At 52.4% G+C, this 283,226-nt stretch overlaps 5 protein-coding genes, 1 non-coding gene and 4 pseudogenes across 11 annotated transcripts in view; 5 read left to right on the top strand and 5 right to left on the bottom strand.

Moving 5' to 3' along the window:
* The first annotated feature begins 11,881 nt into the window (after window positions 1-11,881).
* On the top strand, window positions 11,882-12,414 carry LOC104672496 (annotated as a pseudogene).
* Window positions 12,415-12,650: 236 nt separating this feature from the next.
* On the top strand, window positions 12,651-13,882 carry LOC104672512 (annotated as a pseudogene).
* An 18,753-nt stretch (window positions 13,883-32,635) lies between these two features.
* On the bottom strand, window positions 32,636-169,348 carry BCR (BCR activator of RhoGEF and GTPase). 2 transcript variants are annotated; one of them, XM_030914080.1, is made up of 23 exons: window positions 167,618-169,348; window positions 95,304-95,485; window positions 87,815-87,919; window positions 87,327-87,512; window positions 81,048-81,155; window positions 77,996-78,056; window positions 76,453-76,505; window positions 75,815-75,955; window positions 65,529-65,650; window positions 64,440-64,608; window positions 62,332-62,451; window positions 61,481-61,556; window positions 59,591-59,695; window positions 58,802-58,876; window positions 56,445-56,542; window positions 53,940-54,071; window positions 41,208-41,267; window positions 40,090-40,199; window positions 38,723-38,862; window positions 37,546-37,680; window positions 36,514-36,619; window positions 35,883-36,045; window positions 32,636-35,183 (listed from the first exon to the last, which is right to left on the bottom strand). In XM_030914080.1, the coding sequence occupies exons 1-23, from the start codon at window positions 168,894-168,896 to the stop codon at window positions 35,094-35,096; spliced, it is 3,816 nt and encodes a 1,271-aa protein (XP_030769940.1). In that variant the 5' UTR covers window positions 168,897-169,348; the 3' UTR covers window positions 32,636-35,093. The 2 variants fall into 2 exon arrangements, with proteins under 2 accessions (XP_030769940.1, XP_030769941.1); XM_030914081.1 differs by lacking the exon at window positions 167,618-169,348 and adding an exon at window positions 122,979-123,092 and having other exon boundaries at window positions 34,674-35,183.
* LOC104672506 lies at window positions 84,880-86,731 on the bottom strand (annotated as a pseudogene).
* LOC115892973 lies at window positions 98,573-98,681 on the bottom strand. The gene has a single exon (XR_004052938.1). It is a non-coding gene; the product is annotated as a U6 spliceosomal RNA (small nuclear RNA).
* On the top strand, window positions 168,895-174,172 carry LOC115892857 (breakpoint cluster region protein-like). Its single transcript, XM_030915361.1, has 3 exons — window positions 168,895-169,053; window positions 169,679-169,946; window positions 173,598-174,172. Exons 1-3 carry the CDS (start codon window positions 168,895-168,897, stop codon window positions 173,618-173,620), a joined length of 450 nt encoding a protein of 149 aa, XP_030771221.1. The 3' UTR covers window positions 173,621-174,172.
* Window positions 174,173-188,729: 14,557 nt separating this feature from the next.
* Window positions 188,730-205,075, bottom strand: RAB36 (RAB36, member RAS oncogene family). Of its 4 annotated transcripts, XM_030914085.1 has the most exons (12): window positions 204,867-205,052; window positions 204,389-204,460; window positions 203,729-203,809; window positions 199,637-199,728; window positions 197,577-197,642; window positions 196,971-197,072; window positions 194,052-194,116; window positions 192,347-192,398; window positions 191,414-191,495; window positions 191,139-191,229; window positions 189,420-189,539; window positions 188,802-188,912 (listed from the first exon to the last, which is right to left on the bottom strand). In XM_030914085.1, the coding sequence occupies exons 1-12, from the start codon at window positions 205,050-205,052 to the stop codon at window positions 188,848-188,850; spliced, it is 1,074 nt and encodes a 357-aa protein (XP_030769945.1). In that variant the 3' UTR covers window positions 188,802-188,847. The 4 variants fall into 4 exon arrangements, with proteins under 4 accessions (XP_010374603.1, XP_030769945.1, XP_010374604.1 ...); XM_010376301.2 differs by lacking the exon at window positions 204,389-204,460 and having other exon boundaries at window positions 188,730-188,912; window positions 204,867-205,075; XM_030914086.1 differs by lacking the exon at window positions 204,389-204,460 and having other exon boundaries at window positions 188,891-188,912; window positions 191,159-191,229.
* A 3,277-nt stretch (window positions 205,076-208,352) lies between these two features.
* The window catches only part of RSPH14 (radial spoke head 14 homolog), an 83,641-nt gene continuing 8,767 nt past the window's right edge, over window positions 208,353-283,226 (top strand). The window contains exons 1-4 of the mRNA XM_010376300.2: window positions 208,353-208,458; window positions 210,258-210,508; window positions 211,784-211,886; window positions 217,473-217,591. Coding sequence (XP_010374602.2) covers window positions 210,310-210,508; window positions 211,784-211,886; window positions 217,473-217,591 — 421 coding nt within the window. The 5' untranslated portion in view covers window positions 208,353-208,458; window positions 210,258-210,309. The remainder of the gene's footprint in view (window positions 208,459-210,257; window positions 210,509-211,783; window positions 211,887-217,472; window positions 217,592-283,226) is intronic.
* LOC115893037 lies at window positions 213,212-213,277 on the top strand (annotated as a pseudogene).
* Window positions 226,584-280,643, bottom strand: GNAZ (G protein subunit alpha z). Of its 2 annotated transcripts, none has more exons than XM_010376298.2 (3): window positions 280,417-280,643; window positions 254,901-256,072; window positions 226,584-228,511 (listed from the first exon to the last, which is right to left on the bottom strand). In XM_010376298.2, exons 2-3 carry the CDS (start codon window positions 255,621-255,623, stop codon window positions 228,167-228,169), a joined length of 1,068 nt encoding a protein of 355 aa, XP_010374600.1. In that variant the 5' UTR covers window positions 255,624-256,072; window positions 280,417-280,643; the 3' UTR covers window positions 226,584-228,166. The 2 variants fall into 2 exon arrangements, with proteins under 2 accessions (XP_010374600.1, XP_030769944.1); XM_030914084.1 differs by lacking the exon at window positions 280,417-280,643 and adding an exon at window positions 278,058-278,163.

Consider the following 283,226-nt stretch of genomic DNA (forward strand, 5'->3'; position numbering starts at 1 on the left):
AATTACTTACAATCTCTGATCCTTAGTTCCTTCATCTAGAGATACCCACCTGGGCTCTTGTGAGGATTCAGTGAACTGTACGAGGTACTGCACAGGACATGGTGCTTGCTGCCTGGGAGAGGCTCAAGGCCTTCAGTGCCTTTCCCTGTTATTTTGGGAGCAGTGCATCTATGTTGGTGTTTTTAAGAAACACTGTTTGACAAATACATGGGGCATACATGGACTATTGTTGTTTCAGATTATTCTTAGAACACAGAGGCAGGATCCACAATGTTTTTATGAGGAGAGCTACTTTTTGTCCCCCCCTCCCCCGCCCCAGACCTTGACTTAACTGGACTAGAGGTTTCAGTGATGTGTGCTGATGTGATACCCTTGAGCAAAGTTGGAGAAGAGATAGTGGTAATTTCCACCACTTCCTCTTCTCCAAGACACTGGAAGTGCTGTGAACTGTGCTCCTTAGCTCCTCCGCTCTGTAGTCTCTGCCTGGGGGCTCCAGAGGGGCTCTAGGAAGGAGTGTCAGCCAGTGATTCCTCCCCCTTGACCAGGTGGGGACCCAGAATCTTCTGGTGAATTCTGATTTGTATTTTTATGAGCCTGAGGGTCGTTTTAGGAATTTGTGGAAGCATTTGTGATTGTCTCAATGGTTGATGGATGCTATAGGCATTTATTTAATAGGTAGGGCCTGTGGAATTCAAGGCTTAATGTGGTGACAGTTCTGTAAAGTAGAACTTTTCATGTGATCTGCACAGCTTTATCTTTTTTTTTTTTTTTTTTTTTTTTGAGACCGAGTCTTACTCTGTTACCCAGGCTGGAGTGCAGTGGTGCGATCGCAGCTCACTGCAACCCGGGTTCAAGCGATTCTTCTGCCTCAGCCTCCCTAGTAGCTGGGATTAAGAGGTGTGCCACCACACTCGGCTAAGTTTTGTATTTTTTTTTTTTTTTTTTTTTTTTTTTTTTTTTTTTTTTTTTTTTGAGACGGAGTCTCGCTCTGTCGCCCGGGCTGGAGTGCAGTGGCCGGATCTCAGCTCACTGCAAGCTCCGCCTCCCGGGTTTACGCCATTCTCCTGCCTCAGCCTCCCAAGTAGCTGGGACTACAGGCGCCCGCCACCTCGCCCGGCTAGTTTTTTGTATTTTTTTAGTAGAGACGGGGTTTCACCATGTTAGCCAGGATGGTCTCGATCTCCTGACCTCGTGATCCGCCCGTCTCGGCCTCCCAAAGTGCTGGGATTACAGGCTTGAGCCACCGCGCCCGGCCTAAGTTTTGTATTTTTAGTAGAGAGGGAGTTTCACCATGTTGGCCAGGCTGGTCTCGAACTCCTGACCTCAGGTGATCTGTCCACCTCGGCCTCCCAAAGTGCTGGGATTACAGGCATGAGCCACTGCACCTGGCCTAGAATATGTTGCTGAATAATTTATGTAGATAGAAAAAAAACTGTTTAAGACTGAACCTGCAACTGAATTCCATTTTACATAGAGGATTTTTAAAAATATAATTTTAGTATAAATGGAAATTTCAGGAAATGGAATTAGTCTAGACTTTGAAGGGAAATTATCTCGTTTTGTTCTTAGTTTTACTAAGTGTGTTACTAGTCTTGGTTCTCTCAAGAAGCAGAACTGATAGGAGACTAGCAGGAAAGAGAGAGAGATGTTTATATAAGTGGTATATTTAACCAATATATATGATTGTATCATACGCATCCTATTGGTTCTGTTTCTCTGGAGAAAGTGTAAGTATTCAGTAGTTGCCCTTTATCTGTGGTTTTGCTTTCCATGCTTTGAGTACCTTTGAGTACCTCATGGTCAACCACGCTCTGAAAATATTAAATGGAAATATTCCTGAAACAGTTGGTAAGTTTTAAATTGTGGACTGTTCTGAATGACATGATGAAATCTCGTGCTGTCTCAGTGTCACGCCTGGAAGATGAGTCCTCACTTTGTCCGATGTATCCATCCTGTGTGTGCTGCCTGCGCATTAGTCCCTTAGTCTTGGTTATCAGATTAACTATCTGGTATGACAGTGCCTGTAACCCTTACTTCACTTAATAATGGACCCACAGTGCAGGAGTAGTGATGCTAGCATATTGTACAGTTGCTTATTTCATTATTGTTAATCTCCTACTGTGCCTAATGTATCAATTTATCATAGGTGGTTTGGGTACATGGTCCCCAACTTACTGTGATTCGACTTAAGATTTATCAACTTTATGATGGTATGAAACTGTCACGGTTTTGATGTAATGTATAGTATTCAATAAATTACATGAGCTGTTCAATACTTTATTACAAATTAGGCTTGTGTTAGATGATTTTTGTCCACCTATAGGTTAATGTAAGTGGTCTGAGCATGTTTAAGATAGGCTATGCTAAGCTGTGACGTTCAATAGGTAAAGTGTATTAAATGCATTTTTGACTTGGGATATTTTCAACTTACGATGTTTTTATTCCATCATAAGTTGGGGAGCATCTGTATGTATAGGAAAAAACATAGTATATATGGAGTTGGGCATTTTTAGGCATGCCTAACATAAATAAAATATGTCTGCATTTTTAGGCATCCATAGGGGTTCTTGAAACATATCCCCTTTGGATAAAGCAGAAGCATTCTATATATAAAAAGATACTTAATATAAGGAATTGGCTTATGCAGTTATGGAGGCTGAAAGTCCCCAGATCTGCAGTTGGCAAGCTAGAGATCCAGGAGAGCTGATGGTGTCATTCTGGTCTGGTTCAAAGGCCTGAAAACCAGGAGGGCTACCGATGTGAGTTTCTGTCTGAGATCCAGCAGGCTTTAGACCCAAGGAAAACCAATGTTTGTTTCGGTTTGAGTCGTTTGGCAAGCAGAGATGACCCAGCTCAGCAGTCAGGCGGGAGGGGTTCCCTCCTACTAAGGGTTTTTGTTCTATTCAGGTCTGCAGTTGATGAGATGAAGCCCACCCACATTAGGGATGTTAATCTGCTTTACACAGTCCATTGAGTAAAACGTTAATTTCATCCAGAAACACCCTCACAGATACCCAGAGTAATACTTAACCAAATATCTGGGCCCCCCATGATGCAGTCAGATTGACACATAAATTAACCATCACACTAAGAGTGATTCACCTTTTTAGGTACATGAAGAATCAATCACATTTTGATAGCACTCATGATAGTGTGGTGTCTGATTTGCCAAAATGACATACCCAAATGAAGAGCATTTGTAGCTGTGAAATTCAGAGATTCAACTTAGAGATGTGGATTTCTGACCATTTTAGTCCTGATATAGTCCTGCCTGAAAATTTACATATTGAAATTTATATTTCTTTTATTAAAAATTGTTTTTATATTATAGTTGCTGTGTTAAGTAGATATTTTTGGAAGTCTATCTAATAAATAAGTTATTTCTGAATTTCATTTCAGGATAGTAAAGGTATATTTTTAATAGTTTTTAAAGGGGGTGAGGTATGGTGGTTCATACCTGTAATCCCAGCTACTCGGGAGGCTGAGGTGGGAGGATCCATTGAGCTTGGAAGGTCAAGGCTGCTGCAGTGAGCCCTGATTGCACCACTGCACTCCAGCATGGGTGACAGAGTAAGACCCTGTCTCAGAAAAAAAGGTGTGCAGGGAGTATTTGGGTCTGATGTGGCTAGAACCAGTGGTCTAAGTGATCTCAAGCTGCCAGCCTCCTTGAACAGTCTGCATCTCAGCATCTTTAAAGCTTTGACTGTGTTTCTTTTCTCCTCTTGGGCTTCTGCAAAACCATAATCTTTCTCCTTATCAGGTATTTTACAGTGTTGGGATATATTTTCCAGAAGTCCTTGTTCAATGTTGTTCGTTAGATTTTTTTTTTATTTTAGCTTTATTGATATGTAATTGATACGTCATACAGTTCACTTATTTAAAGTGTAAAACTTAGTGGTTTTTAATATATTCACAGGATTGTGCAACTATCACCATAATCTAATGTTAGAACTTTGCATCACTCCAAAAAGAAACGCTGTATCCATTAATAGCCAGCCTCTATACTCCCTACTCCAGGACCCCTGGCAATCACTAATATTCTTTTTTTTTTTTTTTTTTTTGAGATAGAGTCTCGCTCTGTCTGGAGCGCAGTGGTGCGATCTCGGCTCACTGCAAGCTGTCCCTCCCGCATTCACGCCATTCTCCTGCCTCAGCCTCCCGAGAAAATAGTTTTGGGGTAGATGGAGGGGTAAAGAAAGTGGTGAGTGCCAAAGGGAAAAAAGGATGGTGAGCAGGAGAAGGCGTTGCAGGTAGAGGGTGGGGAAAAAGATGGGGGGAAAATAAATTTTTGGATAGATGGAGGGGGGAAAAGAGGGTGGTGAGCAGTAGGAATTGGGAGAAGCCTTTGGGAAAAGATAGGGGGAAATGTTTTTGGGTAGATGGAGGAGCAAAAGAGGGTGATTAAGAGCACGAGATGGGGAAGAGGGTGGCCAGGGAGAGGGGAAAAGTTGGTGGGGAAAAGGGTGGTGAGCAGGAGAGTGGAGAGGGCTTTGCGAAAAGATGGTGGGAAAAAAGTTTTGGGGTAGATGAAGAACGAAAAAGGGTGGCAAGAGGGAGGAGGCCAAAGGCAGTGGGGAAAAGAAGGTGGGGGAAATAATGGTGTGGGACAAAGGTTTTGGGTAGATCTTTTTCTGATTTTTAAATTAGATTACTTGTATTTTTGCTTTTCAGTAGTCTTGCTTTTTGTGTATTAACCACTTGCCTGATGCATAGTTTGCTAATACTTTCTTCCATTCTCTGGATTGTTTTTTCATTCTACTGATTGCTTCCTCTGCTTTGCAGAAGATTTAAGTTTAATGTAATTCCATGTATCTAGTTTTGCTTTTGTTGCTTGTACTTTTGATGTCTGTTTGAAAACTCCTTCTCCTAACCAATTTCATTAAGCATTTATCCTGTGTTTTCTTCTCTAGTAGTTTCATAATTTCAGGTCCTACGTTTAAATCTTTGAGTTGAATTTTGTATATGATAAGATAACGGTCTAGATTCATTCTTCTACATGTGGGTGTTGGGTATTTCCTAGCACAGTGTATTGAAGATACTGTTATTCCAGTGGGTGTGTTCTTGATGCCTAGGTTAAAAATGAGTTGACTGTAAATGCGTGAATTTATTTCTGAGTTCTGTATTCTGTTTTGTTTATGTCTGTCATTTGTCTGTATCTGTCTCTCCCCTACCCCCCCCTTTTTTTTTTGACAGTACCATGCTGTTTTGATATTATAGTATAGATTTGCAATTACTATGGATTTATAGTATATTTTGTAGTATATTTTGAAATCCGGTAGTGTGATGCCTCCAGCTTTCCTTTTTATTTAATTTTTTTTGTCTCTCTGAGGTGTTTTGCATTTCCATGCGAATTTTAGAATAGTTTTCTGTTTCTGTGAAGTATATCTTTGTAATTTAGCGGATTGCATTGATTCTGTAGATCACATTGAGTGATAGAGATATTTTAACAGTATTCTTCCGTTCTTCCGGTGCGTGAACATGGGATATCTTTCCATTTACTTGTGTCTGCTTTAATATCTTTGATCTATGTTTTATCATTTTCATTGTAGGATCTTTCAGCTTTTTGGTTATGTTTATCCCTAGGTATCAGTATTTGGGGGTGGGTAGCTACTGTAATGAAACAGCTTTCTTGGTTTCTTTTTTATGTGTTTCACTGTTGGTGCATGTGTGTGCTACTCATTTGTGTATATTGATATTGTATTTTGTAACTTTACTAAATTCATTATTTCTAGTAGGTTTTTTTGTGGAATCTCGAGGGTTCTCTGTGTATATATGATCATGTCACCTGCTAAGAGAAACAATTTGACTTTTTTTTCCCCCCAATTTGGATGGGTTTTATTGCATTCTCCTAATTGCTCTAGCTGGGGCTTGTAGTACCATGATGAATAAAAGTGGTAAAAGTAGCCACACTTGAACAAGATCTTAGAGGAAGAGCTTTTAACTTTTCCCCACTGATTATGATGTTAGTTATGGGTTTGTCATATACGGCCTTTATTGTGCTATGTTCCTTCTCTACTCATTTTGAGTTTTTATTATGAAGGAATGTTGAATTTTATTTTTTTCAGCATCTACTGAAATGATTATATGGTTTTTGTTCTTGATTCATGATGTATGACATTTATTTATTTGTGTTTGTTGAATCGTTCTCATATTCGTCCGATGAATCCCCAAGTATTTTGTTGAGGAATTTTTGCATCTGTGTTCATCAGGGATATTTGCCTGCGGTTTTCTTTCTGTTTTGTGTCCTGGTCTGGTTTTTGTAGCAGGGTAATGCTGACCTCATAGAACAAGTTTGGAAGTACTCCTTCCTCTTCATTTTTCGGGGAATATTTTGAATAAAGTTGGTATTACCTTTTTAAAAAATGTTTGGTAGAATTCAACAGTAAAACCATAATTCTTACATTTTTATTTGATGGAAGATTTTTATTACTGCTTTAATTGCATTACTCGTTATTAGTCTGTTCAGGTGTTTTATTATTATAGCTTGTGAAATTGCTGTGTTTCCAGAAATTTATTCATTTCTCCTAGATTTTTCAGTTTGTTTGTATATAGGTGTTTTTAGTAATCTCTTACGATCCTTTGTGTTCCTGTGTTATCAGTTGTAATGTCTCCTTTTTCATCTATGATTTTACTGCAGTTTTCTTTCTCTTTTTCCTAGGGTCATTATAGCTTGTCAATGTTTTTTTTTTTTTTCAAGAAAAACCCCAGCTCTTTGTTGCTTTGTCTTTTTGTAATTTTTTTTAGTTTCTATTTTTAAAATTCCTTCTCTAATCTTTATGATTTATTTCTTTCTACTAATTTTAGCATTTGATTTTTCTTGCTTTTCTCATTACTTGAAGTGTACTGTCAGGTTGGCTATTTGAGATCTTTCTACTTTTCTGATTAGGCATTTATAGCTATGCACTTTACCTCTTACAACTGCTTTTGCCACATCCCACAGGTTTTGTTATGTTGTGTTTCTATTCTTGTTTCAATTAATTTTTAATTTCCTTTGTTCCTTTCAATGAATTTTTAATTTTTTTATTTATTGGTTGTTCATGAGCATGTTTTAATTTTCATATATTTGTACAGCTTTTAAAGTTCCTGCTGTTACTCATTTCTAGTAATATTCCACTGTGGTCACAAAAGATAGTTGATATGATTTCAGTTTTTAAAAATGTGCCATTACTTGCTTTTTGTCCTAACACACAGCCTATCCTGGAGAATAATCCATGTGCTACTGAGTAGAATGTGCATTGTGTAGTCATGGAGTTGTGCAAAGCTGTGTAAATTTCTGTTAGGTCTAGTCCATGTAGAGTACAGCTTAACTTATGATTTTTTGTTGTCTGGATGATCTGCCCATTGACGATACTGGTGTGTTGATTATAATGGAGTGTTGAGGTACTCTATTATTATTATTACTATTATTATTAATTATTTTTTGAGATGGAATTTCTCTCTTGTTGCCCATGCTGGAGTGCAATGGTGGAATCTCAGCTCATTGCAACCTCTGCCTCCCAGGTTCCAGCGATTCTCCTGCCTCAACCTCCTGAGTAACTGGGATTACAGGCATGTGCCACCATGCCCTGCTAATTTTTTGTATTTTTAGTAGAGACTGGGTTTCTCCATGTTGGTCAGGCTGGTCTTGGAACTCCCAGCCTCAGGTGATCCACCCACCTCGACCTCCAAAAGTGCTGGAATTACAGGCGTGAGCCACCGTGCCTGGCCGGAATCTTAAAAAGTTTAATACATGGAAGCAGGGTAGAATGGTGGTTACCAGGGACAGGGAGGTGGGAGAAAAGAGGATCTGTCAGTCCAAGAGTACAAAGTTGCAGTTATGTGATTATAGTTATTAATACTGTATACTGGAAATTTGTGAAGAGTATATTTCTTCTAACTATATGAGAAGATGTGTTCATTAGTTTGACTGTAGTAATTGTGTGTGTGTGTGTATATATATATAAAAACACGTAGATTTTCATACAAATGAATCAAAACAGGCTGTCCACTTAAATATATTCAATTTTATTTTTAAAATAAAAATATGAAACAAAAAAGCATGCATATAGTCTTTTTTTTTTTTTTTTTTTTGAGACGGAGTCTCGCTCTGCCGCCCAGGCTGGAGTGCAGTGGCCAGATCTCAGCTCACTGCAAGCTCCGCCTCCCGGGTTTACGCCATTCTCCTGCCTCAGCCTCCAGAGTAGCTGGGACTACAGGCGCCCGCCACCTCGCCCGGCTAGTTTTTTGTATTTTTTTTAGTAGAGACGGGGTTTCACCGTGTTAGCCAGGATGGTCTCGATCTCCTGACCTCGTGATCCGCCTGCCTCGGCCTCCCAAAATGCTGGGATTACAGGCTTTTGAGCCACCGCGCCCGGCCGCATATAGTCTTAAACTCAATTACGGATATAAATAAGTGCACTGCTAATCAGAACAGTGAATTAAATGTCAGTTACATTTGTTTGTTTATATTGTAACCTTTCCTTTTATTTTCATATGTTTTCTATTTATAATTATGCAAATATTTAATGAGTTCACAATGCAACTATATATTAAATATGCTCAACATATTTTAGAAGTGATGAATGTTACAAGTTTTAGGTCATAGTCACTGTAAGAATGTTCCCTTGGGAAGTGTTATTTTCTGTTGGTTTGTATTTTAAAACATTTACCGCCACCAAGAGATAGCCTGTGTTTTTCTCATCTTTGCCCGCCATAAAGAATGTTATAGGCCGGGTGCGGTGGCTCAAGCCTGTAATCCCAGCACTTTGGGAGGCCGAGACGGGCGAATCACAAGGTCAGGAGATCGAGACCATCCTGCCTAACACGGTGAAACCCCGTCTCTATTAAAAAATACAAAAAACTAGCCGGGCGAGGTGGTGGGTGCCTGTAGTCCCAGCTACTCGGGAGGCTGAGGCAGGAGAATGGCGTAAACCTGGGAGGCGGAGCTTGCAGTGAGCTGAGATCCGGCCACTGCACTCCAGCCTGGGCGACAGAGCGAGACTCCGTCTCAAAAAAAAAAAAAAAAAAAAAAAAAAAAAAAAAAAAAAAAGAATGTTATAATGAACGCCTCTGAACCTATATCACTATGGGCTATTAAGCATGCTTCTGGGGCCGGGCGCGGTGGCTCAAGCCTGTAATCCCAGCACTTTGGGAGGCCGAGACGGGCGGATCACGAGGTCAGGAGATCGAGACCATCCTGGCTAACACGGTGAAACCCCGTCTCTACTAAAAATACAAAAAAAACTAGCCGGGCGAGGTGGCGGGCGCCTGTAGTCCCAGCTACTCGGGAGGCTGAGGCAGGAGAATGGCGTAAACCCGGGAGGCGGAGCTTGCAGTGAGCTGAGATCTGGCCACTGCACTCCAGTCTGGACGACAGAGCGAGACTCCGCCTCAAAAAAAAAAAAAAAAAAAAAAAAAAAAAAAAAAAAAAAGCATGCTTCTGACAGATAGCTTCTTAGATTTGGAATTGCTGATCCAAAATCAATGAACATGTTAAAATATGACAATTTTCACCGTCAAATATGCTGTTAAAAATCATAGTTTCATTAATTTTATGTAATAGTACACTACCAATTTTCCCACACTTCACACTACAATCAGATACTATAAATTTCTTTAATTCTCATGTATATTACAGGCAATAAAATCATCTCATTGCTCTTTCAACTTGAAGTTTCTGATTACTGTAATTCTAAATGTACTATGTCATGTTTATTATATAGTTTATATTACATTTTGTGAACTCTACTTTCAGTCCCCTTTACTGCAAAAAGGAGTATGTGTGGAAACAAAATTGGTTTTATTCAAGAGTATCTTTTGTTTGTCTAAGATCTGTTTGAATTAGGCAAGAAAAAAAGCACATATTCATCCAAACAGTACAATGTCTGTGTCCATTTCACAGTAGCAATACAATGTGAATAGAATCACACTCATATCTCCGATGACAAAACTAATGCCTTAAGTACAACATTCGTTTTGCATTGAAAAATCATTTTTTAAATTTTTTCAGCTACGTAGGGTCAATTTCTCTTTGTATGTTGCATAGCTTCCAATTGCATCTAGGAGTCTTTTATTTTTCAATAGTTTTGGGATACTGGTGGTTTTTGCTTACATGAGTAAGTTCTGCAGTGGTGATTTCTGAGATTTTGGTGCACGAGTACCTGAGTGGTGTACATTGCACCAAACATGTACTCTTTTATTCCTCACCTGCTCCTCCCTTTCCCTTGGAGTCCCCAAAGTCCATTGTATCATTCTTATGCCTTTGCATCCTCATAGCTTAGCTTCCACTTACAAGTGAGAACATATGATACTTTGTTTTCCACTCCTGAGTTACTTCACTTAGAATAATGGCCTCTGGCTGCCTCCAGGTTGCTACAAAGGCCATTATTTCATTCCATTTTATGGGTGAGTAGTATTCCACGGTGTATATATACATCATATTTTCTTTATGCACTTGTTGGCTGATGGGTATTTAGTTGATGGGCATGGTTGATGGGTTTCATACTTTTGCAATTGTGAGTTGTGCAACTATAAACATGCATATGCATCTGTCTTTTCCATGTAATGACCTCTTTTCCTCTGGGTAGATACCCAGTAGTGTGATTACTGGATCAAATGGTAGTTCTACCTTGAGTTCTTTGAGAAATCTAGGAGTCATCTTAATATAGATAATTGAATTGCAGTTAATTCTCCATCTGGTTTTCCACATTGGTTACTTACTACCACCGATTTGAGGCCATTTTTCATTTATATTACCCGATCATTTTATTCATTGTCACATTTCTAACAGTATATGCTGCTTCCAAAGCATATCATGTGAACAGTTTAAAATTCTCAAACTATAATTCTTTGTTGAAGCATTTGCAAGTTTTACACAAGCTCTTATATGATCTGTGTTTTGATTTTTAAATCATCATCTCTTCTATTTTACTTATATTTACTTTTCTTGTTGTGAGATGTAATCTTTTTTTTTTTTTTTTTTTTTTTTTTTTTTTTTTTTTTTGAGGCGGAGTCTGGCTCTGCCCGGGCTGGAGTACTGTGGCCAGATCTCAGCTCACTGCAAGCTCCGCCTCCCGGGTTTACGCCATTCTCCTGCCTCAGCCTCTGGAGTAGCTGGGACTACAGGCACCCGCCACCTCGCCCGGCTAGTTTTTTGTATTTTTTAGTAGAGACGGGGTTTCACCTTGTTACAGAATGGTCTCGATCTCCTGACCTCGTGATCCGCCCGTCTCGGCCTCCCAAAGTGCTGGGATTACAGGCTTGAGCCACCGCGCCCGGCCATGAGATGTAATCTTATACAAACTTTATAGGTAGAAAGATGTTGGGAAACTATCACATGGTCTGTTATGTTTATGGTTTTATTTTAATAGGCCAAATTCATTGATGAAAAGAGAAATCTTCATAGTTTTTTAATTATGTAGGACACGACATTTTATCAGAAAACTATACGTTGAAAATGTTGCATCATTGTGTATAGAGTGGCATGGATTCAACTTTATGTGCGTGAATTATATTTGTAATGTTTGAATAGTGGATTACAGTTTTAACATGCTTTCACTTGATTTGGTCCTGTTAGGTAAGCAAGGGACCTTGTGTATTGGAAAAAGAATTACTTTGGTGCAGCCGCCCCAGAGGAGCTGGGGGAGGGCGCTGGGCCGCGAGGCTCCTTGCAGACCACGTGGCAGCGATTTCGGCCAGCCAGGTGAGTGCGGCGTCCACAGCGGCCAGGCCTTGCGCGCAGCAGAGCGGCCTGGGCTATGGCCTCCCTGCGGTTCCCTGGAAGCGGGCCGGCGCCGGAGCAGCAGCAGAGGCGGAGACTCCAGTGCGTCTCTCTTCCCCAGTCAGCCTGAGCCAGGGGAGGCCAGGCGGCCCAGGTGTCTGGAGCGGGAGTCCGTGCCCGAGAATGAGAATTTTCTTCGCCAGATCATGGAGACTGTTCCATCACCAGAAGCACAAAGTTTTCATTGTTGGGCTGGATAATGCAGGGGAAACTACCATTCTTTACCAGTTTTTTATGAATGAGGTTGTACATACATCTCCTACAAGAGGAAGTTATGTAGAAGAGATAGTGATTAATAATACACGTTTCCTAATGTGGGATATTGGTGGCCAAGAATCTCTTCGTTCTTCCTGGAACACGTACTATACTAACACAGTTTGTAATAGTTGTTGTGGACAGTACAGATAGAGGATTTCTGTAACTAGAGAAGAACTCTAAAATGTTAGCGCATGAAGACCTAAGAAAAGCTGGTTTGCTTGAGTTTTGTTAATAAATGAGATGTGAAAGAATGCATGACTGTAGCAGAAATCGACCAGTTTTTGAAGCTACCTTCTATTAAAGATCACCAGTGACATATCCAGGCATGCTGTGCTCTAACTGGCGAGGGATTGTGCCAAAGACTTGAATGGATGATGTCACCACTTTAGATTAGATGATCTCTGCTGACCTCATAGACTTTGTATAAATGAAGTGCTGGACTTTACCTGAAAGCTGCAAAAATTAATGGTTTAGATATATTTATAATAAACTGATTTAAACTTTTTCTATAAGAAGAAAAATTAAGACCACTTATTTGAAAAGAAAGATGGAGAAGGAGGAGGGAGAAGAAAAAATGGCTCAGCGGTGGCGGCTGTAGGTTATGCAGCGGCAGCGGCTCTCCCTGTGGCGGACGATGGACAGCCAGGACAGGAAGGTGGTGGTGTGCGACAACAGCACCGGGTTTGTGAAGTGTGGATATGCAGGCTCTAACTTTCCAGAATACATCTTCCCAGCTTTGGTTAGAGGACCTGTTTCCAGATCAACCACCAAAGTGGGAAACATTGAACAAGGATCTTACAGTTGGTGATGAGGTAAGTGAATTACGATCAATGTTAGAAGTTAACTACCCTATGGGAAATGGCATAGTACGAAATTGGGATGACATGAAACACCTGTGGGACTACACGTTTGGACCAGAGAAACTTATATAGATACCAGAAATTGTAAAATGTTGCTCACAAAACCTCCTATAAACCCAACCAAATACACAGAGAAGATTATAGAGGTAATGATTGAGATTTAGCAGTTTTAGATTTTTCTAAATTTTTAGAAAAATTTTTAGATTTTTAGATTTTTAGATTTAGAGATTTCTGGTGGGTATGTAACTATCCAGACCGTTCTGACTTTGTATGTGCCAAGTTTATTGACTGGTGTAGCCGTAGACTCTGGAGATGGTGTGACTCACATTTGCCCAGTATATGAAGGCTTTTCTCTCCCTCATCTTACCAGGAGACTGGATATTGCTGGGAGGGATATAATTAGAAGCGTGTTGCTTCTATTGCAAGGATATGTCTTCAACCACCCTCCTGATTTTGAAACGGTTCGCATGATTAAAGAAAAATTGTTACGTGGGATATAATATTGAGCAGGAGCAGAAACTGGCCTTAGAAACCAAAGTATTAGTTGAATCTTATACACTCCCAGATGGACATATCTTCGAAGTTGGGGGAGAGAGATTTGAAGCACCAGAAATTTTATTTCAACCTCACTTGATCAATGTTGAAGGAGCTGGTGTTGCTGAATTGCTTTTTAACACAATTCAGGCAGCTGACATGGATACCAGATCTGAATCCTACAAATACACTGTGTTTTCTGGAGGGTCTGCTATGTATCCTGGCCTGCCTTCACGGTTGGAACAAGAACTTAAAACAGCTTTACTTAGAATGAGTTTTAAAGGGTGATGTGGAAAAACTTTCTAAATTTGAGATCTGCCTTGGAGACACACCCCGCAGAAAGCACATGGTACTCCTGGGTGGTGCAGTTCTAGCAGATACCATGAAAGACAAAGACAACTTTTGGATGACCTGACAAGAGTACCAGGAAAAGGGTGCCCGTGTGCTGGAGAAACTTGCTGTGACTGTTTGAAAATTCCAAAGCTTGTTCCCATCACACCCGTAATGCTTTCTTTTTTCCTTTATTGCCAATCTTTGATCTCATTCAACTCCAGGACATGGAAGAGGCCTCTCTGTGCCTTTTGACTCTGTGCCTTTTGAATTTTAAGAACTTTATTCTGGTGTCTTGGGGAAGCTTTGTTAAATTTTTGTTAATGTGGGTAAATCTGAGTTTCATTCAACTGCTTCCCTTCATAGACAAGAGGGCTAAGGGTCCTGTCTGCTGCTTTGTTTCTTCAAAGTGAGCATTTAGATCATTCCTGTAGGCTTCCTATTTTCACTTTACTGCTCTAATGCTGCTAGTTGTAATCTTTAGCACACTAGGTAGTATGCCTTTATTAGCCTAAGAAAAAAACTAACAGGAGCCTTTGCATATTACTGGTATGAGGGGTGGTTCGGGATGGGTGGGAAGCTGCTGAACCCTTTAGAGCATTTCCTCTGCAGTGTGGCGCTTTCAACTGTACTGCTGCGGCTTTAAGTACCTTAAAGCTTCTCCTGTGAACATCTTAGGGAAACGTTAGGTTCAAAACGAAAGTGTTTTGGGTAGTTTTTGTTGGGGTGAGGGGGTAACCGTGGGTGGTCTGATTTTTATTTTTGAAGTTTTCTCTCTGGAGTACATAGACGAACTTTATTTACGGTAGTTTGATTTGGCAGGTTTTCTTCTACTTGTGCTCTGCCTGGAGCTGTTTCCATATGATATGAAAAGCACAAGTGTATTATTCCATTACTATGTGGCTTAGGGATTTATGTGTTTTTTTAAAATCAACTGTGTTAGCTGGGACTAGACTCCTTGCAATCTATCAGTGGAAAAGTAACATTTAAAAATCCTTTTGTAATTCAAATTGCAGGTTTAAAAGTGCTTACGATCTGGTATTTTGTTAATGCTTCTGTTTATTCCAGAAGCATTAAGTTGACATTGCCAAGTGTCATTCTTGCAATTTATTCTTTTATATAACTGACCAGTGCTTAATAAAAGAAGCAGGTACTTACAAGTAATTACTGGCAGTAGGTTATAATTGGTTTTAAAATAACATTGGAATACGGGACTTGTTGCTAGTTGGGTAGTTTTCATTAGTTTTTTTGTTTGTTTTGATTTGAAAACTGGAAGTAGAGTGAAATTTGACTGTTTAAAATGTTGGCAAAAAAAAAAATCAAGATTTAAATTTATTATTTGTACTAAAAAACCAATCATAACTGTTAATTCTCAGCTATCTTTGAAGTTTCAAAGAGGAGTCTTTGGTATTTTGTAAATGTTAGCAGACTTTCCTGCCAGTGTCAGAAAATCTTATTTATGAATCCTGTAGGTATTCTTTGGTATCTGAAAAAAATACCAAATAGTACCAATATTTGAGTTATTTCTAAGTTTGAAAAATAAAAAGAAATTGTATCACACTACAAAATACAGGTTCTGGAAAAAATATTTTTCTTCATTTTAAAACTTTTGTTAACTAATAATGGCTTTGAAGAAAGAGGCTTAATTTGGGGGTGACTAAAATCAAAGACATTATCGACCTGAGGGTCTCTGTTTTGTAAGAATACATAATTAGCTTAAATAAGCAGCAAAAGTTTAGTTTTAATTGTGTAGCTTCTGTTAATACTGCGTTTTTTGTCTGTTTTACCTCAATTTGAACAGATAAGTTTACCTGCATGTTGGACATGCCTCAGAACACATGAACAGCCCATAGTAGATCTTGGGAATGTGGATTTTAGAGTCAGTTTGGAATAAGTTCTTATATAAATACCCCCAGCCTTTTGAGAACGGGGCTTGTTAAAGGACGCGTATGTAGGGCCAGCACCTACTGGCAGTTGGGTTCAGGGAAATGGGGTTGACTTGCCCTTGGTCCTTTGGTCATAATTTTAAAATATGGGAGTAGAAAACAACAAAGAATGGAATGGACTCTTAAAACAAAGCATTTATCGTTTGTCCCTTGAATGTAGAATTTGTTTTTGATTTAATAATTCTGGTAAATGTGACAGTTAAAAATGGTGTATTATTTATATGTATTGTAATTTGGAAATTCCATTTTATAATGTTGCTATTCCAAGGTGAAATAATGCATTTGAATTTGGGATTTGGTTGGAGTGTTAGGTTTAAGTGGAGTTGTTGTCAAGTATGAATCCCCCAGGGAAAAAAAGTTCTGTTGTTAAAAAGCAATCTGATTCTTAGCTCTTGAAACTATTGTTACTTAAATTTCCAGTGATTAAAAATTATAAATTTTTAAATTAGAATTGCCAGTACTTTGACCTTTAGAAGGGTTTCTTAGAAATACATTCAGTAATGTCTCCAAGAATTCGTCTTACATTTAAACTTTTTTCTTTAAAACATGATATTGATTGTTCACTTTTACACAGTTCTGAGTACTGGTAGTATGTGGAAAGTATCTTGACAGTGGAAAGCTAAACAGTCTAAATTTTTTTTTTCTTTGTTTTTGAGACGGAGTCTCGCTTGTCTCCCAGGCTGGAGTGCAGTGGCACAATCTCTGCTCACTGCAAGCTCCGCCGCCTCCTGGGTTCATGCCATTCTCCTGCCTCAGCCTCCCGAGAAGCTGGGACTACAGGCGCCTGCTACCAAGCCCGGCTAATTTTTTTGTATTTTTAGTAGAGACAGTGTTTCACCGTGTTCGCCAGGATCCTCTCGATCTCCTGACATTGTGATCCGCCCACCTTGGCCTCCCAAAGTTCTGGAATTACAGGTGTGAGCCACCATGCCCGGCCAACAGTCTAAATTTAACATGAAATACTTCCTTTTGATTCAGAAAATAAAATCCGATTTTTTCAAAGTCAAAAAAAAAAAAAAGCAAAGATGAAGTCTCACCTTCCAATTTGCTTTCTCATTAGTTTTTCCCAAAGTAAGTTATTAAAGCTGATATTTTTCGCATAATGAATCCTCTCTGGGCATTGTGTAGCCTGTGGTAAGTACAAAGGGAGAGGAAGACATTTTGAATTTTAAGAACTTTATTATCAGTATAACCCTCCCTAGTTGAATGTTGTTTTCTTCTTGTTCCGTTAAGTCAAAATACAAATCAGCACAGATACTCAGTTTTCAATATTTTAAAATGTGATGTTACTTATGAAAAGTGTCTTGGTTAAGGTTGTGTGTGTATTCTGTATATACCTCAATTTCAAGTTAATGGCATTGATTTATGTTCTTCAAAAAAGCAAATAGTACAAATATTAATAGTATCCTTTGTTATAACCACAATAAGTATTGGCATCGGTGTTCAGTGCCATTTTATACTTTCTCCATATGTTCCCTGTGTTGTACTAACTGTTTGGATGAACGGAGGCAAGATGGTGCACTTCCGGGTTCTTCATCCCCCCCCAACTTTTCCCGTGCGCACGAAAATGCAGCCGGCGACCCGGGAAGGTGCAGACCAACTAGGCATGCGCCAGGTGATGTCAATCTGAAGAGACCAAGATTTACCTGGTCGCACCTGCGGAACGCCCCCCGACACGCCCGTGCCCCGCCTGTTGCCCTCCCACTCCTAGAAAAGCGGCTCCGGACGAACGCCACGCACGGACTTCCCAGCTTCCCCACTGCTGTCGGGACTGTTGGAATTCCGCCCGAGAGCTCCACGGGTGACTGCTGGCCTCATTTGCCAGAGGCCAACAGACCTCTCCCTACCCACCTTCTTCCCCTGACGCTAGGTGACCAAAATAAACTTGCAGTTTTGCTCCTACACTTGCCTACTCGCTGGTTCTTGTGTGCCCGCTCTGGTGGTCTTAGAAAAACAAATCACTAACCAACCTCCCAAGTGATTGAGCTGTTTGTTTAAAAGAAAAAAAAAAGGAAAAGGAAAAAGCATGACATTGTGTATCGATTTTTTGGTGTTGACCAAAATCACACACATGGAAACATGTAATTCAACAGAGTGGAATAGCGATCAGATTCCCGGCTTAGTATTACTAATGGGCAGGATAGTACAACGAAGCAACCATCAGATTATTCCTTTCAGTGTTTCGTATGGCATCTAAATAACTGAATAAATTATTAATCCATTAATCGTGAATCAAATTATGATTAAAATTATTAAATGAATGCTCAGCATTAACTGAAAACTGTTGTGTGAAACATATCTACCCAGAAAAGTAACATTCTATAAATACTATTAAACAACTTAGCTATATTTTTTTAAGTATTCAATTATATGTCAAGCAGTTAAAGTGAATTCCAGAGTAAAAGTAAGGCATGTTTCTGAACAATATTAATAATTCCTTAATTTGCAAATTTCTGCCTTCTTATTTGGGTACTTGGAATATAGTGTGAGATTTTTTATTTCTAAATTTTGTTGCATCTTCTATTACCTAAATTCATTGTTTGACAACTATAAAATGCAAGTGTTTTTTGAATGATTTTAAGAATTTGGTTTAAAAATTGATTGACACAATGTATTATTTGTACTAAGAAGTAACTTGACCCAGAACACCCTTTATGTTTGCTTAGGGTATTTTTCTTCAGTGCCTGAAACTCAAAGGTATTCCTGTCACCGCTGGAAACAAATTTATCCTAAATGTGTTAAAACATATTCTTGGGTACTCTATTTGTGTATCTTTCGTGCCTTGAAAATCTGAAGGTTTATCTAAGCTCACTCACATGTTTTAGCATATTTGAGGAAGAAGAAAACTACTTTTAGTAGCAGCCTTTTAAATTTCATGAAGATTTTGGTGAGGAATAATAGTATATACTTAAGTATTGACAAAACTTTGAAAGTTTCTTTCTATAAAATAGGAAATACTCAATATCTAAACCCAGGTCAGGCAGGGAGATCAGTATGTAACATTGTATGTTTTATATTTATAATGCTCAAAATGCAAGCGTAACATTTAATCTTTGTCCACATGGTTTTAGAAAAGTAAATCTTAAATTACCAAGTTTTTCTCATGTGTTCTCACACTTTCTCAAATTACTATAAAGAATTACCTGTTATCTATTAAAAATCCCCTTCACTCAAATCTGTATTACGGTTTCACCAGACAAATATTCTGTGATGTAGTCCAGAAAATCCACACCTTTTGTCCTTTTTAATTTTTAATTTGAATAATCGTGCTTAGTCCCTTAGATTGCTGCCACATCAGTTTAACATGATATCACCACATTCCCATGTCATCAAGGTGTTGTCTCAGATTTATTCTTAATTGGATGTTTAAAGCTTGCACTACCTTGTTACATTTGGTTTAGTGTCTGGATTATTGACATGACATCATAAGAAGATGTGGAATTTTATACCACATTTATAAAACATGGTTTTGTTTTCTACCCTTCAAGGTAAACATGAAAAATAAGGTGGTATCTGTGTACCTGTACATAAATCCAAAATTATCGTTGGGAAAAAAGAAATTGATATATGAAAATGTCAAAAAAATTACTTTGGTGCAAGAAAAGTTAATTGATGATTAGGACTTTTGATAAGTTAGCAAATTGGATACTGTATTCAAATCTTGGATTCAATATTAGGCTGACAATAGTACTGTTTTAAGATTTCTATGAAGACTAAGTGAGAGAACTTACTAAGAATGCATTCGATATATGTTTATTATGTCATTATCTCCTTACTCCCTTTGTGGAGTTTATGAAGCAAGTCTTACAGAAGTTTGAATCACTTGTCAAATATAACCTATTTCTGAATCCCCGAGGATTTATGCTTTCTGTTCTAAAAACTGCTTTGTAAAATGTGGAGTAAATGATCAGTGCCATTGTCCAGTCCAATTTATTTTACATCAGAGAAATCTGAGTCACAGAAGGCTTACTGTATCAGCCCATGGCCAGGCCATTAGGTTTTGAGTAGGTCGGAAATTGTGATGATACCTTCTTTTGTATTTTAAGATATGTTGATATTGTGATTACAATATGTTATGATTTCATAACAGTAGAGTGTGGTAATCCAGCAAAATGCATTATAATTTTAAATATTGAAGAATATTGCTGATTTTGAGTTTTTGTTTTGTTCGAATCTCTGAGAAATACTGCATATCACATTTGCCGTGTTTAAAAATGTGTGCATATATACTCAAACATTTATTTTTTTCTCCTCCGAATAGCATCAGGTCATCTAACACAGGTGCTGTTCAGAGAAGAAACAAATAAATGTTTGAGTGAATGAATATTTTTACAAGATTAATATTTTAATATAATTTCTGAAATTAAAGAAAACGGTGTTACATAGTTTACTTTAATCCATGCTTTCCATAACGATTAACCTGTATGCTTACGTTTCAAAGCAGAGAACCAAAACGAAATGAAAGCTGTTTATTCTTGCAGTGTATGACTGATCAATCTAAGTGCTACATGCATTTTCTAGCATTCATTAACCTTATCCTTTTATAAAAATTCCTATGAGATGAACTGATAATTTGGAGCCTGTTACTTGCACAAAAGCGACACTTCTTGCCCTGTTGAAAGAACTAGACATGCAGTTATGTGAGAAGTAAAATAACCTTATATGTCTTTACAGAAAATGTATTCTGAGAAGAAATAATGTTTTGAATTAATGGTAAATTATTGAAGTATTCACCAGCTTTTCAGTTAAGCAATAAACAATACATTAGAATTGCTTTTGTTTATAATACAAATTTACAAATAATCATATGTGGGAAGAGTTATAGAAAGCACCTTAATTAAGTAGACCAACAATTATAACGTGATATGAAAAGTATTTTACAATGTATATTTCCTAGTCAAAATACTGCCTTATAACTTATCATTCCAAATATAATTTGATACAATAGAGCAAATTTAGAGGAAAGAGCTTTATTCATATGATAAGAGTTCTTTTTTTTTTTTTTTTTTTTTGAGACGGAGTCTCACTCTGCTGCCCAGGCTGGAGTGCAGTGGCCGGATCTCAGCTCACTGCAAGCTCCGCCTCCCGGGTTCACGCCATTCTCCTGCCTCAGCCTCCCGAGTAGCTGGGACTACAGGCGCCCACCACCTCGCCCGGCTAGTTTTTTGTATTTTTCAATAGAGATGGGTTCACACCGTGTTAGCCAGGATGGTCTCGATCTGCTGACCTCGTGATCCGCCCGTCTGGGCCTCCCAAAGTGCTGGGATTACAGGCTTGAGCCACCGCGCCCGGCCTGATAAGAGTTCTTAAAGGAATTTTTATAAGAATCATTGGGGATATTTTTGAAATTATTTTAAAAATTATTAATAGTTGTGTTAAAATACTCATAAAATGAAATTTATCATGTTAATGTTTAAGCGCACCATTCAGCGTTGTTAAGCCTATTAATGGCACTGTGTGCTCAGTCTCCAGAGCTCTTTTCATCCTGCAAAACAGACTCTGAACTCGTTATACAACTAACTGTTCATTCCCTTCCCACCCTCAGCTCCTGCCAATCACCCTTCTTTCTGTCTCTAGGTACCCCATGTTTAAGTGGAATTGTACAGTATGTGTCTTTTTGTGACTGGTTTAACATAGCATAATGTATTTCATGTTGCTGGATGTGTCAGAATTTTTGTCCTTTATAGCTGAGTAACATGCCATTGTGTATCTATACTACGTTTTTTTGTGTGTGTTTCTTTTTTTTTTGAGATGAAGTCTCTGTCGCCCAGGCTGGAATGCAGTGGCACAATCTCGGCTCACTGCAAGCTCCGCCTCCCAGATTCACGCCTTTCTCCTGCCTCAGCCTCCCGAGTAGCTGGGACTACAGGTTCTCGCCACCTTGCCCAGCTAATTTTTTGTATTTTTAGTAGAGATGGCGTTTCACCGTGTTAGCCAGGATGGTCTCGATCTCCTGACCTCAAGTGATCCGCCCGCCTCGGCCTCCCAAAGTGCTGGGATTACAGGCGTGAGCCACGTCACCCAGCCTCCGTGTTTTGTTTATGCATTCATCTGTTGGTGGTTACTTAGACCATCGACTGTTGTGAGTACTATTGCTATTAACATTGTGAACACTGTTGCTATTAATATGGAGGTACAAATATTCTGAGACTCTGCTTTCAGGGGTAGATTCCCAGAAGTAGAACTGCTGGATCAACAGTTGATTCTATATTCAGCAGAACTTCCTGGTGTCCTGCTGGGGCCTGGTTTCTGCCTGGGGCCGGGTTTCTACCTGGGGTGTGGGTATCTACTTGGTTGCTGTTGTTTACCTTGGTCCTAGATATCCTCCTGGGACCTGGTGTGCACCTGGGGCGTATGTCCATCTTGGACCTGTTGTTTCTCTGGGCCTTGTGCCACCGTGGGTGTCAGCCTGGTTTCTGATACCCATCTGGGGCCTCATAAGCCACCTGGGACCTGCTGGTCACTTGAAGCCTGGCATTCTGGGTCCTGATGTCAACCTGAGGTGTAGGTATCCACCTGGGTCCCAGGTGTCCACCTAGGGCCACAGGTCCAGCTCTGGTCTGAGTGTCCCTGTGGGACCTGATACTCACCAGGGGCCTAGGCATTTATTTGATGCCTGGTGTCCATGTGGAGCATGCCATCCCATGAGGATTGATGATCAGGTGGGGACTAGGTATCCACCTCGGACCTATTGTCCTCCTGGCGCCTGAGTGTTTACCTGAGTCTGATATCCATCCTGTGCCTGCTGCCTACATAGGGCCTCATGTTCCCCTTGACGCTGGATGATGACCCGAGTCCTTGGTATCCTCTGTGGCACAACTGTCCACCTATGAGTTTGCATTTAGCTGTGGCCTGGGTATCACCCTGGTGCTTGATGTACAGCTTGAGACCGTGTCCACCAGAGGCTTGATGTCCATCTGGGGACCGGTGTCTACTTGGGGCCTGATGTCTGCATGGGGACTGAGTGCTCACCTGGGGTCTGATGTCCATCTGGGGCCTCCTGTTCACCTTGGGCCTGATATTTACCTGGGGCCTGGACATCCACTAGGAGCCTGGAGTTCAAGTTGGGCTAGTGTTCCACTGGGGCCTATGTGTCAATCTGGGATCTGACATACACCAAGACGCCTGATACCCCAGCTGGGACCTAGTATGTACGTAGGGCCTTGTGTCTACCTGGGGCCTGGTATTTACCTGGAGCCTGGGTGTTCACCTGGGGCCTCATACTTAGCTGGGGCCTGGTGTCCACCTTGGACCTGCTTGTGTGCCAAACAGTGATATAATTTGTCCACTTGGGGCCTGATGTCCATGCAGGCACTGGAGCCCCCTTGAGACCTTGTGTCCACCCGGGACCTGCTGTCAACGTGGTGTCTGATGTCCAGTGTCTGTTTGTGGCTTAATGTGTTCCTGGGTCCTTGGCTTCCACTGGGGCCTTCTGTCCACATGGAGGGAGTGTGTTCTCATGCACTGGCCCTTGTCATGGGGAGATTCCCTGGCCCTGCCCTTCAACGTCCAAAAACTCTCCATCCTACGTATTTTATGGGGAGATTACTCTGTTGCATTTGGCCAGAGAATATGTTACCTTTCGGTTGTTGATGACTGGTGTTTACGACTGGGGACTCGGGATCCACTTGGTGGTTGAGTGTCCATGTGTAACCTGATGTACCTCTGGGTCGTGTAGTAGCTTCCTGCTGTCTCCCTGTGGCCTGGGTGTTTCACTGGGGCCTGAGTATCAGCTGGGAGCCTGTTACCACCAACAGTCTGGTGTCCACCTGGAGCCTCATCAGGTTGCCTGGAGCCTGGTGTCCACCTGAGGCCTGATGTCCATTTGTATCTTGGTCTTGTCCTGGGGCCTGGTGTCTGCCTGGGCCTTGGTGCCCTCCTGGAGACTGAATGTTCACCTTGGGCCTTTTGTTCACCTGGGTCCTAGATATCCATGTGGGATCTGGTGTGCACCTGGGGCCTGTGTCTACCTTGTGCCTGTTGTTCTTCTGGGGCCTGGTGTTTACCTGGGCCTCGTTTGTCAATCTGGTACCTGCTCTCCACCTGGGGTCCACATAGCCACCTGGGGCCTGGTTGTCACTTGCAGTCTCGTGGTCTCCTTGGACCTGATTTCAGCCTGAGGCCTAGCGTTTATTTGAATTTTTTTTTTTTTTTTTTGAGACGGAGTCTTGCTCTGTCGCCCAGGCTGGAGTGCAGTGGCCAGATCTCAGCTCACTGCAAGCTCCGCCTCCCAGGTTTACGCCATTCTCCTGCCTCAGCCTCCCGAGTAGCTGGGACTACAGGCGCCTGCCACCTCGCCCGGCTAGTTTTTTGTATTTTTTAGTAGAGACGGGGTTTCACCGTGTTAGCCAGGATGGTCTTGATCTCCTGACCTCGTGATCCGCCCATCTCGGCCTCCCAAAGTGCTGGGATTACAGGCTTGAGCCACCGCGCCCGGCCTATTTGAATTTTTGTATCCTTGTGAGGCCCAGTGTCCGTCTGGGGCCTGAGTGTCCATGTGGGGCCTGATGTTCATCAGGGTCTCAAGTATCCATCTGGGCGCCTTGTGTCCACCTGGATGCTGCTGTCCACCCAGGACCTGCTCTTCACCTGGGGCCTGGAATTCTCCTTGGCCTGCCCTTCACTGGAGGCCTGGGTGTCAACCTGGGACTGAATGTCCACCTGGGGGCCTGAGTATCCGCTGGGTCCTGATGACTTCCTGAGGCCTGGATGTCCACATGGGATCTGATGTCTGGACCTCTGGGGGGTTTTGGTTTTGACTTGGGACCTGCATGTTCACCACGGTCCTGGAGTTTATCTGGGGCCCGGTGTCCACCTGGAGCCTGGTGAACATTGGACAGCCAATACCAGGTTGACACTGTGTCTTAGGCATATGCCAGTTCCCAGGTGGACTCCAGATTCCACATGGACATCAGCCACCAGGTGGACTTCAGGTTCCTAGTTAACAAATAGGTTCCAGATGGACACCAGGCTCCAGTTGAACATCAGGCCCCAGGTGGATGCCCAGGCCCCCCATCAACACCTAGGCCCCAGGAAGACATGAGGCCCCAGGTGGATACTTACGTTTCTGGTGAACGTTAGGCCCCAAGTGGACAGCCTGGCTCCAGGTGGATATAGGGCCTGAGGTGTCCCTCAGGTCCCAGCTGGGTGCACACTGGACTTGAGGTATACGTCAGGCACCGGGTTTACACCCAGGCCCCCGTTGTACAGAATGTCACAGATGGACTTCAGGCCTAAGGAGGATACCGAGGCTTTGGGCGGATACCCAGGCCTCATGTGGATAATAGACCTCAGGTGAAAATCAGCCCTACTTGGATACTTAGTCTTCAGGTGACATAATAATGCCCCAGGCAGACAGCAGGCTTTAGATGGATACCAGGCTCCAGGTGAACATTAGGTCCCAGGGTGTCACCAAGGCTCTAGGTGGACCCCAAGCCCCAGGTGAACCGCAGACCTCAGGTGGACATCAGGCCCCTGGTGGATACCTACACTGCATGTGTTGACATCAGGCCCCAGGAGGACAGCAGGCCTCAAGTGACCATGAGGCCCCCAGGTGGCCATCAGGCCCCAGGTTGACTCTAAGGGCCCAGGTCAATACCATTACGCAGATGAATGACACGTGCCCAGTGTCGGTGGAAATAGGTCCCCACCCCGTGAACACCATGTCCCAGGTGGATACCCAGCCTGATGTCCACCTGCAGACCAGCGTTCACCTAGGGTCTGATTTCTTCTTGGGCCCTGGGTGTTTTTCTGGGACCTGTGATCTGCCTGAGGTCTGGTGTTTACCTGGGGCTGGTATTTACCTTGGGTCTGGTGTCCACCTGGGGTCTAATGTTCACCTAGGGCCTGGTTTCAGCCTGGGGACTGGTATGTACCTGGGGCCTTGTGTCCACCTCGGGCCTGGTATTTACCTGAGGCCTGGGCGTTCACCTGGGTCCTGATATTTAGCTGGGGACTTGTGTCCACCTGGGGCCTGTGTGCCAAACTGTGACCTGATTTGTCCACCTGAGACCTGCTGTCCGTGCAGGGACTGGGGTCCGCTTGGGATCTGGTGTCTACCCGGCGCCTGGTGTCAGCCTGGTATCTGATGTCCCGTGTCTGTGTCCTGACGTTTTCCTGTGGCCTCCGTGTCCACCGGGGCCTTATGTCCACCTGCAGGGGGTGTGCTCCCATGCACCTGCCCTCTTCCTGGGGAGAATGGGTGGGGAGTTTCCCTGACCCCGCCCCTCATCATCCAGGACATCAACCTCTCACCCTCCCGCACAGGCTGTGAGGAAGGCGCCATCATGGCTCAGGTGGTGCCTGGGTAAGTTGCCCCTAGTGCTTTGCCCATGGCATGAAGATCTCAGGCGGGTGCTGACTTGGGGTCCCAGAGCTGTGCCCCACCAGACTGTCCATGGGAAAGGATGTGGTGCCCAACAGTGAGAGAGCACCATAATGCCAGCTGCCAGGACCATTTGTGAGCACGCAGGGTGGCTCCTCGAGAGTGCCAGGATCCCGGCCCAGGCCGCTCAGGTTGTCAGCGGCCACGCACCAGAGCTGAGGGAGGGGGAAGGGCTGATGCCTCGGGCCCTCCGGGAAAGCCGCAGAGCCAGCCAGTGGTGCCCAGGGACTGCAGGAAGCTTCTCCAAGGTAAGTTCCGGAATTGCACTGGTTTCTGTATCTTTTCCCAGTGGTGAATTTCTGCAAGGTGGGTCGGACATGTTGAGGGTGGCCTTTGCAATTTGTAGGCATTTAAGCCATCTGGGAGAGACCCACACTTGAAAATCTACACAGACACTGACTTGATTCGGCCTGCCACATCATTTTGCAGTGTGGTTTCTAATGTTTCTTTGGAAACCGGGCCTGGGTTAGTTATTTCTCCATGTCACCCTTTCTTGGGTTTCTTGGTACACACGGTTGCCTTTTCCTCTTTTCTTTTATTGCAATCCCAGGTCCCACATTTCCATTCTTCCCTTCTAATCTGCGCGTCCTCCATGCAAAGCCTGTGGCGGGTCCTGCTCTGGGGCTAGTTGAGCAGCACTGCGCTCGTGTTGGATGCGGGAGTTTCATGGTTGGTTCTTTCGGTGTGTCTTTGGCCTTCTATTAAGAGCTTCTTCACTTGAGATTGATTGAGAAGTGTAGTTTTCAGGTTCCCAAATACATATTTTTGGGGCAGATGACTGTATTGCATTTGGCCAGAGAGTATGTGACCTTTCGATATTTGAGGGACTGGTGTGTACACCTAGGGGCTCAATACCCACTTGAAAACTGGGTGTTTATGTGGAACCTCTGAACCTGGTTGTCCACATGGGTCCTGGTGTCCACCTGGAGCCTGATGTTTCCCAGGGGCCTGGGTATCCACTTGGGTCCCAATGTTCATCCAGGACCCGGTGTTCACCCAGGGCCTAATAGCCACCTGGGGACTGGTTATATACCTGGGGCCTCATGTCCACCTGTGGTGTAGGCATCTATGTGGGTCCTGTGTGCCAACCTGCTGCCTGATGTCCACCTGTGGATTAGATACCCAAGTGGGGCTTGGTGTTTACCTGGAAGCTGATGTGCAGTGGGGCCTAGATTCTCTAGCTGGGTACTAGGGTCTGGATGGAGTCTTACAGCTACCTGGGGTGAGGTGTTCTCCTGAGGTGTGGCTGTGAACCTGGGGCCTAAATTAGAGTCCGGTGTCTACCTGGAGCCTGATGTGACCTGGGGCCCTATGTAAACTTGGGGCTTAGTATTTAGGTCAGGTTCGGGTGACCACCAAGGGGTTGATCTCAGCTGGGGCCTGATGTTTTCTTAGTGTCTGGTGTTCACCTGAGGCCTTGGTGTCAACTTGGGACCAGATATCTAGCTGAGGCCTGAGTGTTTCCTGGTGACTGAGGACTTCCTGGGACCTGGATTTCCTGGACCTGGATTTTCACATGGGGCCTGATGTCTGGAGTTCTGAGTCCTTGGTGTTTACTTGGGACCTAGATGTGCAGGTTGGCAGAGCGTTCCTAACAAAGGCCTGGGGCCACCAGGAGGCTGTGAAAAATAAGCAGGGCACCTGTTTCCCCAGACGCTCGTGAGTTTGTCAGCGCCTTCAGCGACAGAGCAGGTGCCCTGGACATAGGGAGGATCCCGGGCTCCGACTTCACCCCAAGGCCCATTTGTGCCCCAGCCTAGACTCTCCTCAGCCACCAGGGGGTGCGCAGAGTGGGGAGGGCATCTGTTCATGCGAGGTGGCCTCTCACTCACCACTGCCAACCCTCTTCGCAGCTGAGGTGCGGGACCTGTGGGAAGGAGGGGGAGGGCAAAGGTCATTGTCACACCACCTGGGCCGCAGGTGATAGGCAAGTTCCCACTGAGGCTGCACGGAGGCCCCACCACAACCCTGGTGGAGGGTAGGTTCCAAGGTGCAGACTCAGCCCCACCCCTGCCTGGGGTGTTCACCTGGGCCCTGGGGGGCAGCAGTCTGTGGGGCTGTTTTGTCCGAAGGACTCAGGAAGCCCAGGGCTCCTTGTGGGTGGAGAAATCAGAACACTATGCCTGAGTTTTCAGAACAGCCCAGGGCTTGCTGCACGTTTTCGAATAAAGGGTAGTTACCTATTCCAAGACAGAGCTAGTCAGGGCTGAGAGGAACGGAGGCGCGAAGGCACCAGCACACAGAGGTCCCCAAGTACCCGGCAAGGCCTCCTCACACAGAGATGTGACAGTGGAGGGTGGAATGTCACCATGTGACTAGGGAACAGGCAGGCAGCACGTTGACCCCCTGCCTGGGACAGGGAGCTCCTGGGCCTCTGGCTTGGGCACGTCAAGACCAGTCATTAGGTTGGCCCCAGGACCTTCATGCCAAGGCTAAGAATGTTTTGCCCTTTTAAATGTTTGGGGGATAAAAAAGAATCAAAAGACTATTTTGGGCTGGACACAGAGGCTTATGCCTGTAATCCCAACACTTTGGGTGACTGAGGAGGGTGGATAGCTTGAGCCCAGAAGTTCAGGAGTTGAAGACCAGCCTGGCCAATATGGTGAAACCCAACCTCTACAAAAAATACAAAAATTAGTGGGGTGTGGTGGCGTGTGCCTGTAGTCCCAGCTACTTGGAAGGCTGAGGTGGGAGGATCACATGAGCCTGGGAAGTCAGGACTGCAATAAGCTGTGATCATGCCACTGCCCTCCAGCCTGAGCAACTGAGTGACATTGTCTCAAAAAAAAAAAAAAAAAAAAAGTCATTGAAACATAGATTCATTCATATCTGTAGTGTCTGTGGTTACTTTTGCACTACAATGATGGAGTTGATTAGTTGCAACACAGACGTTAGGCTCTTCAGTGACTACAACCTTTACTATCTGGACCTTTACAGACAGTCTGTCAATCCCTAATTTATTGTATGCCTTATTCTCCCTCAGCTAATTCCCTCACACCAGGAATGTTCATCACTACCTCTTCTTTGTTCAAGTCCCAGCTACTCCTCAAAACCCAAAACTCCCTTCTTCCCCTTTCTCAAATCCTAACCATATCAGCAGTTTGTGTGGAAGTAGGTAAGCAAAACACTGCTCGTTATTATGCAAATCAAGGCATTGGAGATGCCTATATGTACAAAGGGAGGCTGATGACACCCCGATTCATTTCCAGTTTCTCAAGGCAGGTTGGCAGGCAGCACCTAGGAAGGAGAGAGCGAGCAGATGATGAAGATAGAGCACTGAGAAATTCCTCAGTAACGCATGAGAGTTAATGTGTCAGTCCCCTTGTCTGCTATGTCATCCTTTAGACACCAATTCAAGACAGTATAATTCAAAAAAGAAATGAGGAAGAGGCCGGGCGCGGTGGCTCAAGCCTGTAATCCCAGCACTTTGGGTGGCCGAGACGGGCGGATCACGAGGTCAGGAGATCGAGACCATCCTAGCTAACCCAGCGAAACCGTGTCTCTACTAAAAAATACAAAAAACTAGCCGGGCGAGGTGGCGGGCGCCTGTAGTCCCAGCTACTCGGGAGGCTGAGGCAGGAGAATGGCGTAAACCCGGAGGCAGAGCTTGCAGTGAGCTGAGATAGCGACACTGAGCTACAGCCTGGGTGACAGAGTGAGACTCCCATCTCAAAAAAAAAAAAGGAAGAAAAAAAGTTCTTGTGACATTTGTGTATGAAATCAGCCTTCGCTACATGGATAGGACCAGCATGCTTCCGCGGCACGACTCTGCAATCTTATTTTTATTATTATTTATTTATTTATTTATTTATTTTATTTTCTTATTATTATTTATTTATTTATTTATTTATTTTTTGTATTTTGTTTATTTATTCCTTTTCAGACAGAGTCTCACTCTGTCGCCCAGGCTGAAGTGCAGTGGCAAGATCTTGGCTCACTGCAACCTCCAGCTCTTGGGTTCAAGTAATTCTCCTGTCTCAGCCTCCCGAGTAGTTGGGACTACAGGCACACATCACAACTCCTGGCTAATTTTTGTATTTTTAGTAGAGATTGGGTTTTGCCATATTGGTGAGAGTGGTCTTGAACTCCTGACCTCAGGTGATGGACCTGTCTTAGCCTCCCAACGTGCTAGGATTACAGGTGTACATTTATTTATTTGAGACAATATTGCTCTGTATTTATTAATTTATTTATTTGAGATGAAGTCTTGCTCCATCGCCCAGGCTAGAGTGCAGTGGTGCAATCTCGGCTCACTGCAACCTCTGCCTTCCGGATTCCAGCGATTCTCCTGCCTGTGTTCTAGGTAGCTGGAACTACAGGTGCCTGCCACCATGCCTCGCTAATTTTTGTATTTTTAGTATAGACAATGTTTCACTGTCTTGGCCAGACTGGTCTCAGACTCCTGACCTCATGAACCACCTGCCTCTGCCTCCCAAAGTGTTGGGATTACAGGCCTAAGGCACCGTGCCTCGGCCACATTTATTTATTTAATTTTTTAGAGACAGGGTCTTGCTCTGTCACCCAGGCTGGAGTGCAGTGGCGCCATCTCAGCTCACTGCAGCCTCCACCTCCAAGGTTGAAGTGATTCTCATGCCCCAGCCTCCTGAGTAATTGGGAATACAGGTACACACCACCACGCAGGGATAATTTTTTCTGTTTTTTTGTAGAGACACGGTTTCACCATGTTGGCCAGGCTCGTCTCAAACTCCTGACCTTAGATGATCTGCCTGTCTCGTCCTCTCAAAATACTGGGATTACAGGAGTGAGCCACCATGCCCAGCCTCTCACTACATTTAAATGATGCAGTGGCTCATGTCTGTAATCTTAGCACTTCGGGAGGCCAAGGCAGGTGGATCACCTGAGGTCAGGATTTCGACATGAGCCTGGCCAATATGGGGAAAACCCAGCTCTAGTAAAACTAGCTCTGTGGCTGAGCTGGGTGCGTTGCCTCACACCTGTAATCCCAACCCTTTGAGAGGCCAAGGTGGGAGGATTGCTTGAGGCCGGGAATTTTGAGAATAGTCTGGACAAGATAGCCAGACCCCATGTCTACAAAATAATAATAATAATAAAACAGGTGCAATAGCACACAGCTCTAGTCCAAGCTACTTGGCAGGCTGAGGCAGGAAGGTCCCTTGAGTCCTGGGATTGGAGGCTGCATTGAGCTATGATGGCACCACTGCACTCCAGCTTGGGTGACAAAATGAGGCGCTGTCTCTAAAAGAAAAACAAAATTGGCCTGTGAGCATGGGTTTGATTTTCAAACAGGACCCGGAAGGTAGGGCACAGAGCTGTCACCCTTGGGTGCTGAACACTCAGAAACGAGCCAGCGGCAGCCCTCACCTCGCCTGCAGACACCAGATTGGGCAGAATAGCATGTGGCACTCGCAACTCTTGCAGCGAGGGCAGAACCCAGTGTGGACCCTTCTGCCTGTGGGAGGGACTGCTGAGGCCTGCCGAGAAGCCAGGGTGGAGGCTCATCCCCTTGTCCAGCCCTTGGTGTGGTCTCTGCCAGGTCCCCAGCCCACCAGTGCAGGGTGCCCCTGAGCCTGCTGCTGCCACAGGCCCTGTCTCTACGCAGGACGTCCCCACACCCTCGCAGTGTCAGGGAAATAGTCATGGTGGCGGTGACACTCCCCAGGCAGGACTGTTGAGAGAAGCTGAGAAGAGTCACACTGCAGGCAGGGGCCCGTGTGACAAGCCCTTCTCACCCCGAGAGAGCTGACCAGGCAGCTGACGAGCATAGCCACATGCCCGGAGTTCGAGAAAGGTTCTGGCTGGGCTCAGCCACCTCATTGGCCACTGGCAGCCTTTGTCGTGTGAGCCTTGCTCTCCTGGGGACGCTGAGGCTGACGGCTGATGTGGGCATTGCTGAGGGTAACCTGTGGCCCAGTGGATGTGGCCAGGTCTACTCAACCTGCACTCACCCAAGTAGGACCCAGGCTGCACGCCCATCTCCAGCCCAGGGCAGCTCCTCTGTAGGCTGGGCGAACTACTGAGGCCAAGGAGGGAGGCGGCTGACAATACCCATGGCCCATGCAGAGGTGGTGGAAAGGCTGGACTCACCAGTAATACCAAATCCCGGACCAAGCAGAAACCACCCAAGACCAAGGGGCTCATGCCAGGGCGGTGGCCACAGGTAGAACCCGGGCCCAGGCTGTGTGTGGTGGGAGTCCTCCCTGTCCTAGGGCTCAGCACAGCAAAGAAAGACCAGCTGCATCATCCTGGCGGCCGTCTGTCCCTGTTCCACCTGCACAGTCAGAACAGCCTCCCCCCAGTGAGGATCGTCTCTCCCTGCCCCAACCGGACTGCCCCACTCTGTGGAGTTAGGCTGCTGCTCCAGCGTCCTAACTCTGCCCAGCTGGCACTGCCTGTGCTCACCCACACCCCCCCAGGCCGGCCTTCCCTGCAGCCTGGGCTTGGCCACCTTGGCCTGATTGAGCACTGAGGCCTCCTGGGCACCCAGCCCCATCACTGCACCTGCTGCTTCCAGCCCCACCCCACCGGCTCAGGGGTTCTTCCCAGCGGCGCTGATCATGAAATCGACATGCACACAAGTCGTCTCGGGAACTTTTTAATGAAAGTGTCGGCAGTTCTTTTTCCCACGGTGGTATATAGGTGGCTGAGCTCAGATTGCAGCTGCTAAGACACCAGCCACTTACCGAGAGAAATCCAGGCTGCTTCAAACCCAGAGCCTGAAGCAAAAAAGCATCACTTCTGGTCAGGGAGTCTTGAAGCCATGCCTTGAGGGAGGTCACACTGGCATCTAGGCCTTTGTCTGCATTGCAGAAGGAGAGCCAGGTCCCCTCCTGGAGAACGCTGCGTTCCCCAGCCCCTCACCAGCTTTGCCACCACACAGGCTTTCGAGGCAGGAGGTCAGTAAGACACAGTTCTAGACCCAAAGCGACCATCAGCTCTGGGGCCCTGCAGGAGAGGAGCACTTTTAGAACATGGAAAAGTGTGTTCATCCCATCATTAGACACCACACATCCTACATAAATAAAGTCATATGGGGGAGGTTGGGGAGGGAACAAAAAATTGGCACAGACACTGAGATTGGCTTCCAGTCTCAAGGTGACAGATGCACATCATGAGACCAGAGGAGACAGAGACAAGGGCTGGATTTGGCTTTTCTAAGCAACATGTGTTCCTGTGCAGGGCTGGACGGTCACTGAGACAAGAGATGGAAGCCAGGACAGGGGAGCCCACAGGGCCCAGACAGGTACAGAGAGCAGAGGCTCCTGTTGTGTCCTCACCACCCACAAGAGTGACACTGCTTGCAAACAGTGGCTGTGCTTACCTAGCAAGAAAAAAGCAAAACTAAATCCATACCACACACAGACGCAGACAGAAAGCCTTCAAGTGGCTGTTTTCTGCTCCCTGCCTCATCAGGTCCACAAGCAGAGAGAAGTGTCAGGTGCACGGCCCCGCTGTCAGGCTCTCTGATGAGTTGTGGGCTCAGCAGGAGCTGCCCATTTGACACACAGGGGAAGCCCACTCCTCCCACCTTAGGAGCGGTCGCCAGACAGAGCCACACTGGGTGCTGGTATCATCCACGGACCCCACACACTCTCTTGAATTCGATCCTGCTTCCCTCTGGGCAGCTGCATCCTTTCCTCCTGCAGGACCATCTGGACACTCGACTCTGCTCTCCCTTCTCTCCTCTCCCTGCCCCAAACCACTCTTTCTAAAAGGGGTTATTTCTTGAAAATACTTGGCGGTCTCCACGTTTCTGTTTTCTTTGAGCCAGGTGGTCATGAGGATTTACAAAGAATGCCTGGGCTCCCCTGCAGGTGCCGGCAGAAGGGGTAACGAATGGTCCTGTGCCTCCACCTGCTCTGGGAGGGAGTCTTCCATCTCTAAGGCTGGCCCCTTCCTAACCCTCCACGTATCCTGTTCTCCAGAGGCTTCGGAACCCACTCCTAAGAGCAGTGGGGCCAGGCGCTTAGAGGAAGAGCAAACGCTGCCAGGACACGGATTATCCCCAGAGTACGTTCCAGCATTGTATTAGGTATCTGGATCTGTTAGGAAAAATAAATTAGAAACTACGTATAAAACTTAAAAATATTCAAGTATCAAAAGGTTATTTAGGATGAAAGTTTTAAAACAAGTCATCAGCAAGCTGCTACCACCAAGCGGAGACTTTTACAAAAGTTGAGCGAGTCTGCTGAGCTGAGAGGACAAAAATGAAGTCACCTGTGCTGGGGCAGGGGCAGGGACACCTGTGGCAGGGAGTGTGTGGGCAGAGAGAAGCCAGAGAAGTCCAGGCCTGTGGAAGCCAAACAGAAGAGCGTGCACCAGAAGGGCGGTCAGGATCCGGAGACGAGGTCGCTCTCCCTGCAGAACGAACCCTAAAGTGCGTAGCCTGGGACTCCCTCCCTGGGGGTCCTGTCCCCCAACATTTCACAGCCTGCCTGGAGCTGCCTTCCAAGAACAAACACGGCAACAAAAGACCCATTTCTGCACAACAATCCTTCTGGAAAGAAAAGCTACCCAGTGCTGACTGAGCCTCTCAAAGCCTGTTCTAAATGGAGTGTGGTTTCTAAGTCAGGGAAATGGAAGAGGCCCCACCCACACAGGGACAGGGCCATGGCCCCACAGGATGAAGCAGCAGCGTTTATTCAAGATACAACAGTGTGGGAATCCGGTCACGTTCCCTTCTCCCTGGAGAGAGCGCATCTTGACAAGTGATCCAGTAGAAACCTTTTAAACTCTATAAGTTAAGTTCATAAAAACCACTCCCTTCACCCTGTCTCCCAGGGCCCGGCCTGGACTCTGAGATGCACTGGCTTGGGGTGCCCTTGGGTGGCCGCAGGGAAAAAAACCACAGTCTGAGGCCAGTCTGGGCCTTCCAGACCTAGGCGGGATCTGCCCAGTCCACCTGTCCTTCGGCTTTGGGTCGCTGTCTCTTGGCAGGTGGCCCAAGGACACCTCAGGAAGGTTTGGTTCCCGCTCTATGGATGGCCCGATTAGCCAGAGGTTTCCAGGCCATCTGTTTGCCTCCTGGAGATGGACTGGGGCCCTTAGACTTCGGTGGAGAACAGGATGCTCTGTCTCTTGCTGTCCGGGGCAGGGATGGCCTCCAGCTGCAGGAAGTACAGCAGCACCTGGACCTGCCCGGGCAGAGTGGGGAAGAGGAGAGCGGCTCAGAGGGGGGCTCACAGCAGCTGGTGGGGAGGTCTTTGGGGCTTAAGCCTCCAAGTCCACCTCAGGTGCTGGAAACCCCTGCTGGTGTCATGAACCCCTTACAGTGAGACAAACCATGACTTGCGGGGGGGGGGAGGGTGGTTTATTTCAGAGATGCACAGGGCCTTGCTCTATCCCCCAGGCTGGAGTACAGTGGCTCCATCATGGATCTCTGCAGCCTCTAACTCCTGGGCTCAAGCGATCCTCCTGTGTCAGCCTCCCAGGTAGCTAGGACTACAGGTGTATGCCACAATGCCTGGCTAATTTTTCTTTTAATTTTTTCTAGAGATGGGGTTTGCTATATTGCCCAGACTGTTCTCAAATACTTGGGATCAGTTATCCTGCCTCGGGCTCCCAAAGTGCTGGGATTACAGGCATGAGCCACCACACTCGAACACTTGAGGTGGTTTTAAGCCCCCAGCAAGGTGCACCATCAGGACCAGGAGGCAACCTGGGCCCCCCGCCATCACTCCTATCTGTGCAGACCTAGGCAAGTCCCTCTCTCTGAATCTCGGCCACATCACATACAATGCAAGTAGGAAGATGGGCAGGACTGGGGGGTGGGACAGGCAGAGGCCACCTCTGTCAGGCTGGGGTGGCATGGGCTGGAGCCTGTCTTCCCATACCTGGGACATGACCTCCAAGGACCAGCTGTCGGTCATGGTGATGGGCTGGCTGGGGTTGGCAGGGAGCTTGCTCTCCTTCTCGGAGGGCCGGAGCAATGTGGGGCCAAAGACCGTGGCGAGGTTGTGCAGGGACATCTTATTGACTGCCTCCTTCTCTGCCACCCTGTAGAGGACCGAAGCAGAGGGTGCTGTTTCAACACCACCACTAGCAAAGAGGTGGAGGGGCTGGGTCATGCTGGAGTCCTCAGGAAGGGAGTGACCTCAACCCTGGGTGTGCTGCAAGCTGACTCCAGCCCTGGTACTGCTGGGTCTCGGCAGCCCAGCACAAAGGGCCAGCTCTGGGCTGGTGGAGAGGTCTCCTCTATGATGTGACTGGGAGGGAAGAGGGGGGTCCAAGTGCACTGCTGGCCACGGCCAAAGCTCTGAGCTCTTTGTTAAGGCCACAGTGCAAAGTGAGGAGGGTGGCAAAGATGAGAGGCTGGGGCAGGGGTGGCAATGGCGCTAGTCCCCAAAGGCAGTGAGTGACTGCAGACAGGGGGCAGGGGAAAAGGTCCTCGGTGTTGTAGGTCTACTGGTAGCAGAGGGGCACCCCATAGCCTGGGGACCTGCACCCACAGGAGAGCTGGATTACCTTTTCAGGTGGTCCAGAAGGAAAAGGAAGGTGAGCAGGTTGGCCTCCGGCAGGGACAGCAGCAGGTTGAGCATGCAGCTCTCCTTTGCAACCGGGTCTGAAAGAGCTGGAGAAGGCGGTGGGTTACTCCTCAGGGTCACAATGAGACAGAGACCTCTCCCGAGGTGGTTACGTGGAGTGCCTGGGTCTTGTGTCCCTGCACAGCCCAGGCTCATCATCCTCAATCCCACAGCTCTGGGCCCCAGTGAGGAACCTGTAAGGGGTGCTGGTGTGGGGTATGAGCCACCTGAACACCTTTTCTCTGCCTCACAGGGGTCAGCAGCACCCAGCAAACAGCAGCAGGAGGAGCTGCGAGAGCAGCCACTCACCGGCAGAACTGCCCTTGGGCAACTCCTGCCACCACCCCCTCCCCAGGGGAGCCCAACGTAGGGGAGGCTCGGCGTGCAATGAAACGGGAGTGAGGGACACAAGGAGGTGGGAAGTGGGAGCGCCCCAACCCCACCAAGTACGCAGAGACCCCCTCATCGTCCTGGACACCACAGGACCACCTGTAGGCTGGGTGTGCATGGGCCACGTGGGCAGAGCTGCCCTAAGGGTGATGTGGAGGTTACAGGTGCCACATGCACCAGCGCCCACTCTAGCCATCAGCCTGCAGGTTGACTAACGGTCAGCCCAGGTTTGAACACATGCTTGACTGGGCTAGGACCCATGGCTAGAGCACCTGGGTGCTCCTTCAGCCCTGGTCTGCAGGAAGGAAGACAGCAGACATCAGGACTCCACAGCACAGCAGTGATGACCATTTCACCCTCTTGGTCTCTTTGAGGAATAGGGACGGGGAGCCCTGTGGGGATGGGCAAGGTCCACCAGGACAGGCTTGATTTTGGTCCCCTGCTTTCTGAGGTTGGGTTAAAACACCGACCATGGCAGAGGGGGCACAGCTCGGGTTCCCACACCTCACTTTTCACAGCCTCCAAGGGCAGCAGTGCACGTGGAGGAGACGTCTCCCACAAGGCCAAGGCCTCCAGTGCTCACCGATGCCCTCGGCGAAGTTGGGGTAGAACTCATCAGTGAAGAGGGGCTCGGGCAGCTCACGGAAGTACAGCTTCAGCGTGCCTGCGATGGCGTTCACGTCCATCTCGCTCATCATCACTGACACGTCCTTGTTATCTGGAAAGAGCACGGAAATGCAGCGGCCTCCTTCAGGATCCCAAGTGAGTCTCCCACCATCCCTGCCTTGGCTCAAGCACCGTCCCTGGCATGCTGACCACTGTGCAGGTCTCTCCCGGGCTTTGGGCAGCTCATCTGACCCCTCCCAAGAGCTGTGTGTGGTTCTGTGTCTGCAGAGTTGATGGGGGTGCATGGGCATTCCCATTCCTCTCCCCTGCTTGGCCCGATGTGATAGCCAGGAGGAGGCCAGCACAGCAGGACACAGCGCCTGCATGGGAATCGGGCGGCTCTGCTCTGTACATAGCAATCACCCTTGCACCAGTGTCTTCTGATGGCAGGAAGGCTGTGGGAGAATCTGATTGGTTTCAGTGTTTGAATCAGTGTCTTCCTTTGGCCTCAACTGGCCATTGGTGCTTATGTCCTCACCACAGGCTAGCTCTATTCTGGGCCCCCAGAGGGAGCTGAAACTACCACAGGCCCTCCCAGGGGTGCTGGGCATTCTAGGGGTCCTGGTCAGGGTCAGTGGTGTGTGCTGCAAAGAAGGGTCTGCAGGCACAAAATCCTGTTCCTTTGAAGATGCTGGGAAGGAACCTCTGGGGTCTCGATGCCCTCCCCTGACAGTTGTGGTAGTTCCAGGTCCTTCATAGCCTATGAGGGTTGGTGAGATAGAGGCGGAGATGATGGAGCCCTGGCCTGAGTTGGGTCCCATCGGTGCCCTCTGTCTGCCGCATCCTCACACAGCGCAGTGGACAGGCTGCACTGAGTCCTGGGCGTCCACCCCCAAGGCAGGAAGGCCAAGGCCCCACAGAAGCCCTGGTTCACCCCAGCAAATGGCACGTGTATCAAAGATGGTTTGAAAACTGGTTTCTACAGAAGCTTTTTTCACAACTCTTGTTTTCTCTTTTTTAAAAATAATAAAACAGTAAATGAAGAAAAGACACAGAGAAGGATATGACATGCCCAGGCCATGGAGTGCTCTGAGATCTCATCGCCAACACCACCGCCCACACCTCCATCCCGCCCTGCGCAGGCCGACACTCACTGACGTCAAAGGCTGCCTTCAGTGCCTGGATGTCTGTGGCCACTCCGGACACGCGGTAGATGCCCACCTCCTCCATGCCTCGGCGCTCGATCTCCTCCACGCACTGGCGTACGATGTAGGGCACCTTGGACCTCTCTCTCCTATGGAAGGAGGAAATGTTCTCAGTGTCCTGACAGCCCTGCTTGGGCCACAACACAGGAGACCTGCCCCCTATCTGTACACATGGAGGTGGGGTGAGGACGGCGACGAAGATGCCCAGGTCTGGGACTGCACACAGCCTTCTGCATGCCTGCCCTTCCTCTGCAAGCTCTGTCCTCATTGCATGTACTTTCTCAGGACCTTTCTAAGAGGCTGAAGCAGCCAGACCCTCTGCAAGTCACACACGATCTTTGTGGGAAGGTCAAGAGTCCTAAGTAAAGTCAGCACAGAAAGGGCATCTGACAGATTCCAGGCCTGGGGTTAGCAGCCTGTGCCCCCAGCTGGGAGATCAGACCCGGTGTTGGTCCTGCCACCCACGTGCTATGTGAGAGGAGAATCCCTGACCCCTGCCCTGGGCCTTAACACACATCCGACGAATGAATGAAGGGTTGCCTCAGCACCAGTGCTCTAAGTCCTGTGATGCTAAGTGCTTTTCTGCTCTGAGTCTTAGCACTGAACAATTCCAACACCGCCACACAGAACACTAGAGCAAGAATACTTCAAAGTGAGTGCTGTGCTGAGGCCTTTCTGTTTGCCGCTGAATTTGGGAGCACATCAAAGCTGCTTCTCAAGCCACCCTCATTAGCAGTGGTTATTTGGAGGAGCTGCTGCTGGAGTCCTCGCTGCTCATGCCCAGAGCCCTCCCAGAGTGCTACGCAAGTGGCTGCCGTGCAGTTGGGGGTGGGGCGTGCTGTTTAGACACAGAAAGGAGTTCAGGGTATGATTGATGGAGGCCCTGGCCCACATGACCAGCAAGTTCAGGGGCCCAGCCGGATTCCGTCCTGGGGAAGCAAATGAATTCTCGGAGGAACTGCTCTCAAACCAATAAACAGGTTTCTCTTGGCAACTGACTCATGACAAAGGGGCAGGGGTTACGGCCATTCAACAGGAACCTGGGACCGTGACAAATTCCAAGCGAGGGCAGAAAACCCTGCACTCGGGCAGTTCCTGGAGCCAGCCTACTGCTTCCGAGCAAGGCGGCAAGGACATTCCTGAGCTGGTGTTGAGTCAACACAGGAGGTAGCTGAACACACCGCGTGTTCCCTGGGGCCTGACCTCACCGTTCAGCGGCCACGCAGAGAGGAGAGACCCACACATGCTCTTCTCTGCAGAAACAGCTGAAGAGACAGGCACTCTCAGTGCATGAGCCCAAGCCCGTCCCCACTCACTTGGTGACCACAGCAATCTTGACTCCGAAGACCCCTGTCTGTTTTCGGGACGGCATCCTCTTCAAGCTGAACTCCCTGCTGTTGAACTTGACGGAGAGCTTTACTTCAATCTATAGTGGGGAGAAGGGGCACAGTCCTCTGATCTTTCTGGTCCTCAAAGCCCAAGGGCCCCTGGGAGTCTCATCAGATATTTCCATCCCCAAGGCATGCAGAGGTCTCAGCATGAGGTAGGGCTGCCCCTCAGGGAATCCCCTAGTCTACTTCAGCGACAGCCAGGGTTGTTGAAGATGGTGTAAAGGACTGGCTTCTGCAGAACCACCTCCTAAAATCCCCGCTGCTTTCTCTTGCTTGCTTGCTTTTTTTTGGATACAGGATCTTGCTATGTTGCCCAGGCTGTACTCAAACTCTTGAGTTCTGTAATTCTCCTGCCTCAGATTCCAGAGTAGCTGAGACTATAGGTGCACTGTGCCCATCTCTCTCTCTTAGTAACAATTACAAAATTAAGTGAGAAAGACTAACAATAATATAAGAAAAAGTCAAGAATCATCAGATATTAACATTTACCATATATGCCCAGGCCTTTTTGGGTGTGTCATTGCTTTTAAGGTCTAAATCTTTCTGGGGTACCTAAAGACAAATTGGGGGTCTCCATTTCTACAGGCAGCCCCCAGGTCACCGAGTGGAGGCCCCACCTGTCCCGGTGGTGTCATGAGACCTTCGTTTGAGGAGGGATGCTCATTTCTACAGGCAGCCCCCAGGTCACCGAGTGGAGGCCCCACCTGTCCCGGTGGTGTCATGAGACCTTCGTTTGAGGAGGGATGCTCATTTCTACAGGCAGCCCCCAGGTCACCGAGTGGAGGCCCCACCTGTCCCGGTGGTGCTATGAGACCTTCGTTTGAGGAGGGATGCTCAGGGCCTGGCTGGCAACTGCATCCCAGCCAGTGAATGACGATTCCCGTGCACGGCGATTCTGCTCTTCGGGGAACCTCCCTCCTCCAGCCAGGCTCCGTGTCAGATGCTGGCTCAGGCTCAGCCACCTCTGACTGATTTGAAATGAACAGAGGCCACCCTATCCTTCTGGGGGAAGTGGGTGCCAGAAGAGTCCCACGGACACATACCCCATTCATGGCGATGACGGTGCGCTGCCAGTCTCTGTCCTGCAGGGCCTGTGGGTCCAGCTGAAAGCAAGAAGTCATGATTGGCAGAGGCCCTGGGGTCTGTTCAGAGGCTGCACGAGGCAGCAGCCCACACCCGCCACTTTTCCAGTCCTTAGAGCCTGACTGTGGCCAGCATCTCCATCGAGAGGCTGAGCGAGGTAGAGTAAGGAGGGGCCTGCCAGACACCCCTAGAACCCAGGGTCCCACTGCTCCCAGAGCCCTGCTGCCTAGGGTCCCCACCCCCTCCTCCCTCTGCCCCTCCCAGTTGGGAGCTGATGCGCAGGCTGGCAGGCTCTCTCCACCCAGCTCCCATCACCACGGGTGCTATGTGGAGCTCAGTGAAAGGCGAGCTGTCCAGCAGCAACTTCAGTAACAACTCCTGGGGGCCTGGTATCCACGGCTGCTGCCTGGGGAACTATGGACACTGTTCTCCCCCTGCACCATGAACAGCTTGTGGCAGGAGGAGCCTGCAGGCCACACCAGTCCCGTGGTTCAGAATCAGGCCCAGAAGGACCCAGAGCCAAGCCCTAAACCAAGCAGCTGGTGAGGCGGCCGGGAGGAAGCCCCTCTGTGACCCCTGTAACTTCCACCCCCACCCAGCCCTGTCCAGGCAGCTAGCCTGCAGGAGCTTGTCCTTAATGTCACCTGAACACAGTCTGTGCTGGTACGAAACACCCTGTCATGACCAAGCTACACGTCCCCCGTCCGTGAAGGTTCTGTCTCCCGTTTATGGAGAGCACAAGCTCTGTGTCAGCGGTTCCTGGGTACGCAGAGACCACTGGCTGGGCTGGGTGAATGAGCAGTACCATCGTGTTAAAAATACACCTTCCTGGACTCCACTTGTAGAAAAAGGGACTCATAATCTGGGTGGGACCTGGGATTTGCACAACTAGAAACCCCAGGTAGTTCTGGAGTGAAGCCAGGTCACGGAGCCACCGTCTGACTCCAGACAAGGCCACTGCATCTGACCTCGTGTTTCCACCCCTTGATGCAGGTGATGGTTCATTTCAGCCACAAGGCAAGCTGCCTAAGAGCAGAGACCACACCTCATGATGTCTGCACACATTCACGTGCGTGCGCACACACACACATACGACGGTGCTGAGCACAGCGCCAGGCCTAGAGAGGGGCTGAGGACAGGCATCATGCTCACTGCAAGGGACCCTAGAGGCCACAGCCACCTGGGCCTTCTGCAGGTGAAGTGGCTAGAAAATAAGCTCTGGAGCAGGTCAAGGAGCCCAGCCAGCTGCCCCTATTTCACAGATGTGTGCACCTGGGCCTCCCTCCCTGCACCTGCTCAGCACAGAGGCTCACCACAGGCACACCTGGGGGGTGACCCCTCCTCACCTCCCCTTCTAGGGCCTACCGGTTAACGTTTCCCAAGGATCTGAAATGTACAGCCAGAGTGACAGAGAAGCAAAGGGTGGCAGGACGTCTTCCACCAGGGGCTATGTGGCCACAGGCTCTCATTCTGCATCTGGCCCTGAAGGTTTTCAGGGGCCACACTCCAGGCCTCAGGGACCCCACCCTGAGAAGCCACATCTGTGAACAGGGACCGGTCAGAAGCCACACACAAAAAGGAATCTCTCAAGTGGCACTTTCCCCCAGAGTGAACCCTAAGCAGAGGCAGGAGAGGATAACATGAGGGATGGGGACAGAGTGCGCTTTCTCTGGAAAGGGAGAGTTTAATACGCCTGCTGGGAGCTTTAAAAAATTGAAACCCTGCCTGTAATATCAGCACTTTGAAAGGCCGAGGCAGGAGGATCACTTAAGCCCATGAGTTTAAGACAAGACCAGCCTGGGCAATATAGTGAGACCTTGTCTCTATAAAATAAAGTTTTTCAAAAACATTAGCCAAGCATGGTGGCACGTGCCCGTAGTCCCAGCTACTCGGGAGGCTGAGGTGGGAGCATCACGAGGCTAGAAGGTGGAGGCTGCTGTGAGCCAAGATCATGCCATTGCACTCCAGCCTGGGCAACAGAGCAAGACCCTGGCTCTACTAACTAACCAAGTCACTGGAAACACAGAAACATGTTAAGCAGGAGACATTCTTCCCTTTGCTTCAAAAAACAGCCATCACTGGGCCCCTCTCCCCTTAAAAACCCAGAACAGGCAGCAGCAGCTAACAAGCAACCCAGAGTCCAAGTAAACAGAGAGACAGAGAAGCTGTCCAGACATCAGGCGGCTGCCTCTCAAAGCCCCCCGGAACCACGGCCCACATGTCAGCCCACCTTGCCCCTGCACACCAGGTTTCGGATGTGGGTCCACAGGGCAGTGCCGCGAGCACACCGGTACTTTTCAGCAGAAGCTGCCCGGCTCCGGCCCGCCCGGCCGGGGTGGAAGTACTGAAGGAGGCCCTGCATTGCGGCCGGGGCGGGTGGCGACTCTCGCATGCTTGACCTTGCTGCTCTGGGAAGCTGGTGGGGCTAAACGAGAGCTTCCAGCCTCCACGGCCTTTTGACCAGGCTTTGAGGGAAACCCCGCCCCACAGTCCGGCTGGCCAAGGTCAAAGCTTCCCATTACCCCGGGTTCCACTTTTTTGTCTGCGTGTGGGAAGAACATCCTCCCACCCCAGCCTATTGGTTACGGGAATTTCCAACGTGTCTCCATCTCTAAAGCCCAGAAAAGCTGAGCTTCTTTGTTAAGTGGCTAGTTTCCTGTTGCCCAAGTTCGGAGACTGAGTAAAGTATGACCGCTCAGCCTGCCTTGTGCTGGAAGCACTCTAGACTGTCCAGAATCTGCACCACTCCCAGCAGGTAACCCCAATAATCACATGCAGTGCCCCTGATGGACCCAGGGCAGAGGACACCCTGCTCCGGTCCTGCTCCCCCAGACTAAGCTGGCCGAGCAATGTGCAGCCTGGGCGGGGCTCCAGCCAGTGCCCACTCCCCAGCACTGGTGCTGTCCAGCGCCCACCCCAACCTGGCACTGATGCTGCCAGCTGGGCTCTTTATTGGGCCCCTCTCTGTGACTCTCAGTGACTGAAGACCAGGGTGTTGGCCTCCGGGCACCAGCTCTCACGGCGGTCCTGACTGGCAGCTCCAGTGGGAAAGGCCATCCCGAGGCTGGCTCTGTTCCAAAGAACTGAGTGTGCTCCGCAGAGCGGAAGTCGTATAAAGCATAGCATGATAATTAGGCCTGTGCCTCGGCTTGGCCAACCCCAAACATTGCTCAAGGCTGGCACGCTCTCTCGTGAAGTTATTTAAAGCACCAGAGAAGTAAACAAGGAAAAGAAGGGGGTTTGGAAAAACAGATGACCAAGGGGGAAACAGCAGTTTTCCCTTAAGGGAAAAACTGAGGCACTCCTGATACTTTCCAGGGTCCCCCTGGGTTGCAAGGTCTTGGTGAGGAATACGCCTGCTGCCTGGCCAGGGACTGGATGGGCGGGGGCCTGTCTGCTCACACACAGTGGTCTCCAGAGGAGGACTAGGTCGCTGCTCATCTTCCCCCGAGCTGGGTAAGGCAGGAGCCTTGGAGGAATGACCTTGGTCAGCGGGCCTGGCAGATAGTGGCCTGGAGGTCTGCCTAGAAAACTACCACGCACATCCATCCCAGGGAAGTGGTGGGGTGGGGGCTGAGGGAGGCCAAAACCCAACTGGGGCAGGTGTTGCATGCTGCCCTGAAGCGTCACTGACCACCCTGCATGGTGGCTCTGCTGGGGGCCCAGCACTGCCCTGCTTGCTCTGTAGTCAGTGTGGCTGGACTGAGTCACCAGTGGGCAGCCAGAGAACATCCTCCTGCCCACCCTCAGCAGGGGCAGGGAGGAGGCTGAGTAAACCATCCAAAGGAGGAAATGCTCATTCACTTAGCTCCTTGTAGACAACAGCTTCCTCCACACCCATCGTCACCAGCCTGGATGGTCCAGCAGGGCATCCCCAGTTGTTCCCGTCTGGGCCCCATGTGTCTGCACTATAACCTACTCCCACGGGTGGGTCTTTGCTGAGACCACCAGAAAACCTCTGTGTTCACCAGGAGAGAGATCACAGGCCTCCTGCTGAAGCCTATGACCACAATCTGCTCTCCTGAGATCCAGCCCGCACCTTTCTTTTTTTTTTAGGATGGAGTCTCACTCTGTTGCCCAGGCTGGAGTGCAGTGGCGAGATCTCGGCTCACTGCAACCTCCACCTCCTGGCTTCAAACCATTCTCTTGCCTCAGCCTCCTGAGGTGGGATTACAGGCACCTGCCACCATGCCCGGTTAATTTTTGTATTTTTGGTAGAGATGGGGTTTCACCATGTTGGTTAGGCTGGTCTTGAACTCCTGACCTAAAGCAATCCACCCACCTCAGCCTCCTAAAGTGCTGGGATTACAGGCGTGAGCCACTGTGCCTGGCCTCTATCCCACTTTTAGCTCTTTGCTGCTCTTCTCTGATCCCAACTAGTCTCTAACATCACTTCAAAAGGAACACCCCCTTCTCCCTTAGGCTAGACTATAACCAGCATTGGTGAGGATGTGGAGAAATGGGCTCTCATACATGGCCACTGGGGATGTAAGACGGTGTAGCCACTCCAGACAACGTAGGGCAGTTCCCCAAATAGTCACCTTGTTGCACAGCCCAGCAATCTCACCAGATGTCTCCTAAATGAATGAAAACATACGTCCATATAGAGACTGGTACCAAGGACATGTTCGTGGCTGCATCAACCTTAACAGCCTAAACTAGAAATGATCCAAGTGTCTGTCAAACAGTAAATGCAGAAACAAAAACATGGTATATGTATGCAACGGAAAATTAGTCATAAAAAGGAATGAAACAATGCTACCACATGAACAAGTCTCAAAAACAAAATGGTAAGTGGAAGAAATCAGTCAAAACAGCCCGCTCTAGTATGATTCCATGTTTATGAAATGTGAAGAAATGGGCAAATCTCTAAAGACAAAAGCAGATCAGTTTGGGTCTGGGAGTCGCTATAACTGGGAACAGGGGCCAGGGCACTGTGGCTCACATCTGTAATCTCAGCTCTTTGGGAGGCTGAGGCAGGAGGATTTCTTGAGCCTAGGAATTTGAGACCAGCTTGGGCAGCACAGCAAGACCCTGTCTCAAAAAAAAAAAAAAAAATTAGCCTGGCATGGTGGCACATGCCTGTGGTCCCAGCTACCTGAAAGGCTAAGGTGGGAAGAGTACTTGAGCCTGGGGCATCAAGGCTGTGCTGAGTACGGCTACACCACTGCACTCCAATCTGGGCAACAGGGCAAGACCCTGTCAAAAAAAAAAGGAACAGGGAAACTGGATTGTTGGTAAAAGTTGTACAGCTCTGTAAATTTACTACAAAATCATTCAGTTATAAATAGATGCATTTCATGGTACAAAAGTTACAGAAAAATGTAGGGTCCAAAAGTGGCCCTCAACAGAGCAAAGAGGACCTGGGTCACCATCCATGTTGATAGTGGTATGCTTCTTCAGGAAGAATCCCATGGAATCTGTGTAAGAATTTGTTCATGTGCTCTTACATGTTCATGATGTTTACATCTTCAAATCTTCCCCAAATATTTGTTCAAAACAAACATCACTCATTTTGTGTTCCTGCTTCAAGAGACCCCCTGGGGCCTGCCCCTCTCTAAGTCTGTTTAAGAGGCTACGTAAGTTTCTCTCCTCTTGGCACCTCTGCCACACGGACCATGTCTCTCATCTCAGAATGCCCCCCAGGCACATCAGCGACCCCTGCACGGGTGAATGGCTGGGTGGATGAGACCTACATGGCCCTGAGATAATCCTTGAAATACAAGTGGGGATTGCATTTTGCACGCAAGTCGGGATCGCTATTTTGGCTGGTTTGTCTCCGCTGCTGGAGAGTAAACGTGGAGGACAGGGCTTTGTCCAGTTCATTCTCTGTGGTATCTCCAGGATCCAGACAGAGACATAAAACATACATCTATATCTGTAGGTTATTTAATACATTGTTTAATGGATCTAGAGTTTATATATATGTAGTAAAATATATATTGGCACAAAGCAAGTACTGTTACATGCACTGGAAATTGCTGAGCCAGGCACCTGCCCTCTCACAGGTGAAGCTGCTGAAGCTCCCAGGTGTGGCTGGGAGGCGGCAGGCCAAGCCTGGGGCTTCTCCACCACGCTGGGCATGCGCCCCATGGTGGTCGGGGCCTTCATGTTGAGAGGGCTGGTGAGTTCACTGAGTTTGGACTCCCACATCCATCCTTGCACCATGGGCAGCTTTATCTTAGAAGGCTGAGAATTAATTCCTTACTTTTTAAAAAAATTGTAAAATATGCACAATGTAAAATGTCGCACTTGAAATTTTTTTTTTGTTTTTTTGAGATGGAGTCTTGCTCAGTCGCCCAGGCTGGACTGCATTGGTGCGATCTCGGCTCACTGCAAGCTCCGCCTCCCGGGTTCACGCCATTCTCCTGCCTCAGCCTCCCAAAGATTACAGGTGCCCGCCACCACACCCAGCTAATTTATTTTATTTTATTTTTTAATAGAGACGGGGTTTCACCGTGTTAGCCAGAATGGTCTTGATCTCCTGACCTCATGATCCACCTGCCTCGGCTTCCCAAAGTGCTGGGATTACAGGCGTGAGCCACTGCGCCCGGCCTACTTTAAGTATTTTTAAGTGTGCAGTTCAGTGGCATCAGGCACATTCACGTTGTGCAACCATCTCCACCGTCATCTCCAGAACTTTTTTTTCATCATCTCAAACTGAAACTCTACACCCATTAAACAGTAACTCCCGGGGGCAGGTGCAAAAAGAACAACTTCCCATTCCCCCTGCCCCAGCTCCTGGTAACCTCTAATCTACTTTCTGCCTCTATGGACTTGACTACTTTAGCTACCTCATGTAAGTGGAATCATACAGCATTTGTCTTTTGTGTCTGGTTTATTTCACTTAGCAGCATGTCCTCAGGGCTCACGCATGTGTAGAATGTGTCAGAATGTCCTTCCTCTTGAAGGCTGAGTAAATATTCCATTGTATGGATTGACAGACATTCACTAGCAGGTGGACGTCTGGGTTCTTTCCAGTCTGAGGCTGGCATGGTCAGTGCTGTTGTGCACATGGACGTATCCACCCAACTTGGTGTCATCTTTGCATTCACAAGCTGTTGCCAGGCACTTCCATGGGCTCTTGGGGGAACAGGTGCTGCAGAGTGGGCAGTCCAACAGGGAGACTGCCTGAAAATGGGTGGACCTCACTGCATGGTGGGCACTTGAGAGCAGCTGCCAGGGAGGCACCAGGAGGGCCCTAGTCAGACCTGCTGGCTTGTGCCTAGTCAGATGCCCACATAACCTGGGCTGGCAGAGAAGTCTGGGAAACTCCAGCCAGCCAGAGCACCAACTTCAAATGAAGCAGAGGCTCACTGGCAACAACAAAAATGAACTCTGATGCCCCCACTGGAACGTGAGTTGTAAGCCCAGCAAGTCACATAAACAGAGCAGGAGAAATGGGAGAAGACAAAAGTCTATGACTTGCTATAATGTTGCCTTCTAAGGAGAATAGACAGGGCTAATGTGATTTAGCAACCTAGAAAATGTGCAAATGAAGAGAGATGCACCTATAATCCTAGCACTTTGTGAGGCCCAGGAAGGAGGATCATTTGAGGTCAGGAGTTCACGACGCACCTGACCAATACAGTGAAACCCTGTCTCTACTAAAAACACAAAAAAATTAGTTGGGCATGGTGGCGCATGCCTGTAGTCCCAGCTACTTGTCAGGCCAAGGCAGGAGAATCGCTTGAACCTAGGAGGCAGAGATTACAGTGAGCCAATGTCGCACCACTGCACTCCAGCCTGGGGGACAGAGCTCTGTCTCAAAAAAGGCAGAAACAACTGAAGGAAGAAATTCCTAACGGCAGCAAGGCTCCAACTTCCCCAGCTCTGCCGACTGGTGACTCCCTCTTCCATACCCCATCCCATGAATCTTGGATGGATGTTGATGCCTTCACCTTGAAAAATCCCTCCCTGAAGATGCAGACTCAATGTCCCCTGCTCTGTGAAGGCATCTCTGTCCCCTGACCTCACTTCCCAAATAACCATGCCATCTGAGCCAGCAGTCACTCTGGGCCAAAGTCTGCCCCAGCTCTTGGCACATTTGCCACATCCTTCCTTTCCAGCTTCTCTGATCTAGACCGTGAAGGCTGGGGACAGGGGTCTTCTCGTTCTTGGGGAGACCCCCAGGCATGACACACAGGAAGCCTTCCATGACTAGGGTGGCAGAGGGGGTTCCTGGTGTCTGAGGATGGACCAGGATGGTCTCGCTCACTCAAATGGCTCATTCAGGCTCGGGGCTGGCTTGGAAAGGACACCCGGCTTGGGTCCTCTTGCACCTGCCCACACACAAGGGCTTTGATTCGTGCTGTCAGTGGCTCTTTTCTGAACTGTGGGCACCACCACAGCTTTGTCCCTGCTGTACTGTGTATCCCCTTGCCTTTCTGGCTCTGAACAAAGCAGCTCACTCATCCTGATTTCTAGAGCCCCCACCCCCCGCCGCCCCCACCTTCATGGAGCCTCTATCGTGCAAGAAGGGAGGTGGGGACCTGGCAAGTCATCCAGGACAGGTATTTGAAGAGCAGGAGCCAAAATCTGAGACTCGTGCAAGTGGTTCCTAAACCCAGCTCATCAGCACCATTAAGGGGAGCAAAAAGCCAGACCGGTCCAAGCCCCCAGCCCAGAAGATCCTGACTCCTGCTGCACACGGACAGGCGCATGAGCAGCTTTGCTGAGGACTCCTTTCCATCCCAGACCCCTGCCCTTGGGGAAGCCCCTGGGGCCTGCCAGGGGCCTCTGCCCTCATGGTTGGATCTGGACACTCCTGGGATGCTGAGGCTTCTCTACCTGCTGCAACTGCCTCACCTCACAGGAGGGTCTCTCTACTCAACTTCTCAGTCAAGGTGCATAAGCAGGGTGGGGGCTGTAGGCCCCTGTAGCAGGCTGCAGACAGCCAAGCGCCTCCCACACGGTCCAGTGCAGAAGGCACCTGGTGTTACTGGGAAAAGCCCAGATTCAAAAAGGGTGGGCTCCAGAGTCATGCACACCCTCTCTCAGGTACCCCTGTGTAGAAAACAGTGTCCACAGGGGAGAAAGAGACCAGGCCGGTGTTGCAGAACATCAACGGCATAGTCACCGCCACTCCTCCGACTTCCTTCCTCCCGGGATCCCACAAACAACCCCCCAGCTGGGAGCCTGGAACTCCAGGGAACAGGGCAGCCGCCGCCTACTTGGCATGAGTCATGAATGCCCTTCACGCAGCAATCGGATTCCTTCCTGTCTAGCCATGGTTCCCACCCATCGCTCCCACTGACACAGGGACCAGGGGCTGGAGCCAGACAGTGTCTGCTCCATTGCCTCCTCACAAATGACAATAGATAAAGATAAGAACAGCAGCAAACACTGACCCCTCCACCCGTGAGAGCATACATCTCTCAATCCTCAAGGCTCCATGGCCCCCCACCCCAATTTAAAGGCGAGGAGGCTGGGTGCGCTGGCTCACGCCTATAATCCCAGCACTTTGGGAGGCCGAGGCGGGTGGATCGCCAGAGGTTAGGGAGGTCAGGAGTTTGAGACCAGCCTGGCCAACATGGCGAAACCCCGCCTCTACTAAAAATACAAAAAAATTAGCCAGGCGTGGTGGCACATGCCTATAATTACAGCTACTCAGGAGGCTGTGGCAGGAGAATCGCTTGAACCCAGGAGGTGGAGGTTGCAGCGAGCTGAGATGGTGCCACTGCACTTCAGCCTGGGCAAGAGAAGGAAGAAAGGAGGGAAGGTGGGAGGGAGGGAGGAACACATTTCAGTGAGTGGGACAGTAACTCGCCCAGGTCACACTGAGTGTGGTGGGGGAGTGACAAAGACTCTCCTTGATGGAACTCATCTGGTCCCTCAGCTCTTTATTCCAGCTAGATCCCATCCTTGGGCATGTTCTCAAGAGTCCAATTTTTGCAAGAATCCTGCTAAGTCAGTTAAGCCAGAACCCCTTGCCCTTGCTATCTGATCAGATTCCTCATCCCATGCCATCCCCCAGGGGAGATCGACCACTCTGGCCTGTTTTCAGCAAGAATCCTGTCAGGTCGGTTTCACCAGAACCCTCTTCCCCCTGATGTTACTTCATCATTTTCCATCCATCAACCCCTACCCTTCTTCTTGGCTGTAAGTCCCCACTTGTCCATGTGAATTCAGCATTGAGCCCATTTCTAAGCTTTCCATTTCTAGTCTTTTCCCCATCACACTAGCTACGAATAAAACCTGCTTTTACCACTTTAATGGTTGTCCACCTTGGGTTTTTCTTCGACACTTACTGCTCTCCTCTTCCCCAGGATGGGGTGGGGTGCTCAGCCAGCACCCCTAGACTGACAGAAGAGCACAGGTCATGTGCATTAAGTACGTCAGTAGCATCACAGAAAAGAGTTTCAAAAGAGGGCCTGACACAGTAACACAGGAAGAGGCCTATCAGCTCTTTTCTCTCTTTCACTGAGACCCCCAGTTACTTAGCAACAGTACTCAGAGGTCCTGGTTCAAATTCAGCCACTCCCAGGATTCCAGTGGTTGAAGATCTGGATGAGCTGAGTCAATGGTTGGCAGCACTGGAACCTCTACCTGGTTTGATGAGCTGAAAAAAGGAGCCGGGCACCCAGGCTGTGAGTATCCCTGGGCTGAGTGGTGAGGCTGTGCCAGATGCAGGCTGGATTGCGGGGGAGGAATGCCCCAGGCTGGGTAGGGGAGACGGAAAACATGGAGAGTGAGAGGGAAGGGGGAGCAATGGGAGCACAACCGGCTTTGCAGTCTGCTCCCTCCACCTCCCTGAATATCCGGGACCCTGATTCTGAGCAGGTTAGAGAAGCATCTCCTGAGTGTCAAATGAGCTCTCTCAAAGATCTGCTGTGAGGACCAAATGAGAAAGCATATGTGGCCAGGCACAGTGCCTCAGGCCTGTAATCCCAGCACTTTGGGAGGCTGAGGCAGGAGAATCGCTTGAACCTGGGAGGTTGCAGAGAGCCAAGATCATACCACAGCACTCTGGCCTGGGCAACAAGAGCAAAACTCCAGTCTTAAAAAATAAAAAAAACCCTTAGCTGGGCATGGCGGGGCATGTCTGTAATCCCAACGACTTGGGAGGCTAGGGCAGGATTGCCTGAGCTGAGGAGTTTGAGGTTGCAGTGAGCTATGATCCTGCTATTGCACGCCAGCCTGGGAGACAGAGCTAGATACTGTCTCAAGAAAACAACCACCACCACCAAAGAAAGCACATGTAGAAAAGAGCCTGAGCCGTGACCATCACCCAAACTATGACCATCACTTGACTAATGCTAAAACACTTCAGATCTCAAAGGAGACCAGCACCAAGTACTCCATCAAGAGCGGTGTGGCCCATCTGTGTGGTAAAATCTCCCATCATGAGAATCCACAGAAAGGCTGGGAGGGTGAACAAGATAGTGCAGTGGGACAGGAACAGGGCAGCTGAGAGCAATTTTTAGTTAATTTATTTTGTTTTAGACAGGGGTCTCACTGTGTTGCCCTGGCTGGTCTTGAATACCTGGGCTCAAGCAACCCTCTTGCTTCAGCCTCCTGAGCAGCTGGATTACAGGCACGTGCTAGAGGAGCCTTTTTGATATTAAACCTGATCTTGAAGTACAGGGAACCTCAGGAAGCCCTGAGCCACTGAGTTCCCTTATAAGCTTCCAAGGTAGAAAAACAGCCAGTGGCTGCACCTCCCAAGACGTGGTCAGCCAGGCCAGGGTGGCCAGAAGGGGGTGAAGCCGGCACTTGGTAAAGATTTGCTGATCTGAATGACAATGTGGAACCCATCAGCAAGATGACAAGTTACTCAGGGAAGGGCCATCCTCTCCCTTCATTCTTCCTGGCGCTTGGTATTTAACCGCAAGAGGATTTTTACTTCCTGCTTAGGGAGGGAGCTGGGGCTTCCTGGGGAGCCCTGTGCTTCCAGGGGCATGTGGAATGCCAGACCCACTACCTCTAGAGGCCTCTTGTGAAGATGGAAGAGAGAGCTGTAGCCACAACCCACTGATACAATGCACTATAAGGAAAGCGCGACCAGGGCTTCCTCCCAGCTACCCCCGCGGAACTGAGGGTGCGAACAGGAGAGACAGGGCATGGGGCACCTGCTATGATCCTCCAGGAGGTGGCAGGCTCCCAGGGGCTGGATAAGCTTCTGAAAGACAGAGGGCCCAGGCAGTCTCCTTAAGAACCACGGCCCCTGTGCTGGTCCTGTACGGACACATTCTTGGTCCCACCTGGCGGCTTCCAGACTAGCCTGGGAGGAGACCTGTGTGCACCCTGTTCAGAGATACAGCTCTATACCCTGGCAACTGGGTCTAGACCACAGATAGGGGATGCCAAGCAGGCAGCCTCTGGGACCCCTGTGCTCTTCTAAGAAGACTGGCACAGGATGGGCCAATTTCGGCCCAGGGCATCACCTAACCGTTCTGCCTTTGGGTTCTCCTATGGCCGGGCAGAAACTGAGGCCCCAGCTGCAAAACCAAGTTGAATGGAAATTCCTTTGGAAATGAGCCGACACAACAGACATGCAGACAGAGAGCGGAACATCAAGACCCATGAAAATACATGCAGGCACCAACACAGGTCTCCCACAACGGATGTTTCAGAGTCACAGCTGCCCACCCCACCCCACCCTTGGTGCAAGGCCATCTCAGTGTCCCCAAGGGCTGCATGAAAAAGGACACCATGCCTCAGGCAGGGGACGGTAGAGATGGCCGCCTTACCTGGACCTGGCCCTTCCCCATGAGTCGGTCCGTGCTCTCGCCGTCCTCCTTGGGAATCTTCGTCTTGTTGTAACACTTTTCGTAGCACAGTATCCTCAGGGTCTGGGAGCCCTCCAGCTCTATTTCAAATTCCTGCAGGCCCAAGGGAGAAGGGAAGTCCAGTGTGAACAAACAGGTCAATGTTATAGCTGGGCCCTTGCTGGCCCAGAGGGACCGATGCCTGAGACCCTCCCTTAGTCCTGGGACGCATGGAAATGTTCCCTGTAAGCAACCCTGGCATGAGACCGTGGCCCAGCCTGGATGCTTCCAGAAGCTCCGACTGTCACTCAAACCTAATCCAAACTCCTTACACCAGCATCTCAAAGGGTGCCTCACAATCTCCAGGGTGCTTGTTAAAAGATATTTCTATGGGCTGGGCGTGAGGGCTCACACCTGTAATCCCAGCACTTTGCGAGGCTGAGGTGGGCAGATCACTGGAGACCAGGAGTACGAGACTAACCTAGCCAACATGTCTACTAAAAACACAAAATTTCTACTAAATCTCTACTAAAAATACAAAAATTAGTCGGGCATGGTGGTACATGCCTGTAATCCCAGCTACTTGAGAGGCTGAGGCACAAGAATTGCTTGAATCAAGGAGGCAGAGGCTGCAGTGAGCCAAGATCATGCCACTGCATTCCAGCCTGGCCAACAGTGTGAGATTCTTCCTCAAAACATAAAAAAAAAAAACAAAAAAAAACCCACAAGAAGAAGTTATTTCTATGGACTCTGAATGATAATGATCTGTCAACGTAGGTTCACTTTTTTGGTGGCGAGACTGTTCCGTAAGATATTATCATGGTGGATACACGTCATTCTACATTTGTCAAAACCCATAACGTGTACCACCACGAATGAACCCTATCTAATGTCAACTACGAACTCTGGGTGATAATGATGGATTAACGCAGGCTCATCAACTGTAACTCATGTCCCACCCTAGGGTGGAATGTCCATAATTGAGGTGGGGGGCAGGGCGTACATGGGAACTCTTCGTTCTTTCTGCTCCATTGTGCTGCATACCCAAACCCACTCTTTAAAAAATGAATTCTATCTAAAAGGAAACAAAGAGTGATCCCTGGGGTTGACAAAGGAGGGACAGGGACTTGGAGGAAAAACTGCTCCCCTAGCTTTCAAGTTGTCTGCGTGGGTGTGGTGTGAACCCTCTCCTCCGCCACCCTGATGGTGCCATTGGTGAATCTGCACTTCACACCAACGTGTGTGCACGTGTGGCTTCTTGCTGGGGAAATGGAGGAAGGAGAGGGAAGAAGAAAGCAGCAGGAATTTCTGAACCTGAATGGAGGAGTGGGTGGGTGGGTGTGTGTGTGAGCCAGGAATATGTGAGTGTCCCCAAGCCCAGATCTTCATGGACAGTGAGGGTGGTGGAGGTGACCTGCTGCAATCTAACCCTCATGACTTCATGCCTCCCTGGAGCTTCCGTAGATGCCTGGCACCTGAACCTTTTGCACACTGCTGCCTGGCACCCTCTCTTGTTGTCTCTGCTGGGTCGTGGCACTCTTGGTCTCTGCAAAGGCTTCTTCGATGGACCCCATGTGGCTCTTATACCCCCTGTCATCACAGCTGCCACTCAGCCCTTTCTGCAGGGATGTCCAGGTAGTTTCCTGAGCTCCTTGTGCCCTTGTACTATTCAAGCAACATGTCTAAAATGATCAAAGAGTAGTGGATGCTGAGAAAGGAGACCTGGGTTCCAGCCCCACTGCTCGCTCCACCAGCCTTGTGACCCGTGTAGACCAAGCAGCCTGGGGGCTCCTGGCTTCCTCCTTCGCAGGAGCGGGGGTGGGAGGCAGCTCTCTGCAGGCCCAGCTGCCTCTACCTGCATCATCAAGAATGAGACCTTCCAGGTCACAACTGCTGCAGAAGCTGGGAAACGGCACCTCTCATGGATCTGGGACTTAGTCAATACGGGCCTCTCTGCAATCATTCCTCCACTCCCGAAGGGGCAGGGCCAAATGGCTATGTGACTCACACAGCAGCTCTCCAAGGTGGAGGAAGGCACTACGACACATAGTACAAGCCCAACACCCTGAGACAAGCAAGCAGGACCCTACAGTCCCTGCCCCAGCCCCATAGCAGAGCCCCAGGCTTCCGGAAGCCAAGAGGGTCACGGGAGCTCATTCCAACTTCTGTGGAAAAACACTATGGAAACCTACCAAATAAACAAACGCTAACAAAGGCAGACAAAAAGCCCTTTTAAGTCTCTTTCCAAACACTTCTCCAGCAAAATAGGCGGCTTCTTTGTGATGGAGGGGTGGGTAAGGTTTTCAGGAACAGAGGTAAAATCTCTTGGACTCGTCACCTCCTGGCCCCCCAGGAGATTACTGGAATTCAGCAGCACTGCCTTCGGGGGAAGCCCTCAGGGAGCCCCTGAAGGTTCAGATTCTCTCCAGTGGGAAACATCCTGTGCCCCGGCTGGCAGGCTGGGCCCTTGTGGAATCAGCTCCTCACCTCGTTCCAGTTTGGCTCAGCTGTGTCCCTGTAGACGCGCGTCTTTGCTTTATTCACAAAATACCCAAAGGAATCCACCTCCAGGGTGCAGTACAGATCTGTGGGGAGAAGGGAATATGGAGAAGGTCACGGCTCCTCTCCACATCACCCACATGGTCTGTAAGAGCAGGTGTTATTTGCAGAATCAGAAAAAAAATACAAAAGTTTTTTTCTTTTTAAAAATTCAACACCTAACGGGGGTCTGGCATGAACACCAGCACCTCATGCGATGCCCCTGCCTGCTCTGTGGAATTTCCCTGGGGGCAGCTGGGAAACGGGACTTCCCACAACATTCATTCACTCAGTCAGTCCACAAACCCCAGCTAAAGCCCCTGTGATGAGACAGCCCCTGCACTAGTGGGAACAGAGAGGTGTACACGCCATCGTTACACAGTGATGCCACAGCAGAGGCCAGCCGTCCTGGGGGATGTGGGAAGCTCCTGCATCCTACAGAGCAGACCCCGCTGTAAGTATTATTGGGCAAAGAATCAAGGCAAAGGGGACTCCAGGCCACTGTGGGGCACAGGAAGCAGCTCAGTGCTGGGGAAGTCGTGGGGTGCAGGGGGAAGGGAAGGAGGCAAGGACTGCAGAAGAGCGGGGCTGGGCTGGCTGTAGGTGCTAAGTGGCAGGGTGGGGTTTATGTTTTAGAAGAACTACCTGAGACGGGGGATGGAGAGGCCTGGTGGTGGGGACCCTTTCTGCAGGGATGTCCAGAGCTACGACAACCAGGGAGGAGGCCACAGCCAGGGCCTGGCCAGGCAGCCAGAGACGATCAAGAAGCCTCATTGATGGAGAATGGCATTTAACGGAGGGAGAGCGGACCACGGTTTCCGGCTTGGCCACGGGGATGGATGGTGGTGCCCCTCAACGGGACAGGACAGAGGAGGAACAAGTTTGGGGGCCATGAATAATAGGTTTGGTTTGGGGATGCAAGGTTGAGTGCATGGGGCAAGGAAGAGATAGAAAGAAAAGTAATAGGGAGGCAAGGACAGACAAGTCTGGGACCACGGGGCAGCGTAGGGTGTCACACTGTACTGCTCACAGACAGGACCTGGGAGGAGATGCAGGGATAGAGGGAGGCTGATGAAGAAAACGCCAGCATTTATGAGGCAGCCAGAGACAGGCCCGGGGGAAAGATTATGTGTGTTACAGTGTTATGAAGATGCAATCTGCATGTCATATAATTCATCCATTCCAAGTGTAGGGTTTAAGGATTTTTAGGAAATGTAAACGCGAGTACAAACAGCACCACAATCTTTTCACGACACTGCTCTGACCTAAAAAGTCCCCTTAGGTTCATCTGCAGTTAGTCCTCTCCTAACCCCATCCCCCAACAATCCCTGGTAAGCTTTCTTCCTCCACATTTTGCTGTTTCTGGGAACTTTTTTTTTTTTTTGAGGTGGAGTCTCCCTCTGAAGCCCAGGCTGGAATGCAGTGGCACAAGTGCGGCTCACTGCAACCTCTGACTCCCAGGTTCAAGCGATTCTCTTGCCTCAGCCTCCCAAGTAGTTAGCATTACAGGCACCCACCACCTTGCCTGGCTAATCTTTGTATTTTTAGTAGACATGGGGTTTCAACATGTTGGTCAGGCTGGTCTCGAACTCCGGAGCTCAAGTGATCCACCTGCCTCAGCCGCCCAAAGTGCTGGGATTACAGGTGTGAGCCACCACGCCTGGCATCTTTGTATTTTTAGTAGACACAGTTTCGTCATGTTGGTCAGGCTGGTCTCCAACTCCTGAGCTCAAGCGATCCACCTGCCTCAGCCTCCCAAATTGCTGGGATTACAGGCATGAGCCACCGCGCCTGGCCTCTAGAAACTTATACAGTGCAACTGATGTGTTACCAGCCTTTACTGCTCTGACAGCTCCAGTAGCTGGGGGAGACCTCCACTTAGAGGAGAAAGAAAAAAAGTGTATTATCCATCCAGCTCGACGGAGCAGCCAAATCTGCTCTGCTGTGGGGTGAAGCCGCACTGCTGACAGCCCTCCTGGCTTGGACCCAAGACTCCTAGGCACCCCAGGGGATCTGTCAAACTCCTTCCAAACCCCTGCGATTACACGAACCACCTGCAGGGGACAGCTCACCAGCTCCCAGGATCTGAGACAGGCTAGGGACAGGGCAGAGGCCACTGCGGGAAAAACAATTCCACACCCAGAAGGCATCAACAAGCACAAACACTCCACAGCAGCCAGGGGTCAAAGGTGTCCCATGGTCATCTGAATAATCTCCCTGTTTCCCCACACCCTGCCCGATGAGTCCTTCCTGGGTGGAGGCCCTGGCTCGGCCACTGCAACCTTCCTCCCCATACCAGTACTTACTTGAACTCTGCTTAAATCCAGTGGCTGAGTGGACGATGACATTCAGAAACCCATAGAGCCCCGGAGACTCATCATCTGTGCAAGAGACCAAAGAGGTGAGCTTCTGTTGTCCCGGGAAAGGGAGGCAGGTGACAAGCTAACTCTTCAGAATCAACCATCCGGTGGACACCGCGTGGCTGCCATCTGCCCAGCACAAGGCAAGCCAGTGTCATGGGCCAAAAACATACCCATCATGATTTCTGTCTTGGGGACCTCAGGATCCAGTTGGTTTCACAACACAGGCAAACCAGTGACCCAAAGTGTAATAAGGTTCCAAGGACAGCAGAGGGGGTCGGGGTGACGTGGGATGTGAGTGGGGTGTGTGTGGACACATGTGCATAGTGTATGCTGTGTGTGTGACTGAGCATACGTGCAACAGTGAATGCAAAACTCAGCTTGACCAAAAGTGCCGGCTGGCAGGTAGCTGGAGGAGAGGAGGGCTGGGAGGACGGGAGTGGGGCCAGATCCAAGGCACAGAGCATCTGAGGAGCCTCTGCTGCAGCCTCGTGACTAGGAACAGAAGTTGTGCATCTCCTCAACCACCCAGCAGCAGCCACTCAGGGAGAAACCGCTCTTAACCCACCTCGTCCACTCCTGGGAGGAGACAAGAGGCCCTAATAAGCACAGCTCTTCCCTCTGCACCAAAGTCCACTAGTCCCAACAAAAGTGCCAACAGGAAGCGGGAATCAGCCTTCAGGCTAGCTGCCTGCCCTCCCTACAGGTGCCCTGTACACAAGAGGGCGGGCCCACCTTCCTTGTTGATGGTCAGCGGAATGCTGTGGACGGTCTGGAGTTTCACACACGAGTTGGTCAGCATCTGCAGCTCCACGGATGTCAGGGAGAAGCTTTTGAAACCTGGGAGGTTGGAAAAGAGGTGCACCAACTGGTCAGTCTGCTCCTTGGCCCTCTGGCCCCTCCCGCTGGACCCCCACCACACCCTGGGGAAGGGGCATGGCAAGAACTGGTGCCAGGCCGGGCGCGGTGGCTCAAGCCTGTAATCCCAGCACTTTGGGAGGCCGAGACGGGCGGATCACGAGGTCAGGAGATCGAGACCATCCTGGCTAATACGGTGAAACCCCGTCTCTACTAAAAAATACAAAAAACTAGCCGGGCGACGAGGCGGGCGCCTGTAGTCCCAGCTACTGGGGAGGCGGAGGCAGGAGAATGGCGTGAACCCGGGAGGTGGAGCTTGCAGTGAGCTGAGAGCCGGCCACTGCACTCCAGCCTGGGAGGCAGAGCAAGACTCCGTCTCAAAAAAAAAAAAAAAAAAAAAAAAAAAAAAAAAAAAAAAAAAAAAAAAAAGAACTGGTGCCAGGGCTTGGGGGCTCAGGAGAGGGCACTTGGCTCCCAAGTGCAGTGCCGGTCTGGCAGCAGAGCGAGGTGTGGCCTTGGAGAGCCCAGGCCTGCAAAAGTCTTAGCATGAGACTTACAAACACACATGTCCCACGCTACCTATGCACAGACATGCGGCAGGTCTGAGAATGAGCGGTTGGACTGGGAGCATCTCCCTGTGAGGTCTCCCAGACAGCAGCTTGGCTCTGCCCATCCTCTGCTAACACAGGCCCTGTTTCTCCACCAGGTGAGGAAAAGGGGCTTATTTCTGGGCATAATGCTGAACAGGCTACAGAGGCTGCCACTCTGGAAATGGTTGGGGCTTCCATGTTATGACAGGAAACCCTGGGACACAAGCACTGGCAGGGCTGCCCGGAGATCCGTGTTCCTCCAGGCCACGGTGGCATTGGGGGCTGAGATGTGGCTCTGCATAGGTGAGAATGATGAGCCTGAGGGGGCGGGAGGTCAGGCCAGGCCAGAGTCATGCAGAGCCCCAGCCCAGCATCCCTGTGAAATACGCTCCTTTGCAGGAGATGGCCCACAGCTGTGGGAGGACTAGGCCACCTGGATACAGTGCTCAGCCCAGCTCCCCCTGCAAGAGGGACAGTGGCACACAAGAGTCCCAGTGGGAACATCTTGGTAAGGATGGCATGTGAATCCCAAACCTCCAAGGAGGGAACCGGGGCTGCCATCCCCAGTGACACTGCCAGGCGGGACCCGAAGGAAGGAGCACCCTGACAGAGGGAAGTGCCCAGAGAAGGAAGGGGCTGCCCCAGACAGGAGGGAGTGCCCCTGTGCTGAGAGCCGGCAGCCCTGGCCATATGAACAGGGCAGTGGGGCCAGCGCAGTGTGGCTGCCCAAGTGGGCCCAGCCAAAGGCCCCTTTAGCATCAGCACCTGCTGGGGCAGGGAAGGCCCGGGGGTGGGGAGCAGATGAGGGGAAATGGGGGAGGCCAAGAAAATGGAGTGGTCCCAGAAAGGCCTAGGGGGCAGGCCGGGGGTGGGGTGTACGGGCAGCAGGCTGGGGGCAGATGGCAGGGGTGTGTGTAGGGGTGGGTGTGGAATCGGGAAAGGACCTGGGGAAGGGGGATCACAGGGCAGTGGGGAAATGAGTGCCCAGGGGATGGGGGCAGGATAGGCAGGCGGGGAGTCAAGAGGCCTGGGGGCCTATCAGGGTGGCTATCTCCAATGCAACACTTCAGTTGGATAAAACCCCTCAAAATAAAAAAGAAGGTTTAAAACCACAGGAGCTGCCAGCCTGGCCCTAATGTTTTGAAGTCCAGACCTTCTCGGGACAGAGGATACTCACACTTCTTCTGCTGCTCCCGGATGTTCTCCCTCCACTCTGCACGCTCATAGTCAGAGGAGATCAGAAACGTGTAATTCTAGGGTGGGCGGGAAGAACACACCCAGTTATCTCCGCCCTGGCTACGCGAATGCCTGGTAGGCCCGGGGCACCTCAGAGCACACAACTCATACCTCCAGCTGGCTGGAGCCCCGTGGCCAGCTGTGCTCATGGTCTGGCATGTCGCTTCCGGCACTCCCTACCCTTCCTGCCAGCTGGCTGCCACAGCACCTGTGGCACAAGCTCTCACCTGAACCACATGGGTCAGGGTGTGATGCTGGCAGAGGGGCACAGCTTAGGGACATGGAGGTGACCAGGTGGGATCTGCAGAGGTGAAGATTAATCCAGACCTGACCTCCTGCATTCAACCCACAAGCCCCACCAGCAGAGTCCACCAGCAGCCTCTCCTGGCCAGGCTAGAAAACAAGTCATTCTGGATGTTGACAGGAGGGAGAGGCCCAGGTTACAGATGGCAGCAGGAGCCAGACTCAGGACAGAAGATGCGTCTCTGGCCCTCAAGGTCCCGGGACAGCATCCCTGTACCAAGGGCCAGGTCTGCACCTGCTAGGCTCCCCTGCCCTATACCCTCCCCAGAGACCCTGCCCACTCCCAGTTGTGGAAGCTGAGCCAGCTGCCACTCAACCTGGCGGCTACGGCCCAAAGCCCCAGACAAGGGAATGAGTGTGCTTGCATGCACCATGCTGGACAAGCCTCTCAGTCTGGGGTGCGTCCAAGTGAAAACGCGCTGCCATGAGGCAGTCAGGAGCCCATCCCAGGCTGGGAGAGCAGGAGGGGCCAGCACAGCAGGCACTCACCTTGCCATTGCGGCTGTGCACCCTGAAGGCCATGCTAGGAGACATGAGCAGCAGCAGCGACTCCTGCTCCGACAGCTTCTTCTTCAGCCTCTCCGTGGCCTTGCTGCCCTTGTTCGCCCTCTGCGGGGAGATGCCACAGCCTCACCTTCCCATTCCAGCACCCCACACAACCCACTCCCACTCCATCCATCCCCACCCACCAGCTGCATTCAGCCTGCAGAGGGCGAGAATCCCATCTCTCCACTCAGCACAGCCCAGGGCCCCAGACTGCAGTTGCTGGTGGCCTTTGGAGGACAGAAACAGCCTTTTTACAGGGTCAAGGCACGGCACAAGCTGCAGGACATGCTCGGTAAACCTTTTCTGTAGGAATTAAGTCTTTCCTCTCGTAACGGCGGAGAGAAGAGACTTTTACAAACATCCCTGCCTTTCATTTTCCCAAATTCAGACAATGTCCAGGAGGCCGTTGTGACCTAGAGGGTCCCTCACCCCCTTCCTAATCCAACTAGGTTTCAGTATCGGGCCCCCTGGGCATGTTTGTGGAGGTCCCAGCAGAAGGCCAGACGACTGTCAACAGAACCTGGATGGGAAGGCCCTTCCTACGCTGAGCTGCATGTTTCACTCTAGAAGCCACTATCCCTGGGGAGGAAAAAACTGTGCTGCCTGTCACCAGGTAGGGCTCCATCCTATCCCATCCCCCAAAGAGCTGAACATGGAGAATACAACAGTAACAGTCAATAGGCCTCAGGTGCTCTGAGCACTGGCTCCCACTATGTGTGGGGACACCCTATCTTGGAGGTCACAGTCCCACAAGGATGAACAATAGAATGTTCACCCCAGTCTCAAAGCTCCCTGTGTTCCTAAGTATCCTGGGTTTGGGTACAGCAGGCTGGGCAGCTGGGCAAGGGCTGAGGAACTCCTGTCCTGCTGCATCCAACCTACCTGGGCATCCCTGGACCCAGGCCTAACCTTCTTGCCACCTGCCTCCTCTGGCCTGGCTAACCTTTGATTGAGGGGCTCGTCCTTGCCATTTTTACAGTCTTCAAACATCTCTGGAAAAAACCAAGCGCCAGTAGTCCTGAATACCTGGAGGGGTGGCACTCTCACCTGGGCCTGGCCCACATCAGAGTAGCTTGCATGGGGGACAGCCAGCACCTCCCCCAGCCCGCATCCTGGACTACTCCAAGCCCTCCACTGTCTGGCTGTGACTTTCTCTCTGGTGACTCGGTACATCACCCGTGTAATGGAACCACACAGCAAAGGATGCAGACTGGGTATCAGGAGACCACACACTCAAACAGCTCAATCCCGTGGCCAGAGGTGAGAACCCAGAAGCCTCTCTCCCGCCCAGCTGACTGAGCTCCCGCATTCCTGCTGCTTCCTTAAAAGGACCATCCAGGCATTTGCCTGTGAACTTACAAGGGATCACACCCTGTTCCATTATAAATACTGCTAGCTGTCATGCGCTCTCTCTCTCTCTCTGACTCTTCACTTCTGCCTTGTGTGACCCAGGGACAGAAGACTGCCCTCCCTACTCATGGCACCTCCTTGTCCAAAACCTATAGGTAAAATCTCTGAATTTGTTTCGTATTGTGGTGGTGTGGTTCTGAAAAACTAGGAGGTGTTTGCTTAGGTTAAGTTTTCCCCGGGGATGCCAGTGAAAACACAAAATCAGGCTCCCAGTGCCAGAGCAATGGTCAGGCAGACGTAAACTGGACCCAGTTTAAACTTGCCAGTATAAACAAGTTTCTCTTGAGAGGGACCCCCAGTCACAGGTCGGACAACTGAGTATGAGGCAGTCCACCACATGCAGGAAGTATCCCGTGAAAGGCACATTGTAGAGACCATGACTAGTTCCCTTCGTTTTTCTGGAGGGCTGGATTGGCAGCCGCTCTGGTATGGTGCTCCCCACTGAGCTGGGGGTTCTCAGAACAACTGGGCACCTACCTGTGCCCAGATGCCAGCCCTCCCAGAGCCGAGAGCTTACAGGGGTCCCAGAGACCAGACCTGGGGCCCAGAGGCCTGATGCAGAAAGCACCCACTGGCCGGGTGCGGGGGCTGCTGCCCACTCAGACCACGCTGAACCCGGCCCTTGCTCCCCTGGCATGCACCTTCTCTCTCTGGATGTCATTCTTGATCTGGGAGATCTTGATCTTCAAAGCGTCCAGCTCCTCGTCCGGCACCAGGGGGATGTTGGGCACTGCCTCCGATTCGTCCACCATCTGGAAGCTGAGATCCGTGAGCGGAATGTACCATTTGCAGTCATACTGCTGGGTTTTGCTGGGGATGGGGAGAGAAGAACGTTCACATGTACCGGCTGCCTTCCGTGGTTGATGTCACTGCTGTGAAGAGGCCAAGAGCCCATGTTCCTGGCCATACATGGTTTACCTGACCTAAAACCCAGCACGTGTTCCATGGAACAGACTGGGATGAGGCCACTGGCAGGCGCTGGGATTCCTGGGAACTGTGATTCCTGGGAACAGACACTCTGAACATGGGACCACAGGCCCCAGGCATCTCAGGAGTCTAGATCCACCTTATCCTGAGCTGGCCCTAAGGTTGAAGGCTCATGTGGGAGCATATCAAGGCTCCACGATGACAGGACAGGACTGAAATCCACCCCCAGGGCCATAGAGTTTGAGGGACTACAGATCTAGCTGGTCATCCCCTCGCCTGACAGATGGGGGAACTAAGGCTGTCCTCTGAGTTGACTGATTAAATCTACTCAGCAGGGAAACGGCAGGATGCAGGGAAGAGCTCCGTGCTGGTCCTTCCCAACACGGCCCTCTTTGCTCCGTTCCAACCTGGTGCAACCTGGGTGAACCCAATCCCTGGAGGGAGGAGGGAAATGTGTGCAGGCCTGTGCCGAGAATAACTTAGAAGCCACCACCAGGCACGGGGAGATAGAAGCAGTCACCACCCAGCACTGCCTGCAGCCCCTGACCTCACGCTTCCCGGATGGGTCCTGAGGTGACCTTTCTGCAATGGTGCCGGAAGCCATGGTCAGGTTTACCCGTCACTACGGGAATCAAAGCTGGTCACCATGATGCCTGATGACGTCTCCAGATTGCTAGTAACAATCTTTAACCTTGAGCCTGGCATTGTGCTCAAGTGGAGACGGAATGTAAAGACAGGGCCCTCCATGTCCTGGAGCGTCAGGGGGAGGTCACCGCCGGAATGGGGGCCACATCGTCACTCACCCTCCGCTCTGCTTCTTGAGCTTGGTGCAGAGAAGCAGGTCGGTGAAGAGGAAGACGTGGCGCAGCTTGCGGGCCCCCTCCACCAGCTCCACCATGAAGCTGTCCTTCAGCAGCTGCCGGTGCTGTGAGCACAGGGAAGGCGGGGTCAGGGCAGCCTGGGGTGATGGGTGGGGTGTGTTCGGCCCTCCCAGCCCAGCAGGAGCAGGAGCAGGCTGACCCAGAGACTTTCTCTCCCTGGGAAGATTTCCCTCCCTCCACATCTGACCGTCACACCCACTTTCCAGAACGTTTTGTTCACCTCACAGTCCTGCTAACAGATCAGGGCTTATGTGTAACTTCTTTGTTCAGCAAATTTCCCAATCCCTCCTGTGTGTTCCACCTTTGGAAGAGGGTGGGAGGGTGGGGGAGATGGGGAGGTAACGGCTGTGGGTCTCGAGGGGCACAGAGCCAAGGGAACAGTCTGCTGTGAAGATGGGTGATGGGAGGGCCTGCTTTAAACAGGGACGCCAGTGCCTCTCTAGGGTGGCAGCAGAGAGCCAGAATGGGCAACAAGCCAGCTATGCCAGGAACAGGTATTTCTGTAGAGGGATCATCTCAGGCACAGGCCCCTGTGGTGGGAAGAGATTGGTGCTCGAGATAAAGATGGGGCAGTATGGTCTATGGGTGGAGATGGGCCCAGTGCACTCTGAAAAGTGGCAGCCCTCGAGGTCACGGCAAGGGTCGGGCTGGTTCTGAGGGCAGCAGGAACTGGGGGTCTCACATCTGGAACTCCTAGTCCTCCCAACTAGCAGGATGGATAGGGTCCCCGGTGTGCAGGGGCTGCACCTCTGACACCTGCCTGGATACCTGCGGCCTGAAAAGGGTTAATGCAGAGTGCAGGTGGGCAGCACAGGTCAGGGAGCATAGGCTAATAAGCCACGTGCCTTTCTGCTTCTTGGTCTGCATCTGAAAGGCAAGGGTAGGTCCTTTTTGCTCAAGAGGCTGCTGAATGGGCATGTCTAGGTAAGTCACCCATGCCTGGTACCTCACAGGGTTGGGCACTGTGCTGAGGGTACAGGGATAGGAAGAGAGGCCGTCGCAGCAAGCCTTCCCCATGTTGGGACCAGTGCATGAGCACATCGCCTGAATTATTTGATCCAGTCCCTACAACAGGCTTAGGCAGGTCCTTAAGGAAAAAACTGAGCTTCAGCGAGGTACACCCTCTGTTCCAGGCAGCGCAGAAAGCGAGGGGCAACATTCACAGGCCTCTACCCTCAGGAGCCCACAACCTCGTGGGAGAGAGACCAAGTGTTTAGTGGGCACCCAGCCCACCTGGTCTCAGGGAAGGCTCACAGGGGAGGCACATACAGCAGAGGGTGTGAAAACCCAGTGTCTCCCCGCAGGCAGTGCACCTGTCCCCACCTCGAGAAGTGAGGAGGCCCTGTACTCTCAGGGAGTCAGGCTGGTCCTAGAGTCAGACCAGGGGCCTCGCCCTGCTGTCAGTTGCCGCCTGAGGTTCTTCTCGGGGAGCGTCTGTCTCTCTGAACTTCCCCCATTCTGGGGCCGCAGGCAGCAGAGCTCCCCACTGGCAAGTACAGCCTGGGCCAGGTCTCTGACACTCTCGGGGTGGAGGCTTCATGTCACCATCATAAGCAGCTTGGCTCACAACAGCCAGCTGGCTCTTGTGAGGGGGAACCAACGACTTACGCACAGGCCGCTGGTGCCCATAAGTGGAAGGGTAGGAAGACTGCCGGCGTGCCAAGGCCATGACTCATCGGCACTCACCCATACCCCGCCTGCCGAGGGCAGACGGCCGCCTGGTGACAACACCCACGGGAAGCAAGAAACTGCACGTGCACCTGCAGAAACATCATGTAGAGCTGGAGCGCTGAAGCCAGGTAACCCAAACTGCTGCGTCTGCAGCGGGGACCAGGTATGGGTGGGGTCCCAGGACACTGAGGTCCTTCGGGAAGGACTGCAGTATGTCCTCTTGGCAGGGACACAGCAAACGGCCTCCTGGCCTAGGAGGAGGGGTCTCAGGCGCCTTCCCTCTGGGGGCAGTGGCGGGGCTGGATGGCAGCCTTCTCCATACAAAGGCACTGAGCTTCTTGCCATCACCAGCAGAGGGCACCCCATGCTCAGCTCAGAAGCCGCAGACCCAGCTCACTCTGCCTGCAGGCCAGAAATGCAGCTCCCTCTCCAGCAGTGGCTCCCCACAACCCACCTCTGGGGCACCCTCGGCCTTCAGCAAGGCCAGTGAGTGTCACACTGGGCGCCTGTAGCACCCACATGCCAGCATGCCACATTGAGAGGACACAGGCCTGACTGTGGGGAGGATGTGGTCCCTCTGGGGTGCGGGCTGAAGGCCTGGGAGGCTCGGACAGTGGACTTGGCTGGTTCTGGGCTACTCTTTTGAACCCAAACCCTCACCCACCTGTGCAATTCTCATCTGAGGGAAGCCCGAAAGCCACAGGCACCCCAGCATGTCATAGCATCTTAGGCCCTGCTCTGCAGTCCCTGTCACCTGGCCCCTGCCCTCCCAGCCCACACAGCACCAGCACATAGCTGGCAGGCCCACGTGGTATGGCGTATGTCACTCCCTGCCCAGATGTCCCTCTCAGAAGCACTCAGCAGCTTGGTCTCCGGCCTGGAATACAGGACAGTCGGCCTTGAAATCAGCACAGGCTTCCCACATAGCCCACCTGAGTCGTCCTCCAGGGCACACGGCAAGGGTGGGCTGGGGTCACAATTCTGACTGCATCCCAAAGCTGGCATAAGGCCACGTGGCTAGAAACCACTGTCCCCAATGCTCAACATCTCACCTAGGGCAAACACTCCCAGCTAGAGCTGTGGGACAGAGAGGGTCAGGGCCTCAATGGCCCAGCACCACACTTTGGAGAGCTGGCTTGCTAGCACCGTGGGAGCCTGTGTGTGAGAAGGGCACAGGGGAAGATCCTATGTGTTCTGTGTCTGTGTCTCTGTGTGTCCCTTTGTGCATCTCCATGTCTCCGGGTGTGTTCGTTCTCGTGTGAGTGTGAGAGCCTGAGCATGTCCTCATGCATGGAACCCCACACAGACCTGTGGCCTGGGTAGGTGTGTGCCCATGTGTCTCACTGTGTGTATCTCCATGTTTCTATGTGTGTGTATTTCCAAGCAAGGGCATGTCCCTGTGCATGTCAGGCCTGTGTGTGTCCTGGTGCAAGTAACCCTGTGTGGGCGTGGGTCCCCGTGCGTGCTGTGGGGCGGGGCAGGGCGGTGGGACAGCAGGCCCCAGCTGGCAGGACAACACTCCCCTTGGGGAGTCCCCCCACATCCCAGGTGGGAAACACCAGCTGGAAGAAACACCACCTGTCTCCTTGAACAACTAAAATCATCATCCCTACAGGAGCCCCCAGAAAGCAAGGGCGGCCAGGACAGCCTGCATCTTCACTGTCACGAGCCTACCCTTCTCCTTCTCTGTGACGATGATGCTGGCTACGCTCCTCCATTTCTTGGAGCCTCTGTTTCCTTAAACATGATGGGGTGAGAAAGACTTGTCTGGTGGTATGTTCTCAGGATTAAATGAAACTGACCTGCAGGGTCTCACACGGGGCTGTCACCCTTCACCATGTCCTCTGCAGGTGGGAATGTGACAGTCACAGCTTCCCGTGAATCACACCACTCACTCCTCACCAGGACACTACGAGGCAGGCACCATAACCCTCATTTCTATACACAAGGAAACCGAGGCCCTGTGAGGTCACACCATTATGTACCTTCTGTCTTCCGAGGAGGGGGTCGTGTCAGGCTGGTGGGCGTGAGGGGCACCTCCTTGCTAAGGGGTCTCCCCTCAGGCCAGCCACCTCCTCTAGCTGTCGCCAGTGCAACATTATCCCCCCACCCACAGCCTATCCAGGGCCTTCCCAGGAAGGCCAGTCTGGAAGAAGCACAGTTAAGACTGAAAGTTTCTGTCCCCCTCAGAATTCATGCTGAGGCCCTAACTCCAAAGGGCTGGTATCTGGAGGTGGGGCCTTTGCGAGGTGAGTAGGCATAGACGAACCCACGGGATGAGGTAAGTGTCCCCATAAGAAGAAGAAGAAAGACAGGTCCTTTTCTCTCTCCATGTCCACTCCCAGGAAGGCCATGTGAGGATACAGTGGGATGGCAGCCGTGCTTCTTACTGCCCTCACCAGAACCTGACCCTGCTGGCACCCTGGCCCTGGATCTCCAGCCTCCAGAACTGTGAGAGGTAAAGGCCTGTGTGGGGGCCTCCCAGCAGACAGTACTTTGTTACAGCAGCCTGAACCGACCATGACATGCTCCAGCAACCAGAGACCACGGCTCCATGGAGATGCTGGAAACCTTCCCCAGGTACAAGAACTGCAGTTTGATCATCAACAAATCAGCAGGGCCTTGACTGGTGGGACGAGGAAAAGTTGCCAAAGATGCCCATGTAGCAGCTGAGAAAGTGGAGAAGGAAGATGGCCCAAGTGAAGACCAAGGTGGAGCTGTCAGCTGCTGGCTGGTGGGGTGGTCCTGAAGGCAGCCAGTGGCCTCAGCCCCTGCTACTCTGCCCCCAGAGCAAAGCGCACACCCCTGGAGACCTGGCTGAGTGCCACTGAGCTGGCTGCCACTGCCTGTCAGTGGCCCTGTCTATGCAGGGATGTGGCAGACTCCAGAGGTTCAGCAGTGGGACCAGGAGCAATGAGGGTCACCAGGCAGACCAATATACACTGCAGTGGAGAATGAGGTCAAGGGTCCTGCTCGTCCTTACCTCCCTCTCACCTGCTCTTGACTTGCCCTCCCTGCAGACTCTCTGGTCCCCAGGAAAGCCTCCCACGGCCAATGTGGCCCAGAAAGTTTCCTATGCTGTGAGAAACACTATGCCAGGTGGAGGATAGGGCGGGGCCTGGGAAGAACAATGCTGGCTGATAGCCACAGTCAGGGTGGCTCGTAGCAGCTAGTATTTGCTGAGCTCTTTCTAGGTGCCAAGAAGGTGTGAAAAGAGCATGACGTAAAACATCTCATCTCACTCCACAGAACCCTCCCATGCAGCAGGCTCCAGCTTCACCACTGCCTGGAGAAGAAACAGCTCAGAGGTAATCAATGTGCCCACGCTCCTGGAAGGAATTAGAACTTGGCCCAGACAAGTCGAGAACCCAAGCTTTGTTTGCCAATGTTTATGAAGGGTCCAGAAAGGCCTAGCCCTCAACATGGGCACTAGCCTTGCCATTATAGCTTCTGTTTGGTGTCCAGTGGAGCTGAGAACCCCACCCATCCTGTCTTCACCTCTGGAGTGGGCACCTCCCTCTCCGTAGCACCCTTGCAAACTTTGCCAACAGGTTCTGGCTTCTCCAACAGTTTTCCAACTGTTTTTTTTTTTTTTTTTTTTTTTTGAGACGGAATTTCACTCTGTTGCCCAGGCTGGAGCACAGAGTGCAATGACATGCTCTCGGCTCATGGCCACCTCCACCTCCCAGGTTCAAGCAATTCGCCTATCTCAGCCTCCCGAGTAGCTGGGATTATAGGCACGTGCCACCACGCCCGGCTAATTTTTGCATTTTTAGTGGACACGGGGTTTTACCGTGTTGGCCAGACTGGTCTCGAACTCCTAACCTCAAGTGATCCACCCGCCCAGGCCTCCCAAAGTGCTGGGATTACAGGTGTGAGCCACCATGCCCAGCCTGCTCTCCAACTCCTTAATCATCAACTGAAAGACCTTGGTTCTCCTCTGCCCGAGCCTCACCATTTCTCAGCCTCAAGCCTGCACTGGTGGTACTTTCCTGCTCTAGGGCCTTCCTGCAGCTCCCGTTTGGACTACTGCCAGTGTTCTTCCTACAAGAGGGGCCTCTGGGATCCCAGGCAGAGAACAGGTATTGGAGGTCATTGCCTGGCTGGCTCTTGGGAAACAAAACATCCAAACTGGATCATCCACTATGCTGCGGAGCCCAAGCCGAGGGGGTGCTGAGCAGCACATGGTGCCAAGGCTCTGAGGAGACAGATAGGCAACCACATGGGAAGTCATCCAGTAGTGGGGATCGGTTATCTAACTGTGAAGTTAATTCAGCTAAACAAATGAGCACCACCCACCAGCCCTCAGAACCCAGGCCTGGAAAGAAACTGTGCCTGCGGGATCCTCTGATCCTGTTATTTTGGGGAGGCTAAGGAAGGCATTCTCCTGGCAGCACCTGTGGCTCATGGCCCCCAGGTGTGCTTGGGCCAGGATGCTGGGAAGCCAGAGCACCTGCCGGCCACCATTCAGCATCAAGGAGCCACCTGGAATGCAGCCCAAAGTCACTCTTCCCCAAAAAGCACAGCCCTGGAGCCGTGGGATGTGGCTGAAAAGGGCCATGAGATTACAAGAGCCACAGTGGGGGTCTGGGGCTGGGGTGGCTGACCCTGCACAAGGCTCACATCTGGGCCTCTCCTCAATGCCAGACTTGCCCAGGCTCAGCAGGTAGCAATGGGCTGCCTCCCAGGAGGCCCAGTAGTTACTGCAAGAGAACCTCAAAACACCCAGGCCGACAGAGGCAGCTTTCCTCTTGACATCAAATGCCAGGGAAGCCAGAAACAGCCCCAACCCCTTGACGCACTCCCAGCAGCAGCAGCAGCAGGGGATGGGGTAGCGTGTAGAGCTGAAAGGGACATCTCCTCCTCCTTCCTACCTCCAGGTAGTGCAGGAACAAGAGGATGGGTGGAAACGTCCTATTGGCTCACAGAGGAGTAAGGGAGCCAAAGAGTAACACACCCGAGGGGCAGACAGGTGACCAGGGCGCCTGTGGCCTCACTCGCATCCTAGCTTAGCTACTTAGTGGCTGTGTGACTGTGGGCAAGACACTCAACCTCTCTGAGTCGCAGTTTCCTCATATGTAAAAGGGAGATCACCTCTGACCCCAGAGTCGTCATGAGATCTCAGAGGCACGGTTCCTTTCTCCCTTCGGGAATTTGACACTCCATGTCATGTACCAAACTAAGAGATGGGCAGAAGAGAAAAGCTCAGGCCCCACCCCTGGCTGCAAATTCTAAGAGGAAGTAGCCTGGAGCTCCTGCCCCCCTTTCCTGGCTAGTGACGTCAAAGGAGCTTGCCCGTCACCTCCAACACAGATGGCGGCATGCAGGCAGGTCATCACCGCTCCCTTTCATAAAGTCCCTCTCAGGCTGTGAAACCTTTTCAGTCTCAACACCCAGTGGAGGGGCCACGGACCCTGCATCATTGCCCTCAGAGAGCACGGGCACCCAGGGAAGCAAAAGGGTGTCCCCAAATCAGTACACTCTTAGCAGTGAGGGAGAGTAGAGCCTGACGGGGCTTCGCCCATCTGGCATCCTTCTTTCTGCATCAAGGACTGCAAACCCACTGGGCAGTGCCAGAGGATACTGTCCAGGCTTGGAGTGCCCAACTGATTAGCGGCATCTGCTCCAGGAATGGCAGGGGCTGGGGCACAGCACAGGCATCTGTCTATCATCCTGGCTTAGCCACCATCAAGCCACCTCCCTTAACATGCCTCGGATAGAAAGCTCTGAATGAAGGGGTGCTGGTCAGACCCACAGTGACTTTTCTAGAGTCATTAGTCCTCCATCTTGCTTTGCAGTTGAGGTACCCAGTGACCCCTCCTCAACGAGCAAATGCCCCTCCACCAGGGTGAGGTGCTGGGGAGGAGGTAGATCCAGGCCCTTGCCTTTGTGAAGCGCCCAGCCCTTCTTTTTTTTTTTTTTTTTTGAGACAGAGTCTCACTCTGTTGCCCAGGCTGGAGTGCAGTGGCATGATCTTGGCTCACTGAAACCTCTGCCTCCCAGGTTCATGCGATTCTCCTTCCTCAGCCTCCGAGTAGCTGGGACTGCAGGTGCCCACTACTACGCCCAGCTAATTTTTTTGTATTTTTAGTAGAGATGGGGTTTTACCGTATTAGCCAGGATGGTCTTGAACTCCGGACCTTGTGATCCACCTGCCTCGGCATCCCAAAGCACTGAGATTACAGAGGTGAGCCACCGCGCCCAGTTGCACCCAGCCCTTCTTAAATTACACTTCCTCCTTGGTGGCCCTGAGACGTGGCCATGGCTAAGCATGAAGTCAGCCCCCACGGGGACGGATGCAGGAACGAGAGCCTGGGTGCCAACTTCTAGGCAATATCGCGTTTTTCTCAATTCCCCAAAGCAGTGGATTCCAATGATTCGAGCGCTGAGACGGCCCTTCCTTCTCTCTAGGGATGCTAAATGGCATCTGGAGTTGCAGGGAGCAGACTTGGCACAGGGAAAGCCATGGGAAAAAGGACACCCACGCCCACCTCCCAGGAGGTCAGAGCGCTCACAAGAGAACAGTCAGTAGAAAAGAAAGAGCAGGCGTCTCAGGAGGGTAGGGCGAGCCTGGCAGGAACCCACCCAGCACATGGAGGCTTAGGAGAAGCAAACCCAACATCCACTTAGATCTGTGTGGACTGCCCACAGGTTTGTCACAGGTTTGCTCTCCTTCTGTGGCCCTGAGCCAGGGAAGAGAACCAGGGGCAGGGCCCGGTTGTTGCTCTAAGAAGCAAGATCTGATCCCCCACCACTCCCAGGTCCCAGTCACGGGATGATCAGCTGGGGAACACCTGCACTGCTCAACACCTCCCCTGGGAGGTGCCACGGACCCACTTCCACCTTCAAAGAGCTGAGACTGCCAAGGAGCCAACACGGATGGCCAGGACTGCCGCTCAATCACGCCCATTTGGGAGCCCAGGTGCCCAGTGAGGTGAGGTCATGTTCCCACCTTGCTGCAAAGACAAGGAATGGGCCCAGCTGGGAGAAGCTCCAGGCCACCCAGTGGGTCGGTCCTCACGATGCTGGCATGGGACCCTGAGTCTGCCCAGCTCCAGGGCTTTGACAAGCTGGAGGGTGGAATGGAGCGGACAGCTCCTTCCTCCTCCATGCCCTTCCTGGGCCAGGCCCACTAGGAGAAACTTGACCAAGTCCCTCACTCCAGGTCAACTCTGATTAGACTCTGGGTACTCAAGAGTAACATTCCCAAAGTGGTGTGCGGCAGACCGGGCTGACAGCTGCCTGCCTGATGGCCCAGGGCAGGAGGAAAGCAAGCCCCATGTGCTGGGCAGGTCCACCCTGTGGGGGCCCTGAGGACAGGGCCTGTGTCCTTGGCACACTGCCGACCACATGGCACACAAATGAGAAGAAAGAGTAGGAGATGGTCTTTTTTTTTTTTTTTTTTTTTTGAGAGGGAGTTTCACTCTGTCGCCCAGGCTAGAGTGCAGTGGTGAGATCTCGGCTCGCTGCAAACTCTGCCTCCCGGGTTCAAGTGATTCACCTGCCTCAGCCTCTCGAGCAGCTGGGATTACAAGCACCTGCCACTGTGCCTGGCTGATTTTTGTATTTTTAGTAGAGACAGGGTTTCACCATGTTGGCCAGGCTGGTCTCGAATTCTTGACCTCATGATCCACCTGCCTAGGCCTCCCGAAGTGCTGGGATTACAGGCATGAGCCATGGTGCCATGAGGTGGTTCTCAGAGGCAACTACAGTCAGGTTCACGCCCATTTTGTTTCCTGCCTGAGCCAGACAGCTCCTGTCCCTGCATGAGACCCCTGAGGCCATGAGTCAGCTCCCCTCGCCTCAGCGCTGCCTCTGACAAAAGCTGTTCCGCCTGGACACCGGCTCCCCAGCTTGCACGCCTCGGCCATTCTCAGTAGCTGCTACCTGCCTGGGAATGAAACAGCCTCACCATGTGCCAGGCCCTGCCCAGGAAGGCTCAGAGCGGCACGGGCACAGGCCATGCCTGCTCATCAATGACGTGCACACAGAATACGTCAGTGACAAGGGGAACGGGAAGGAGAGTCTTCCCAGAGGAAGACGTGAAGTGCTTCATCCAGTCTCACGTCACAGACACAAACCACGAATCCCCCTTTCTAATCCTTAAACCCGATGTTAACTGTTTTTTAATGAAAGCACTCAGGAGGAAGTAGGAGGATTCCAGGCAGACAAAATGCCATCCTCCTACTCACCTCCTTCGCACAGGTCTCCTTGGCTGGGGAGCCTGAGCTGGCAAGAGTGTGGGGGATAAAAAAAGGGGTCCCTGGACATAACCCACAATGACAGAAAAGAAAAGAGGTGGCTGAGTGAGGCATGGTGATGGCTGCTGCCTGGAGAGTATGGTGCATGTGGGGTCACCCCTGCAACTGCACCCAGACACCTTCCACACAGGACTGAGTGTGCTGCCAAACTCACCAATCCCAAAAGGCAAGGTCTGCTGAGGATCAGGAGGGGCTCTAGGCCTCAGATCGAGGGTACCCTGCATGACCCCAGCTCAGCAGGCTGGGCAGACCCAAGCCATCCCTTGCCACACTCACCTCTCCCTTCTTCACCGTCATGGACTGCCGTCGGGGTGTGATCTCCTCGTTGATGCTGGACAGGAAGTTCTGTGAGATGCGGAGGGCGTCCTGCAGCAAGGGGTGGTCGGGGTGGCTGGCAGGAGTATGCTTTAGCAAGTCCTACCCCAGGAAGAAAGATTCGAGTTAGACACAGAGGATCACTGACACCTGCCACTGTGCGCAAAGTGCAGACACAAAATGTAGAAGGAGCCCAGAGCACCAGCTCCCTCAGTGTCACCACTGCCTCTCTCACATGGGCCTGGACTTTGCGGACAGAGCTTGTGTGAGCACCGTTCTGGAAGCAGGTCCTAGATGTGTTCCAGCAAACCCATGCTGCATGCACACGGCCAAGAGGGGCTCCTTTTAGGTCTAGGGCAGGGTTCGGCAGCCTCAGTACTGCTGACATTTTGCGTGGAGTAATTATTTGTTGAGGGGCAAGAGAGAGCTGTCCTTCGCATTACAGAATGTCGAACACCATCCCAGGCCTCTACCCATCAGATGCCAGTAGCACCCCCTTGGCTGCAGCTATGACAACCAAAAAAGGTCTCAGAACATTGTTGCTGTGTGTGCCTGAGAGGGCAGTTTTGGTCCCAGTCCGGAGGGGCGCTGTGACTCACATGGAGGACCAGCGTGCTCCTTGTCACACGGTCCACAGGCTTGTAGAGCAGAGCTGTGGAGAGAGAGGGATGGTGAGAGAGGCTGCACATGGAGAAGCACACCAGCTACCTGACACCCTCGGTGCAAGAGTGAGTGGGGAGGGGGCTGCCCCAGCCTCCACAGGCTCCATCTCCCCTCTGCGCAGTGACAAGGGCAAGGCTAGAGCACCCACCTGGAACGCTTTAAGTCCAGGACATTCACTGCATGCAGAGTCCAGAGCAGCTGTCAGACCCAAGCCTACATGGCTGGCTCGGTGACAACAGCTAAAAAGGCTCAGCACTGCCGCTCCTCTAGCCTGAGGTCAGGGAGCCCACCCTGGCAAGGATGGGCTGGGGAGGGCCCCAACTCTGGAGGGAGACCTGCTCCCCACCCCAGAGGATAAGCTGAGCAAACCACTTAGCTGCTCTTACCATCGATCCTGAGACATTTCAGATGCCTGACTCTGAGACAGGCAGAAACCTACTCAGATGCCGACACAATTCTCAGTTTGACAGGTTCTCTGGCGACCTGCCTGCCTGAGGACACCCGCACTCCAGAGGCACACGAGCCCCACTGCAGTGGGAGCAGCTCCCTGGCATGGCAGGAGCCTTGGCCAGCCTCGGCCACCCGTGCTTCTCCATGATGACAGTGAGCGTGGCCAATCCCAGGCACGGACGCTTAGGTGTGTTCTGAGACATGCCAAATGTGTTCCTCACAAGACTCCCATGACCAGCGTAAGGCACACATCGCTATCTTCATTTTGTAGATGGGGAAACTGAGGTTTGGGGCAAAAAGCTCCAGGGCCTGCTGTTCTCTGCAAGTGTAACTATTCACTACACCTTCACGACTAAAGAAAGAAGTGACTGATAATTCCCGATACCACTTTCCCAGCAACTCTGGACTCAATCCCTGCCCAGCCACTTAGAGCCTGTCTTTTGCACAGATTACTTTATGACTAAACTTGTCATCGGCAAAAACAGAAAATAAAATCCTCTTTACAGCCAGGTGCGGCAGCTCACACCTGTAATCCCAGCACTCTGGGAGGCCAAGGCACTTGAGGTCAGGAGTTCAAGACCAGCCTGACCAATATGGGGGAAACCCCGTCTCTATTAAAAATACAAAAATTAGCTGGCCGTGGTGGTATGTGCCTGTAACCCCAGCTACTCGGGAGCCTGAAGCAGGAGGATCACTTGAACCCAGGAGGGAGAGGCTGCAATGAACCGAAACTCTGCCTCAAAAAAAAAAAAATCCTCCTTACAAGGCCACTGGGGTCAACATGATGACATTTAAGTCAATTTAAGCAGCACCTTGTTGCTACTCTTGGTGGCGAACTGGTACTGATGGTATCCTTCCCTGCCCTCCCTGAATTGTTCTTTCCTCGTCCACTCTATTTGAAGAGTAGAACAGGGAAGGCACCAAGGGGTGACCCAACTGGGCACTGTGTCTGCTTTTCCACGACGCCCTCTCTGCCAGCAGCAGCCTCCCCGACAAGGGCACACAGAGACCTCAGCATGCAGAACTCACTTTCTAGAGAGTTCTTGGTTGTTGGATCCTTGGCATCTTTGTTGCTTCTGGCTCTCAGGTTCTGCAGAGAGAAAAGCGCATGTTCGCACAGATGACAGAAGCAGCTTTGATGCAGCAGAACGTTCCCCCTTTGGCAGCAGTTTCAGCTTTCCCTCCTCACTGAAACGAACCCCAGGCGCGTTCTGAGCCGAGACTGAAATCACAGGGTGTGCAGGGACACACGAGCAAGCCAAGCATGCAGGATGCCCTGGATGCTGCGGTCTACCTGGGACAGGGCTTCTCAGCCAGGGCACTGTTGACATTTTGGGCTACAAATTCTCTGAGCAGCTTTCCTGGGCACTGTAGGGTGCTGAGCAGCTGCCCTGGCCTCTACCTATAGGTACAGGAACATGCCTGCCTTCCTGCTGTTGTGACAACCAAAAATGTCTCCAGGCATTGCCAAGTGTCTCTTGTGAACAAAATCATACCTGGCTGAGATCCTCTGACACAGAGAATCCTGTAAATGGAGGCCAACAGGAGCACACTCCTAAACACACGTCACTATTTTCTTGGGGCAATTAGCACGCAGGGGGCTGGTGGTTCAGAAGAGCACTCATCTTTGGAGACGGCCAGGGCAGGTCCACCACCGCAGACTGACACTGGATTATAACTCCACCTGCCCTCTCCGAATTTGCAAGTGTACTTACTAAAAAATGACGTGCTAAGATTCCCAGGGCAACAGCTGGGCTTGTAAGTGAACAGCCTAGGCTGTTTTGATACAACTGCGTTGAAAGCACCACTAGAGAAATGTAGAATAAAAGATCCTGTGTGCCTAAAATCCTCTGGGAAGGAGCTGAGATTAATTTCTGGTACTAAGCTTCTGAACAAAAGCATAAACAGCAGAGACGGAAGAGGTTCTGAGGTTGCTCTGCCAACCCCTTGTGCTGCAGGAAACATCTCAAGACCAAAAGACAGTGTTTTCCAGCTCACTGGGGCCAAACGCTGCCATGCACTTTGGTACCTTTCCTGAGAGTTTAACAGCCCTCGCAGTGATTTTTCCTCTGTACATCTGACTCAGCAGTTCCCAAAGGGTGTGAGGGGGTGGGAGAGCCACACAAAAGACTGCAAAAACCAGGTGCTGGGCTCACACGAGCCTGGGAGGCGGCCCACGTATCCGTGGACAGTGCTATGCTTGGGAGTTATCTAGGAGCTCCAGGAACAGCTGCCTCAAGAAAACTTATGAGTTTGGTTTAACGCTGTATTTCCCAAACTGGCCTGACTCCCAAAGCCCTTTTCAGGTAAGTCCTATTACCCACTGTCTGGAGAGCTGGTGTTCCATGGAACCAGATCTAATGATGCTGCCCATCTCTCAGGACTGTCCCAGAAGATGGACACTACCCCACTCCTTCCTGTACTTGAGGGTGATCCTCGAACTCCCATGCCTGAGCACTGACTCCCTACACCTCCACAGGGCTTGCTGCTTTCTCTTCCTTGAGTTTGACTCTGCCCTCTTTGGGTGGCTCCAATTCTTCTGGGTCTTTTTTGAAACACCGAGAACCAAAGTGCATGTCGCCCTGACGGTGCAGGTGCCACAAACCTTCACAGTGGGTCGGTTTGCAGCTGGTCCTGAGCCCCATCCCACTCCCTGCATTTCAGCCATAGCTCAGAATCCACCGGTACACGGTTGGTGGGACCACGTGATCCCCAGGTGGCGTCCCATGGTGTTTCCTCCCTCCTCTGCAGAAACCTGTCTGGATGGACTTAAACTTGCCCACCTAACTGTAACCTGCTCTTAAAAGATCAGGTCCCTGATTTGTCAGGGTCACGTGAAATTCGGTGCCACCATTCCAGCTGTTGGGGAGGAGGGTTGCTAGTTTAATGAAAAAGGAAAAGAGAACAGATTGAATGGTCTAGAGGGAGTCTGGCAGTGGGGAGAGAGCTGCAGCCCCAGATGCAAGCAGAGCCTGTTACCAGCAGCACCTGGCGGAGCAGGGTGCCCCACAGACTCTGGAGGAACAGGGCGGCAGGTACTGTCACCACTGGAGACATCAGAGCGAAGCCCGTGATGCTCCATCCTGCAATAAACAGTAAGACGGCACAAAGCCTCAGGAACAAAGCCCAGGGGTGACAGCTGAGGGTGTGTCCCAGCAAGGGTGACCGCATTCACTCCCTATTTCTAGTGCGCATCTCTCTTTCTAACCCTGCGGTTCTCACCTGGAGGGCTTTCTCCTCAGAACGCTTGCTGGGTGGGGGAAAGCCAAACCAGAAGGCAAAGCTACAGCGAGATGGGGGGCTCATGAAGAAGCAAGGGACCCCGAAGAGGAAAATGTTGCAGAGTGGCCACCAGGCAGACACAGGCTGGGGAAGGGCAGGAAGAACCCCAGTCTGGAGAGTACAGACCCAGGGGTGCGGCTGGGTTCTGCCTGAACGGCCCATTCATGGTCTCTGCTTCTGAATGAGTCTTTCAAGGCCCTGGGTGCTAACACTGCATGGTTTGAGGTTTCAGCTTCCTGGGGCTAAATGCAGGCAGGGAGTCAGTAGCCTCTCAGACCCAGGGCCTGGGGTAGTACAGCTCCAACCTGTCGCTTTGCTCCTGCACGTGGGTCTACAAAGCACAGGTGACATGAGCCCTCGCCCCACAGCACTAGCCCCTCAATGCTTCCTCAATGCTCTCAAGGTCTGGCAGGCTAGAAAAGGAAAAGTGGGACACCTCCAGGCTTGCCTCCAGTGCCAGGTACAAAGTCAGCCTCAGGACTCCTGTGGTGAGAGCTGTTAACGGGCAGAACTACAGACACCCCTCACTGCAGACAGACAGTGCAGTGTCCCTGGAACCTGGCCAACCCCCAGAATCAGGCCCTCGCCCCTGGGTAGGCTGGACACCCTGTGGGCTGCTCCTTCTGTCTGGACACAACAGCATCCCCAGCATAGAGCTGACGCAATGAACCCAACAGAATCTGGAAACAGCTGCGGTTCACGAGCAGATCTTGATCTGGTGCACTCTGTTCTCCTGGGGAGGTGGAGGGTACAGGTGGGAGTCAGCGGTGCACCTGTCTGAACAGCATCAAGGCATTACCTCAGAGATTTCGGCAAACTGAGCATTGGCCTGACAGCACTTCTCAGCCATTTCCATGGCAACTCCGTAGTTGTCCACAAAGGCCCGGTATACACCCAGCTGGCTGGCCTGAGGGGGAGGAAAGGAGAGAGAGTGAGACAGGTGCTGCTGCTCCCCCACCTTTCGGAAGAGCAGGCTCCTCCTGTGCACAGCTCTGCAGAAACTCCAGGGGCAGCAGGCGGCTCACAGGCTGCAGAGGCCTCGGCGCTTCCGTGCTGCTCCCTCCCACCTGCTCCCCTCCCCACGCACCCAGCACACTTCCTGCTCCCAAAATGACATGCTGAGAAGTGACTCACAGCACCAGGCAGGTAACAGTTCCCTTCCAGAGCTACTTATTCCTCCCACCCCATTCACTGAAATGGTGCCATGAGCGGCAGCTGAAGTTCAAGGTTGTCAGTGAATCTGGACAAGTGTCTGCACGCAGCACCTTCTCATTCTGGCTGCAGGAGTGTACCCTGAACATGGAGGTCAGCCCCCATCCCACCCATGGTGTTCCACGCCATGTCCAGTCCCTTCAGACACATAAGAAATGCCAAGTCCGGCTGCTTTTGCAGAGGAGAGTCTCCCGTTGCACAGACACGAGCCCATCCTGGGCCTGGTGAGGGTGCTCAGGTGTCATGCTGCACACCTGGTGGGGAGAGACTGGCTGTAAGGCGAGGTGTTCTGTTTGTTCTTTATTAAACCAATGGCAATAACAGCTCTCCTCACTGCTTAGACATGCACTCAATTCAGCAAGAACTTGCCTTGTGAGTGCAGCAGACACCTCCATCTCTGGGCCCCACAACACCTTTATGGGCAGCGAGGGAAAAACCAGCAAACCCAGTCCTGGGGAGTGTAAGGGCAGACCCAGGGGACACACTGGTTAGCGTTGGAGACTCCCACTGTAGCTGACTGCAAGCTGGAAGCCCAAGGCATTCACGGCTCCTGGCATTTGTTTTGTGTCAAACCTAAATTTTATTTCCACGTGCATTTGCATGTATATTGAATTTTATGTTTCTACAGATGACAATCCCAGATGCTGGATAAACCAGGCACCCTTGGCACTGTCTGATATTCTGGCCCTGCTCCCTACAGGGGCTGCAAGAAGGGGCTTAGAGTGTACGAGGAAAGGGTAGCAGCCGGAAGACACCTGCCAGGCCCCTGCCATGCTGACCACTGGAGGAGTCCTTGCATCCTCCAATTCTAGGTTCTTCCTCATCTGTGCAGTGATGAGGCCCAGAGCTCTTCTTCTCTTTCCCTCCTCTGCAAGTCACTGAGTGCCTCCCAGCCCAACTAAGGGCCTGCTTTAGGCCTCGTCACCACAGTGGTAAACAATTCAGACACAGCGCTGCCCTCCAAAGCTGGTGTTCTAACAGGAGAGCGCTTATAAACACATGCATGAACACACACAAGGAATGTAACGGCAGATGGTTACAAGCGGGACAGGGGCTGAGAGCGACGAGGCTGCTTTCAAGAATGTGGTCACAACCAGGACAGCCTCTCAGAAGAGCTGACAGCTGAGCAGGGTCTCAGGGGTCTTGGGAGGAGGACTCCTTTCAAGACTTTTCCTCCCTTCTGCTCCAGGAGCTCACATCTTCCAGGCGGCTTGTGAGAAGTTCTAAGCAATTCCTTCCCACATGTTTCGCTAATCAAAAACGTGCCTCCGGATCTGATCCACTGAGAAGCACACAGCCTTGCTGCTGTGGTACTCTTACACAGAACGTGAAGCTATTCCTGAGGAAACTGGCAAACCCGAGCAGGTCTGTGCCCTTCAAAAAATGTCAAGGCTGGCTGGGCATGGCGGCTCATGCCTGTAATCCTAGCACTTTGGGAGGCCAAGGCAGGCAGATCACTTGAGGTCAGGAGTTCAAGACCAGCCTGGCCAACATGGTGAAACCTCGTCTCTACTAAAAACACACAAAAAATTAGCTGGGGGTGGTGGCGCATGCCTGTAGTCCCAGCTACTGGGGAGGCTGAGGCAGGAGAATCGCCCGAACCCAGGAGGCAGAGGTTGCAGTGAGCCAAGATTGCGCCACTGCACTCCAGCTTGGGCGACAGAGGGAGACTCTATCTCAAAAAAAAAAAAAAGAAAAAAAAAAGTCAAGGTCATGGAAGACAAGCAAAGTCTAAGGAACTGGTACAGATCGAAGGAGACTAGAGAGATGTGACAACCAAGTACATAACATGATCTTAAACCGGGGCCTGAATCAGAAAATGAAAACAGCTGCGAAGAATGCAACTGTTAACTTGGGGGAAATTTACATGAACTACATATTAAATAATAGTATCTTATGAATGTGAAATTTCCTGAATTTGACAAATTGTACTGTGGGTTATAGGAGAGAATATTCTTGTTCTTAGCAAATACACAATGAAGTATTCAGGAGGCAAAACATTTTGTGCTTGTGTGCATGTGTATGTGCATGTGCATCTGTGTGTGCACAGAAAGAGATAAAGCAAATGTGGCAAAAAGTTACAATCAGTGTATCTGGGTGAAGGCTATACTAGAGCTCTTTGCCCCATTCTTACAGCTCTCCTGTAAGTTTGAAATAATTAGAAAAATAAAAATTCTGAGTTGTGAAAACTTCAGCCAGAAACATAACCCAGAGCAGGGAAGTCAGCCCGCACAGCCCCACAGGAGGAGGTGGCAGGAGCCGCATTTGAGTCTGGCTTTCTGAACCACTGGACAGGGATCACGAGTTCCTGGGCTTGGAAGAGGCACCAGAGTTGGGCAGGGCACTGGGAACTGGGAAGCCTGACGGAGCGATGCTGGGCCAACCCTACTGAGCTGGTCATGGGGACAAGGGCAGGCACCGGGCCTATCTGTCCTTGGGGAGTCCTCAGCACCCAGCCCAGGTTGAATACACACGAGTACTCAGCTCATAGTTATGGGGAACAGCTTCCCACTGCAACCCCAGCCTCTCCCCAAGTCTTCCGGCTGCACCATCTGACGCACGAAGGTACCTCAAGGCCTCCAGGGAAGCAGCGGAAACTTTCCAAAGTTAAACTCCAGTGTTCCTGAGATATTAAAATTTTTAAAAAGTCTCTGAGTGATTTCCGAATATTATTTGGGGAAGAGCTCTGGATATGTGTTTTTTTTTTTCCCCAACACCACGATTCTCTGTTTCTCAGGAGGACGGCTGGCCAAGTCACGTCTGCTAGGTTTTTGCTTTTTTTTTTTCTGTGAACAATTGAACAATCAAGCTTTATTTTTACAAAAATGAAAATTGTAGCATGTCTCAACAGCCAGCCTGAGTTAGGGCTGGCTCAGAACTCACTCAGAACTGCTGGGTTCCCTTTGCCCTTTCTTGGTTTCAAAGCAAAACCAGGCCACGGTGCCCCAGGAATGAACCCCTGGCCCCGAGAGGTTAATCAAGGGTGAGGTCTGGCTGGTGCCAGCTACTGGCAGCCTCATCCTTCTTTCCAGGAAGGGGCAAAAAGGAACCATCTGGGAAGGTGGGAGCATCTCACCTCACTCCATAGGCTATCGTGGCTCTAACAAGGGATGTAGGATGGGCCTCTCCAGGCCAGATCCTTGCTCTGGCCAAAAGGGTCGCAAAGCCCGGGTTCAGCCTCACTCCTCTAATGTAGCAGGGTCCTGCCTCTCCAACAGTTTCCTGGGAGGGACTGCATCTCTGGTAAGCCCCAAAGCCCCAGGAGTCAGAAGCCTCTAGTGTAAGGTGCCTGAGCACTGGGGTCACAGGCCCAGGAGCACAGTGGGGCAGTGGGGAGGAGCTATCACTGCACCCTCCAGCCAAGAGAGGTCCCTGACTTGCTGGTCAACTTGGCCCACAGGCAGGGGTGGCCCTGACAGTCATGGGTTTTGAAAACCCAGGACGTGGAGGTCGTAAGACAGGGCAGCATAGAGATGCTTGGTGGTGAGATGCAGGCAGCACACAGGGCTGCTGGAGGGGGCTGATGTCAGCAGGAAGGTGTGCAGGCAGTTGCAGGCCCTTTGGCGCCGGTCTCACAGCTGTACAACACTGTAGTAGGAGGAACCTGTGGCCAGCAAGTGGTTGCCATCTGTCTGCAGACAGTACAGGGTGCTGCTGTGGGGCTCCTCCCACTCCATGACACCTTTCCGGACACTGGTGCAGAGGTCCCAGTAGCGAACATAGGTGTCATAGCCACAGGACAGCAGTGTGAAAGGGGACTCATACATGACATCCAGCACCCTAGCCCCTGGGAGAAAGTCACTGCCCAAGTATGTCATCAGCTGCCCACTGTTGAGGTCCCAGACTCTCAGGGGTGAGAAGTGCCCACAACAAGCTGTCCCTGTCACAAAAGAGCTGAGTAATGGGCTGATAGCAATGGACCAGACTCAGTCTTCAATCTGGATGGTGTGTAAACACTGCCCCAGCCGGCCTGAGGCCAAAGGCCACACCTTGGCCATCCTGTCCCTGGAGCCACTCACAGTGATGCCCCCTTTGCAATCCACACAGTTCACCTCCGGTCCAAGAGCCGAGTACTTGGCAGTGAAGGTGCTGTGAATCCTACCAACGCCAATCTTCCCATCTCCTCCTGCACTGACAATATGCAAGCTGGCCAGCGCAAAGTGGCAAACATCCTCATCATGCCCAGCAAAGACTCCCAGAGCAGGTCGCAGCTGGTGAAGGGCGATAGCCAGCAGCACACCTGGGCCAGGCAGCAGAGGGCCCACAAGTCCAGGTGAGAGCAGATGAGCAGCAGCAGCACCTCCGGCAGGCGCCAGAGCGCGGACCCTGCAGCCGGGCGGGCAGCCGACTCCCAAGCCACTGCCGTCTCCTCCTCCCTGGCTGCCACTGCCATGGCCACCCCTGTCCCGGAGATGTAGGCCCAAGCCTGACCCCCTCGTCCTTGTGCTCTTCTAAGCCTGGCGCCCTCCCAATGCCTAGCCCTGACCCTCCATTCCTCCTTCTTCCCATACTCTTCCGTGTGCCTCCTTCCTGGCCCCTGAGCTCCCCTCATCTCTTTTGATGATGTCTCTCGCCCCTTCCTCCATGCTTCCGCCTCCCTCTGTTTCCTCTCTTGGGCATGCCCTTGCTCCCGCCTCAACCCCTAGCCCCGCTGCCTTCTTCGCCGTCTGCGGCCTGGGCTTCCCTTCCACCCCGCTTCCTCTTCCACCTTGCCCCTCTCGCTCGCTTTTCCCTTCCTCTTCCCCTTCCTTCGCTTCCCCCTCACCACCCTCCCTTCTTGCAGCTTCCTCACCTCTACGCCCCCCGCCCTCGCCCAGGCCACCGTTGCGGGGGGGGGGGGGGTCCTGACACGGAGCCCAGCCCGAGCCACCACCCTCCACTAGGTTTAAAACTGCTTACACACACAGGGAGAAATGCCGGGGGCTTCAAAGATGGAGGGGGCAGCATGTATCAAAATATAGCCTCCTGCTCTCTGGCCATGGCGGAAAGAGCCCCAGGAAGCAAGAACTGGAACAAAGTAAGTGCTTTGTGTGTTCCTCAAGCCTTAGCTCTGGCTCGGAGTTTGGGGGGTCTGCAGCACAGGGTGGCAGAGGGAGGGGTCCCCCTACAGGAAAGCCACACCTCAGAGCAGAAAACTCAGTCCCCAGCATCAGCCAAGGGGAGGCCTGAGGACAGAGCTGGGTGTCTCAGTAGTCCAGAAGTGCTGGGGGCAGGGCTTGTAAGGAATCACATGCTCTTCACGCTTAGAGGGGGCCTGGCCTCCGGCCACATCTGCCCCTAGAGGACTTGTTTCCCAGTGGAGGAAGCCTGCTTCAGGGAAAGTGTGTGCACACAGGGTGTGGTGGCGCGCACCTGTAGTCCCAGCCATGCTGAAGGCTGAGGCCGGAGGATGGCTTCAGTCAGGAGTTCTGGGCTGCAGCGCACTACATACTAAGTTTGGCATCGATATGGTGACCTCCCAGGAGTCGGGAACCACCAGTTTGCCTAAGGAGTGAAATAGCCAAGATTGGAAATGAAGGAGGTCAAAACTCCCATGCTGATGAGCAGTGGAATCACGCCTGTGAAGAGCCACTGCACTCCAGCCTGGACAACACAGGGAGTCCCCAGCTCTTTCTAAAAATACCTATCTAAATAAATATAAATTAAAAAACAAACACACAAACAAAAAAGGCTGGGCATGGTGGCTCACGCCTGTAATCTCAGTACTTGGTACTTGGGAGGCCAAGTTGGGTGGATCATTTGAGGCTGGGAGTTTGAGACCAGACTGGCCAACATAGCAAAACCCTGTCTCTACTAAAAATACAAAAAATTAGCTGGACGTGGTGGTACATGCCTGTAGTCCCAGCACCAGCCCTGGGTCACTCACCAGCTTCTGGAAGAGGTCGCCCACCCGCTGCTGGTGGCTCCACTGCTGCACACGGGGGAAGAGCCCATCATAGAACTCCTTGTGGATCTCGTAGAGCTCAGGCACTTTGAAAAAGATGGTCTCAATCTGCTGACTCGTCAGTACCGGCTGAGAGGTGGTGGCGGCGGCTTTCAAAGGCTTCATGGGCTGAAAGAGGACACAGGTGAGGTAGCACAGGTGAGAGGGGCTGCCATCTGTCAGGTGCATTGTATGACAGTGGACAGTCATGGTTACCTGACATATGCACTTTTATTTTTAAATCACATAACAAATATAATTTTAAAACCAGCTTGGTTTGGCAACTCAGTCTTCCACTGGTATCCACTCCAGGGATGGCGAGCTGCACCCAGGCTCTGACAGCTGACCTGGGACTTAAGGGCAAAGAGGCTCCCCAACCCTGTCATCCTGCCCCATCTCGCCCTGCTCAGCTCCCTAAAAACCCTCCTCACCAGCAGCAGTGCCTCCAGGTGGCTCAGGTAAGTCTCCTCGCTAGCCAGGATTCCAGAAAGGACCCATTTTCTCATCTCCAAGCCCTTTTCCAAGTCCAGCTCACTCTGCAGAAGAAACAGACAGAAGTCAGCCTGGGAGGGTGGTAGGGGGATGCTTGCATCAGGGCCCTCTGAGAGAGGAAGGCCAGCTTGTTGACCTCTGGACAAACCCCTGCCTCCACGAAGGCTCCACATGGAATCAGAGAGGCAGGGGACCCTCCGCACATACTAAGCCACATGCTCGTGGTCGCTGAGTATCCCAGGGGGTCATCTGGCAACGCCCAGGGCCACCTTTAGTCTTGCCAGACCGCGAAATAGTTTAGTGTGGAGCAGGCCGGGCCAGGCCTCGCTCCACGCCTTCTGCCTGCAACACAAGAGCAGCTGCCTCACACAGTCGAGGAAGGAGGAGGCGGCTCTGAGCCGAGGGGGCGTCGGAACCCACAGCATGGCCACCTGGCTCCTGCTGCAGCCAGCTCCAAGTTCCACTCCCCACTGCTCACCTGGGGCCCTCCTCACCTGGATTCTCTGACTGCTGCTGCCACGTGACCCTTCGACTGACACCCTCCAGGCAGCACCACCTTCTCCAGATGCCCTCCCTCCCAGCCACAGGGACTGCTACCACCTGCTCCAGAAGAACCCTGTCCCTGGCGCTCAAGGTCTATGTCCCCTGACCCTACTTTTCAGACCCCGACATCACTGGCAGGGACCCTCTTACATGTGGGCTTTGACAAAGTCCCCCTTCCCATTAGCGTCCCTGCTGAAAGTTCAGGGAAGCTCTACTGTTTTTGTCTCCAAATGATGAAGCTGACACATTGTTGGATGTTGAAGTAGGGCACAGAGACCATGGGAGGCCACCTTCTAATCCTAGTTATGATAATGTCTCCCCTCCCCACTCAGATTCATGTTGAAGCTCTAACCCCCAGTACCTTAGAGCATTACTGGATCTGAAGGCAGGGTCTTTAAAGAGGTGATTAAACTAAACTGAAGCCAAAAGATTCCATGTGTCCCGTTCTTTTCTTTTTGAGACGACGTCTCGCTCTGTCGCTCAGGCTGGTGTGCTGTGGCACAGTCACAGCTTACTGCAGCCTTGAGAGCCCAGGCTCAAGCAAACCTCCCACCTGAGCCTCCCAAGTAGCTGGGACCTCATGCACCCACCACCTTGCTCTGCTAACTTAAACATTTTTGTGGAGTCCAGGCGCAATGTCTCACGCCTATAATCCCAGCAGTTTGGAAGGCCGAGGTAGGCGGATCACCTGAGGTCAGGAGTTTGAGATCACCAGCCTGGCCAACATGGTGAAACCCTGTCTCTACTAAAAATACAAAAATTAGCCGGGTGTGGTGGCGGGCACCTGTAATCCCCGCTACTTGGGAGGCAGAGGGAGAAGAATTGCCTGAACATGGGAGGGGAAGTTTGCAGTGAGCCGAGACCATGCCATGGCACTCCAGCCTGGGCAACAAGAGCGAAACTCCATCTCAAAAAAAATTTTTTTTTTTTTTTTTTTTTGTATAAACAAGGTCTTGCCATGTTGCCCAGGCTGGTCTCAAACTCCCGAGCTCAAGCAGTCCTTCCACCTCAGCCTCCCAGAGTGTTGGGATTACATAGGCATGAGCCACGGCACCCCACCAGGACCAGAGTACTTGTAAAAGAAGATATGAGGACACAGACTCAAATAGAGGGAACATCATGTGAAGACACACAGAGAAGACAAGTCCAGGAGAGGGGCCGGAGAAGAAACCAACCCTGCCCGCCCCTTGATCTTGGACTTCAGGCCTCCAGGGCTATGAGAAAATAAACTCCTGTTCTTTAAGCCCCCTAGTCTGTGGTGCTTTGTTACAACAGTCCCAGCAAGGGCATGACACCAAAGATGACGATGCCAAAGGCCACAGAAACTGCCACCTGACTTCCTGGTCACTCCCGTCTGCTCCCTGGCCACTGGCAATGTTGGAGGCTGGCCGTGCCCATGGCAGATCTCAGTGCTCCACTGGGCTGAGGCCATGCTCCCTCTGTCCCGCCTGTGCCCACTGGCCCTGCCTGCAGTCAGAAGAAAGTGCGTGAGTGCGTGCGTGTGTGTGCGTGCATGCAGGGTGGGGGAGGGGGGTCAGGTCTGGTGTCTGTGACAGCCCCACCCACTTCTCCACTGATTTCTGGGCTCACAGGTGTGGAACTGGGGTGGTGGTCCCGGATCACTCACTTTCCCACTTTCGGGGAAAATCACTGGCTGCGGGCAGGCTCCTCGTTGGCCCCACTGACATCTAGGCCTGGAGGAGTCTGTCAGGGGCTGCATGGCATCCTGCGCCTTGTAGGATTCTGTGAAGCATCCTTGCCTCTACCTACCATATGTAACACCCTCCCCCCCGAGGTGTGGCAGGCACAAATGTCTCCGGGCGCTGCCACATATGCCCTGGGAGCAGAATCACCTCCAGTGAGTACTGATGGGTTTCAGGAAGGATCTGACTGAGGTCAGCTCAGGCCTGATGGTATCTGTAGAATTTGGAATCAGGGTCCCAGCACAGCCCCTGCCTACTCCCAACCCTGCTGTCCTATTTCCCTGGCCCACTAGAAGGGAGGCATGTCATGGTATGGACAGCAGGTTCAACACAAAGCACCCAGGGCCTGGCCTGCCCCATGGTCTCAGGCAAAGGCACTCCGGCCCTGAGCCTCCACTGCCTGGGGAGGGAGCCCCACCCTGTGCCCCACTTGAGTCCCTGGGGCTTGGGCCACACATCTTCACTTGCCCACTGGGACAATCTAAAAAGCCTTCCTGGGCCACCATTTTGCCCTGGGAATCTCCTAAGTGTGTGCACACTTGTGTGAATGTACGCATGAGCTGTCAGCATGCCCGGGTGCCTGTGTATACGTGTGTATATACATGCATTTATACACACGTACATATGTGTTTGGGGGGGACAGCCATCAAGATCTGGGTGGACAGCAGCTCCAAGGAAAAGGACATGCAGGTCCCATGCACACCTGTCCCCCCGGCAGGGTAGGCAGTGGCTCCACGGGTGGGATCCAGGCCATGGCTGTGCCTGAGCTTGGAACCTCCTTGCCTAGCACAGTGCCCGGAACACCCAGGTGCTCAATTAAGATTCGTTTAATAAATCAGTGAGTGGATCTCAAAGACCTGGCTGTATCCTAGTATTGGCTGTGTTTTTATGAATCTCTGAAGGCTCCTTCAGGGTCTCCATACTCTCACTTGGAGACAGTTGGGTTCAAGGAACCCAGGACTGTCAATTGAGCCTGACTCGGTGCCCTGAAATGCTTCCCAAGTTCAGCAAGTCTGCTGCCCATGTTGCACACACACATAGGGTGGGGTGGCCTATGACACTCCCTCTCTGCCCATCATGAATGGTGGAGTCTTGGGGAAAGCAGCCCCCAGCTGCCCCTGCAGGTGCCTCCTACCGTGTGCAGATGCCGCTCCCTGCTCCACAAGAGGAGAAGAGGTTAAGGGAATGGTGGGCCCCTTGGGCAGGGCAGGGCAGGGCAGGGCAGGGCCACCCACCCACCCAGCCTGCCAGCCCTGCTCATGTTCTGAGGACAACCTTGCTACTATTGAGTACGAACGGGCCTGCAGGGCCCAGGGAGGCTGCTACGGCTGCAGAGCCCATGAAGGCCCCACCCAGTGTGAGATGCTTGTGCCCGCGTGGGTGGGAGCACTGTGTCTCATTCTGTCCACACGGTTTGGAAAGCCAGGAGGAAAAACAGCGCAGGCAGGAAGGCAGAGTCTAGCTCTCCCTCCCTGTTCTGAAGGGTGGGGCCGCTCAGGGAACATCTGGCCCAGGGCATGGACTGGGTGGGGTGGAGACAAGACTCAGGATGAAGGCACTTCTCCTTAGACTAAGAATCTTCTAGAGTCCTGAATAGTGCTGGTGGCATCAGACAGGGATGGCTCAGAAACCAGCCAAGTCCACGGAGAGAAAACGAGAGAGCAAAGGGCAGGGCCCAGCCTGTGGCTATTTATAACTCAGGACGGTGCTCGTGCCAGTTATGGGAAAGGACGTGAATGCAGGGAGGGCCATGGAGGCAGGCAAGGAGGCTGGGGCGGGTAGGAAGTCGGAGGTAAAGGGAAATTGGAAAAAGAAGTCAGTGACATGGAAGGAAGTACCTCCTACCATGATCCTACCCAGGCGGGTACAAACACAAAACCTGAGGCTAAATAAAAGCCAACAAAGAACCCACAAAACAAAATGGGATTGTGACAACCAAGCAGGAAAAGCTGACAGAGAACGAGGTGAATAAAACTGTTGCCAGCTGACTGCTGTCAGGCCCACAGGTGAGCTGAGGGCGGGAGCTGGAACTGAGCTTCAGGACAGGGCAGAGCGCAAGGAGGCCCCTTCTAGTCCCTCCTCCTAGTCTCCCTAATCTGGGGGAGCCCAGTGGTGATCAGGGTGCAAAACCCTGGCTGCAAGGGGCAGGCTGCTCTGGGCTGAGAGTGTGCAGTGAGCATCGCTGCTGGAAAAAGGACCCTCTTCTGCTCTGGGCAAGGGCAGATTTTCATTAGCAACAGACTGGACATTGTCCTGCGGAACAGCCAGCGAACACCCCAAGAACCTGGCCCTCCTGGCATACAGAGGGCAAGGGGCTGGCCTCTGTGTAGGGTCTTGGGGCTGCAGGTTGTTGCAACAGGCCAGCCTGTGTGAATCCTTCCCAAAGCACCCCGGGCAAGGGGGCGCCTGGCCTCTGTCCAACCTCTGCCTACACTACGAATGGGTATTCACAGAGAAGATCCGTGCCACAGGAGTCCACTGAGACCCCAAATTGCCAAAGAGTTCCCTGAGGGCTTCCTGGTGGCCCCATGGCCCAAAAGACTCAAGATCAGCATCTGGGACCAAACGAGGGTGGGTGGCGTGCAGGGGGAGGGGGATGAGCAGGCTGATGCCCACACCCCACTGGCTGGTCAGGATCAGCACGCCTCTGGCCTCAAGATCACCACGCTCCCTGGGGGAAGTGAGGTGTCCTAGAAAGCGACAGCCATGTCTTCAAACCAAAGATCAGAAATGAAAGATGACATTTGCATGGCTTGTTGCATGGCTGTCAGGGAAACCAGGAAGTCAAGGCTATGCTTGTCTCCAGAGCAGTGAAGGGCACCCGTTCTGGGGCCCCAGCCACTGGGAAGGAGCACCAGAAGGTTTCTGGAAAGGAGTTACACACCGCTCTCCAATCAAATCCCCTCCTCTTCAGACCAGCTCTGGGCCAGGGGGCACACTTGGGACTGGAAACCCTGGACCTGACAGGCAGAGACGTGCAACCTTCTGCAGGACGTGCACCATGAGAAACGTCTACAGCTCCTGTGAAGGCAGAAGCAGGGAGCAGGGGTCCAGGGACCAGGATCTGGGGTGCTTCACAGAGGAGGAGCCCTGCACTGAAAGGTGAAGGCTCTATTCCAAGTCAGAGCCAGGTGTGGGAGGGAGGCCCCCTCCCCTGGACAGGGACCGAGGGCACTGAGTGGGCAGATCAGCCTCCTTTCGGGGCCAGGAAGTGCATCAAGGACTGGCTGGGTGAAGATAGCCCTCAAGGATGATGGAAAGAAATAGCCTTTATCAAGTTCAGCACTTAGCCTACCTGAACTTAGTCCTTCTCTGTACCAAACCACGCTCACAAAACAGCAAGAGAGGGGATGCACAGTTGAGAGAGAGAAAGTGTGTCCACTGAAGAATCAGGAAGGCTTCAAACCCTGGAGCTGCATGGCCCAAGCAAGTTACTTCACCTCTCTGAACCTCGGCCTCCTAATCTGTAAAAAGCTGACGCTCGACGTGGGATAGGAAGCTACCTAAGGCAGCAGCCTGTGTGTGCTGCATGGAGCAGGTACATGTTACCCACTGGCTTCCTCTCCTATCCTCTCGGTTCAGGACGAGAAGCCTGCCCAGCACCAAGGCCTTCAGAAATCACAAAAGCACATACAAAAGCAGCAGTCCCGGGCCTGCAGCTAATGCGTCAGCCCCAGAGAAAAGCAGCTCAGTGAGAAGCTGCACTTCTGGAGCTTTCTTACAGAACCAGGGGAAAGTCCATCCCTCTATTGCTCTTTTTATTTATTATTTTTATTTATTTATTTATTTATTTATTTATTTTTATTTTATTTTATTTTTTTTGAGACAGAGTCTCGCTCTGTGGCCGAGGCTGGAGTGCAGCGGCACGATCTCAGCTCACTGCAAGCTCCGCCTCCCGGGTTCATGCCATTCTCCTGCCTCAGCCTCTTGAGTACCTGGGACTACAGGCACCCGCCACCACGCCCAGCTAGTTTTTTCTATTTTTAGTAGAGACAGGGTTTCACTGTGTTAGCCAGGATGGTCTTGATCTCCTGACCTCGTGATCTGCCTGCCTCGGCCTCCCAAAGTGCTAGGATTACAGGCTAGAGCCACTGCACCCGGCCTATTATTATTATTTTTTAAGACAGGGTCTTGCTGTGTTGCCCAGGCTGAGTGCAGTGGTGAGAATCACAGCTCACTGCAGTCTCCAGCTCCTGGACTCAAGCAGTTCTCCCATCTCAGCCTCCTGAGTCGCTGGGATTATAGGTGTGAGCCACCGTGCCAGGCTACGGTGTTGTCAGGGTGGAAATCATCAAGAAATAAGCTAAGCAGAGTGGGGAAGAAATCTGTCATCAGGGACCAAAAAGACAGAAAGGAGCAACTGCCCTGGAGCAGTGATTTTCTCAGCCCAAGAAGGAAGGAACCCAAGAGGTCGAGTTGGGGGATATGCACCAATGGCAAGGGGTGAGCATCTGGGCCCCAGAGCACTGCTGAAGCAGCCCCCTGAGCTGTGGGACCAGCGAGAGGAGTCAGAACTTCATGCAGGGCCGGGTGGCCCAGCACCACCCAGCCTATGACCACTCCAGGCTACGTCCTCATGTGAGTGGGGGCGCAGGTTCACTGCTTTCTCAGAGGGTATGGCAGAGCATGTACTGAATGTGCTGCTGCTCACTAGCCATTATACCTTGGGCAAGCCACCACTGAACTTCAGTTCCACATTTGTAAAGTGGAAGTGACAGCAAGGCCAAGAATTACTAATGAGGGTCAAGTGAAAACTCACAGGAAAGGCTCTGGTCACATGGATGGAGTCAGCACACGCTTTGGTAAAAGGGAGCAAGAAAACTTTATGAAGCAGAGACCCAAGCCCAGACACCACCCGGCTCAGCAGCGTTGCCGATGCCACCATGCAGGTCTTGCTGGTTTTGGTGGTTGCCTCTGGTGCTGACATTCTCAACCTCAAGACCACGTGCTGCCTGCCTCCTCCATGCTCAGTTCAAAGCATCCCCCGATCTCCCTGACCAACAAATCTGGCAGGCTGTCTGTGTACCACATGTAGAGATGAGGAAGGAGTTTTTGGTAACCCACTCGGCTTCCAAACCATTGGCTGCTCCACCACCTACCTGCTATGTACCCCTGCGCATGGGGCCGCGCTTCAGGGAGCCTCACCTGGCCCTCCTGCCACACGTACACCATGGGGACTCACCGCTTTAGTGGACTCCAGGGCTCCCGAGACCAGCGCATCCCGGCTGCCCCTGCCCTTGCTGCTGAGGTGGGGCGATGAGGAGGGCGAGTCATCAATGTAGGGCAGCCCGTCTTGGTGCCGGCGCTGCTCCTCCGCCCGGTCTGCAGCGCAGCCGTACCCAGGTGGTGTTCCAAACGAGCCATCTGTGTGTGCAAAGCATCCTGTGTTAGAGACAGAGAAGGGAGGATCCATATCCAACCTGTCCCAGCAAGCTCCCAGCTGATACCATCTCTGTCCCCAACAGGCATCTCACAAGTACCTCGGGTATGCTGATGTCCCCTTCACAACTGACTGGTTAACGACCACAGGGTGAGAGGTGATGAACACGGGCTCAATGCCCAGACAATACAAGGGGCTTTCTGAGACACGTCTGCCCCCAGCAGGGGATTGTGACTTAAGAAATGTATATTTGATCTTTGCATACCCCACCCCCTACTTTCCTGGCATGCAGTTCCTAAAATCCTTGGAATCGCCAAAGTAATACATGTCTTTATGTGTGCTAATAAATGACAGGTGGCTGGGGCTCCTGGATAGCCTCAGGAAGTGGGCTGGTTGCCAGGAGAATCAACCACATGATTAGACAGTTGGCACCCCCAACTCTCTGGGGAAGAACCACAGCTGAAGTTTGAGTTGATCACTAATGGTCAGTGATGTAATCAATCATGCCTACACAATGAAGGCCAGGGTTAGGAGAGCTTCCAGGTTGATGAAAATGTGGCAGTGCCCAGAGAGGGCATGGGAGCTCTGCACCCCTTCCCACAGACCTTCCTCTATACACCTCTTCCGTCTGCTTATTCCTGAGTTGTGTCTTTGTATTAGAAATCAGTCATCTAGCAAGTTATTTTCCTGAGTTCTGTGAGCCTTTCCAGCAAGTGATCAAACTCAAGGAAGGGGCTGTAGGAACCTCTAATTTATGGCCAGTAGACAACCTGGACTTGCTACTGACACCTGAAGTTAGGGGCAGTCTTCTGGAGCTGAGCCCTTAACTGTGGGATCTGATGCTAACTCCACGTCAGAACTGAGTCGAAATTGTAGGACACCCAGCTGGTGTCTGCAGAGAACTGCCTGGTGTGGGAAAAAGCCCCCACATTTGGTCACATAAGCTTGTGTACAGAGAAAACAGTCGGTTCTCCCTCATACAGGGGAGTTGAGTTGCTATAGAAAGGGGGACCCCTGGCCAGATGCAGTGGCTCATGCCTGTAAGCCCAGTACTTTGGGAGGCCAAGGTGGGCGGATCACTTGAGGTCAGGAGTTTGAGAACAGCCTGACCAACATGGTGAAACCCCATCTCTACTAAAAATACAAAAAATTAGCTGGGCGTGGTGGCAGGTGCCTGTAATCCCAGCTACTTGGGAAGCTGAGGCAGAAGAATCGCTTGAACCTGGGAGGTGAAGGTTGCAGTGAGCCAAGATTGTGCCACTGCACTCCAGCCTAGGTGACAGAGCAAGACTCTGTCAAAAAAAAAAAAAAGAAAAAAAAAAAAAAAAAAGAAAAGAAAAGAAAAAAAAGGAAAAGAAAAGGAAAGAAAATGAAAAGAAAAGGAGGAACCCAAAATGTTACCGTCTTGTTGTCTGGAATGGTCCTTGCGCACCCCGCCCATGGGGTCTGATGGGGTGAGGAGCACAGGCCAGCATGCTGGCTGGGGTGCAAGTCCTGGCCACCATGAGCCGTGAGTCCTACCATGTTCTTCCCATCACAACCCAGGGAATTAGGGCTACAGGTTCCCCCATCCCTCGGTCCAGCCCAGCTTCTGGATGACTCATAGCCCACCTCCCAGCAGGTCTGTCAAAATCCCAGACCACCTTACCCCAAATGTGAGTACCCGCAGGAGGACAGAGTGGCTTATTCTACAAGAGTCCCCCTGCCTGTTGGGACTATCTGGTTATACAGAGTAATTCATTCCAGAGGTACCTGGAAATAATCACTCCCTTCCTCCCAGGCTGAATGACAAAGCCCAACACGTGTTTCCAAGGCCTTAGCCATCTGGAGCTCCTGATGGCCTGTCCTCAGCCTGAGTTTTCTAAGCCAGTGGACTCACCACAACCATTGTCAACCCACAAGGATCTTCTAGCCCGATCCATGGCTCATATGAGGATCCCTTCTCCACTCCTTCCAAAGGGGGCCTCTGAGGCCCATGGGACTTCTGAGAGCTCACCCTGATGGGGTGACGTCACTCTCACCATGAGTCACCTGTAAGCAGCCCTGCCCAAAGGTTACCAGCAGAGGTGACCTCGGTGTTCATTCACGAGTTTACAACTGCCACCACACACACCCAGGCTGGGTGGGCACAGGGCTGCCCTCAGGCATTCAGAGCAGCTGACCCAGCAATCCTGAAGCGGGCACAGTTGTCATTCCTTACCACGTGGATGGCCAGGGGGGAGCCGTGTGCCTGGAGTGATCTGCCACTAGCTGTGAGTGCAGGTGGCCGAAGTCACGGCTTCCTTGCGCACCTCCGCCTCTCCCTCTCCCAGGTTCTCCACTTCCTGTCCCACAGGACTCAGCGCCCTCTAACAGGTGTCCCCAGCCCTGGCTGCACATCGGCAACACCTGGGAGGCTTTGAAAACAATTTCACTGGGATCCACACAGACCTGCCGAATCCGAAGCTATAGGGGCTTCCTGGGGAATCTAGCTGGCAGCCAGGGCTGAGACCTGCTGAGCGACCCCAACCCAGCGTCTAGCACTTTGCCGGCTGTTGACCTGCAGCACTGTCCCAGGTGACTGCACACAGCTAATGGCTGCAAAGACCAGGCCGGGTTCTGTTTCTGTGCGTATCCAAAGGAGAATTCCAGGAAGAGGCTGGGTCTGGGTTGAGCACAGCAGTCAAAGTATTAAGACATCAAGAGCAGGGGGCACCCACCAAGTCTCTCAACAAGCTGTATGGAGGAATCTGGTCTCCTTGATCCATGGGACATTGAGGGGGCTCCAGGTACCAAGATTACTACGCTGGTTATCAACGCTCAGTTCCTTTGGCCTTTGGGTGGGGCAAGCGAGCCGTGGCGTAATCCCTCGGAAGCAAGGCTCGGGCCCTCCCCGTTGCTACCTCTCTGTAGAGTTATCCACATCACTGAAGCCATCCATGCCTCACCTTTCTTGACTTCATTTATTATTATTATTATTTTTTGTAATGAAAACCACAATTTCGTCATTGGGTGCCACTCATTTTTGCTTAGAGTCACACTATTTCCTTAGTGCTAGTTAGCAGATACTGAAATGATCTTCGCAGACTGCGCAAAATATGCAACACTTCACGAATTTGCGTGTCATCCTTGCGCAGTGGCCATGCTAATCTTCTCTGTATCGTTCCAATTTTTTAGTATATGTGCTGCCGAAGCGAGCACGACTTCATTTATTAATTTAACAGAGACGCTGACTCGCTATGGTGCCTGGGCTAGTCTCCAACTCCGAGGCTCAAGCAATCCTCCTGCCTCAGCTTCCCTTTTTAAAAATCATGCATGTGAACTAGACAATCGATAAAGACCCTCTAGCTCTAAAATGCTACTGTCACTATTAGATGAAGGCCCTGCCATCCCCCCGGCCTCCTTCAACAACTTCCTCACCCTAGTCTCCCACCCTATGACCCTCCAGACTTGGCTTTTACATTAGCTCGGAATTGTCAGCGTCTACTAAATGTTCTAGCAGGAGTGTCCAAGTGCCCAAGAGAGACAGTACACTCGTCGGTTCTTTGTTTTGTTTTTGGTTGGGCCAGCAAAGCCCCTTCCTCATCCCTCTTTTCCACTTTTCACTAGAGAAAGAGACTAAAACCACAGCTTCAGGCTGCGAAACATCTAAAACCAAACAAACAGCTGGGCGTGGTGGCTCACGCCTGTAATCCCAGCACTTTGGGAGGCTGAGGAGGGTGGATCACGAGGTCAGGAGATCGAGACCATCCTGGTTAACAAGGTGAAACCACGCCTCTACTAAAAATACAAAAATTAGCCAGGTGTGGTGGCAGGCGCCTGTAGTCTCAGCTACTCGGGAGGCTGAGGCAGGAAAATGGCTGAACCCGGGAGGCGGAGCTTGCAGTGAGCCCAGATCATGCCACTGCACTCCAGCCTGGGCAACAGAGCGAGACTCATCTCAAAAATAAATAAATAAATAAAATAAAACAAAACAAAACAAACAACAAAATAAGGTGGGTTAGACCAGCTTTTAACCAACGGTTTTACTGTCTATCTAAAGACATCTTCATCACCTGGTGGAGCACCTTTTATCTGAGTGCTTTCCACGCCCATAACTACACTGACTCCCAGGCAAGGCCAAGTCAACACCCAGGAGGGAGTCAACCCAGCAAGAACTTCGGGTCAGACTCGTGGTCTCAGGGCTTGCTCCAGAGTAACTGGAAGACTCCACAGGTGCGAAGCCACGTGCTGACTTAGCAACATCCATGCTAAAACCTGGTCCAAGAATCAAGTGCCCGGTGAGGGTTTGCCCGCCCGTGTCCAGTGAGACTTCGAAGTGGACACGTCACCCCACCAGGTGAGACAGAAAGACCAGGTCTCATGGCCAGACTCTGCTGGGGAATTAGGACGCTCCAGACAGCTAAAACCCTAGCCGTTTCCCCCTCTGCAGAGATCTCAAATCAATGTCTGGGTGACTGATGCTTTTAAGTCTGGATTCCAGATGGCCTGCTCATCCCCGCCACATTCCATATGAGGGCTTCAGCCCCTGCCTCAGCTCACCCAGATCACTCCAATCCAGACTTGTTGCCCCTCATTCTGCTGACTCTTCCAGTCTGCTCCAAGGCAAATGATGGGGTGGGGAGGACTGCCCCTCAATTTCCTCATTCCCCCAGTCTAACCAGCACACAGGAACCTGCTTTTTCACAAAGCAGTTTTTCACACCTGAGTTCCCCAAAGTACACAAAGCACCACCCCCCCTGTTATTTTATTTTCAGAGACAGGGTTTTGCTGTCACCCAGGCTGAAGTGCAATGGAGTGATCACAGCTCACTGCAGCCTCAAACTCCCAGGCTCAAGGGATCCTTCCAAGTAGCTGGGACTACAGGCGCACGCCACTATGCACAGCTAATTTTTAAAAACATTTTTTGAGACAAAGTTTTGCTATGTTGACCAGGCTGATCTTAAACTCTGGCCTCAAGGAACCCTCCTGCCTCGGCCTCCCAAAGTGCTGGGATTATAGGCTTGAGCCACCATGCCCAGCAAAGCCCCTTTCCTCTTGAGGATAAAGTACATTATTTGGCATTTTGAAAGCCACCATCTCCCAAGAGCCAGAACCAATTGAGAGGCCTGGTTCCATGCCCCTGTACCACGAATACCCAGTGGAAAAAGCTCTCTGGGCCTACTCACCCTTGGCAAGACTGAGGTTGGTGGTCCATCAGCCAAATCCTTCCCGCAAAGCTCTATCCAAAGCAGAACCCAAACACTAGAAGGTAGAAGAAGATGGGGGCTTGGAATCTGGCTGCTGCTCACCTGAACCAGGAACCAGACTAGGAGTGGGGTTGGGGAGAGGAAGGCCAGTGCAAACAGCCCAGGGTTGGTGTGGAAGAGGGAGGGTCTAGTAAAATCTGAAACCCTCTCCTCTCCAGGCAGTTTGCTTAGCAACCCAACCCCGGAACTCTGCAAATCTATTATTTCATAAAAGGAAAAAGAGCAGCCAAAAAATAAAAATAATATAGCGAAAAGAATAAGGCCTGGTTAGGTCATAGTCAGCCCAGGCCCAAGTAGGTGCTAAGGTCACATCCCCTAGACTACACTGGTTTAAAAAAAAAAAAAAAAAAACTTTCAAAAAATTAAACAGAATTACCATATGATCCAGCAATTCTACTCCTAGTTATATACCCAAAATAGCTGATTTTTCTTTGGTCTTTTTTTTGAGATGGAGTCTCACTCTGTCGCCTGGACACTGCTGGAGTACAATGGCGTGATCTCGGCTCACTGCAACCTCCACCTCCTGGGTTCAAGTAATTTTCCTGCCTCCACCTCCCAAGTAGCTGTGATTACAAGTGTGCGCCACCACACCCAGCTAATTTTTGTATTTTAGGTATAGACGGGGTTTCACCATGTTGCCCAGGCTGGTCTGGAACTCCTCATCTCAAGTGATCCACCAGCCTCAGTCTCCCAAAGTGCTGGGATTACAAGCGTGAGCCATTGCGCCCTGCCTCCAAAAGAACTGAAAGCAGGAACTTGAAGAGATATTTGCACACCCATATTCATCACAACATGGGAAGGAAGAGGGGGAAAGGACCCAATGTCCACTGACAGAAGAATAGAGAAGCACAATGTAATGTATACACGCGATGGAAAATCATTCAGCCTTAAAAAGGAAGGACATTTAGACACATGCAATCACATGGATGAACCTTGACGTTTTGCTTAGTGGAATAAGCCAGACACAAAAGGACAAATATTACGATTCCACTCATGTGAGGTACCTAGAGTAGTCGGATTCACAGAGACAGAAGGTGGAACGGTGGGCTCCCAGGAAATGCATGCAGAACTGAGTTCAGACCACCGGCCATGTGATACCTGGGTGCAGCCAGGCAGGAGAGGCTCTCCCAGGCCAGGCATGCCTAGAGAGGCCCCAGATCCTCCTTCAGTGGCGTGGCTGCCAGAGGTGTGGGGTTCCAGGAACCCAGCCCGGGTCCCACACTCTGCCAACATACTCCAAGGTGAGATGGGAGCAAACCCTCAGGGGATCAGAGGTCATGCTCCGGGCCCTCCCTACCCAGAACAATGGGAACAGCTGTAAAAGGCCCTCTGATGAACTTGTACTGGAGTCAAGAGAAGAAAGGGGCACTGGGAGGAATTGGGTGGAGAAGGCAGGAACTCCATGGAGCTCAGAGATCATCAGCAGATTGATCTCTGGCAATATTTATTTACAAAGGTAAAAGCAGATCAAACATCCGGTGGCTCAGCCAGCTGTGGTGGAGAGGTTTTCACAGAGGCGGGCACTGAGCCCCTACCCTGTCATGGCTGCAACTGCCCTCCTTCCCAGCTCCTGCCCTCCTCTTGGCCTCCCATCTTCTCCCAGGTCCTAGGCAGGCCACGGCAGCATGGTGCCAGCGACTTCTACAAACAGCAGCTCACATCCTTTGGAGGGATTGTCAGGCAGGCACTGTCCTCCAGAGAGGCTTGGAAAACCACGGCTGGGACAGAGGTTCGGCTCTCACTGAAGGGTGCAGAGTCCACAGTCAGAGCTGGCTCTGCACCCCATGCTCATCCACAGCCTGGCACCTTCCTCCTACCGCCATGCACCCACCAAGAGCAGACTCCACCCTTGAGAAGGGCCGTGGATCTTGGGGGCTCTGAAGCTGGCTCTTGTAGCAGAAACTCAGGTAAGGTCAGGTAATACCTGCAATGCTTCAGGGAGGTAAGTTCCTCTAACAGCAAAAAAGACCCAAATCTTTGAAGTAGCGGGCAAAAACCAACTGCCACCCTTTATGGGGCACTTCCTCTAGGTCACACATGGTGCTGAAAACCCACGAATCATCTCTTGGAACATGCACCTGAGTGGGCATGAACTTTTAGATCGCTATTTTTCAGACAGGAAAAACTGAGTCTCAGGCAGAACTTGACTATGCCCAACTGCACCTGTGTGACCTGCCTACTGGGTCAACTTCCAAACACCTTCCAAAGAGAAGGCATTTCTAAGATGCGCCACTGATAACCTTACGACCTAGCAATTCTCCTCCTAGGTGTATAATCAAAACAATTGAAAACTGGTGTTCAAACAAAAACTTGTACCAGAATGTTCACAGAAGCATTATTCACAAGAGGTAGAAACAACCCAAATGTCCATCAGATGGATAAAGAAATGATCCAAAGGAATAGCATAGCTCACCACAGCCTCGAACTCCTGGGTTCACGTGATCTCCTACTTCAGCCCCTAAGTAACTGGCAATACAGGTGTGTGCCATTACGTCCAGCTAAAATAATTTTTTTTTTTTGGTAGAGACAGGGGTCTTGCTACGTTGCCCAGGCTGGTCTTGAACTCCTCGCCTCAAGTGGTCCTCTCATCTAGGCCTCCCAAAGTGCTGGGACTGCATGTGTGAGCCACTGCACCTGGCCTCTGCCTTCAAAGGGAAGGAAATTCTGTCACATGCTACAACACAGATGAACCTTGAAAACATGATGCTAAGGGAAATATGCCAGTCACAAAATGCCATATGTTGTATGATTCCATTGATATTAAATGCCCAGAATATGTAAGCCCATAAAAACAGAAAGTAGGTCGGTGACTGCTTAATGGGCAGGGGTTTCCTTCTGGGGTGACAAAAACGTTTTGGAACTAAACAAAGATGGTGGTTGCACAACACTGTGAATGCACTAAAAGCCACGGAATTGTTCACTTTAAAATGATTCATTTCATCTTATGTGAATTTTACCTCAATTTTTTTTTTTTTTTTTTTGAGACGGAGTCTTGCTCTGTCACCCAGGCTGGAGTGCAGTGGCCGGATCTCAGCTCACTGCAAGCTCCGCCTCCCGGGTTTACGCCATTCTCCTGCCCCAGCCTCCAGAGTAGCTGGGACTACAGGCGCCCGCCACCTCGCCCGGCTAGTTTTTTGTATTTTTAGTAGAGACGGGGTTTCACCGTGTTAGCCAGGATGGTCTCGATCTCCTGACCTCGTGATCTGCCCGTCTCGGCCTCCCAAAGTGCTGGGATTACAGGCTTGAGCCACCGCGCCCGGCCATTTTACCTCAATTTTTTTTTAAAAGCTGACCTGTTTTCCTCTCCTAAGCAGGGAACCAGGAACATAATTCCGCTGTTTCCCGAGGGCTGAGAGTATCTTTCTGGATGGACGTCAGTACTGCCTGGCTATAACCCCAGGCCACCCACAGGCAGTGAGTGCTTTCGGAGATGTGTGGTTGGTTCTGGTGGTTTTTCTACTTTCTCCTCCTCTGCCAGGCTGGCAGCTGCCCCTTCTTGCATCCACACCAAGTGGCTCAGAATTCTTTATAAATGAGGCATGCCTCATCCAGTTAGCCACTGCACCCTGGCTAAAGTCCTGCCACCAGGGTCCTTGGTTCTGTGGTGGAAGGGTACAAAGAAAGCACCCCAGGATCCTGTGGCCTCCCAGCTCTCATACTGTGCCCCAACAATGACATCACCAGGCCAGCACCCGAGAACAGAAAGCCGCAGCTGCCCGGGTAGAGAGAGGTCAGGGTCATGAATCAGCGTGTGCCACAGAGGAAGCCACCAGGCTAGCCAAGGGCCCCCCATAGGCTGGAAAATGTCAGTCGGGAAGGGCCTGAGCCTGCCCTCCTCCCTGATGCCTTGGCTCCCCAGGCAACCCTAGACATAGCAAATGAAAAACAGGTATTTACAACTCTGAGCTTTCTTGGAGGAGAAAGTCCAACCCTTACAACCAGCCCTGACAGCTCTGCCTGCTTGAAGGCTGAGCTGGTTGGAGACTTAATCACCAGAAGGTCAACTTTGCTGGCGATTTTTGGGGGGCACTAGACAACCATTTTCCTCCACAAGCCGAGTGTGCCTCAGTGTGGGCGGACAAGAACCCCCTCTCCTCTCCATCAGCATCCAGAACACCATTAAAGGACCCTCCCCAGTCTCCAAGGACCCACCTGTGCCTAAGGTTCCCAGTCATTCCAGGAGGCAATAATAATTCGATGCTTGAGGCTTCAGGCTGGGGCCGGCTGGTGCAGGGGAAGGGCAGACAGAAGCTGAAACCCCAGCTGGGAAGAGGGAGCAGCCCTTGGCCCCAGGATGATATAGTTATTACTCCTCAGCAGCACCTCTGCTTTTTAGGACTCTGGGGCTCAGAAAGACTTCCTGGAGACACTGAAGGTTTAGCCCTAGACAACTGTATTTACTGAGTACCTAACACATGCAGGGCACTGTGCTGGGTATGCAAAGGTGAGCACTGCACAGCCAGCCCCTGCCCATGGGAGCCAGCGGAATCCACGGAGTCACGTGACATGGGCATCACAGCAACCATGAAAAGGCCACGAGAGGGAGGCAGGTGGCACCAGAGCACATGCAGGAGGGAGGAAGACAGACCCAGGAAGGACAGCAGGGCCTCTCCCTGAGGAACATCAAGGTGAGAAGCCCACTAGGGGCACGTTCATATCTTAACCCTAGAATCTGCAAATGCGACCTTATCTGGAAAAATTACATTTGCAGATGTAATGAATGAGATCACCCTAGATTGTCCAATACTACCATGATGTGTTTCTATGCCCCCAGAACTCTCCTGACAACACACGTGTGGGTTTTCTCCTTTCACCAGGCAATCCTCCCAGTGTCTGTACACCAGCTGGGTGTCCTACAATTTAATTCCATTCTGCCAATAAGTACGTGGAATGAGTGTCAGATTCCACAGGTTAAGGGCTCAGTACTACAAGACTGTCCCCACTTAAGACACTGGGGGAAAGTCTGGGCCACCTGTACTTCTGACCTACTGACCCTAAAGCTGGGAGTAGGGGTGAAGTGTTCCCACAACCCCCTCCTCAGATTCAATAATTTGCTAGAGTCAGGCACGGTGGCTCACACCTGTAATCCCAGCACTTTGGGAGGCTGACACAGGCGGATCACAAGGTCAGGAGTTCGAGACCAGCCTGGCAAATATGGTGAAACCCCATCTCAAGTAAAAATACCAAAATTAGCTGGGTATGGTGGCGGGCGCCTGTAGTCCCAGGTACTCAGGAGGCTGAGGCAGGAGAATCGTTTGAACCTGGGAGGTTACAGTGAGCCGAGATCTCACCACTGCACTCCAGCCTGGGCAACAGAGTGAGGCTCCATCTTAAAAAAAAAAAAAAAAAATTGCTAGAGCAGCTCACAGAATTCGGGAAAGCCCTTTACTCACATTTACCAGTTTATTATAAAGGATACCACTCAGGAACAGCCCAACAGAAGAGGGCTGGGTAACAGGATGTGTATTGTGGGGGAGCTTCCATAGCCTCTTGGGGCACTACCCTCCCAGCACCTCCAAGTGTTCACCAACCTGAAAGCTCTCTGAACCCCACTGTGTAGTGTTTTCATGGAGGTTCCACTAGGTAAGCAAGACTAAATCATTGGCCACTGATGATTAGTTAAGCCGAGATCAGGCTGGCATGGCTGTAGACACCGGTGATCAATTCAATCTCCACCCCTCTCCCCATCCCCAGAGTTCAGGGATGGAGCTAAAGTTCCAACCCTCTAATCACGTGGCTGGTTCCTCTGGCAACCAGCCCTATCCCACAGCTATCTAGGGGCCCATGAAGCATCACCTCATTAGCATAACCTCAGGTCCCACAGAAAAGGGCTTCTATGAATAACAAAAGATGCTCCTATCACCCCATCGTTCAGGAAATTACAATGATTTTAGGAGCTTGTGCCAGAAACCAGAAGGAAGACCATATACAGATTTCTCATTATATCACAGTATCACACCGATGGACCCTAAATCCAATGACGAGTATCTTTAAACAGACAGAAACACAGGCATATAGGAGGCTGTCTGAAGGCGGAGACAGGGACTGGAGAGATGCTGCCACCAGGCCGAGGAATGTCGGGGGCCATCAGATGCTGGGAACAGAAAGGAAGGATCCTCCCCCAGAGCCTCCAGAGACAGCCTGGCCCTGCTGACACCTTGATGTGGGACTTCAGTCTTCAGAACTAGGAGAGAATAAACATTTGTTGTTGTAAACCACTAAACTTGTGGCATTCTGTTAAGGAAGCCACAGGACACTAAGACATGGCCTGAAATGGGTGCCATGGAGTCTGAGGATAGAGATAACCCAGGCCCTGCGAGAGGCCTGGAAGGGCTTTGCAGGGGCACAGTCTGTGACAGAGAGAAGAATGCGACCAAAGGAGCCTTCAACCAGCAGGGGCAGGGAGCTGCAAAGACGCCCCACGGAGGGATTCACGCTGACTTAGGTGCCGGCTCTCCTGGGACTTACAAATGCAGAAAGACTGGGAAGGAGTAAAGGAAGCACCATCCCAAAATACGCCGGATGGGTACACTGACTTCGAGCTGACAAGACACTGTAACTTCAGAAAGGGCTAGCTGACCTGTTTCTTGCTGTACTCAGCGAGCCACAAAAATTCCTCTGGGTTCCTGAACCAGGGGAGAAAACAGCCCTTATCACCTGAGACTGGGAATTGGGGGCTGCAGTGGACCTGAATAAATATGCTTAACAAAGTAACCCTTATCTTCCACCAGGTTTCACCCCTCATATATCTCCCAGTGACTCCTGGAGAATTTACTTCCCCTAGCCAGATCCCCCTTGTCCTGCCACTTCTCAAACTTATTGTTCTTTATCTAAAAAGGATACAGCATCTTGCTTTGGCCACTTCTCTGGACTTGACTCTGGTGAAGATTCCCATGTGCCTGTAAAACTAATGACATTTGTGAGCTTCTCTCTTGTTAATCTGCCTGGTGTCAGTTTGGTTTCTAGATCCAGCCGGAGGCCACTAAGAGCTAAGGGGGGCTGGAAGTGGCCTCTGGGAAAGGGGGTACAGCTGGGAAAGGGGATACAGGCTGGCAGTGAGAGGAGAGAGAGGAAGGGGGTGATTTTGGGGCCAATTTAGGAGGCGTCTGGGTCTGGAACAAGAGGGGAACCTAGGGGCTGCAGGGAGACAGGTGAAATTCTGGCAGCACATCTGAGTGTGGCACTGGAGGTGGGGCAGGGCTGGGGGCTTCTGTGATGGTCCCTCCAGGTAGGCGTGGTGTTGGTAGAAAAACATAGGCGGGGGCACTGATGCACAGTGAGCCTGGGTCTGGCTAAGAGGACAAAGGCAAAAGGAGGAAGAACACAGGGGACACTGAGCTTCGAGTCCCTGAGGTATAGACCTGGCAGCAGGGAACTGGCCAGGAAAGTCCCTGGGAAGAGGGTGGGAGGGGGCAAGGCAGGGAAGTTGGGCAGTGCCCTTCAAAGGAGGATGGCGCGGAAACAGTGCCCTGGTGTGGGAGGAGCATGGGGAGTGAGGTCTGAAAGCGATCGGTGGAGGTCGCTCCACACCAGCAAAGGTGCTCAGCCAGGATGCGGGCCGTGGCCGCTGCACACCTGTGGGTCCTCCCTTCCCACTCACTGCCCCCCAAAGAGGAAACACAGAGGGTTAAGGCGGGGGAAAACGGCAGGAAGAGGGGCTTCCCCCTGCTGGCGGTCACCACCCTGAGCCCGGGGCCAGGACCCAGTCACGGGCAGACACCCAGCAAGCCTGGGAGGGCAGAAAAACCACCTTCTTCCCCCATCTCGGTCTTGGGCTGCCCCCCTTCTGAAGGACGCCTGGGGCATGTTAGGAGAGGAGGTGTACATTCACCACATTCCCAGCAGTGCCTCCACAATGGCCAAGAGGTGGCAGCAATCCCAGTGTCCCTCAGTGCATGAGTGGAAAACCAGAACGTGCTATATACACGAAAAGGAGTATTATTCAGCCTCAAAAAGGAAGGAAACTCTGACACACGCTGACTAAGATAGGCCTTGAGGACATTATGCTAAGTGAAATCAGTCGGGCACAAACAGACAAATACTATAAGATTCCACATACATGAGGCTCCTAGAGTAGTCAAATTCATAGAGACAGAAAGTAGAAAGGGGGCGGTCAGGTGCTGGAGAGGAGGGGAGGAGGGACTTAGCGTTTAGTGGAGTTTCAGTGTGGAGAATATGAAAAAGTTCTGGAGATGGACAGTAGTGACAGGTGTATGACAATGTGGATGTACCTAATACCACTGAAGTGCACACTTAAAAATGGCTAAAACAGTAAATGTTATGTTATGTATATTTTCACACACACACACACACACACACACACACACACACACACACATGATCAGCCAGGCTTTGAAATTTAAAACAAAAGAAAAGAAGTACAGTTTTAGGGGATAAATTGTGTTCCCTCCTAAATTCATATGCTGAAGTCCTAACCCCTAAACTTATTTGAAAATAGGGTCTTTATTAAGTTAAAATGAGGTCATTAGGTTAGATCCTAATCCAATATGACTGTGTCCTTTAAAAAAGGGGTAGCCGGGCGTGGTGGCTCATGCCTGTAATCCCAGCACTTTGGGAGGCAGGATCACTTCAGGCCAGGAGTTCCAGACTAGCCTAGACAATATAACAAGATCCTGTCTCTATAAAAAAAATATAGAAATTAGCCGGGTAGTTTTCAGCTACTTGGGAGGCTAAGGTGGGAGGATCACTTGAGCCCAGGAGGCTAAGGCTGCAGTGAGCTATGATTGCGCCACTGCACTCCAGCCTGGGACTGGAGCCAGAGGGAGACCCTGTCTCTTAAAAAAAAAGTCGGAGTGAGTGGGTAGAATTTGGAGACAGACTGGTATATAGGGAGAATGTCATGTGAACTTGATGACTGCTACCTATAAGGATCCAACCCAGCCAACATCTCAATCTCATATTTCCAGTTGTCAGAACTGTGAGATGATAAATTTTTATGATTTGACTGCACAGTTTGTGGTTCTTTGTTACGCAGCCACAGCATACTATTACATGAATGAGGTCATTGTGGAGCTCAGACACCAGCACTGAGGAGCTGTCCACATGCCAGGAGTGCCCACAACACCCATATCACTGCCACATTCCAGACTCAGAGTGGCAGACAGAGGGGAAGAGCAGACACCAAGGCCCACAAGGTCAGAGTAGGAGGCAGCCCAGGGCTTCGCCCCCTTCAGCCACACAATGTATCCGGGCTCTCTTGTGCTGGACACTTGCTCAGAAGTTAAATTATTACAGATTGACCCCAGACTCTCCTGCTAGAGAACAGACCAGAGCCACCTGAGTATCCTGTGCTTGCACAAATCAGAATAAAAACCCAGTCACATTCTGAATGTCCTGCACAACACTGCCAGCCAACCAGCCCCTCCTGAAGCTGCGCTCCATCCTGAGCACAGCCCCTGCACCTTCAGACTCTCCTTCACACACAGGGCCTGAGGGGCTTTGCTTTCCTTCCCTCATCCAAGCTGACAGGTGAGCTTCCATGCAGATGAGGAAACTGAGGTACTAAAGCGACAAGCTGGGCAGGACCATAAGAGTCCAATGCTGGAGACAGACTGAGAAGTGCCTATGAACCCTGCTGGGCCCACAAACGATTCCATAGCCTGGGTTTTTTGTTGATCGAAAGAAGGTAACCCAGAGGACAGTCTGAGACCCGACTGGACCCGACAGAGGACAGTTTGAGACTCGAACCAACCCCCGAACCAATCCCAGCCCCCGCCCCACTTGCAAGCCACAAGCCACAAGCCACATACACACACAAGAAGCACCGGCCCTGGAGGGGTATAGCCCTGGGTCAGTTCTGGGGCATAGTATGCAATTCCCACCCCCGGCCTAATCCTATAGGGTCATCCTATCTATAGTGCTCCTGGGAGGCTGATGGGGTTGTGGATGCACAGCTGCTCAGGACGCTAGCCTGAGTCAGGGCCAGGGATACAACACGCAGAAATGGCAACAGGTATGGGCCAGAAGTGCTGCCTCGAATCCCCACACCTCTGCAAGGGAGCCAGCAGTATCCCATTTTATAGATGCAAGTTGAAGGTTTGGATGTGGAACCAACATACCCTGAGCTCCACAGCTAAGAAAGACGATTCCCAACTTCAGGTATCCTGGGGGGCTGAACTACGGGTGAGCTGGGGCAGGGGAGTGACATTTTGTATTCTCCACCAGAATTTAAGATGTTCCAGGTGTGGGCAGATGTCAAAAGCCTGAGGAACAGACCGGGAGACGGCACGGTCTCCAAGTCTAAACTCAATGGATTTTCCCCTGGAAAATCTGTGCACGTGGATTATGTGGCCATGAACTCTTCCATTCTTAAGTATTTGGAAAAGGAAATCTAATTCCCTCTGTTCCCAGCTTCCCCTACCCTACCTCCAAGGCCTTCTTCAGTCATCCCCCTAAAAAAGCAAGACAATAAACCAACCGGGATGACTGGGATGACCAGAGGGCCCAGGGGCCTGCGGATGAAACTCCCGATGAAACTCCTCGTTTCATGTCTCAATGTTCCCACCAATGAAATGGGGATAATGACACTCTCCACCCACGTTCCCTGCGAGGTGTCAAGCAGGCCCCAGCAGAGGGAGGAAACAGCACTGAGAAGCACAAGCATCACTTACGATAATTACCGGAAGCCTCACCTATTCACGCGCCCCCACCTGCAACATTTAGCAGCACACTCTTTTGCTCCTTTCCAGAAAACTGTATGACCTCCTCTTGCCTGGCTTCTGGGGGATACAGTGTGAGGCTGAGGGCTCCACTTCAAAAATGTGGCAGAGCCCATGTATCTGCTCATCCACTGCAGGTTAGCCGGTGACTCTAGCATGGCAATCTGGTCCTCCTTGTTCACTACAAAGGCCAGCCAGGGCTCTGGAAGCTGGCCTTCACGCTGCCCATCTCAGCCCGAAGCTGACCCACTGCAAAGGCTACTGCTCTGACTTCCACATTTCTCTTCTCTAGCAAAAATCAGGCCACAGCAGAGCTTTCCTCGCTCCCCTGGGGCTGCAAACTCTGCAGGCCACAGAAAACAGCTGAGGAACGAGCCAGAAAACCAGCCGGCAAGGATCTCTCTGTCCAGATGCAAGAGGAGACAGAGGACCCGGCTCTTGACCTGAAACTCGAAACTGTCATGTGGGAATTACCACCCACGGTGATAATCCCAGCTGTCCTGCGGGTGTGACAACCTGGTCCAGATCCCACCTGTTACTCCCAATTGGCCAGGCTCGGGAACCAGGCCCAGTTCCTATCCTGCTTCCCCAGGGGGCCGTGGGAGGAGGCGAGATTCACACGCCCAGCCTGCCTCCCTAGGCACAGCTGCCAGACACCCGCTCAGGGAGCTAACTCAGCCACCTGCCAGCCCAGCCAAATGAGCAGATACTGATGAGGATTGTGGTACGTTGCATTCTGAAAGCACCTTCTGGGAAAAGTGAGTTCTGCAGAGATTCAACTCACAAACAGGGGCAGCGTGGACACATCACCATGCCACTGCCAACATGCCAGGAAAAGGCCTTCCTTCAAGAACTCCATGATCCTGGGAGAGCCGTGACAGCTGGAAAGACTCTCAGAGGTATCTGACGCCAGTTCTGAGCCTGGCACTTCTCCTGGAAAATCCTCAGGTGGCAGAATAACAGCTTGGCTCAATCAGGTCACCCTGCCCAACACTCTTGCCTCCACAGCTACCCTCTGCCAGGGCCAGCACAGGGCTGGCACCTGACTCGGGTACTATTCAAGACACAGAATTTGCTTAGGCTTCCCAGACAAGCCAGTAGAGAACACAGCTGATTCCTGCTCCTTGCTTAACAGACAGACCCCAGTTGGCTACCTAAGGTCGCTGTTCCAGCCTCTTTACCTCCAGGGCAGGCACCGCCAGCCCCCTGCCAAGGAGAGCAGCAGACACCCAGTAACATCCCACACTCAGGTCAGCATTAGGAACACAGCAGACATCTAAGAGGTGTTGGCCCCTCTGGGTCCTGCCCACAGGACTCCTCCCTGTATTAAGTGCTTTGTATCTTGACTAGTAGGTGTGCGTTGCCCTGTTCTCGCCTAAATCCCACCTGAGCCATGCTCTCCTCTTGGCTGGCAGGTGAGGACTGTACCAGGAAAGCCTGGGATGTTCAGAAGGTTGGGGTGGTCTATTAGGACAAGTGGATCCACACCAGTCTCCTCAGCTGCTGAGCCCCTTCCAAAGAAGTCTCATGAGTCAGCAACACAGCAGCAGCACAGACAAACATCCCCTGGCACCCCATGCTGCTCAGCCATAGAGTGCAGCAGGGTGGAGATGAGGCTGCAGGTGGGGAGGAGGCAGCCATGAGATGCTCAGAGTCACCTGGGACCGGATGCCAGGGGTTTGAGGAACCTTTCTTAAGCGAGTAGCTCTTCTCCATGAAACAGAAGGTACGTGGAGGCCACCTAGCTGGCTAGTGTGCAGGAGGTAGCATCCAGAGGACCTCAGAGCTGGGTTATCAAGCCAGGCCTCCAGTCACAAGTCACACCAGCCCCAGGAGAGTCAGCTCCCACATGCAAAGTCCTGAAGCTTTGGGGATGTGGGGGTGGCACTCTGAGATGCCCCTAACAGCACACAGAATAAATGTTCGCATCCCTCCAAAATTCCTATGTTGAAATCTAACCCCCAATGTGATGGTATTTAGAGGCGGGGCCTTTGGGGGTGATTAGGTCAGGAGGACGGAACCCTCATGAGGGAGATTAATGCCCTTCTGAAACCCCAGAGACGGCCCCCATCGTGTCCACACCAGGTGAGAACACAGCAAGAAGATGGCTGTCTAAGAACCAGGAAGTGGGCTCCTGGCAGACTCCAAATGTTCCAGCTCCTTGATATTTGACTTCTTGCACTGTGAGGAGTGTTTGTTGTTTAACATACCCAGTTTATGGCATTTTTGTTATAGCACCCTGAAGTGACTAAGACACTCCTCCCTGAAAAAAATCTGACATGTACACCCTCATATTCTGAGATTCCAAGACCCACTTGGGACATAAACATGTCCCTTCCTCTCTGCAGTCCCCACGTTATGTGGAACACATGGGCCTGGACATCTATGTCCTCACCACCCAGTGGGAATATACATCTTTCCTTTAATCAGGGAGGCACTTAAATGCTGCTTACTCCTAACATTCTGCTCCAGAGTTCAGGGCAACAGCACAGCTGCTTTCAGGGAATTCAGAACCTGGGGAAGGCCAGGTGCAGTGGCTCACACCTATAATCCCAGCACTTTGGGAGGCCAAGGCGGGCGATCACTTGAGGTCAGGAGTTCGAGACCAGTCTGGCCAGCATGGTGAAACCCCATCTCTACAAAAAATACAAAAATTAGCTGGATGCATGCCTGTAATCCCAGCTACTTGGGAGGCTGAGGCAGGAGAATCACTTGAACCCAGGAGGCGGAGGTTGCAGTGAGCCGAGATCGCCACTGCACTCCAGCCTGAGTGACAGAGCGAGACTCCGTCTCAAAAAAACAAAACAAAACAAAACAAAAAACCCCACAGAACCTGGAGAAGACCCAGAAGGTGAAATGGGAACTGGGTCATAGTCTCAAGGCCACCATGATTTTCACCCTCACTGTGGCTAAGAAATCAAGAGTACGAGGGACAGTGTGTGGTCACAGAGTCAGGGGAGGAGCCTGACTCCTCTAAGCATGGTAGGGCTCTGTCCACACAACCCAACGCCCCTCCACTCCCCAACTTTCCTGCAGGCTCCGGGTAGCCCTGGGTGTCTGGGCCCTGAAGACTGTCCAGTACGCAGGCTCAGTCCTGGTCCCATGACTCCAGCTCACACACACACCCGCATCATGGCCCAAGACTGGGGAGTCTGGAGCTCACGGCTTCGCACAGCCCCCTCGTGCTTGCTGCGACCCGATCAGCCTGGGTCCCCTGGGTGCTCCATTCTGGGCCTTGGCTCACACCTTCTCCATCCAGATGGCCTCCCTGGGTCTTGGCCCTCCCAGTTCTTCACAGCCCACCATTCTGATAGCCCCCATCCCTGCTGTGACTTAACCTGGCCACCCACCTGGGCCAGGGACACTCTCTCGGGTGCTTTCTCCCACTCACCGTATATAGGGTCCTCCTCGACACTCCACCTACGCTACAGACCATGTCCAGGCACCAGTCCCCTCGAAACTTCTCATAAGCTCCTTAGGACAGGCTGGAGTCTGGTCCCTCCTCAGGCCACTGACCACCCAGAACCCAGGGACCATCTGTAGAACACACTTATTCAATGCATGGGGCCACCCCAGGGCCTAGATCTAAATAAACAGATGAAGTAAATAATTTCACATTCACATAACCACTGGTTCCTCGGACTTGGGAGCGACAGAAGTCAGGGTGGCCAAACTGGGTGCAGACATGGATCAAACACACAGGGTTGCAGAAAACACAACTCAAGGCAAGTTCTCCTCCTTTATTAGCTGATAGGACACACAATAGAACTTCTGTCTGCTGTCTCCGGAGAGTCCAGGCGCACACAGTCTCTGTAAAAACGCCAGAAGAAAATGCTCATGCACACGCCATTAATGACACCCCCAGAGGACTCAGCCTGGGGTTCATCACATCTGTAGGGTGTACAGGCTGAGCTCATTTCTGAGTCACAAAACCCAAAAGTGATGTTTTTGGTCAACAACCACCCGGAGAGTCTCCCACACCCTGGCACTCTGCCCTTGTCTGACATGCCCTTGTCCCTGGTGAAGTCACCATGCTCTTCTTTTTCCTTTTTTTTTTTTTTTGAGACAGGGTCTTGCTCTGTCATGACAACCTCCAACTCCCGGGTTAAGTGATTCTTGTGCCTCAGCCTCCCGAACAGCTGGGACTACAGAAGTGTGAGCCACCACGCCTGGCTAATTTTTATATTTTTAGTAAAGACGGGGTTTCACCACGTTAGCCAGGCTGGTCTCGAACTACTGACCTCAAATGATTCACCTGCCTCAGCCTCCCAAAGTGCTGGGATTACAGGCGTGAGTCACCGCGCCCGGCCTCTCAGGGCCAGGTGTGCACCACGTGCATACATAGAGCCAGGCATTTTACATATACACCATAGAACGTGAGCCTACTGTTTTAGGAAGTCTGTGTGGGGAAGCAGTGGTATCTCTTCTGTTTTCAAATGAGAACAGCCTGTCACCACCGGACAGAGAAGCAACATAGGCTGCTTCCGCCAGGAGAAAGGCCGGCAGGAGTGGTGTGGAGATGCTGCCAGAGCCTGGAGCCTGCACAGGCTGCTCCGGAAGCTTGCTCCAAGAACCGAGCATCCAGGCAGGAGACGGAACTACAGGCACTGGGGCCCACAGGGAACTCTGATGTGGATGCTCTGTACAGGCTCTGCCTGGAGACATCAAGGGGCCCCAGGACACAACAGAAGGCACACAAGAGCCTCAGAGGGCAGATTTTCTACAGGATCCAAATTGTCTGGAAAGATGCTTCTATCCAAAGCTCTGGACCCAAGTCTAGGCTGAAGCTATCAGAGCAGCTTTTCTTCCTTCAATGCGATCCCCCACCTCGCAGAAAGGTGTCTCAGCCTATGTGTGTGCACACACAGGTGTGGCATTTGCATTTACCCAACAAAGGCTAACCCAGCTTCTTTCTCATCTTTGCCAAACAGATCCAGAATAGGGGCTCCGTGGTCTGGCCTGACCACGTCAGCCTTCTGACTGCTATAGATGGCTTGTTAATAAGGCCTTCCTCCACAAGTGCGACCCAGCAGCGTTCATTCAGTCTCTCTGATCCTGCCATGTCACCTGAAGGGGGCAGCAGATGGGGGCGGCAGATGGGGCCGCCCATGCTCACAGGTGCAGCCGGTAGGCTCGCTGATGAGCCACATAGCCAGTGAGCATCCCAGCTGGGCCAGAACCTGGATCTGCAATAGGCGCTGTCGGACCCCAGGGTCCTGCCCTTCCAGGTGGGGAACCCCACCAAGATGCTGGTCAGGTAAAGGGTGGTGCTTTGGGTCCTGTCCCAACCCACTGTGGTGCACCCCTCACTCCCAAAGAGCCAGGCACCCTCTCTGACAGGCTCGAGTTCCCCTACCCTTGTGCCAGCAGTGCTGCTGGCTCCCAAGCAGCAGAATTCATGAGCTGGGCAGTGCAGACCTTGGTTCAAACCCAGCCCTACCACTGCCCAGGTGGGTGACCTTAGCATGTGACTTAATTCTCTGGGCCCCAGACTTCTCACCAATAAAAAGTGGATTCGGCGGGTCAGCCAGCACACCCTGAGTCCCTGTGAGGTGCTAGCTAGGCACCACGCTTTACAGCACCCAGAACAGTGCCCGCCCAGAGCACTTGGGGTCCTGGGTCCTACCATCCCTGCTGGGCCAGGAGATCTAAAACAAGCAGGCCCTGTCGTTGGCCAAATACTAGGTCTCCAGGCTTCCAACAACCATGGAAGCGAGAAAGCAACAGAAAATTAGAGGATCACACTAACGTATGAGTTACTACATCGAGAGCAAGCCCCTGGGCTGGAAGGCTGGAAAGACAAGACAGGGCAGGGCCTGAGGGATGAGCTGCCTTGGGACAGGCTGAGGGCACCCAAAGGAACAGGCAGGCAAGACAGGGCCAGGGGAACCAAGGAGTGGAGCAGGGCCAAGACAGATAACAGGAAGACCCCAAAGGCTTACTCTCTTGCCTGAGACGTGCCACCCCGCCACGCCTGCAGCTCCAAACAAAATTCTCCCACTGAAAACAGGGCATAAATGTTGGGAGTGGACACGGGTGGGGACATAACTCACAGGCCCATCTGCTCCATGAGGCTGGCCAGATGGTGCCCAAGTATCCAGAGAAGGATGAACTTCACATTCCTGCAGGATTCCATGCCTGCTGCACACAAGCAGGGGGCTGGGGGAGGGGCAGCCTAGGTGGCAGACAGAGCACTGCCAGCTCAGGCATGGCCCAAGTCCATGGGCCCCTCAACACCATGGCTTCAGCCAGCACAGGCTGTTGGTATTTTATGTTATTTTATTATTTTATTTTATGTTATTTTATTTTATGAGACGGGGTCTTACTCTATTGGCTAGGCTGGAGTGCAGTGGCATGAACATATCTCACTGCAGCCTCAAATTCCTGGGCTCAAGCAATGTTCCCGACTCAACCTCCTGAATAGCTGGGACTACAGGCGTGCACCACCACGTCCGGCTAATTTTATTTTTTGTAGAGACGGGGTCTCACTAGGTTGCCCAGGCTGGTCTCAAATTCCTGGCCTCAAGTGATCTTCCCGCCTTGGCCTCTCAAAGCACTGGGATTACGGGCAAGCCACTGTGCCCTGGTCCAATTTTAGAAAGGCACCCAGGTGTTCCTATGCAGCAGTAGAGGAAGGTAATTGTCTCAAAAACAAAATTCCTTCTTTCCCATTAGGAAAAAAGGGCAGCTTTCATTTCCCAAGCATCTACCCATGCCAAACTGTTACTGCTAATCCCAACACAGCACTATAAGGTTTCTACAATAACTCTCATTTGACAGAGGGGAAAATAAGGCACAGAAAGAAACCATAACTGGCCTGGTGCATGATGAGGGTGACTCAGGCCCCGTCAGATGGTTCGGGATACTGTGCTCTCTACTCCACCTGTGGCCCCAGGGCCACATTCCCTGAAGGAATGCTATGTGTCCAAAACAACTGCATAGGATGGGTGCTCTAGGAAATGACAGCTGGATGTGCGGCTGGGGAGCAGGCTGGTGGAAAGGAAGGCCTGGCATGCAGGACAGGCAATTTTTGGGATCTTCTGGACATTTCCAAAGGTCTTTATGCACCAGTGGCCTGAAGCCTTTCTCGCTCTGGAAATGCAGGCAGGCCCTTCAGTGAACATGCAAATGGCCGTGCCTACCCTGCAAAGACCATTAAGTCATAGATAATGGAATTCGATAAAAGGGTCTGAAGCAAAGCAGGCAATGAGCAAACCCTGGGACACTGCTGAATAAACCAGCAGGAGGCAGAGAGAGGTGTTTCGCCTGGAAAAAAAAACCAAACACCAGGAAGGCCCAGCAGGCAGGCCTACATCCGCAGTGTGTATATCAGCCTAGCCCCGCTGGGGCAGGGGTCTTGGGAGGGGCCGCAGGAAAGTTACTGGGGTGGGCTGAGGTGATCAGTATGGGCCATCACCCTCAGAACGCTGTCTAAGGGCAGTAGTGGTCTATCCCAGGGAACACCACCACACACAGAGAGAAGGACATATAAATGCAGAAGCTTGAACTTCCAATTCCAGGCAAGATGGAAAAGCACGCTACACCCTTTCCCACTATTCACAGGTACAAATTCTGTGTAAAACTCATGAAACCTCTATCATGGAACTCAAAAAGGTAGGTAAGGGCAGGAGGAATGAGCAGAGATTGCAGGACTTTAAGGACACCTCAGCAGTGATTTTTCTGTTTTTTTCAGTTTTTGGAATTTTGCCTCCCAGCCTGGGCACTAGAGTAGCTTGAAACTACCAACAGGCACAGACAAGAGGAAAAAAAGAAAGAACCAAACAGAAAAGCTTGCTCTCTCTAACCAAAGGCCCAGGAAGGAGAAATCCTGTGGATTGAATTCTTTTGGCTTTATCCACCTTTCCCCAGCAGAAACAACGTGTCCATTCCTCTCCCCAGAGATGCAAGCAGTGGCCTTCCTGGGGTGGAGGCCCGTGGACTCCTTCCACTCTACACTAGCCCAGCACCACCAAATAGGTGAAGCCCCTGTCCGCCTTCACCAGCACAGCAGCAGTGGACCCTCAGAGGGGAACTCCGGCAACAGTGCAGGGTAACAGGCTAGAGCCCCAGCCTACTAATCAGAACACCTGGAAGGGTGGACATGGGGAAGCAGAAAGTATAGGGAAGATCATGGAGAGGAAGGAGCTGGAGAAGGGATCCTTTAAATCTACATAAGAAGCCCTGGGCTCACCCCCAAACTGCACATGTGTGAAAACCCTTGGAATCAGCACAGCATAGATCACTGCCCAGTTTCAAACTGATCCCTGGGTGGTAAACAGCAGGGTGGATACTGGAACCACAGAGCAGAGAAAGTGAGACAGGATGTGCCATCTGAATCTAACTGGGTTGACTGCCTATTTAAAAAAAAAAAAAAAATCAGTCAACATTTTCAGAACATTTAAACAGGGTCCGGAGTCTCATAACATTATATTCAAGATGTCTGGGATATAACTCAAAATTACTTGACAGAGAACTAAGCAACATAAACTGTCAAAGGAAAAAGCAATCAACTAACATCAACCCCAAGATGACTCAAATGCTTGAATTATCAGAATAAGACTTTAAAGCAGGTATTACAACCAAGCTCTAAGAAGAAAAGGCAAAGACTCTTGAAACAAATAAAAAGACAGGTGTTCTCAGCCAAAAAAAACCCAGAAGCTATAGAAAAGAACCAAACAGAAATTTAGAGCCAAAGAATAAAAAAATCACCTGGAGGGGTTCAACAGCAGAATGGAGATGATAATGGAGTCAGTGAACTTAAAGATATATCAATAGAAATATCCAATTTAAGTAACAAAGAGAAAACAAGAATGGAGAAAAATGAAGTAAAACCTCAAGGATCTATGGAACAATATCAAAAGATGTTGGTGTCTAATTTCATGTCACAGGAGTGTCAGAAAGAGAGGAGAGATGGATGCAGAAAACAGTATCGGAAAATATAATGGCCGAACACTTCCCAAATTAGGGGAAGAACACAAATTTACAGACCCGAGAAATGCAGTAAACCCCAAACAGGATAAAGAAAACCACAGCCAGACACATCATAATAAAAGTACGGAAAACCAAAGTTAAAGAAAAAATCTTGAAAGCAGTCAGAGAAAAAACAACATATAGGAGAATAAGGATTCAAGTAACTGTAGATTTCCCATAAGAAGCTATAGAGGCCAGAAGAGGATGAAACATCTTAAAGTCCTAAAAGAAAGGAACTGTCGACCCAGAATGTTATATCCAAGAAAATATCCTTCAGGAACGAAGGCAAAATAAAGACCTTCGCAGATGAAGGAAAACGAAGACTTAGCCCTATAAGGCCTCTTTTGAACTTCTGGCCGGAACTATAAGGTAGTGTGTTTTCTTGTTTGAAGTCACTAAGTTTGTGGCAATCTATTGCAGCTGCAATAGGAAACTAATATATTTATCTTTGACTAAAAATCAGTAACAGAATGACACCTGGAAAAACCTCCAAATACTTAGTAATTAAACATTACTATTAAACACTACTAAATGATCCACAGATGAAAAAGGAAGTCTCAAGGAAAATTAGAAAATGGTTTGGAATGAATGAAAATAAAAATGCAATATATAAAAATTTGTAGGATGCAGCTAAAGCAGTGCTTGGAGGCAAATTTATAGCATCAAATGTTTATATCAGAAAAGAGGAAAGGTCTCTAAAATTTTTTTAAAAAGATGAACAAAGTAAACCCAACAAGAAGAAATAATAGACTTCTAGCAGACTAACAAACACAAAAAGGCACAAATTACCAAAATCAGAAATGAAAGAGGGGATATCACTACTGATCCCACACACACGAAGAAGCTACTAGGGAAATACTGCAAATGACTCTGTGCACGTAAGTTTGGCAACTTAGATGAAATGGGCCAATCCCTTGAAACCCACCGGTGAACACTCACCCTGACCACCATACCCCTAAACATTCACGGTGCTAACTAAGGCCTGCAGGAAAAAAAGCCCTGGGGCCGACAGTAACCTGAGGCAGACAGAACCATGACCCAACAGGCACAAGGACCTCACAACATGACCCAGGCTTCTGGAAGATTTCTTAGATTCAAGAATCACCCTGGAAACCGAATCTCCAATAACTCAGAGCCTTAGAAGTTCTAAAAGGGCGCAGCACTGGTTGTACTATTGTGATCTGAACCAGCAAAGGGTCTGATGTGACAGGAGAGAGATCGCTGAAATCAGAAAGGTCAAAAGGTCATCTCCTAGAGGCCATCAAGGCCAATGCCCTGTGTCACCATGCAGCTGAAAACAGACTTGCAAATGGTTTCTCCTTCCCAGATGGGGATCTCTCACACTTCCCTGACAGCTCATCCCAGTGTTTAACCATGCTTACAGTCAAGATGTTCTTCCTTATGTCCTACAGGATGGCTGCAATTCCAGCTAATTTCCCCATTCCCTGTGCAGAGGGCTGGACCACAGGGGATGGCTTCCTCCCTGATAGTGGGCTGTGCGATTCACACACACAGCCTCCACTGTGTGGAGCCTCCACTGGTAACTGGGGGACACTGGGAGCTACTTAGCAGGGTTGTTTTAAGACTGAACACAATGGCAAAGTATCTACTGCTACGCCTGGCACACAGTAGGTATGGAAAGTGGTAGTCACCATTAACAAGTGGCACTTGTCAGCCTGTTTCTCCCTGCTGTGAAAATCCACCTCCTCAAATACTTTATGAAAGACCCTATTTTCTACCCTATCAATCATTCAGCTTGTCAGGCAGCTCCATATTTGCATGGTTTTAGCTCTGAAGGAATTTTTTTAAAAGCTCAAGGTGAACTGTGTTCCCAGCAAGCAGCTCGCCTATTTAAAAGGATCCTGCTCCACACACCTCCAGGTCACCACTGGCAAATGTTCAATCCTGGCCTGGTCTCTGAACCAAGCAAGTCTAACTTCAATCTCCCCCAAATCCAAATTATAGGACTCTTGGCCCCTTTCAGGTGCAATTGAGGGGACCTGTTCATTCATATTGAACCTAGTTGAAAAGATATTCCGCTATTGCATGTTTCTCCATTTTTCTGTCTTATCCTAAAGCAGGGGTCAGCAAACTTTTCCTGGAAAGAGCCAGCTAATTATCTTCAGCTTTGCAAGCCACGTGGCATCTGTCTCAACTACTCAACCTTGCCATCATAGCATGAAAGCAGCCATACGCTATACATAAGCCAATGAGTAAGCTGTGTTCCAATAAAATTTTATTTACAAAAACAAGCAGCAGACAGGACTAAGCTGTAATTTGCCAACTCCTGGCCTAAATGTGAGGGAGAGGCCCCAACCACCACCCTTTCCTCCTACATTTCCCGCAGTCAACACAGACTTAGAAATTTACCACGGAGCTTAGGAACCTCTCTCTTCCTCTCTGCCTAGGCATTTAAAGGCTGCCAAGAACCAATTAGCACAGGTAAAACACCATTAAGACAAAAGAATGTCCTTTGCTCTCTTACTATGTGGCAGCTGATACACCACCCCCGATACACACACACACACACACACACTCTTTCTCTCTCTCTCTCTCTCTCTCTCACATACACTTAATGCCAATAAATATAAAATAATTACTTCAGGCCCCGTGGGAAGGATATTTCTGATGGGAAAGCTCACAACAGCCGAGGCAGAAAATGTCAGCCAGGATCTTGATTCATACAGAATGGAGATTCTGCTGGAAAACAGCATAGGACATTTGAAGGAAATGAATCATTTACGGAGCGCAAGAAGGTTTGCACCGTTTCTCAGGCAACACCCCACCCCACCCTGCCCCACCCTGCCAGGGGACCCAGGCTCCGGCAGGTCCCAAAGAAAGGGCGCCGGATGTGGGCACACGAGAGTGCCAAGCCCAGCAGTTTGTTTGTGTAGCTTTTCACTCGCCTACTTTTAAAAGGATCCAAAGCAGCCTTAAGAAATCAAACAGCGTAAAAAATAAGGCCACTGGGAAGAAAACAAAAATGAAGGCTCAAAGCATGTTTCAGGCCCCGGGATGCACGGGCTGTGCAAAATGAACAGTGAATTGGCCCCCAGGCTCCCTGACAGCAAAGGCCAGAAAAGGGAGGAGTCTTGGATGACTGCCTTCCAATGACAGAAGAGCTGGGATGCAGAAGCACAGGGACCTGGAATTCCTTACTGTGGATTCCTCAGCTCTGTGATTCTAACCCATCACTCTATCTGCTGAAGCGCACTGCAAATAAACCACGGTGTCAGTGGGATATAAACTAGAGGTAAAGGGTGAGAAACAAGCCCTGGGCCATCCCAGCCATCTCCAGACCCACAGAGACTTCCCCATACCCATGTCCTGATTAGCCACTAATGCAGACTGAAGGAGACTGAGCCTGGGCCACACCCTCCTGGTCCCCATGCAAGAGCCTGGAGGATGGCCCAGCAGTCCAGTCTCCAGCCAGCGGTCTTGCCTTCGGCAAAGTGCATGCCCTCCACCTGGCCTGGCCAGCTTGCCACAGGCAGGGTGTGAGAAGCAGGATGGGGACAGAGAGGAAATCTCAAAATAATCACAATGCATGCTACTCTGGGGTTCAGATGATAACTCTGGTCCATGCCCCTTAGGGTCAGGTGTCTTCTGTACTTAAATGGAAGAACCAAGGCATAGAGAAAAAAAAGCACCACAGACCAGTCAAGTCAATTCGGGTTCTCCTGTCTCAAACACTAGACTGTTCCTTTCATTGAACAGAAAATACTGAGTATCAGAGGGGAGCTCATCTTATCCTGCTCCAGGGAAGCTTGGCTGCCTCCTGCTTGGGCACCCCTCCCTGCAGCATCCCGGCCACCTGCCCCAAATGCTGGGTCTCGGTAGCCGTCACCGAGCCAGTGGCCAAGAGGACCAGAGACATCTATAAGAATACTTGTTCCAGCCCCAAGAAGCAGGGTGCCTGCCAGGGGCCACTCTGTCCAGGTTTTGTTTTTTTGGGGGGTATGGAGTCTTGCTCTGTCGCCCAGGCTGGAGTGCAGTGGCGTGATCTCAGCTTACTGCAACCTCTATCTTCTGGGTCAAGCGGTTATCCTGCCTCAGCCTCCCAAGTAGCTGGAATCACAGGCGTGTACCACCACGTCAGGCTGATTTTTGTATTCTTAGTAAAGATGGGGTTTCACTGTGTTGGCCAGGCTGGTCCTGAACTCCTGACCTCAAGTGATCCGACCGCCTTGGCCTCCCAAAGTGTTGGGATTACAGGCGTGAGCTACAGCACCCGGCCTCTGGGCAGGTTTTGGAGGGCGTCCTTCCTTCTTGGAGGAGGCCAGAGTCTCTGGGCAGACTCGTGGCATCACAATGAGTGGGTAAGCAGGGAGTGGGCTCTTCCTTCAAGCCATCTGCCACCCCCCCACCCCGCCGAGAGAATGTGGCTCACCTTACTTTGAGATGGCTCAGAGCAAGGCGGCAGTTTGACTCTCCTGGAGGCATAACTGAGAGCTGAGCCTTAGAAGAAATGCCATCCACTCCAAGGCACTGCCTAGCACTGACAGTTAGAAAGCAGCCATCACCACCACCCGGACCTCGGTCCTCCCCCTACAGTCCATAAAGAACTCTAAGAGTCGTTAACCAAGTAAAGGTATAAATGTCAGTGCAAAAAACCAATTCTGGCAGCCACCTGGGACAGGAGAGCCCTGGGGATCAGAGAGATGGCCCAGGACAACAGCAGTGACCACTGTGTAGTGGCCACAGTCGAGATATCTGCGCCCAAGCCTATCTTCCTGTTGTGGAGTCAGTCCCTGTCTCTGCCATTTCAGCACCAGCTTCCTTTAGACCATGTGGAAAAAAGAGATAAACTGTCCCTCCAAACCAGCGGGTGAGATAAGGGCACTCCTGCCTGTCCCTGTGTGTCCCATATGGGGTCCGGGGCATCAGGGCCTGTGCCTCTGGGAAAGGCAGGAAAAGGCGTCCCCATGGGGAGGCAGGGCCTTGGCCAGGAATCATTTAGCGGGGAGAGGAAGGAAAAGGTCAGCAAAGTGCTCCCATTGCAGGGAGGACAGAGATCAAAGCCCACCGGCTGTCAATATCAGGAGGAGAAGCGGGGTGAAAACCACATGGCAATCAGGGTCTAGAAACAAAACCTGAAATCTCGCTGTGCACTGGGAAGGTGGGAGAATCGCCTGGACCCTCGCCAACTGGAGTGGAGGAGGTCGCAGACCCCACAAAGCCAGGCCCTCCTGGCCACTGCTGCCTTCCTGAGCCCTCCTCCTTGAGCCCCCGCTCACTGCAGCCGAGGGCCCAGCCAGCCAGAACAGGGGGGCTGATACTAGGAGAAGAGGGGAGAAGGGAGCGACTGTGCACACAGACCTTTGGATATGCTCTCATTTCATCTTGAGAGGCACCACAGGAGGGAGTCAGCATCTGCATCTACGAGATGCTAAGAAATGTACGCAAAGCCCAAAGCCCAGCCTCGAGGTCCCTGCTCCTGTCCCACAATGGGCCACACACACAGGTCCATGCACTCACACACCCATACATGGACACTTGAAGATATGCATGTACAGTATGTGCACACACAAATGCTCGCACATGCTCACATTCACACCCCAATTTCCTTGGTGGAGTTCTTGTCACACTGCTAGGTGGTCACCCTCCACCCACTCCAAGGTACCACCCCTAGTGCTATGGACTGAATACTGTATCCCCCACCAAAGCTCTTATGCTGAAGCCTAACCCCCAATGTGATAATACTAAGAGGTGGGGCTGCTGGGAGGTGATGAGGTCGTAAGGGTGGAACCCTCAGGAATGAAATTAATGCCCTTACAATAAGAGGCCCAAGAGAGCTTCTCTGGCCTTTCTTCCACAAGAAACACAGCAAGAAGACGCCATCTATGAAGCAGGGAGCCCTTATCTAACATGTAATCTGTAGGTGCCTTGATCTCAAACTTCCCTGAATCCAGAACTGTGGGCACTAAATCTCTCTTGTTTATAAACAGCCCAGCCTGGCATTTTGTTACGGCAGCCTGACACCTAAGACTTAAGACACCTTGTTATTCTCTATCAAAAGCAGGAGAGCTGCTGCCCAGAGACTAGGACAGGAATTCCACCCAGGTAACCACCTCAAGGTTCCAATGGCATGAGGGAGGAAGGCTTGGGCTCTTGAACTCAGCTCCACAGGCCCAGATAACGTGGCCCACGTCTAGTCTGTTCCACAAGCGTGCTGTTGGTCACAGCCCCCAAGCCCATGGGCCTCCTGCCATGCTCTCCTCTCCCAGGCCACGTCTCCTTCTACCTTTCGCCCTTCGCCAAATCCCACCCTCTCTTAGCCTTCTCTACAAAACCTACACTCCTCTGCCTCCTTCCTCCGGAACAATTTCCCCTGCTCTGAACTTTCTCAGCACTTAGCACTTGTGCAATTTATCTGACAATTGTATCAACCTTTTCCACCAACACACTGTGAATTATCACTTTGCTTCTTATTTTAATTTTCATATGCTGTGTTCCACTTTCCCACTTAGCCTGGAAACTTGGCCAGAATCAGACGGTTTTCTTTGCCTTACTGTGCCTAGTAAGGGGCCCAAGACGCGCCAGGCAGGTGTGTCACTGTTCACTCTGCAAGCATTAGCTGAGCACCTACTACATGCCTGACACTGTTTTAGGCACTGCAGATGTAGAAGTGAACAAAGCACACAGTAACTGCAGGAAACTAATGGCAGGAAACTTGCTCCACAGGCAGACCAAGAGGAGTGACAGGTGAGAAGAGAGGGGGAGGGCTATCACTTCTCTCTTTCTCTCTCTCTGTTTTTTTTTTTTTTTTAAGCAGTCTCACTCTGTTGCCCAAGCTGGAGTACAGTAACATGATCTCAGCTTACTGCAACCTCCGCCTCCCGGGTTCAAGTGATTCTCCTGACTCAGCCTCCTGAGTAGCTGGAATTACAGGCGCCCGCCACCACGCCCGGCTAATTTTTGTATTTTTAGGAGAGACAGGGTTTCACCATGTTGGCCAGGCTGGTCTCGAACCCCTGATCTCAAGTGATCCACTGCTTCTGCCTCCCGAAATGTTAGGATTACAGGCGTGAGCAGGACTCCACTGAGTCCGGCCAGCTGTCACTTCTCATAACAAAGACAACCCCGCCGTCCTGAAAGCTGCCCCATGAAGAAAAGTGGGAATAGACAGAAACTCTAGTAAGCCTGGCGGGAAAACAAAAATGACTCGTGCCATTGATTGAGGATCTGGCCTGAGTCCTGAGAAATAAGGACCCTGCCCCCTACCAGACCTAATCAGAGCCAGCAGCTTTCCCTAAGAAGCACTGAGCAGTGTGCGCATCCTCGTGTGGCCTCTTCATTCAGCATGGAGATGCAGGAATGGGGCTCCCCAGAACCCCCCAGCCCTTTGCTCCAAACCTATCATCCTGGACGTCTCCTGTGAAGACATCTCCCATCTGCTCTGGTCCTAAGGGAGGTGCATGGGGAGACAGGAAAACCATCATTTAGACCCCTGATGAAGGAGAACAGGGTGAAAGAGGGAGGGGAGAGAAGCAGCAGACCGGATGGGGCAGAAAACCCTTCAGAGGTGCTGAGACATGCTCCCCCATGGCTCCTCTGCAAAGCAAAGGTGACTCCACTCTCTCTAGGGAGGCTCAACCTCAAACATGCGCCTCGGAAGCCTGAAGTCTCAGTCTGATGTATGAGCAGGTCATTTTCCATCTGCATCACCATCCTCCAATTTGTAAAAGACGGAGCAAACAGTAGATACAAATTACTCATGCACTAGGAAGGAATGAAGTATTGCATCTGAAGCAATTCTAGTTTGTTGCCAAGGAAGCTGAACCAGAAAGTAATGAGAAGGTACTGCGAGCTCATTAGAGTGAGAAACTCAACCCAAAGAGGCCATCACCTCTGCAAATCCTGCCCTACCATCAAAGGGGCGGGTTCTAACAGACAGGCTTCAAAGATACCAAGAGGCAACGACGTGAGAGCAACTCCTGTGTGTGTCCCTGGGGACAGTTTAATGAAGAAAGCAAACCTAGCCCCTTATCCAAAAGGGGAACCACGGCATGAAACAAATCTCCCTGGAAGCCCACAGTGCAAACTGGCTGCTCTCGCTGATGCACCAACAATTCCAGGAAGCAGTGAGAGTGAAGGTGGGAACGCAGGTCCAGAGAGGATGGTTGCCCAGCTCCGAAATCAACACCCACAGCTGATTTTCATTATATCCCAGAAGCATGCAAAGAGTGTGAATGAAACACCAAGTATACAGTAAGAGAAAGTGAGCTGAGCTTGCAAGTGGGTGGAGAAGAAACGCACTCCCCAGGCAGCCTCAGGGACTCCGAAACCCTGCTTCCAGCTCCCGTAGCAGACCAAGCCTGGGTGGGGCTAGGCTCAGGAATTCCCATGTTCTCAGCACTTCATACCTGAACCCAACCTGGAAGTAAATGCTCCTCCCAAGACAGTCATAGCCACTGAGCCAAATGACCCAGGTAGAGAGGCAGCAGGAGCTGGCAGATACAGAGGTCATTCCCTGACACCTGGCTCTGGCTTCTCCAAGGGAAGTCACTCACCCCTGCTTTCCTAGAACCAAACACGCAGCTGTCACTACAGCAGGGTCACAATCCCATGGATGGTAGGTGAAACTTCAAGGTAACCTTCCTCCTTTCAGGAGAACGTTCGACAGAGGGAGGTAGATCCTGTTGGTCCCCATGCAAGGGGTGAAGTGGTTCAAGCACCATGGGAGTGGGGGCACAGCAGGACCCCGGCACGCTCTACTGGACATGGAGCTCTAGAGGGAGCCGTGCCCGGACAGCCTCAAAGAGCAGGTGGCAGAACAGCCCCTCCCTTCTGTGCAGCCACACATGACACCAGCCAGCCCCAAGGGGCCATGTCCTCCGAGTAAGAAGCAACGGTAACAGGATGGCTCAATGCTCCAGGAACTGCAGGCTTGGAGGCAAGAAGGCGGTACACACACAAGTACCAAAGGGAGCCCAGATGGTGCAGGAAGGAGGCATGAAGGAGGGACTGAGAGCGGCCGGAGGAGGGGTACAAGTTACATGCAGGCCAGGGAGAGAGAACGACATGGGGTGGGACAATAGTGGCGACTGCAGAAAGTAGCCTCAAAGCCGGACACAGAGGACAGAGATGGGCAGGTGGAGACATTGTGGGTGACATTCTAGGCAAGGAGAGGGGTGCAGGAAGCACACAGAGGGGTAGCAGAGGACTCTCAGAACTAGCAGAGAGGAGGGAGCTGTGCTCCCGCACTGCCAGTGCCCACGAGCGTGGAGGGTCCTGCACTCCTGTCTGCCTGAGATGCGTGGCCTTGACCTTCAGCCTATGGGCAACTCAGAGGTTTGTGAGAAGGGAACAGCAGTCAGGCCCCAGTGAGGATGAATTTGGCCACGTAATAGTGGACATGGGCAGGGACCAGGGACAGAGGCCAAGGGTGGGACAGGGTCAGACCACACCACTGGGCTCCACATAGGGATGACTCTGGAGGCATGGTGGGCAGAGGCTTGGGATCTGGGAGGAGGCTTTATGCTAAAATAACATCGTCTAACATAAGGAACAGACCGTGAAAATGCCAGCCGCCCATTCAAGTGTCTTTGGTGGGCACGCTCAGCTTTCGCCAACTCACTGGAATTTTCAGCTTTGAGAAACACCTACCCAGTTGGAAGACATGCCCCACCAGGGCCATCTGTTGGCTTAAGGGCTTTTGCTGCTTCACTTTCTCCCCTCCCCCTGGATTATTTTTAAAAGATTAGGTTTCCTGTTTTCACTGCCTGGTTGGCCTGGCCCTCTGTCCATCCATCCATCCGTCATCACAGCCATTAGGGCAGTGGCATGGCAGGAATGGGCTGGAAGCCGCAGGCCCTCTCAGCTCCATAACGAGGGATCAGCCACCGCCTCACCCGGCACCAGCTGGCCGCTCTGTAAACACCGCTTCCTCCCTGTGCAGGGCCAGGCTGCGACCTCTTCCTCGGCAAGGGGCCTCTTCATGAAACAAGTCAACAGGCAATTTTTCCTAGCTGCTGACAGCCGCTCACCCTCAGAACGGGCTCATTCCAGGACAGAAAAAAACAGCCCTTTACAGGAGTCCCCTCTGCCTTGCCTCCCCTCCACCAGCATCGGGCTACAGGTGAGCCAGGCTGTTCTGGGTGAGGCCCCATGGGTCCTCACTATGAGGACCAAGGTCCATGCTTGTCCAGTCGCTTGTGGCTTGAGTGGTGATCAGAGATCAGCACACTGTTCAGCTTGTCCCTAGATGAGTCTCACAGCTGAAGAACAGCCACCAGCCTCACCTCCGCACCCTGCCACTGAGCAAACCAGACCCCTCCTCACCATCAGATCAGAGACTGGCAGGGGCTGAGGTGGTGGCTACCCAGCTCTCCGTTCCCATGGTGGCCCCATGCCAAGGCCGAGCAGGGACAACTAGTGGGTGGGGGAGTTTCCACCAACTTTATCTGCCTTATATAGTGGTGGTTCCCCTGAATGCTGTCTGGTTAAGAGTTCTGTGGTTAGCAAGTAAAAAGTTGAAACTCGGTGGGTCAGGGAAGGGAACACAGTTTCAGGTCACCCTGGGCGCAAGGCACTGTCCCAGGTCACCTCCTGCGATCCTCACATGCCCCAGATGCTCACCCAGCTCTGGGGACTCAGACCTGCCTGCCCAGATCTGCCTAGAAGCCAGGACACTGGCAGGGCCCAAGGGTCAGGTCAGAGCACAAACCCCACACCGAGGGGACAGCACCGGGGTCGTGATGACAGAGGGGTCCAGAATGAAGAGAATGATAAGGGCAGGGATGCCGATGCGACAGGGTTACTGCAAGCCCCAAGTTTCCCAGGAGCCAGGCCCATTTGCCTGGAGCAGGTTCACACCCCTTCCCTGCAGGGCCTGACTCTCCTCCCCAAGGCGATGTAAGAGCCTGGGCCACGGCTCTCCCACCAGCAGGATCTGGCCGTCAAGGCCTTTCCTGTCCAAGCAGACAGCCACAACTGCAGATCACTGCCTACCCGGGAGCTCTAGCCTTCACGGGAGCGCCCTCCCTCCAGGTCTCACGAGCATCCCACACGCAGGCAAAGTGTGGTTTCCCATGTATTTATTTATTCCACTTTTTATTTTCAAACATTTACAAACTTACTGAGAACTTGTAAGAGTGCAAATAACCATCTGTTTAGGAAACAACAATGACCTTAAAAAGGAGCCTGAAGAATTGACAATTCCACATTCCCCACCCACTTCCCTAACTCCAGTCAACCAGACAATACTGTCCTTGGACACCAGGGTTCTCACTGATGCCCCCAATCCTACATAAGTAAGCTTTTGCATACGCCTACCTTACAGAGGAGGCCAACCAATGCCCCTATGGCCTGGGTCCATTCATGCTGAACCCAAGGCCTATCCCTCCATCAAGGTCAGCAAGGTGAAGAGAGAGCACCAGAGCTTGAAGGCACCCCATGGTGTGGTCACTATCTTGGACATCTTCTTCCTGAAGGCCAGGCTGCAGAGGTCCTGCGCTGGCCAAGCCTGCAAGTTCATGGGACCTAACAGCGGATCTGACACCCCAGCAATCTTGAACTAGGAGTCCAGTGTATAACACGCTAAGGATTTTTACTTTAAATCTACTACATAACATGGCCAGCAAAAATCTAAAAGAGTCATCTACAACCTCACCTCCTCTACCAATGGTCTAGGATCGTTTTCCCACAGTCACTTCCAGTCCCTGTCCTGTGACTGTATAACTAAAATCCTGTGGTGGAAGCAATCACCAGAGCCCCTGAGAACCACGCCTTGTGTCCACATGACACTGCTGCTCCTCCCATCAAGAGGTAGAGTCCAGGCCGGGCGCGGTGGCTCAAGCCTGTAATCCCAGCACTTTGGGAGGCCGAGACGGGTGGATCGCGAGGTCAGGAGATCGAGACCATCCTGGCTAACACGGCGAAACCCCGTCTCTACTAAAAAAATACAAAAAACTAGCCGGGCGAGTTGGCGGGTGCCTGTAGTCCCAGCTACTTGGGAGGCTGAGGCAGGAGAATGGCGTAAACCCGGGAGGCGGAGCTTGCAGTGAGCTGAGATCCGGCCACTGCACTCCAGCCTGGGCGACAGAGCGAGACTCCGTCTCAAAAAAAAAAGAGGTAGAGTCCAGCTTTCTACCCCCACTTGGATCTGGGCAGGACTTGCGACAGACTGTGACCAACAGAATCTGGTGGAAGTTCAGTTGAGAAGTTCCATAGCCCGGGCCTCAAGAAGCCGTGCAGTATCCACCTTTGCTCTTGGAACCTACCCTCCATGAGAAGCAACTCAGGCTACAGTGTAGAACAATGACAGACCACAAGGAGAGAGAGGTCTCCGCCTTCCGGTGTCCCTACCAAGTCCTTAGCTACAAGGGTTAGGCCACCTCAGATGCCAGCGGCAGTCAAACCACACACTGAACACAGTCACATGAGCAAGCCTGTGTGACAGCAGAAGAACCTCACACCAAGCTAGATCGCACTGTGATTGAATCACATTGTTTTAAGCCTCCAAGCTTTGGGATGGTTTGTTACCCAGCAAGAGATGACTGATACAAATCATCACACTTTGGGCATCTCACTTTTTCCACTTAAGACAATGTTCCACGTTGCTAATTCATCTTCATCTTTACCACCCGAGGACAATGACAGAATAGTCTACTGAGCTAATGGAACCCCTTTTGCATTGCAGGATGCTCAGTTTGTTTCCAGCTTTCCACTGTTATGAATACAATGAATAATTTCACATAATAGCACCGAAAAGGAAAAGGGGGAAATAATTTTCCTCAGGAAAATGCCCTAGGGTGGAATTACTGCATCTGAGATTATAAACATGGTAATGCCTCTCGAACAATGTAAGCACAGAATTCAAAGTGAAAGACATCCTTGTAGCATGATTTTAAAAGGAGGCAGTGAGTACACTTGGTTTTGCAGAAACACAGGCATTCATGTTCTGAAGCCAGGCCCCACAAAAATCGGTGGTGTTGCCAACACTTATCAGAGCCACTCAGGCTGGACCAGAGCGGAAAGAACTCGGAACACCTATCCATAAAACGTGCCCACAGCTTCCTCCGAAACACTCAAGGGAAACAGAAGGTTATATATAAGACATTTCTCAGTTAGACCTGGTAATTACCAGCTCAGCCAGATTTCCTAAACATGGCAAAATTAAAGGGAATGTGGTAATTCTAGAAAATGACCCATGTTTACAGGAAAGGTGAAATTCCTGGAGTCTCAGTCACCATCTAATTCCTGGAGTAACTGGTCCCATATCCCTTGTACATATGCCCATCCCCTGAAGGCAGGCTCTAACTTTGGGTTCCTGAGCTGCTGAGTGGGGTGCAGAACCACTGTCCCAACCTATGAAGAAGGCCCTACTAGACCTGTCCACTTTGTTCCACTTAGGAGGCGGTGTCATAACTAAGCGGGGTCCCTGTCCTACCGCCAATCTGCTTTCATCACTGACTTGCCCAAGGACAACCAGCCCCGAGGTTTGTACCTGTCCCCATCAGCAAACGGAATTACACTGAAACACCTCCCATCTCCCCTGAACCATAGCTGAGGCTCACCACTTCCCAGAAATGGCTGGCTCAAGTTCCCAGAGAAGGTGGCAGAAAACAGGTATAGGGCTTGAAGCCAGAAACCCTCCTTTCCAAGAACTGCCCCCCTCTTTATCAAGTGACATGCCACATTCCAGAAAGCTATGATCACAGTAGTTACTCAACAGAATGGGAAAGGTTCTCCCCTCTCCCACTAGTGAGCAGATGGCTGAGTGGTACCTGGGTCACATGTGCAGGACAGACCTGTTAGCAAGTGGTCAAGAGTAAAAGCATGTGTACCCGTGTTCACAGCAGCATGCTTTACAAAAGGCAGAAACAAGCCAGGTGTCCATCCACCAATGGATGGATAAGCAAAATGTGGTGCAGACATATAATGGAATGTTATTCAGTCTTAAAACGGAAGAAAATTCTAATACATGCCACAGCAAGGATGAAACTTGAGGACATTATGTTAAGTGAAATAAGCCAGATGCAAATGAACCAACGCTGTAGGATTCCACTCATACGAGGTCTCTTTAGTTAAATTCATAAAGACACAGAGTAGGATGGCTGTGGCCAGGGCTGAGGGAGGAGGGAGTATAGAGTTGTTTACTGGCTATAAATGGGTACAGACTTTCAGTCTGGGGAAGATGAAAAAGTTCTGCAGATGGATAGTGGTGATGGTTGTCCAACACCGTCAATGTAGTTAATGTCATGGATCAATCGTATACTTAAAAATGACTGAAGTGGTAAATTTTACATTATGTATAGTTTATCATAATTAAAAAAAAAAAAAAGAGTAAAAACAAAGCCCAGCCTACTTTGATCCTCTCCAAATGCAGGTTTGGACAATGCACACTCACAAACACAGACTCTTTCTCTGCTCTGAGAAGGAAATCGTGCCAGGTTCCCTGCCTAGCCAACTCCACCTAAAAGAAGACATGGGCAACATAGGGAGCTGATCCCCAGAGAGCATCCTCACAGCTCCCCCGTCCCCGCCCTGGGAGGGCACACGAAGCACGAAATAATCCACCTGAGCAGAGAAACAGTCGGACGGAAACGCAGGTCCTCCTGGCCACAGCACAGGCCACAGGGGTGGAAGGCTGGGACCGCCAAGAGCAGCGCCTCCCAAGCCAGGTCCTCAGAGCCCAGGTTGGGTGGGGTGGTTGAGCTGGGCAGGCTTCAGGACCTGTGGCTCCTCTTTCATCTTTTTCATGTACTGGGGGGTCATCTGAAATACCATTTGCAAAGAAGGGATCTATCCCTAAAATAAAACCATTTGAAAAAAACTACTGCTGAGAAATAACACCCCAGGCTTTTCCAACTCTGATGGAAAAAGGCGGCTTCCCATCTCCCACTTTAGCCCTTTAAAAAAAAAAAAAATCCAGCCAGCTGATAAAGCAGCCAACATCCTCTCCTGCTATCTGTCATAACAGCAACTACGATAACAACAATAAAATGAGAATAACAAGTGTTATTAAGCACTCAGGGCATGCCAGCAGCCACGCTAAGTGCTTTTTTTACACGCATCATCTCATTTAATCTTCAGGGCAAGTCCCTGAGTCAACGACTACTGGGATTTCTATTTCACAGATGAGGAACCTTACTGTATTTTATCCATTATCAGGCATGCATTTTCCCCAAATTTCAATGTAATTCAAAGTGGAATCACGCATCTCACCCTTCTCAACGATAACTGGAAGTATTACCTTCCTTCTTTTTTTTAAAGAGACGGGGTCTTGCTCTGTTGCCCAGGCTGAAGTACAGTGGTGCAATCATAGCTCACTATAGCCTTGAACTCCTGCGTCACTCAGGCGAATCTCCTGCCTCAGCCTCCTGAGTAGCTGGGACTACAGGCATGCGCCACTATGCCCTGCCAATTAATATTTTTACTTTTTTTGGAGAGATGAGGTCTCACTTTCTTGCCCAGGCTGGTCTCAAACTCCTGGCTTCAAGCAATCTTCCCACCTTGGCCTCCCAAAGAGCTGGGATTACAGGCGTGAGCCACCACGCTCAGCCTGCTGCCTTCCTTCTTAGTGGCACATCCACTAACAGTGTGCCTTACCCTAGAGGGAATCTCAGAGTGAATGACATGCTCAGTGCACAGGCTGGGACCTGGCTCTGTGTCCCTCCGGAATTTGAGCCCTTAGCCATTGTGCCTGACCATCCCTCAAAGGAACGACTCTCCAAATCTCTCAGCCCAGCCCCTGACTTCTGCATGGAGCCTCACTCAGGGTCCCCAGGACTCAGGAGCACAAGTCAGCAACACTGCCATCCCACAGCCTGGCTGGCACCTACCCTGGCAGGCAGAGACCTGGATGTACCCACCAAGGACAGCCAAGCTCAGGGCCACGAGTGTCTGTGGAGAGACAGCTGCAGCGGTCAGCCGCATCCTCTCTGGGAAGGCTTTCCTGAGAGCCAGACAAGCAAGGAGATAGGTGAATGAGCCCAAGGGTCAGAACAAAACTAGACAAGGGAGGTTCTTGTGGCATGTCCCCAGGAGCAGCACTCGGCGAGGAAGCCCAAAAGCCTCCCAAATTAGAGAGAATGCTCATCTGACTGCCAGTCCTTGTCCTTTTTGAGGCCAGCAGCCTCCCAGGAATTAAGTTAAAGCCGCCGTCCCTCACATCGCCAAGTCCTCTGCAGACAAGACACTGATTTATGACCAAATAATTCATACTGTGGTCTGGGTAATATTCAGAACAGGGTGTGCAGCTTGCAGCTGCCACATCGCTTGCCCAGAGAGCAGGTGCATCTATGTTCCTCTTCAGTGAGGAAACAAACCAAGGGACAGAGTCATAAACGCCATCTCCATCAGAATTGGAGTGAGCAGCCCATGGAGGCTGTGTGTGTGAGCAACGCTCACGGGTAGACACAATCCATGAGCCAAGTCAACACGCTCATTCCAAAAGGCCCCTGTGTCTCCAGAGCAAGCACTGCACTTCTGCTGGAGATGCTGGTGGCCCTGCAACAGAGAAGGCCGCCCCAGGCCCCAAAGAGTCCAGTGGGCGCTTACTCCAAGCCTTACTCCAGTGCTGGGATTTTCTGCACCTACGCAGCAACAACTCCATCAAGCTTCCCAGAAGCCAGTGTACTCCCTGCTAAGGCCCTGGGGTCCTGAGTAACGCGTGTCTCTATAGACTCCAAATACTACAGCAGTTCCTGGGGACACCTGTCAGCAGTTTCAGATCCAAGGACTATGGACAGTGAAGGGATCCCACTTTGACCACAGTCCATCCTTCGGGGTCCCCTCCTGTACAAACCCAGTGTGTCTGCCAATCCTAACTGCAGAGCTCAGATTCTGGGCTGTAGGCGTCCACGTGGCTCGATGGCTTCTCTCCTCTCTCCAGCCCGCTTCCCAGGGTCTGGCCACTCCGGCAGCAAAGATAACAAAGAACCCAGCAACAGGAAGAGGAGAAGTTCATGGGAAAGCGGCAGTACCCTTACAGAGGTCGGAGAGTATAGTTTCCTGTCCACACGCCACTTCTGGGGTCCAGACCCTTATGGGAGGATGAGGGTAGGGCTGGCAGGAACCCAGTTATGGGGCGGGGGAGTCCTGCAGACAGCAGGGAAGTGGGAAGAGGGAGGGGTTTTGTTTTAGGGCACCCCAAAAGGAGCAGCTCCAAATCTGGAGGGAAAGGTCCAGGCTCAAGGAGGAACTGAGGACAAACAGAGTGAGAACAGTTCCACCAGCCCCCTACTCCCTGAGGGTGAGATGTGGCCTGGAAGATAGGACTTCTATTAAGAAGCTCTAAGATAATCCCAGCACTCTGGGAGGCCAAGGCGAGTGGATCACCTGAGGTTAGGAGTTTGAGACCAGCCTGGACAACATGGGGGAAACCCTGTCTCTATTAAAAATACAAAAAAAAAAAAAAAAATTAGCCAGGCGTGATGGTGGCCGCCTGTAATCCCAGCTGCTTGGGAGGCTGAGGCAGGAGAATCCTTGAACCCGGGAGGCGGAGGTTGCAGTGAGATCACACCACTGCACTCCAGGCTGGGCAATAGAGCTAGACTGTCTCAAGAAAAAAAAAAAAAAGAAGAAGAAAAAAAGCCGGGCGCAGTGGCTCATGCCTGTAATCCTAGCACTTTGGGAGGTCGAGATGGGCGCATCACGAGGTCAGGAGATGGAGACCATCCTGGCTAACACTGTGAAACCCCGTCTCTACTAAAAATACAAAAAAGATTAGCCAGACGTAGTGGCGGGCGCCTGTAGTTCCAGCTACTCGGGAGGCTGAGGCAGGAGAATGGTGTGAACCCAGAAGGTGGAGCTTGCAGTGAGCCGAGATCACGCCACTGCACTCCAGCCTGGGCGACAGAGCGAGGCTCTGTCTCAACAACAACAAAAAAAAGAAGCTCTAAGAACTCTGTCACCAAAAGCCATGTACCATGTGATCCCAGAAAAGACAAATCCATAGGGACAGAAAGCAGATTGGTGGTTGCCAGGACTAAGGGAAGAAGGGGACTGGGGAGAGAGTACTAATAAGTATAGCATTTCTTTTGGGGGGAAGAAAATGATCTGTAATCAGACAGTGATGATGAGTGCACAACTCTGAGATAACACTAACCACCACTGAATGGTCCACTTTAAAGGGGTGAACTCTATGGTATGTATGTTACATCTGAATAAAGCTGTTAGTAGGATAAAAAGGGGAAGAACAGTACTGACCCATCTGTGGGATGAAACAATCCCCGGTAATAAAAAGGAATGCGTCCATCGGTACACACAACTTGCATGGATTTCAAATGCATTATCAAAGTGAAAGAAGCCAGAGCTGAAAGGTATTGTACGATTCTATTTATATGACATTCAGAAAAGGCTAAACTGTAAGGAGAGAAAGCACATCAGTGGTGTCGTGGGCTTCAAGTGGGAGAAATGCCTATAAGGAACAAGGGGTAATGCAAGTTTCTGGGGTGATGGGCCTGCTGTGTATCTTGACGAAGGTAATCGTGACAGAACGCTATCACACCTCACAGAACAGTGTACCAAGAAGAGTGACTTTCGTTGTCTGTAAATTACACCTGAATGCACATACGCGCACGTATACAACCATCAAATGACATCATGACATCTTTCAAGTCTTTAATTTTTTTTTTTTTTTTTCTTTTTGAGACAGGGTCTTACTCTGTCACCCAGGCTGCAGTGCAGCGGCACAATCATGGCTCACCCCAACCTCGACCACCCCGGCTCAAGCGATCTTCCCACTTATTTCTCTAGTGGCCAGGACTATGGGTCCATGCTACCATGCCCAGCTAAATTTTTAAATTTTTTTGTAGAGATGGGGTCTCACTTTGTTGCCCAGGCTGTTCTCAAATTCCTGGGCTCAAGCAATCCTCCCACCTCAGCCTCCCAGTAATACAGGTGTAAGCCACTGCGCCCAGCCTAAGTCTTTAAGATTTTTGAAAAAGAACAGATAATTCACAAGATACGTATTTTTGTTTTACCTTCAACCCAAAATTTCTTTTTCCTAGGGTAAAAATTACTATAATTGGAAATTTGTTGAAACAGGAAAGGAAGTTGCTTGAAAATCAAATAGCTGAAAGTGGGTGAGGGGCAAATAATGTAAAAAATCTGACATGAGAAAAATACCATTGAGTGGGGGCGCAGTGGTGCATGTCTGTAATCACAGTTACTCAGGAGGCTAAGGCAGGAGGATGGCCTAAGGCCAGGAGGTCGAGACCAGCCTGGACAAAACAGCAAGACCCCATCTCTAAAAAAAATTAAAAAATAAATAAATTAGCAAACCAACCATGAAATTTGTACATCTATGTTCTGCCAACATTATTCACAATAGCCAAAAGGTGGAGGCAATCCAAGTGTCTACTGGCAGATAGATGGATAAACAAAGTGTTTATCTACCAATGGAATATTATTCAGCTTTAAAAAGAAAAGAGATTCTTTTTTTTTTTTTTTTTTTTTTTGAGACGGAGTCTCACTCTGTCGCCGGGGCTGGAGTGCAGTGGCCGGATCTCAGCTCACTGCAAGCTCCGCCTCCCGGGTTCACGCCATTCTCCTGCCTCAGCCTCCCAAGTAGCTGGGACTACAGGCGCCCGCCACCTCGCCTGGCTAGTTTTTTGTATTTTTTAGTAGAGACGGGGTTTCACTGTGTTAGCCAGGATGGTCTCGATCTCCTGACCTCGTGATCCGCCCGTCTCGGCCTCCCAAAATGCTGGGATTACAGGCTTGAGCCACCGCGCCCGGCCTTTTTTTTTTTTTTTTTTTTTTTTTTGAGAGGGACTCTCACTCTGTAGCCCAAGCTGGAGTGCAGTGGCATGATCTTGGCTCACTGCAACGTTTGCCTCTGGGGCTCAAGCAATTCTCCTGCCTCAGCCTCCCAAGTAGCTGGGACTAGAGACGTGTGCCACCACACCCGGTTAATTTTTTGTATTTTTAGTAGAGACGGGGTTTCATCATGTTGCCCTGGGTGGTCTCGAACTGCTGAGCTCAGGCGATCCATGCCTCGGCCTCCCAAAGTGCTGGGATTACAGGAGTGAGCCACCATGCTCAGCCAAAAGAAAGGAGATTCTAACGCATGCTACAACACTGATGAACCTTGAGGACATGACACTACGTGAAATAAGCCAGGAACAAAAGACAAAGGCTGTATGAATCCACTCATATGAGGTACCTCGAGTAGTCAAATCCATACAGAAAGTAGAAAAGTGGTTGCCACAGGGAGGGGAAATGGAAAGCCTGTATTTAATGAGTCCAGAAGCTTTTTTTGGTTTGTTTGTTTTAGACAGAGTCTCGCTCTATTGCCTAGACTGGAGTGTAGTGGACCAATCTCAGTTCGCTGCAACCTCCGCCTCCCAGGTTCAAGCGATTCTCCTGCCTCAGCCTCCTGAGGAGCTGGGATTACAGGCGCCTGCTACCATGCCCGGCTAATTATTTTGCATTTTTAGTAGAGATGGGGTTTCACCATGTTGGCCAGACTGGTCTCAAACTCCTGACTTCAGGTGGTCCGCCCGCCTCGGCCTCCCAAAATGCTAGGATTATAGGCCTGAGCCACACTGTGCCTGGCTGAGTCCAGTTTTTACTGTACAAGACAAAACCATTCAGAGATAGATGGAGATGGCTGTACAACATTAATTTGCTTAACACCACTGAACTGTGTTATTTTTAGATGGTTAAGATGGTAAATGTTACATGTATTTTACCTCAATTTAAAAAAAAAAAAAAATCAAATGAAAAACCCCAATGACTATTTCCCACAGTCCACCGTGCATGCTCTGGGCCTGGTGAGCGAGGGTCACAAACTTCAACCTGCAGCAGACAGAGCTTCAGTGTCACACAGACATGGCACAGGTGAAAGGGACAAGGCCCTCAAGGGGCAAGGGCTACTCTCCTGCACTGCCAGCTGGGTGGGTTCCAGCCCAAGGTTCTCACCAATGCCAGAGGGCCCAAATGTGGTTTCTGAACAGCTGCCCACACAGGCCTCGCAAGGTACCAACTGCAGTGTGAAGCCCTGCAAACATGATGCTCCAGCGTGTCTGTTTTGCACAGACACAAAACACCATTCTGTCTGGACAGGTGCTCGGCAACAGGAGACCAGGAGCCAATGAGCCAAAGCAAAGATGGGTACAGGTGGGCACACCTGCCTCAGCCAGAGCAGCCAGGGTCTGCTGTCCAGCTGTGTGTGTGGGGTATATAGGCCATAAGGTATCACAGGTACACTCGGGGTATAGGGCACTGAGCAGGGTCTATGGCAGTGGCACACTCCACGCTCACTCCATCCTCCATGCAGAAGACTTCTCTGCCCTCTGGGAGTCAACACCAGACCACCCCACATCATCACCAGCTGGTCTCTCAGCCCAGCGCCATGTGCCAGCTACCCCAAGTGTCTGAGAAACCTGCAGCAGGCCAGGCTGTTATGCTCTTTCATTCCTTTGTGACTGTCCCTGCTTAGAAGGCCTCTCCTCCTCCCCTACAATGGCTTAATATACCCCTTTTGTTTGTTTTGTTTTTTAGAGACAGGGTCTGGCTCTGTCGCCCAGGCTACAATGCAGTGGTGTAATCATAGCTCAAAGCAGCCTCAAACTCCTGGGCTCAAGTGATCCTCCCAACTCAGCCTCCAGAGTAGCTGGGACTACAGGTGTGCACCAAAACACCTGGCTAATTTTCAATTTTTTGTACAGACAGGGTCTTGCTATGTTGTTTAGGCTGGTTTTGAACTCCTGGGCTCAAGCGACCCTCCCAACTCAGCCTCCCAAAGTACTGAGATTAAAATATACTCCTTTTGAGTCCATTTAAGACCCAACTAATGGGCCATCCTCTCCATAATGTCTTCCTTCTGCTAAACCTGCAGAGTCAGTCACTTCTCAGTGGCTGGTTGGTACTCACTTCCATCCCAGCATCCCTTTATAAGTTGTTTTTAATATATGGCTATGGGTTCCTTGAGGTCAACGACAAAGTCAAGGCCTAAGCATTGTGCTTGGACCCCAGTAGGTGTTACATCAACTTCAAATGAACAGATGAATGGTTGGAGGATGAATGGATGGTTGAATAGGTGATGAGTGAATGGAAGCATGTTTGGATGGATGAGTGAATAATGGATAGTTGAATGTTGAATGGATGTATGGTTGGCTGGATGTTAGACAGATGATGGATGGACGGATGGATGGAGGAATGGATGACAAAGGGATGAATAGATTTAGTTGTATAGATAATGAATAAAGAACAGGTGAATGGATGGCTGGATGACTGTTGGTTGGATGGGGGGATAGATAAATGTTTGGATCTTGGATTGATGAATAGATGGATGGATACATGGATGGCTTGGATGAATGATGGAATGGCTCAAGCATAGCTACCCCTTTCTCAGGAACATCTGCTGCTAGGAAATAAGAGGAGCAAGTTTACTCATCTTGAGGCTTGAAAAGGTTTCTGGGTTTTAACACCCTGTTCTCTCAATGGGGAGGGGCTTTTTGGTAACTTTGATCAATAAATGACTATCTTCTTTTTTTTTTGAGACAGAGTCTCACTCTGTCACCCAGGCTGGAGTGCAGTGGCCCAATCTCGGCTCACTGCAAGCTCCACCTCCTGGGTTCATGCCATTCTCCTGCCTCAGCCTCCCGAGTAGCTGGGATTACAGGCGCCCGCCACCACACCCAGCTAATTTTTTTTGTATTTTTAGTAGAGACATAGGTTCACTGAGTTAGCCAGGATGGTCTCAATCTCCTGACCTCGTGATCCGCCCACCTCAGTCTCCCAAAGTGCTGGGATTACAGGTGTGAGCCACTGCGCCAGGTCTATTTTCTTAACTTTTTATCCTGGAAAATTTCAAACAAATACAAAAGTAAGAAAGCACAGCATGATGAATGCCCATTACCCCATCATTCGGCTACAAGGATTATTAGCTCATGGCCAGCCTTGTTTCAGGGAATATTCATTCAGGCCTGGGAAGCAGCAGGAAACAGGGAAGAGAAAGAGGAGTTAGAAACCAAGTGACCATCTCTTATCCCACCTTTTTCACCTCCGGCAACTTCCCTGAGGAAAGACTCCTCAGGGGGATTGGAAGACTGACCCTACCTGCCTCACAGGTTCTAGGAGAGCAGTTCCTATGAGCTCCGGATGCCCACGCTCGGCTCTGTCATCGATTGCATCATCACCAGGCATTTGGAGGCAGCTCGTTGTGAAACACAGGTTGGCAAACTGCAGCCCACAGGCCAAATCCAGCCCACTGCCACCTGTTTTCATGTGACCTAGGCCTTAAGAATGCTGTTTATAGTTTCACACACTTACATTCTAAAGGGTTATGTAAGTATCCACATAGTAGCCTCGATTTTGCCTCTCAGCCACAAAGGTAAAATTAGTTATTATCTGGTCATTCAAGGAACGTTCAGCCAATCCCAATACTGTAAAGTTAAAAAAAAAAAAAAAATCTTGGTTCAAATCTGCCCAAGCTTCTGATCCTTTCTAGGCTTTAGCTGTCTGAGTATCCCCTTGGCGAGCAGCAACCACCAGCTCCTTGCAGAAATACAGCAACGCTTGGATCCTGGACGGTGAATGGGATCACCTTACAAAGCACAAAGCCAAACCCAAATGCAAAGTTCCAGTAAAGGGAGGGATCCTTTCTCTCCTGCAAGTGTGCCAGAGAGGGAACACTGGAAGATCTGTGAGGAGGAAGAGGAGGAGGGTCTCCAGGAGTCAAAGTGCACCTTGAGACAGGCCCACCAAGTGGAATATTCTGAAGGAGAGCGTGGCTTCCACTGAGGCATCTGTACCCCACAGGAGTGACAACGTTCACTGCTGGTGTTCTTCCTGTCCTTATGCCCTCCAGACTGACCAGCCCATCTCCAGCACTGGCCAGCTCAGTACCAAGACAGCCCCTACTCCAACGGGCACTAAGAATGCTTGGGAAAGACTAACAGGGTTTCCCTGCAGGAAGGATGCCTTGCCTTCTGATCCCAGGTGGGGCCTGCAAAAGGGTGGGAGGCTGTTGGGGAACTTGTCTTCTGTAACAAAGGTAAATTATGGCCCCAAAGTACCTAATGTGCCCCTCACACTATAGCACAGAAACACGGGTGGCCACACACGCATGCCTGCTCATCTCAGTGCTGGCCTCAGCACATGCATTCCTGACCAAGCGGGGCTATGCTCCGGCTGGCAAGACACCAGCTGGCACTACCGGGCCTCCTGCTGCCAACCACCTGCCTGCACATCATCACCTCTGCCCTGGCAGACACCCCCATGCTGCCGTCTCCCCCATCCACGTGGGCAGGGCCTCCCGCCCCATGCTCTGCACTTTGGCATGTTTCCCCAAGTGACACCTGCACGGCCTCTGAAATCTGTTCCAGTCCTGGTGGCGATCTATAGACCGGCCAGTGGGCAGTAAGGGAGGACAACAAATCAGCCAGCAAAGCAGTGTCCTGGTTCCCATTAAGGTCACACACCAAGGCCACTCCACTCCAACCCATGTCACTGCAGGAAGCCAGACAAAACCAGGACCCTACAGGAAGGCTGCTTAGACATTCACCAAGAGGGATTTCCAAATAATTTGCTGGGAACTCAGAGCGACATGACTTAATTTTATCTAGAATCACAAAACTAACGGATCTTAAAGATGCTGCCGTTCAGCTTCATCATTTACGGATGGGAATTCAGAGGTCCAAGGAGTCTATGTGATTCGCTGGAGTCAGAGTGGTGGCCAAGGGCACAGTTAAGATGGGCCACACAGAGCAAGAGAGGAGCAAGCATGGGTCCTAGCTCCAGAATCCATGAGCTGGGATGGCTAAAACTGAACTGCTGGCTCCCAGTTGTGAGCACTGGAAAATAAGACGGAACACCCTCCACGGTGCGGGACGACTAGTCAGTGCTGAAGAAGGGGCCATTCCTCTCCTTTCCTCCCCAAACCCGTGATACCATGCTGCCCTCCCTCCAAACACGGCCTCACCATTATCTGCTCTCCCTCCAGCCAAGACCATCCAAACCCACTGCCTACACAGGGACGTGTTTGTCCTCCCATCCCGGCCCAGCTTCTGCCAGCCAAGTACAGCCATGCAAGTCCCTCTCCCTTTGTAAAAACCCTTTTCTACCATGGCCTTCTGCTTCCTTGGAGCTTCAATGAAAGCCAAGCAGGAACTCCATGAGCCACAATTAACTAGACAATGCTATCTGGCAGATCTAACTCATGATGCACAGAAGCCGCCAAAATGCTTTTCAGATTCAGTTACAAGCAGCCCACAACAGCAATACACTAGCAAACTTCACGACAGACAAGGGGACAGTAAGTTCTTTCCCTACCGAGAACCACAGCGCTGACAAAGAACTGAGTGTCACACAGCCAGTGGCCTCAGGAAACTTCTCGAATGAGAGAGTGGACCAGTGTGACCCCAGCTCAGGGCTCCTCCCTACCAAGGCTAGGCTGTTTCAAGGGTCATCAAGGAATCGGGAATTACTGTGGGGCCCAGTCTACCACAGACTCCTCTGACCCAAAGCAAACCTTAATCTCAGATTCTGCTTCTGTGGAATGAAAATCCCACATCACAAATTTGGATTTTTGGAGGATTTTTGAAGGCTCCATACAGCTCAGACTTTTTAGCACCTGATGCAACTGCTTCAGTACAATCCTGAGAACAGAAGGAGGTCAAGAAAAAAGTCAAAGAAGAGCAGGCAATTAACCATAAAGCCAAGGGCGAACTGGGGCAGGATTTCTGGAAGGTGACCTGGCAGCAGCCATCAAGGGTAGTCTCAAGACCATCCACATCTCTGATCTGGTAAATCCAGTGACAGAGGCCTACCCTGTCATGGGCAGAAACTCATATAAAAAGGTATGAACTTGGCCAAGTATGGTGGCTTGCGCCTGTAATCCCAGCACTTTAGGAGGCCAAAGCGGGCAGATCATTTGAGACCAGGAGTTTAAGACCAGCCTAGGCAACATGGCAAGACCCTGTCTCTACAAAAAGAAAAAAACGACAGACGAGTGTGGTGATGTGCACCTGTGGTCCCAGCCAGTCAGGAGGCTGAAGCAGGAGGACCACAGGAGGGCAAGGCTGCAGTGAACTCTTACTGCACCACTGCAGACGCAGAGCAAGATGGCATAGCGAGACCCTGTTTCAAAAACAAACAAACAAAAACAAAAACCCACAAAAACAAATTCACTGAATGTAACTAATGCCACCGAACTGTACATTTAAAATTGGTTAAAATGACCCAAGTGCCCATCAATGAATGATAGATTAAAATATATATATACACAAATAATTGAATTATTATTCAAGCTGAATAATATGAAAATGAAGGGATTCTGAAACACAGTAAAACACAGATGAACTTTGAGGACATTATGTGAAATAAGTCAGTCACAAAAAGACAAATACTACATGATTCCACTTAAATGAGGTTTCTAGAGTTGTCAGATTCATACAGACAGAAAGGAGAATGGTGGTTACAGGGACTGGGGGAGTGGGGAAGGAGCACTGTTGTTTAATGGGTAGAAATGAGTACAGAGTTTCAGTTTTGCAAGGTGGAAAGAGTTCTGGAGATGGATGGCAGTGAAGGGTGAATGACAGGAATGTACTTAACACCATTCAGCTGTGTGGCTAAAAATGGTGAATTTTACGTTATTTTACCATAATTTTAATTTTTAGTGGTTAAAATGTCAAATTTGTATACATATTTTACACAATTTTAAAAAATTAATAATGTAATATACCAAAAACCATTAAATTTGCTGCTTTAAAGGGTTGAATTATATGGTACATGAATTACCTCAGTGAAGCTGTTTAAAAAAAAAGAGAGAGAAGTTTGCTGAAACATTATACTAACCAGCTGCATAGAGTCACTCAAAATGTCCAACAAAAAGTCATTAAAATTAGATAAATTAAACCATAACTCCATTACAAAATAATAATATGGCCCTTAAAAATAATATTTACACAAGATTTACTAATACATGGAAATGTTCACATTAACTAACAAAGGCTGGACACCCAACTACACAGCAACATCTTAACTATATATAAAAAAAGTATACATAATTATCTCAAAAGTTGGCAAGAAAATTAAACCTTCCTTCATACTGCACAGAAACCTTCTCCATGAAGAGATCTGCTCCCCTCTTGAAATGCCAGCCTTTCAAAACCTGCAGCCAGTGTTCACGGACTCTCAGAAACAGAAGGGTCCGAACCCTGAGGGCTAGAGTCAAGTCACCCAGGGAGCTTTTCAAAAAACCCAGACTCACTGGGAAGAGAAAAGCAAACAGTTGTGTGTGAACTGCCTATGAACAGGGTAGGCTCTAGAAGGGGCGATCCAGCAAGGAAATGGGGACTTAGTCCTAGAACTGTCAGGAGGTAAGCACTGCCAACAACCCAGGTGAGCTTGGAAGAGGACCCCAAGCCCCAGCGGGGAATGCACCCCCGGCAAACCCCTCAACTGCAGCCTGAGGAGACCTCGAGCAGAGAAGCCAGCTCTGCTGTGCCCAGAAACTGTGACATCAAAAAACAAACTCATTAATCAGACCAGCTGCGCACATGTGTGTGACTTTTTAATTACATGGGCAGCCAGAGTAGGGACCTACTGCCCTTGGCCTCTGCCAGGCTGAATGTTCCATTTCCTGTAACCACGTTGTTCCTTGGGCTTAGCAGCACCAAGCACTAGGAGACTACGGCCTCTCAGGCCTGGATATGTCCACCAGCACCAGGCAAGACTTGGGCTCCTAATGCCATGTATCAGCCTGCTGACTGGCAGAAGTCCTGGTGAAGTGAAAACATCCCCAACCTTTTTCCAAATGAACAACCCAGCCCAGCCTTTGAAAAGCCCCCTTGGCCAGGCATGGTGGCTCATGCCTGGAGTCCCAGCACTTTGGGCGGCCGAGGTGGGTGGATCGCTTGAGCCCAGGAGTTTGAGACTGGCATGGGCAACATGAAGACACCTCATCTCTACAAAATATACAAAAATTAGCTGGGCATGGTGGTGTGTGCCTGTAGTCCCAGCTAATTAGAAGGCTGAGGTGGGAGAATCGCCTAAGCCTGGAGAGGTCAAGGCTGTGGTGAGCTGTGATCGCACCATCGCACTCCAGCCTGGGTGACAGAGTGAGACCCTGTTTCAAAATTTTTTTTTAATTAAAAAAAATTAAAAGTCCCCTTGTAGCCTGGGCAACATAGTGAAACCCTGTCTCTACAAAAAAATTAAAAATTAGCCAGGCAAGGTGGTGCATGCCTGTAGTCCCACTACTTGAGATGCTGAGAGGAGAGGACTATCTGAATCCAGGAGGTTGAGGCTGCAGTGAGTCGTGAGTGTGCCACTGCACCAGCCTGGGCAACAGAGCAAGACCCTGTCTCTAAATAAATAAATAAAAAGCCCCCTTTGAGCTTCAAACCAAAATAGTTCTGAAAAAAGAGCAGCCAAGGACAGATCACCAGTCCTAAGCCACCGGCTCTGGGCCACCCTGGGTGTTTGAGCCCACAAGGTGGCACCTACATATCTAAAGATGTCCCCTAGGAGGAAGTCCTGCTCCAGCCTTTGATGTCCAAGGTCTTGTCAGTGTCATGCCCCGTCATGCCTTGTCTTTTTTTTTTTTTTTTTTGAGACGGAGTGTAGCTCTGTCACCCAGGCTGGAGTGCAGTGGCGCCATCTTGGCTCACTGCACGCTCCGCCTCCCAGGTTTACACCATTCTCCTGCCTCAGCCTCTGGAGTGGCTGGGACTGTAGGCCCCCACCACCACGCCCAGCTAATTCTTTTTTGTATTTTCAGTGGAGACAGGGTTTCACCGAGTTAGCCAGGATGGTCTCCTGACCTCCTGATTTACCGGCCTTGGCCTCCCAAAGTGCTGGGATTACAGGAGTGAGACACCACGCCCGGCCCTGCCTTGTCTTAAAATTCAATAAAGTGACCCTCCTCCCTTGGGAATGACTCCAATTAATTCACAGACTTGAGGGCAGGGAGAAAGGAGAGACAAAGAAGAAAACATCCATTTTCCCCTCTCCTTTCAGATCTATCCCCTGCACTCATGGCGGCAAAGGAGACAGGCCACCCCAGTCCTACCACCACCTTCCCCTGCATCCCAACAGCTGACTGCAATAGTTTCCACCCATGGAATTAGGAGGCAGACTCCTAGCTGGCTTTCTGGGGGCACAGCTGCTCCGCCCAAAGCAGCAGAGGCTTCCACAAGAAGCCTCAGGCTTCCTGAGGAGTGAAAACAAAGCACCTCTCCCAGCCCGCCAGCCCATCCCCATCAGCCTTCCCAGACTTCCTTGCCAGAGTTTCTGGAACCTGAGACTGTGGCCTCAGCAGGATAAATAAGCAACTGCGGGGGGCTCACAAGGGCTGGGGAAGCCAGGAGATGACACAGGCATGTCAGACCGAGTCTCCCATGCTTCCTCAGACATCCCTTCCTAGAGTCTTCCTGGCTCTTGCACAGAGAAGAGTCTGCTGGGGCAACTCACACCATCTGGCCACTGAAGAAATGCCACGGGAGAGGAAACCAGACTTAGGGTAAAAATCACAACCTGCATTTGTTAGGGCCAAATTCTTCTTTTTCTTTTTTTGAGATGGAGTTTCGTTCTTGTCACCCAGGCTGGTGTGCAGTGGTGTGATCTTGGCTTACTGCAACCTCTGCAGGTTCAAGCGATTCTTTAGCCTCAGCCTCCTGAGTAGCTGGGATTATAGGTGTGCACCACCACATCCAGCTAATTTTTGTATTTGTAGTAGAGACAGGGTTTCGCCATGTTGGCCAGCCTGGTCTTGAACTCCTGATCTCAGGTGATCCACCAGCCTTGGCCTCCCAAAGAGCTGGGATTACAGGTGCGACCCACTGGGCCCAGTCCTGTTAGGGCCAAATTCTAACAGTACCTCACCAACTGCTCCAGGAAACAAGGGCAGGCCCATGCGACTGCTCCAGGACAAGATGCCTCCCTTGGGTGGGTTCCATGAGTTGGCCCGATGCACAGCAGTCCTGGATCCCAGATCCTCACCCCGCTTCACAGCCCCACAAGGCCAGGCTCTGCCCCAGGCACCACCAGCATGGTGCCCAGCACCATGTTCTTCTTCACTTGCCCATGGCCACCAGCCATGGGGATCAGCTGCCATAGCCACCCTTTCGTTCCCCTTACCTGCGGTGGCCTCCCACCAGGAAAATGCCTTCAAAGCATAGCCACAGCACATCAGGCCCACGGACTGGACCCCTGCAAAGCCACATCACCCCTGATGGCTGTTCAGTAGTAACCCAATCACCTCTCTGTGGGGGCAACCAACTTTCCCACAGACCCACACACATCACTCACCTTTCTGGAGCCCCTACTTGGAAGAATCTCCCTCTGGGACTCTGCCCCACCAGTTCCCTCCTCGGCACACAGACAAAGATGTGGCCCTGTCCCTGGAACAGAGCAGGCCAACGGTGGACACTCGGGGAGCACTCAAACCCCAATCCTGAATCCCCACCCCTCTCCTCCCCGCTGCCAGAATGCTGGATACTGCAGTCCATATTTAGTGCTCTGGTCTCTCCTACACTCACTTGGAGCCTGGCTTCTGCCCTTCATCCCATAACCTCCTAAGAGTCACTTCCTTTTAGCCTTTCTGCAACATAAACTCCCCCACTTCTTTCTCTCATGTGACCTCCCCTTGCGTCTCATGGGACGCAAGTCCTGTGGGCCTGCTCCGGCCCTCCACTCCACACACCCTCTGCAACCCACACTTCTGTCCTTCCTCTTCATTCCTGGCGTGGTCATCTCTCCTAAAGGCCCACCCTGAAACCCTCCAGCACAGCCCTCGCCATCCCCATGCTCACACAGCCTCCCTTTCTGTCACCCCCTCCCTAGAATTGGCTCATATTTCTTGTCCTCTCCATCTCTCCCCACTCCTCCCCACCTCCCCTCAAGACAACAGCTCTAGGTACCTGACTCCCACTGGACCATCACACACACTTCTGCCAAACTCACCTTCCCAAGGCAAAGCTCCAAAGGCATCCCCTCTCCTGCTTAACAACTTTCAGTGGCTCCCTATTATCCTCAAAGAAAGCATAACACCCTCAGTGTGGCTTCTGAGACCCACAGAGGATGACCCCAACTCTCCTATCCACCCTCACCTTCCCTGTTGCCCACATTTTACATCAACTCTCCAACCAGAGCCTGCCACTTTCTGAGCATACAGTTTGCCCTCCACAGCCTCAGGTGCCACACCTGCAGATTCAAGCAACCTCAGAATGAAACTATTTGAAAAGAAATAACCAACAATAAAAATAATACAAATATAATAATAATACCGTGTAACAACTATTTACAAAGCATTTATATTGTATTAGATATAGCCATACCTTGCTTAAAAAGGGATATGCTGAGAAATGTATCATTAGGCAATGTCGTCTTCATGCAAACATCATAGAGTGTACCTACACAAACCTACATGACAGTCTACTACACACCTGGGTTACATGGTACAGCCTATTGCTCCCAGGCCACAAACCTGCACAGCATGGTACTGTACTGAATACCGTAAGCAATCGGGACACAGTGGTATTTGTTTCTAAACATATTAAAATGTAGAAAAGGTACAGTGAAAATACAGTATTATAATCTTACGGGACCACCGTCATTAACCAAAATGTCATTATGTGGTACCTGACTGTATAATAAGTAATTTCAGGATGATTTAAAGTGTACAGGAAGATGTGTACAGGTTATATGCAAAAGCTAGCTATGCCATTTTACATAAGGACTTGAGCATCCAAGGATTCTGGAGTCCCCAAGGGCAGGGGTCCCCAACCCCTGGGCCATGAACTGGTATCAGTCCGTGGCCTGTTAGGAACTGGGCTGCGAAGCAGGAGGTGAGTGGAAGGCAGAGAGCGAAGCTTCATCTGTATTTACAGCAGTGAGATTGCTCCATTACTGCCTAAGCTCTACCTCCTGTCAGGTCGGCAGCAGCATTAGATTCTCACAGGAGCAGAAGCCCTATTTTGGCCTACTTATGCGAGGGATCTAGGCTGTGTGGGCTCCTTATGAGAATCTAACACCTGATGATCTGAGCTGAAACAGTCTCATCCCGAAACCATCCTCTAACCCCTGGCCTGTGAAAAAACTGTCTTCCACGAAACTGGTAGCTGGTGTCAAAGAGGAGGCTGGGGACTGCTGCCCAAGGGAGTCCTGGAACCAATTTCCTGCGGATATTAAAGGACGACTGTACTGAATGCTTCTAGCCCCCGACCTCTTGCCCACATTCCCTGCCTGGAACACCCTCCCCTCCACAACCTCTTCCCCTAAGAAGCAGGATAGATGTGAGGTTTCCCTTCCCACACAGCCCCTGGCACTGATCCATCCACAGAGCCTCACCACCTGCCCTATGTTACCGTTATTTTAGGTGCCAGCTTGTCCTGGCTCCCACCCTGGCCTGCTGGCTCCTGGCACCTATTTAAGCACTGTATCTGAACCATCTTTTTATCTGCCTGCACATCTAGAGGGATGCTGGCACTGAACAAACCCTTCCTGAAGATCAGTGTTTTCCCATCAACTCTGCCACTTACGAAACACTGGAAGCTTAACACTACTGAACTGCACACTGAGAAGTGGCTGAGATGGTACATTTTATAGTATATGTATTTTACCACAATTAAAAAAAACACACACATTAAAAATGAGGGAGAGAGAAGGGATCGTGGTGACTGCAGAAAGTGGCTGACTGGCACTGTCCTGTCTCTCCATTTTTGTGGAGATTTGAAGATGGCAATTTTTTTTTATTTTTTAAAATTTGTACCTGTTATGAAAAAAGCAATGGTTTTTATTTTTACTTTTTATTTGTTTTTAATTTTGAGAGTTTCACTCTTGTTGCCCAGGCACGATCTCGGCTCACTGCAACCTCCGCCTCCCGAGTTCAAGTGATTCTCCTGCCTCAGCCTCCAGAGTAGCTGGAATTACAGGCACCTGCCACAATGCCCAGCTAATTTTTTGTATCTTTAGTAGAGATGGAGTTTCACCATGTTGGCCAGGCTGATCTCGAACTCCTGACCTTAGGTGATCCATCCACCTTGGCCTCCCAAAGTGCTGGGATTACAGGTGTGAGCCACTGCGCCCAGCCGGTTTTTATTTTTTGAGACAGTCTCGCTCTGTCACCCAGGCTAGAGTGCAGTGGCAAGATCTCGGCTCACTGTAACCTCTGCCTCTCAGGTTCAAACAATTCTCCTGCCACAGCCTCCTTGAGTAGCTGGGATTACGGGTGTGTACGAACATGCCCAGCTAATTTTTGTATTTTTGGTAGAGACAACATTTCACCACATTGCCCAGGCTGGTCTTGAACTCCTGACCTCAGGTGATCTGCCTGCCTCGGCCTCCTGAAGTGTTGGGATTACAGGCATGAGCCACCACTCCTGGCCAAAAAAAAAAGCAATGGTTTTTACGTGTATTTATTTGCTTTTTAGAGATAGGGTCTTGCTTGTTCTGTCGCCCAGGCTGGATGGAGTGCAGTGGTGCAATCACAGTTTGCTCAAGCCCTGAATTCCTAGGCTCAAGCCATCCTACCGCCTCAGCCCCTAGAATAGCTGAGATTACCGGCACATGCCACCATGTCCAGCTCACTTTTAAATTTTTTGTAGAGATGGGGTCTTGATATGTTGCCCAGGCTGGTCTCAAATTCCTGGCCTTAAGAGATCCACCCACCTCAGCTTCCCAAGGTGCTGGAATTACAAGCATGAACCACCACGCCCAGCCTGGCAACAGTTTTCAAATCAAGAACATCTGAAAAGCAGGTTTCAGGTAACAATCCATGTTTCCAAAAACAAATATGGAGATTTTATCCATGTTCCTAAGGGAGAAAGTGGCAAGCCTTTGGAAGTCAGAATCCATAAATGAGTTCCATTTATCACTCTAAGATTTGGGCAAAAATAAACAGTGCTTCTGCACACCCCCCAGAGGGAACAGGCTACGCCGAGCTTCCACTTAACTAGGGTGATTCACAAAATCAGAGCAGAACTCCAACCAGTCAGACGGCGGCTCTGAGCCCAGCACAACCACCTCCGTGCCTCAGGGACAGAGAACTGAATGTGGGCATTGCCAGCCCACCCTTTGCACCCCTGGGCTCACGCCAATGCATCACTTCACAAAACTGGGGAGGACTGTGGGACAAAGATGATCCTATCTACCCAGCTAAGGTAGAAGTCAAATGAGCCCTGGGGGTGACCTTGAGCCCTCCACCTAAAACCTCCCGACACTCAGCTAAGGGGGTTCTTGTCGCTCCTCCACAGGAACCCCTGTGAGAGAAGACATTCTGCAAAATGCAACAGGCTACACAAAGTACCATTTGCCCAGCTCCCTCAAGCACAGGGCAGCTCAGCCTCTTTGGGATTTGCTGCCCAGTCACCACCCAGACAAGGCAAGGAAAGGCTAGAAGGAAAAATCAAGGCGCTGGCAAATTCGATGTCTTCTGAGGGCCCGCTTCCTGCTTCACAGACGGCATTTTCTCACTGTGTCCTCATATGTGAGATGGTGTTAAGAGTCTCTCTGGGGTCTCTTTTAATAAGGGCATTAATCGCATTCACGCGGGCTCCACCCTCATGACCTAATCACCTTCTGAAGAGCCTGCCTCCTAATTATACTGTTACCTCTGGGGTTAAGGTTTAAAAATAGGAGGCTGGGCACGGTGGCTCACACCTGTAATCCCAGTACTTTGCGAAGCCGAGGCAGGCAGATCACCTGAAGTCAGAAGTTTGAGGCCAGCCTGGCCAACATTGTGAAACCCTGCCTCTACTAAAAGTACAAAAAAATTAGCCAGTTATGATGCTATGTGTCTGTAGTCCCACCTACTCGGGAGGCTGAGGCACGAGAATTGCTTGAACCTGGGAGGCGGAAGGTTGTAGTGAGCCAAGATCTCACCACTGCACTCCAGCCTGGGCAACAGACAACACTGTCTCAAAAACAAACAGACAAGCAAAAAACAAAGGGGGAATTTGCAGGAGGATACAAACATGCAGTCTATCACATAACCTTTAAAATGTAAGAACTCCACTCGGCCCAGGGGGATTATGGGAGGAGAATGAGGGCCCTGGCACACCCCTGGGTCCCCCCGGAGCTCATACTGGTTATGCAGTGGCTGAGCCGAGTGAGTGAAATGTCGATACTAAATTATGCATTTCTCCTTAAAATTTTTTGCTAAGTGGTATTCAATCAACTGACATTAGATACATGAACAGGAGACTCTATGAGACCAGACAGGAGGCCAGATGGTCTGCGCCCGCTACTCCCATGAAGCCCCCAAGGGGAAGGGTCGTCCTCTCCACCTGACAGAAGCCAAGGGAGAATTAAGTCCCTGTGTGAGGCCACACAGTGGCAAGTGCCAGGGCTCTGGGCAAGTTCAGATCTTTTCCCTTCAAAGCCTGCATTCTTTCCCTGCACTAAGTCAACATATGTTGCCTGTAGGCTGCTTCGAATGCTCATCAATACCTTGTCACGTGCAGAAAATCTCTCCCTACTCTACGAGCATACAAACTGACCCCAGCAGCACTTTAAACATGGAAGCATGTCAGGCCTTTAAAGTGAAGTGAATCTTCAAAAGCTCTTCTTGAGCCAACAGTGGCACTTGAGTCGAGGATCTCCTCGGGCTGGTCAATTCCTGGTGCTCGCTCTCTCTCTCTCTCTCTCTCTCTGTGGCTGCTGCACAAGGCCCCCCTCTCTTCTTCTGGGGTCCCCTTGGTTGTGTCCTGGCCTTGCCTGGAGATGGTTCCTTCCCAGTGCTCCCTGGTCACTCACCTGGCTCTCTGGGCCCTGCACCTGGCCCTGTGCACACACAGCCGGCTACCTCTGTGTATCTCCGCTACATTTTCCCAGCCAGATCTCGTCCCTCTGCCTCTCCCAGAACCTGCACAACAGACCACTGTCAGCAGCAGGTCAGCGTTCACAGCCTTTGACTGTTGGTGGGAAAAGCAGATGGATGGGCAGTGCCCTTCCAAAAGTTCTGTCTTCTGGGGGCCCCTGCCACACAACTTGCTAGAGAAGCCGTACCAAAGCGTCCCAGAAGGAGCTATCAAGAGTCGGGAAATCTCGATCTTGGAGATTTGCAAAATAAGAGAGGGGAAACATGTTCCTAGACGGCTGACGCCTTCAAGACCCGGACTAAAGGCTGGGCCAGATGATTTCTATCATAGCACTTAGGTTAATGAGGCTGTCTTCCCACCAGACCAAAGCTCACCTGCTGAAAGGCCTGCCTGACCATACTGAGCGCCATCTGTGCCCAGCACAGCAGGTGCCCAAAACCGGTTTGCTGAGCAACTGATCCAGGTCTCCTCCACCTCGGCAGAGTCATTCTGTGTCTGCTCTCATGTAATTAACACAACCACTCAGTCTGAGGAGAGAGGCACAGCCCTCCACCAACCACTTGACCTTGGGCAGGTTACTCCAGGCCAGAGTGTTTGTCTCACACCCCCTCCGACTCAGACTCAATCAGTGGAGGGAGTATAATTACAATAATCCTGCTCCAGCCACTTTACAAGAATCTTTCCAGGGCCCATGAAGCAGACCTCCATGAAAGTCATATTTACTACATCAGTGGGGTGTCCGGTCTTCCCACCCCAGCCCCAGGAAGGTGGGTCTGTGAATGTGCTGATTGCTCTGCCCAGGGGCACCAGCCACCATCCAGATCTACAGGCATTTTGCAAGGTCGTGGCAGTGACAGCTAGGATCCAAGACTGCTAATTAGCAGGCCCCAGTCTGAGGATTCGGGAAGCTCTCTAAGGGTGAGCCAGGGAGGGCCAACCATCAGCAAAGAAAGAAACAGAACCAGCGGGATAATCTCCAAAGCCAACAAGTTTCATTGCCGGGCCACCTGTGTCACTATGCCCCCGAAACCCACCACCACTTATTAGACGTGATAAAGTGGGGTTGGGCCAGAACAAGGGAAGGTCTGAGCAAATAAAAATCTCAGAGATGGCGTGTATCATTCCATCTTCAATCTGCAAACGCCCACGGGGCTCAAGGCACAGACCTCTGTGGGCTCAGGTGCATCGTCACATCAAACACCGTTAAAGGGTCAGAGTGTGGCCTATCCCGCAGGACACCACAGCAGGGCATACTCTGTGCTTGTCTTAAGGATCCCGTCACCCTAAAGAAGGAAGCCAGACAGACAAAGGATTAACAGGAAACAGCTGCAAATATACCGTTAAAGAAAGATACACGGGGAAAACGCTTTGACCTTAGAAAGGTTTTGTTTGTTGTTATTGTTTTAAAGACAAGGCCCTTGAAGATAAGCCTTTCCGTAAATCAATGAATAAAGCCAAGAAAGGATTTCCATGAAGATAGTGCCAGGCACATAGAAGATGCTCAGTAAATAACCTTTGAGAGATTGGATAGGGAGAGGTGGTTGCCTTGGTTTTTAATAAGAAAGGGAGATAGGCTCATGCCTATCCCAGCACTTTGGGAGGCCAAGGCGGGCGGATCACGAGGTCAGGAGATCAAGACCATCCTGGCTAACACGGTGAAACCCTGTCTCTATTAAAGATACAAAAAAATTAGCCGGGCGTGGTGGTGGGCACCTGTAGTCCCAGCTACTCAGGAGGCTGAGGCAGAAGAATAGGGTGAACCCGGGAGGTGGAGTGTGCAGTGAGCCGAGATTGTGTCACTGCACTCCAGCCTGGGCGACAGAGCAAGACTCCGTCTCAAAAAAAAAAAAAAAAAAAAAAAGGCCGGGAAGAGACATAAACCAAGATAAAGAAAAAAGAAATGGAAAAAGTTGTGTTAATAAATTCAGGCTGGGTGCAATAACTCACATCTGTAATTATTCTCAGCACTTTGGGAGGCCGAGGCGGGAAGGATCATTTCAGGCCAGGAGTTCGAGACCAGCCTGGGCAACAAAGCAACAAAGACCCTGTCTCAACAAAAATTAAAACTTCTTTGGGAGGCCGAGACGGGTGGATCGCGAGGTCAGGAGATCGAGACCAACCTAGCTAACACGGCGAAACCCCGTCTCTACTAAAAAATACAAAAAACTAGCCGGGCGAGTTGGCGGGCGCCTGTAGTCCCAGCTACTTGGGAGGCTGAGGCAGGAGAATGGTGTAAACCCGGGAGGCGGAGCTTGCAGTGAGCTGAGATCCAGCCACTGCACTCCAGCCTGGGCGACAGAGCGAGACTCCGTCTCAAAACAAAACAAACAAACAAACAAACAAACAAACAAAAAAAACTTAGCCAGGCATGGTGGCATGAGCCTGTAGTCCCAGGTACTCAGGAGGCTGAGGAGAGAGGATTGCGTGAGCCCAAGAGTTTGAGGCTACAGTGAGCTATGATTGTGCCACTACACTCCAGCCTGGGCAACAGAGCAACACCCTTTATCTATTAAAAAAAAGTAATAAATTTTAAATTCAAAGAAAAAAATTAAAGAAGCTAAGGAAAGAACCTTAGCAGTAATCTGTTCCCACCCCTATTTTTGGATGTGGAGAGAGATGGCAGCACATGAAGCTTTAGCACGCAGTCCTCCTGATGCCTGGCTCAGTGCCCTCTCAGCCCTGCTAGGTTGCCTAAAACCACATGACACTTGACTCACACTCCTCATAACAGGTCTGAGGGAGCCGGCACAAGCACCGTCTCCCTCTGCCTGGCAGCCCTTTTCTCTGCTGCCCAGTAACGGACTAACCAAGTGTTACAAGCTAAGCCATGCCTCACCCACCATATGTTGATGTTCTAACTCCCAGTACCTGGCAATGTGACTGTATTTGGAAACAGGGCCTTTCAATAACTAAGTTAAAGTGGGGGTCTTTACTGCCCACCTTAATCCAATCTGACTGGTGTCCTTTTAAGAAGGGAAATTTTGGCCGGGTGCAGTGGCTCACGCCTGTAATTCCAGCACTTTTGGAGGCCGAGGAGGGCGGATCACCTGAGGTCAGAAGTTCGAGACCAGGTTGGCTAACATGGTGAAACCCTGTCTCTACTAAAAATACAAAAATTACCCAGGTGTGGTGGCAGGCACCTGTAATCCCAGCTACTTGGGAGGCCAAGGCAGGAGAATTGCTTGAACCTGGGAGGTGGAGGTTACAGTGAGCCGAGACCGTGCCATTGCACTGCAGCCTGAGTGATAAGAGTGAAACTCCGTCTCAAAAAAAAAAAAAAAAAGGGAAATTTGGACACACGGAGATGCCAGGGGTGTTCGTGCACAGAGAAAAGACCATGTGCAGAGGCAGCAAGACGATGGCACCTGCAAGCCAAAGAGAGCCCTCCAGGGAACCAGCCCTGCTGGCATCTTCATCTTGAACTTCTGGCGTCCAGAAGTGTGAGAAAAGAAATTTCTGTTATTTAAGCCACCAGTCTTGGTATCTTGTTATGGGACAGCCTTGGCAAACTAATATTCTGGGCCACTTCAAAGCTAAGGGCGTGAACACTCAGGGAAGATCGCCATTGCTAACGGGTGTTTTCCGGAAGAGAATACCCCTGTGAAGGATCAGAGATGGTAGTTAACTCAGTCTTAAGACTGAGAGTGCTAGGCCAGGCGCGGTGGTTCAAACCTGTAATCCCAGCACTCTGGGAGGCCAAGGCAGGCGGATCATGAGGTCAAGCAATCGAGACCATCCTGGTCAATATGGTGAAACCCCATCTCTACTAAAAATACAAAAAATTGGCCAGGTGTGGTGGCTCACACCTGTAATCTCACCTACTTGGGTGGCTGAGGCAGGAGAATCACTTGAACCTGGGAGGGGGAGGTTGCAGTGAGCCAAGATCGCGCCATTGCACTCCAGCCTGGGCAAAAAAAGAGCGAAACTCCAAGAAAGAAAAAGAAAGACTGAGAGTGCTGCCCTGGGGAACTTTAAAGCCCTGCTTGAGTGAAATCAGCCATGCACAGTTATATGAGGAATGTAGGAGAAGCAAAATCATGGAGACAGAGTAGAAACGGTGGCTTCCAGGAGCTAGGGATGAAGGGGGATGAGGAGTTAAAGTCTGATGGATTATAAAGTTTCAGTTTGGGAAGATGAAAAAGTTTTAGAAATTGACAAGTGGTGATGGTTGCAAAACAATGTGATGTACTTAATGCCACTGAACTGTACACTTAAAAATGGAGAAAATGGTGCATTTTATAAAATAAATTTTAGCCGGGCGCAGTGGCTCAGGCCTGTAATCCCAACACTTTGGGAGGCTGGGAGGGGCGGGGGGGCGGATCACCTGAGGTCAGGAGTTCGAGACCAGCCTGGCCAACATGGTGAAACCCCGTCTCTACTAAAAATACAAAAATCAGCCAGGTGTGGTGGTGCGCGCCTGTAATCCCAGCTACTCGGGAGGCTGTGGCAGGAGAATCACTTGAACCTGGGAGGCGGAGGCTGCAGTGAGCTGAGATCGTGCCACTGCACTCCAGCCTGGGTAACACAGCAAGACTCTGTCTTGGAAAAATAAAAAATACATAAAAATTTTATAATAATAAAAACAGGCCAGGCGCGGTGGCTCAAGCCTGTAATCCCAGCACTTTGGGAGGCCGAGATGGGCGGATCACGAGGTCAGGAGATCGAGACCATCCTGGCTAACACGGTGAAACCCCGTCTCTACTAAAAAATACAAAAAACTAGCCGGGCAAGGTGGCAGGCGCCTGTAGTCCCAGCTACTCGGGAGGCTGAGGTAGGAGAATGGCGTAAACCCGGGAGGCGGAGCTTGCAGTGAGCTGAGGTCCCGCCACTGCACTCCAGCCTGGGCGACAGAGCGAGACTCCGTCTCAAAAATAATAAATAAATAAATAAAATAAATAAATAAATAAATAAAAACAATACCAAACCTCTAACATGTTACATGGATACTGTATTTTAATTAAAATAACTACACTTTCAAAGGGGGAAAAAAACACCCTGCTTGAGCCACAACAGTTGTATTCTATCTAGCCAGGGTCAAGATATTCCCTGGGGTTCATAGTTAATTTAATTCCCCAACACCCCGAGTCTTGATCCAAAAAGCAGCAGCCTCTGCCAAAACTCAGACCTCCTCTTTGGTAACCTGAGAAAGCTTCCAAGATGCCCATTCATTCACTCTAAACAGGGGACCCTCTCAAATCACAGGGGTGAGCTGCAGCCTGGGCCTCAGGCACTGCTGTGTCCTCTCCCACGTGTGCTAAAGCACATAGCTCACCTGGGCTCTTTGTCCTGGTGAGGGCAGCAGTCACAAACACAAGCCCTCCCGGCCATAGGACTTCCAACCAAGGAAGGGAGGGGGCTATAAAGCTAGAAGCAACAAACTAAGCAAAAGGGAGTCATGGATAAGGCACACTCCCCTGAACTCAGTCAAATCAATAGCACTCCCAGCGCCTTCTTTAGTGAAATGTTTCAGAATGCTCCGTTCTGTTCCCAAAACAAATCAGCCTTCCTGAACCACAGAACGCTTGTAAAATTTGATCTAGACTCTGCTTCTATGCTATTGATGCCTTTAGCGGCCTCAGACTCCACCCAGATCTGCCCACTCTGTCTCCACCCATGGAGAGGAGCATGTACTCAACTGAGAGGTGGCCATGAGGCTCTGGCCTTAAAAGATGACGATGGAGCCAACTCCAGGCCCGGGTGACCTTTCTCTGCCCCACAGTTACTCACTCAAACTGGCTGCCAGTCCAGCCCATCACCCAAGGGAAAAACAATGCAGTGGTCACTCTGGCGCCAACACATCGCTGGAATCCAAAGGGCAAATTTAGCTGCTTAATAAAAATGTGAAAACACAGGGCAGCCACTCACATGAAGTCCATGAAGAAATATAAGATCTGTCCCGTCTCAAGACTGACACCTGGAAGAAGGTTGACAGGCACACTGGGCTGGGTGTTTGGATCAAGAATTCCTCAGACCTCCCAACACAAACAAATAATAAACGTGTTTGAGGTGATGAATATGCTAATCTCCTTGATTTGATTATTATGCATTGTAGATATGTATCAAAATATCACACTCTCTCAATAGGTACAATTATTATGTATCAACGGAGAAAAAAAGAAAAGAAAAAGGAGGAGGCTGGGTGTGGTGCCTCACGCCTGTAATTCCAGCACTTTTGGGAGGCTGAGGTGGGTAGATCGCTTTAAGCCCAGGAGTTCGAGGCCAGCCTGGGCAACCTAGGGAGATCCAATCTCTACCAAAAAAAAAAAAAAATGTGAGAAAGAGAAGGAGAAATGTCTGGTGTCCCAACTGATATTGAGCCAACTGCAAGACAAATAAGAGAGCCCCTCCTCCCCAATGCCAATCAGCCTGCAATCACAGAATGTGTGGGTGAGGCTAAGTAGACCATCCTATTTCAGCCCAGTCGGCCCACATCAGGAAAACTGCCTAGCCAACCAGAGAACTGTGGGGGGAAAAAAAAGGTTGTTATTTTAAGCCACTTAAAAAAAAAATCCTCTGAAAGTAAAGTACAGGGATGAAATGAGAAAAAGACAGAGTAATTGATAAGTCACTTCCCAATGATCAGTAAAATCCCCCAGTCCTAACCCCATGGGCTATGAAAGGAGGAAGGGCTCTTGCAGTATGTGCTATGTGTAAAGCTCAGAACCAGGTTCCCTGGGAGACCCAGAAATGAACCAGTGATTCCTGCCTTCAAAAAGTATACAGTTGGCCCAGAGCGGTGGCTCACGCCTGTAATCCCAGCACTTTCAGAGGCTGAGGCAGGAGGATCGCTTGAGCCCAGGAGTTTGAGACCAGCCTGGGCAAGATAGTGAGACCCCATCTCTACAGAAAAAAAAATAAATAAATAAATTAGCCAGGCATGGTGGTGCACACCTGTGGTTCCAGTTATTTGAAGGCTGAGGTGGGAGGACTGCTTGAGCCTGGGAGGTCAAGGCTGCAGTGAGTGGTGACTGAGTCACTATACTCCAGCCTGGGTAACAGAGCAAAAAACCCTTTCCCAACAAAGAGGAAAAAAAAAAAAGGCCAGGTGCAGTGGCTTACACCTGTAATCCCAGCACTTTGGGAGGCTAAGGCAGGTGGATCACTTGAGGTCAGGAGTTCCAGACCAGTCTGACCAATATGGCGAAACCCTGTCTCTATTGAAAACACAAAAATCAGCAGGGTGTGGTGGTATACACCTGTAACCCCAGCTACTCGGGGGGCTGAGGCAGGAGAATCACTTGAACCTGGGAGGCAGAGGCTGCAGTGAGCAGCGATCACGCCACTGCACTCCAGCCTAGGCAACAGAACGAGACTCCATTTGAAAAAAAAACAAAAACAAAAAAAAACACACAATTTCTGCCACCACATGGATGAACCTTGATAATATTACATTCAGTGAAATAAGCCAATCACAAAAAGACAAATGTTGCAGGACTGGACTTTTTTTTTTTTTTTTTTTTTTTTGAGACGGAGTCTCGCTCTGTCGCCCAGGCTGGAGTGCAGTGGCCGGATCTCAGCTCACTGCAAGCTCTGCCTCCCGGGTTTTACGCCGTTCTCCTGCCTCAGCCTCCCGAGTAGCTGGGACTACAGGCGCCCGCCACCTCGCCCGGCTAATTTTTTATTTTTTTATTTTTTAGTAGAGACGGGGTTTCATCAGCTTAGCCAGGATGGTCTCTATCTCCTGACCTCGTGATCCGCCCATCTCGGCCTCCCAAAGTGCTGGGATTACAGGCTTGAGCCACCGCGCCCGGCCAGGACTGGACTTATATGAGGTATCTATCATAATTGAATTCAGAGACACAGAATGGAGAAAGGTGGTGCCAGGGGTTGGGGCGGGGAAATGGGGAGTTATTATTTAATGGGCACAGAGTTTCAGTTGGGAAGATGAAAAAGTTCGAGATGGATGTTGGTGATGGTCATACAACAACGTGAATGTAGTCAACACCACAGAACTGTATGGATAAAAATGGTTAAAATGTTCCACTCCCTCACTTGACTGGCCTTATCCGAAAAAAACAATTTAAAAGGGTTAAGATAGGAACTTTAGTTATGGCTATTTTACCAAACTTTTAAAAATTACAAAAATAGTAAATTTTATGTATATTTTACCATTTAAAGAAAAGCACACAGGGGCAGATGTGGGTGACCCCAAGCCTTTGCTGCCATTTTTCCTTAGGGCAAACGGCTACTCTCTGCTCTCCGACTTCCGCTGACTGATCAAGTCCTCTTCAGTCCTGCCACTTCTGGAAGCTTCTGATCTCACTTCCCTTCAACACATACACGTGTGTGTGTGTGTGTGTGTCTCTCTCTCTCTCTTCCAGTAACTTGTAAGTTCCCAGATGGCAAGAACCACACTCTCCTTCTGTGGGTTCTGCACAGTTTTACAGCAGGGCTCACAGCCATCTATCATTACACCCACAGGCGGGGCCAGGGTGCAAAGACTGGAAGGACCCCCTCAACCTCCCCAGTGGTGCTTTGCAGGTAGCAGTGTGGGGTAGTGGGAAGAACACTGCAGGGCCTCCAGGTTCCAGATGGAACAGCTCTGCATTCACACAGAGACCCAGAATCCCAGCCCTGCTGCTTCCCAGTTGTGTCTTTACCTGTAAATGGGCAGCCCCACCCCAGGGGGACAGATGAGCCCATGAGGGGCCCTATAGGAAGCACTTTGTCACCATGCCCACGGGTGGCTTCAGCCCCCTCCCGTAAGGGCCCCTCAACTTGGAAATGGGACGGTCCATTCATCCACACAGACTGATTCTGCAGTCATTAGATCCAGGTCACGGCGGAGCATTAGGGCAACTTCCTCTCCCCACCCACCCCCATGAGTGATTTTCCTCATTGTTCCTTTTCAGACCAGCAGGCTCCACAGCCTTCTAAAGAACATCAGTAAACAGTTAGGCAGAGACAGATGGCTGAGCCAGTGAGGATTCCTCTTTCCACGCCAGCCACACACGGATGCACGACAGAGCAAACGGCTGGGCAAAGAGTGTCAAGGTGCCCAGGGCTAAAACAAGCAGGAGTTGTAAAACCTAACAGGATCCAAACTCGTAGACTGTACAGCACCAAAAGTGAACCCAAATGTAAATTCTGGACTTTGAGTAATAATGAGGCATCAATGCAGGCAGGTTCATTGACTGTAACAAAAGTGCCCCTCTGGTGGATGTTAACTGGGGAGGCTGTGGGGGTGTGGGCGTACGGAGTGTATGGGAAATTGTGTACTTCCCTATCAATTTTGCTGTGAACCTAATAGTGCTCTAAAAAAATTAAGTCTTAAAAAAGAAAAACTGTCTGAGGGAAAATAATCTCTTTTAAAAGATGTTTAAGTGACCTTAGTCACTAAAAACATCCAAGAGGCCTGGTAAGGTGGCTCATCCCTGCAACCCCAGCTACTCAGGAGGCTGAAGCTGGAGGAATGCTTGAGCCCAGGAGTTTCAGACCAGCCTGGGCAACACAGCAAGACCCTGTCTTTACAAAACGAAAAAAAATGATAATTAGCCCAGTATAGTGGTTTGAGCCTGCAGTCCCAGCTACTGAAAAGGCTGAGGTGGAAGGATCACCTCAGCCCGAGAGTTTTGAGGTTGCAGTGAGCTATGATCATACTACCGCATTCAAGCCTGGATGGCAGAGCCAGACCCTATCTCCTAACAACAAACAAACAAACAAACAAACAAACAAACAAAATACATTTGGGGGGAAAAAATAAAACCTAAAGGGAAAGAGACTGTGGGATCTTCAGGACATTCAGAGAAGAATCCAGAAAGTGCTAAAAGTGGGCCCAAGTGGTAAAATTAACTCCTCAGCCATTTCCTGAGGACCTGCCCTGTGTGACTCAAGGCACTGGGCTTTCCATCCTTCTATAATCATTCCTATTTTCATTTACTGACTTGCATTCAGGGTCTAGTGATGTGGTGGGCAACATGGCCAAGTCTACAGGAGCTGTAGGAAAGGCTGGGCCCAAGGCTCTGGAAACCCACAATTCTTCACCAGCAAACATTATCATTTCAATTTGAACATCTCCCTAAAAACCTCTCATTTTCTTTATTAATAATTCTCCTGCACCACAGCACTGAGAGCCAGTTCAAGTTGGCTCGCCTGACCAACAGCTGGCCAGACAAGGCTGGTGCCCAGTAACCACAAGGCAATCCTCCAGACCCGGAACAAGCTGAGGTGCCTGCAAAGCAGGCTTCTGAATAGTACAGCCTTCCACCCCCGCCCCCACATAGGGACTTAGGGAATGCAGCCGGGCCACACTGCAGGTCGGAGGAGCCGGGCGCCACAGGAAACCCCTGCTGCAAATGGAAGATCAGCAACTGAAGTACCTAACACAAACAGGACAGAGTGCCCATCACAAAAAGGCTGCAGCTCTAAGAGCCAAAAATAGCCTCACTTGTTTCAAGAGGATTCCGACAAACCAAGCACATCCAACTCCTCCATCAGCAGAAAAAGAAAAACCAATGCAGCAGAAAACCAGATCAGCTTAACAGGGACCAGGACTCCAAGAGATTCCCGACAGCCTCACACACACCCCAGCCTACCCTTTCCTTACCCCAACGGCAAACTGTGCCTGGATCTCAAAACACAGTTCCATCACCCAAAACGCCTGATGGTATTTCCATCTAGCACAGAAGTTATGTGTACAATCCCATAGTTTTAATCTTAGCGCTAGAGTCTGACCACAGATTGGGAGCCCCGATGTGTGCTTATCCTTGGCAAGATGAAGCAGCAGGAGCACACTGGAGGCTCAGCAAATGGGGCTGGGTTAGCACCATGGAGGAACCTGGTGGCGAATGATGGGTGAAGCCTCCCATCAAAGCCAGGCAGATCAGAACGGGTGTGGCTCTGCTTCAGACCCAGATAAAATCCCCACGCAGTTGATTTTCGGTGGCCCACTGAGTCACAACTGTCTGTCGCCTTACTTCCTTCTAATTCCTATTCTCACCTGCTGTGACTTGCCCCTTCAGGGCTGCTGGCTAGCAAGCAAACCTGACACTTCTATGGCCTGGGAGCAGCTAGCATATCTCAGGTTTCACAAACGTTGTCACATAACCCCTCCAGAACAGGATCAGTGGGGTGGCGGGGAACGTCCAAGACATAAATCCGTCTCTGCTAACAGCATCCGATCTGGGCGCTACAGATGACTCCGCTTTTATGCCATCCTCACTGCCCGGCGTGGAGAGAGTACAGGGCAAGGAAGTTACCACCTGAAGCATCTTCCTCCAACTCACAAGCTGTACTTCACAAACACACTGCTCTAGAATGAAAGGGACAAACCACCTCCCATCCCTCACAAGACCATCCTCAACCCAATCCCATTCCAAACACTAACAATCTGCGTTCAGGAAGGAGGAGGGAATGGAGTTTGTTCGGGTGCAGGATACGCGTGAACCACAAGTGCACCTGATAATCACTCAAAAGTTACCTATCCACTCCTCCCTCCCAACTTGTTTTGAATCCCCTACTAGTCTATAGTTTTCATTGCCGGTGCAGGTGTGCCCACGCACGTGGCGTGAGGAACTCACCTGCGTCTCCATGGAAGGAGCCCTCGCCACCGTTGGGCCAGATCTGTCCGGTCTTGCGGACGCCCACGATGGTGGCCTCGGACACGACAACCGGGCAGTGCCGGTGCCGCTTATGGCACTGCGGCGTGGGGGGACTGCTGCTCTCGAAGGACTGTTGCGAGTTCTGCGAGGGAGAGCGGCTCTTGTCCCGGAACATGCGGTAGGTGGTGGGGCTTGGGGACACGCGGCTGGACTGGCCGGAGGAGAAGTCCTCCTCGCTGGAGGTGAGGTTCTCGTTGGAGCTGCAGTCCGGGGTATAGCCGCCTCCGCAATCCTCAAAGCTCCGAGGGGAATAGGACCTGCGGGGCCAGGTGAGGCGCTTCTCCTGCTCAGAGGTGCTCTGGCTGCGCAGGAGCGGGCCCTTGCCCTCCCCTTCCATCATGCCCCCGACATAGATGCTCTGGTAGGGCTGGTAATCCAGGGGCGGCCAAGGTGGCCTGCTACCGCCATTGGCGTTGATCAGGTTGTCCTTCAGGAAGCGGGGGTTCAACTCGGCGTCCTCGTAGTCACCGTCGACGCCGCAGCTGCTCTCCGAGCAGCGTCCCCGGTAAGGGGGCCTGGATGCATCCCCCACGCTCGTGCCTGCGCTGTGCTGTGACTTTTTGCGCTCCATCTGCATGGCCTGGCTGCCCAGGGAGCTGATGCGGTCCGACACCTCTTTGTCGTTGACCTTCACCAGGCCGCGTTCGTGGTGAAACTCCACGTTCACGTAGAAGGGCTTCTCGGCGTCCGCCCCGGACTGGCCATGGCCCTTGCGGATCCGCTCGAAGTTGGACCTTAGCGCCGCCACGCTGGCGGGGGGCCCCCGGTCGTCCCGTTCCCCCGACGCGGCGGCCCCGGGCCTGCGGGCGGCCCCGGGCTTGGCCTTACCCGGGGAACCCTCTCCGTCCGGCCGGGCCTCGGGTTCCTCGGCGGGCGGCGGGTCGGCTCCGTCGGCGGGCGCGGGCTGCGGGCGAGGCGCGGGCGCTCGGGGCTCAGAGGCGCCGTCGGGGCCCTGCGCCGCGCGCCGGAAGCCCCAGCGCTGCCGGTCATAGCTCTTCTTCTCCTTGGCCAGCAGCGTCTGCAGGTATATCATGCGGAAGCGCTCCTGGTTCACCTCCTGCTCCAGGCGCCGGATAGAGGCCTTGCAGCGCTCCAGCTCCTGCTCGATGTCGCCCACGGAGCGCAGTTCCATGCGCGGCGGCTCCGAGTCCGGGAACTGCGCCTTCCACGCCTCCGCGAAGCCCACCGGGTCCACCATGGCGCGGCCGGCCTCACCTGCGCCGCCGGGCTGCGCGCGGCGCCCGTCTCAGCGGCGGCGCGGCGGCCTCGCCAGGCCCGGCCCCGGGCGCCCGGCGGCCCCCATGGCCCCGCGCGGAGGCGGCGGCGAACAATGCCCGCCCACTCCCTGGTGGCAGGTGAGGCGGCGCGGGGCGCTAGGCGGCGCGGGGCGCTGGGCACGCGGGGCGGGGCGCGCTGGGGGAAGGGCGCGGGTTGCGCGCGCCGCTATTGTGTGCGGGGCTCCTCCGCACGGCGAGGCGCGGGCGCTGCTCCCTGCTCCGCCAGGCCGCCGCCAGACCCCGGCCGCGGCCCGCGCGCTCCTGGCCCCTCGCTCGCACACCGCCTCACAGCTCCGCCGCCGCAGCTGCCGCCGCCTCAGTGGGCGCTACGCTCGGCCAGCCCCCTCTCGCCGCACTCCCGCCCGGCCCGCACTCTGCGCCGCAGGAAGGGGAGGGCCGGGGGGCGGTGGCCGCGGCGCGGCTGACGGAGCCAGGCGGGCCTCTTAAAGGGGCCGCGCCGTGGGCGCAGGGCGGGGGCCCCCGGAGGCGGCTCCCCCATCGAGCCGCCACCCTCCCCCCGTCCCTGTGCCTTTTGGGAAACTCAGGTCCTAACAACGGCGAATTGGACTGTTCCAACTCGCAGCCCAGGGGTCCCCCATAAAAAGGACACCGGACTCCCTGGTCCAAAAAGACCTTTCCAACACAGAGGTCCGGGCCAGTTCTGCAGTCCTGAAACAGGAACACTTGGCTCCCCTCCGGCCAGGAGGACTTCTCCTCGGGCCAGTACAGCCGCGTGTCCCCAGGCCCCACCACCTACCTCATGTTCCAGGACAAGAGCTGCTCTCCTTCGCAGAACTCGCAGCAGTCCTCCGACAGAAGCAATCTCCCCCCTCTGCCCCTCACCACGTCGCAGCGCCATAAGCGTCACCGGCACTGCCCGGTTTTCGTGTCTGAGGCCACCATCGTGGGCGTCCGCAAGACCGGGCAGATCTGGCCCAAGGATGGGGAGGGCACCTTCCATGGAGACTCAGGTGAGTTCCTCACACCTTACAGCCTGGCCTTTCACCAGCCTCAGGGCTGGGCACAACTCACAGAGAGGCCAGGACCAGGCAGGTCACTCAGCGAGGCAGGGAGGACCAGGCTGGGTCGCCAATGCCAGCACCCCTGTTTCAGCGTGCGTCTCATGTTGTGGATCTGCTGTGGCTGACTGCCACAAGGGTTTTTCACAGCAGGACCACATGATGTATGATAAATAGGGATTTCTCCCTCAGGTCACTCAATACCCACAGTGTGCTTTCCTGTGTGCTAAGCCATGTTTGTTCCCTGGCCTCTCCTGAGCTCCAGAGGCCAGTGTAGTTTTTCCAGGACGACCTGACTCAGAACTTCCCCGATTAGCCTCCCTCTAAGGGGGCCAGCCTGCACCAAGGCCCACAGGGCTGGGTGGAAGACAGAACAGCCAGAGCAGGGAGTGAAACAAAATCTTTGCTGGTTCTCTAGGGACACAGAGATCTGAGACACAGCAGAGAGCACTGTGCAGGGAATCTGATGGGCACAAAATGAAAATACCCAAACCAGCCCGCTGGGTTAGGAGAAAAGGAAACAGGATATGGCAAATAAATTACTGGGCTTGAGTCTTGACCACCTCTCCCTCTCTGCCTCGGTTTCCTTGAAGTGAGAAGAACATCCACCTCCAAGTGCTGTTGTCCCTGTGTGGATGTGAGGGATTTTCATGCCCTCCTCCCAATGCCAGTGTCATCTGGAACAGATGCTTTGAAGTCCAATCTAAGGGACTGAGCCCAGACTAGTAGCCAGGCCAGCCCTGCTTGGGTTCAGGTCTCCCTGCCAACTCCTGGCTGTGTGATCTCATCAGTGTTTCTCTGAGCCTCAGTTTTGTCATCCGTTCTTCATGTGCCCAATCCTGCTTCCTTTTCCCCTAACCCGACAGGCTGGTTTGGGTATTTTAATTTTGTGCTCATCAGACTCCCTGCTCTCTGCCCTGTCTCAGATCTCCGGGCTTCCCTAGAGAACCATCAAAGATTTTGTTTCACTCCCTGCTCTGGGCTGTCCTGTCTTCCACCCAGCCCTGTGGGCCATGGTACAAAATGTTGAGAGCAACCTGTGTAAAATGTCCAGATGGGGCAAATATAAAACACACCCTGATAAATGGTGTGTAGGGGTCGTTTCGTGATTGCCTGTTAATATTGGTAACCCTGGAGAACATTCCTGCTGCTGGAAAACCCCTGGGACCCAATTTCCAGGCCCGGTGGGTGGTGCACAGCTCACTGCTGCCCTCTGCAGGCCTTGCTAACCTCCTGCCATCCTGGTCCCTTGGACCCAGCGGACCTTCTCATCCCCTTCCCCTTCAGGCTGTGAATAGTCCATTTTGCAGGTGAAGAAACTGAGATGCAAATGATGCCCTGCCTTTGGGGTAGTGGGGAATAAAGGGGCTGGAATCCCAGTAGTGCCATACTGAGCAGTGCTGTCATCCTCAGTGGCTTTTTTTTTTTTTTTTTTCTGAGACGGAGTCTCACACTGTCGCCTAGGCTGGAGTACAGTGGCGTGACCTCTGCTCACCACAACCTCCGCCTCCCGGGTTCAAGTGATTCTCCTGCCTCAGCCTCCCAAGTAGGTGGAATTACAGGCACCTGCCATCACGCCCAGCTAATCTTTTGTATTTTTAGTAGAGACGAGGTTTCACTATGTTGGCCAGGCTGGTCTTGAACTCCTGACCTCATGATCTGCCCGCCTTGGCCTCCTATAGTGCTGGGATTACAGGTGTGAGCCACTGCACCCAGCCCTCAGTGGCCTTTTCTTTAAAAAGGGTATGATAAAGGCCAGGCACAGTGGCCCAATACCTGTAATCCTGTTGCTTTGGGAGGCGGAGGCAGGAGGATCGCTTGAGCCCAGGACTTCAAGACCAGCCTGGGCAACATAGTGAAATTCTGTCTCTACAAAAAATGTAGAAATTAGCCTGGCATGGTAGCTCGTGCCTGTAGTCCTGCCTGCTCAGGAGACTGGGGTGGGAGGATTGCACTGAGCCTGAGAATTTGAGGCTTCAGTGAGCTAGGATCACGCCACTGCACTCCAGCCTAGGTAACAGAGCAAGACCCTGTCTCTAAATAAACTCTGAAGCTGTTTGGTTTGAGTTTGCATGCTCTGTTCTCTTGGCATAGCAAATGGCTTTTTGTTAGGCACAAGGACACGTCCAGATAGTGGCTCTCTCCCTTGTGGGACGGCCTCTTCTGGCCCCAAGGACACTGCTCTCTCCTCAGGACTTCCCTGAAAGCACCCCTATCCTGGGCCTCTGGGCCTTTCCTGCAGAGTTTTCTTATCATCCATCCCTCCCTAGGGAGGAGTGTAGTGGGGCATGGGAATGGGATTCAGACACATATAACACTCTGTAATCCCCCACTCAGTGTCTATTCCAACTAGATCTAAACTCTGCAAGGTCACAGACCTGTTTGTCTTGTTCCCCTGTGTCCGTCATATAGTGAGCTCAGAGTAAGTGCTCAGCCAGGTCTGGTGGAATGAGGAACCAGATGTGTGCATGGCCTGGAGGGCAGATAGGTCACCAAGAGCAATGCCAGTGTATGGGGGAGAAAATGATAAGGCATTCACAGCCTGGCTATAGCAGAGGTGTGTGTGTCCTGTGGGAAAAGGCACAGTCCTGGCAAAGGCTTGCCAGTTGAGGTGATGCCTGAGCTGGTCCTAAGGACAAGGACCAGGTAGGCGAAGGACAAGGAGGCTTCAAAGTTGTGTTTGAGGAACAGCCAGGTTGGGAGATGAGGCTGGTGTGGGCGGCAGGAAGTGGGAACAGAGGTTAGGCAGGGCCTTGTAGGCCTGTACAAAGTTTGGGTTTTATTCTAAATGTGAGGAAAAGCTGCTCAAAGGTTCTAGACCTGCACTGTCCCATAGAACTTTCCAGAACCATGGGCATGTTCTGTAATCTGTGCTGCACAATGTGGCAGGCATGAGCTGCCCCGTGCAATTACTAAGCATCTGAAATGTGGCTGGGGGCAGCTGAAGAACTGAATGTTTGCTTTCATGTTACTGAGTTTAAGTGGCCACCATGGCTGCTGTATTCGACCTCACAGGAAGCAGTGGGTGACTTGCTGGGGTCTGTTGCATGGAAGGTTGGGCATGGGAAGTGAAAGCAGGGGGAGTGGTTGGAGATTGTGGCAATTGTTCATGAGGAAGGCATTGGTGACCCAGAGTAGGGCAGAAGCAAGGTGGCCTGGAGAAGGGGTTGGATTTCAGGAGCATTCTGGAAATAAAACTCATGGGACTTGTAGATGGAGTAGGTGTGGGGAATGAGGGATGTTGGGGTGATCGGACCCAACACCAGGCCATGGGGGCGACAAAGTCTGGCGAAATTAAAGAAATGAGAAAAGACAAGAGAGAAGGTGGGACCAGGGGGCCAACGCTAGTTTAGAGGCTGCAAAGGCTGGGAGCCCACACTGTTTACTGGTGATCAAACAAAGAAACAGGTGGTGAGGATGTGGGGGTTGAAAGGAAGCAGTGTAGCAAGCGAATGAGCTACAGCTGTGATGGTTTAGCATTTTCTTTGAAACATATGGCTACTTGAGATAATGGGAGTGCTAGAAGCAAGGAGCCAGCAAGTCTAGCAGACATGCAAGCCCTGCCTGGGCTTCTCTCCCAACACTCAGCTTTTCTCCCAACAGAGGGAGGCCAGCTACAGGGATGACTTTGGGATGCTGACTGCAACAGGCAAGCAGAGGTGCCTGCATAGGGCTTCAGGTCACCATAGCCCCTCCATGAGCCAGCGTCAGGCAGACAGAGGATGACCCTGTGGCACCAAGGAGCAATGAAGACCTCAGAGAGAAAGTGGAGTGTTGCCAGTGAATCGCTATTGTTTGTAGCCTCGGACCTGGAGACTCTCCCCCTGCCTGCATGAGGCGGGGTGGAGAAGGGACAGGGACTGGACTAGGGGGAAGTAGAGGCAGAGAGACTGAGAAGGGACTGGCCAGGGAGATTATGGAGACCCAGGAGTCTGAGTGGAGAAGACTCAGTGAAGAAGGTAGAGCCCCATGCTGATTCCTACTGTTCCTTCAGTGGGAAGGACACTAGCTGAGCCTGCATCATGAGGCCCGCAGAGCAGAGGTGGGCCCTGGAGCTTGGCTGCAGAAGCTGGAGGCTGGATGAGCCCTGAGCGCTACCCCAGGAGCCTTCTGAGGGGTTCAGCAGGAAAAGGGGGCTTCACCAAGAGCTCCCAAGCAGTCTCTGAGCAGTGGGTGACATTTATTTTCTTCATCATCATGCTTTTCTAAATTCTTCATAATAAAACGCCTATCTCTGGCTCGCACCTGTAATCCCAGCACTTTGGGAGGCCAGGCAGGCAGATCACTTGAGGTCAGGAGTTTAAGACCAGACTGGCCAATATGGTGAAACCCCGTCTCTACTAAAAATACAAAAATTAGCTGGGCATGGTGACTCCAGAGGCTGAGGCAGGAGAATTGCTTGGACCCAACAGGCAGAGGTTGCAGTGAGTGGAGATTACACCACTGCACTCCAGCCTGGGTGATGGAGTGAGACTGTCTCAACAAAAAACAAACCAACCAACCCACCTATCTTTTGTAATTTAAAAAACAAAATAGATTTTTTACAACTATTATTATTATTATTATTATTATTATTATTATTATTGAGATTGAGTTTCATTCTTGTTGCCTAGACTGGAGTGCAATGGCGTGATCTTGGCTCACCACAACCTCTGCCTCCCAAGTTCAAGCAATTCTGCCTCAGCCTCTCAGGTAGCTGGGATTACAGACATGCGCCACCGTGCCTGGCTAATTTTGTATTTTTTGTAGAGACGGGATTTCTCCATGTTGGTCGGGCTGGTGGCAAACTCCTAACCTCAGGTGATCCACCTGCCTTGACCTCCCAAAGTGCAATTACCTGGCTTTTTTTTTTTTTTTTTTGAGACACTCTCACTCTGTCGCCCAGGCTGGAGTGCAGTGGCCAGATATCAGCTCACTGCAAGCTCCGCCTCCCGGGTTTACACCATTCTCCTGCCTCAGCCTCCGGAGTAGCTGGGACTACAGGCGCCTGCCACCTCATCCGGCTAGTTTTTTTGTATTTTTTAGTAGAGACGGGGTTTCACTGGGTTAGCCAGGATGGTCTCGATCTCCTGACCTCGTGATCTACCTGTCTCGGCCTCCCAAAGTGCTGAGCTTTTTTTTACAACTTTATTGAAGTATAATTAAAGTGTCATAAGCTGCATATTAGGAGTGCGATTTGATGAGTTTTGACATCTGTGTATACTTTGAAGCCATCGCCACAATTAGATAACAAGCATTTCCATCATTGCCAATCCGGGTTATGTTTTCAAATCTCAAAACTAAAATAGAACAGAAAAGTGGGGTTTTTGGTGATGTTCCCCGTCAATTTTCCTTGTTTTCTGAGTGTGGTTACATGATTCTATTATTTATGTACTTATATTTATTTACTTATATTTGAGATGGGGGTCTCGCTCTGTCACCCACGTTGGAGTGCATTATTGTAGTCCTAGCTCACTGCAGCCTCGGACCCCTGGGCTCAAATGATCCTCCTAACTCAGCTTCCCGAAATGCTGGGATTACAGGCATGAGCCACCACGCCCAGCCTAGAAGTAATTTTAAAATCAAAACACACACACACCTTCACACACCCTCAGCAGCAGCCCAAGTGGTTCCTAGACCCCAAGCAAAAGTTCCAGCAAACCCCTCCCGGACGCCACCCTTTGCCTTTCTTTACTGGAAGAACAGGTTGGGACCCAACAGCCCCCTCTGCTGGAGAGAATGCAGAACTTCTGATGCCTCAAAGCCCTGGGGATGGAAAGCATGCAGGTGTCAGTCAACAGATGAAAGAATAAATAGAGGCTGGGCACGGTGGCTCACACCTGTAACCCCAGCACTTTGGGAGGCTGAGGAGGGTGGATCATTTGAGGTCGGGAGTTCAAGACCAGCCTGGCCAACATGGGGAAACCCTGTCTCTACTAAAAATCTGAAAAAATTAGCCTGGTGTGGTGGCGCATGCCTGTAGTCCCAGCTACTCGAGAGGCTGAGGCAGGAGAATCGCCTGAACCCAGGAGAGTGAGGTTGCAATGAGCCGAGATCGCGCCCCTGCACTCCAGCCTGGGTGACAGAGTGAGACTCCATCTCAAAAAAAGAAAAAAGAAGAAGAAGAAGTTTGAGAGCAGCCTGGGCACTATAGTGAGACCCCCATCTCTACAAATAAATAAATAAATAAAAATTAAAAAAAAATTAGCTGAGCATTGTGGCATGTGTCTGTAGTCCCAGCTACTCTGGAGGCTGAGGTGGAAGGATTGCTTGAGCCGAGGAGGTTGAAGTTTTAGTGAGCTATGATCACACCGCTGCACTCCAGCCTCGGCGACAGAGTGAGACCCTGTCTCAAATTAAATAACTAAATGAAAAGAAAGAAACTGTGGTACATCCAGACAATGGAATATTAATCAGCACTAAAAAGAAAGGAGCTGTCAGGCCATGGAAAAACATGGAGGAAACTTAAATGCCTATTACTATATGAAAGATGCTATTCTGAAAAGGCTACATACTGTATGATTCCAAATATATGACTTTTTTTTTTTTTTTGAGACAGAGTTTCGCTGTGTCACCCAGGCTGCAGTACAATGGTGCGATCTTGGCTCACGGCAACCCCCACCTCCCGGGTTCAAACAATTCTCCCTCTGCCTCCTGGGTTCAAGCAGTTCTCCCACTTCAGCCTCCCAAGTAGCTGGGACTATACGCGCACCATCACTATGGCAGAGATTGCAGTGAGCCATGTTAGTGCCACTGCACTCCAGCAAGGGCAACAGAACTAGACCCTGTCTCAAAAAGGAAAAAATGAAATGAAATATTGTACTGATAAATGCTACAACATGGATGAGCCTTGAAAACATTATGCTAAGTGAAAGAAGCAGTCACAAAAGGCCACATACTGTATGATTCCATTTGCATGTCTTATTCTTTTTTTTTTTTTTTGAGACGGAGTCTCGCTCTGTCACCCAGGCTGGAGTGCAGTGGCTCGGTCTTGGCTCACTGCAAGCTCCGCCTCCCAGGTTTACGTCATTCTCCTGCCTCAGCCTCCCGAGTAGCTGGGACTACAGGTGCCCGCCACCGCACCCGGCTAATTTTTCGTATTTTTTAGTAGAGACGGGGTTTCACCGTATTAGCCAGGATGGTCTTGATCTTTTGACCTCATGATCCGCCCGCCTCGGCCTTCCAAAGTGCTGGGATTACAGGCGTGAGCCACCGTGCCCGGCCTGCATGTCTTATTCTTACAAAATCAGTTTATGATGGCAGTTGTTTCAACAGATGGATATAAAATGCATTGAGAAAGATGCTTTTAATATTTTTTTTTCTTCCTCCCAGTATCCAGGTGCTTGAGGACAGGCCTGGTAGATAGGAAGCTGACTACAGATATGTGCCACCGATCGTGGCTTCTATTTTTTCACTATTGTGAATAACATTACTTGTTTTTTTTTTTTTTCTTGTAGTTGTTGTTGTTGTTTTTTGAGACAGAGTTTTGCTCTTGTTGCCCAGACTGGAGTGCAATGGCGAGATCTCGGCTCACCACAACCTCCACCTCCCAGTTTCAAGTGATTCTCCTGCCTCAGCCTCCCGAGTAGCTGGGATTACAGGCACACGCCACTGTGCCCAGCTAATTTTGTATTTTTAGTAGAGACCGGGGTTTCACCGTGTTGGTCAGGCTGGTCTCGAACTCCTGACCTCAGATGATCCACACCCCTGCCTCCCAAAGTGTTGGGATTATAGGCGTGAGCCACCGCGCTCGGCATAAATAATATTGCTTGAACGTGTATGTACGTGTACACAATGGGCTGAATGTTTGTGTCCCCCAAAATTTGTATGTTGAAATTCCAGCTGGGCATTGTGGTACACACTTATAGTTTCAGCTACTCCAGAGGCTGAGGTGGGAGTGTTGCTTGAACCTAGGAGTTCTGGGCTTTAGTCACTATGTCCGTCAGGTGTCTGCACTAAGTTCAGCATCAGTATGATGACCATCAGGTGGAGTAAACCTGCCCAGGTAGAAAGTGCAGGCCAGGCGCAGTGGCTCACACCTGTAATCCCAGCACTTTGGAAGGCCACAGCAGGTGGTTCACGAGGTCAGGAGATTGAGACCATCCTGACCAACATGGTGAAATCTCGTCTCTACTAAAAATACAAAAATTAGCTGAGCATGGTGGTGCATGCCTATAGTCCCAGCTACTCAGGAGGCTGAGGCAGGAGAATTGCTTGAATCCGGGAGGCAGAGGTTGCAGTGAGCTGAGATCGCACTACTGCACTCCAGCCTGGGGACAGAGCAAGACTCCATCTTGAAAAAAAAAAAAGGAAGAAAGAAAGTGCAGCCAGGCATGGTGGCTCACGCCTGTAATCCCAGCACGGTGGGAGGCCGAGGTGGGCGGTTCACGAGGTCAGGAGATCGAGACCATCCTGGTAACACGGTGAAACCCGGTCTCTACTAAAAATACAAAAACAAAATTAACCAGGTGTGGTGGCAGGTGCCTGTAGTCCTAGCTACTCAGGAGGCTGAGGCAGGAGAATGGCATGAACCCGGGAGGTGGACCTTGCAGTGAGCCAAGATGGCGGCACCACACTCCAGCCTGGGCGACAGAGCGAGACTCCGTCTCAAAAAAAAAACAAAAACAAAAACAAAAAACGTGCAACAGATTAAAACTCCTGTGCCAATCAGTAGTGGGATTGTGCCTGTGAATAGCCGCTGCATGGCAGCCTGGGCAACATAGCCAGACCCCATCTCTGAGGGGGAAGTATGTAGTTATAGATATGAAATTCTAACCCTCAATGTGCCTGGGAAGTGGTTAAGTCTTGGGTGGAGTCCTCGTGAATGGGATTAGTGGCCTTATTTATTTATTTTTGAGGTGGAGTTTCACTCTATTGCCAGGTTGGAGTGCAGTGGTGTGATCTCAGCTCACTTCAACCTCTGCCTCCCGGGTTCAAGCAATTCTTCTGCCTCAGCCTCCTCAGTGGCTGGGACTACAGGCATACACCACCATGCCCGGCTAATTTTTTTTTTTTTTTTTTGTATTTTAGTAAAGATGGGGTTTCACCACGTTGCCCAAGCTTCTGTCAAACTCCTGAGCCCAGGCAATCCACCCGCGTCAGCCTCCTAAAGTGCTAGGATTACAGGCGTGAGCCACCGTGCCTGGCCGGGATTAGTGGCCTTATAAAAAGAACCCTGAAGAGCTCTCTCAAATTCTTTTTGCTATGTGAGGATACAGTGGGAATTCTACACTTTATGACCTAGAAAATGGTCCTTGCCAGAATCCAACCATGTTGGCACCCTGATCTGGAACTTCCAGCCTCCGGGACTGTGAGAAATAAATTTCTGTTGTTTTAAAAACCACCTAGACTATGGCAGGCCCCACTAAGGCAAAGTACTTGTTTAAGTCTGCTTTCAGTTCTTTGTTTTTTGTTTTTGTTTTTTTTTTTTGAGACGGAGTCTCACTCTGTCACCCGTGCAGTGGCCGGATCTCAGCTCACTGCAAGCTCCGCCTCCCAGGTTTACGCCATTCTCCTGCCTCAGCCTCCTGAGTAGCTGGGACTACAGGCACCTGCTACCTCGCCCGGCTAGTTTTTTTGTATTTTTTAGTAGAGACGAGGTTTCACCGTGTTAGCCAGGATGGTCTCGATCTCCCAACCTCATGATCTGCCCGTCTCGGCCTCCCAAAGTGCTGGGATTACAGGCTTGAGCCACCGCGCCCAGCCTTGCTTTCAGTTCTTTGGAAGATATACCTAGGGATGGAATTTCCAGGCCATGTCATGTGGCAATTACATGTTTTACTTTTTGGGGAACTGCACAGGTGCCTTTTTCTTGTTTTGCTTTTTTTTTTTTTTTTTTTTTTTTAGACAGGTTCTGTTTCACTTGCTTAGGCAGGAGTGCAGTGGCACAATCTCAGCTCACTGCAGTCTCAATCTCCTGGGCCCAAACGATCCTTCTACCTCTGCCCTACAAGTAGCTGGGACTACAGGCACACACCACCATGTCCAGCTAATTTTTATAGTTTTTGTAGAGACAGGGTTTCACCATGTTGCCCTGTTCTCAAACTCTTGAGCTCAAGGGATCCACCCACCTCTGCCTCCCAAAGTGCTGGAATTACAGGTGTGCACCACCACACCCAGCCAAGGTGCCTTTTTCTAATTCACCCAAAGGCCCCATGTGGGTGGGCGCAATGGCTGTGCTCATGAGGGTCACACAGTCTTCAGGAGTCCCATCCACCCAGCCCTCACCAGGGGCCCAGCCTGGAACTGAGGTCCCTCAGCGTGATTTCTTTCCATCTCCACAGCCATCACCCCAACAAGAGGCAGGGAAAGGGACTCAGAGAGTGACCCCCTCCACAAGTCACATAGCAATAACTGGGGGCCCAGACTTGAGCCCAACCTCCTGAGTCACAATCAGTGCTTTTAACCATTGTACCATCTAGCAAGACATTGTAGATGGCTGGGCTTTCTGCCCTCAGTTCTGCCTGAGCCCGACTTAAAAGCCTGGGTGAGCTTTTATTCTTTCTTGCTCCTTTTCTGCCCTGTCTCCACCCCTGTCCCCACCCACCTGGGAGGCTGGAGGCCCGAGGAGGGCTCCCTTCTAGTGGGATGTGGCCATGTGACCACCATCCATCATCTATCATCCATCATCTGTCATCTGTCAACCCTAGGGAGCTGGGGGCAAGATGAGAAAACTGGGCCATCAGTACAGCTGTCCTCTATCCCTGCCCCCAGCCAGAGTGTGGAGCAAGGATCTGAGGGCCATCTTTGTCCAGTGAGAAACGAGCCCTTGTGGAGCTGCTGGTCACAGGTTCCAAGGGACTGGGGCTGTGAGCCTGCCCTTCCAGACCCGGGCCCCGCCTCAGGAACTCCACTGCCTTCTGCAAGATCAATTATTGGTGAGGTCTCTGCAGCCAGGAGAATCCCAGCAGAGTCCCCTGGCCACCGTTGGCAGCCTTCACAGGAGGCGAAATTGCTGGGACAAGACGAGCTTGTTCCCGAAGATAGGGCCAGTGAGTTGGTCCAGGCTGTGGCTTCCAGGGGGCAAAGGCCCAGAGCACCCTCAGGCTAGGGGTGCCAACCACCTGTCAGGGAAGAGGAAGCCCAGGCCTGGTTTGCCTCCTAGACCACCTACCATATGTCCTAGAAGACAAGGGGTGACAGTCGCCCAGGGACAGGAGTCCCATACTTGCTCCCTCACCTGCCTGGGGCCCAGGCTCAGACACTGGCTGGTGGCCCTGAATACTGAGGGGATGCCTGGACAAAGGGGAGGAGGCCAGCAAGGGTCTGTGCTGCCTGGAAGGAGCATGTGACAGTCACACATCCTGGCTGCTCATCAGTTTCCTTCAGGGGAAGGCTGACATATGGGAGATGACATTGGTAGGCCACAGCAGATGGCAGAGGAGCCTGGGAACTGCTGGGAAGGCATTGCATCTCGGACAGTGCCTGAAATGGCAGGTGTCTGTGTGTGGGTGGGGGGGATGCCCAGGGTCCACCCAGTCTCCAGGAGCCGCTTCTCTCTCAGGAGAGGAGGGGTCCCTTTCTGTGCTGTGAGTTTCTTCCTCTGAAAATCCCCACTTGTTCTCTCTCATCCCTGCCCTGGGCTCCCTTGGTTGCTGTGTCTGTCTGCAGTCCCCTCCAAGCCTGGGATTCCTTGGCTACCTGCCAGCATCCCCAGGGGCCCAGGGCTCCAAGAGCTGGAGGGAGCTGCCTCCCAGTTTAGCCCCACCTGTGTGGACCGAGGGCTTATGCCCCATGCCAAGTTTGGCTCACCTGTGAAAATGGGGTTGGGCTGGCATCTGCCGTGTGGGCTGTGGGAGGAGTGAATGGGAAAATGCAAAGGGCTGGTACAGAAAGGGGACTCCAGAAAGGCTGAATGCATGAATGAGTAAGAGCTAGTGCAGCCTCGGCAACACACTAAGACCGTCTCTGTGAAATTTTTTTAAAACATTAAAAATTAGCTGGGCAGGCTGGCTCATGCCTGTAGTCCCAACAACTTGGGGGGCTGGGGTGGGAGGATTGCTTGATGATGGAAAGTTGAGGCTGCACTGAGCTATAATCACGCCCTTGCACTCCAGCCTGGGCAACAATGCGAGACCCCATCTCAAAAAAAAAAAAAAAGTTAGTAAATGAAGCCAGGTGCAGTAGTGCGTGTCTGTAGTCCCAGCTACTCAGAAGACTGAGACAGAAGGATTGCTTGAGCCCAGGAGTTTGAGGCCAGCCCAGGCAACACAGCGAGCCCCTGGCTGTATTGCCTAAAAAAATAATAATAAATAAAAATAAAAAATAAAAAAAAAAGTTAATGAATGAGTGAATGTGTCAATTTAACCGATCCTCTGTCCATTTCAATATTCAGTTACCTAGATTGTAGGTGACCTGAGCTCTCCTGGGTTAAGATGCCCTGCATTCCTCCAGAGAGTGAGGTTTGTCTGGCAGTGGTCCCCATCCCATCCCCCAGGCTGAAATGCGAGTCGAATGGATCCTGGTAGCCTCCAGGCCTGCAGCAGGACTGGGAGGAGGTGGAGACAGGCAGGCGCCCAGGGCACAGGGTTGAAGGATGCTGAGAGCAGTTGCCCTGCTCCGGTCCCTGTGGAGCCTGTCACCATGGCCGGTGGGCTGGGAAGGACGGACTCATAGACTCACACTGGGAGGGTGCAGGGAGCAGTAGGGAAGGGGAAGGCTCAGCCAGGGGACCCTGAGGAGAGCTGAGCTTGGTTGGGGCCATGTGAATAAACTCCTGGGGTTCAACCCTGGGTGGCAGTGTGCTGGGGCCACCTGACTGAGGGACATTGAGCCCCAGGGGTGAGGGCACCTGGAGCAGATTCCCACTGGGATTAGACTCCAAGTGGAGTTGGGAACAGAGGCAGGGGAGGGACCAGGAGTTTGAGAAGGACAAGGTGCTCAGGTGTGTGCCATCTTTTGGGCTGTCTGCACCTCGGTCTCCCCACCTGTTAGGCGGGGACAGGGCGGGGGCGGTAATGAGCCCACAGCATTGCTGGGATTAAACAAGCTTCCAGAGCAACTCACTGCACACAGGGCTGGCACAAAGAGCGTGCTCCATAAATGGGGGCTCTTGCTACTCCCCCAGGAGGCACCCAGCTCCTGGATGACTTCTGCTTTGGGGAACACTGGGTCAGAATTTCCACTGCAAGTGGGTTCGAGTGGGTGGTGGGTGGTGGTGCCTGCCGGGGTCAGGGGTGACCTGGGCTCTGGCCTCTCCCTCTTGGGAGCCAAGGTGTAGAGACAGCACCAGTTGTTAAAAACATTGTGTGAGGCTGCACTGTGAGACCAGCCACACACTCATTCTGAGGCTTACTGGTGCTGGGGACGCAGGAGTGAACAAGGCAGGCCACCAAGGCCACCAGGACGGTAAGAGAATTGTAAATCAGGATGCCTCAAGAGACCAGGATAGGGATCAAGGGCAACCTGACCCAACTGGAGAGGCCAAAGCAGACTTCCTTGAGGAAGCACCTCTACATTGAGTTCACTGTCAAAGGTCAGGGTAAGGAGCTGTTGCATAGGGAGAAAGCCCTTGCCTTGCCTCAGGACAAAAACGGAGCAGACATTGGGACACGGCCCTTCATCTTCTCAATGTCTCCCTTAGTTCCCTATATTGGCGCCCAATGCATCAGACCTCCAGTTCTTCACACCCTCATGAAGTCCCCTCCCACACTGACTCTGGGCTTTGGACATTTGGCCAAAATGCCCCATTATAGGAAGTGTGATGCAAACAGAGGCTTGATAAGCACGTGCACATTGGGGCTTGTCTCTGGAAACACTTTTTTTTTTTTTTTTTTTTTTTTTTAAGACGGAGTCTTGCTCTGTCATCCAGGCTGGAGTGCAGTGGTGCGATCTTGACTCACTGCAACCTCCACCTCCCGGGTTCACGCCATTCTCCTGCCTCAGCCTCCTGAGTAGCTGGGACTACAGGTGCCCACCTAATTTTTTTTAGTAGAGATGAGATTTCACCATGTTAGCCAGGATGGTGTTGATCTCCTGAGCTCATGATCCGCCTGCCTCGGCCTCCAAAGTGCTGGGATTACAGGCATGAGCCACCATGCCCGGCCTTTTTTTTTAGATGGAGTTTCACTCTGTTGCCCAGGCTGGAGTGCAGTGGCGCTATCTCGGCTCACTGCAACCTCTGCCTCCTGGGTTCAAGTGATTCTCCTGCCTCAGCCTCCCAAGTAGCTGCTGGGACTACAGTCGCCCGCCACCATGCCTGGCTAATTTTTTGTATTTTTAGTAGAGACAGGGTTTCACCATGTTAACTAGGATAGTCTCTATCTCCTGACCTTGCGATCCGCCTGCCTTGGGCCTGCCAAAGTGCTGGGATTACAGGCGTGAGCCACTGCGCCCGGCCTGGAAACAGTCCTTAGAAACCAGTCACCACGCTGTGAGGAAGCCCAAGCTGCCATGTGGCAAGGCCCTGCCAAGCATTCATGCTGGGCCACACCAGCTGCCAGCCATATGAGGGAGGCCATTTTGGACTCTGGGAAAGTCATCTTAGTGGCCCAGCCACCAAGCAGGGAGCAGAAGAATAGCTGGTCAAATCATAGAATTATGAGAAATAATAAATGCTTGTCGCTTTAAGCAATGAAGTTTTGGAGTGATTTGTTACGTAGTAGTAAATAGCGCAAACGTTTTTCTGCCCCAAGTCCAATTATTTCCTGTGCCCAGAGCCTCTCTAGTGACATGAGCGAGACCTGTTCAGTTCTGCCCTGAAACTTTCTGTGGCTGGTTCCTTCCAAGCTCTTTCCAATATCAGAACATATCCTCCAGCCCCAAACTGCCTTCACCTGCTGATGCCCTGTGAGGGTCTCTGGGTCAGACAGGACTGGGGTTTGCAAGTGAGGGATGAGGCACAGCTGTCCCTGGCCACCAAGGAGAGCCAAGCACAGGAATGTTCCCCAGGCAGGTCTAAGGTTGTGTGGTGGCATCTTGGGTCAGAGTGCAATCTGTCTGCCGGGACCATGGTCTTGTTTGAGCAACCTCCTTGCCTCCCTGCCTTCTTTACATATCTATTGAGCACCTACTGTGGGCCCTTCCTCCTGGGGGCGTGAGGGGAGACAGTAGAGGTGATGAGGTCACTGTCCTGGTCCTTGGGGTTCCACAGATGGGTGGGGGAGAAAGCCCAGATGTGACCAGTCACACTCAAGGTATCAAGTGCTGCGAGAGCTGTGGGGGTGTCCACAAAGGCCTCTGGGAGTAGGGGTGTCCCAGCTGTTGGGCACAGAAGAGGGGCCTGGCATCTGCAAAGACTGCATTGTGACCAGGGATGAAACTGGAGCACAGGGGCCTGTGGGGGTAGGGTGTGCTGGGTGGTGAGAAGCCTCGAGTGCCAGAGCGAGAGCACCCTGGGAGCTAGCCCTGGGGAGCCAGGAAGTGACAGGAGAGGACCTGCCTCAGGTAAATGTGTCCAGCAGAAGAGACAGATGAATGGAAGGACACACAGACAGACAGAGAACAGGGAAGGGTCCGGGGAAACAGGGAAGAGAGAAAAGGCATTTCAGCAGCACTTGGATGTAGTCACCGTGGTCACTTGCTGTGCCTTGGCTGCAGGGGGCTGCTTGCCTGGGCCCGCAGGACCAGACCAACAGAAAGTGCCTCTGCCCAGGAAACTTACTGCCCGATGCTGGGAATGAAGGAAATGTCTTCATTAAATCATCAAAGTGAGGGTGCGCAAACCACCCTGAAGCGATTCTGACCGAGAAGATGCTGCATCAACTTGGGGTGGGGGGACAACTGAGCCCCTTGCGTTTCCCTGGCAACCTTATTCTTCTGTCCTCCCAGGCCAACTATCAAAGTTGGAGAGGCCACAGCCATGTCAGTCAGCATGTGCGGGAATCAGTTGGCACATTGCCGGAGGTAATAGGATTTAATCAAGGACCATTTACAGAGGTGGGGATGTATGTGAGGCAGTACAGCTCTAGCTCAGAAGCTGGTAACAGCTGGACACCACCCCCTCCGCACCCCGTAAACACATCCTGGAGGCCTGAGGGGCAAGGGAAGGGAGCTGTGGAGAACGACAGTCCACCATGGCCAGGTTCTCCTGTCCTGTGAAGCTTATGCCCAGCGAACCTGGTCATCCTAATGGACCCCAATGCTGTCTGCCCGACCACAGGCTGCACTTAGTGGACGAGGCTGGGGGCCACAGTCCAGAGGCCTTCCTGAGTATGTAAAGCTATAACTACAAGAATGGCCACTGCAGCACCATCGGTAAGAGCTAAAAGGTGGACACAAGCCGGATGGCCTGCGGATGGGAAGGATCAAATGAACTGTGATCCACCCACATGAAGGAAAACTGGGCACTGCTACAGGAAGGAGGCTCTTCGTGTGCCAACAGGGAGAGGGCTCAGCGCCAGCTCCCTAGGAAGGCAGGCTGCCAGTGAGTATGTCCAGAAGGAGGTCACTCTGGTAAAAACAACAAACAAGCCATCAACACTGGCTGTGCAGGCAAAGGCGTAGAGTTCAGAAGGAATTGTCCCGACTGTTAGCAGAGCTTACTTCAGGGGTGCAGCCAATATGGTGGGGGGCTTCCACTTTCTATTTTATATGCTTTGTACTGTCTTTGTTCACACTAAACATACAATCCCTTTAAAAGTCATTTATGGAGGCTGGACAAGGTGGCTCACGCCTGTAATCCCAGCACTTTGGGAGGCCGAGGCGGGTGGATCACGAGGTCGAGATCAAGAACATCCTGGATAACACGGTGAAACCCTGTCTCTACTAAAAATATAAAAAACTAGCCGGGTGTGGTGGCAGGCACCTGTAGTCCCAGCTACTCAGGATGCTGAGGCAGGAGAATGGGGTGAACCCGGGAGGTGGAGCTTGCAGTGAGCTGAGATGGCGCCACTGCACTCCAGCCTGGGCGACAGAGTGAGACTCCGTCTCAAAAAAAAACAAATAAAATAAAAATAAATAAAAGTTATTTAGGGCCAGGCATGGTGGCTCACACCTGTAATCCCACCACTTCGGGAAGCTGAGGCGGGCAAATCACCTGAGGTGAGGAGTTTGAGAGCAGCCTGACCAACATAGTGAAACTCTATCTCTACTAAAAATACAAAATTAGCCAGGCATCATCCCAGCTACATGGGATGACATGCCTGTCATCCCAGCTACATGGGAGGCTAAGGCAGGAGAATCACTTGAACCCAGGAGGCAGAGGTTGCAATGGGCCGAGATTGCGCCATTGCACTCCAGCCTGGGCAATGAGGGCAAAACTCCATTTCAAAAAAAAAAAAAAAAGTCATTTATATAAAAATGTGCAGCCGGGCACGGTGGCTCACGCCTGTAATCCCAGCACTTTGGGAGGCCGAGGCGGGTGGATCACGAGGTCAGGAGATCGAGACCATCCTGGCTAACACAGTGAAACCCCGTCTCTACTAAAAATACAAAAAATTCACCGGGCATGGTGGCGGGCGCCTATGGTCCCAGCTGCTCGGGAGGCTGAGGCAGGAGAATGGTGCAAACCCAGGAGGCAGAGCTTGCAGTGAGCCGAGACTGCGCCACTGCACTCCAGCCTGGGCAACAGACCGAGACTCTGTCTCAAAAAAAAAAAAAAAAAAAAAAAAAGTGCAAAAAATATGTCCAAGGGAGAATGAACAGAAAAAGATGCCACTGTTCTTCCCTAACTGGTATTTGGCAATCGCTGAGTTGAACATTTACAGGACAGCTGCAGTGTGCCAGGCCCTAGGAGAATGGCACTGATCAGAAGCCTGCCTGCAAGGTGCTCACCATCTACAAGAAGCAACAGCACGGGGTGGGTGGGATGAGTGGGCATAGCCAGGCAACAGGAGCATGGGGCGGTGGGGCTGGTTCATAGTTGTAAGAAGATCCCGTGGACAAGCATACTGGGCAGAGACGCTGGGGAAGGTGTTGACTATTTCCGCCTGCCCTGCGCGTGCAGGGGGAGGCCGTGTCGGAGACGGGAACATGCTGGACTCGGCAGGGCCTCTGAAGTCCTCCAAAGATGCATGGACACCATTACAAAGGTCCTAAGAGATGTGCAGGCCAATGAAAGAGGGATGGAGAGGCAGCAGTGGGCATAGGCCCAGTTTGAGTGCCAGAGGTGGGCAGTGCCACGTTCAAGGGCTGCAGAGTGAGTTACCCTAGGGCAGCTGTGCAGCCTTCCTGACGCAGCACACAGGTAAATGCACTGTCCAAGTGGGCCAGAAAGGCCTGAGTGGTTGTTCTGCACATTCTGTTCCGCTGACCAGGAGGGCAGGACCTAGGGATCTCAGGGGTGCCAGAGACAACCCTTCAGCCAGAATAGGTCTAAGAGACTTTTGTCCATTGTCCTCCAGAGGTGCTGGTCTTCCCAGGAACCTTGAACATCCAGGGCAGAAGGACAGTGAGGCCTGAAGCTCTGAGACCCAGAACTGTAAGTCCTGCTGACAAGAGAAAACTCCCAGGGGGAATGGCAGGTGGCCTCTCCCTCAGGTTCTGACTTTGACAAGTCCACGTTGCCTGGAACACTGTGATGGATCCTGCGGACACATCCAAGATCACTGGGAAAGAGTGCGGGATTGACTGCTGATGTGGGCCATGGCCGAGGGGTATAGACCAGTGCAGGAGTTTGCAGTTCTGAGGTCCTCTTGAGGCCAAAGGTGACTGATGACCCTGCAAATGGACTGGCCTTTCAGGGGACCACCACTCTGCCTGCACTGGCCTGGTGGTGTGGGGCTCCCAGGCAGCCAGCGGGGGCCTTTTCTAGCGCCCAACCTGCAACAGAGAAGTGACTGTGCCCTGGGGCTGAGTGCGGTGGGTAGGTGGAGGGACTGGAACTACAGCTTGAGGGCGGACACACTGCAGAGCTCAGGCTCCAGTCTCCGCTCCAGTCACGGAAGTTCCCGTCCGTGTGCGTGCAGGGAGCAGAGGCCTTCCACGCAGGCCCCAGCTAGCAGCAGCCCAGGCTGGAGGGCCTCTTGCTTTCCTGGGTCTCAGGTGGACTCCCTTCCATTCCTATAAGGAGGCGAGAAGTAATTTAGCATCAACGAAGAATCCTGTAGCTGACACTGGGCAGGGGATGCCGGCCCTGAGAGTCAGAGCTGTGAGCTGAAGCTCCTGGCCCTGTTGTTCAAGGCCTGAATGACTTGACACAGGCCAAGAGGCTGAGGGGCATTCCAGGCACTGGAACAGAGTGGGCAACGTTGCAGACTGGGAGAGTCGGGGCCAGGACACATCTGCAGAGCCTGGGATGCCCAGCCTGGGCCATGAGAACCAAATGGATGCCCATGAGGTCCATGTGTCAGGAGAACAGGGAGGGCTAGGGAGGGTCTCTCACCTGGCAGGTGGGATCAGGGAGGCTACAGGCCTGAGGCTGCAGTGACACCCTGAGAGGAGGGTCAAGAGATAGGAGAGGGCCACAAGTTCAGGAAATGGCAGGGTCTCGGGTGACAGGAGGATGGTGCATGTGGATTTTAGTCCTCCGGTCTGCTCCCCAGCCCAACCCGCCACATCTATACGCACGGATTAGTTCTCCATCGCCGACCTGGAGCCGGGGACTGCTCCGCCTCTCCAGTTCCTGCAGCACCGACTGCTCGAATGCCAGGGCGGCTACACGGCTGAAGAATGCCTTCACGTTCTCGCCTATGGGGTCATAAGACAGCCAGGACCTCATCAATGTTTGTCCTTGCCCCTTAATGCATCTGGGTGTGAAAGCCAGGCCAGCCCACCTTCAGGTTGGCACGTAGCCCTTTCTAGAGCACCCTGACACTAACAGTGACCACGGGAGGGCAGAGCCCCACCCAGTCACGTGGGCAGCACAGTGCCAGGGGCAGGGTCCACTGGCCTGGCTTCCCACCTGGCTCCAGCCTCCCCACTCCCACCCCACTGCCTGCTTGGGCCACTCCCTCAAACTTCTGAGCCTTTGCTTCCCAGCATCTCCTCTTCCAATCAGATGCTAATATGGCCCAGGTGTTGGAACATGTGGAACTCAGGAGAGACATATGCCTGCCCTCCTGTCACTTTCCATACCTGTCCGGTGGGGCTGTGAGGATTGAATTGCTGTCAGCCCCCACATGGAGCCTTTATGCATCCTCCTCCAGGTAGAGGTGGCTGCCCATCAGAGAGCAGGCCAGTTTCCAGCCCTTAACATGCACACTGCCCTTGTGCAGCCAGCAACCTGCACAACCGCACAGGGCAGTCCTGCTTTGCCCATAGTGAGCTGTTGGTGAACTTACTGTTACTCTGATAAAGGAGGGAGGGTTCTCACAGAGCAGTTCTCACTATCGGGAAGGAGCAGTGGAAGGCACTGCCAGTTGTTTGTGTTGGGCGGGAAGTGGTGCTTCTACTTGTGATGCCAACCCTCAGTGCTCACCCAGTCTCTGACTAGATATCTGCTGTCCCCTCTTACACAGGGTAAAGACTACTGGGCCCAATTCCTGAGTCCCCAGAGCCTTGGGGGCGTACTATGTGCCAGGCCCTGTGTATGACTTCATTTCATCCCCCAACAACCTGTATTTTCCATCTGCTCTGTGTCTTTGGATTTTCTGTTTTCCTCAGTAAATACACATGGCTTTTGTAATTTAAAACGTTTGTTTCACAAAAAAGGGAGATGGATGGCACCACCTGCTTCCCAGATGAGGAGATGGAGGTTCAAAGACGCTGGGCATCTTGCCTTGGGCTGGGGGCCCAGTATGGCCAGGGATAGACCCGGTGGAAAGTGGGTTCAGTGAGAGCTGGGGTCTGTGAGCCACAGTGATACTGGAAGGGGTGGAGCCCCTGTCACTGGGCCCTTCTCTATGCCAGATGATGTCACATGCCTGGCATTTCAGGGCTGGAGGCAGGACAGTGCAGTGGTTATAGGTGAGAGTGTGTTTAGATCCTGGCCCTGCCACCCTGTGACCGTGGAAGTTACTTCATAGGCATAAAATGGAACCTGCCTCATGAGTAGTTATGGGGTTGCCTTGGAGAATGGGCCAGCACGGCAAGACACAGGGTTGGAGTCACTATTACCCCATCTGTGGGGCAGGCCTCCCAGCCTCCTTCTAGAGATGAGGCTGCTCCTCTTAGGCAATGAAAGATGCTGCCAGGCACCAGCACAGCAGGGCTGTGATGCCAGTGTGCACAGGGCCACAGAGGGAACAGACGGCTGGCTGCAGAGGGAAATGCTGCATGGCAGGCCCCATGGGACTGGCCCGAAAGCCGGGCTCTGCCCCACCATGCCGACAGCCCCGGCCCACTCACCGGTCTTGGCCGACACCGACCAGTACTCGGCCTGCATCTCCTTGGCCAGGTGCACGGCCTCTGCTTCGACCTGCTCACATGCCGCTCCTGACTGAGAGAAACAGCCCTTGTTGACCCAGCGTCCCAGGCTCTCTTGCAGGGAGGCCCTGGGGGATAGGCAGCTGCCTGCTTCCCACTGTGCCACCTCCCTCCCCCACCATGGCTCCTCCAATGAGGGCTGAAAGGGAAGGCATTTTCCCAAGGGCCACCCAGACCTCCAGTGCCACTCTGCTCACCAGAAGGTCCTTCTTGGTTCCCACGAGGAAGATGAAGCAGGAGCCTGCCTCGTTCTCCCTCAGAGCATCTTCCAGCCATTGCCTGGAGTGCAAGGGGGAGAGGCTGAGAGATTCACCCATTCTCCCACCCCAAACAGGGGGCAGAGAGCACACTTGGGACCTCCCCAGGGCTGGGGTGCTGGGCTGGGAGGGACAAGGAGGGCTTCCTGGCCCACACTGGCTGAGAGGATGCTGCACCTCCAGCCGGAAGGGCCTTAGCTGGACCCAAAGGGGTGGGAATACTAGAGCCCTGGCTGGAGGTGGTGAAGACCCCTCCTGGCCCCCCTCTGGCCTCTCCCGGTGAGACCTTGCATGAGTCCTGCACGTTTATCAACTAGAAATGTCATCCCCGCCTCCCTCACGGGGTTTGGAAGATGCTGGGTGCGCATGCCCCAGACCAAGGTAAGGCGAGAGGGCTTGGATCCAGTAGCTGGCCAATTCCCAGCAGTAGATGGCCTCTTGAATGGGTCACATTGCCAATTCTCTCTTCTCGAGACTGCAAGTGCCAAATTCATGTCCCTTCAAAGACTGGCTATACAGTTTTCAGGACCCATTGTGAACTGAACATGTGAGGCACCTCATTCAAAAAGTATCAGGACTTGGAACACGGCAAACGCAGAGTATTGAAGCAGGCTGGGGCCCCTCTGAGCACGTGCCTGGGGCGGCTGTGCTGGGCTCACACTCATGTGCTGACCCCTCCAGAATAAATGGGGACAAATCTCTAGGGTTAAAGGCAGCTGGACAGTAAGTGGCCCGTGGGCAGCTGGTTCTGACAAGGGGCCCAGTCACTCACACCCACCATGGGGTCAGGGTCCACTGGCCGGGCTCTGGGAGCCCTTCCAGGCAGCTTCCTGAGCCCAGGGAGACTGCAGGGGCCACAGAGCCCAGACTTACCTGGTGTGCTCCAGGGTCTGCACGTCAGTGAGGTCAAAGGCCGTGATGATCACTGGACACCCGGAAAAAGCCAACAGCCAATCAGTGCCAGGTGAGGCGGGCAAGGGGATTCCCCAGAGGTGCCCAGCTCCCAAGGAACTGCCAGGGCAGCCCCCCCAAGCACTCAGCACCAGAACCTCCTACAGTGGAGGCTGAGGAGGAGATACCCCATGGCTGTCCCCCACCAGGACCCTCCAGCCTGCACCCGGGAGCCCAGCCTCAGTGTGGGATCCAGGGAGGCAGGACAAGGTGGGCATGGAGCAAGCGCATGGGCTTTAGTGTCAGACACCCTCTGCCACTCACGGCTAAGGGAGCTCAGATGAGGGCCTTAAATTGCTGAGAGCCTCAGTTTCCCCATCTGTAAAACGGTGAGGATGAGACCTCTAGCTCTCAGGGTTGCTGTGAGGATTAAACAAAAGCAGCTGTTTTAAAAAGCTGTTAGTCCAGGGCCCGACACAGGGCCAACTTTCAACCAACGGCAGCTACAGCAGTGATGGTTTGCAACAACCCACTCTAGCGAAACAACTTCCGGGGAACCAGGTGGGCAGAAAACCGGGAGATGCAGCCCGGGCCCTCAGCTCCTCTCATCATTGGCCGCACCCCGGTCCTGTTGGGGTCCTGAGGGGAACCCCATGTGGAGGACATTACAGACAAATGCTGTCTACTGCCCCCAGGGGTGTGACCAGGGCCTGACAAGGGCTTCCTCTGCACCTTGGCTTAAGGCTTCAGGGAGACCCACACCCCTTCCAAGGCAGATGGGAAGAGAAAGGAAGGGGAAAACTGAGGATAGGGATGACAGCAGCCAGGCTGCCATGTGTAGGGGTGGGCCAGGCGCCTCGCACCTCTTATTCCCAGTGGAGAAGCATCCTGTCGAGAAGAGAGGCCCGAAGAGGCAAAGGGCACAGGAGGCCATGCGGCCAGGGCAGAGCTGGAGCTCCAACCCACGGCTGAGGGCTGCATGGTTTGTTTCTATTTTTGCTTCTTTAAGTCTAAAATAAAATGTTGTAACTTTTTCACCACTACCGAGTAGACATAACGGTGCCTTATAATTTGAGTCTGGTTTTGGATACTTCTGAGGTTCTCTCACATCTCCCACTGAAATCCATTTCTGTCTTCTTCCTGGGAAGGTGGGGTAGGCGATAGGAGCTTATGCTGCCGCCCCCTGCTGACGGTGAGCCCTGCCCAGCACCACCTGGCTGCCCTTGGCCATGGAAGTGGTGGGCACCCAGCTCTGCTGGCCCCCACCTGGGACCTGCCAGTCCTCCCGCGGTCCCCCTTTCACTCCTCCTCCCTGGCCCAGCCCCCTCTGCTAAGACAAGACAAGCCTCCTCCCACCTGCCCCTGGAGTCCAGTGCTGCCCTTCTCTGAGCCTCTGAAAAAGTACTTTCATCTCTGAGCATCTTTATGAGCTGAAACTGGGGCTGAGACTTAAAGCCAGCACCCACTACCACAGGGTCCTTAAAGGGTGTGATCGCCAAAGTCAGCCAGGGCCTGGGGATGAAGGCAGCTTCCCTGTTCCCAAGTAGTGGCCTGGGTGTTTTCTCAGTGGGTCTTGGAGGACAGAAAACGGGTGCCTGTGCAGAGAACTTGGGATTCCCACTGTGGAGCCTGGCAGAGACCCCACTGCTGCACGCGGTTGAGAGCCCCGACGTGGCATGTTGCTCACCCTGGGCGCCCCGGTAGTAGGCAGATGCGATGCACTTGAACTTCTCCTGCCCAGCTGTGTCCCAGCTGTGAGGTGGGTGAGAAAGAAAGGGAGATGATGTCAGGTTACACAATCACAGTGTCTTGAGCCAACAGATTACGGGACCACGGGTGGGAGACCCTAAAGGCCTCTGCCAGCTGCATGGGCTTCAGGAAGTGCCTGTTGTGAGCCAGCTGTCCCTACCCCCAGCTCCTTTTGATCCCTTCCTAGGGTACCCCCAGCTCCTTATGATCCCTTCCTAGGGTGCCCCCAGTGGACTTCTCTCATTCCTAGTGGAGTAGGGTGTGGCATTAGTTGTTCTGCTGCCTGGATGGATGGAGTTGCAGCTCACTCCCTTCTGAATGAGACATTAAAATGGAACATATGGCCCAAGGCATGCCTCGCTCTGAAGATGTAGCAGTCCACTTGTAGAGAAGGCTCTGTGGATGGCACTGGGGCTCCAGGCTGGGCCTCCAGCAGTGGCTCTGCCACTTGCTTGGGTGTGACTGGGGCATTACTTCACCTTCCACGCTGCAGGTCCCAAAGTAGGGGTTGGGGATACCTAACAGGGGAGCAACAGGTGGATCTCAGCAGTTAGCTCCAGCTCTTTGGAGCACAGTAGTGAGAAGAAATTAGAAGCTAACCCCTGGCTCCATGGAAAGGAGTACAACAATCAATTAATGATGTCTGCCATGGCCATAGTCTAGAAGAGGGGAAAGAGCACCTACTGAGATCTACCCGCCCTGGTTTAGAACAAAGCAGGGAGTCACTATGCAGGGCTGAGTCTGAAAATTCTTCCCCAATCCATCGCTTTTTAAGGTCAACAGATCAAAATTGAACTTTTCTCAATAAACTGCAAAGTAGACAAATCACAAACAAGACATCAATGGTCTGAATTTTTTTTTCTTTTCTTTTTTTTTTTGAGGTGGAGTTTCGCTCTTGTTGCCCAGGGTAGAGTAAAATGGCATAATCTTGGCTCACTGCAACCTCCGCCTCCCAGGTTCAAGCAATTCTCTTGCCTCAGCCTCCCAAGTAGCTGGGATTACAGGCATGGACCACCATGCTCGGCTAATTTTGTATTTTTAGTAGAGATGAGGTTTCTCCATGTTGGTCAGGCTGGTCTCAAACTCCAGACCGTCTTGGCCTCCCAAAGTGCTGGGATTACAGGTATGAGCCACCATGCCTGGCCATGGTCTGAATTTTTTTCAAGTGATCTAGCATGACACTGAAGGTTTGGGCTTCATTCTTTCATTAATTCATTCATATTTTCTTTCATTTCTGAAGACTCTGGGGGAGGAGCTGGTGATGGTGGCCTAGAGATGAGCCCGTGGGGAGGCTGGCGAAGGCCTCAATGTAAGACAATGAGAGGCGGAGCCAGGACAGTGTCCCTGTTTTGTTCAGGGCCCTCTAATGAGATACCGCCTGTGGTCACACGGGTGAGCCCAGCCCCTAGCCAGTCTTTCCCGGCTCCGCCTGGGCTACCCCTACCAGCCCTTTGCTCTTCTCAGCTCTCTGGATCCCTCAGTCCTGCAGCCTTGCATTTTCCCAGCCACCTTTGCAGGACTCTCCTGACCCGTACTCTCCCTTGGGCGAGATTTGTTATCCTCCATCTCCAGGGCTTTGCTGGGGCTGTGGAAGTTCTGAGAGAAGGGGGCACTATCTTGACAGAGTTAGGAGCTGACATCCACAGGATCTGAAGGCTCAGTCCAGGCAGGGCATGGAGGATTGAGGAACCAACTCAGGCACCAGGAAGGAGCTTGGTGAATGCCAGCAGGCAAGTGGAGATGGGGGGCAGGGCCAGCCATATAGGGGAACATGGAAGGGTCTCACAGGAGAGTAGAGGTGTCTCACAGGAAGAGGTCTCACAGTAGAGTAGGGCCCGGGCCCAGGCAGGCCTGCAGCATTCTCCAGGTGCTGGGGCAGAGGGAAGCTGCCCAGCTGGGGTGGGAGAGGGTAAGCCCTGGGCCACTCAGAAGGAAGGCAGAGGAAAGGGCTGAGGCCAGTGGGGGCCATTGTGAGTCAGACTCTCTGGGCCTAGCAAGGAAGACAAACAGAAGTGGGCCGGGCATGGTGGCTCACACCTGTAATCCCAGCATTTTGGGAGGCTGAAGCGGGTGGATCATTTGAGATCAGGAGTTTGAGATCAGCCTAGCCAACATGGTGAAACCCCGTCTCTACTGAAAATACAAAAACAAATTAGTTGGGTGTGGGGGTGCACACCTGTAGTCCTACTTGGGAGGCTGAGGCAGAAGAATCGCTTGAAGTGGAGGTGGCAGTGAGTCGAGATTGCGCCACTGCACTCCAGCCTGGTTAACAGTGCAAGACTCCATCTCAAAGAAAAAAGACAGAAGTGGAAGGAAAGCAAGGCAGGGGAGAGGGAGTGAAGGCTTCAGTGTGAGGAGAAAGACGAGTGCCTCAGACCTGAGGAAGGATGTGGTGCTGTGGACTCCATCTCAGCCCTCCTTGCCCAAGCCTGGCACGCAGGGACTGGATTTGACCCCATTTTACAGGTGGGAACAGAGAGGCTCAGAGCTCAGAAGTGACCTGCTGGAGGCCACTCTGCTGACCTGGTGAGTGGGATCACAGGAGGCCCAGGTCAGGGAAGGACTGGAGCCAGGGCCTCGAGAGGAGCAGGGTGGGGATTGGGGAGGTCATGGGCAGGTGAGCAGGTCAGGCTGTGGGCATCTTCCCCAAAGCCAATGACCAAAATGAGACAACTTTGGGACTGAGGGAGTATCTAGGGGTTCTGGGAGCTGGGAAGCTGAGTGCCACACAACACCCTCAGGCTCTGCTTGTCTAGACCAGTCCTCCTTGACATGGACACAGTGCAGGAGCTCCCCAAATCCTTTCTCAGGTGCCCCAGGAAGCCGCCCACGAGTCACGGGGGAAACAGCGACTTACATCTGGAGGCTATAGGGAATTCCAGCAATCTCAAAGCGCTCAATTTCAAAGTCCACCCCAATGGTGGCCTTGTAGTCTCGGTCAAAAACATTCTTGCAAAACCTGTGGGGGATAAAGAAGTCATCACAGGGGGTGTACTCACAGAAATGTGCCCAGAAGCTTCACTTGTGACAGTGAAGGTCTTTAGGCAAATAAGGTCCACTTCCCATCAGGAAGTGATGGTCCACACAGGCCACGGGTAGGCAGGGCCGCCAGCAAGGGCAAGGTGGGGAAAGGGAGACTGCAGGAGCTCAGAAGGCAAGCTGCGAGTTAGAAACTGAGCGAAACTGAGCAGCTATTTGCAGGGAGGGCGGTAGAGGGGAGAGCCCTGGCCCTAGGGGGACAGTCTGACAAGCGCCAGGTTCCTGGGATGCCACAATGTCTGCCCAGCCCTGTCATCTCCCCGATTTCTTGTACCCCCTTATCTGGCTCCCAGCAGGTTGAGGCCCAGCAGTTCCTGGAAACCACATGGTTTCCACTATGTTGATACTATCTGGGCCACCCAGGCAAAGGTATGACAACCTGGTGCTGGGAGAGGTGGCCGACGGGGCAGAGGAAGCCTTGTACCTGTGGATGAGGCTGGTCTTCCCCACGTAGAGATCGCCAACCACCACCACCTTGGAGAGTCTGAGCCTGTGAGAAATATGGCCGTGTTGCCCTCGGGCATGCCTTCCAGGGTGTCTTCAGACACTCACAGCCCCTTCCTTCTCTGAGCTCTCTGCTGGTGAGACACCCCTCACTCCTGGACACAGGATGGGCCACGCTGCTGAAACACTGTGTTCCCCCTCCACAGTACCAGAGGGGAGACGGGAGAGGCTGGGGACTCTGCTGCCCCTAGAGCTGCACGCCTCACCACATTTGGTCAAAGTCCCCATCCTGAGAATTAGGAATGGGCATAACAAAAGGCCAAGTCACAGGTGGAGGGGGCAGAGGCAGGAGGCCAGGGTGTGGCTGTGGTAACCAACCAATAGCCATGGGCATGTCTATGCTGTGGGGGAGCTGTGCTGAGGGTGCAGACACAGGGTCCACGTGCAGGGAGACCCCAGCACAAGGGACAGGCAGCCCCTCACCCTCCTATGCACCCCCTGGGGCTGTGCGCCCGTGTGGGTTCTGGCCTCTTGCAAGCAGGCACTCCCTGACCATGACACCACCGTGCCCTGCTCACTTAGAGGTATCTGTAAGGGTCAGACAGGCCAAGAGGTATACCCTGAACAGGGCTCAGGCTCTATACGTCTGGGCTGTGGCTTGAGGTGAATCGGCTCTGAGGTTCTTGGGCTCTCTGGGGGTTACTGCTCCCCAAGAGCAGCCGCCACCCTCACCCTTTGTGTGTGTCGTACACTCTGTGCAGAGGCGTTTCTCGGACTGTTTATTATTTTTTTAGAGATGGGGTCTCGCTGTGTTGCCCAGGCTAATCTCAAATTCCTGGGCTTGAGTGATCCTCCCACCTCAACCTCCTGAGTAACTGGGACTACAGGTACCATTGTTCCAGCTTGCCAGGACTATTGACAACACCTTAAGAGTTTTTGCAGCTCATCCCAAAGGAGGCAAACGGTCACAGCAACCAACCTGGGTAAATATCTGACAGGCACTTCCTTTGCCTGCAGACAGCAAGAGGGCACCACTGTGTCACCTGGTGACCTGGGCTGCAGGTCACCTTGCCAGGTCCATGAGAGCAGGGACTGTGTCTACCCTGCTCCCAGAGGGCCCTTTTGTCCTGACTCCATTTCTCCTATGAATGAGTAAAGGTATTGACAAGGTCTTCAGCAGGTACCCTCTGATCCTCAGTCTCCCCACCTCCAGTGCTGCCCTAAGGGGTCAGGGAGATCATCTGCGTGAAGCACCTGATATGGCACCAGCATTCCCCAACAGATGCCATTACTCTCATTCCACCACCATGGCCACTTAGGCCATTCTGATCTCAGCTCTGCCTCACCCGCTCTGCAGTTTGGGAACCTCTAGCTGCGCTCTGTGGCAGCCTCATCGCACCTGTGTGACCCCTGTGAGCTCAGCCAACTTCCTGAGCAGACTATGAGCTCCTAAGGAAGAGGGGCAAAAGCAGGCCCTTGTACCTATTTGTTAAAAGAAGGAATGACTATTTCACAATCCCTGTGCCGGTGGTGGCAGGTGCTGCCATGGCAGGAACAGGGCAGACACAGCCCTCGCCCTCTTGGGCTAGGTCTAATGAGGAATCCAGCCTGCAATTCTGTGAGATAAGTTCTTGGGGGCACAAGAGCACCCAGGAGGGGTACTCTCCCCAGTCCAGGCTTGGGGGCAAGGGTAGTGGGGGGTCCGAGAAGGCTCCCAGAGGACTTGACACTTATGCTGAGACCTGAAGGGGAAGGGGAAGGGGAAGTGAGGGGATTAGGAAAGACATTTCAGACAGAGGAAATGGACTTGTGCCAAGACCTCAGGCCGAAAAATCACCTGCGTGACTTAGAAGAGGGTAAGTTGTTCCATGTGGCAGGTGTGTTAACTGAAGCCAGATGAAAACCCCAGTCATCTTCAGGCCTGTACAGGGCTGCGCCAGCCTCGTGTGTGTGTTTCACTTGTTCATTCTTTCACACGTGCATTCATGCACTCATTCCTTCCTGCCACCTGCTCCCCCATCCCACACCCTGCAGGCTCACCCGACAGTCCCCGTGTTTCTGCGTTGGCAGGCAGCGCTGACCTGCCCGTGGAAGTGCTCCCTGAGCTGCAAACAGGCTTCTGGCGTGTACCACTGCAAAGAGACAGACAGACACATCATCCTGCAAAGCTGCGGCTCCATCCCCATAGCGAAGCAGTGAGGGGAGACGGTCTTCCCAGCCTTCCTTCCTAGGCCTCACAGCTGGCAGCCTCATTAGCTTTCCCTGACCCACCTGTCATTTGTATCTGCTATTTCTTCAGCCTTGAGGCTCTGGGGCCTTGTGAGTCCACAGGGGCGAGCCCAGGCAGAGACTCAGAGATCTGGGTCTCACCTGGGGTGGTGGTCCCCTTGCTGCATGCATGTGACAGGCCTCTGTCTGCTCTGGGCCTCAACCCTCTCAAGTCGAAAGGAGGGGAGCTCTTTTGGTGCCCAGATCCTCCAAGATCCAATCAGCCAGGTGCAAGAGTGAATGCCTGTGGTCCTAGATACTGAGGAGGCTGAGGTGGAAGGATCGCTTCAGCTCAAGAGATAGAGGCTGCAGTGAGCTATGATCATGCTGCTGCACTCCAGCTTGGGTGAGAGAGTGAGACCCTGTCTCTAATCCGTATCTTCCATGAATCTCTGATGACATTTTGTTTTAAAAACGTGCATACATGTGCCTGGAAAATGTCCTAGAAGGCGCTTTCTGTCGTCCACATTTCTTGAAAGGCAGACCTGAGCAGTGGTTTAAGAGCATGGGCCTCAGGGTCAGAAAAAACTGCATATACCCCAGCCACCCTCACCTGGTGTGTAATTAGAAAAAAATGAGATTAAACAAATTAAAGATGACCATTATTTTTTGCCATTGGATTGGCCAAGGCTAAATACAAAAGGTGGCAAGGATGTGCGGAGAAGGACACCGTTGAGGCTGTTGGTGTGATCTGTGTATGGCAATGGTCCGGCCCCCGCCCCCCACCCCTGCACAGTCACAGCCACCTGCTCTGTCCTTCTGGATGCTGCTTGGATCCACAGCTCCCCTCCCCCAGCCCCAGTGTCTTGGCCATTGATTCGGGCTCTGCCTGGCCCATCTGCCCTCTCAGTGATTGAGGCAGCAGTGATGGTGAAAGATGAGCAAAGGGCAAGTTACAGAATCTTATTGAGCTCCAGTTTCCTCAAATGTTAACAGGGATGCTCATAATAGCACCTTTTCATGTGGTCTTTGGAGGAGTAACTGAATAATGCAAGTGAGCAGCTTAGCCTGATAGTCTACTTTTCTGCAGAAGAGTGGCAGCTACCATGAACAAGCTGGCTGCTTCTTTCTGTCAGCTTCCATGACAGCTTTAAGCTGGGGACTGGCCCAGACACAATGGTCATTACAGGATGACTAGAAGACTATGGTAATGAAGGCTGCAGGGTAAGAAGTGTGAGCTGATTTCAGAGACAGGGAAACTGAGGCACGTGGAGTAAAGGGAAGGACTTGCCTGGCAAGCAGTCTGAGGACCCTGCCCAACCTGGCTGTGAATTTCTCAGGGCCCTGGGGTGCAGGATGAACTTGGCCAGCAGTGGCCTTGATCCCTGACTATTATGGGCAAGAGGGGAGAATCCCACCTGTGAAACCAGGACAGATTCCCTAGACTGCTTCCCTGGGGTAGGGAGCTCTGGAGCCAGACATAGCCAGGTCAAATCCCAGAGGTACCAGGCACAGCTGTGTGATGTCAGGCAACCCTGCTTAACTCTGATCCTCACCATCTGCTCTGCCAATGGGTTCTTCATGTCATGATACCTGGAGTGTTTTGTGCCAATCACACTTTCCTTTGTTTTGACTCAAGAAAGACCAGTCTCTGTCATCCCTAGTTACCACTTTCAAGCTCTGCAGAGAAAACAATTGCCTGAGCCTCTGTTGAGATGGAAAACCCATGGAGAATTGTCTATGGGTCTGAGACACAAAGGCTTTCTCTGTAGGTGTGTGAAGAAGGAACTTAGGGAGGAAAGTAAACAAGGGGGAAGGAGGAATGGCCACATACTCCAAATACCCAGGATCTATCTAGAGTCACCTCCTCCTCACCAGCCTGGCCACAGAATCCAAGATGCAAAAGGCCATTCCATGGAGAGGATCTCTCCCTCCACACCTGTCCTAAGCCACAGAGGCAATCACTGAGAGTAGGGGCTTATCTATCCTTCCAGAAATATTTTCTGCATATATAAACAAACAGACATTTCTCCCTATCCTTGTTTTCACACACAGGAGTATGCTGCACACACTCTACTGCACACTGTTCCACACCCTGCATTTTTACTTAACGGTTTACTTTGGCTCTGGTTGCATGTCAGCTCCTGAAGAGGTTGCCTCATTCTTCCTCACGTCTGTGCCAGGATGTATTACTTGTTTAACCAGTCTCCTCTCCGAGGATATTTACGTTGTATCTGATCTTCTATTCTTACAAACTGCTCCAACCCCGGCCGGGCGTGGTGGCTCACGCCTGTAATCCCAGCACTTTGGGAGGCTGAGGCGGGCGGATCACGAGGTCAGGAGATCGAGACCATCCTGGCTAACACAGTGAAACCCCGTCTCTACTAAAAATGCAAAAAATTAGCCGGGTGCGGCGGCGGGCGCCTGTAGTCCCAGCCACTTGGGAGGCTGAGGCAGGAGAATGGCGTGAACCCGAGAGGTGGAGCTTGCAGTGAGCCAAGATTGCGCCATTGCACTCCAACCTGGGCGACTGAGTGAGACTCCGTCTCAAAAAAAAAAAAAAAAAAAAAAAACAAAACTGCTCCAACCCCTATCCTTATGCACATTGTAAACCCATGCCAGAATATCTGCCAAGTAAATTCCTAGAAATGGAATGGCAAGGCCAGTTACAGTGGCTCACACCTATAATCCCAGTGCTTTGAGAGGCCTGGGTGGGAGGATTGCTTGAGGCCAGGAGTTCAAGACCAGCCTGGGCAACATAGCAAGACTTCGTCTCTATAAAAAAAATTAAAAATTAGCCAGGCATGGTAGCACATGCCTGTGGTCCTAGCTACTCAGGAGGCTGAGGCAGGAGGACTGCTTCAGCCCAGGAGGTAGAGGATTGAACTATGATGGCACCATTGCACTCCAGCCTGGGTGACAGAGCAAGACCCTGTCTCTAAAAAAAAAAAAGAAAAAAGAAACGGAATGGCTGGATCTCACAGGGCAGGGTCATCTGCCATACTGGTAAATATTGTCCACTGCCTCCTATGGAGGTTGTACTCAATTTGTATTCCCTGCTGCAATTAATATTGGATTTTAATACAGACACAAGAGAGCTGTGAGCTTGCAGCGGAAAACAGAGGCAGAATGGCAAGGGGAGAGAGAGCCCTGGATTTGGGGTCATGGAATTGGAATGCTGTTTTGACAATAACAATGATAATGAGAACAACAGCAACCATGACTACAGGGGAGTTCCTGCATACCATGAGCCAGGCACCAAATATGAGAGGAATTACCTCCATGTAACATGTAACAGTGGCTCTGAGAGGTTGAGTAATTTGCCCATAGCCACACAGTTTTTTTTTTTCTGATGTGGAGTCTGGCTCTGTGGCCCAGGCTGGAGTGCAGTGGGGCGATCTCGGCTCACTGCAAGCTCTGCCTCTCAGGTTCACGCCATTCTCCTGCCTCAGCCTCCCGAGTAGCTGGGACTACAGGCGCCCGCCACTGTGCCTGGCTAATTTTTTGTATTTTTTAGTAGAGACGGGGTTTCACAGTGTTAGCCAGGATGGTCTCGATCTCCTGACCTCGTGATCCGCCCGCCTCAGCCTCCCAAAGTGCTGGGATTACAGGCGTGAGCCACCACGCCCGGCCAAGCCACACAGTTTAATGACAGAATCAGAATGAAGGACTCACACCAAGGACTGTCTGGCTGCAAAATCCTAAACCTTATAACCTCCAGGCCACATTGCTGCCCAGTGTCACCATCAACTTGCTACCCCACCTTGGGCAGTCAATGGCCAGTCTCCCAGCTCCTCAAGGTAAATCTGGCAATGGACAGACCTCCTCGATTCACCTGCTTTACTTCTAGGCATGAGTGCAGAGTGGGGAGAGCTGATGTGGCTGCAGTGCCAGGAGAGCACTGCAGACATAATGACTCTCTACCTTAGGGAAGGTGGTGATGACACGGTCGCGGCTCACGGGGGGCCCCAAAGGTGTCGGGCAGGACCTCATTCTTCCAGAGTCCTGTGGACCCAACCAGGAGAAAGACAGTTAAGGAGCTGTGCAAATACCTGGGAACTCACCCATGAGTTTTCATCTAACTTTTCATCAGATCCAGGCTGGGTGCAGTGGCTCATGCCTGTAATCCCAGCACTTTGGGAGGCCAAGGTGGGAGGATCACTTGGGCCCAGGAGGTTGAGACCAGCCTGGGCAACAAAGTGAGACCTCAGTCTCTAAAAATAATAATAATAATAATAATAATAGCAGGGCGTGGTGTCCTGTGCCTGCAGTCACAGCTACTTGGGAGGAAGGTGGGAGGAATGCTTGAGCCTGGGAGGTCAAGGCTGCAATGAACTGTTAAGGTGCCACTGCACTCCAGCCTGGGTGATAGAGTAAGAACTTGTCTCAAGAATAATAAATAAAACCAGATCCAGGCCTCCCTCTCCGTCAGGAATACGGGGCAGAGGCCATTTCTCTCAATCTGCATACAGCAGGCAGCATGGTATGGGGGAACCAGGCCTGCCCCACCCTGCCTGGGAGTCAGAAGACCTGGGTCTCCCCTTGACAGGTGTCTACCAAGGAGGAGCTCCCCTCTGAGCTTACCTTACTGGGCTGTGAGGCATGGCACAGCTCAGGCAGTGGAAGTAGAGTCGGGAGGGGTCTCCTGCTCCTAGTCTGCAAAGGATGAAGGCTCTAGGTGGGCCTGGGGGCCCTAACTTTCAGCCAACTAGGCCTTTTCCCTGAAAGCCCTCACTTCACCAGGCCTCTGACTCTTCCAGTCTCCTCAACAGCCCTCTGTCTCCTTTCTCTCTCCGGGCTCCTCTCCGGGTTGCGCTTGGGTGTCCTTGGCGGAGTCCGGTTGTCCTCCGGCATCTGACCTGGATCACCTCCACGACCAGCGCGGGCCTGGCCCAGAGTCTGCCCTCCGGAAATGAGGACGCCCCTGGGCCCTAGGCCGCTTTCCAGTTATAAGGGCGGGAAGTGGGCGCGGACGCGGTGCCCTCGTGGCCCTGGCCACGGGATGTGCCAGCACGGGCGTGGGTGACCGGGAGGGTCGGACAGAGCGGGCGAGCGGACTCACCACCGGTGGCTGCGAAAGCTGGGGCTCGGCGCGGCCTGGTCCGCCAGAGCCAGCGGCGGTGATCACCATGGCAACGAGAGCCGCGCGGGACCGGCGGGCTACACGAATCGCCGACGTCGTGGGCGGGGTCTGCGTTGGACTGACAGCGGCGCATCCAAGCATCCAGCTTGCACCGGCGATCACCATAGCAACGAGAGCCGGCCTGGAGTCTGTGCGGAGCTTGCAGCAGAGAGACTCCCGGACACCCTGGAGAGCCAGAGATCACCAAGACAACAAGGGCGGTGCTGGATGGGTGGGCGGGGGGCGGGGCCGTGGAGGCCCGGGGGCGGGGCCGTGGAGGCCCGGGGGCGGGGCCGTGGAGGCCCGGGGGCGGGGCCTGGGCTCAGGCTGGCGCTGACAGTGGAGAGATTTGCGCTGGTTCCGGTGATCACCTCGGCTGGGAGGGTTGGGGCGGTGATAGCATAAGAGCTCCCGATGTAGTATTGATGTTTAATTGGAGTCAAGCACCCTGCAGCTGCAAGAGATGGGCTTGTCTACCATCTACTGACCTTAGTCTGCATAGATCTGAATCCAGTGTTGTCTGAATATTATATGCCTGGCTTCTAAAGCTCACGGTACCAAATTAATTTCCTTAATAAAAAGCTGACCTGAGTCAGTGATTTCCTCTGGACTAGTTTCGGTTTGGAAAGTTAGCTGTTTTGGGCTAGATGGCCTCTCGTGGTCCTTATAAAACAGTGGAACCAACTTCTAAGTCCGGAGTTCAGTTTGAGAACATACTTACTCCAGCTCCTTAACTTTTCTACATCACAATATGGAATCCTTGGTAAACAGATTTAACTCAGTCATCTGCAATTCAAAGCTAAGTGTGCTGGAGGCTGATGTTCGATGTCTTTTTTTTTTTTTTTTTAAGAGATGGAGTCTTGCTATGTTGCCCAGGCTGGACTCAAACTCCGAGGCTCAAGGAATCCTCCCACCTCAGCCTCCCCAGTCCTTGGGACTACAGGCGAGGGCCACCACACCTGGCTCTGTTTAATGTCTTTTAGTGAGTTTCACTGCTAAGGCTGAGGCTTAGGAGGTAAACTTAGGTGAGTTGTTCCACCTTCCGCACCTCAGTTTACTCAACTATAAAATAAACGCAACTATCTATTTCAACGGATCACATGAGATGGTGAAAGTGCTTTTATATTGTAAAGCTTGATTCAAGTCCATTAATCATTCATTAACGTACTGAAATCTTCCTGGTATATGCCTAGCACTGGGGAGACAAGGAAACAGAACGGACATGGTGTCCACCCTCAGGGAAACTGGAGTCTGCTGCGGGAGGCAGAGAAGTAAATAGAGAATTAGGGGGAGTGTGCCAATGGGATTTATGAGAAGGGAAGGTTAAGCTGTGGGATCACTTACTAATTTGGATTTGGGGATTTGACAGGAGCTAGATCACCTTGAATCCCTCCTTTAGCTCGTTTTTTTTTTTTTTTTTTTTTTTGGAGATGGAGTCTCACTCTGTCGCCCAGGCTAGAGTGCAGTGGCGTGATATTGGCTCACTGCAATCTCCGCCTCCCGGCTCAAGCGATTCTCCTGCCTCAGCCTCCCGAGTAGCTGGGACCACAGGTGTGCACCAACCATGCTTGGCTAATTTTTTTAGTAGAGACAGGGTTTTGCATGTGTGCCAGGCTGGTTTCGAACTCCTGGCCTCATGTGATCCGCCCGCCTTGGCTTCCCAAGGTGTTGGGATTGCAGGTGTAAGCCACGGCACCTGGCCCCCGCCCTCCTTTAGCTCTTAAGTGGGCTCTTTGCTTAGATCTAGAAACCAAATTGACACCAGGCAGATTAGCAAGAGAAAAGCATACAAATGTTATTAGTTTTACATGTGCATGGGGATCTTTACCAGAGTGAGGTCTGGAGAAGTGGCCAAAGCGAGATGCTTTTATACTTTTTAGACAAAGGATGACAAATTTGAGAAGAAATGACAGGACAAAGGGGATCTGGCTAGGGGCAGTAAATTCTAGGGGATTCACTAGGAGATAATATGAGGGGCGTAAACCTAGTGGAAGACAGGGTTAAGTATATTTATTCAGGTTCATTGCAGTCCCCAATTTTTAGTCTCAACTGATAAGGGCTATTTTCTTGCCCTGGTACAGCGAGGGTACCCCTCCTAGAGGAATCTTTATGGCTTGCTGAATGCAGAAAGAAGCATATCTGTTTGCCTTTTCTTGTATCTTTTTTAAAAAATTATATTTATTTATTGATTTATTTTAGAGTTGAGGTCTCACTCTGTCACCCAGGCTGGGGTGCAGTAGTGTGATCATATCTCACTGTAACCTCCAACTCTTTGGTTCAGGTAATTCTCCCCCTTCAGCCTCCCAAAGTGCTGGGATTACAGGTATGAGCCACTGCGCCTGGCCCAGCTAGCCCTTTCTGAGGCTACTATTTTTCCAATGTTGTCAACTCAGAATGGTCAATATACCAATCCAGCATATTTTGGGATGGCGCATACTTCACTCCTTCAGGAAGAAGGAAGGTTTCATGGAAGAAGTGTTCACCAAGTTGCATCCTGAAGGACAAAGAGGTAATAATTAGTGTTACAGGGCACTCAGGCTTCAGGAGCGAGGTGGCATTTGAGGGATTAAGAGAGAGTCTAGCATGGCTGGAGGAGGCCATCACCCAGGGACTTCGGCACTAGGCTAGGAGTTTGGATTCAGCCCTGAGACCAGTGGGGAGCCATGGAGGGTTTTATGCAGGTGGTGGCTGGGTCTGGCTTGCTTTTGAGAACAGCCACACCGGCCAGCAGTGTGTTGGGTCCACTGCAGGAGCTAACCTTTGTCATTACCAGGAGGTCAGTCTGCAAAGCAAGGGGCATGGGCAGGGCTAGGCGGTACTGAGAGCAGGCCTGTGTAATTTGGGGGAAACTGGCTGAGTGCAGTGGCTCACGCCTGTAATCCTAGCATTTTGGGAGGCCGAGGCGGGTGGATCACCTGAGGTCAGGAGTTCGAGACCAGCCTGGCCAAAATGGCGAAACCCTGTCTCTACTAAAAATTCAAAAATTAGCCGGGTGTGGTGGCAGGCACCTATAATTCCAGCTACTTGGGAGGCTTAGGCAGGAGAATCACTTGCACCCGGGTTGGGGGAGTGCATGGCGAGGAGTAGAGCGGAGGTTGCAGTCAAGATCGCGCCACTGCACTCCAGCCTGGGCGAAAGAGCGAAACTCCGTCAAAAAAAAAATTGGAGAAACAACTGAACTGCTCTGAGGTTCTTGTCCCTAAACTAGATGTTGCCATCTTATGAATTTACTCTGAGGATCAGAGGCGTGCAAAGTACCCAGTACAGAGAAGGGCGTAAATAAGTCACTTCCCTTCCCTTCTGTACTTTGAACAAAGCTGAGCTGCTTTGGTCCCCACAGCAACCCTGTAAATGATCCGGCTTTGCAGCCGGCCGCAGCCTTGGGCTGTTTGCGCCTGCGCAGTGGGCTCTGAGTATGTAGACAGAGGCACTGGGGACGCTACCGGAGTCGCCTGGCAACGATGTCGCCTGGCAACTGAATAGGTTGGCCACTGGCACGCGCTACTGGAAGCAGAAAGGGCTGCGGAGGCAGGTGAGGCGACGGCGGTGGGCTAGGGGCCCGGGAACGGGGAGCCCAGTGACCCACCCAGTCCCATTCACACAGGGCCCTGTCCCCACACTCAAAATCACGCACTTTTGTCTCCGGCTGGACTCTCCCAGCCCACGCCCCTTCTCCAGCGCCCACCGTTCCTGCGAAGGGAGCTCAACTCAAACATGGCCACCTCCCTCCCAGCCCGGCCCCCACTTCTACTGTTGTCATCTGGTGTTCCGCGTGAGCATCTGGCTTACCTTTTACTGGAGTAGATTCCTACAGGCCTGGGGCCTGTCCATTCTACTAACCATGATAACAACCATAGTAATAACCACAGCCAACATATCTGAAGCCCTGGTATGACAGGCTTACATGTATTCGTTAATTTGACAATTCTGGGAGGCAGGGAAGGAGGTACTGTTATCATCTCTCCTTTGAAGCTGCAGAAAGACACAGATAGAGGAAGAAACTTGCCAAGGGTCACCCATGGCCTGAATCTGGAGCCAGTTCTTAACTACTAACCTACACTGCCCATAGTTGCTGAAAGTGTGTGTGTGTGTGTCTGTAATAAAAGTAAATCACCTTTTTTTTTTCTTTTTTGAGACGGAGTCTTGCTTTGTTGCCAGGCTGGAGTGCAGTGTTGCGATCTTGGCTCACTGGAACCTCCCCCTCCCGAGTTCAAGCGATTCTCCTGCCTCAGCCTCTTGAGTAGCTGGGACTACAGGCACATGCCACCACGCCCAGCTAATTTTTGTAGTTTTAGTAGAGACGGGGTTTCAGCATGTTGACCAGGATGGTCTCGATCTCTAGACCTTGTGATCCACCCACCTTGGGCCTCCTAAAGTGTTGGGATTACAGGTGTGAGTCCCCGCGCCTGGCCATAAATCGCCTTTTTAATTTTATTTTTATTTTTATTTATTTTTTTTGAGACGGAGTCTCGCTCTGTCGCCCCGGCTGGAGTACAGTAGTGCGATCTTGGCTCACTGCAACCTCCGCCTCCTGGACTCAGGCCATTCTCCTGCCTCAGCCTCCCGAACAGCTGGGACTACAGGCGCCCACTGCCACGCCCGGCTAGTTTTTTTGTATTTTTAGTAGAGACAGGGTTTCACCATGTTTGCCAGGATGGTCTCGATCTCCTGACCTCATGATCCGCTTGCCTCGGCCTCCCAAAGTGCTGGGATTACAGGCTTGAGCCACCGTGCCCGGCCCATAAATCACCTTTTAATGTTAATTCCTTTTCATGAATGTGTCAGAAGCATCTGAATATGGGTTCCTGGCAGTGAATGAGCTAGACCCAGATTTCAACATTTGCTCCTAGTCTTACCATTTTCACAGCCTCCAGTAAGCTCCTTGGCCAGAACCTCAGTTTCCTCATTTGTAAAATATGGATAAAACAAGCCCCCTCCTTATGGGGTAGTTGAGTTGGGTACTACTTATTGCTGGCACAAGATAAGCACTAAACAGAGTGACCATTTTGGAGTTTGCTTGTTCGGTTTGTTTTGTCCTTTAATGCCTTTGACTGAAGATCCAGATGAAAGTATCAGTGGTTTCTTCTGTGAAGCACTATTGTGTGTGTGTGTGTGGGGGGGGGGGGGGGGCTCTGGAGTTTGCAGTTTGGGCTGCTACTTACCTTCACTGGGACTTTGAGCAAACCTCTTCATTGCTGTCAGCCTCAGTTTGCTCATCTGTAAAATGAAAGTAAAAATACCCATTTGCCTGCCCTCACAGTTTGGAGGATCAAATGAGAAGTAGCTTTTAAATCATAGTAGAAATAATGACAGCTTTTTGGTTTCTTTTAGTGAGTGGTTTCTGCAGAACTTCATTTGGAAAGGCCTCTGTAGTTGGGGAAAGATGGCCCATTCCCAGAACTCCATGGAGTTTCCTGTTAACATTAATGCTACCCAGATTACTACTGCCTATGGCCATCGGGCCCTGCCCAAGCTGAAGGAGGAGCTGCAGTCAGAGGACCTCCAGACGAGGCAGAAAGCCCTCATGGCCCTGTGTGACCTCATGCATGACCCCGAGTGTATCTACAAGGCCATGAGCATAGGTGAGTGTGACACAGTACAGGTTACCATGACTGGGGTCCTAGCATGGCTTCGGACACTGGGTAGAACTTCAGTAATAAGGGTTGCTATTGTTTGAACCTGACTCCAGGCCAGTTCCACTATAGGCGCAGTGCCCAGGTTCTTTTTAAAAAATATTTGTTTATTGAGGCAGAGTCTTGCCATCTCCCAGGCTGGAGTGCAGTGGCAGAATCATAGCTCATTGTAACCTTGAAATCTTGGGCTCAAGAGATCCTCCTGCTTCAGCTTCCTGAGTAACTAGGACTACAAGCATGTACCACCATGCCTGACTAATTTTTAAATTTTTTTTAATAAACAAGATCTTGCTATGTTGCCCAGGCTGTTCTTGAACTCTTGGCCTCAATTGATTCTCCCAGGTCAGCCTCCAAAGTTTTGGGATTATAGGTGTGAGCCACCACACCCAGCCTGGCTTATCTTAATCCTCAGAAAGGCCACCTACAAAGGAGAGTCCATTCTCAACCCAGAGATAAGAAAAGCATGATTCAGAGAAGGATTTAAGTCTAGGTTTGCCCAATAAATAAATCAAGCTGAATTTGTATTTATTTATTTATTATTATTTTTTGAGATGGAATCTCCCTCTGTTGCCCTGGCTGGAGTGCAGTGGCACTGTCATGGCTCACTGAAAGCTCCGCCTCTTGGGTTCAAGTGATTCTCCTGCCTCAGCCTCCTGAGTAGCTGGGACTACAGGCACCTGCCATCATGCCTGGCTAATTTTTGTATTTTTGTAGAGATGGGGTTTCACCATGTTGGCCAGGCTGGACTTGAGCTCCTGACCTCAGGTGATCTGCTTGCCTCAGCCTCCCAAAGTGCTGGGATTACAGGCATGAGCCACCATGCCCAGACAAAGCTGGATTTTTATTGGCTAAATCTGGCATCCCTAGGTGTAACCCACTCAAGGTCATGTGACTAGTTTGACACAGTGTTGTAATTTGACCCCATACCTCTCCTGGGGTCAAAGAAATGACAAAGCCCATTTTCTTAATCTCATGGCAGACTTTGTGAGAAGGCACTGGTACGAAGTGTGCAGGGAGAATCACAAGGAGGGTTGGATGAGACATGAGCCTCTTCAGTGACTCCAAAATGCTGCATAACCAACATGATTCCCCAGTGCCCCAAAGCAGCAGAACCTCTGGTATATTCCTGTCCCAACTGGCCCACTTATCGACTTCTGGGTTAGTTGGTTTCTGAGACTGGCAAACATTCAAGGGTTTGTTTGTTTGTTTGTTTGTTTTTTGTAGGCTGTATGGAGAACCTGAAAGTTTTGCTGAAGGATAGCAACAGCATGGTGCGGATAAAGACCACTGAGGTGCTCTACATCACGGCGAGCCATAGCGTGGGCAGGTGGGATGCTGTTCTGGAAACCAGTGTGACGCTTGCCAGCCGCACTTCTCCCCTGGGTGGATGATGCCCTTGAGCTGCGTAGAGTGCTCTGGAGTTTTGTCTGCAGCATCAGTTTTTAGAGGGGCTTCTATTTAGCCAGAGCAGGACTCTGTGGGGTGGTTTGGGTTGCCTCTGTGTGGATCTTATGGGACCCTCTGTTCCAGACTAATTTTTATTTATTTTATGTTAGTTCTGAGCTCTGAGCTCTCCTCTCTCTCTCTCTCTCCCTCTCTGTCTCTCTCTCTTTCTTTTTCTTTTCTTTCTTTTTTGAGACAGTCTTTCACTCTGTCGCCCAGGCTGGAGTACAGTGGCACCATCTCAGCTCACTGCAGCCTCTGCCTCTCCGGGTTCAAGCAATTCTTGTGCCTCAGCCTCCCGAGTAGCTGGGACTACAGGCATGTGTCATCACGCTCAGCTAATTTTTGTATTTTTAGCAGAGACAGGTTTCACCATGTTGGCCAGCTTGGTTTCGAACTCCTGGCCTCAAGTGATCTGCCTGCTTCGGCCTCCCAAGATGCTGGGATTACAGGCGTGAGCCACTGCACCCAGCTGAGTTTCCCACTTTCAAGGTGGGAAGAAAGTTCAGATCTTACCTCTGCAACAATTTTGCCATTTCTTAGCTTTTTACAGAGAGCCCAGTTCCCCAACCCAGATCCCCACAGGGCCTGTGGCTTTGGCTCCTGTCCCTGTGAAGGTGGTAAAATAACAGCGTCAAAGTGCGTATCTGGTCTGGGCTGGTGGCCTCACTTCCTGTTCATGATGACTGGGTTCTTGGTTTCTGGCACCTGCAAGTGTCCTTTTCCTGTGTAAGCACAGCTTCAGTTTTTCTTTTTTTTTTTTTTTGAGGTGGGGTCTTGCTCTGTCACCCAGGCTGGAGTGCAGTGACATGATCTCGGCTCACTGCAGGCTCCGCCTCCTGGGTTCACGCCATTCTCCCGCCTCAGCCTCCCGAGTAGCTGGGACTACAGGCGCCCGCCACCACGCCCTGCTAATTTTTTGTATTTTTAGTAGAGATGGGGTTTCATCGTGTTAGCCAGGATGGTCTCGATCTCCTGACCTCATGATCCACCCGTCTCGACCTCCCAAAGTGCTGGGATTACAGGCGTGAGCCACCACGCCTGACCAGCACAGCTTCACATTTTACACTTAAAAAAGATTTCATAGAGTATTTTAGTTAGGTGTTGGGGCAACAGGGTGGACGTGGTTGGAGGGGCTTTCCCACATCAGCTCGGCTCACCCTCTTCACCAGTGATCAATAGTTTTACTTTGTATTCAAAACAAAACCCCAGTGTTAACAGCTCTTTTAGAATTTGTTTAGGAGGTTTTCTGGTTTTCACTGGAACTTCTCCCCACCAGCCCCATCCCCACCCCCCAAAAATACAGAACCCCACATCACAAACACCCCCCAAGCCCTGGCCCAGGTCTTTTGGATAAAGCGGCCACTGCCCAGTGTGCACAGGCCCAGAAAGAAGAAAAGACAAGAAAGGCAAGGTGCTGACTGCCTTGGGGGTTGTTTGGTGTAAACAGGTAGCCATTCAGAGAGGCTTCAAATCATTTCAGGAGTGCCAGGGCATCTCACAAAACCCAAAGTCACTCAGCCCTGCCAGTCCCCAAGCTCTCATTGCCTTGGTGGCTGATCCTGTGTGTAGCCCCGGCCTTGTGTGAACCGTATGTGTGTGTGTATGTGGAGGTGGTACCATGGCTAGCACCTTAATTCACATGCTTTGTACCAAAAAGGGCAGGCTGGCACTGCAGACAGACTGGCGAAGTCAGGGCACAAGCCCCAGCCTTTTGGGGGGCCCCCGCTTTCCTGCTCTGTAATCTGGGCAACACTCCTGATCCCAGCCTCACTCTGCAGATCTTAGATGACCCAGGCAAGGTACTTTAAAAGGTTAGGGGCACACAGGATCAAGTCACTTTTCCTGCTGTTTTTTTCCTCCCCACTTTTCTGGACCTGATATGAACATTAGATAGTAACCCCCAGTGAGGGGGGACGGATGCTGAGAGGACAGGTCCTTGAAGCCTGAGCAATTATTAGGTTAGTGCAAAAGTAATTGCGCTTTTGCAATTAAAAGTAATGGCAAAAACCACGATTACTTTTACAACAACCTACTTAAAACGAATGGTAGTAAGGATTTGTGTAGCAGAACCTGGAGTGCCTAAGCCAGGGGTCCTGGCTGTGCCCACATTAGCAAGGCAGGAAGACGTGGTGAAGTGACCATCCCTGACCAAGGACCTGATAAGGGCCTGGTGGCCGGGCGCGGTGGCTCAAGCCTGTAATCCCAGCACTTTGGGAGGCCGAGACGGGCGGATCAGGAGGTCAGGAGATCGAGACCATCCTGGCTAACATGGTGAAACCCCATCTCAACTAAAAAATACAAAAAACTAGCCGGGCGAGGTGGCGGGCGCCTGTAGTCCCAGCTACTTGGGAGGCTGAGGCAGGAGAATGGCGTAAACCCGGGAGGCGGAGCTTGCAGTGAGCTGAGATCCGGTCACTGCACTCCAGCCTGGGCGACAGAGCGAGACTCTGTCTCAAAAAAAAAAAAAAAAAAAAAAAAAAAGATAAGGGCCTGGCACATGCACTCCTTCAGCGTTCTCAGAAATGTGGCCAACTTTTAAATTTCCCTTGAGGTCAGTGGTGATTTTTTTTTTTTTTAAGACTGAGTCTTGCTCTGTCGCCCAGGCTGGAGTGCGGTGCCGCCATCTTGACTCACTGTAAGCTCTGCCTCCCGGGTTTACGCCATTCCCCTGCTTCAGCCTCCGGAGCAGCAGGGACTACAGGCGCCCGCGACCACGCCAAGCTAATTTTTTGTATTTTTTAGTGGAGACGGGGTTTCACTGTGTTAGCCACGATGGTCTCGATCTACTGACCTCGTGATCCGCCTGCCTCAGCCTCCCAAAGTGCTGGGATTACAGGCGTGAGCCACCGCGCCCTGCCACACAACTGACTTTCAAAGCACGAGAGACATGGAGTGGGTGACTAGGCACTGACCAAGGAGGCCCCCACGGGAAGACCCCTGCAACTTGTGTGTCCCACGGTGACTTTCTTCTTCCAGGACGATTCAAAACACATGATAAGTGGAATTGTGACCAGTGCTGCAGTGGCACAGCTGGTTGGGCACTTCCTATGGCCACTTGGCTGAGGGGCTTGCACATGCATTGTCATTCATTCCTGGACCCAGCCCTGACAGATGTCACCTCAGAAGGCCTCTTTCAGATGCATTCAGGCCCAACAGTCAGTTGGTTAATCAAAATAAATGATTACAAAGCAAGGAACCGAAGAAATGGTTTCCTTTAAATCGTTCATTTTAACCCAAAACACATATGATAAGGCATTAGGCATTCACCAATCCCCATGTGGGACCCAGGCTTTTTGTTGAATATGAGACCACTGGTTGGTGTTTCCTATCGTGTATATATATATTTTTTCTTTTTTTCTTTTTTCTTTTTTTTTTTTTTTTTGAGAGGGAGTCTCACTCTGTTGCCGGGGCTGGAGTGCAGTGGCCGGATCTCAGCTCACTGCAAGCTCCGCTTCTCGGGTTCACGCCATTCTCCTGCCTCAGCCTCCCGAGTAGCTGGGACTGCAGGCGCCGGCCACCTCGCCCGGCTAGTTTTTTTGTATTTTTTAGTAGAGACGGGGTTTCACCATGTTAGCCAGGATGGTCTCGATCTCTTGACCTCGTGATCCGCCCGTCTCGGCCTCCCAAAGTGCTGGGATTACAGGCTTGAGCCACCGCGCCCGGCCTCTTTTTTTTCTTTTTTTTAATTAAAAAAAAAATTTTTTTTTGAGATGGAGTCTCGCTCTGTCGCCCAGGCTGGAGTGCAGTGGCCGGATCTCAGCTCACTGCAAGCTCCGCCTCCCGGGTTTACGCCATTCTCCTACCTCAGCCTCCCTAGTAGCTGGGACTACAGGCGCCCGCCAACTCGCCCGGCTAGTTTTTTTGCATTTTTTAGTAGAGACGGGGTTTCACTGTGTTAGCCAGGATGGTCTCGATCTCCCGACCTTGTGATCCGCCCGTCTCGGCCTCCCAAAGTGCTGGGATTACAGGCTTGAGCCACTGCGCCCGGCCTTTTTTTTTTCTTAAACCATACTCATAACATCATCTGATTTGCAGCTTTGGTTTCTTTAAAGTAGAGCAAGAACTCAAAGACATTAATGAAATAGTCTGCATGCAAAACCCTTCTAGAATCTTTTTATTTTTTAAGAGATAAGATCTAGCTCTGTCATCCATGCTGGATTTTAGTGGCACAATCCTAGTTCACTGCAGGCTCAAACTCCTAGGCTCAAATGATCCTCCTACCTTAGCCGACTGAGTAGCTGGGAACACAGGCACACACCACCAAGTCTGGCTGAACTTTTAACATTTTAGGTAGGGATGAGGTCTCACCATGTTGCCCAGGCTGGTCTTAAACTCCTAGTCCAAGAGATTCTCCTACCTTAGTCTCCCAAAGCACTGGGGTTAGGTGTGAGCCATCTAGAATCTTTTACAATCATCTCTTTTTTTTGTCTTTTTTGAGACAGTCTCATTCTATCACCCAGGCTGGAGTGCAGTGGCGCAATCACAGCTCACTGCAACCTCTACTTCCTGGGCTCAAGTAATTCTTGTGCCCCAGCCTTCTGAGTAGCTGGGATTACAGGCATGTGCCACCATGTCTGGCTGATTTTTGTATTTTTAGTAGAGATGGGGTTTTGCCATGTTGGTCAGGCTGGTCTCGAACTCCTGACCTCAACTGATCTATCTACCTCGGCCTCCCAAGGTGCTGGGATTACAAGTGTGAGCCACTGCGCCTGGCCAATCATCTCTTTTTTTTTTTTTTTTTTTTTTTTTTTTGAGGCTCAATTTTGAGTCCTTTCAAAGCATTCAACTTTTTCTCATAAGAAAATTTGAGGCTGGGCGCGGTGGCTCACGCCTGTAATCCCAGCACTTTGGGAGGCCGAGAAGGGTGGATCATGAGGTCAGGAGATCGAGACTATCCTGGCTAACAAGGTGAAACTCCGTCTCTACTAAAAATACAAAAAAAACTAGCCGGGTGCGGTGGCAGACGCCTGTAGTCCCAGCTACATGGGAGGCTGAGGCAGGAGAATGGTGTGAACCCGGAAGGCGGAGCTTGCAGTGAGTGGAGATCACGCCACTGCACTCCAGCCTGGGCGACAGAGCAAGACTCCGTCTCAAAAAAAAAAATAAAAAAAAATAAAAAATAAAACTTGAAAAAGAAAACCCTCTTCGCATCTAATTGACCTTGCCTAATATTTACTGAACTTGTATAATGATAATGACAAGCATAACTGGTGTACATAGATGTGGCGGCAAGGGAGACCAGAAGAACAAGGGGCCAAGGTGGGCTGGGCCTGCTGAGTTCGCTCCCCTGGAGGTTCAGGTGAGATGGGTCATGCACCTGTAGCCTTTGTCTGCTCCCACAAAGCCAGAGGAATGTGGTCTACCCCAGATAGCATGGATCAGATTCCAGCAGGGACCCTGATCCTTCTTATTTGAGCCTCTCAGGGCATGGTCTCACTTATGTCACTATCCACCCTCCCTTCCCCAGATACGCCTTTCTAGAGCACGACATCGTCCTTGCCCTGTCCTTCCTGCTGAATGACCTCAGCCCAGTCTGCCGGGGGAACCTGTACAAGGCATACATGCAGCTGGTCCAGGTGCCTAGAGGTAGGCTTGCGTCCTGCACACAGATCTGCTGGGCACTCAAGTTGTCCATCGGTCTCCTCTCCAGGTCACATATGTACCAGGGTGTAGATCATCAACTTTTTATTAAATTACAACATACATATTAGAAAAGTACATATCCACTGGGTGCGATGGCTCACGCCTGTAATCCCAGCACTTTGGGGGGCCGAGGCAGGCAGATCATGTGGTCAGGAGTTCGACACCAGCCTGGCCAATATGGTAAAACCTTGTCTCTACTAAAAATACAAAAATTAGCCAGGTGTGGTGGTGTGCACCTGTAGTCCCAGCTACTTAAGAGGCTGAGGCAGAAGAATTGCTTGAACCTGGGAGGCAGAGGTTGCAGTGAGCCAAGATCATGCCATTGCACTCTAGCCCAGGGGACAGTGCAAGACTCTGTCTCAAGACAAAAAAAAAAAAAAAAAAAAAAGAAAAGAAAAAGAAAGAAAAGACAAGCACATATATTAAACAAACATTTGGTTAAATTGTTGTGAGTGAACATGTCGTGTAACTGCCACCCCAATCAAGACATGTAGAATATTTACCACCTCTCCAGAAACTTCCCACATGCTCATACTGGGTATTACCCTTACCAATGATAAACAGTTATAAGACTATAGATGATGCCCCTTTTAGAACTTTATATAAATGGAAACATACAGCTTGTAATATCTTGCTTGTAGCTACTTTTGCTTAACATTTTATTTCTGAGATTTACATGTGGTATGTATTACTGATTTTTGCTGGTTAATGCTGAGTATGGTATTTACACTATGTGAGTATACAACAGTTTACTTACCCATTCCGTTGCTGATGGACATCTGAGTTGTTTCTAGCTTATGGCTACCAAGAATAGAGTGGCTATAAATGTCTTTTGATGGATATGTATACGCATTTATTTCAAAACATACCCAAGAAGAGAATGGCTGGCCTGGGTAAGTTTGTGTTCAGCTTTTAGAAGGTACTACCCAATGGTTTTCTAAAATATTTGCATCTGGCACATGCCATGTCCCAGCTACCCAAGAGGCTGAAGCAGGTGTATTGCTTGAGCCTAGGAGTTCTAGGCTGTAGTGCCCTATGCCAGTCAGGTGTCTGTACTGTTTGGCATCAATATGGCAACCTCCTGAGATAGGGGACCACCAGTTGCCTAAGGAGGGGTGAACCAGCCCAGACCAGAAACACAGCAGGTCAAAACTCCTGTGCCGACCAGTAATGGGACCGCAACTATGAATAACCACTGTATTCCAACCTGAGCAATGTAGCAGGATCCTGTCTCTAAAAAAATGTAAATAAAATATTTGTACCAATTTATACTTCCATTAGCAGTATATGAGAGTTCCAGGTGCTTTACATCCTCATCAATCGTAGATTTTTTTCTGTCTCTTTATTTTAGCTATTTTGGTGGGTGTGTAGTAGTATCTCACTTTGGTTTTAATTTATATTTCCCTGATGATTAAAAGGGGATATCCTGTAAATGTTTTCTTTTGTGAAATACCATAGCACACATTTAAGGGATAAAAAAGGCCTGCCCCAGAGGCAATGTTGCATACAGTTCCTGGCCCACCAGCACCGCTGATCAGATGGGGCATCCGGGGTAACAGCTACCCAGTAACCACAGCTAGAGAGTTAAGATTTACGGCAGATTGATATCTGCCCAGTCGCATGATGCAATGAGTATTTTTAGACGAGGGAATCATTTCAAGGGCCATGATAGGAGGCTGTGAAGGGGATACCTTAGCTCAAGGTGGATAAACAGATGTCATAGCCCAGGAGTCAGATGAACCTGGGCTCCCTCTGCCCTTCCCCTCACTCTCCGTATGCCCGGGACAGGTTATTTCCCATGTCTAAAGTACCTGCCTTAGAGGCCAGAAGTGAGGATGAAGTGGAAACGCTGGCCTGGTGTATAGCTCAGCGTCCTGCCAAAGGATGGAGTGTAAACGTTCAAAACCAGGCATGAGCATTCCCTGGATTAAGGCTCAGAGAGAAATGACTACCGGATCAGGTGCAGATAGGCAGGCCCAACAGAGCAGAGCCCGTGAGGGTCCAGGATTGTTGCTTGGCCCCTGAAGCACATCTTCTTTCAGTTGATCTGGGATGGGAGTTGAGCACGTTAGGGCTATGGTTTTTTAAAAATACCACCATGTTGGCAGGGCGCGGTGGCTCAAGCCTGTAATCCCAGCACTTTGGGAGGCCGAGACAGGCGGATCACGAGGTCAGGAGATCGAGACCATCCTGGCTAACACTGTGAAACCCCGTCTCTACTAAAAAATACAAAAAACTAGCCGGGTGAGGTGGCGGGCGCCTGTAGTCCCAGCTATTCGGGAGGCTGAGGCAGGAGAATGGCGTGAACCCGGGAGGCAGAGCTTGCAGTGAGCTGAGATCCGGCCACTGCACTCCAGCCTGGGCGACAGAGTGAGACTCCGTCTCAAAAAAAAAAAAAAAAAAAAAAAAAAGAAATACCACCATGCCCCTGGCCCTCTCCCAGACCACCAGGATCAGTCTCTGGGGGTGGGGCCCTGCACATATGTTTCTGAAAACGCACCTTGAATGATAGTCATACGTGCCCCAGGGTTGAGAGCCCCTGGTTTATTAGGGTGATCCACAGGGGACCAGTGCTGGGTTGAGCTAAATGAATGCCCTGTGCTCACCATGGAGGAACCTGAGGAATAAGCAAGGGTCTTGTCCGCTCATTCTTGGAGTGTGGAGAGAGGGGACTTGCTGCTCTCAACCAGTCCTCTTACAATGATTGTGAACTATTTAAGGCATTCACAGAAGTACAGAGATGGTGATAAGGAACAATGGATACCACCAGCCAGCATTGCCAAATCTTCACATTCTACATCCATATTTTATACTTGCTTGACATTTTTATTTGAAGAAATCATAGGTACAGTCTAAGCACCCTGTTAACCTCCCCCTACCCAGAGCACTCTTCCCCCTGCCTTTCCTTGAGCCCCCAATAATTTGGTGCCTACGTCCTCAAAATGCATATCTTCATATTTTATCACAGATATAATTATATACGGACTATATATAATCTTGCTTTGCATGTTTTAAAACTATGTAAGTGGATCTCGCTGTACGTATCCCTCTGCTACTTCCAAAACCTTAAAAAACCTAAACAACATTAGAGATTTATAGAAATTTTGAGATGAATCCATGTCGCGCCACTGGCTGTATTTCATTCATTTCCATCACTGCACATTGTTCCGGTGTTTGAATGTATCACGGTACACTCGCCCATCCCAGGCTGGCAGGCTTGTTGATTGTTTGTACTCCTGTACTGCAGAAGGATTGTGCCATGGCTGTTCCTGCCCAGAGCTTCCTGGTACCCTGGAAGGAGAGTCCCCTAGGGCCTCTGCCAGGGAGGGCATCACTGAACCAGGGAGAATGTGTGTTTGCCTTCAGCTTTGCTGGATATTGCAACTGCTTCCAGCCCAGCCTCTCGCCTCCAGAGAGCCCGGGGCATATCTCAGCCTGATGGATGTGCTATGGTGTTTCACTGTGATGTGGCTCTACTGTCCCTGTCCTGGTGAGAGGAAACATCTTCCCTCTGCCTGACACCTCCTCAGATTCCTCTCCTGCCCAGTGCCTCTGGAGAGAGTGTGTTCATTCTGTTGCTGAGTTGTTTTTCCATTTCTTATTGATTTGAAGGAGTGTGTAATTTATCCTGGATTCCAACCCTTTGTTGGTTACCTACATTGCAAATATCATTTCCCAGGCTGTTTTCTTTACTTCTCACTGTGCCTTTGTTGATTCACTGCTGCAGCAGTTCTTCTTTCTTTTCTTTTCTTTTCTTTTCTTCTTTTCTTTTTCTTTTCTTTCTTTTTCTGAGACGGAGTCTCGCTCTGTCACCCAGGCTGGAGGGCAGTGGTGTGTCTCAGCTCACTACAACCTCCACTTCCCAGATTCAAGTGATTCACCTGCCTCAGCCTCCCAAGTAGCTGGGAGTACAGGTATGCGCCACCATGCCCAGCTAATTTTTGTATTTTTAGTAGAGATGGGGTTTCTCTATGTTGGCCAGGCTGATCTTGAACTCCTGACTTCATGATCCACCTGCCTAGGCCTCCCAAAGTGCTGGGATTATAGGCGTGAGCCACCGCGCCTGGCCCTAGCAGTTTTTCATTTGAATAATGTAGTCAATTTCATCAGTTTTTTTTCTCTGCACTTTTTTTTTTTTTTGAGTGCCGTGTAAGAGAATCTTTCTTTACCCTGACTCATGAAGATATTCTGCCATATTTTCTTCTAAAATGTACAAGTTTGCTTTTCCCCATCTCCTCCCCTTGGCTTTTTCTGTAGTCCACAAACACCGGGTGCACCATTAGGAGTAGGGGGCTGTGGGGCCGGGCGCAGTGGTTCACGCCTGTAATTCCAGCACTTTGGGAGGCTGAGGCGGGTGGATCATGAGGTCAGGAGATCAAGACCATCCTGGCTAACACGGTGAAACCCCGTCTCTACTAAAAATACAAAAAAAAAAAAAAAAAAAAAAAAAAATGCCAGGCGAGGTGGCCGGCGCCTATAGTCCCAGCTACTCGGGAGGCTGACGCGGGAGAATGGAGTGAACCCGGGAGGCAGAGCTTGCAGTGAGTCGAGATCATGCCACCTCACTGGAGCCTGGGCAACAGAGCGAAACTCTCGTCTCAAGAAAAAAAAAAAAAAAAAGGAGTAGGGAGCTGTGGTACTGACAAGCTCATAAACAAAAGCCTCACTGGGGGTCAGGGTGGGGAGCCTCGGCCCTTCATGGCAGGGTTTGCTGGGTGCTGCTCGTGATCTGTGAAGGGCCCCGAAGGGAAGCCTGGGACACTGGCTATGCAGGGGACAGTTGGACAATGAGTAGAGGGAGGAAGGGAAGGGGGCAATATAGCAGGTGCCCAGGAGATCTGTTCTGGGGTACACTGAATGCTGTGGCCTCTGGATTAGCCAGTGTGACTGTGCCCCTTGTGGTGTCCTTCATGGGCCTCCGGGTGGGGGCCTGGGGGATGGCGAGGGCATCTATTTCAGTGGCTCTATTCTTACCAGCAAGTGGCCTTGGGCAGTAGCATCACCTATGGGAGCGTGGGTGTCATCTGTGTGGCTCAGCTGGGACAGTCTCTGAGCAGGGCTTAGCTGGCTCCCAGCGGATGCCGGTGCCCATTGGTATGGTTTCCTATCAGTGGCCACACTGGAAGGCCGTTTTCACCATGGCACCCTCTGCACCTGGCAGGGCACCTGGCATGTGGGTAGCGCTCAACAAATATTGGTTGTTTAGTAGGTTTTATGTCATACCTTAAAGGATCACTTGTTGGTTGTCTTCTTGCTACAGTTCACTTACCTGCTTGCTCATTCATTCATTCATTTGGCGGTATGTGTTGGGCCCCTGCTCTGTTCTGGCCACTGTGCCTCAGTTTCTTCCCCTGAGTCATGGGTGTCTGTGGGAGAATGGTTTCAGAGTCTTTGCTCTGGCTAGGTCTGACTTGCATGATTTCCCAGAGTAACCAGGAGGGGGCACCCCAGGACTGAGGATCGTCCCAGGTGGGCCCTGGCCCTGCAGGGGCCCTGGGTCCACGCTGCCACGCTCAGCCACAGGTACTGGTGGCTCCGCATTTCTCTAAGTTCCTTCCAGGCTGGCTTCTCATGCCCCGTGGTGGTGCCATGTCAGGAGAGGAGAAACTAGGATTGTAGAGGCAGATGCCACACACAGGCTGCCAGCCCAGGCTCCCTGCCAGCTGGGCCCCGAGTGACGCACAGGGTCCACTTCTGCTCCGTAGCCTCTCTAACCCCATGAGAAAACAGGTTTCATTTTGAAGGAGAGAGAGTTCTGTGGCTGAAATAGACAATTCTTCTCTAACCAGATTTGGGGTGCAGTTGAACAGCTCAGGGCCCCCGGAAGTATCCCTCTACCATCCCACCGGTTCTGACTGGACACACCTGTGAGTCTGTTTTGGCCCTGCCTCCAGTCACCCTCTCCTTGTGCCAGGCTCTGAGACCCCAGCCCAGTTTTAGCAGCAGCATGATGGGGCCTGTTTGACCCTGACTCCACATGTGTGCAGCCTGGCGGTGGAGACAGATGACCCTCCCAGCCCAGGGGAGAGCACCAGCCTGGGAGGAGGAGGGAGGCAGCAAGGATGCACCTGGGCCCTGCCTGTGGAAATTGGCTCCCTGACCTTGGAAAGAAGCAGAATTGGGCTTGGGAGTGGGAGGGTGCCGCGGGGGAAATGTCTGGATGCAGTTTAATCCAAGTCATTTGGGGGTGCAGGGGACATCCCTGGAGTCATAGCATCTAGGCTAGGGAGAAATCTGGGGTCTACAGCCATATCACCCAGAATGCACCCAAATCTCATCTGAACCCCAGTATGTGGGCTGCTGGAGAAGCAAAGTAGGTGCTCCTGCTGCAGTGAGCGGTGCGCCTCATCCCAGGCTACTGGCCTTGGGCGGGCCACCACTGCATCCTGTCCCTCCTCAGCAGCCGCCCGTGGACACACAGCATCCTTTGATGGGCCCAGAGCAGCCCCCTCCTCTTCCTGCCCTTGATGCCACAGGGTGAGGGGTGGAGGCCAGCTGCCCTAGAGGAGCAGGCCCTTTTCTGTCTTGCCTGACCTCAGGGCGGGGTACACCAGGACCCCAGGCACATCCTCGGCCTGACAGTCTTTGGTGGGTAGTTGTACCTGATTCCTAGACTTAGCAGGAATGATGGTCACTGATAGGGACACTCTGGCCTCTTGGTTCCTGGACTGCCAGGCCTCCCCCTCTCGTCGGGCTCATCTGGGTGAGGTGAGTGTCCATGGCAAGGTCTAGCCTCAGTGTTGCCCCAAGTCTTCATGGTGCAGTGCAGCCCTTCCTGGCACTGTCCCCTGAGCCAGATGGACCCATTTGTTCTGGATGGCTGATGTTGGAAGTAGGGTGCCAGGGCCTGTGGCTGCTGTGGGGATCTGGGGAATGTGGACAGAGTAAAGCCCCTCAGGTCCTGGCCTGGTGGGGTCACTTGTCACACATTGTGTGATGCTGATAAGTCATCGCCTCTCAGGGTCTCTGCTTCCACTTCTGTAGAATGGAATCAAGCATCTTGGCCTCCCATGAGTGTGCCCCCGCAGTAAGCAGTCACTGAGGAGAGCTAGGATTATCGTGACCACTGTTGTTGACCCATTGCAAACCAGGTGACCACATGGGCTATAGGTGAGGATGGCAATATCACACAGGAAGCCACATGATGGTGGGTCCTGGGAAAGGAGTCTAGGGCTGCGTGAAGTAGGACAAGGCGGGGTTAGTCACCTGCAGAGGGCAGGGCCGGTCCAGCCGTCCCCAGAGCCTCCCCTTCAGGCACCTTGCCACCTGCTCTAGCCTCCTCTCACCAGCTCCCTTGGTGCGTCCTGGTACTTACCTCCCCTTGGCTAAGACTCCTGGACCCTCCCAGCTCAGCACGCGCCTTCTCTGTGGGGCATTGTTTGGAGGAACGAGGTGGATCAGAGGTGCCGGCCTTGAGCTGCTCAATGGAGTTTCCAACACCCCTTCCCACTCGACCCTGGAGCCCTGGCAGATGGAATGTGGGGAAGGAGGAGACTTCCAAGAAGCCGCCCAGGTGACTTTGAGCTGAGAGAATGGGGAAGGACATGTCAGGCAAAGGGATCGTTGGGAGCAAGAGCGGAATAAGGCAGGTTCAGGAGGAGAACTAGTGCAGGTGAACTGCACGGGAGGACAGAGCTGGAAAGGCTGACCGCGCCCGAGGTTTCTCTGCAGCCTGCGGGGGAACTGGAGACGCCTGACTAGGTTCTGGGAACCAGGAGAAACCATGCTCCAGGGAAGGCCTCCTCTGATCTTTGCATACATTAGGAAGGGAGGCTCAATCCCTTTCTCCCTTTAGCCATGTATTTTTAGATTAAAGATGCTCACGGCGAAATTACTGCTCTTTTCACAGTTGGCATTAAAAGCACAAAATAAGTCTCAACGATTTTAAGTCACACGTTATTTCTTCAGAAACAAAAGCCCCTTTGGGTTCTGGCTGTTTGGTGACGTAGGAAGGTGTGAAGGGAGTCCCTGCGTGGGCTTAGGAGTGGGGATGGGGTGGTGACAGTGCCAAGGCTGCGTGTGTATCTGCGTACGTGTGCATGTGCTTGTGTGCGTGCATGTGTGTGTGTGCCTGCCGACCCCCCACTTTGCTTGAGGTCCTGCTTTGAGGAGGAGGCTGCAGAGTGGTTCTGTGCTGCTCCCTGTAGGTTTCTGTCCTGTGCAGGTGTCGATCCAGGCGAGGACCCCAGCAGCAGGAAAGATCAGCTCCAGGGGGAGCAGGACAGCTCCCTGGCCTGGTGAATCCTGGCTTGACTGCTCCCTGGCCTCAGGCACCTTTCCTTGTCTGTAAAATGGGCACCTCTGGCAACCTGCTGAGGTGGGGTGTTCCATAAAATCATTAGTAAGGAGCCCGGCTCCGTGTCTGGTTCGCAGCAGACCCTTGGTGAATGCATTCCATTGACTTCTGATCAGCACTTTTCCACTATATCCAGATACCTCTAACCACACAAGCCAGTCAGCAAGCACTGTATATACACTCAGGGACCCCTCCTCCCCACAACCCTACAAGGTTTGCCCTACACTACTGCGGGCACAAGCACCCTCCAGGCCCTCAGGGCACCTCTTCCACTCTGCAGGATGACTCTGACCTTGGCCAAGGTGCCCACATGGTGGGAGGGGGCCAGGGTATGGCACAGCCTGGGTCAGTGTTGGGTGGGGTCTTGGGGGCAGCGGGAGGGGCAGGAGTCATCATCACCCACAAACCTCCACACCAGGACTGCATGGACCTGGCAGGTTTCCCCTCTTTGCATTTTCTTTCCTCTCGTGATGTTTATTCTTGATGTTTATTGCAAAATGACTCTACCTAAATGTATGGAGGTATAGGGGTGGGGTTTGGAATATGGGACCTCAGAATGGCGGTGTCCCCGGCTGCCCTCCCAGGTGGCACCAAGTCCAGCCACAGGTCAGCCACACATATAGCACACCAGGACAATGCTGGGCTCCATTCAGGGTATTTTATTTTCTTAAAGTAGACAACCTTTGACTTTCATCCAATCACCGGCTTCTCTTTCCCCCGTACATCTCCTCACGTCCTTGGCTGTGATTCTGCGCACTGACCTCAGACACACAGCTACTGCACGGAGAGAGGGAGGGAGACCCGGCAAGGGCTCCGGTGGTGCCTCTCCTCTCCATGGCGCAGTTCGTATTTACACACGACGGCCCTTGGCGAAGGTCCTTTCCACGCGGTTGCCCACAGGCCCTGGGACAGGAAGGCCCAGATCAGGGTCCCAGCAGGGCCTCCCTCAGGCCACAACGCTGGCTGTGCCTTCACAGGAGTCAGAGCATTCCCAGCCAGTCTCAGGCGCGGGGCATGCCGGGACCAGGGGTGCCACCTCTTTCTCCCCTTCCTTCACTCTGCAAAGCCACAAATAATTTACTCTTTAAATACCAAGACACTTAGCTATTGTTCATTTGCTCCCAGGTGAAAGAACCTTCTTTAAATACGTCGCATTTATTTTCTTAAATAAAAACAAAGCAGAAAACTGCACCATTAACAAGAGGACACTGCAGAGGCTTATGTACAACACGTGTCCCGCGAGGCTGGCGCAGGACTGCCAGTCACTCCAAAATTTCTTTGGAGCAGAGAGACAGAATCGTCCAGATAACAACTTTTACACTCAGCAAGCCAGACACAAAAAAGACCACCTGAAAAAAAATATGTTTTGAAAATCTGCATTTAAAAAAGAATACTCAACCGCATTTGAAATTTTTTTCTGCGAAACACCACGAGATTTGGCCAAAAAAAAAAAAAAAAAAAAAAGAATGTCAGAGAAGGAAAACTAGGTTTTGATTTATAAAACATCAGACTAGTAGAAGAAAAGCTAGAATCCCAGCTGGCCTAGTTTGAAATAAATCGTGCCACTCGTTTTGTTGTGTTGGTTTTTGCTGCATATTTTGAAGCTGTTTAAAAAGAGCTGTGAGTGGCTGGAGGTCTGGTTAGTGCTGCCACCTGGCTCCTAAGGTCCCGGGTCCAGAATGAAAGTGGTGCTGAGCAGCTGTGTGCAGGCCAGAAGGGAAGGTGCACAGACCCTGCACTGGTCCTCCCTCTTGGTCAGCAGCAAGGTCCCTAGGCCAGAGCTTGGGCAGTGAGCTGGCCCTCCTCCAGGTGACAGGGGCGCAGCTGGCCTACCTGGCCTCAGCCCTGCTGCCTATCCCCAAGAATCCAATGCAGACCCCCAAGGGGAGTGGCGCCAACTCAGGAAGGCAAAGTGAAGGGGCAGGATGGGCTCGTAGTGACCTTGTGACAGCTTCTCAAGTCTTCAAGAGACCTTGACATTTTAGAGGATTTTGCCATCTCCAGATGTGTATGTGTGCATGTGTACGTGTCTATCTACCTAGCAATCTATCCATATATATTTATGTTTGCAGAAATGTGGGGCCAAGGAGGCAGAGGCCAAGGGGCGGGGGACATTCTTTAGGCCCCCTGTTTTCTGCCCCTGGGTTGGGCCTCTCTAGCACGCGTTGGGGCATGATACCCCATAGGTTTCACCATAGGCAGGCGGGCCCAGGCCTGGCTCCTCAGCAAAGGCCAATGTACTTGAGATTGTTCTGTATGATGACGTCTGTCACCGCGTCAAAGACAAACTGGATGTTACTGGTGTCGGTGGCGCAGGTGAAGTGGGAGTAGATCTCCTTGGTCTCCTTGTTGCGGTTCAGGTCTTCAAACTGCCGCTGGATGTAGACGGCGGCCTCCTCGTACGTGTTCTGGCCCTTGTACTCGGGGAAGCAGATGGTGAGCGGGATGCGGCGGATCTTCTCTGCCAGCAGGTCCTTCTTGTTCAGGAAGAGGATGAGTGAGGTGTTGATGAACCAGTTGTTGTTGCAGATAGAGTCAAAGAGGCGCAAGCTCTCTGCCATCCGACTCTGGGGAAAGGAAATTACTGGCATTAATCAGGCCCACAGCAGGCAGAAACAGACCTTAGGCCCACAACCCTGGCAGAGGAAGCCCTTGCCAGGGTCTCCAGCCCAAGGCTGGTCCCTGCAATGGCACCTCCTTCTGCTGGGGAGGCTCAGGTTAAATGTCTTCACCCATCACCCACTGAAATAGCTGGCACCACCCTCCTTGCCTGTGGCAAGTGCTTGGAAGATGTTCTCTTGCCCCTTTTGGGTCCTCCTCTGGGTGCCAGTGACCTCAACATATAGCTTTGGGGCTACAGCTGTGCCAAGCACAGCCTCCTAAACCCCTGGGCACCTCCAGCTCCGAGGACCCCCCAGTCTTCCCACTGCCCATCCACAGGCTGCCCCACACCTGCACAAGGAAGGCTATCTTCTACAGAAGCCCCCATCCCGTCACAGCTCCCTTAATGCAGGCGTTGGCAGCCTTGTGCCCTATCTGGGTTGTGGCCCAGTCCTTCAAAACTCTGATCTTTCTGTGTGGTACCATCAGACACTAGGAAATCTGTGAGGGAGCAGCCTTCACTTTCATAACCAAAGTCTCCAGTTCTTGAGAGCTGGGAAGTAAACACCAGCCAGGGGCCAGGCTCCTCCCCTACCCTCCAGCTGCGGGCACTCCCACCAGCTGCTGCGGGGCATCTGGCACTGCCTCTTTGCCCAGGCAGGACCCTGGCATCCTGGACAGAGCTCTCAGTATGCACAGGAGTGTGGTGGCCCAGGAAGTGGCAGCGACCACAATGGAGCATGGTGCCTGGCCGCTCCTAAATTCTCTTCTGAGAAACTTCCATGTGTTATAGTCAGGGGTCTGGGATTTTAAGAAGCATGATGCTCTTGTCTGACTCCCCAGTTCACCACTTCCCTGCAAAATGAATAAATTCTAACTTCTAGAAGGAGTAACTACCTGGAATTACTGCTGGCAAAAGCTACCCCTGCTTCTAAGATAAACTCAATGAGCAAAGCATCCAACATCTGGAACCAGTCTGGCTTAGATCTGATGCTTTGGATTTAAGAACTTTTCTGGCTGGGCGCCATGGCTCATGCCTGTAATCCCAGCACTTTTGGAGGCCAAAGTGGGTGGATCATGAAGTCAGGAGTTCAAGATCAGCCTGGCCAACATAGTGAAACCCCATCTCTACTAAAAATACAAAAAAAAAAAAAAAATAGCTGGGGGTGGTGGCAGGCACCTGTAGTCCCAGCTCCTTGGCAGGCTAAGGCAGGAGAATCACTTGAACCTGGGAGGTGGAGGTTGCAGTGAGCCAAGATCGCCCCACTGCACTCCAGCCTGGGCGACACAGCAAGACTCTGTCTCAAAAAAAAAAAAAAAAAAAGGAGCTTTTCTGACTAGACTATATCACCACTGACTATGGTCACGCAAGTGGTCATATATTAGGGTCATATATATTAGGCAGCTGGTGGTGATGACTCAGGCACAAAGCAACAGCATCACCAATGACTGCAGTGACAATGACGCTGGTAACCACAGCTGGACGTGAGCTGCCAGCCTGTTCTCACATCTTCCCACTCCTGTTTTACAGATGAAGAAACTGAGGCTCAGAGAGGCAGGATATGTGCTCCAAGCCCCACAACCAGGCGCTCTGGCTTGCTGCTCCTGCAGGCTGGATCCAAAGGAGGCTGCCTGAGGGCAGGGGTGCCCAGGAGGATGCTGCACAGAAACCCTGCTCTCCAGAGCACCTGGGTTCTCTGAGGAACAGCTCTGGCAGCATCTGTGCAGAGAGAGGAAGGATACCCAGAGGTACCTGTCATTACCCTGGAACCCTGCACTCCACCTGGAAGACTGTTTTTTCAAACCAATCTTGCTGTTTCTTTAGAATGAGCTTAGGGATAACAGGAGTACTGAAGAGTGAGCAGCCTCAGGTCAGAGGATGGGGGTGCTGGCCTTTCTGCAGAGACAAGCAACACACAAGATCTCATCCCCAGCAGCGCAGAGGAGCCAGCACCTCCGCAGTGAACCTGGCTGCACGTTCCCAAATGTGAGATAAGTGGTGGTCTAGCAATGTCACATTCTGCTGAGGGAGTAATTAGCTCTAATGGATTCCTGGAAGCCACATCATAGAGGACTGTGGTAACAGGGCTGTCATTTCTCATAGAAATGATGCTGTAATTGGGGGCTATGCTTCTGACCCCAAATTTTGCATCAGTTAAATAACAGATATGACCATTAGCACTTATTATTAATTTACTGAGCAAACACTTGCTGAGCACACCCTGAGTCCACATCAGCTCTCATACCAGGTGATGGAGCTTGAGGTGGGAGTCCTGGGGCTGCAGGAGTACAGCCAGGCAGGGATGGCATGGTCCTTTTGGGGTAGGGGACTTCCTCCAGGGTTGGGAAGGGTATGATCTGGCCACCAGCAGGGTATGGACCTTGAGGGGGAGTTCAAGGGTGAGTGGACAAGCACAGAGTTGGGGCTAGGCCTGGGTCTGCCTCTGTGAGCCCTGATGGGTCACTTGGGGATGACAGTTGAGATGGTTTTAATACCCAGCGTAGCCCAGCACCTCCTGGGCAGGCAGTGGAATTTAGGGAAGAGGAGGAGCAGGAGGGCCACCTCACTGACGTGGAAACAGTGCATGTATACTGGCCATCTGAAGCCTCAGATCTAAACCAGACTGGTCCTCTGCAGGGCACCTGTGTGTGAGAACTCAGCGGGCAGCAGTGGGGGGGCGGGCAATAGACCACGTGGACCCCCTCTCTCCAAGGCCAACCCAGCCACTCTTCTTGCCCAACACCATGAAACACTCCTGACTGTGGCCCCCATGAGTCCTGGAGTGAGTCAAGCTGTCCCAGTGCACCAGGAGCCCCTTCCATGTTGTCTAAACTGCTTCCCTGCTGATGCCTCTTAGTGGACCTTGGGGACCCTGGACACCTCTTTGAGCCTCCCGTTCCTGACTTAGAGGTCGTGGAAACTCAGGTACTTATCTCACAAGGCAGCTGGAGGTGGGCACGGTGCCTCACAGTATACTCTCATGAGGATTCCGCCACTGCAACAGCCTCATCAGGACAGACAGACATCTCCTGAGTGTGGGACCTTCTCTCAGCTCAGGCCCCTGCTCATGCCCAGGGCTCCCCTTGCTTTGCAGGCATTTCAGGCTCAGGCTTCCTGGTTTCCTCTGTTCCTTGAGACAAACCATGGGAACCACACTGACTAATATTTAGTGGGCACCCAGGAGATGATGGACCTCAAATAATAACAAAATTTCTGTGTAGTCGCCTGGTTCCCTTGTCTCGTTTCTTGACTGGGCCCTGTCTGGCAGGAGTCAGGAAAGCCTGCAGGAGGCACCAACCACATGCCTCACTTCCGGGCTCAGACAGGAAGCTTCAGAGCGTGGGAAGCACCTGAGCTTGCCGCCTCACTCCGTCCCAGCGTCCCTGACGCAGGCTGAGCCTTCGCTGCACATGGGCTCTACCCTACTAGGAGGTGGGTGGGTGCCCATCCTGGAATCTTTATAGAACAGGAAGCCTGTAAAGGTCAGAAGGCCCAGCGTGGGACAGTGTGGTGCTGGCAGTGTGGTGCTGATGGACCAGCAAGTGAGGCAAGAGCTGCATCCTGGGTTTGTCCCTAGACCAAAGGCCTGCAGCTCTTAAGAGATGGGGGACAAGACACAGGGGTAGGCTGAAGAACCACAGATGGTTACAAAGTCAGGACTCTGACCCACTGAAGTTAAGAGGAAGCCAAACCCAGAGAAGAGCCTCATATTTGGGTATGAAAGATCAACTGCAGAGCAGACAGTGGGGAAAGGTGGTGCAAGGCCAGGAGCCCAGTCTTGTCCTCTGACCTAGTGCCCAGCCTGGCCCCTGGTGTTTGCCTGGTGACCTTGGGCACCTGTGTCACAGCAGTACCTGCACTCTTGCAGCCTAGAGTGCAGACAGGTGGGCAAAGCGGCATCCTGACACTCAAATCACAATCACTGAAAACAGCTGTCTGTTTGAGGCTGTAGCTCTGGAAACTGTGACTCGAGCACGCATATGGGAGGGATGAAGCCCCAGCCTGCCTTTTGCTGGCCTCCAGGGCCTGGCCTCGCAGCCCTCTGACCTGTCTGTGCTCTGCTCACCCTGTAAAACATGACTGGCTGTGCCTCCTGCACCCATCTGGCCTTTGTGGGCTCCCCTGGATCCTCCTGCCCTGGATGGATGTGGCTCCGTTCTCCTTCCTGGCCTCTCCTGGCCTGTGTGGGGTTTTGGCCTCCACACTGTCCTGGTACAGCCCACCTGTGGCTCCTGGGCCACTGGGGCAAAGCTGGATGCAGCTTTGGAGTCACGTGACACTGCCCCACTGTAGTGCATCACCCCCTTGTCCTGCAGTGACTTCCCCCATCAGCCTGACAGACCCTGGATTCAGAGGAGCTGCCTCTGCCAACTATGACCCCATGGCCAGGGGGAGGGCTCCCCACTTCACACATGGGGCCCAAGGCCTCAAGAGGGGCTGATTCGCCAGGGTGCAGCTGAGAGCCTGGCATTTTCCAACTGCCGCAGCGTCCTCTTCTGGCGAGAAGTCCTCCTTACCTTCACTTCTGTGGCTGCCAAGGCAGCCATGGGGGGAGGTGGGGGAGGGAGGCGGAAACACTCCCACCATTCACTGCTGTGATGCCAGCCCAGGGCTCCAGTGCCCATCCCACTCTCTCCAGGGCCTGCTTACCAGCAAGATGGCACCTTCTAGGAGGCTGGGGTTTGTCTGCACATTTATTTACATAAATAACACGGAGCAGACCGTTCCCATGAGAAGCTTGTGCAACGGTGGGAATCTCACTGCTTGGCATCGGGGAATGGTGATGTGATTTGTAACAAGGCATATCAGCCACCAGGCAGCTGGATGCAGTCCCTGGGGTGGTGTGGAAGTCATTTCCTGGCCATTTGTGAGAAGAGAGCTCCTGCTCAGACAGGTCCAAATAGACTTACCATTGTGGAAGGGACTCTGCCCCAGGTGGTGGTTTTCTCACCACAGCAGGGGACCTGACAGCCCATCCCTAAGGGGCTTCCAGCTTGCTGGCCTGCCAGTATTTACCCTGAACATGGCTGCCAGGCTGCTGGCCAGACCAGGTCCAGCACCTGGAAGTACATTCCCAGGCCAGCTGCCAGGGCAAGGTAGGGAGCAGAGAGGAGCCTGCGCCTGGTTAATTGGGAGGGTGAGGTCCCTCACTCCTGATTCTCCACCAAGATTCTCCTGGTGACACAAAGGGGCAGGTGTTCCTGGCCATGAACACGGGGTCTGGGGTTTACTCACTGCCAGTGCGTGCTGCACCTTGGACATTTCTTTTCTCTGGGCCTCAGTTTCCTCATCTGGTCAATGCTGGGACTGTTATGAGAAGGTACAAAGGTGCTGACACAGGAAGAACCCAGAGCTGCTGGGCCTTGCCCTGTGGCTACCACTGGCACCCCAGTGGGCCCTCTCCATGCCACACCCACTGTGCTTCGCCTTGGCACTGGGACGTCCTCTCACCTGCGAGGTCTCATTGGAAGATCCGCCTCCCTCTGTCCCAGCATGAGGCAGCTGAGGGAAGGCTACCCAAATGCAGGGCCAGCTCAGTGGGGCAGAGCAGGAAAGGTCTTGACTCTGCAGATGGGGGTTCAGAGAGCAACGACTCTTTGCGGGCCACAGGGCCCAGGTCAGCCTGGCTCTTTGGGGGGCTCCTGTGGCCTCTTAGCCTGGAGATGCAGTGGCCGACACGATGAATGCTGGATGCATTTCCATCCCACCTACAGCCACCTGGACCTTACTTAAAACATACCGTGTTGGCACCTCTGGCCCGGTCCCTCTCTCATTCCCCATCAGGCCAGTCTCCTTGCAGTCGGTCCCTCTGTTTGTGGGGCACAGAACAGCCCCAAGTACCAGGCTGAGCTCTTCCAGTTACCAACGTTCCTGGGTAACAGGTCTGGCCCTCGGTGCTGGGTCATGGGAGGGCTGCCTTTAGCTGCCTGCATCCCAGCTGGACGGGACCTGACATGCATACTGGAGTCTGGCTCCTGCACTTCGGAGCTGAGGCGCACAGGTTCCCCAGCAGGTGCGCGCATATTTCAGCATCAGCTTCCTGCTGGTCTGAAAGCTCATGGGCCTGTGGTGGGAGGCAACAGAGGCATCCTCCAGGTTTCCTCCCAGGTGCAGCATATTTGCATTTTAAGAGGCTCTGGGCTGGGGGCCTGTTTTCGGAGCTAGCATCCCTTTGTCACAGCCTAAACACCTCCCCACACCCCACCCCTTCCCCATCAGGCACTCATGGCTTTCCAGCTAATGACATCCCAGGCAGCTGTGTGGGACAAGCGTCTGGGCTGGGGGTAGGGAGGTGAGAGGCTCATCCAGGGCCTCACATGTTCTGACCCCTCATCCATTACACCCTGCCTTGACAGACATCCACAGTCCTGAGTACCGCAGCCCACCCTGTGCTGTGGTTGCAGCTCCCTGAGGAGGAGCCCAAAGTGGGGCGTCCTTCCTGTCCCTGCCACCACAGGTGTCCTGCTAAGACCAAGGCCCTGCATGTGGTAGCTCAGTGACCACCTGGGGACCAGGGACTGGGCCAGGTGGGAGGGACACTGGCCTGCTCTGAAGCGCTCCTCTTCCTGCACTCCAAGTGTCCTCAGGTGCCCTGCCACAGACCCGTAACCATGTCGTACCCTCACTGTGCTTCTGGACCCCTCAGCCAGACAGGCCAGCCCTTCATGACCCAGGTGGTCTTTATCCCCCTGCACCTCCAGCCCCACCTCCAAGTTACTCCTGGTTCCCACAACTCACTGTGCCTTAAGCAGACCACTGGCCGCCAGAAGGCCCCTCAGCCCCTCACCTGGCAGCCTGTTGCCCTGTGCCCCTCAGTGAGGAGACAGGGGTCATGGTAGCTCCACAAAGCAAGGCTTACCCAGGCAAACGCACACACAGATGTGGTCCCGGGCACATGGTGAGCACATGACAGAGGCTGGCACATGTCTGACTGTTTTTCTTGTTTGCTGTGGGATCCCAGAGGCCTTGAGGCCCCATCTGGCACATGTGCGGCACCTTCCAGGTGTGCTTGGCCTGGCCCAGGCCCTCAGCCAACCGCACTGACTTGTCATTTTCACACTGGGCCCAGGGGGCAGGGGATCAGGGTGATGATGACCACCACCCTCCCCCCTGCATAGACGAAGGAATGAATAACTCTGCTATGATAACTTGAACAGAATTTCCTGAAGTGAGCAATCATGTACTGTGCTTAAAGTACACTGAGGTTTAGAAAATAAACTGAAAAAGACCCAGTCAAAATGGCTGAAACATGAGCCCTGGCCCCCAACCTCAGGTGGGGCTCCTCCATTTGCGGGGGTGGCCAGCAGTGCTCAGGGCCTCATGCCTGCTTCATGCACCCCCTCCAGGAGGCCAGACGCACTCTCAGATTCCCATATCAGCTCCCAGCAGGTAGGCAGTCCTCAGGGACACTGGTCTAGCCAACCCCTTCCCAAACCCCGACCCTTGCACACACCCCAGAGATGGTGGGACCATCACCTCCCTACTCTGGATCCACGCAGCCCCAAATCACACTGGTGTGGGGGCAGCCACATGCAAACACCTACTCAGGCTGAACATACACCATCAGCTCAGAGCCTCGCCACATACCTCAGCCAGGTGAGGGCCCCCAGACTGTGCTGGGGAATAGGTAGGTGGTGGCAGTGTGACATGGCCACATGGCTGGGGAAGGCTCTGTACTGACCCATCTGGTCTCCCTGTCCACTCACTGTCCACCAGGTCCCTTACGCCACAGGACCCCATGCAGTTTGCTGTGACCACAGCACAGAGCAAGGCCAGCTGGCCCAACTCAAACCTCACATAAAATGCAGGTGACATTACAGTTTCAGCTCTTCCTGGAACCAGCATGATCCCTGAGACACAGATGACCTGGATCCCCCAGCCCTGCCAGTTTCTGAGATGCCTTCATGGCAGTCCCCACCACCCTCTCCCCTTCCTCACCTCCCTGGGCAGAGGCTCTCCAGGTGCTCTTGTGTGAGGGATGGAGGCAAGCAGACAGCCTTGCTCTCAACAAGGTGGGTGGGAACAGGCAGGAGGAAATGCTGGCGCTGGTGTGGCAGCTGCGGAGTGGCCAATGCAGGTCCAAACCCCTGCTCTGCCTGCTGCCAGCTGTTCTGAACCTGTCCTCCCTCCAAAAAAATAACCACACACACACACAGAATATGTAAGCATATTTCCCTCGTGAGGAGGCTGAGGGCTGATGTGGGATATGCATGGAGAGCTTAGTCCCCACGCCCAGGCAGAAGTGACTGTATGCAGCTGGCACTGCTGCAGACAGTGCTGGCCAGCTGTGACCCTGACAGGTGACACACCACAGGAATGCAGGGGGCGAGGGGTGATACAGGAGCAGGACATTTCCACTGGGCCTCTGGGGGCTGAGGGGAAGGGAAGGCATTGCAGGAGGGGCAGAGGCATGGAGATGCAGCCGCATTGCTGGAAAGGGTGGGGCTGGGAACGGTCTGTCCCACCCTGGGCCTCAGTTTCCTCATCTGTAGAACAAGTCCTCAGTTCTGTCACAGGCTGAAAAACTCAAGTCAGCCCACCGTAGAAAAGCCAGGAGTGTTCATCCGAACCGTGAATTCAGCTTTTATGCTGGGAGCAGAGCTGTGGGGCTGGGAGCAAAGCTGTGGACATGAATGCGCTCCATTCACCATGGACAGGCCAGCCCTGCGGCCACCCAGCCTGCAGCTGAGCCGCCAGGCCTGACCAGGGCCACCGAGTACCAGGCTCTGAGGGCAGCGCCCTGACTGAGGGGCTGAGGCAGAGGTTTCATACGGAGATGAGCTTCATGCTGTCACCCTTCACAAAGTACTGGCCAAGTCTCTGACCCCTCTAGGCCTCGCTTTGTGGTAGAAGCTTGGGGACACCTTGGTGGGGCTGTCTACTGGGCAGGGTGTTGCTGGAGGGACACGGGGCACTGCTGACACAGTGACCAACATGCCTCCATTGGTAGCTGGTGCCTGCCCTCGGCTGGCACTGACTGCCCATCTCCATTTCCCAGAGCCCTGTGTGATAGGAGCCTCTGCAACCTGTCCGGGCCATCCTGAGTGCAGCCGAGGGAGTCTGGGACATAGGCATTCCCAGACTTCTGTAGTGGGGAGAGGGTGAGTGGATCCTACCATCAGATCATGCGCGAGGTCCTGGCAGGTGCACCGGGTGGAGGAACCTGTGGTGTCAGCCCCCTGTGCCCAGCGCCTGTGTTAGATGCATCTGCAGCTATAGAACAATGAAGACACCAGAGGAAATCCAAGGATGGTATCAGTCGCAACGGAAACTGCTTGCAGCCCCGTGCTTCCCCAGGCAGTCCTGGAATCCTCATCAGGAATTCCTGAGTTCACTTCCCTTTTGGGGAAGCTTGTAGGTGCAAGCGCTTGGCCTACATCTACCCTCAGGCCAAAGGGGTATGGGCAGGAGGCTATCGGAGACAGTTTAAGGTGGTGGCAGCAGCTGGGAGCCAGTGTGTGAGGGGCTGACGGGACTGTGACACAGGGAAGCAGTGCTGGCCAGAGTGCTGGGGTGGGAGCCAGGGTAAGATCTGTGGGAGAGAAGGATGCTGGGACCAGCAGGTCCTTGTCTGGACATAGGGCCAGATGGCGCTGGGGCCCCAGCTGTTGTAAAGATGCAGTTTAGCCAATGTGAGAACACTCAGCTCTCTTCCCAGGGGAGCTGCAGCCACAGCAGGGTACCAAGTCCAGGCAGCTGTCTAACATGTGTCTTCCTGGCCAGGGTTAGCCACAGGGCCAGGGTGCTAGCCTGGAGGTGAGCCCTGTGAGGTCCCAGGCAGAGGGGGCTGCTATGCTCAGAGCAGGACTCCTTCTTCTGGTAAAATGGGCCGTGTCAGACCTGAAAGCTGGATGTTCCTATCAGAACGCTCCCTGCTCCTGGTCTCTTGGCTGGCGTTCCATGGCACAGCACAGCACGGGGTAGCTCTGCCCAGCTGGAGCAGTGGGGCCCCTAGACCAGGCCCCTGCCTTCCTGATGGGTCCACATCGGCCACCTTGCTCCCTGCAGTCAGGTCCTTATCCCCACGGAGGGTCTTCTGTGCTTGAGGATCTGGCCTTGGTGTCTGTCTCTGGACTCTCCTGGCCAGGCCCCCCATTGCAGCCAGTCTGCAGGTCGCAGCTGCACTGTGCTTACCTTGAGCACTTGCAGTTCCCACCCTGCTGGTGTTTGTCTGATGCTCCATTTCTCAGGATGTGGCCCTGTCCCTGCTGGGGAAGGGGGTATCCCTGCCACAGTCCCACCCTGACTCCACCGGGAGCTCAGCCCAGCCTCCTGCTAAGTGTCCATCTTGTCCTCCTGCCCTGGTCGCAGACCTGCTGTGCCCAGGGCTGTCGTACCCCTGGTTGTGGTCATCTGGCCTCCTGGCTACACCCTGGCATGCTCCCCCCATCTCTTCAACCATGTACCTGGTGGAAGGCATTGCCAGTGACCAGGTCCCTGGAGCTCCCAAGGGTCTTGGGAGGCAAAGAGCAAATGGCCTGGTGAGCACTGGGCCCTAGAGCCCAGTGCTTGGGAGCGAGGCTGAAGGATCCCTCTTCTGCTTCCTCTAGAGACTCCCAGGCAGGGCCTGGGGCTGTGGCAGTTGGGGAAGCAGAAGCGTCCCTCAGAAACCAGAAATGCAGCTGGGAGTCTTTTTATTGGTTCTGGGAGAGAAGTGAGGTCCGGGGGTCAGGCAGCCCTCCTTTGGGCTGCGGGGTGAAGACAGGAGGCTGAGGGTGCCTGTATTCTGGCCCTCCTGGTCCCTGCATGAATGCCAGGGGCAGTGCCTGTCCTTTTCTGGTTACCCCAAAGGCTCCAGTCTTGCTATGGATGAGACTAAGGCTGCAAAGGAGAGGACTGGTCTAAGGATGGAAACCTGGGACTGGGCTCCCTGGCTTCTCAGAACACGCTCCTAGTGACACGCTCTGTGATCAGACGCCTCTGGTTTGGAAACAAGGAGCACCTTTGTTTCACACACCCCACTGCCCACTGCCACTGGGATCTGAGGACTGTCAGGGACCAGGGCTGTCTCAAACAGGGTTAAGTCCAAAGGGGCTTCTGTTGGGCACCTGGGTGCCCTGTGGAGCCTGGCTGCTTGCCCATGGCCCTGCTGGCTCCCTGAGAAAAGGGCCTGGGAGGTACTGGCGGTCCTGTGTTCTGGAACCTAATTCTCCCACCAAACCGCAGTGAGACCCTGGGCATGTCACTTTTGCTCTGGGCCGCAGCTCCTGCCTCAGTAAAATAAGCTGTTTGTCCAAGATGGTCACTCAGTTCTACTAAAGTGACCTTGGGGGACCTTGGAGTGCTTTGGTGTCTCTGGGGCAGCTGGCACTGGCATTAGCCTCACCTCACTGGCATCACCACTGACCTCAGAGAAGCCTATCTTGATGTCTCTGTTTCCAGGCACCAACACATCATATGCAGACGGGGCCCTGTCCCAAGCACTTGAGACTTTTCTGGGCCTCTCTTTGCTGCTAGGCGGAACTGAGTCCAGGGCGCTTGCCTCTCTCCCTTGGCCTGGGCTTGGAGATTTGTGGCTGCACCCCTGCTCGGTGCACAGCCAGCCATGTCACAGGAGAGCCTCTTTGGCTCTGCCACTCTCCACCTTCCCTGTCCTCAGGAGCTTAGGATGCACGATAGGTAATGGGACTGGGAGACAGAGGGGCAGACAGACAAAAACCAGGCAGACAGTGAGGCCCCTCCCCGGCAGAGGCTCAGCGTGAGAGCAGGTGGAGGAGGCATGAGTCATTCGTGCTCACGCTCACAGGGATGGCGCGCAGGCCTCCCCAGCAACTGATGATCGCCTGCTGGAATCCCAATGGTATCCTGCCCCCTCATTCGAAGTGGCTCTGAGGCAGCGCCCCTGTGCTTGGTTCACCCAGTACCTAGATGGAATCGTAGCTGACCCCAAGTGGACAAGAGGACAGACAAGGCCACGGTGCAGCTGCCCAAAGAAAGATGGTGGGCAGAGAGGCCTGAGTTGCCCCGTGTGCTCACCAGCCTCAGAGTGTGGTGGGTCCTTGGGTCCTTCCCAACACTGAGCTCTCAGGAGTCAATGGCAACAGCTGCCTCCCAGGCCAGCTGCTTCCTCCCTCTGCTGAGCTTGGCATGAACTCTCGGCAGATGCACAGCTGTTTCCATGACAACCAGGGCAGACACCCTCACCCTCAGAGTCTCTCACCACAGCACAGACCAGTGGCAAGTGAAGCTGCTGACCCTTGAGCTGGGGCTGGTGTGCCCCCACAGGGGCCTGGCTTGCTGTGCCCTGAGAGGGCAGTGGGCAGGGGAGAGGGGAGGACTTCTGGTGACCTGTTCCTGGCTGGAGCACCATGGCTGGGGTAGGCCTCCTGGTGGGAGGGGAGGCATCCTTGTTACTGAAGGGGCACTGGAGGGAGGGCCCCAGAACGTGGCTCGCCCTTGTCACCCTGTGGCCTTGTCAGTCTAGACTTCCTCTTGTGTGGGGGCTGCCGTGATGCCCTCTAGTTCTGTTCACCTCCGAGAAGTGGCTGTGAGAGGCTCCTGGGCTCACGAGGCTTGAAATATTTCCATTCTAGGTGTGGAAAGTGGGGCTCAGAGAGGTTACCTGGCTTGCCTAAGCCCCTCTGCCTGGCCCACTACCCTTGCCCCAAGGAGAGCCCAAACCATCCCTCAGGCCTGGTCATCCTCCCACTGCTACTGGCCTTAGGAAATGGGGAGGTGTCTGGGGACAGAGCTGGATGGCCAGGGTCACTTACAGTCCAATCTGGTTAGTGCTTCCCTCTTCCTCCTGCAAACCTCAATGCTACCTTGACAGATTGGAGAATTGGATTAATGAGGGTTAATGACTCAGTGAGCTCCTGCCTGTCCCTGGAGCCAGTCTGCAGGGACAGCACAGGGCACATGGTGCTGACGGCCAGCCTCAGGAAGTGGGAGGCGGGGGGGCTGGTGCCTGCTCAACTGCTAGGTCCTGTCTCCCAGCAGAAGGCCTGCCTGTGCTCTGAGCCTTCTCTCGCAGGGCAACCACCACTCCCACAGCTGCCAGGGCTGGGGCAGCTTTTCCACTCCTCCAGCCTGGCCTTTAACACGGAACCCTGCTGCCCCCGTGGTTCTGTGAGCATCTGAAATGCTGAGGGTCACAGGCTCGGCCCTGCCTGCACGGAGGGCTCTGTTTCAGCTCGAACACCTCAGCTCCTGGCACCCATTCTCCGCCACTCCATGGCTCTCAAGTCCACACTGCTACATCCTTGTGTCTCCTGGCCCAGCCACAGGCCTCCCAAGTGTAGGCCCTGGGTACCCGTGCTCTGGAGTCCCCTTGGTTTTGAGACCCTCACTCAGCTCAGCACCCAACCCTCTTCTGACTCCCTTTCTCCCAGGCTAACTTCGGATTCAGGACTCCCAAAAAGACCTGAGAGGAGCAGCAGCTCATCCCTTAACAAGGCGGGGTGCAATCCTAAAGAGTTGGGGCAGAGCTTGGGGTCCTGGGAGGGCAGGCCCACCCCGGCCTCTGGGTACCAGCAGGGCTGGCTCCGTGGCTCTGGTGGGGCTGCCCTCAGCTCTGCTGCCAGGCCCACTTGGGCTGCCTTGGTTTTCTTTGAAGTCTACCTTACCCTAGAGGCTCGGGTCCTGGTAGCGGTGAGACAGCAGTTATTCTGGGTGACAGTGAAGTGCATCAGAAGAGAAACATGGTCAACAGGTCTTCCAAGGAGGCTGGAGCCCACTATCTCCCACCCAGGCACTGTCCAGGCCTCATGAAGACACTGCTCTTCCTAAGATGACACATCAGATATGGAGCTGAGCTTCAGGCCCAGCCTCCCCCAGAAGCCTCCATGTCTTCCTAGCACCTTTCCTCTGGACCCCCGCTGGTCACCCTCAGACAATTCCTAAGCTCCTGCAGCATGCACAGCACTCTCCTGCCTCAAAGGACAGAAAAGAGCATAGCAAAATCCTGAATTCAGAGTACTGAGTCCCCAGAGAGGGACGCCACCTCTCTAGCAGGCAGAGAATGCTAACACTTGGGGTGGCCAACACCAGGCTGTGCCAGCCAGGGAGCAGGTGGAGATGACTCCTGCCTGGGGAGAAAGGTCCCAGGCTACCAGGCAGGAAGCTGGGGCCCTGGTTCATAGCATGCAGAGGGCCCGTTCTGGGCTATGGCTCTGCGTTCTGTCCCATGAGGGCACCTCCTGGGCAATCTCCTTCCCATTCCACCACAGTCATGTCTCCTCAGGATCCACCTACCTGCTTCTGCTCTGGGGCTGCCCCCTGTACAAACCCTCCACTACCTTCGATGGCAGGATGTGTAATCCAGGCCCCTCCCAGCTCATCTCCTGACTCCTGCTCCTGTCTCTGTTGCCTCAAGGCCTTTGCTGTGCTACCCTGCACGAGTTGCTCTTTTGGGTTTGTGTAGCTAGTCAGCTACCAGACTCCTTCACCTGAAGTAAGCCCTAGTCACAACCCCAACCCTTTTAATTTGCTGCACAGCTTTTAGCACCATTGGCCCCTGTTCTCATTGCCCATGGTCTGCCTATGAGCACAGTGCTCTCTGCTTGGGGACTGCTCTCCCCAGCTCTGCCCAGCATGGGGTGGATGGCAGGCAGGGCCAGATGGCACATGCTGCAGGTGTTTAGCGTGGCAGCTGTGCATGGGGGCAGGGGTTGGGATTGCCTGGTTGCTCCCCACCCGTGTGCCCCTGGCCCCACCCTTCTGCACAGATGCACCTGCTCCTGGCCCACAGATGGGCTGGGTCAGGGCGGGGGACACAGGCCTCACACTCAGACCCACCACTTCTGTGGATGCCTAGGGTGTGGCTGGGGTGAGTGATGGGCACCTGTAGGAGGCTCTGAAGGGGCTCGGGCTGGGCCTCCCTCCCCCGCAGCAGGCCCTGCCCTAGGCTGGCCCTCCAGCGACAGCTGGCCTGTGTCCTTCCTCACTGTGGCTTCATCGGTCAATGGGTCAATCTGGCAGAACAGACTGAAGAGGCATTTGATAAGTAGGTGCTCTTCTGGCTTTAAAACAATCAGGAACTATCTGATACTGTATTCTGGCGAATGAAGCTGTGGGTTTTATTTTCACACCCTGTGGCCAACCCCCTAGGGTTCTGTGTGCAGAGGCCCCAAGACCCAACTCCACTGTTGCACTCCCTCGGTGGGTTCCAGTGCTTCTTGCTGGAACACTGTGCTTGGGACCCCTGCTCCTGCCCCAGCTTCTGCTCCCTATACCCCAGCTGCTGCCACCTGCAGACAGAGGCCCCCAGTTCACAGGACTCGCCTGGCTGAAGTGGAGACTCTTGAGTGGCACAGGAGGACTGACAACCTGGGGTGGCTACAACTCCTGCCCTCAGACACTCTCAGGCACTGGGTTTTCATGAGGCCCTCGACTTTTCCCTGGGGATGAGAAAAGCCATCGCACAGCGCTGCCCATCCGCACAGGGCTGCTCAGCTGCCCATGCAGGCAGCTCAGGAGGGCATGGGCAGCTTGGGAGGGGCTCATTTTACAGAGTACTCAGGCTTGTAGATCCCAGGCCAGTGACAGATGGGGCTCCTCTGGGATGGGGGCCAGGGCAGGGGTGTGTTCCAGCTGAGTCCAGAAGTCAGAGCCCCTGCTTGCCGGTGGCCCCCTCCTCCCTGCAACTATGCTTGGTGACAATTGCAGTGCTCATAGTAACAGCACCAGCCAAGCCTGGCACTTCAAACAGCAAGGGCTGTTTAAACAAGATAACAGGCTGCCGCTAAAGCCCTAGCTCAGGCCCTAATGGCCTGAAAAGCCCTTGCTCTGAACCTGCCAGAAACAGCTGAGCATGCTGCTCCCTGCCTCCCGCAGCAGTTCGGCCTTGCCACCTTGCCTGGGCAGTCCTGTCTGCCCTTCCTGGTTTCCCTATGTGTGCAGTGTGGAGGGGGTGGGGTGACCCGCAGTAATGGCAAGAGTGGCTGCTTCCCAGCCCTGCCCATTCCCCTGGGCAGCAGCAGGACCTCCAGATCAGAAGACCCCCCACTTTGCTGCAGGGACTTTTCCTGAAACCCGAGTTTCCTCATCTGTGTGGTGGGGACCCCCTTCAGTCTGGGAGGCTTAGAAGTTGTGCATGTGGGGCACCAGCACGCCCTGTGCCAGGCTCTGCCAACTGCTCACATCTCCGGGCCTTCCATTTCCAGTATTCTGTTGTCAGCCAGCACACACATGCTATCCTACAGCCTGAGCCTTCAGAGTACTTCCAGAACTGCCCTACCTCCTCACTCGCCAGGGGAGGGGCGGGAGCCCAGGAGCTGTGCTGTTGGGCCAACCTCCACCTGGGCAGTCCAGATGGACACAAGGTCCACATGACTACCCTGGGCCCCAGCCAGGCCAGAGCCCCAGCCACAGTGCCAGGGCCCAGTGTGAGATGGAGGTGGTGCTGTACCTGGAGCACTTTCTCATGCCTCAGCTGGCCTTCACTCACCAGGCAGAGCTCTCCCAGAAGTCTGCGTGCAGCCTCCAGGATGTTGGCACCCCTGTCCAGCCCTGCAGGTGGGTGGCTGCTGTTCCCCAGCACAGGCCCAAGGCACCACCCCCCTCACCCTCATGTCACTCTGTTTTGCTTTTTTGCTCTCACCAGATCTCAATCATCACTGACTTGCAGGGTCTTAGGTCCAAATGAGACCTTCCGTATTCCCACAGATGTTGGTCAAAGTTGCTAAGGAGGCAGAGCCCCAAGGTGTGTGATATGTGGCAGGCATCATGTGACCGGAGGTGGTGACTTAACAATGCTCAAAGACTCCCAGTCCTGGGACAGAAAATGTCAAGATGTTGGGAGCATTTGCTCTGAAAGGGCCTGGAGTTCCTGTGTCTGGCTCCCTGATTTCACACCCAGACCCAGAAAGGGAGGCCATGGGCACCCTCAGCACCTGGGTCCCACCTGCTCTCACATTGACCCCATATGCTCTCCTGCCCTACTGGGAGGACTGGCTTCTTCCAAAGCCCCAGTCCATTTCTCTTTCCGCTGAGAACTGTCTCCTATTTGTTTTTGTGTTAAATTTTGCTGCTTTTAAGTAACCTGCCCCCCTCTCTCCCCACCAGCCAGTGTCAGTCGCTGAAGGGAAATTAACAAACAGCATGACACAGGTGTGTTGTAGACCGGAAGCTGTCAACACAGACACAGGCCTGGCCAGGGGCTTGCATGCCATCACCATGCGAAGAAACCACAGTGTGAGAAACCCCTCCTAGTTTCGGCTCCAGAGGATCCCCAGGAACCCAAGCCTGATACCCTTGCCTGGTTTGCCTTTGCTTTGTTCGGCAAGGTGGGTGCACTCTGCAATCCTAGCTGCTGGCACTGCAGCCTCAGACCCACACCTGTAGGCTCAAGGGCTTGTGAGCCCCTCTGCAGCAGGCTCAGGCTCTTTCCTGGGAGGGACATGAGAAACTGGGGGTAGTGGGGAGAGATCCCAGTGGGGAACCTCTGCCTGTGGCCAAAAAGACGGTTTTCAAAAATATTCACCCTTAAAAAATACATATTTGGGTCGTTACTGCTTGAGCTGGGTGGCCCCGTGGCCCCGTGGGGCAGGGACTTGCCCATTGTCACTCCTCCAGCTGGGCCAGGTTGCCTTCAAGGCTCCCCCCTTGGTCAGGATGCTGCTCTGCTTCTCCCGTGGTCACCGCAGGCCAGGAAAAGGTGTGTGGGGCTGTGGCCCTGACTGGCCTAGGCTGGAACCCTTAGGACACAAGGCCCAGGGCCCCAGCCGACTCTGGTTTCATTATTAATGAAATTAGAGAAAGTACATGAGCTGAGGACATGTCCAACACGAGGTGTGATGAAGCAGGGATTAGAGTGAGCTGCAGCCAGGCTCCTGAGCTGGCCTAAGCTTGTCCACTATCCAGACGGGAGCCACGTGCAGGGAGAAGGAGCACCTTTCACTCTGCCCTGGCTAACACTGGGTGTCCCCCCTGAGATGCCCAGGGCCATGCCCCCTAGCTGACTGTCATTCCAATCCCTCCAGAAACTAGACTAAGCCAGTGGGGCCTCAGATGAAGAGGGCTATGCCTCCGGTCAGCACAGAGCCTTGTGGCTGCATCCCGTTCTCGCTACGCTCTTGTGTTGTTCAGGGCCAGTCACAGGACTCCCCTGAGTGGAAGATCCCCCCCATCTACACTGGTTACTAGGGACCCCCAAGTCAGCAAGGCCCTCAGCACTCTTAGCCTCCACCATGGAGTCTGTTCTAGATAGTGGAAAATTGTTTTTCAGTTATTGGATTATACAAATCCCTTAAAACAATAGTAATCTGTGTCTTAAAACCCAGAGCTGTTCTTATGTGTGTGCATCGAGCAGAGCTAATGCGCTCAAGAAATTAATTACCCGCTGGCCTGGGCAAGCCTAGCAGATGCAGGTTGAGGGGATGTGGGGTGGGAAGCAGCTCTGCCCTGAAGCTCTTGCAACAGTTCAGGCAGGGCATCATTGTGAGCATCCAGCCTGATCACGAGGCAGAGCAGGAGGTGCATAAACTGGGAAGGACACGGTCCTGGGGCTGAATCCTGGCTCCATCATTACAGGGCACTCAGGCAGCAATGCCCACCCTGGGCCACACTTGGGATTGGACACTGTGCCTGGGACCTTGCCCTGCCCGCTTGGACCTTATGCCGCGTGGTCCTCCGTCACCCCTGCCGCAGGGCACTGTGCATAGCTCTGTGCTCTCCATGGCCCCCCAACAGCCCCCTCAGTCCTGCCTTTGTTGACTGTCCCCACTGCTCCCCCACAGCCTTGGTTGGATTCTGCAAGGTCCAGATCAGATCACCACCCCCACGTTCATCCCAATCTGCCCAGGCCCTGCTCCCAATGTCTAGGTCCCCTTCTCTCCTGCAAAGTTGGTCTCTGGGACAGAGGAGGCCCCCGCGCCTGGCTTCTCTGCACCTAGAAAACTGCTTCCTAGGGAAGGTTCAGGGCCAGTCACAGAGAGCATGTGGTCAGCATTCGTTGGCACTGGGGAAGCCAGCCTGAGGCCAGCCCTGGCTACACAGGTCCTCCAGGGGCTGCTTGATGCCATCCCCAGCTGACCTGGGGGAGGAAGGGATAGGACCGTCTCTATCCCTAGACTGTGAGTTTGTCGGGCCCAGGGCCCACACATACTGGGTGAACAAGGACTGCTTCCTGCATGGATGTCAGAGGCCTTGTTCTTGGATGCAGAACATTGGAGGGCCCCCAGCTTGTGGTCTCATGTTAGCCAATCCAAGGTTGCTCTCTATGGAGTAGGATTCTCTAAAATCTGCCGAGGAAGAGCGGGAGGGAGGCAGGCAAGTGAGGAGCCGCTCTGGCAAATTCCCTTTCTCCAGCGGCGTAAACACGAACAGACACAAACCATGCGGCCACAGGGTCAGAGCTGGGAGTCACTGGGGAAGCACAGTGGGGGACCGAAAGGCAAGGACACTGTCAGGTTCTTCAGTAAGATGGCAGAAGCGGATCAATCCTGCCATACTCCAGTGACTGAGCCTGGCTGGCAGACTCTCCCCGCCATGCTTGGGAGTCACTGGCTGTGGTGCGCTGGTCTAACAACTGGCATGGAGGCGGGGGCTGGGGAGGAGTAGAACTGTTTTGTAGCGTTTGCCAATTCCTGGGTTGTGATTACTCCCACCTGGCTGATTTGAAGCCACAAATATAATGTCAAACAGCTCACAAATGTCCTGAAAATTGAAAAATTAGGTCTTGTGAGCCAGTATGAGCCAGCTCTAGCCCCTCACTGCCCTGGCATGCACAAAGGGAGGCTCTGCCACCACTAGCCCTGAGTCTCAGTACTCTCCTCTGCAGGGGGCAGCCCTGCCCGGCACGGTGCCGAAGAGAGTTTGCTTGCTCTCCTCCCTCCTCCCTCAGGGCTTACCAGCACTAGAGCAAGAGACTGACCCCACCTTCCCATAAAGGAGGGCCCGGCAGAGCCCACTCAGGCTGACACGCTGTGGCAGGAGCACTAGTCTGAGAGGTCTGAGGAACACCATGGACATCCCCATGGAGGTTCTGCCAAGGCTCCTGACAACGTCATCATGGTGGAGGAGATGGAGCAATGGGGCTGGCATCCTGGCTGCTGTCCTGCTTGTTCAGTGAGAGCTTGTGCCCTGGGAATGGCCTCTAGTGACACAGCAAGAGGTGACCATCATGGAGGGGTGGCTGATGCACTGAACGACAGAGCCACCAGGTTCATGACAACAAGCAGCTGGGGGCCAAAGGAAAAGGCCCCGCAGGCAGAGCAGGTGTGGGGGCAGCCCAAGCAGCAGGTGCTTGAGTCCAGGGCCCTGCCTCCTCCTGCCTTGCGGCTGACCTCTGACCAAGGACCTACCCAGGGCAAGGCAGGCTAAGAAATGGCCCCACCCTTGGAAGCTCCCAGTGTGACAGGGAAGGAGAAGCTGCTGTTGACAGGGGCCTTGTGGCTGCATCCTCCCTTGGAGCAGAGGAAGGAAGGAGCTAACCCAAGGACGGATGTGCTAGCAAGGGCCTCGATTTAGGTGCCAGGACATGCTGCCTTTTCCACCCCTCCCTGCTCATCCCTCTCCCATCTTGGGCTTGAGCCAGCACCCCACGGGCTTATGCAAAAAGCCTGGGAACCTAGGTGAGCAGATATCCAGCATTCGCTGACCACCGGCCACAGGCTCAGAGCGGCCCAAGGCTGACTGAGGTGGCCGCAGCCCCAGTTAAGGCTGAGTGCTGGGCAATGAGGCAAGGGAACTTGAATGTGGGGAGCCGGTGCTGAAGGGATGGCAGGGGCTGTTCACAAGTGTTGGTGGGGCCTCTAGGTCACGGGTAGCCCAACTATAGGTGTGTGCCCAGCCCTCTTGAGGCTGGTCCCGCTGCTCCAGTGCTTGGGAAGGATAACAGGCCATAGAGAGGAAGCCAGGCCAAGCTTAGAGAGGGATGTGGGCTGGGGATATCATGTGGCCAGCTGAGCCCTGCTCCCAATTCCACGTCTGCCAAGCGAGGTGCCATCAGGATGCTGCTGTGGGCTTGGTCCTCTGTGTCTCCCACCCCTGTGGAGCCTCTCAAGCTGCACTGCCATGGGGGCCATCCAGTCCTCAGGAGCCCAGTGTGCCAGCCTGGCCCTCCTTCTGGATCTGGTCAGGAGGCTCTGCTGTTCCAGGGTCATTATAACTTAAGGATGCTGCAGACAAACTGCATGTGGCCCTGGCACATTGCAAGATCAGAGGGAGCTGCTTGGGAGACCTGTGTGTGTCGGGAAAAGGGCAGCAGGCCTTCTGGCTTGGAGCTATGCCCTTGACCAGGTCAGGAACAAGAGGCAGAGTGAGACCATGTTCTGCTAGGGCTCCCTGTGATCCTGCCACTAACTAGGCCAGGAGACAAGGGGAGGAGGGGAGTGTCAATCTTGACAGCCACTCACTTCTCCCAAGCCCAGGTGTCACTGTCCTCCACTCTCCTGAGGGGATGCTGGCTACACAGCAGCTCCCAGGGTGGAACCCAGTCTATAGCCCCAAGGTCCTTGCTGGAGCACCCCAGCACCCACAGGATGTAGGACCAGTAGGGTGAAGAGGGGGCCGCTGGAATTCCCAGGGGCCAGTGCCAGGACCTTCCCTGAGAGCCAGTGTCTCAGCCCTGGGGTATGTGAAGGAGCCACTCTCAGGCTCAGTGTCCTCATCTGCAAAGCCGGCTGGTTAAGGACACTAAACAATGTGCAAGGTCCCTTCTCAATCTAAGCCCTGGTATGCTGGGCAGAGGGGATCATTTGTGTCTGGCTGTTGCCCATTTGTAATTCTCTCTTTGGACAAATATAACCAGCTCTGTCATCAATAGGTGGAAGCCTATCTTACTGGAAACACCTTGCTTCACCCACAACACGCCATTTTATGGCACAAATGTTTAAACTCCATTTTTAAAGCACTAAAACAAGCTCCCTTTTTGTGCTAAATGATAAACCACAGTGCTAGGGTGGCAGGAACATGCTGTGTTCACAGGACGGCCTTGGGCAGCCCTTCCTCAGGGCACTGCACACACTCCTGTTACGGACCAGCAGTGGGTCTCCTCGGGAAGGGCTGAGTGTCCCAGCTGCTCTGCACCCAGAAACCAGGGCCTTGGAGCTCCAGCTTTTTCCAAGCCTACCGCCTTCTGCCTGCTCCACAAAGTCTGCAGAGCACCCACTGTGTGCCAGGCCCTCTGCTCATAGCACAGGCTGTGCTGGGTGGGTGTGGACGTGCCCTCATGGTGTGCTAGGGGTGCTGACCTGCCCTGGAGTGGGGAGGGGTTCCACAGGAAGCCAATGGCCCAGGATGAGGGACCACTATGAGGGCTGGGCAGAGGCCAACTGCCTGGAGGCTGGCTGCTCAAGCACTTGCCACCTGCAGAACTTGCCCCACAAAAGTCATGTTCTTAGGTCCCCCGTTCCCTGGGTACCCTCACTGATAACATGTTGACCAGCTGTCTCTCAGATAAGTGGCAGAGACACCAGGCCTCCCACGGTGCACCTTGCTGTGACCCAGCCTGCCTATGGGGCTCAAGTGACTACTGTGGGTCCCGGATGAAAGCACAATGGGGACACTGCTGGGAACTGCTGCCTGCCAGCTCTAGAAAGACAGGGCAGGTGTCCCCGGCAGCATGAGGCTTTGTGGAAATGAAGCTATGGCTGGGCTAGTGTGACTGCCTCCTGCTTGTCCCCCAGTTCCCTGTGCTGCTGGGAGAGTTGCGCTAACCCTCATGCCCAGCCCCCGCCTGAGCCTTGCGCCCACACAGCAGGTCCATCACAGGTACACAACAGACCCGCCGCAGGGCTGGGAGTGCTGACAGCTCCGTTGGGAAATGGGCAGTGAGCTCCCTGTGGGTTTCCACATGAGAACATTTGACACTTTACAACCAGACCTTTTAATCTTGCCTTCTGAAGGATCCCACAGCATTAGGCGGCCAGCAGAGCCCATCAGCTGATCTGCAAGGGCAGAGGTTGGGCAGCAAGTGCCCACCTACCCCCTCAGGTGCCTCCAGTGGGGCCGAGTGAAGACTCAGGCTCTGCTGGCCACAGCCACCTGTGTCTGTCCCTCAGCGTGGGCTGGTAGGTGCCAGCTTCTCCTCTTTGCCTTTCCCTCCTAGGGCAGCAGAGTGATTGTCTTTGCTGACTGACCCTTGTGTGAATGTACTAAAGAGGAGGGGCAGAGCCTCTGCCATGGCTCTGGCTAAGTGGGAGGCCCATGGTGGGTCCTGTGTGTGACACATGGCCTCTCAGGAACTGTCCTCGTGGACTTGAGGGCTGGGGGCCCGCAGCGCCGGACGTGTGCCTGAGCCTTGGCGCCTCGATCTGTGACAAAAATAACAGGCGCTGCTGCCCCATGGGATCATTCAGGGGACAGGTGCGCCAGAAAAACCCCCTTGCGTTGCTGGGCTGTGTTCAGGCCTCCCGTGCTGCCTGAGGAAGCCCCAGCTAAGTGTTGGGCTTGGGGGCACCGGGGGGTGCCTGCCACACCTGCAGGGCTCGGCCCTGGTCAGGACAACGGTCCACCAACTCCTTCGGATGAGGGTGGGAACTGTAGCCATGGAGGGGCGCGGCTCCCTGTATGGCTTGCTGCCATACTCCACAGACACCCCGAAATCTGCCTTCCCCGCTCTGAGGTGCTGCCCTGCACTCACTGCAGCCCTCACACCTGGGAGCCCAGAGACACTGATGTTCTCCTTGGCAACGTGCTGACGCAGAAGCCAGCGGGTGGGCCGGGGGGCTGTGGCTCCTTCGCCAGGCATGGGGGTGGGGAGGCACTGCCAGCATCAGGGAAGATGAGGCCTTGGGAGCTGAGCACAGAAGCAGAGCCATGGAGAAGCCATGTCCAGAGCCCTGGCACTGGGCCCCAAGGTTCATTCGGCTTTTGTGAAAATGAGCATGGCCTGTTCTTGGCTGCCTTGCCTTTGACAGGGCCCAGGGAGGACAGTTCAGCACATTCCAAAAGGAGACGGCAGAGAGTGGCAGCCCTGTGCCAGCCCCTATGCCAGCACTGGCCCTGGCCCTGGCCCGGCTGGAGGCGGGCTGTCCTCACTGCCGGCACCACTCTAGGGGCCAGTCCACCTCCAGGGCCAGCCCAGCCAGCGGGAGGAATCGCGGGAGGGGATTGTCTTTCCTCGGCAGCCTGTTTGTTTTCCATCTCCACATACTACTGGTAGAGCATGAAAGGTCAGAATCATTTGGAATCCAGTGAATTTCCAGCCTTGCTTGGGTTTCTCATCAAGAATTTCCTTTTCTGGTGAACAACCACTTCCCCAGGACTGCAGAAACCAGGCTGATGATGGTGGGTGTGCCAGCCTGGCTGCCAGCCCCTCCCTTTAGAAAATGCCCTGAATGCCTGGAACCTCACAGGGATCCCTGAGGCCAGGCCAGTGGCTGCTGTCCCTGCTCATGGCCGTCCACCGTGGCTCTCCCCAGGGACAGCCCTGGGAGAGGGAAGACTAGAGATGTGAGGGCCCACAGCGGCCCCAGCCCATCCAGGGCCTGCCCTGAGGAGCTCACTCACACATTACTAGATGGAGGGGTGTGCAGGTGCCAGGCTAGGTCAGAAAAGGCCTCCCAGGAGGCGCCACTTGGGATGAGACCTGAAGGATAAGGGCAGGGGGATGAGAGGCAGGTATCAGGATTGTTACAAGCTTAAGGCTAGACAGAACAATATTGCTAGAGCAAAACATGTTGACCACGGCTGGAGCAGAAGGAGAGAAGAGAGAGGCAGCAAGGTGGGAGGCAAAGGCCAGGCAGAGCTGAGAGGGCTGCGGGCAGGCAAAGGCCTAGCCTTGGGCCCATGTGTGAAGACACCTGGGTCATCTCCTCACTGACAAGTTCAGAAAGCAAAGGTAACAGCCGAAGCCCTCCATGAAACACCGGACCAACTCAAGGCCCAGGTATCCTGCCTCCTGGGTCCAGCACACCTGCGGGCACAGCTGGTCAAAGGATGCAACTGGGAGCCAGGCCTGGTGCCTGGGGAATTTGCCATGCCTGCCACTGAGTTGATGGATGAGGCCAGCGGTGCAAGCCCGTGTGACTGGCAGCTGCAGGGTGGCTGGCAGACCCACCATGGCACTATCCCAGGGGTCCAGTCTGAGCACCTCACTTTGCCTTGCAGCTTCTCAGCTGCAAGGCCTCTGCCCATGGCCATGCCTCATCAAGGGAGCCTGACCTCACTCATCTACTGGGATGTCCCCTCTGCCCAGAACCACACATGGGGCTGAACTGGGGGCAACCATAGGGTAAGGGGCAGAACCCTGGAGAGCACACAGATACACACTGGGAGCAGGGTGGATCCAGCTGCCTGTGTACACACCTCCCTGCCCATCCATCATTTGTTCCCCCCAGGCACACCATCAACACCTAGGCACAGTTCCAGGGAGAGCCCTGAAGCGAGGAGTGGAGGGAGGCAAGCCTGCCTCCCCAGCTGCCTGATGAAAGCCGAAGATCCTCTCTCTCAGAACACTCAGGCTTCTAGCACCATGGCCACAGCCTGGAGCTGTCCAGTTTCCCTGGCTGGGGCACAGGGCCAAAGCTAGAACCATTGTTGCTCTCGGCTGAACCCAAAGAATAAAGCTTGCCTTAGAACTGGGTGAAGCAAAGAGTGACCTCGGAGGCCAGTGCTCCCAAGTGGGAGGCTGGGCCCTTGTCTCCCAGTATCACCCTCTGCTAGCCCCAGGGCACCCACAACTTCATGACTCCTTGTTTGCCCCCACTATCCCATCCCCAGGGACAAAGGCCTCTCTCTTAAGGAGAGACTTGAAATCTGTGCTCAGGGCATCCTGTTGGGCAAGACAGCCCCTCCCTTGTCTGCCACAGCCTCTACCACTGCCACTCCTGGCTGTGGCCCCCTTCGTGTGCTAGACCTTCTGTATTGGCTGGGCCTGAGCACACTGCTCCGCTGCTTCACCTGGCTCCCCACTCTCTCCAGCAACTCCACTCTCAAGCCCCGAATGCTTGGCACTGGGCCCAGGTCTCCCTCGGGCTGTGCCCATGCCACTGTGAAAGAATCCCAACACCTGCTTTCACGTCGTCCCCTTTCCACCAGGACCTGGCTTATCCCTTCTAAAGAGCTCTTAACCCCATCTCTGCCAGACTCTCAGGCTCAAGACGGGGTTGTGGGGCTGGCTGCTGTTCCTGGACCTACATGCTGGTAGGAGACCGGTGCTGGCAGGAGCTTCATGGATTTGCCAAACTATCACATGGACTGACCACGGATGCCCGGCGGAGTCTCACACTCTCTTGCCCTGTGGCCTCCACACCCTGAGTACTTCAGGCATGGGACATGACACCTGCACTCCACACCCTGTTCCCTCTGCCCCCACTTTGCTGGAGCCGCCTCAGTTATCGTGCAGCAGGGCCAGGCCTGCGCCTCGTTCCCTTTCTGGCTGCGGACTGTCCTGGACCTCGCGAGTCCTCTTGCTTCCAAGAACCCGTGACAGCAGGAACAAGCAGAGGAAAACCCCCGGCCCCACTTACTGTCTGGTTATCCTCGTAGAGTTTCAGGTCGTAGCCGCTGAGCTCCACACAGAAGATGATGGCTGTGACGCCCTCGAAGCAGTGGATCCACTTTTTGCGCTCTGACCTCTGCCCCCCCACGTCCACCATCTTGAAGGTGAGCTCCTTGAAGGTGAACTTGTTCTCCACGATGCCCGTGGTCATGTCCCGGGAGCGCAGGATGTCCTCGACAGTGGGGATGTAGTCAGCTGCGGCGATGCGCTCCAGGTCGTTCAGGTAGTAGGCCGCGTTGTCCTCCAGGTGGTACTCGCTGGAGCGGCTGAAGCAGGCCTGTGCCCCTGGGTCGGCCCAGAGCCGCCGCATGACGCCCAGCAGCTCGGGTGTGATCTCGCCCTTGCTCTCAGCGGGGCCTGTCAGCGCAAAGAGCTGCACAGCGTCGTAGGCGCGGTCCGGGTTGTGGAAGTCGATCCTGAGGGCGGCCAGGGCCCGGATGATGCGGGTCAGCGAGTCGATGGCGTTGTAGATGATAAGGGGCTTGTACTCCTTGCAGGCCTCCAGGTTGAAGCCGCCGCTGTGGATGATCTTCATCTGTTTGACGATGGTGCTCTTGCCGGAGTTGCTGGTGCCCAGCAGGAGCAGCTTGATCTCGCGGCGCTGCCGTTGGCTCTCTGAGCGCAGGTGGCGGTCAATTCTCCGGGACCGCCGGGCTGCTTCTTTTTCCTCTGAGCTTTGCCGACATCCCATGGTCTGGCAGCAGCGGGCCCAGACAAGGAGCACGGGACGGGGTGCCTCTCCCTCTTACCACAGGGGATGCTGAGATCAGGCAGACGAGAGCCCCGCTGCCCTGGAGGCACTCAGTGCCAGCAGGGGGGTGAGGCCGAGCCACACTGCAGCCCCTGCCCCAGCGCCTCTTCTCCAGCCGGCATGGCGCTCTGTGCAGCGGGCGGAGGCCGCCCCTCCCCACTAGTGACACTCCACCTCCCTAGTCAGCAAAGTGGCCTGATTTGCCGTAGTCATTCCCTGTCCTCGGCGACGGTGGGAAGCCGTCCGCTTGTGTCTGCCTCGGCTGCTGCCGTCTGGTTGCTGGTTGCTGTGGCGATGTTGTTGAGTGGTTGGAGGGTTGGAGGGCCGGTCGCTGGTGTGCTCCCTGCAGCCCCCCGCCTCTGGCTCCCACTGTGCATCCAGCCCTTCACCTGCCAAACACAGAGAAGAGTGTGAGCCTCCTCCCTGTGGCCCCACCTCAGGCTGGACAGTGAAAGGGAGCTCTTCTGAAAGCTGAGCAGCAGAGACTGGCCTCGGAAAATCAGCCAGCAACAATCCATCTGACCCCCTCTCCTCCATGGGGCACCGCAGGGTCCACACCATGGTGTAACACGTATGTCTGCTGCTGCCTGGACAGTCTACCTGAAGCCAGGTGCATGAGGGAGAGGAGGGTGTGTGCGAGGCCTCTGCCCACCCAGCCCCCATGCTGGACTCACTTCTACTGCATCCAGTTAGGATTCAATAAGGTCACCCTGCTGTGATGCCCCCTGGCGCCCTTCTCCCAGAGAGCACTGATAGAGCTCAGCCTTGCCCTGTTTTACATGGGTGGCCAGGCCTCAGCCCAGCCCTGGGATAACTGAGCACCTCTCTGACTCTCACTACCCCCGCAGGAGCTGGGTCACTGCTAATCACAGGGAGGAAAAGCAACAGGAGGGAGGCCTGGCCCCTGCCTTCCCTTGAGGGCACTCTGCTGGGCTAGCCCAGGAGCCAGCAGATAGGCAGGGACCAGAGCAAGGTGGAGGCTTCAGGCTGTGGGAGCACCGTGAGGTGCCTAAGCACAGTGGGCAGAGGTGGCCTCACTCCTGCAGAAGGAGGTAGAGTGGGGCTTGGGCTGAGACCAGGGAATTGGGGACTGCACGTGGTGCTGTGGTGAAATCCACCTGGGAGAGCAGGAGATGCCACAATGGCTCCCAAGGGTAGCAGTAATCACTGAGGCCAGGGCAAGGCAGGGTGGCCTAGAGGACCCAGGCAGAATCTTTCACCAACCCCGCAAGTCAGGGCCTCCCCATCCACCTTTCCTGCCAGCAGGGAGGGGCACACCCTAGGATGCCCCTGTGACTTTATCGGGTGCTTGGACCAGGCCTCCCCACATGAGGGGCAGCTCAAAGCTTGGGCTTCTGCCCCTGGCTGTGAGCCCAGGGTGGCACCAGGCCCCACCCAGCTTGCACGCACCCCTCTTGCTCCTTCCCTGACCTCTGTCCCTTTCTGGAGACCCACGCAGCCTCCCCATCCTGCCACAGGCAGCATTAGCCCCTCTAATACCACCCATCAACTCTGTGACAGGCCCTGGGGTGGGAAGGCCCGAGGCAGACAGACCCCAACAGCCAAGGCCCCACCCCCAACTCCTGGGTGTGACCAGCATCTGAAACTCAACCTGCTAAAACCTTAGCAAATGGCACTTCATCCTCCCAGCAGCCATCCGTGCCCCTCACTGTCCCTTGCCCCTCACAGACCTTGACCACTAGTTCTGGTGATCCTGCTCTGAAGCAGGCCCCTGGTGGGCTGTCCTCTCCCTGGGCAGAGGTTCTGATCTCTCCTGACAGTGGTGGTGGTCTCTCACACCTGCTTCCTAGCCCTGCCAGCCTCTGACAGCCAGAGGTTCTAATACCACTTCTTTCCCTTGGTCAAACCCTGATGTTACCCCCACCACTCTCAGGGTGGTCTCATCCTTCATGCCTCGATTGCCTCTCCCAGGTTGTGTGGCCTCTGGCGACTTACTCCCATCTCAGAGCCTGTCCCTCACTGGCCACAGGTATCTGTGAAAAGTAAAGCGTCTAGCACAAGCCTGGTCCTCAGAAAGTGACAGCCAGTAGCAGTCACTGCCCTGCTGTGCTTGTTGCTGTGAGCATCTCCTTGCCCCCTGTCATCCTCCTCCATAGCAGCCCTCAGCTAATGTGTGACCTACGTGACCTCGTGTGCTGCTGTCGCCCCTACCCCGAGCCACAGTGCGGGTGAGGAGGGCCCGTCCTGGCCTCCTTCCCCACTGGGAACAGGGCAGTGCCTGGTGCATAGTGGCTGTTCAGTAAGCACTGGTTGGTGGAAGGAAGGAAGGAATCACTGGAGAGGCTGAGGAACTTTCCCGCTTCACCGGGCAGCCACCGATGAGAGGTGCACCAGGGAACGCCCTAGAAACATCTCTGCCAAGAGAGCAGTGATTAAACAGTCACTCAGCCCAATCCCAATGACGCTGAAAATTACATCTGAGAATGGAAGCCCCGAGATGACCCTCCCGCTCTAGCACACAGTGGGCAGAACATCTGCTTAAAGATGACATGTAGCCCCTTAGGTGTGGAAAGGTGTCCAAAGCCCTCAGCCCACTGCCTGGGGACCCAGGGTCCTCCCTGCCAGCACCATCATTCCAGCAGGAAGCCAACATGCTCCTTTCAGAAGGCAGTGTCCAGCCCAGTGGGAGGTGTCCTCTGTCATCATGACTATTCTTCTCAATTCAGTGTTTGAAAATCTGAGGTACAGCCAGGAGCCCCCTTCGTCCCAGTGGTGGGCAGAGAAGCTGCTCTGTCCAAGGATGTGTGATTTGTGCTTTGGAATGTATGTGCTCCATGGCTCCAAGGCTGGGGAATCAGAGAGCAGGTTGGGGACACTGGGCTGGCAGCCTGGGCCCTGAACTGCTGTCATCTGGAAGCCTGGAGCTAAGGGCTGCCCAAGCAGTCTTTGATCAGTGTGCACCAGCAATGGCAGGGCAATGTGGGAGGAAAGGGGAAACTGAGGCCAGGCAGCAATCAGGGCGTCAGGGCTACGTCTGTCATCTGCATGGGGCAGTGACGAACAGTCACAACCAAGGGGAGGTCCCCTGCTTGAGGACCCTCGTCTTTCAGATCACCTGAACCAAACAAGCAGAAGGCCCCACCCAGAATTCTCCCTGCAGCTCTGCGGGGCTCTGTTGTGTTTGGGGGTATGAGTGCCCTCCACAGGAGTGCCACACATGGGACAGAGCTGTGCATGGATATAAGGAGGCCTTGCGTTGGGAGCCTGGCTGTGACAAACCACGTGACAGTATGACATAATAGGTATGACAGAATAGGTATGACAGTCCCACCTATTTTGAGGCTTGACTTCTTGGCTCTTTTTTTTTTTTTTTTTTTTTTTTTTGAGACGGAGTCTCGCTCTGTCTCCCGGGCTGGAGTGCAGTGGCCGGATCTCAGCTCACTGCAAGCTCCGCCTCCCGGGTTTACGCCATTCTCCTGCCTCAGCCTCCCGAGTAGCTGGGACTACAGGCGCCCGCCATCTCGCCCGGCTAATTTTTTGTATTTTTTAGTAGAGACGGGGTTTCACCGTGTTAGCCAGGATGGTCTCGATCTCCTGACCTCGTGATCCGCCCGTCTCGGCCTCCCAAAGTGCTGGGATTACAGGCTTGAGCCACCGCGCCCGGCCGACTTCTTGGCTCTTACACAAGGCTCTGGCTGGCCCTCTCTCTGAGTCTAACCTGGGCTTTACCGGACATGCTAGGACTCTCCAAGTCCCAGGATGGAACCTGATGATGGTTGGCCGAGAGACAAAGGCCAAGAGCTAGATGACCACATTGTTCCCTGCCCCAGAAACCACTGATGGGTCACTAGAGCCCAACAACCAGGACCCCCCACCACAGTGCCTCTGGGCGTGGCTAGAAATACCAGAGGAATGGGCCAGAGAAAGAGAGTGCCAGGCAGAGGAGGAACATGCTCTAAGGCCCTGCGGTGTGTGGGGATGTGTGTTAGGGATGAAAGGGACAAACCATCCCTAACACACATGGGAACTGAAGGAAGGACAGAGTGGCTGGACCGAGAGAGGAGGAGAGAGGTACCAGGCAAGAAGGGGCACAGGGCTCACCAGAAGTTCAACTGAGCCCTTGGTCTTCACTGAAAAGAAACAGGACACCACTGAAAGGTTTTAAGCCATGTGTGTACCTGCATGTTTGTGGTATTATGTGGTGCCTGTGTGCAGGTCCATTGCGGTGTGTGTATGTGTATGCATAAGTCCCTGTGTGTGTGCAAGTCCACTGCAGTGTGTGTACGTGTATGCATAGGTCCCTGTGTGTGTGCAGGTCCATTGCGTTGTGTGTGTGTGTGCATGCATAGGTCCCTGTGTGTGTGCAAATCCATTGTGGTGCATGTATGTGTATGCATAGGTCCCTGTGTGTGTGCAGGTCCACTGTGGTGCGTGTACGTGTATGCACAGGTCCTTGTGTGTGTGTGCAAATCCATTGTGGTGCATGTACGTGCATGCATAGGTCCCTGTGTGTGTGCAGGTCCACTGTGGTGTGTGTATGTGTATGCGTAGGTCCCTGTGTGTGTCTGTGAGTGCGCAGCTGCATGGATGTGTCTGTGTCTAGTTGCTTGTATGCCAGTGTGTGCATGTACCTGTTCACGTGCACACACAGCTCTCTGTACATGTCTGTGAGCAGGTCCATGTACACATCTTTGGGTGTGCATGCACAGGTCCATGCCCCTGTCTGCATGTGGTTGTGCGTGTGTGCAGCTGCATGTGTACTGGTGCATGGGGGCATCTGCATGTGGTTGCATGTGGCATCCTGGGAGCAGAGACACCCTGGAGAGGAGGAACCAGCTGAGGTGTGCAGCTAGGCTGAGGCGACTGGGGCAGAGGCAAGATGTGTCAAGGGCTCTCCAGCATCCCACACTTACTTGCTAAACCATGGCTTTGATTCTGGCACTTGGGCTGAGGCTGCTGAATGAGGTAGATGAAGATCCATTCCCTATTTTTGCTCAGGTGGGAGGGCAAGAGTCAGACTACAGACAGTAAATAAACAGCAAGTGAAGAAGGTACCCAGTGCTACAGTGGAAATAGAGCTCCCGGTGGGCTGGGTTAGGGGTGGCGCATGCAGGCTGCAAGTCTGCAAAGGCGGGTGGGGCTGGCCTCCTGATAGGTGAGAGATAAGTATGAACAGGTGGTGAAGGAGGGAGGCAAGCAGGCATCAGGGATAAGGGAACCACTGGTGCAAAGGCCCTGACGTGGGAGCATGCCTGACCAGTCTGAGGGGCAGGAAGGAGGCCATGTGGCTGGTGCCAAGAGGGTAGGAGGTCACTGTAAGGGCGAGTCGGGAGCCAGCCAGGGTTTGGGTGAGAAGTGCCATGACCTGCCCTGTGTGACCAGCATCCCTTGGCTGCTGCGCTGAAACCAGACCAGAGGAGGCTCCTGGATGCAAACATCCAGGTGATAAAAGGGGAGCAACATGGGTGAGGGCTGGGGGAAGTGGATGCAGTGAGGAACTCTGCAAGATGTGTGAGCTGTACGGTGCACAGTGCCTGGTGATGGAGTGGTAGCTGGGTGGGAGCAGGGAGATGATCAGGGAACTCCAGGGTCCAGCCAGTAGGCTGAAGCAGGGGCTGCTCTTGGAGAGGGGACATATTAGGTGAAAGTGGCAGGTACTGGGAAAGGGGGACTGTCAGCTGTCCCTGTGGTACAGGACCCTGCTGTGCTTATGGCCAGTACAGATGAGTGGACTGTATCAGTGAACACCAGCTAGTATCCAGCCACCGTCCCCAGCAGATGTGTAGTGTTTGCAGCATGAAGAGTATGGCAAATTCACCAGGAGGTCGCTTAGGACTTAGTGCGACACAGGGCTAGGCATCAGGTCCGACATGCAGGCAGCCAGAGGCCAGGAAGCCCTAGTAGGCTGCGCTCAGCCTGCCTCCTCCCCAGTAGCCTCAGGAAACCAGCTTCTCTTGGCCGTAGGCTCTTAAGGAGCTCCATCCTGGTCCCTGACTCACCTACCCAAAGGTTCCTAAGGCATGATCCCCAAACCCTGAGCCCACTCAGGAACCCTCTGCTGAGAGCCACTTGCTTCCTGTGGTTTCAGGACAAACCCTTCAGCCCACACATGGACTTCACCCTCAAGACCCTCCCTTCTCGCCCACCACCCAGCAGACCCGGCCTGCCCTCATGACCCTCCTTCCAGATGTGGCCCTCTCAAGTCTGTTCCTGTAACAGATGTTGAGTGACAGCCCTGAGCCAGGATGGGGACATGGTCATGGAAGTAAAGTGCTGCCACCTCTCTTGGGACCTTTGCATCCTGGATTCCCACCACTCTAGGAACCACTTCCTTCCCCAGGCGCAATCCCTGGAGGCCCCGCCTGCTGTTGGGCATAGAGCTTGGACAACACAATACCCATGCCCACACCTACCACAGCCTGAGCTCGCCAGGGCCGAACCAGGCCACGGGAGCCAGCCTGCCCTGCCCGTAACCTCTAGGCTCTCCCCAAAGCCTTGTACAAGGCCTCCGCCACAACAGCCAGCACAGCACAGAGTCAGTGCCCCCCCCGCTGAGGCAGAAGAGGACAGCCCACAGCCAAGGTCACCGCAGGTGTCACTGCCCAAGCCGGCTAAGCCAGGGGTGGGAAGACTTATCAGCTTATAGACTGGCTCCCTCATCACTGTGCCCCACTTCCTCAGAGACAGCAGCCCAGCCCCTCACTCTCCAGGTCCCTAGCTACCTGCCTCCCTCCCTCCTCACCTCCCAGGAAAGCCTGCCCCATGCAGAGCCTGGGCCATGGAAAGGGTGAGCCAAGATGAAGTGATGGTTCAACACACAGACCCTGTCCCCAGTGAGTTAGTTTAGGCTTGTTGAGGAGATGGAACTGTACCTAGACTGTGACTGGAAGAGACGCAGAGACAGTCATGCCCGAGGCCCAATAGAGGCCACTCAGATGGCCACCTCTGCTGGTAACAGGAGCTAGGACCCCAAGAGGTGGCAGGCAGCCCAGGTCACAGGGCCAGCAAGGCAGAGCAAAGACACACCCCTAATGCCCGAAGGGCTCCCAGCCCTCCCCAGATACCATAGATACCATACACCCTGAACCTTCAGGATTCTCTAGCCTCAGTGTAGGGACCAGTGGTGTCCACTATCCCAGGCGTGGGGCGGCAGCAGGAGTCATGGAACCCACTTCAGACCAACAAGTCCTTTCCACCCCACTGGAGCTGACCCCAGGGCTGCCTGCGCCTACCTGCCACTCACCCTGTCCTGGAGTCCCCTGTGGAGGCTGAGCTGCCCAGCATGCCCCAAGCAGGGCTATGACTCAGCACTGCCCCACCCCCACCTCCACCCCAGTGTGCTGAGACGCCTTCTATCCTGGCAGCTGCAGCCCCTGTACCTGCCAGCACCACCTTGGCACCCAGCAGCTGGTCTGCGGTGACGTGGGGGAGGGAGGGAGGAGCCCCGTGCAGTGACAGATCTCCAGGCTCACTTACGCCTGTGACCACAGGGCCTTCCTCAGACAAGGATGTGGGGTAGAGTGGGTAAGGCTCCAACCCCAAGCCAGCCCACAGCTCAGAGCATGCAGGGACCAGCAGGAGGAAATGCATTGGGGTACCCTGAACCCACATTTTGGGCGTGTAGATGGTTCATATAACTCAGATCACTCGACTTGCTGCGTGAATATGGGAACCCACAGGCCGAGCTTGAAACCGCCTTTGCAAAATTATGACTGAGACAGTGAAAGAGATTTAACTGACTCCATCTTGCATCTAACCTCCAAGTTGTCCTTGTTCATTCCTGGGTGTAGGCTGAACTAACTTTGGGAGAAACTTAGTTTATAGTTTAAACAAATATGGTAATAGCCCTTTCCCAAAGCAGACCTCCTTCTTGCCTGAGGACTAGATTGCCTTTGTAGGACTCACATTAGCCACAAGATTAGAAATTACGGTTTAGGAGTCATGCAGCTGAAGTCTAAAGATTCTGACCCTCCCTAAACTGCTCCTCTCAGTGTTGGAGATATTTTGCAGACCCTGCACTTGATGGATCAGCTGGCACCATCCAGATGGATTAACTGGCTCATCTGATCTTGTGGCCCCCACCCAGGAACTGACTGAGCACAAGAAGACAGTTTCAACTCCCTTTGATTTCATCTCTGACCAATCAGCACTCCTGGCCCACTGGCTTCCCCCCATCCACCAAGTTATCCTTAAAAACTTTGCTCCCTGAATGCTCTGGGAGACTGATTTGAGTAATAATAAAACTCCGGTCTCCTGCACAGCTGGCTCTTCATGAATCACTCTTTCTCTATTGCAATTCCTGTCTTGAAGAATTGGTTCTGTCTAGGCAGCGGGCAAGGTGAACCCCTTGGGCGGTTACAAGCTCAATTGAGGCATTTTTATATTCACAGTCTTACTCGTCACCCAGCTGCAGTGCACCATCACAGTTCACTGCAGCCTCAACCCCCCCGGGCTCAAGCAATCCTCCCACCTCAGTCTCTTGAGTAGCCGGTACTACAGGTACACACCACCATGATCAGCTAATCTTTTTATTTTTTGTAGAAATGGGGGTCTCACTAGCTCAGGCTGATCTTGAACTCCTGGGCTCAAGCAATCCTCCTGCCTCAGCCTCCCAAAGTGCTGGGGTTATAGGTGTGAGCCACTATGCTCATTCCATCACCTCTTAAACAGTGGGTGCTGCCCCCAACTCTGGAGCCACTGTCCCCACAGCAGCTCCCACCATGATACTATTTTGGAAGAAGGTCTGGAAAAGCCTGTGCCTGTGGCCACTGCAGATTACCAGGTTTCCTCCTCGCTGAATGAGGAAGCACTTTCCACTGCCCTTTTACGCCTGACTTATCGGAGCCGTGTTTGCTTCCAGCTGACAAGCTGCACACATCCTTGTCCTGCCCCAGCCATGCATCCCCTCATGAGTTTCCCAGGGCCTGGCCTGGACCTACGGGGGCCTCCTCGGTGGCAGCTCTCTGTGATTGCTGAGGAGCCAGGTGTCCTTTGTGTTGCCCAGTTCTTCTGTCCCACTGCCTTCCGTCCTGTCACGCTGGCCCCACCCAGTGGGAAGTGGCCTCCACAGATCGCTGCAGCCCCATGACTGTGCGCTTCCCCTCTCTCCAGTGGTCTGATCATGGTCCAGTGTCCCCACAGGCTCTTCATGGAGCCATTTCCACACATCTTCATGGGAGGTCAGGGGCAACTGCGGGCTGGGTCCCGGGGAGGGTCTGTCTCAGGGAAGATGGGTGTGGTGGGGTCGGGGAGGGGACTCTGGGTCCCAGCCGTGGCTCTGCTGTGCTTTCCTCATCTATAGTGTGCCTCGTTGGGCGGCTGAGGCCACTGGGAAGAGAGGAAGGTGCCCAGGGAACCTAGGTCCAGAGGCCCATGTCTAGAGACGCACAGGGGACAGCTGCACCTCCATGCCACCCGTCTGCTGCCACTGCTGGGCCGAGTGCTTTGCTCACACACGTCATCTCATGTTAAAAGCAGGCCTGGGAGGTGGCCTCAGCTTTACGGCTGTAGAAACCAAAGCACAAAGATAGAGGTGATTTCCCGGGGTGGCCTGGCTGGGAGTCTGCAGGCCTCAGCTCCCACCAAGCCCTCCAACCGGGCCCCACAGGACTGCAGCCTGTCTAACCTGGCCACACCTGTGTATCACTGGCTGTTTTCACTCAACATTTTTCTTTAAATTGACTGCGTTTTTTACTTTAAAAAAATGTACTTTATAACGACTTCATAGTCCTACTTTTAGTGGAAAGCCAGCGTCACCCGCCGTAAACTGAAGTAATCTAAATACAAAACAGTGTAGAGGAACTCGCTTCTGCCGCTAGCCAGGGGCAGGACCCTGTCGAGGGGCCAGGCAAGGCCACTGGCTGTTGCTTAAACAGCGGGGATTAGCGCCTGCTGGAGGGTGCGAGAGCCGAGAGCCACGTTGGCAGCAAACTGGGATTTTCTCCTTGAAGGAGAAGGATTGAGAGAGTAACAAAAAAGCATTACCTTCCTCCGGGGAAGGGTTAGTGCCACTCACAGCTGTGGCCTTAGGCCACCTCCTGGGGTTTGGTGGTGTTGCAGCCCCCTGCTCTGTCCCCACTGCCTCTGCCTCCTGGGGACACAAGTGGGGTACATGGGGAACTGGGGCCAGAGGCCCTCTCTGCTGGGACAACCAGGGTGGAGGCACTGGTACTGGTGGTGAAGGGATGGGGGCTATTGGACTGTGGTGTAATCACTGCACCCCTCCTCCTCAGGTCAGAGCCCATCTCTCATCTCAGCAAAGTGGGTCACCCTCTCCCTGGTTCAGTTCCATCTGTTTGCTCAGCAGAGTGTCCTCCACTGCTTCTCCCGTTGCTTGTAAATCACCCAGCATGTGTGCCCAGGCCTGAGGCCTTCCATCCTCAGATCTGTATGGGCAACCGATCAGTCATTGACCTGCTCTGATCAATACTTTGCTCTCCCAGAATCAAGCCCCATTGTGTGTCCCCTGCTTGGGGACAGGGGGATATGGTGGGAAACAAGCTGAGTCTGTGTGTTAAGGAGCTTGTATTCTCCCTGGGGAGATGGTGAGCACATAAGGCAGCCAGGCCATTTCAGATAAAGCTCAGCACCATGGAGAAGAGAACACAAGAGAAAAATGCAGTATGGCAGCAGTGAGGAATTGCTGAGGACACCAAGGGGCAGGGTGATTCTCAGAAGTGACCCCGCAGATGCAGCAGACGGGCTTAGCTTGGGGAGAAGCTGCCTAGAAATCACATCCACCTATCTGAGGTGGGGGTTCCAGCCTGAGAGCTGCCCCAGAAAGCTCAGGGGCTCCAGATGAGGCTCCCCACCTAGGGGCAGGTGGCTCCAGGGGACCCCGGACAGGATGGGGGTTGGTATGGCTTTCTGGAGCAGCATTTCTGCATCATACTCTCCAGTGTGCAACGGTACCTGGACATACGATGATAGGGTGACCACAAAACCGCAGACAGCATGTCCTGTGGCAAGTGAGCTAGGGTTGGTGTCCACGCCCACACTCATCTGGGAGAGCAGGGACCTGACTTCCCTGCCTTCCCAGAACGACACTGTCTGTGGCAGCCCCACTGAATGGCTCCCTGTCCAGCTCCCCACTGGGCCTTGGAATAGTGAAGGGCGGGGCTGTGGCTCTCAAGGCTGCATTGTGTCATGGGCTACGAAGCGCAGGTGCTCAGGACCAGGCGGGGATGAAGGCAAAAATGAGCGAGGATATGCTCACACCCGGTGCACCAGGGCTTGCCCATGCTGCTTCATCCTGGTCAGTGTGGCTGTCTGTAGGAAGGCCTGATGGTTTCAGGCTTTTGATACAACACCTACAGATGCTCCTCAACTTAGGATGGGGTTATGTCCTGATAAACTCATCCTAAGTGGAAAATGCATTGACTTCTCCCAACCTGCTGAACCTCACAGTTTAGTCTAACTTACCTTAAATGTGCTCAGAACACTTACATTAGCCTGCAGGTAGACAAAGAATCTAACTCATATCTTGTGGAATTTACTGAATACTGTACTGACAGGGAAAAACAGAATGAATGGTTATATGAGTACTCGAAGCAAAGCTTCTACTCAGTGTTTACTGCTTTTGCACCATAAGTTGAAAAACTGCAAGTCAAACCATCCTAAGTTGGGGACCGTTTGTATTTTTGGACTAAAAAGCCACATCTTCCGAAGAAGATAAAAACCTCAACTTGCCTTACTGACAGTGACACTGGACATGGGCAGGGACAAGCTACTCTCCCAGGAACTGCCCTCTGGGAAAAAAATCGCCTGCATAGCTCACCCCTCCCTCCTTTTTAACTCCACAAGAAGCAAGGTTCCTGCCTCTCCAGCTGCATCTCCCACCCACCACACCCTGTTCCACCCCACCTGGCTGAAAACACAGCCCTGTGAAGCCCAGGGAGAACCTCCTTCCCCATGAGGACCCCTGACTACTGCAGCATCAGGATCACTGGAGCCCCAGTGGACTCAGTCTGGGCCTGCCAGCCAGCCCGTGTGACCTTGAACAGGTGTGGTATGCCGCTGGTTCGGCACTGGGACTGGACCTCCCCTGGAGAAGAAATGGAAGGGATGCCCCACAAACCGGCCCTTCCTCAGCCTGAGGGCTGCCGGCTCCTCCAGCAGGCACCTTCCCTGACCACATCTGGCCCACATCCCCTCCTCCCACCTTCGTCTCCAATGGCTTGTGTGTGGTTTCCCCAGGGTCCCCACCGCAGGTTGGTCTGGACTCCGGCTCTGCCCTCCCTCCCCCAGGCACCAGCTCTGCTTCCCTCCAAGCAGGTGCTCTGGGAAAAATTCACAGAACAGATGGATGGGTAGATGGAGGAACACCAAAAAATATTTGTACAGAGCTCAGAAGCTTCCCCAGCACTCCCTTTTGAGAGCATTACCTAAAATGACTTTTCCCAGCAGCCTGCAAAGGGGTCACCCTACAGTCCACAGGCCTCAGGACCTGAGGTCGCTGCTGACCCATGGCCTGCTCCTGGAGCCCATGATATCCCTGGGACTCTGTGGGCCAGCTCTACTGGATTCCCCTGGAACCCCTCTGCCTGGGTCTGCCCTCCCTGACTACCCCCAATACCCTAGACCTCCCACAGACCTCTTGCTTCTGCTTTCCACAAATATTTCTCAAATGTGCATCACACCTGCCTCTCTCTGAGCTGCAGGCTAGCCCCTAAGGACCCTTCCTTTGGCATGGTTTCCAGTTCCTTCTGGCTGTGCGGAGAGTCCTCTTCCTGAAACTTCTCCTGCCCACCCTCCTCTCTCACTCTCTCAACTTCCCTGGAGCCTCCTGCCTGGTCTCCCAGTCTCCCACCTGCCCTCTCCCATCCCAGCCAGCTCACGTCCCACCTTCATATGATCTTGACCACTTCACACCTTACCGAATTAAAATGGGAGTTTCTGGGGGCAAGGTGGGGTGGGGGGAAGACAGTGTGGATTCTGCACACCCCAGGTTGAGAGCCCAGCTAGCCTCGGATCTGTGAAACCAGCATCTCCTGGTCCTCAGGCCCATCCCCCATGTCCTCTTACGCTAGAAAACCCCACACCTCCCTGCAGGTCGTCCCTGGACTCTTCCGCTTGGGTGGGCTTCCGCTTGGGGCTCCAAGGGCCTTGTGAATCCTAGTCCTGGGGAAAGAGGGACCTCCAGGCTGGCCTGCCACGGGACTTCTGCAGTGTCATCAAGCAGCCCCCTCCTCACACTTAGCCCCTGTGGCCTTGGCTCTGTTGTAGATTCCCGGTTTACAACCTTTCCAAATATTATGGAACGACCCTCTCCAGGCAAAACAAAAATAAACAAAAAAACACAGCAAGGCCAGGTGCAGTGGCTCATGCCTGTAATCCCAGCACTTTGGGAGGCTGAGGCAGGTGGATCACAAAGTCAGGAGTTCAAGACCAGCCTGGCCACCATGGTGAAACTCCGTCTCTACTAAAGATACAAAAAAAAAAAAAAAAAAAAAAAAATTAGCCAGGTGTGGTGGGGTGTGCCTGTAATCCCAGCTACTTGGGAGGCTGAGACAGGAGCTTGAACCTGGGAGGTGGAGGTTGCAGTGAGCTGAGATTGCACCATTGCACTCCAGCTTGGGTAACGGGGAGACTCCAACAAACAAACAAATAAAAACAAACAAAAAAACACAAACACAACGAAAAAGACCAGCCTGCAGATTCCAACATTATTACACATATATTTCTGGGTTTTTTTTTTTTTTTTTTGAGATAGAGTCTCTCTCTGTTGCCCAGGCTGGAATGCAGTGGCACCATCTTGGCTCACTGCAACTTCTGTCTGCTGGTTTCAAGTGATTCTCCTGCCTCAGCCTCCCAGGTAGTTGGGATTACAGGTGTCCACCACCACGGCTGGCTCATTTTTGTATTTTTAGAGAGACAGGGTTTTGCCATATTGGTCAGGCTGGTCTCAAACTCCTGACCTCAAATGATCCACCTGCCTCTCCTTCCCAAAGTGCTGGGATTATAGGCATGAACCACTGCGACTGGCCTATAACAAATATATTTCTAATAACTGTTGATGGCCAAAAGTTGCAATCAAACCTGAGACTGCTGGCTGGTTGATCTACTGAAAAGTGAATTAAAGTGGGAAGTCCTAAGAGATGATATACATGTACTTTATTTTCATTTAACTCAGATAAACATACATTCATATGTCTGTCAATTCTTAGAGACACAAACTCTTCCTAAAGCAGAGTTTCCGGTTCTGGGGTTATGCCACTTCTTGCTTACGGCACACCTTGCATGATATCTCGTTTACCTTTTCCAACACAAGCGAGGTGGCAAAGGAACTGGAATCTGAACATTAGGCTGTTATACTCCTTGTCCCCAAACTCACAGTTGGCTTGCCCACACCAAACCTACCCATGGCTTTTATTGAGGCTTTCCAAAGCATCTACTTCCATTTGCACAGAAGCCCTCTATACAGTCACGGCCCATCAGTTTACACAGTATTCCAGGCTGTGATTACAATGAGTACAACTGGCACAAACAGGTTTGGGACAATCACAACGGACTCAAAGGGATACATGTGAAAGGGCAAGGGGGTTCTAGAGAGTGCCTGCTGCCCTGGAGGGCCTGCCTGCACTGATATAAGCCTGTATGCTTTACAGTGAGAAGGGAGGGCACCCATTAATCCAGTGAGTGCTGATGACAGAGGTAAAAAGGGTTTTCGCGCACCAAAATTTCCGCAAGGCTTGTAAATGACTCTGCATTTCACTTATCACAATAGCTTTTGCAGTGTTTGAAAAATGATAGCATATGCACATGTAAGACATCACTGATTCATGGCTTGGGGACATGTGACTCCGTGTTTGTGGGCTCTTTGCAGCCACTCCACAGTAACCAGGGCTCAGGCCACTGGGTTGGCTTCTCCACACTCTCCCCATAACCTGCCTGATGGGCCTGTCACCTGCAGATCCGCAACAGGTCTCACCTTAGAAACAGGTCCTCCTTTCTTTGCCTCCTCAAAGCTCTGCCTATCCTGAAGCCATAGTCCGAGCAGATGGGAGGAAGGACTGGGGTTAGTGAACACAGTGTCCCCAACCTGTAGACAACCCCAGGCTCTGCCCTAGCTGGGCCTCCCAGTGTCCTTCTGCTAAAGGAAGGGGAGATGAGATGACCAGGAAGGCCCTTCCCTGTAACCCTGTGCTGTCTTGGCTTTGGACACCCTCAGCCACCTGTCCTGTCTTTTGGCCCACAGCCACCACGGCTGACCAGACAAAGGGTAATAGTGTCACCTGAGGAACACTGACTCAGGAGGAAATCAAGCCAGATATTTCTCTGGGCCAGGAGTAAATAAATAAATAAATACGCAAAGGTTCCGCCTATGGAGGGGAGGGTGGCCGTGACAGCAGAGAAGAAGTGGGGCCTTCATTAACAGCCAAATCAAAGAGGTTGCTGCCTTAGAGAGAGCCATAGCCCCAGGCTCCTGGCTCCCCAGTTTCCCCAGGGAAGGAAACTGCTGACTCCATCAGACCCCTCACTTGAGTGGGGAATCTGATTTCACCTTCTGGGTCTTTGAGGCCCTGCAACCTCCTGCCATTTGCCTCCATGTGTGGCATCCCACAATCCCCTCCCCTCCCCTGGGGACCTAGGGGCATCAGTGGTGTCCACTACATGCGCAGCACGCCTTCCCTGGGTCCCTTTCCTTGAGAACTGAGGCCGGCACCGCAGGTTGTGGCTGGGCCCAGCCGGCCTCGGGGGAACCCTCAATTGCCCTGACTCTGTCCAGAATTCCACCACTCGATCCCGCCAGCCAGCCCCAGCCTCTCATCTGTTTTGCAGCAGTACGACTTCTCTGGGCTTGCTGTCTCCAGCCTCCTGTACCCTGTGCTCCACCAGCAGCCAGGGGGATCCTTGTAAAAACAAGGCAGAGTATGTCTCACTTGTGCTTGAAACCTTCTCCTGCTTGCCCCCGGTGCTTGCTTGACATGGGCAGACCCGGAATCAAAGTCCAGTCGGGGTGCCAGGGCTCTGCAATGCCTGGCCTCTCTGACTCCCACTCCCATGCTCCCCGTTCCCCACTCCTGCCATGCTGCCTCTAGCTGCCTCTCCAGCACCATCCCTTACTTTTAACTCAGGGCCTCTGCACTGGCTGTTCCTTCCTCCTGGAACGCTCGTTGTCCAGAAAGCCAGGTGGACTTGGCTTCCTTGGGAGGCCTCCCTGCCCATCCTATTTACAATGGAAAATGACCCCCATATTCTCACACAGCCACACCACATGTGCTGCCTTGCCCCAAGAATGGTCCCTTTCTAGCACACTGTATAATTTACTTAGTTTATCACCCACCTCTTTCCCACTGTGCCATAGGGCAGGGGCTGTTGGTCTGTTTGTTCACTGATGTATCCCATGTGCCCACAAGAACCTAGCACCAAGCAGGTGCCAATAAATCAATCCCAGTCCCCTGTAGTGACTGAGTGAGGGATTGGTCAACGTGGCTCACAGAGGGGATAGTTGGGGACTTCTCGGAGGTCTTCTGGAAAGGCCTGTGACCTTCCCTGGGTGGATATGGGTAGATGCCAGCTCCCTCCCACGTGGACTTGGCCAATCCTGATGCTGACCCACTACTGAGCCCTCGGGCCCAGGAGCCAGGATGCCCCCTCATCTTGTAAGCCCTTTGGGGTTGGGCTTCTGTTGCTACCCCTACAAGTGTGCTCCCACCCCACACATACACTGCATGGCCCCTCAGCCCCCTTAGAAGCCCTGGCCCTCACCCTTGGCCTTCTTCCTGTGCCAGTGATGGGGATAATTCCCCAAACCCTGGCCCACCCAGAGCCTGGGGCTGCAATGCATTTGCTGTGGTCCCTGGGGACTGCAGTGGCCACACCCTCCACACCTCCTCTATCCATTCCACACCATCCTGGGAGGAGGGAGAGCCCCAGAACAGCCAGCATGGCAAGACAAACACACTCGAGACTGAGGCCAAGCACTCCAGGGGCCGTGACAGAGACGGGGGTGTCAGTGTGGCCAGGAGACTCTTCGGAGGAGGTGGGTGGTGTTGGGGGGACAAGGGCAGCCCCACCAGTGCCTCTGTGTCCCAGCCATGGGGTGGGGCCGGGCTGGGCATGTCTGTGCTTGCGTGCGTGGTGTTATCATAGAGGAAATCAATGCCTGGCACTGGCCCAGTGTTTAAGGGAAATGAATAGATTTTGGCCGAGGACAAAGACAGTTTGATTAATCAGAAATTGGATAATGGAGGCAACACTCTAATTATTTTTCTTCCCAGCATTTTATCGAGAAATATGTTTGCACAGCATATCAGAGGTAACGGAGCGGGTGAGGGGATGACCATGCTGGAGAAAAGCCCAGCTCGGAGACAGGCCACCCGCACCCACCCTCACCAGCAGGGGTCCTGGTAGCCACTCCACAGGGCCACAGGAAGCAGGAGGGGTGGGTGGGGCTGGCCTGAGGCCACACGCAGCTGGGACAGCTAAGGCCAGAGAGGACGTGCCATGCAGAGCTGGGCAGGAAGAGGCATGAGGGCCAAGCCCTTATGGTGGAGTTGCTCCTTCCCTGGCCTGGCCACAGTGAGGGGTAGAGCAACTAGTGTAGGGGTGCAAGAGGAGTAGGAGTAAGTACCCCACCAGTTCACAGGGGGTCAGGGCCTGCTGGGGCCAGGGTGAAGGCTGTAGGTGCCAAGTTCTCCCACCCTTAGTCAAAAGGGTCTTCAGAAGGCCCCACTTGGCAGCTTGGAAGGTTTTCCCATCTTCGCCCCTGGGGAAGCCTGGTTAGCTGTTCCATAGCCAAGGTCAGATAGGACCACTGGGCCCCACAAACAAAGAGCCTGGGACTCACATGCCTCAGCCCTCCTTGGTGACCCTACCCCCTCCTCCCTTGCTGACCCCACTCCTGCAACACCTGGAGCGAAACCACAGGGTTTAGCACCTTGTTTCCATGGCCATCCAGTCTCCCTATTCCAGGAAGGCTTTCAGGGGCTCCTTGCTAGAAGAGAGATCAAACCAAGTGTACATCCAAGAGGAGGCACCCGGCCTTGCAGAGCGGCTGAGTCTCTGCCACTCACTCACTTACTCATTCATTCATTCAGTGTACAGAAAGAGGCTGCCATGAACCAAGCATGGGGTTGGACCCTGAGGTCACTGCAGGGAGTGAGGCATCAAATGAGAGAAGAGGCAGTCAGCAAACAATGACATGAGCTGCTCATGAGACTTAGGAAGAGGGAGCCCAGTCCTTTCCAATAAGGGGTCAGCATCGGTGTCACTAAGGAAGGGGCATGTAAGGAGAGATAGGGTGGGTTAAAGCTGCTGGTAGGAGGCGGATGCAATGGTGAGGTTCACCAGTCCCTGGCAAGCTCATCTAAATCCTGCCTCCTGTGCCTGCTGCAGACATCACTAATCAACCATGACTCTTTCCCTCTGGGCTGCAGCACAGCCTTAGAATCCTCTTCAGCACAGCGTGCTTTGGACGGACACTCCAGAGTTGAGATAAGAAAGGAAACTATCTGTACCCTTGACCCAGCCCAGAGCTTCTAACTGAAAGGCAAGGAAACCAAGGCCCAGAGAGTGGAAAGCATTCACAGGGCCACCATCACAGGCAGAGCTGGACTTCTATCCAGGCCTGGTGCCTGCCCCTGCCCTGAGCCCCTCTGCTGGCCTGAGAGGCCACTCCTTGATCTTGGGGCACAGGGGCCACCTGGAAAGGCCACTCTACCATCACCATGCTCCTTTACTACCTCCAGAGTCTTGGCTCACCCCCTTAGGACAGTTTTCCACAGACATGCCTCTGCAGGTCATCACTCTGTGAATCCCCGTGTCTGACCAAGGCCCTGCTGAGTCACAACGCATCACTGAGTGGCCCGGCGTCAGCCCGAGGCATCTGTCCACCTGCCTCTGGCTTGACAGTGACCCACAGTTGGGCCTGACGGGGCCCAGCTGGTAGCATCTACCTGAGGGTGGTTTGTGTTTGGTGGCCAGACCTGAGGCCCAAAGACACATCTCTGGGGACCCAAAGGCACAACCTCTTAGGAGCAGAGGGTTGAGCTGGAGCGGGGGTTCTGCAGTGCAAAAGCACACAGCCCAACCCTAGGGCGAAAGGGGCTGTACAGGGCCACTGAGGCATGCCTGTCTGTGAATGTTCACTCCCTCCACAGCAACTCCCTGGGTGCCGATTCTCAATGGTGACTCTGCAATGTCCATGCCCTCATGGAGCTTACACAAACACATATGATGAATTAATCAAATAGGGAGCAGGTTATGCTGTGGCAAGTGCTAAGGAGAAAAAAATAGCAGCAGGAAAGGGCATAGGAAACATGGTCAGGAACACGGTGCTGTTCTAGATAGAGGCCCCACCAGCCCTGTCTGGAGCAGGGGCCACAGCTAAGAGCCAGCCCTCACTGCCATGCCGGCCTCTAGCACAGCCTCCTCCTCAGCCACCCTTCCTATGACCAACCAGGGTGAGAGGGGCCATGCTGCCCAGACACGGGGCTGCCCAGACCTACTAAGGCACTGGGCACATAAGGTCCACTCTCCACACCTCAGAGGACCTTGGCCTCCATGACTCACAGGCGCAGACCTCACAAAGGGGCTCAGGGACCCCTGTACTGGCAGCTCTCCATCCCAGGGGCCAAGGGTCTCCTGAAAGGTTTGCTCTGACCATGGCCCCCCATGGCCACGAGAGGCCTGGCTGAGCCCTCGGGGACGGGGTGTGTTTCTGGTTGGAGGCTGCTAGAAGGAACACCCCCGGGCTTGACACTATGTGTAAGGCCCCTCCCTTCACTGTGGCTTTTAACAGGCTCACTTCTTAGCACTTTTTGATGGATTCTCCAGGGACGTCTCTAAAAGAGAGTTATACCTTAATTTAGAAGCAAATAACTCAAAACTCTGTGATGTGGCAGGTTCTTTTGGAAAAGAGATGAATGCAAAGAAGCCATTGCTGTGTGAAGCTGTGGCCATGCAGGTCCAGGGCCTGCTGATGCGACCATCTAGACCTCAACCTCGATATGTGCCTCCTGCTGCCTCTTGCCCAAGGGTCCACAGACCAAGGGGCAAGAAGCAACATATTCAGTGAAGAATTGCAGCAGGCAATTGCCTGCTGCAGTCTTCACTTTGGGTTTCCGGGGCCATGGGGCCAAGGTGAAGCTCACAGGCTGGGTCTGACTGACTCCAGCGGCCCTGAAAGTCCAACACAACCCACCTGCCCACTCAGGGAAGGGAGGAGAAATGCTGTGGGGAGTGGGCAGCGGGCAGGTTGCAGGTCCACCCTCCAGGTGTTCCTTCTCCACAGGGGCCACCACAGCCCCAGTATTATCTTCGAGGTCCCTGTGATCAGCCAGGTTCCTGGGCACTTACTTGGGCATCCATACAGTTTTAATGCTCTGCTGCTGCTGTTTTGGAATGCATAATTTTAGTTTTACTTTTGTAGAGATAGGGTCTTATATGTTGCTCAGGCTGGTCTCAAACTCCTGACTTCAAGTGATCCTCCTACCTCAGCCTCCCAGAGTGTAGGATTACAGGTGTGGGCCATCGCGTCAGGCCCTTACTAATTCTCAAGTAGTGGGCCCCCAAAATCATGTGGGCAGCTGTGCCTGCATTGCTCAGTCCCTGGGCATGTCCTCCTGCTCAACACAGGGGACCTGCTCTCTGGGACCTGCTCTTCTCCAGCCTCCCGAGGCACCACTGTGACTGTGCTTCCACCTCACTTGCTCGCCAATCCTCAATCTGTCTTTCTCGATGCTTCTCAACTCATCCTTCCCACCGTGGAGGCCAGGGGCCCAGCTCAGCCTCTTCTGCTACCTACCCTTGATCCCTAAGTGACCTCACGTGGTCCCCGGCCTCCCACACACCTCAGTACCAAGGGCTCCAGGTTGCCACCTCCAGCCTTGCTCTCCCTCTGGCCACATGTGCTCATCAATGGCTCTCTGGGTCTCAGACCCACCTCCCAATTCCCCACCTCCCCAGAATGGGTTTTTCTGTATCTTGCTTCTCAGCCAATACCAGCTCCATCTTTCTACTGGCTCAGACCAAAACTGCAGCTGTCCTTTAAAAGCTGCAGCTTTAAAAAACAAATCTCCCACCTGCATTTCTCAGGGCCTCCAGAGCTCTCACCTCTGGGTCAGCAGCCTCTCTGCCTGGAATGTTGCAACGGCCCCTCATGGCCTCCACCCTTACCCCACCCTAGCCTATTTTCCCACCTCAACAGAGAGATCTTTTCAAAGTGTAGATTAGCTCCAGTCTCTTCTCTGCTCCAACCCTGCCAAGGTCTTCCTGCCTCACTGGGGCCCACTGAGTCCTGCAGGACCTGGCCCTGAGATCCCACCCATACTCCTGCACTGGGTTCCAGCCACTCTGGTGGGGCCTCCAGGGGCCAGGGAGTGTCTGTTCAGTGCCTTTGCACCTGCTGTCTCTCCCCTGCTCAGGCACACCACTCATCCAGCACTTCTCCATGGTACTGTGTCGGCCCCCCACCCCCGTCCCGTGTCCCCCACCTTCTGCTTTAGTGTTCTCCACAGTGCAACACTTAGTTACACGTGTTACTGTCAACCCCTGCCCGTCTGGTGTGAGCACTGTGAGTGGATGCTCTGTCCTTGCTGTACCCCTGCACCTGGCACAGTGCCTGGCATGCAGCAGGCGCTGGTAAATGTTAGCTGAACAAATGAATGGATGAATCGCATGAGGTTCTGCTCCTTGGGCTCAGTCTAGAAGGCTGATGTCTCCTCCTACATGCTCCAGGATCTGCCAAGCGGTCCCCATTGGTTCACTCCTGTGAAGCACCTCCCCTGGCAGTGTTCGCACGAAAGGGCCAAAATGCATGGCAGGGGCTGGTATGGGGACAGGGCGGGGCACTCTTGGCTTTGGGTATGGATGAGGACAATAAGGCTCAGAGAAAAAGGGGCTAGACTTAGGATGGCGGGGCCAGGGCCTGACCCCAGGTCTTCTGCCACCTAGACTGGAATTCTCACCTCACCACCCTGGGGCCACAAGAGTCTGGGTGTTCCCATGTCCCTCTTCATTCTGCCCAGGTCACAGCATAGCCTCTGCTCTGGGATTCTGCCTGGGGCTGACCCTTGGCATTTGCACTGACGCCTCTGTCCATTTCGCTTTGTGCTCCTTCCAGTCAAGCACAGTGCTCACAGGCACCCAGAGGCTTGGTTACCCCAGGTTTCCTTCCTGGAGGGTTCGGGAGAGCAGCGTGCTGACCAGCCTCCTCCAGTGCACCCATGCACCTGCCATGGTCAGCAGCAGTGAGAGTGCCTTTGCTGCCACACAATTAAGTCTTCTGAGGCTAGCGTGGGACAGACAGCACAGGGCTGCCTTCCCTGCCTCCAGGGGAGGAAGCCGTACACATGTGTTCACACACAAGATGACTAAATTCAGCATTCCTAAATTGCTATATTCAGCATTCCTGTCCTACTGGCCTCGCTGTGGGGGCCCTGGGCAGCCCTGTCAAGTCCATCCAGTTACCTGCAAATTCCTGGAATTGTTCTAGAAGCTCCTGAGGTCCAGATTGAGACCCCACCCACACTCCTGCATCGGGTTCCAGCCACTCTGGTGGGGCCTCCAGGTCTCTGAGGTTCCTCCTGAGACTCTAGAAAACAAAAGGCCTGAGAGGCTGGGGACAGAGGGAAGAATCCATTCCCGGTGTCCCAAACCCACAGTTGCATGCCAGGTCCCTGCAACAGTCCAGGCAACAGGCACACAGTGCAGCAGCTCACCCTGCTCAGCACAGACTGCACACCCCACGAGGGCAGGCCCTGTTCTCGCTGCATCAACCTGGGCCTTGGCCAAAGCCAAGTGTGTGTTGGGTGGGGAGGGCAGGCACATGACAAAGATGAGTAACAAACAGTTCCTTCAGAGGGAGAGCAAAAACATCCCCAGAAATGAGGGGGCTGACCTAGGGCAGAAAGTGACACCAGCTTCCGAGGGGGAGAAATTATGCCTTATTCACCTCCTGTCTCAGAAAATCAACGTCTGTTAGAGGAACACACAGGAAGACTTTTAAACCAGATGCCAGCATCTTCTCATTCCTAGAGAATGAGGCTTGCTCAAGGCGCATATTTTATCCAAGCACCGCCAGGCCATCCACACCCCCACTGCACCCCCTAGATGGATGCTCCCAGGCTGCCACGATTACTGCTCTCAAACATCCACATCCCAGAGGCACAGAGTCACCAGCTAAGCATTATCCCCAAAACAGGCAACTCAATCCTAACAAGGGGGTTGCCTGGGTGGTTACCCAGTGCCCTGGCTGTGCCCAAGGGAGAAGTGCCTGGAAGCACAGCCTCAGACTGCAAGGAGCCTTCCCCAATCTTTAAAGCTAGCCCTTCTCCAGCCCCACCCCAGCTCATGGGGTCATGGAACTGCTTCGCTTTTACAAATGAGGAAGCTGTGGTCTCCACCACAGCCACAGCTAACCAGCAGCGGGGTCATTCCACTTCCAAGCTCCCTCAGCCCGGTGCAGCCCCCACCGGCCTTTCCCGCCATACCTCCTACTCCTCGCCAGGCTTGCCAGGTGCTCCCATTAGACCTAACCGCCCAAGTGCCTTGGTCCATTCTCTCCTCTCAGCCCACAATGCCCAGCTTAGCCATGCCCATGTCCTTCAAGCTCCAGTTCAAATGTCATGCTGTCCACGGGCTCACCTGACCCCCCAGCGCAGGGCACCACTCTAAGGTCCCTACCAAGGCCCCTGCACCTGCACTCAGGCTGGGTCAGCCAAGTAGAGACGTTTTCCCCTATGGGGTGGTGAATCAGTCCTAGGAGGGGAGGCCCAGTCTACTCCCACCCGGTGCACCCCAGCACCAGGCCCTGGGGGAGTGAGCACTCAGTAAATATTTGCTTAATTGAATTTGGCCAAGGAGCCTTCTCCAGAGAGCTCAATCCCCAGGGCAGGGAAATCACTTGGGCAGAAAGGAGCCGGTCAGGGGCTGAGCTGTCTCCCCAAGCAAGACAGACCTCTCTACCAGGCGGGTCCCTCCACCTCAACACGGACTCCGTGGAACACTGGTCTCGCTTGGCATCGTCCTCTTGTCTCAGTAACAGGAGCCCCAATTCTCGGCCTAGGCCGAATCCTGCCATCATCACCCAGAAAGGCTCAGCACCGCCCTAAAGGCAGAGCCCCCTCGGATCGCCCGCAGGATACGGAGCGCCAGCCCTGAGGCCCTCACTCCCCTCCCCCAAACACCCCCACCGCCTTTTAAGGGAAAAAATATTGAGCCGGGAACGTATTACAATCGCAGCAGGTCGATACTCATCTCTTGCTCTAAATGCCTGTGAGGAACCTGCTCGCTTCAAGAGCAGTGACCGAGAACTACTAGCCGTCCGTCTCCGGGCCCAGGTCCTCGGGCCCAGGCCTCTGGGGCCCTTTCCTTGGTTTCGGGAAAGGCCCTGCATCGGCTCCGGCCGCCCCTCCCTGATCCCCCTCTAGGGAGACCCGCCTCAGCGCCGCTCCCGCAGCTCGCCTTGCCCGCCCAGGCTCCGCACCAGCCGCTGCTCGGGGGCGCCCGGCAGCCTCGCGCGGCATCCCCGGCGCCCTCTGTCCACCCTCCCGGGTCCGCAGCCGCCCCCTCCCGCGGGGTCATGGGCTTGGCGGCGCCTCCCTCCCCCAGCACCTGCCCGACCAGAGGCCGTCCCCTGCCCACCTCGCAGACGTCCCCGCCCTTGGTGTCCCCCACCCCGACGGGCATCCCTGACGCTGCGTCCTGGCGGATTCGGGGCACAAAGGCCCGGGAGGAGTACCAAGTGAGGGCAAGGTGGACGCCCCGGTCATGCCCCCGACCCCCGAGGCTCAGCGGCGCGCGCCCGGCCGCGGGTCGGCTCACTCACCTCCGGGCCGCGGCACAGAGCATCTGCTGAGCTGCTCCTGGCAGGGCGGGGCGGGGCGGGGCGGCGAGCGCGGGGCCGCGGCGCCCTCGTTCCGTAAGACGCGGGCGGCGGCGCCCACGCGGGGACGTGACCGGACCGCGGGCGGCGCACACGCTCCGGCCGGCCTGGCTCCCTCCGCCCGCCCTCCCGCGCCGCCCGCCGCCCGCCCGCTGGTCCGCCCGCCCCGCGCCGCGCCGCCGCCGGCAGGGGGCGGAGCCGCGAGCGCAGCCCGTTGCCAGGCCAACCGCGGGCGGGGGGTGCCGCGCGCCCGCCGGGCACCACGCGCCGGGCACCTCCGCCCCGCCACGAGCTCCGACCCTCTGTCCATTGGGCACAAGCGGCTGACGGACGGGCCAACAGTCCAATGGGGACGGACAGGGGCGGGGTCGCGACTCCGCGCGCGCCGCGGTCCCGCACGCGCTCCCCGCGCCGGCGTCCCAGTGACTCCGCTGCGCTGAGGCCTGGTAGCCGAGCCCCAGGGGCCACTTCTGGCAGCCCGGGAAAACAAGCCTGATCCCAGTCATGGCCCTGGCCCTCTTTACTGCAGTCAGTCGTCCCGGCTCACCTTCTCTCCACTCGGGTTCAAACCCAGCTCGGCCTCTTGTGAGCTCTGCGTCCTTGGGCAACCGACTGACCTCTTCCAGCCTTTCTGTTTGCAAAGTGGGGCTAGTGGCACCTGCTTTCCGGGATGGTCTCACCAATCCTTCAGAACATGTGAAAAGCCTATGCAAACCCTAACGATTTACACCGGTGAGGTTTGTGCAGAGATGGGAGGGGGCATTAGTCATCTCTGCTGCTCCAGTGTGTAGGGACTCTTTGGCGTCCCTGGCAATCCTGGCACACGGAAAGGTGGCCTTGGGAGGGAAAGAAGGGAGAAGGACCCAGGAGCTGGCCCCCAGCCCAGACAAGAGTGAGGGAGCCAGTTCAGTTAAGGCCATTGGCGCTGTTGGGAAGCTCGTGGAAAGCATCAGACCCTCAGCAAAATGCAGCTGAACCCAGGCTGCAAAATTCTGCTTTCAATTTCAAAGCCTGTCTGTGGACCTCAGGGCCAGGAGCCCCTCACTTCCATGCTTAAAAGACTCTCAAGCCAGAGGGCCAAGACGTGAATGCTGCTGTCTGTCTTCTCCATCTTGGTAACCTGAAGCTTTGTGTGTCCTAGAGCATCCCTGGCAAAGTGCAGATGCCTTCCCAGCTAACACCTTCCTTATCACCTTACACCTTTGTGGTCAAATTATGTGGATCGTGCCATTCTTTGAGCAGCAGCCCTGGACCTGACCACGGCAGAGGTCAATAGAGTGGTCTCTCCATGGTAGCTCTGTGGTGGAGAGGCAGGGTCATGTGCCTTCCTTTGCCGGCTGGATACTGTGGCATCTCAGCATCATCCCATAACCTCCCTGGGAATGTTTCCTCTGCTGTGAGATGGAGACCATTGCGTTACGTACCCGCACGGTCGTGGGCCGCCTGCGAGGGTGCTGCCTGAACTGTCAGGAACAAGACGTATATTTGTTATAGGCATCATGGAGGCGAACCTATTGCCCACTGGAGGTGTCCAGTGAGGACCTCAGCCAATGGCTGAGGTGCTACACTTTGTGCTTGCCCTCCACACCACCAGACTGTGTCAGGTTGGACCTCTCACCAGGAGGACCACACAGAGACCAGCAGCTGTGCTACCTGGCTGAGCTTTTGTTTCCTCTTCTGTCGACGGGGAATGTAACAGACTGTGGTCAGAGGGTGATTCTGAGGGTTAATGTATATAGGAAATGCATTTTAGCATGTCTTGGGATAGCCAGAGTCTGTTTCCACTGCAGAGTTGAGGGGGTCAGAGTTGAGTTGTTTGCAGGGGTAAGCCCACATGCAACAGTGGGATGGCCCTTTCCAGTGGTCCAGGTGTAGAGCAGAGGCTAGCCTGCAGAGGGGTCCACTGGGGCTGGCTGACACCTCCCTGACTTGACCCTGATGACTACCTCAAATTAAGAGAGGGGCATCTCACCTGACATCAAACCAATATTGTATTCATGCAGCAGTCACTTACAGATAGCCTCTTCCACCAGGGTATAGTTGTAGGCACAGTTCTAGGATTCAGACCGACCCTTTACTGGCAGATCCTCTGACTGTAGGGCAGGGGTAGAAAGCAAACAACGATTGGGCCTTACAATCATGTGAGGTTATCTGAGGAGACCCACTGGGGCTCTGGGGGCACGTGGAGTGGGGGAGCATTGGGCATTGTGCCAGCTTCCCAAAGAGATGCTTGGAATGAGGCCATAGCAGGCGTGGAGGTGGCCAGTGACGTAGGGTGGGAGGGAAGTGAGTTCCAAGGCAGGGAGGGTGCAGGACATGAAGGAGCATGAGACCAGGAAGAACCCAGAGAAGACCAATGTGGCCAGGACCGTGGCCATTGCCCATGCACAGGTGCCAGCTTGGGACAGTAGGATCGGGGACGTTGGCCTAAGAACCGCTAGAGAGTTTTAACGATAGTCTTTTGAATTTGAGAAGGAGGAGGACGAGTTTTTGTTCCCTATTTACAGTAGGCATGGTCCCACAGACAATGTGAGTTGTCCTACTGGACATAATAAAATAATAAAAACATCAGTTAGTCAGTCCAGAGGAAGTGGGAGTGAGCACAGAAGTCAGTCCGTGAGGCCGAGTTCAGTGCAGGGTCTGCTGTGGCTGTGAGATGGCAGAGCATGTTAGGAGAGAGTGGCGGGGCATAATCAGGACCCAGGAAGATGAGAGAAGGGGAGAGGGTAGGGACCACTGGAGGAAGAGATGGT

The sequence above is a fragment of the Rhinopithecus roxellana genome, chromosome 13 (genome assembly GCF_007565055.1).
Source record: "Rhinopithecus roxellana isolate Shanxi Qingling chromosome 13, ASM756505v1, whole genome shotgun sequence".
NCBI lineage: Eukaryota > Metazoa > Chordata > Mammalia > Primates > Cercopithecidae > Rhinopithecus > Rhinopithecus roxellana.

Coding starts and splice junctions, on each gene's coding strand:
- LOC115892857 (XM_030915361.1), top strand. CDS start 168,895: ATGGCGCGGCCGGCCTCACCTGCGCCGCCGGGCTGCGCGCGGCGCCCG. Junction 169,054..169,678: donor CGCCCACTCCCTGGTGGCAG/GTGAGGCGGCGC, acceptor CCCTCCGGCCAG/GAGGACTTCTCCTCGGGCCA. Junction 169,947..173,597: donor CACCTTCCATGGAGACTCAG/GTGAGTTCCTCA, acceptor TTCTCCCAACAG/AGGGAGGCCAGCTACAGGGA.
- BCR (XM_030914080.1), bottom strand. CDS start 168,896: ATGGTGGACCCGGTGGGCTTCGCGGAGGCGTGGAAGGCGCAGTTCCCG. Junction 59,696..61,480: donor CCGGGAGCAGCAGAAGAAGT/GTGAGTATCCTC, acceptor CCAACCTCCCAG/GTTTCAAAAGCTTCTCCCTG. Junction 36,046..36,513: donor CTTCTGGACCACCTGAAAAG/GTAATCCAGCTC, acceptor GGTCCTCTACAG/GGTGGCAGAGAAGGAGGCAG.
- RAB36 (XM_030914085.1), bottom strand. CDS start 205,052: ATGGTGATCGCCGGTGCAAGCTGGATGCTTGGATGCGCCGCTGTCAGT. Junction 204,461..204,866: donor AGCTTTCGCAGCCACCGGTG/GTGAGTCCGCTC, acceptor CATCCTTTGCAG/ACTAGGAGCAGGAGACCCCT. Junction 191,230..191,413: donor GAACCAAGAAGGACCTTCTG/GTGAGCAGAGTG, acceptor TGTTTCTCTCAG/TCAGGAGCGGCATGTGAGCA.
- GNAZ (XM_010376298.2), bottom strand. CDS start 255,623: ATGGGATGTCGGCAAAGCTCAGAGGAAAAAGAAGCAGCCCGGCGGTCC. Junction 228,512..254,900: donor TCTACGAGGATAACCAGACA/GTAAGTGGGGCC, acceptor TCCTTTCCCCAG/AGTCGGATGGCAGAGAGCTT.